We start from the raw sequence: 243,335 nt of genomic DNA, 5'->3' as shown, positions 1-243,335 counted from the left end.
CCCCTGCTGGCTCCTGCCACCTGCCAATACACCAGTGCCTGACTGGCGCTTGAAATGAAATAAATAATGAAAAGGAAAAGTGGGTGTCGACTTTGTCTGCAAACACTCGTCTGTACCTGCCAACTGCTGTAAGACAACAGCGGACCATAGGGGTTCAGCGTGCATGTCAATAGGTTTTACCTGGAGCTTCTTCACTCACAAATGTCAGAGCCACAGACGTTTCTGTCAGTAGATGTTGCGGCAAAAGGCAGCTCTTTCATGCAAGGACCCTCTCCTGTGCAGCTCGATGCCATTCAGCTCAGTCTCTAAGTCTGAGGGGCCCTTCGCTTTGGGAATAACGTTCCTTCTTAGTAGTGAGCCAATAGTCAGTTCTATGTGGGAGTTGCCACGACCCAAGTGTGATTTTACAGTAAACTCATGTTTTTTTTCACACAGTATGCAAACTCCAATGGACTCCATCTCACTCCTACAGTCACGATTCAGAAACAGAGGTAGCTGGTGTCCAACAGAGCGATGAATCCTCCTGAACACGCCCCTTCTTTGTGTGCGATCAGCGGAGAGAGAAGCAAAAGTTCAGGGAGTGGGAGTAGAAGCATGATGTCTGAGGTTAAATTAGTCTTGAGCTGAAACAGTTCGGTTTATGCCCTCTCTGCTCGTCCGTTTCTATTTAGCTGGGCACTGGCGGGCTTGTGTTCCTGCGAGCTGTAACTATGCAAAACATGTCAATGACTTCTGTTTCTGCAGCCTTACTGTGACAGCAGGAGAGAGGTGAGAGCATCACCATGGAAACCCACTATGGGCCTGAGTGCAAGTCAAAAACATTTATTGTCAGAGTAGCTTTTGGTGTTTTCATTGGTCTTGCCATTCTCAGTCCAAGAAAGGACTGAACCTACAGCACACATACAGATAGAGCAATGTGATACTATGGGCAATGTGAGTTTAATTACATACACAGTGGTAATTTAAAGAGCTTTATGTAGGCATAATAAAAAATAGAAGACATTTAAAATCAATTAGGGTCATAAGTTAATTTAACTACTGTGAAAAAATAGCATAGTTGAGAAGCTGTTATGGATTCTAAAAGCTTTTATAACCTCTAAATGGGTCATGGTTTCAGGAAGAAAAAAAAAAGAGTTAACCTCTGTAATTTCAATTCAGACCTACAGCCTGGTCTTTGAACTAGGATAAACCAAAGGTTCACTGGATTTTACCATTTTTTATTGTTGTGGTGTATTTTTTTCTTGGTCATATTTGTATAGCCCTATGTTTAAGATGGTTTCTTATTATTTCAGCTGATGAGATAAATACATCTGTCCAGTTAATCCATGCATAAAGAGTAATTTGCATTACTGGCTCATCATACCAAATTATCCTCTATTTAAAATTGTCTAGATAGAAAACAAGTTGCAAGTTGGTTTTTGAAGTCAGTGCTTTTGAATGAGCTTTGGAAAATCTTTTTTTTTTGGTCCCCCATGCATAGGGCATTGGTGACATCAGCATAGCAATACATAATTGTGTAGGCTATCTGAAATATACACACTATATTGCCAAAAGTATTGGGACACCCCCTTCTTATAAACAGGTTTGACTAGTAATTTCCATAAGTATAAAAAATCTTAATGTTTAAACATATAATAATATTCTAGGGAGTTGTGTGCTTCTAATTTTATAGCAACAGGTTGGACAGGACCCCTTTCTATTCTAACATGACAATGCCTCTCTGTTTATAAGGCAAGGTTCAAAAAGTGTCTAAAGGAGTTTTTGGCTCAAGGTCTGCATTTAAAGTCGTACCAGAGGTATTCAGTTGGGATTAGAATACATTGCTTTCTGCAGACCAGTTAAGTTCTTCCACACTGACTGAATCAATCATTTCTTTTTTAACCTTGCCTTATACACAGAGGCATTGTCATGTTAGAATAGAAAACGGTCCTGTCCAAACTATTGCTATAAAATTAGAACACAATTCCCTAGAATAGAACATCATTGCTTAAACATTATGATTTGTACTCATGGAAATTACTAAAGTAGTCAAACCTGTTCATTAGAAGGGGGTGTCACAATACTTTTGGCAATATAGTGTATGTTTTAAGCAATCGTACTTGCTTGTTTAGTAAATAATTTACATTTGCGCGAGAATAATTTGGCATCATCATGGGTAAAATATATCCCCGTAAACATTATGCATTATACTAGGATATTATTTAGTTGTTTAATAGTTCTTTATAATTCTATATGAAAGAGTTTACAATTCCAAACTAGTACAACACTCTTTAAATTCTGCCATGCGAAATAAAAAGATTACAGAATGCTATTTCTAATTCAACCACTAGTCTCGCGTTTAGCGCTAATAAGCCAGGGCCCGTATTCATAAAGAATCTTATTGCAAAAAGTAGCTCCTAGTGTCAAAATTCTAAGAAAATTCTTAGAAATGTGGGCGTTTACTCTTAAAATTAAAGAAAAAATCCTAGTAAAGAAAAGGGTAATTCAGAAAGCATCTTAACCCTTAAAAGAAGTCTTAAGGTCAAACTTGTTAGGAGCACAGACGAGGACTTTTAAGAGGCTTAAGAGTTTCTTTAGCAGAGGAGAAAATGGAAGAAAGACGAAGAGGCAGAAGAAATGTGTTGCAGACAATGGATGACATTGAGTTGATAAGACGCTATAGATTAGATCGTGCAGGGTTCATGTTTGTGACTGATCTTATTAGAGACGTGCTAACATCTCCGACACAGCGCAGAAATGCCAAAGTGCCAGAAATTAAAGTAATCACTACATTATGATATTTGGCAACTGGGAAAATGCAACAATGCAATAGTGATGATTTGGGTCTGTCACAACCTTCTGTAAGCAGAGTGATCACACAAACAATTACAGCACTTTCAGAGCATCTTATTGTTTCGCAGTTCATTTAGTTTCCACTGTACATTCCCATCTTCCAGGCTCAAAAAACTGCATTTATGAATATAGCAGGCTTATAGGTGCGCACAAGCAGGGGGAATGAACCAACATTCAAACCGCCACTTAAATAGGACAGTAATCACTGTTATTGGAAAGAGTGGAATTTTTTTTTATAATTCTAAGCCAATCAAATACCTTATAGGAAAGTAAAAGCATGGTAAATAAAAAAAAGGATTTATATACACGCATATAATGTATGTGTGTGTGTGTGTGAGAGAGAGAACGATCAAATAGGAAAAATTACGCATGTGAATTCAAAGTGAGAATTAGAATAGACCCTATACTTAAAATAATAGACCCTATACTACACTCTTTTTTTCCTTCTTGGACAACCAACCAATCACAGTCTTCAAAATATTGTGTCATAAATAGCAACGGGGTCAACCCCGCCTCCTCACTAAGATGAAAGTTTTTGTCTTTTCCTTACTCAGAGTTGCTCTCAGATCGGTCCCGAATCGCTCTTAAACTAAGACTCCTACGTAAAAGTTTTTAAGCTAAATTAAGAGTTTTCTGAGAGGATTCTTAGAATCTTTATGAATACGGGCCCTGATCTCTTGTGCGATCATGGTAGATTTATTTTGAGCATTACCAAAGCAAATAGTGTTTGGATGTTGTAAAAGAATGCCCGGGGACTGGAGAGATTTATTGACATATTAAACAACGTCCCTGTTCTGCAAATATATCAGTACTTTTTTTTTCTTTAATCTATCTGCTTATAAATTTAGTTTTGGAAACTTGACAGTCTATAAATATGACATACAATCAGTTTGCCACCAACAGCCAAAACTGTCAAACTGAAGACCCGCCTATAAACTTGAGTTACCCTGCCTTCAAATTCATAAAGACAAGAGAAAAGTGCAAGTAACCTGTCATACACATTTAAATATGATGATAATTTTCGTGCTGCATAAGATTATCACATGTATTATGCAGTGTAATTGCATTCATGTGTTGTAATAGGCATTATTTAGTACTTATGCTTGTGTTATGATCCTTATTTAGCTTATTTTCATTTGTCAATATGTATTTACTGCATTAATGTAGTGTTGGGTCTTTAAAGGGTTAGTTCACCCAAAAAAGAAAATTAGGCCCAATCTCATTTCTACCCCTTAGCCCTTCCCCTGATAGCCCTTTAAACAAAGATTTTTCTGGGATCACACTTCAAACGAATTATCTCAGCGTGAACTGGCTACATCGGCAATATGGCTGCCTCCCGAACAAAACGACACATAAATGTAAGCATTTTTGGTATTAATAAAGATTTTAATGAAAAGTAATCATTTGTTTTATGTTACACTCAATCGTGAGTTCATATTTACGGCAATGATATTCAAAGAAATGTTTGCAAAAAATCGCTAAAGTTTGCTAACGTCATATTATTACAGACTGCACGATAGTGCCACAACATATATGTTCATGTCTGATCAGGGCAATAAACAACATAGACACTGAGTGGGGCTAGTCCCCCCAATATTTAGCCATCCAGATATTTGCCTTGGATTGTTACTCACCTGAAGTCTACTTACCTGTTGTTCATTTGCATTTCCAAGTCTCCATTCTCCGATCTCCAGAGTCCAGTTCCTTGTCTCCAATTATCAGCTCTGTGTCTCCATCTCCAAGTGTCATGAACCCATCCTTACAAGAAAGAAAAGGAAAGAAAAAGGTTTGCCTGCTCTTCAAGTCCCGTAAACGTGTCTGTGTGGCTCCTCACCTGTATGATCTTCCTCCTGCTCCATCTGCTATGCCTGATCTGATCACCCATTGCCCAATTTAAGCTGTTGCGTAAAATCCTGTTTTGAATGTTACTCATCTCTCTCTGGTCTGTGTACCCCATGACAATTCTATTATTTACAATACACAGCGTGGTTTAATTTTAGAGGGGGATAACCCTCAGATAGGGTATGTCCTGGCCCTCTCACGATTTCTGCCTGACTAAATGTGTTGGATACTCTCTCTCTCTCCCACACACACACAACATTAAATTTACAGCATAGTGTAGTTAGTCCTGTATTGTGAGTTATGCTAAACTGGTCCAATCAGTGTATGAGACTTGGCTCTTTTCAAAGCATCTCCTCAGCAGTAGTTCATTACACTGCATTAATGCAATTTCTGCATTTAATGCAATTGATCCCAGAGCAAGCGACTGATTAGCAGAGTGGACGAATGACATGAAACTGATTAGACAGTGAATGGGAAAGACAAATGAGTCTGTACTGAAAGTAAGAAGGCATGGGCAATCGAGAGGGGAACATTAGAACATGACTGTTGGCGATGCAGGAGCATGTGGGCTTCAGAGATGAGTTATCAGTTCTCGCTACAATGAAGTAAGAACCTGAGGCAGGTATTTAAGTAGTTTGAGAGATGTTTTCAGGATCTACGGGGGCTAGGGGTAACCCTTTTTTTGTCATCTACAATCAGAATGAGCACCTCTGAGTCCCCGTCATCTCTCAATAAGTGGATTATGTAGGGTACTGGGTATTTTGAGCCTCCTTGGCGTATCCTCCAAAGAGATGAATAATGTAAAATGGGCTGTCTGCACTGCATACTAAGTTGTCTTTGGTTGCTGTGATGTGACATGTTTGGTAAATGCTGCAAACCCCTCTTGAATTCTTTAAAATCTGAAAATACATGCAGAGTTGTCTTTATTTTAGTGTGACTTTCAGCTTTGTTTGATCTTTACGTTTGACCTAGTCGCCTTAGCATGTGTCTTGCAGGGGCCAGCTTAGTATTCGTGGCAATACCTCTGCTTCTTGATTCTAAACCGAGCAACGGTTTTTATTTGAAGCATTAACCATGGACTGAGCTGGCCTTCATCACTTGCTGTAACACCATCTAGGGCTGAAATAACAAGGCTAGGGAGTGCATTTGACAACAGATGCATGCTTAAATGTGTCTCAGAAAGAGCGAGAGGGCCAGACGGAAGGCTGAATAGCACAAGGTGACAGAACAAAGATGGCTCGCTGCACATTTTGTGCCAGGATGATTTACCCTCAAGAAACAATGAGGTCAGATTTAACCCACAAGTGCCTATACCTAAAAGTGTTGTGTAGCTCCAAAAATGACACATGGTTGCTGTATTTTCTTTTCCAAAAATGTCTGTGATGGATTAATAATGGCATCATAGGTAGAATGTCATGCAAGTTCAAGTGAAGGGTTCCCTTTGAGTGACTGCCCGCAGTTTTGCTATTGACTCAGAGCGTGACAACTTCCTGACCTCCCCACACATGTCACATTAGTGTAATCTCGCTGTCTCAGTTAGTATGCCACAAGCATTCCCTTTGACTGTGATTGGATGACACAGGGTTTAATGAGCCAATTGGAAGGGTTATTGTCACCCTCTGACTTTTTAATCTGGAGATTGGAAATTAGCATAATTTCAGAACATGCTGTTTAACCTCTTTCACCTTTAATAGCCGTAGCTTTCTCTTTTTATTTGGTGTTATAATGAGAGTGCATTGCTCACAGCTCATTAGCCTTTGCTGACATTATCTCACACAGGAGGGCCTTGAGCAAACAGGGTGCAATCAGGCGACATTCCCAAATACACAAAGCCCCTGTAAATCCGACTGGCAGCCTTGCGCTACGTTATGAAAGAGCAGTAATTCAATAGCAAAGATCATATAGGTATTGTGATTTGCATGCTGTATGCATTAAAATGAGGACTGGTTTGCAAAAGTTGATGTGTCATACCAACAAGAGGAAGATATTTAACCATGTCTATGTATAATATCTAGCATGCATTTGAAAACAACAGTGCAAAGTGTGCATTTGTTTTCCTAAAAATATGGGGTTTTGTTGCCTGATGAATTGCATTCATTGCAGTCAGGATGTTTTTGGCTTATTGCATTGAATTCATGCATGTTATAATTGCCAGTTGACCAACATTAGTTTGAGGAGTAAAGTGTACATTAATGTTAGGGATGCAGAATATATTGTATAGACACTGTCGATTTATCTATAACAGTTGATACTGGATATATTGTATGGCACTGGATATTTAAATGTGCATGCTTATTTAACTTATTTTCATATTTCATATTTTCTTAATATCCAGCGCTCAAGTTCAAATCTCAAAATGAGTGTCCATTTTTCATAGTTAGTTTGAAGTTTGGGATGCCTGACTTAACTTGTTGCATTTAAAATGATTTATTTTAGGTTTAAGTATAATTTTTTCATTTATCTAATTAAGTCAGTTGTGTTTGTTATCAAGCGACACATTAAAATGATCAGCTCATCAGTACTGGCCATAATCTCGGTGCATGCCTACAAATCTTTTTTTGTTTTTGTTTGAAGCAGTATGATATAACAAGTTTGATATAAGTAGTTTGACATACAAAAAACATTAAATAAATAGCAGTAAAAAATTATGTGGATATATCTAAATGTCCAGTTTTCATTTCTGATTAACATGTACAGTGTACTATGACACAATCTTGCACAACAGTAACTTGGCACAAATACAGTAGTTATTACAATGTGTGCATCCTTCCAAGCTTGTCTTAACACTACCTTTAAATGTCAATCTTTAGGTTTAGATAAGCACAGTCTACTAAACACACTGATGGTATGACACACGGTGCGTTTCCCTCACTTACGATTGTAGCTAATTTGCCGTAAGCACACTTAAGATTGATGGGTATTCTTATCTTGGAGTGGTGCCTAGTATGAAAATGGTTTGGGTGCGAGTCGAGAGAAGTGTGAATAGCGTGATGGTGAGCAGGGGCGGACTGGGACCAAAAAGTGGCCCTGGACTTTCTGGCCCACAGCAGCCCACCACATCAAAACGCAAACGCCCCTGTTTTGATGTAATTTATTTATTTGATATTTAAGTATACTGTTTGGGGATTTTAACCAATAGGGCAACTGATCCTCCATTAAATCAAAAAAGATAACCTGCGTGCTGCAGCTGTTCATTTAGCGACTCCTAGTGAGCGATACATGTTCATCACGAGACAAACATTCTCCTAGAACTCACACTTTGCATTCAATTAACCAGTGTTGGGGAGTAACTAGTTACATGTAACTTAATTACGTAATTTAATTACAAAATAAATGTAACTGTAATCAGTTACAGTTACTAAGAAAAAATTAGTAATTAAATTACAGTTACTTCTGAAAATTTTAAAGATTACAGTGGGGATTACATTTGAATATTTACACACATCCACATACAGATGTAATTGATTTCTTTCCCAAATTGAACTGACTATTCTGAGACGTACGGCCCTATAATTTCCGCGATGCAGAAACATAGTCTGGTTAGTAGAATCCAGTCATAAAAACGGGATTGCTATTGCCTAACACGGACGGAATATGCCACATTTTGGACAAATATATCAAAAGTACACTTGAATCAAAGCATATGCAAAGTTTTAATATTTGCTATAAATTCAGAGACAAAGGTTACTGTTGTTAAACCATGCCACAAATTTACATATTTATTTATTTAAAAATAAATACAAATGGTAATCCATTTGCAATAATAATAATTAAAAAAAACATGGTTACTGTACTTTTACATAATAAAAGCAGTTAATATTTGTGAGGGAAAAACATGACTCATGTTCAGTATTAGGATTTTATATTGTAGTGATGCACTCAATTTGACATGTAGGCAATTTAGAAAGTATAGTTTTGTTAAATCTTGAGTGTTAAAGTCATGAGGTAGATGGATAACAGGGCAAAATAAAGAGACTGAAAAGAAAAAAGAAATGAAGTGAAGGTGAAGTTCAGGAGAGAACTTTTAATTATTTTGCATGTCCCCAAACTAAAGATTTAAATCTTTTTTTATATCAGGTCCATACAAAAAATAGTGTTGTCCATGAATTTGTTTGTATGAGTTTGAGATTTCCCGGTCTGAAATTTTATCCCAGTCCGCCCCATGTGGAAATTAATGAAGCAGACATGCAGACATGTGTTCAAATTTGATCATCTTAATTCAAGTGATGAAGGATTGTAAAAGTCTGACAGTATTGAGCACTGCTGTAAGGTTAAACCTGAATGGTGTAAATGTTTGAAGATGATTAACAGTTGCAAATAAACATTTATTGGAGATTTTGAAAAGTAATCAAAAAGTAATCAAAAGTAATTAGTTACATTACTTTAATAAAGTAATTGAAAAAGTAACACTACTATTACATTTTAAATAGGGTAACTTGTAATCTGTAACCTATTACATTTCCAAAGTAACCTTCCCAACACTGCAATTAACAGATGCATGAATATGCGGTAATATAAGTTCATGATCCGATTAGTGAACAGATTATTCTCTTGAGTAAATCTTTTAAAACAATAATTTATTTTGTTTAACGAAAACATTGTGGAAACCAGTGGTTCACAAACTGGATAGATCTGAGGTGCAGGGCTCGCAAAATCGCTAGCCCGACGTCCAGGGGCTATTGTGTTTTGCAGTCGGGCTCCAAAATGTATCACTGCTCTTCCCGACGGGCTATCGTGAATAGTGATTTAAAATTCACGTTGTTCACTCGCTTGGAGGGGTGAAATGTATCGTAGTTGATCGTTTTCACTTGTTTCTAAATCTTGCTGATTCAACTTTTTTAAACAAATCGAAGCTTGCGCGCACTCGTTCAAAGCACGCGCTGTGAGCAGCATTTCAGACAATGCGCGTACAAATAATTAATTCATCTTTTGGGTAGCCTATCCTAACTTCTGAATGAACAAATACACACACAATTATTTCAAAATAATTGTCTCTGCAAGTATTCTCGTAAACACAGTTGGTTATGTTTTAAGTAAACTTATACAGTGGCCTGCTGTTTAGAGAAATTCGCTGTACCAGATGAATCTGTCTCTCTAAATTAGATGAAAACGCGCTTGTTGGCTGCGCGATCGACTCACTCATCCATTTGCGTAGAAAAGAGATGTAATATTATGATTTCCATCAATTAAAAAAAAAAAAAAAAAAATATATATATATATATATATATATTTGTGTACCGGGTGGGCCGGCCCACATTGGCTAGCGGCCCACCGGGAAAAGTCCCGGTGCTCCAGATGGCCAGTCCGCCCCTGATGGTGAGAAACAAAATGAATCACGAGGAATGATCGCTTTGGAAAAAACAAATTTCCCCATCAGAACTGTTGGAACATTAATTAGAGCCCTTGTAAGTGGTGTGTTGAACACTAAGGGGAAACATATTATACATCAGCCATTTTCCATAATTTGGTTAGAAATGCTAGCAATTATTGCACAGATGTGCACAATATGGAAATTTAACATCAATTAACTATTCAGTTGATGTGATTCACTCACCAAATTGAGTGAGAGAGTGTGTAATGTCAATGGCAATCTGGACGTCCTTTTAATAGTGTTAATAGCTAGGAGCAGCTTGTTGTCTCCAGAACAAGCTGGAGAGACTGTAGTGTACTTCATCACTCAATCCCGCTCAAGTCTGGAGCCAGGGATGCATGAATAAGGAACAAGAGCTGGATTCTGCTGTCTTTCAGAGCTGTTGTGCATGGTAGGCGTGTGTATAATGTTCCTATAGTGTTTGTAGAGGGAAATCTGGACCCCTGAATTCTCATTTGAGCTAAAATATTGAGAATGCACCAAGATCTGTTCTATGCTTGACATATCCTATTCACTTTGGATTTGATCAAATGTTGGGGAGACATATTCAAAATGTTCAGAGACAATCTGGCTTTTTCATGAGTTTTATAACATCTGTTTGAATGTGTCTTTACATAATGCATCTGCATGTCCACAGGGATTCCCCCCTCGCTCCAGTATTCTGGCTCTCATTCAAGCTGTCAGACTTCTCTGCACAATTCAATGCATGTTCATTTAAGGACACCGCAAGAATGTGGGAGCAACTGTTTGTGGTTCAGAAATGGGCTTGTTTGTTTGACTGCCAGCCTTTCTGCTTCTTTCCATCTTGCTGAAGTTTCTCTTAAATCAAGTTTATGGTCTTTGTCTGCCTATCGCTCTAGTCCAGGGTTTTTCAATGAATTGTGAGTTAATGAGAAGCTAATAATTAATTGTCATAATAAAAAAAATACAATGAAAAATAAATGCACAATTAATTGGAATAAAGTTAAAATTGGTAGATGGCTTAGTGTGATTATTAAATAACAAAAGGCTGCAATTTAGTGTGATGCATTGCCTCTTCATAGTGAAGTGCCGCACCGTGTTCATTTACTCATACTCAACTCATGATCTGGTGTTTTCAGTTTCTCTGAGCAGCTTGGTTCACCTAATTTTCACAATAATTAACAAAACATTTTGTGCATACATTTTCAGCATTTTATCGGATTTTGGACATGAAGCATTCATAAATCTGCTTTCAACTAAACACTCAAAGGTCTTCCTTCAGTACTCCACAAACATAAAAGCTTGGAACGAAAGCCTGAAAGCCAAAATTCTAAATTTTAAATATTATTGTAACTTTTAGTGTAAAATTAAATTATTATTATTATTATTCATATTATTATAATTATGAAATATATATTTTAATACAATTGTGTAATTACAAAATTGATTTCTTTCATTAGTTTTTACATTTAAAAATTATTTTCATTCGATATAGTATTGTACTCCGAGGTACTTAAAGAACATACTTTATTTCAGAGGGGTTAGGCTGAAAAATGCCGGAAATTTTGGAATCCCTGCTCTAGTCCATGTCAGTGTGAAGCCAGTGTGGGAGCATAAATATTAAATGTAAACAGTCGCAGAGTGTCTTTGTCGCTATTGTAAACAGCATTTACTGTAATTAGAGCTTACAATTAGAACACAAAGGCTCCAGCCCCTGTACTGTAGAGCTACTAACAATTAAGAAAAAAAAAACACAACCTTTGCATCCACCTTCTGCTGATGAGGCAGCTAATGATGGAAGGCTAAATGTGCGCATGAATCACCAGCGGCAGGTGCGCATTATAGCATTGCCCCGCTCTATCTTTCTGACTCTAGGGTGTAATTATGTCAATCACCGTGTGCCTACCGAACACGGATCTCATCTTAGAATGTCTCATCCCTTTGCTGATGATGCTTGTTTTGAGTAAGATCCGTTTGACTGTTTTCTCTACCAGTGGGAGCGGGGATACAGATTCATTAGCATGTTTGTGATGGGAATGGTTGCTTTGGGGTGGGGTGGTGGGGGGGGGTCTAAGGTGCTGTAACAGATGGCATAGAAATGTAATGAGTGATGGGAAATGTGAGTGCTGGAATTTCTAATCGAATGCCTTAGCAACAGCACTACCATTTTTTGTGCTTTCGTGTGGCTTTGTGCAAAGCGATGCTTTGCGTAGTGTGAAACACATATGTGTGGGTGGGTGTCTGTGAGGGAGATATGAGGTTTGGCAGTGGGATCTGTACAAATGAGCTCCAGACACTCACAATCGACACTGCTATGTTTTGGTTGTAACCTAGCAACAATATATTTGGGGTTAAATGGCAAATATAACATAACCGCACCTATCTTTCAACTCTAAATCAGTCACTCTCCCAGCTAAAGTGGACTTCATTTTCCCCCACTCTCTTTCCATTAGTCCTGAAGTACATCTCTCTTCCCGTCTGCCCCATGATAGCACCTCACCTCCTCGGCACCCAGCGTGCCTCATCTCAGCACCCTCGCTAGTCTTATTCCTGCTCGTATATCACCATAAATCTCACTCTTGGCACAGGAAGTAGGCATGGGTCAGAAATCAGACTGAGAATCATGCCCGGAGGTGAGATGAAATGGAAAATCTTTCTATCCTTTCACGCTTCTCATGCACTTAGTGCTAGACTACTTCTCCCTCCAGGCTGTATCCCAGAGTAAGCGTCCTCAGACTTAATTTATGCCTGAAGACAGCATATTCTTAAAACCATTTTCTATCTGAAAAAAACAAGTTCTGATAGAGACACAAAGGCTTCATCCTCTGTCACCGAAAGCTTTTTGAGCCGTTACAATTATTAGGTCGGCTTTGCTGAGGCTATCGCTTTGGGGATAAGCTGTTTGCTTGTTTATAAAATATGGAGATCTAACAAAGAATTATGGAGTGGCAATGTTATTGTGTTTTTGAGTGCACAATTTTTGTTGAAAGGTAAGCAAATTGATTTAGTGAAAGTCGAAAATGCATTTTTGTCTAGTCAGTAGATAAAAACATGTTCAGAGGTGGGTCGGTGGTGTCATGGTTCACAGTGCGGTTATAAATCACTGTCAACTTCAGGATCTTACTTACAAAAGTCAGGTGGTGCCGCTTCCAACAATATATTTCTGGTGCCAAAAGTCTTATGTTACACTGGCCCGATGGAACTGTTTGCCGAAAATCATTTGATAATGGAAAGGTAGAATTAATTCTGAACTGAAATATATGCAAAGTACATGCATAGTCAGTGCCACAAATAATTTATCACACAGTAATGCTGAAAGACTGCAGTTATACTGTTTATATTGAAGAAACCTTGATGCTAAGTTGCTGGTTTATGGGCATGTCAAACTGTGCTGCATTGATGCAGTGTTTTGCCAGGCTTAGGTTGTGGGTCACAAGCTGGGAGGCAATGGAGCCGAACACAGCCTGATAGCACTCAGCTCAAGTAACGCAGCCCCTGTGTGCTGTCCCAGCTCACTTTAGGAGCTTGGGGTTCAGAGGAGGCCAGTCGTTACAGATCCTGAGCTCGCTCCCTGGAGGAAAACAATGAGTGATACTGCCCTGACGAGCGCTTCAAGCCTCAGCCAACAGAGAGATAGAGAAGAGAGAATAGACACAGTGCCCAGAGGAAAATAATGTAGCTCAGAGGTTGTGCTTTTGCGTATAGCTCAAGAGACATCTCTGGAATGTTTGTTTCATATCATCTCAAATGGTCGACTAAAATTGCTTTCAATAAACACAAACTAGACAACTGACATGTTTATTACTTTTAAAGTAAAATGAGACTAGTTTTGGCTGTAAAGTGAATGTGGATAGGATAGCTAAGATAATTTGGTAATGGAAGAATTTGATGAGGAATGATCTCTGACTTTTAATTTCAGACTTTGGTACTGTATGTTGACAGAACTGTGCTGAGATGTCTTTGACATATTTTGCTCAGGAGGAACATCTGTAAACCATGAGACTTCAACTAAAGTTTAATCTCTCTCTCTCTCTCTCTCTCTCTCTCTCTCTCTCTCTCTCTCTCTCTCTCTCTCTCTCTCTTTCCCTTTTAAAGTGTATTAAATACAGTATTTGTCAATTGACTCTTCACTGAAAGAAGCCATCTGTCACGACACATTAAAGAGACAGAAAATGCTATTTATTGTTAGAATTTCTTAAAAAAATGACAATATTTGAAAGCTGAGACTTCATACCAAAAGTAACCTGCTGTGTCTTGTCTGTCGGTGTATTTTCCATTCCGTGAGAACATGACGCCACGTGAGAGCTCCATGGCTTTTCATGCATAGCAATGGTAACTAAGGCAGGCAGGGTTTTGAGAAGAGTCAGTTGGATATTTAATTGTGCATGCTAATTTCACCCTTTTTTACATTTAGATTACCACTGCCATCATTTAAAGCCAGTGGCGGGACATCCATTTCACACATAAGCCTTCAGTGGTGTCCTAAATGAATTAATCCACCTCTTAATACCATCACAATGATGCCACATCTATAGAAACCATAAACATGACACAGAAATGCAGTATAAAAGAGCACTGCATCTGAGATAGGCATCTCATGAAATGAATGCCATTACTAAAGCAAGAAACACAATTAACACAATTCAACAAGTTGTGCAATGTGCATCATCTCTATCTGAAGCATTAACAAGATGACACAAATATAGTCCACCCGATGTTCTTTCAAACATTTATTAACTGAAAAATATTTATACCTTACAAATAACATTGGCATAAAACAAATAAGGTGATTACATGTGTTTTAAAGTTGAATGAACAGTTTAACCTACTCATATGGCTTTTCTTCATCACAAGTCTCCCCACTGGTCTGCCTGTGCGCTGTGGGAAGAAAATACTAGTTAGCACAGATTTAGTGGGAAATTGAGGATGTAACATTAAAATAATGAATACAGGAGGATTAAGAAAAGTGTATACATGTGTTTAAAAGTATACCTGCCAATTTAATGTACCCCAGGACTCCTCTCCCTGACAAGTCTTCCCGCCGCTCTGCCAGCACTGCTACAGTTAGGAGGAAAAGACATGTTTTTCTTAATTCTTCTTCTTGGGGAGACTTATTGCACATAAGTGTATATTGCACTATAATTTTCTACTTGCTTTTTTTGAAAGTCAGTCTTAGAGTAACTTGACACTCTTTTGTGCAAGTATGTAACATGGTTATTAAATTTGTGATTTATGTGTTTGTTGAATGTACACTACGTGATATATGTAAAATATGCTGAGGGGAAGCTATCCTAATTTCAAAATGGGGCTCAGAAACTTTAGCGGCGACCCTGGCTAGATGGCCCTGATTATAAACAACATTTTCCCACACTGTTGTGGGCCTTAGTGCAGATTCGCTTGACCCTACACATGATTGTTGAAATATATATTGGATAAAAGCTCTAATAGAAACATACACTATTGGAAACATCACAACCAAGAGAAAAACTATGAAATTAAGAGAATAGACGACTGGAAATAATATAATACACATTCATGGAAAAATATATTGAAACTTAGTCAGTTATTCTGATAGTGTTTAGGCCAGCAAAGAAGCCTTTGCTGGCCCTGACGGCCGAACCCTGTTTAAAGCACATTTAATTTAATAGCTAAGTGTTATTTCATTCAGAGAAATTATATATAGTGTTTATCAATCTTTTGAGTTTGTTCTTTTTTTCATTTTAGTTAATGTCTTAGTAATTTTATTTTTGTTTGTTTGTTTGTTTGTTCGTTGTATACATTTAAGATATAGTTATTTTCATACATCTAGTTAAACTAAATGAAAATGAGTAATGTTGCCTTAGCAAATAGCAGAAATAATGTTTATCTGTTTTAATATATATATTTTTTTCATGTAGCAGGAATGTTTTTATGGTTTTAATTTGTTAACAATAATAAAATGTATGCATTTAGCAGACACTTTTATCCAAAGCAACTTACAATGCATTCAGGCTAACAATTTTCTCCTAACGTGTTCCCTGGGATTCAAATCCCCAACCTTGCACTTGCTAACGCAAAGCGTTACCACTTGAGCTACAGGAACACTACACTACACTACTCTACAAAATAACCCTGTTTAACGAAGCTATTAGATGTACATTATAATGTTTTGATGCCTATATAGAAGAATTTAAACAAAGTTTTATTTTTTATTTAGACTTAGACGAAAGAGTATGGAATTTTAATTTCAGCCATTTATCGTTTTTTTTGGCCATGACATGAAAATAATTACACATTTATGGATATTGGCCAGAATTACTATTGTTGCAATCCTAAAAAAATAAATATCTCAAACCAGGGCATTGCCATTAATAATTAGCATACACTGAGTCAGACTAAACTATTTATTGAGTACTCTCCCGTGCATATTCATCACCCTCTGTGTAGAGATGGCAGGCGTATGCTGTCACACCAAGCGCTCTCTCGTTTAACAGCCCCATATCATTGCAGACTCTCTCAGTCAGTGAGATGGACATCATGGCCTCTCATTAAAGAAGGGATCTCACCCACTCATCTGAGGCACAGTGCTTTCACACTGATTTATCTAGCTTGTCACATGTGTTATCACCACAGGGATGAAGCTCAGTGATCACCAGGCCGTTTTTGGTAATCCATGTATTTCAAGCGGCATTTAGATAATATTTAATTTACTGTATTTCTAAAGAGTGAGTTGAAGGAATTTTTAAGCTCAAGTAGTTCAGGATTCATATTATCTTGGTGTCAGTTATTTTTTTTCTTTCTGTGTAAACCCAGTGGGCATTGGACTGTGAATTCCTAATAAAGTTCTCACTTTAATGGTGTGACGTGAATATCGGGCTGTGCAAATTAATTCTACAGCTACTTCTCTTGCTAAGTGTCAAAATAGGCAAGTGGGAGATAAAGTTTAAAACAAACATGAGGCAGTGTCCACTGATCTAGTCGTTTATCACCATGAGGGATCATTTCATTTCATAGCTGGAGGAGGAGAGCAAGAAACATGGCGCCATCCCAAAGGCTTCACTTTTTCACACAGAAACCTTTTCTGTTGTCAGGCGATAAATGAAAAGTATTACTGAGCTTTTATTATGTTTGCAAAACACTTTGCAACCTGGGGGATGGATTTTTGCCACCTCTTTTAAAGGTTTTATAATCAATTGATGGCTTGAAGGTCAGTAAATACCTGGAAACATATCTCCTGAGTGTCTGCGGGTGTGTGTATGCGTTTACATGCAGCAGTGTGACCAATCTGTCCTTATTTGACTAAGCAAATATTGGAATGTGCTGCAGTGATAAAGATAAATGAAGCCTGTGAATCAGAATGCTGTCTGGCCGGTCATTTGTATCCTTGCTCCCCTGACCTGAATTTAATCCCCACAGAAAGAGGAGAGAGAGAGAGGTCATTACAGAGGCTTCTCATTCAGCACTCTTCATATGGCTTAGCTTATCTCCTGCAGGCCTGCCTCTGAGCCGCTGTGTACTGTATTTCGAAGAGAGAAATAAAGCACAAACACATCAAATGACTTCCTCTCTTGTGTCCTCACCTAAAGGATACAGGGCTAGTGTGGAGTATTAACCCAATTGTGAATGCAAATAGCGGAAATTATTCAGAAGTACTATTGGGGAAAAAAAGCATTTTAGCCTTTTTTGCCTCTTTTATTGATACAAAAGAGAGAACAAGAGGAAGCAGGATCAGGAAACAGCACAAGCTGGATTCAGACTTGCATCAAATGAGCAGCACTACTCAGGGGGTCAGGGTTTGGCTGCTTGGCTTTGGCAGCACTTAGTGCACATTTACCATTATGCAGGGAAAAAAACATTAAGATTTTTCCATTGATGTTTATTCAAAAGTAGTGTATCCTGACAATCAATATTTTTTTTCTTAAAAATCACATATTTTATTATGTTACAGTAGATGTTGCACCAGTGCCCAGTTTTTGGGTGGTTCTTAAAAGCATCAAATGGATTTACGTAAGCACATTTATAATACCTAGGGAAAGCTTTCCGTAGCATTCCCATTCATCTCAAAAGCAGTTGACTGGCTGCTGCAGGAATCCTCTGAAAGTACGAGCCAAACTGCTGCAAACTGAGTTTTGGTGCAATCAAATCATGTTGGAACGAATATATTTACAAGATGATCGCACATGAAAGGGACCATAAATTCATAATTTCAGAGTTTCTGAGTTGGAGGTAGGGGTGGGCGATATACCAGTAGACACCCATAACCCAGTAGAAATTTACAAACCTGTATAAATTTTGGATTATCATCTCTATTTCAGTGATGTTGCAGTGTTGTGTCGTCATGAATGTTGATCCTTTTCATGCATTTTTAAACCATGCCAGTTTGAACCTTCCAGTGATTTTTTTTAAGTTTAAATGCAATAAGACGAATAAGGCACAAAAAAAAGAAGAAAAAAAAAGAAAAGTCAGTTTGGTTCTTGAAGATAAAATCACTCTTGACTGAATAACCTTTAAGAATTACTTTGTGTTTAATTTTATATTTGATTATTCAATTTCTGTAGTATTTCTTATTTATGTTACATAGACTTACCTAAAATACAACATTGTTTTTTTTTCAATTCTATCTTTTATATAATTCTATAATTCTATAATTTATTTTTCTTATTGCTTGTAGTACATAATTTTGTTCATATTTTATAATTAGCCCTTTACTTGTAAACTTAGTTTATGGTATGTTGTACTTCTATTAGTTAGGCTAGTATTGTGTGGAATGTTTAACTCTAAAATTTCCTTGTCATCTAAAATGTTGGTCTTATTTTAAGTTAAAATAACTATATTGTGATATAAACCATTATCATATGAATAAAATTATTCATATCATGATATGATTTTGGTTATATGGCCCACTCATAGCTGGAGGTTTGTCAGTAAATCAATGGATGGAAGCAAATTGGTATTTTGTAATTATGAAAGTAAATCACACAAATTAGTTCGTTTGTATTTTGTGTAGCATTGATGACAAATAGTGAAGAAGCTTGCTAAACATTGCTCATTTATCTGATTTATAAGAAGATAGACTTGTGATGCAAAACTCTTCATTCTTTTTAATTTTCTCTTTGTTATGTTGCTTTAAAAATGTTGCATTTTGTGCTCATGTAAAACGTTTCAGGGACTGATTTTGCTTCATTCAGAAAACTGAATGAAGGAAAAGTTCAGCAAGGCCAATGGAAGTCTGACTTTAAGCCTGGATATCTCAATCTGATCTCATGAGACAGTGTAACTTTTTTGTTGTTTTTGGAAGTCCATTGAGATTATTTGGAATTGTGCTCATGCTTAGGCCACAGCCCTGACATGACTAGATGTTTAACTGTTCATTATTGAGTCATTATTCTTTCTAATGCTAACTAGAAATGAAACATGAACAATTGATGCTGATGAGATGATAAAAAATCGAATGATTTGGTGCAGTGCTCTGTTGCCTGCGGTGTGCTCTACTCACTCTTCACAATACAGCATGATTCAGTTAGCGTGTACAAACAATGCATTGTATCGATTCTGCAATGCAATAATACATCTTTCAACCATTATAAATCTCTTTTGTAATGGCCAAACCTAAGTGCTTTTTTTGTAAAAGGATTCTAACATCTGAATGTCCTTGATACCTCCTTCCTGTAAAAGATGGCTTATAGATTTCTTTTAAGTATACATTTTTAACAGCGACTAATAAATCAATCCATTCTCCTTGAAAGATCGAACCAGTCAAAAAGCTGATAAATCCATACACATTTATTTTAGCTTCTCAATGAATAATGAGATGGTTATGAATATTCTCCACTGCATGATGTGAAATCAGATGAATCGTAATTTGAGTCCTTGGGAATAAGGAAGGTCCCTTTTCTAGCGACAGAAATTGTTGACACAAATGTTTACAATTACATTATTCAATCTTGTACAAAGAGGACAGGGCCGGTGCATTGTTTTGTTTTATTTAATATATATTTTTTCAGAGAGGCCAAGCAAATATTGTCCTCAAGGCTTTTATCTCATATAAACGCTGCCCTTCAACTAGAAAGCCCTCATAACACAAATGTCTTTTATATCAGCCGGTTGTTGGGCGCCTGCATCAAATCTATGAGGCCATCAGAGGTGAAGCCTGCAGGAGGACTCTGTTTAAAGGCCAGAATCATAAGCACAAGCCTAGCATTTTTCAGACTCCCCATCTTCCTCACAGTGCCACCTTTTAGTAGTGGTCCATCATCCTCATTAAAGTGTGATATTCTGCATTATGCTTTGAGTTATGTTAAATATGAATACGTTTTTTTCTTTCAGGCTTTCGGGGTTACACGCATTTTATCATACTGCCAGAACTGTTATAACTGCATAATTATACTTTGAAATGTGAAAAACTGACATCTTACCTCACAGGCTGTTTATTTTCAAAATGGCTAAAATTCAGTGCACAGCGATGCTCATGAGTCTGCATGCTCTTCTTTGCAGTATAGTGTGAAACATCTCAAAGTACAAAATTCTCTTCTCTGTTGAGCTGTACCAGTGATTGCTTTTTAGCAAGCAATTGTAACACTATTTCTTCAATCACAAACAAGCTAGAGTGATGACACTTATTTAGCATAAGCTCAGTAAAATTTTCTTCATGCCTGAAGAAAAGTAGAGTGATTGTGTCATTGTGCGTGAAATTGTCAACAGGAAAAACACTTTTATTTTGTAGTATGTAAAACTGTGATGTCTTTGAATTCAAACTATTTATTTCATCTCAAAGTTGTTGATTTTAACAGTAATGTGAATGACAGATGCTTTTACTGGTAGCTAAATATTTTATTACAGCTGTGAATTTGGAGCAATTGTGACACTAGTGAAGAAATAACAATGAAATATATATAAATCTATTTTTTATATTGCCATTTGAATCTGAAGGCATTCCTTGACTGAAACAGCATAATAATAAATAACAATTTAATGTAAAAAATGCAGCAACAACAAAAAAAAAACATTGTAATTTCTGTTTTTGTATTTAGATTTAAAATTAATTATAATTATTATTTTTTTCATTTAATTTAATGTTAAAAAATAATTAATGGTAGTAGTAGTAGCAGCAGTATACTGCATTGTGGTATTGTTATTAACTGTTACAACTGGCTCCAACCAGACTCTCTTACTGCATATTTTAGATTGCCTGTAAATTAAAAATGTGGTCCAATCAACATTTCCTCAGTTGTGCCCATAGACTCTCTGCACGTAGGATCTGGCTTGTTATTTTTAACCAAAATACAAACACCCCCATGATCTACATAGCCTGGATGCAGCGTATTGGAAACAGATTTGTTCAGCTGATAAGTCTTGCATAGATGAGCTGCCTCCACTCCCCTCAGCCATGAAAATGTTAGTAAATGTTTCATTAGCTTGGAATGCAGTTTTAGGGCTCCTGTCTCAGCAGTTTCTCAAGCAGATTTCAGGTGAAAGCCCAGTGCATGGAATAAAACAATGTTTGATTAATTTCTTTAAAGTTCATGGAGTGCAGTCGTATGTTTAATGCTACACCTTTTTAATGAGCTACAATATTTTAGTATATTGAAGAAAGGGATTTTTCACACAGCCCTAATAGCCTACTGGGTTTTAACCATATATAATTGTGTGAGAGAGTTTTAGTTGCACTTTAGGGCTTGTTTGACCCTATAGGGAAGCTCGATCCTGGCCTCTGGGCTGGTAGGAACCCAGTGCACAGTGCATATCATTGATTTTCAGGTTTTTAAGTGAGAATTCTTCTGATGAATCGTAATTGCATAATTGAGGGAGTTGGACTCCTCCCTAGGTCGCATAAGTCGGCTGCTCAGAACATTTGCATTCACAATTGATTTAGTCATGCATAAATCTTCCTCTCTTTCTCTTCTCACAGCCCTCTCTCTCCATCCGTCCTGCTGACACCTTGCCAACAGCCCAACAGCTTTTCCATTTTAATGATTTGTGGACGTAGAACAAACGTTGACCTTATTTGATCCTTCGGAAACATACGGCATCACTTTGGGGTTGGGTGTTTGCTCTATTTATGAGACCGAAGCTGCATTTGTCACATAATAATCTATAATCCCATTAAACGTATCACGCCAATCATTCCCCTCTCCATGTGTCTGACTGACTCACAGGAAGCCCCTGGCAGACGTCAAGCTGCCTGCAGATTGGAGCAGGGTGGTGTTTTGAAGAGCCCTACTGTTGCTGTGCAACTGTGTGGCCTTGACCTGAAAAGAGGGCAAAGGCTTATCACTCCACCATTTTGATCCTAGTGCCACCCCTATCTGTCTCAGAGTGGCTGCATTACTTCTCGCCTCATTGTGACCCCATATGAGCTGCCATCTATCAGCTCTACGGTAGCACTCTGAAATTTTTCTGAATCTCAGCTGTGCTGAAACATTTTCTTGCCAACCTCCTATCTCCTTACTTCATCTTAAACACGTGTCATAAATTCCCTGACGGTGATAATGCGATTTAGAGTCCGAGATGGGTTTTTTTCATTTCCCCTCTAGATGGAAAATAAAATAAAGTGTGTAATTGCATAGTCATGCCCACTGTCTTATCTCCGGCCCCACGATCTCCAGGCAGAGGTTAAAGCTCCCCAGATTGATGGATGCAGAATAGAGCTCATTCATAGGTAATCCGCTGATAAGGAAGAGCTGCATTTCTGCCAAATGAAAACACAGTGTCGATTTAATGAAATTCCATGCGTGTGTACTTTCGCTATCTCTTCTTCATCATGGTGCTCTCAAAGTTGAATTCCCCATGCATGTAGCCAAAGAGTGGGCAAATCAAAGCCTGCAAATTGCGGCAAGTTCAACAACAGCTCTTCACAGGAGGTATGTAGGCAAGTAATTCAGCTTCTCACTGGGTGCACTGCATTTAAAAAAAGAAAAAAAGACTATTGATCTAGGAGGAAAGTGCTAAATAGAAACTTAATGTTTAATGTATTATATTTCTTTTTCCACTAGCTGACAGCAGTAGTTGCGGTCATGAATACCTGGTTCAATGACAAATTGTGAAGATAAAGAAAAGGAAAATCTGGTGTAAAATATTTGAAGGTGATAGAAATGTACTTGTTTTGTTTTATTGTTTCTAAAAAGTTCTATACCATTTTTAACAAAAGTTTTAATTTGTAAAATGGTGGAACAACCCAGATTTTATATATGTACATATGTACATGTATATATACATATATATATATATATGTATATATATATATATATATATATATATATGTATATGTATATGTACATGTATATAATGATCATAGCATGTCCAATCTATATACATGCTCATAGCATGAACAAATCAAGAATGTCATATCTTTCTGTAGCTGTATTGATTATGATCGCAGTAATACACTCCTATTCTGTGCACCTCTAGAAAAGTCAATACCATCACTGTCAGCAGTGAGGAGGTACTGACGGTCTACTGAATGTCCTGTGATTATATATATACATATATACATATATATATATATGTAATCACTACATGACTTGGATTTTTTCAGACTATTCCTAATATTTATTATATTATACAGTATATTTAGTCTTTAGTTTTTAGTCTATATTATTAGTCTTAATTTAAGTAAGCTACTTTAATGCATGTTTTTTCTAAAAAAATAAAAAAAGACTGTTAAACTACTGAAGATTTTTTTTTTTTTGTGAATTTAAGCCTTTAATCTTTTTTTTTCATTACCATGAGACGAGTCTCATTATAATGACTTTGACTTTATACCCTTAACATTTTTAAATGAAAAACCTGTTCATCGCTGGGTATCATAAATATTAGGCATGCACTGAAATGTAAATTCTGGGTACAAAACCGAAACCGAACATTGTGGATGCACTTGGCCAAAAACTAAAACCAAAAATGCTTTTTAATAATTATTCATTATTTTATTAAATAATATTAAATCATTTTGTAATTTAAATATTAATAAGAATAAAAGATACAAGGCAATAAAATAACCACACTTTTTAAGTAAATATATTAATATTAAATATAGAATAAATTATTTTTATTCAGTTCTATGCAACAGAATCCAATACAGCAGTTTTTATTATGGACTAATTATCCAAATAATGTATCGTACTATGAAGCTATTTTTATCAGAACATGTGATCAAAGCATAGAGTCATGAGAAGGTAGTGTTGTTTTATGAGCCTTGCCCAGTAAAGCTGTATTACACCATGTTTCAGCACAATAGCGCTACTGCTAACAGGGCCAAATGTACATGGAAATTTCCTATTGGTAGATTATTTGAGTGAACTTTGCTTTTCTGGTGAGCATGAACAGTACATTCATAATAATGAGGAATATTGAGTGGAGCATCACATCGCAAAGTGACGACAGCTAGAAGGAGAGTGAAACCTGCACACTGAACACTGCGAGGCAGACATTTTTTTTCGGCTCATTTTTATCTTTTATTTTGGCCAAATACTGACAATGTAATATTTGGCCGATAATTTTCAGTGGCCAAACTTTGATGCATCCCTAGTCAATATGTATGAATTACTTTTTTAAATGTATTTTTTAATTAGTTGAATTATTTGAGATGTATGAGATAGTCGAGAGTTTTTTTGTTTTCACCAAGATATATTACCACACAATGCCCTTCTTTAGCTAGATCACATGACCTACATAGTGATAAGATGGCCCTGTGTTGCTCATAGCATGTCCAATCAAGAATGTCATTTCTTTCTGCAGCTGTATTGATTTTGATCACAGTAATACACTCCTATTCTGTACCCCTCTAAAAGAGTCAATACAATCACTGGCAACAGTGAGGAGGTACTGACGGTCTACTGAATGTCCTGAAGGGTGAAGAGGTGTTAGACTTCTCCTTGTCTTGGGTTCTTGTTTGAAGACCGGATCAGAAGCTCTGGAAAAAAGCCATCTGTATCAGAGCCCTCTGATGTTTGATTTTGTAGGTCTGCTGGGTTTTACATAAAAGAGGCTCACAGTCCGCACCTGCATTGTAACAAGTCCGTCTGGCATTTCACTCTAAATAAGCAGTTTAATTTCAATCTTACATTTGAAGTTGCAGGTTGTGCTTCCCATCAAAATTTCTTCACCCTCTTGAATATAAATAGGCTTTTTAACTCAAGCTCAATACAAATATAATGCTTTGGGTGTTATCTTCATGCTGTGGTAGATATCAATTAGGTGAACCAGGCATGTAATTGATTTTCACCCCGTTAACTCTGCATCAGTAACCTTTGACGCAATGACGCCCAAGCTGTAGTCTGGTGGTTTTTAAGCCTAATTTATCTCAAACAGTGCACTCACTCACTATCTATCTATCTATCTATCTATCTATCTATCTATCTATCTATCTATCTATCTATCTATCTATCTATCATCTATCTATCTATCTATCTATCTATCTATCTATCTATCTATCTATCTATCTATCTTTTTTCATCCATCCACCCACCCATCCATCCATCTCTTGGTCTTTCTATCAAGCTATCAGTTTATTGTTCTTTCTTTCCATCCATCCATCCACCAATCATTTAGTCATTTTCTTTCTTTTGTTCCTTTTGTCCATTCGTACCTGTAGTTTTCTTTCTTTCTTTCTTTCTTTCTTTCTTTCTTTCTTTCTTTGCATCTGTCATTATTCTATCGTCCTGTCTTTCTTACCTTCCTTCCAGCCACGCGACCGTCATTCCATTGGTTTGTCTGTCCCTAGCATATCGTTTTGTCTATATATCTATCTAGCTAGCTCAAAAGTGATTTTGGAATGTGAGTTGCAAGATGGCCACAGAGTCAGAAGAGTTGGACAGAGGATGGAGAGATCAGCTGACATGATGAAAACAGCCCTATGAAAAGACTGACACAAAGAAAACATCAACAACGCTGATATGCCCAACACTGACATTTACACTTATGTTTCAGCAATGTTATTTCACAAGTGGTTTTCAAGCAATGGCCGGGGGTTGTGGACGGGCCACTCTATTTGTATTAGTCAGCGTCCATGCACTTCGGACAGCTGGACGTATTTCTGTCCAGTTAAGCGCAGTGGTATTAGTAATAATAGGCTGTGTGCACCGCAGGAAGGGTCAACTATAAGGCAACCGCCAAAAGCTGGAGTTTTTATGACACTGGGGATTTCACATCATAAGCCCTACTGAGAGCAGTGTTTCAGCTTGGATGAATTTAATGTGTTTTATCAGCCTTTCGGAAAGCTGTTTATCAACTCTTGTTTTTCCCCATACAACTCTAAAATGCAGAAAATTAGATTTCACACAAGTTCACACAACAGCAATTTCAGACGTGCAAACGTGATAACAGGCAAAAGAAAGCACAGATAGTCTGTCTGATAAATGTGACAGTCGGCGACTCCCGCTCGATCACATCAGGCGTCAGCGTGGAGGATACATACACACATAAACTTTATCCAGGTGCGGATCAATAAAAAGCCAATAAGCCGTATTAGCCTGCATACATGTCTAAGATGAAGACTATAAAAGAGAGAATCAAACCCGTGTGAAGAGGCCTGGGGAGAAAAGAGACAGGAGAGATAAATATGCCTTTTCCTTCCAGTCTCTCTCTTCCTCTGCCTTAATTTGCTGTCATTATAACCTATTGGGGGTTTGCTCTTGGCAATAAAGAGAGAGAAGACAGACAATTTTGCTGTCAGCCCCCCAGCACAGTAATTTGATTTGTAGCTCCAGCAGATCGTGGAGTGTAGACTGAGTCAGTGGTGCTCGGTGTTTCAAGGTTACTGTGGGAGGCCTGCTTAATCTCCTACGGAGAGCTGCATCTCATCTTCCACTCTTCACATGCTTGCATTTTGTCCTTCTAGTCTTACTCTCCACTGCTGGAAACAATGCTACAGAAGCTGACTTTAAAGTGTTGTATGATAAACTCCAGGAACTCAATGCTCATTTCATGCTTTCCAGTTACTCTGTTGAATACCCCAGTTTATATATCGTTTGTTTGTTCGCTATCTATCTATCTATCTATCTATCTATCTATCTATCTATCTATCTATCTATCTATCTATCTATCTATAGTTCATTCGTTTGTTCGTTATCTCTCTCTCTGTTTGTCTGTCTGTCTGCTCCATGTATTGCTTCTGAGCACAGGTGGCTTGCATGCATAAACTTGATATCCTCTGCATTAAATATCTAGCAGTGTAGAGGGCAGTGGTCTGTTACCTAATAATCTTGTGATTGCTATGGCAAGCAAGTGCTTTAACCTGGTCTTAGCTGTGTTACCAGGCCACACAGCCTGCACTGTGATATTGGAATATTGCAAGACAAGGTGATATTTATCCAGACTGCAGCTGAATCATATCTCAGTGAAGCCATCAGCATGTTCAAGGAAGAACCTCCATTGTGCAAAATGTCAAAGTGTGGGAAGATCAGCACATGCACAATGCCACACACACAGTCACACTTACACAAACATTCTCATAACACGTAGAAATGTCGCCCATATGTTCACTAGCGTTGCCTTAGAGACTCAATGAATGAACACACAAACCACAGGCAGGATTTTATGTTTAGTGGTGGCAGAAGGACGTCGTAGCTTTATTCAAATTCCACACCCCACTCAGGCTTTTGAGCAATTCGCACAAAAGAGAGTGAATCATCTGTCATAATAAATGGCTTAAAGCTCAAGCCGAAATAAATAAATAAAACATGAAAATAAAAAAGCTGTTTTTTTTCCCCCTCTGTCCATAATTGCCTGACTGCAATGCTCAGTGTGAGCCAGGGAGTTTGTGTGAGTGTTGAAAATAGTGGACGGCCAGGTGAAGGTTGACTCGGTCGAGGTGAATACAGCTCGGCTGGGGGGACGGATGCTGTTCAGGCAGCTCTGTGTTCTGGCGGGAGGGGGGTTCTGATGAAGATGCCTAGATAAAGACCGTGTGCTGGTATGGCCGCTAATGTGAGTCATTACTCAGTGGCACTCTGCTCCTGTTCTCCTGTCTTATTGAGAAAATTACTTCTCACGGCATGTGATGAAACAGCTAGGAGGACAAAAGGGATACCTCATGCAAAACAGTGTTGTTTCTTTTGTAACTAGTTGAGAAAGTAATTTAGCACATTGGCTAAAGGAATAAAACTTGTGGTTATTTCACGGCTGGTTATTTAAGTTTTAACCGATTTGTATAATGTAATGGTTTTGTAAGGTCTATAGGAATCTAATGGTGGTCTGAGCATTGCACTTGTCTGATCAGACGAGAGTGAAAATCAATTACTTTTTCATTCTCCTTCCAAACTTGTTATCAATTTGAGAAGGGTGAACTGGTGCAGAACTCTCATGGTTAGCCAAGGACATGTCCTTTAGTGTGTATGTGTGTGTGACGTGTGGCGTTTGTTTGTTAGCAAGTACACAAAAAATTTATAGAAAATGTGTATTTTTACTTTGGTCTTGACACTGACGGGGACAAAAAGATGTAAAATGGTGAAGTGAGATAATAAAGCAACAGCTCTGGATTAAAATGAAGCTAGCCAGCTAGACATTAAAACCTTAAAGATGCTTTAAGTAAACTTTTTCCTCTCATTAAAAAAGTTTTACACTATAATGAAATGTGAAACGTGTTTCAAGTCATATTGGTAGCCTAAGAAATGTTTGCTTCATATAGAGATCAAATGAACAGGCGAATAATACTCAATTGATCTTGGTATCCCCTTTGTTATTGGACACTTTTACATCTGAAATAAATCAATAAAGGCTGACTGTGAAAAAAGCTGTCAAAAGTAGCTGAATTGCTGCCACTAGGTGTCCAAGACAACATAAAAATGAGGTGCACCTTTAAACATGTCCGAAAAAGCTCACACTATTTCTAAATATTTCACATTTGTCTCATTTCAGCCACGTGTCATATCATTTCAGAAAAGTAGCCAATGTAAAGTAGCCATTTATTTCTTGTGAGGCATAAATTATTGCATTTTACTTTTTACTTTGCAATGTAATGGGTACTTTTCTAAAATGACATCCTCAATGACATGTGGCCAACAAATGCAGACTCTGAGACAGATACAAATGTGTATCCAACCTTTTGTTGATATTGTATCTAACTGATAACTGTATCTATCAACAGCTCTAAGCAGTTTTAAGCTTTTGCTGATCACGTGATCACTGTGTTGTTGGGTAAAGTGTCACTCAAGGTCTACTTTTCCAAAAAAAAAAAGATGCTCAAAAGTCAACTCTGTTTGATATGTTGATTTGTCCCACAGTGCCCAACCACCAACCTTTGACATCTGTACCATCTAGGGTACCATATGGTTTAAATGACCCTCCAACTGAAAGGATGTTCACTCTGGAGAACAAGTCTCTACATCTAACCCTCCCCTACTTGCACGCAAACAGATTTTTGAAGGTGTATTAATGAAGACTTCTCATAGACTCAATGATTGTCATATTAACAAAGAGATTTCACAAACATTTTCGCACTCCTTTGGCCTAAAATATTTCTTAAATACCCCCTGATATTTTAAGTTAATATTTCAAAATTTAACAACACATTTCTATGTTCATGGTTTTGTGATGTTGGTCAATGGTCATGTTATATGCAAGCATCTTTAATTATTTTACTTAGTGTTTTATTTATTTTTTATTTTTAAATAATTCATACTGTATATTTTTTATGTTTTCATTTGTTATCAACTCACAAACTCCCTGTATTTCCCTTGTAACAGATTGAGACATCTTATATATATAATTGCATTATGCTACCCTCACAGAAACCTGCTGACATTCACATTGTTCGTATTGATTTGCAACAACTAAGCAACTGGACATCATTCTTTTTCGATGAGAGCTGTCTAAGAACAAAGACAGCTGGTGATACAAATGAGCAGCAATATGATAGAGTTGTGTTCTGTGGAAGAGTATGCCTTAAAACCAAAAGAAGAGCAGTCTTTAAGTAAAAATTTAATCAACATGTGAATGAAGCCTGCAGAACATGATTTTGCAGATTTATGAGCATTTCAAATGTACCACTTCAGATATCCTTATGTCATATTTTGAAGTTTCATCATATTTGTGAAGACTTTTTCAAAACAAATTTGCCAGATTTGCACACACATTTACTTGGCTAAATGTCTTGCTAGACATACTATTTGGGCTGCCCTCGACTAAGGATTTTTCTGGTTGACTAGTATTCATTCATTTTAAGCATTAGTCGACTAATCGCACATTTATTAATAAACCATTTAAATAATTATAATGAGAATTGAATTGCATACATAGCCTAATAAACACTTAAGCACATGCATAAAGCTTGCCACAGCACCCTGGCAGAAGTAATGATTATGAATGTTTCAAGGAAAAACAGTATGGAGACTGCATTAACATTTTAATAATTTAATAATCTAGAGCTTTCTTTGGTTTCGGATTAAGAGATGAAGTCTTCGCAGTAGTGGATGCGCCTGTATTCGTGTTCATTTGGATTACATGATCTGAGAATATGTTTTCCATTTGAATTGGTTCATTTGAAAGTATACATTTCACTCTCTATAGATATATGCCTGTAAGGCAAACATATACACAGAGTTTCGCGTTCAAGTTTCGCAGAGACGGCAGAAAGCACATAATGTTTGCTTTCATTATTTTACAAAAGCGTGGTATTGTGAGTGCACAAAAAAAATCTACAGTCTTTAAAGATTTGAAAGATGTATAACTCTTATCTGTATGTCCAGAAATGAGGGATTATTTTAATAGCAAGTGAGTGCACATGTGCCTCTATCTGTCCTGCAGTGAGTACCATACTAGCTTCCATAGACAATTGTTATAGCGGACATTTATCTAGATTAACATTAGATTGAGTGGCCATGTAAAGTGGGTAATACTTACATATTTAAGATGATAAGCAATAGTTGAGAGGTCGATGAATGATAGTCTAGTGTTTGGATGTCCTGCCCGTCGATTTACTGTATTACCATAGACTAGCCATTAACAATCTGTCTGTTACAGACTGCATGACTTTGCCTGTGGATTTTTTTTGTGTGTTTGTTAGTTTGTTTCTTGCGACTTGCGACTAATTTTGGTCGAACAAGCTTCTTCTGGTCGACTAACGATAACTCGACTATTAGGGGGCAGCCCTACATACTATAGACTAAACGAAGCCCAAACTTGCATTAACACAACAAATGATGATGTCCCTGGATATTCTCATTCCATAGACTTATTTTGTTTTCATACACAGATGCTGTCCCTTCCATTGTCTTGTGCAAGCCTCCTGCTCCCCCTTTTTGATGTAGGCTGGCTCGCAACAAGAAAACCAGTCACTGTTGTCATTAGGGCTGGCTCAATACCATTATTTTCAGAACCAATACCGATCCGATTCCAAAAATTCTGAGTATTTGCCGATGCCGATATGAATCCGATACCAGCGCAGCTTCTTTTTTTTTTTAAATCAGTGTAGAATTTCTATACCTCAATGTGTAGGTCGATCATCACTCTTTGGTATGTTACACACAATCTACTAAATATAGACAGCTTCATTATATAGAAAAATAACAAACAAAAAAATATATAATCATAATCTATGACAAAAATACTATTATAAACTAGGTTAATGGATAATTCAGTCGCAAAAGTTACTCTAGAAAAACCATGAGTGCACAATAATTGTATAAAATCCTAAACTTTTAGTGACAAAATACAAAAACAAAACATAATTTAGTGGGTAACAAATAAAAGTGAATAAATTTGAACCAAATCTGGTAGGCCTACACATCGCTCTTTGTATTGTAAAATACATTCATGAAAAACAAGTAATACATTAATATATTAATATATACTTTATTAGTCAACATTTGAATTGGATCAAAACCTTTCATCAAAGTTGTCCTAAAACCAAAAGGGACAACTTTGACAACTTAGGACAACTTTGATTAACTATTTTGATCCACTTCAAATGTTGACTACTGTATACATTAAAATAAATGTATTTTAAACGTATAGCAGAGTAATGAGGCAGCAACATATGATAGATAAGATGACCAAGAAATCTTTCATTGCGTAAAAGTATTATGATACTAAAGGCTTCAAACACAGAGTGGCACAAAGCAGAATGATGCACTTGATGCAACACGACGTCACAGCACACAGTGCTCTGCATAGAGAAGTTTAAAGCACAAAGTGAAGAGATGTTGATGCATAGTGTATTAAACATGTGCGTTAGTTAATTGAGCCTTTTCTTTTAACAGTTTTAAATTTTAGTTATTGTGCTCGTGACAAACAATTAACATTTCTCCCTAATCCAGTCTTGTGATCTAACCGGATATCCGATAGAAATGTACATGTTTTAGAAACAGCACTAAACTCCAGCAAAATAAATTCCTTATTAAAAACCATTTATCTTTATTTACAGGTCAAGTATAACATTTAGAAATGTTTCATCATCTTGGAGAGAGTTTCATCATCTTGACTGTCATAACAAAACTTGACATGCAGTTTTAATGCTGAATGGAGGATGACAGACAGCTGCAGTGGAGAGAAGAGTTTATATGAACTTAACTTTAATATTCATTTGTACCTCACATTAATCTATAGAACATGACTCATCTATGAACACCACCCGAGTGTGCTTAATGCTCAGACACGTGAGGCGTTCATGTGAGTAGTCAGGAGCAAAATGATGTGATAGCTTGGCTCTGAAGTGAAAAGCTGAGTATGCATTGCACCTGCTGCCTAATTATACTCGCACTGCGATCAGCGACAGCTGGATGCAATCATCAAATGCCAATGTACATTGGCTCGTTTAGTTACACTCGAAGTGGATTGGTCTCTCTAAGCGACATCCCAATTTGTTGTTCACTAACATGACTTGAAGTGACCGACTGAAAGGGAACTGTGGTTGCAAGGTGCATTACATAGGCATAATTCATGGATTAAAAACACTTTTAGACAGTGGCGCCCCCAGAAAATGTTAACAGGGGTGGCCAAATGAGGCACCAGTACATTTTGGGGGTGGCACATTAAAATAAAGAAAAAAAAAATAAGGTTTTGCAATATAGACAAAAAGTTATATCTCTGTGAGTTCTAGGATTTTATCGATAACGATAAGTACACTATTTTGCTGAGTGTTATTGTGCTGATATCTTATTTTTAATTGTGCTGACACCTGATTTTTTTTTTTTTTTTTACCTTTACACCATTGTTTCTAAAAGTGTGCACCATACAACAAAATTGATCTTTGCAATGGAGATAAAACAGAAGCTGCATCTGAAGTGCCATTTAGATGTTTTTACACACTGTTTAATGCAGCTCCGTGGAGCATGGAATACTTTAACCTGCAGTTACAAATGAATAAATAATGTTTTGATATTTTAAAGATAAAACATTGAAAACCGATGTTTGAAATTATTTAAAAAATGAAAAGGTTCCATTAAATGTGAAATAAAAAACGCCAATATTTGTCAGCGAGTCACTGTTAATAAGTGAGTCATTGCGATTGAACCGAATCATTTAAACGGTTGATTCATTCAGGAACGACATTACTACAGTAAGTTACATCAGCAGTTCCCAATTCCAGTCCATGTTCTGAAATGAAGTAAACCCGGAGTAGGGAGTAGGGAGCAGGGAGCAATGAACTCGGTGTAGGGATCATATCGATTGGAATACAGTTCATTTACATAGCTCGAGTTGGTCATCTGAATCAGGTGTGTTAACTAAGCGAGTGCGTGAGCACTGGAATTGGGAACTGCTGGGCTACTTCATGTGTCATTAACCAGTGAGAAAACTTTAAAAGTAGCCATAGACATAAGGGTTTTTATACTTTACAAAATGTATTTTCTGTTCCCTTACCCACCCTTTCCTTAAACCTAAACCTCTCACCTTTTGCTATTTTAGATTTACAAAAAACTTTAAAAGTTCATCATTATAATCATTGCACACTTATTTGGTTTAAACTGTTCCGGAAAAGCGTTGTAAAAACAACTTATTCACTGATTTCTAGTTGCGTCCTCTTTTGAAAGGCCAAACAAAGTAGTTTCGCTTTCACAGTATAAAACACAGCTTCTCCAGGACATGGCGGCGGCGACAACAGCGAGAATAAAGGTTTGCCTTCTTTTTTTGCGTGAACATTTTGCCAGCATTATGTTTTCCCACATCATGATGTAGGCATGTGTGGGTGTGTTAGAAGAGCCATTTTAGGGGGGACGTGGATGAATCTTAACTTGTAAAAAGAATATCTCTTTGGATTTGAGATTTTAGTCTCTGCAACTTTTACAGATCTTCTATATGCACCAAGAGCTTGTAACACTCCAAAGAGAAAGGATAACTTGAAATATGACCCCTTTGGGTGAAGTCATGGAAGTTGTGGCCTAGTGGTTAGAGAGTTTGACTCTTAACCCTAAGGTTGTGGGATTGAGTTGTGGCTGCCCACTAGTGGCTGCCCACTGCTCTGGGTGTGTGTTCACTGCTGTGTCTGTGCACTTTGGATGGGTCCAATTCTGGGTATGGGTCATCATGCTTGGCTCTATGTCACTTCACTTTCAGGATTCGTTTTTAATGTGTTGATTGTTTTTAATGTGTTTTTTAATTATTGTTGGTAATTACTTCCGGGATACACATAATTGGTGTGATGATAAATAAAAACAGGAAATTAGAGATAACTTGGTTGTAAATGTTTTACACACAGCTGCTTCAGATAAATAGAAAAAAAGAGATTAAAAAAAAAGATTTTTTAAAAAGTCAGTAATAAACAGTTCTTGTGTTGCTCTGAAGATGGCAATGCGTTTAATAAAACGTACTCTGTTGCTAAACGTAACCTTGGTTCTCTCTAGAAGAGCGAAGGAGTACTGCGTCTTAGCTAAGACGCTACGGGAAAAGTCTCTTTTCACGAAATACTGAAGCAAAAAATTATCCTTAATTTTGTATTTTTGTAAAGCGCATTTGCAGCAGTACACAGCCATAGGCGAGACGGCTCGTTCGCTCATTGGCTTGTTCTGCGGCAACTGCACAGCCTATCGAGCGCAGGCTGATGCAACATCAGACCAATAAGGGCGCTTCGCGCCCTTCTTGCCACTTCCCGCCGAAACGGGTGTGGCCCAACCTATAAAAGGAGCTCGAAAAGGCTGACTCACCTGATTTATTTCATCGCCGAAGCGAACCGGAGTGAATCGTACGCACGGCAGAGAACGCAGTACTCGTTCGCTCTTCTAGAGAGATCCGAGGTTACGTTTAGTAACCGAGTACGTTCTCTTACGAGAGCTCTCTCGTACTGCGTCTTAGCTAAGACGCTACGGGAACCCAATGTAAAACGCCGTGCGCGCAGGGATCACACACCAATAAACCTGAAGCAACGCCCAGGATTTACAGTGCACAGTCACCTGAGGGACTCACAGAGAGTCCAGGACAGGAAGGGGGGAAGCCCTCCGTCCCATATCTAGCAACATCCGTAGATGCGGCAATATGACATCACACAGCTGAGGCAAGGCCTGACCAGTGTGGCAATGCGGGTCTTACGCAATACTGCCCATATAACAGTCGGCAGCGCATAACGCTCACGAACTCAGAGTTCCCCTCAGGGCCCTGATTCGACTATACCGACAGCAGCCTTGCTTGCAAGGCGGGAACCTCCAGGTTATAGAACCTGATAAATGTAGACGGCGAGGCCCAACCGGCCGCCATATATATATCCTGCAAGGAGATCCCAGTAGACCACGCCCACGACGAGGTGACGCCCCTTGTGGAGTGTGCTCTGACGCCCAGCGGGCACTGAAGGCCCCTGGAAGCGTAAGCTAACGCTATAGCGTCAACTATCCATCTGGATAGAGTCTGTCTCGAAACAGCCATTCCCTTGGAACGTCCACCGGACAAGACAAACAGCTGCTCAGTCTGTCGAAAGGCAGCAGAGCGAGACACATAAGCTCTTAAAACCCTGACAGGGCAAAGAAGACTCGAGTCTCTATCCTCTCCTGACACCGGCAGGACAGACAGGGCAATAACCTGAGCCCGAAATGGCGTGTTGAGGGATTTCGGCACATAACCATGCCTAGGTTTGAGTATGACCTTTGAGTCATTAGGCCCAAACTCCAAGCACGACTGGCTCACCGAGAGCGCGTGCAGATCACCCACACGCTTCACTGAAGCCAGAGCCAGCAAGAATACTGTCTTGAACGACAGATGCTGAAGGCTAATTGATTGGATAGGCTCAAAAGGGGGACCCTTCATGGCCTCCAAAACTGCCGCGAGGTCCCACATAGGTACTGATGGAGGTCTTGGGAGGATTCAGCCTCCTAGCTCCTCTAAGGAAGCGGATGACCAAATCATTCCTTCCTATTGACTGACTGAACGCTGTTTCAGAAAACGCTGCGATGGCCGCCACATAAACTTTGAGCGTGGATGGGGCTCTGCCCTTATCCAACAGCTCCTGTAGGAAGGAGAGAACCTCCATCACCTCACAACTAAGGGGTGAACATCCTCGAGCTGTGCACCAGCTGGAGAACACCGACCACTTCGAGGCATACAGACGTCGTGTCGACGGAGCTCTAGCTTGAGTGATGGTATTTAGCACTCCCACTGCGAGATAAGCGGGTAACCGTTGAGCGCCCACACATGGAGGGACCACAACTCCGGTTGAGGGTGCCAAATCGAACCCCTGGCCTGCGAAAGGAGGTCCCTCTTCAACGGTATTGGCCACGGGGCAACATCTGCTAACTGCATCAAATCTGGGAACCATGGTTGGTTCTTCCAAAGAGGTGCTACAAGCAGTATTGAACATCTCGTTTCTCTCACCCGTTCTATCACCTGCGGAAGGAGGGAGATGGGAGGGAAAGCATAAAGCGGGCAGCACGGCCATTTCCATGACAGCGCGCTTTCGTTCTTGGAAAAGAACGCGGGGCAGTGAGCGTTTTCGTGGGACGCGAAGAGGTCCACCTCCGCCCTGCCAAATCTCTCCCACAACAGCTGGACTGTTTGCGGGTGTAGAGACCATTCGCCCGTAGGAACATTGCCTCTGGACAGCCTGTCTGGACCCAGATTCTGTAGCCCAGGCACATGCACTGCCCTCAGCGAACGCACGTTGCGCTGAGCCCAAACCAGGAGGCGTTCCGCCAGCCTGTACAGGTTTCGGGACCCGAGACCGCCCTGGTGATTTATGTAGGACACCACAGACATGTTGTCTGAACGGACTAAGACGTGGTGGTCCTTGATTTGGGGACAAAAGCGCATCAGCGCGTTCTCCACTGCCAGCATTTCCAGACAGTTCATATGATGGAGCTTTTCCCGTTCTGACCACAGGCCAAAGGACGGTCTGCCCTCGAGCAGCACTCCCCATCCCGAAGTGGAGGCGTCCCTCGACACCATCTTCACATTTGGGGAAGTCCCCAGGCTTACACCTGATTGGTACCAGCCGTTTGCTGTCCAGGGTTTCAGGGCTGTGACACAGCTCTGATTGACCTTGAGACGCAGTCGGCCAGACACCCACGCTCTGCGCAGCACCCGCGCCTTCAGCCAGAGCTGCAGGGGGCGCATGCGGAACAGGCCCAGCTGCAGAACCGGAGATGCTGAGGCCATGAGGCCCAGCACCTTCTGACAGTGTTTGAGCGAAACGGTCGTGCCGCAGCGGAAAGAACTTCCTGCGCGCTGAATGCCCAACACGCGCTGTGGTGACAGCCGCGCCGTCATGGAACACGAGTTCAGAACTATACCCAAAAACAGAATCGTCTGACTGGGGTTCAGCGAACTCTTCGCCCAATTGACACTGAGACTGAGCTTCTCGCGGGGGGCGTCGACAAAACTGTAGCGAGTAGCCTCTCTTTATAATGCCTAGCACCCAATCCGAAACCCCTGGAAGCGCTGACCATGCATCTGCATGAATGGCTAAGGGCTGGATGCGAAGTGCGCTCTGTTGACTGGGCAACGGCGGCGCTTGGGTGCGCTGCACCATGGGCGTTACGCCTGTGAAATTTGAGGCGGGGATCGCGCTGATCACAGCGGGCAGATCGCTCGTCCTCGACCCCATTCCGGTGCTTAACCGATTGGGGGAGGGCTGAGCGGGTCCCATGGGACTCGTGATGTCTGCGAGTAACTGTGGGCTGCAAGCGTGCACATTTACCACTTTTGACTCGCTGTCTGCCTGGGCAGAGCGTACGTGCATGGGTTTCGCTTTTACAGAAACCACGCGCTGTGTGTGACATAGTGTATGTGGGAACGTTTACTATGTGGCGCGCGTGACCGATCTGAGTCGATCTTATGTGCGCGAGCCCTGTGTGCAGTGCTGTGCTTACATGTGGAGATTGGCACTGAGGAGTGGGCATCGTCACTACATTTATAGCACCATCGGCCGTGGCCGGACGAACGTGCACGGGTTTCGTTTTTACAGAAACCACATGACGCGTGTGACATAGTGATTGTGGGCACTGTGGAGTGGGCACGTTTACTATGTAGTGCACGCGATCGACTTGAGTCGCTTTTATGGGCACGGGCCCTGTGTGCAGGGCTGTGCTTACATGTGGAGATGGGCACTGAGGAGTGGGCATCATCACTACATTTATAGCAACATCGGCCGTGGCCGGACGAACGTGCACGGGTTTCGTTTTTACAGAAACCACATGAGGTCGTGTGACATAGTGATTGTGGGCACTGAGGAGTGGGCACGTTTACTATGTAGTGCGCGCGATCGACTTGAGTCGCTTTTATGGGCCTGAGCCCTGTGTGAAGGGCTGTGCTTATATGTGGAGATGGGCACTGAGCAGTGGGCATCGTCACTACCTATATAGCACCACCGGCCGTGGCCGGGACACCAGAAATTACACCTTTTTCGGGAAATATCTGGGTAGCAGTGATAATGGTTTCTGTGTGCAGGCAAGCGGGCAACCGCACAGGCTTGCGCATTGCAAAAGACGCTGAAACAGTCACAATCCCTGGAACTGAAACAGCGGTGCGCTTAGGTGAGAGTTCGGCCGCGGCGACTCGTACACCGGCGCTTTCCTAGGATGGCTTCGGGGCTCCCGGCCTCACCGTAATCCTCTGCCGCAGTCCCCGCGGCGCGGGGCGACGGCCGGTAGAGCGAGAAAGGGGGTCTCGAGCTGCGTTGCTGAAGCTGTTGTGATAACGGCTTTTGTGTGCAGGCAAGCGGGCAACTGTGCAGGCTTGCGCATTGCAGAAAACGCTTAGACAGTCACAATTCCTGGAACTGAAACAGCGGCGCGCTTGGGTGAGAGTTCGGCCACAGCGGAACTCGTACACCTGCGCTTCGATGAAGCAGCCATCGTGAGTAGTGCAGACGCAGCGTCATGCAGCAGGCTTTAGATGGCAACACCGCTTTCGTCCGCCGTCCAGCAGAGGGCGGACAAAGGTGCGTCGCTATCACCTGTTCCACCGGCGGAAGTGTCTGGTAGTTCCTGTTTTTAGCATCATCCAGTGTGGAGAATGCTAGTGAGACAGACAAATGAGTTCGCGCTGAATATGGCGCGTTCCAAGCCTTTGCCAACTCTTCATGAAGCTCAGGAAGAAATGAGGCGGGCTTTGAGAAGCCAGACGAGTCCTCAGAGTCACCATGGCAACAGCTCGCAGTGAGGGCATCCGCCGTCAGCGAGCGCGAGCGCTGCATGATCTTCACCCAGGCAGGAGACACAGATGACGTACCGGTCTCCCTCGCTGAGTGGGGCTCTGACGAGCCGCAGGAAGGCATCTTAAAAAAGATGCAAGCTCTTTTACGAGTGTGTGTCGCAGGGCGAACACACACACACTGGATATAACAGAATTGAAAGGATATAGGCGCCGGGAGTGCGCAGCAGGAACGGCAGTGGAAGGCGGCGAAGGCCAGCAGATTCAGAATGGCTTGTCCTGCTGATATGCTTCTCAGACGGCGCTTGCTTCCTTCGTGATCCAGCGATGCGTGAGCTTCGCTGAAGAGATGAAAAATCAGGTGAGTCAGCCTTTTCGAGCTCCTTTTATAGGTTGGGCCAAACCCGTTTCGGCGGGAAGTTCAGACTTATTGGTCTGATGTTGCATCAGCCTGCGCTCGATAGGCTGTGCAGTTGCCGCAGAACAAGCCAATGAGCGAACGAGCCGTCTCGCCTATGGCTGTGTACTGCTGCAAATGCGCTTTACAAAAATACAAAATTAAGGATAATTTTTTGCTTCAGTATTTCGTGAAAAGAGACTTTTCCCGTAGCGTCTTAGCTAAGACTCAGTACGAGAGAGCTCTCGTAAGAGAACCCTTGCTTTTTAAGCTAAAAGAGTGCTTCAACCTTGAAGAAAATAAGGTCGATCAACTCCACATGAGCAGAAGTGTACATTGACTATTGAGGTAAATCTGAAAGTGAGTGTAGGGTACAACATCATCCTCAGGGATTCTTTGAAAGCTAGCTTTTTCATTTGGGAAAAGGAACAGGAATTGATTTAGTCACTTGTTCTGCCGCATTGACCACCACCCTGCTGTTTTTTTCTCAACTACTCAAATCAATGATAGCATATGTAAGGACCGTGCTGAGAGACGGATATCTGTGACTTTTACCTCTAGTAACAACAGATATGTCATTGATAAACTGAGTCTAGAAATCAGAGAGACAGTTATTTGCCAATACTGACTCAGTACATTTGTGAACAGTAAACAAAATAACAAAGGCACAGCATGCTTGCATACAGTGTGGGTAAAAAAAAAAAAAAAAAAAAACCTTGTATGTCCTCCCACAGATTGTGGAATGTGCATGTTTGTGTGTTCTGGAGCTTTGAATAACATGTGTATGTCCATGGATATGTGTGAGACTATGCGTCAGTCTTGCTGATGAATGGTTTAGCTTGTGTGAAGGTCATGAAACTGTTTGGATGGTGTGTGACAATTTAATTCAAGGGAATCTGAATAATCAAGCACTTATACTCATTCCATCAGTTTGTTTGCTGTCGTTTGCAAATGTTGTTTGAATGCTTCAATGTTTCTACCAACATGACAAAGGACAGTTAAAAACCCTACACTAAAAATGGAGATAATAATGAAGATAATAAAGAAAAACAAACTCAGAGGAGAGGAATGATCTGCTTGAACACACACATTCACTCTGAATACATGAACTTGTTATAACACTGTCATTAATTTTTTCTGTATATGTAAGGAACTTCTTAAATTTATATTCAATTAACACACTGTTATCCCTTTACACTATCATAAAATGCTTGAATTACATGTTGACTTTTAAACCTATATTTAACATCCAATAACAGATATTTCAGCGTTCAGTCTGTTTGAAGTGCTGCCTGACAGGGCGAGCCATGTTAAAAATTACGTTAAAGCATTAGCTTAAAGCTTAAAATAAAGCATCTGCATGTTTTGGACAGATTGGATCACGCATCTTTCCCGAAGTGGCTCACTGTTTTTTTTTTTTTCCACTATTAAGATTCAATAGAGACAAATACATTATTCAGTGGTATAATTTGACATGAGTGGTGGAAGTTTTCTTTGCACGGTGGGCAGATTAGTACGTAAAAGAGACCAAACACAGTTTTTGTAAGCAAGAACCAACCGCAACAGGCGACTTTACTGTGTAGGTGAAAACATGGTGTATCTATATAGTTTGAATGATTTTAATGTATCCCTAGCAAAAAGGATTGTTAAATCCAAACCTACGCCCTTGTATACCACACAGGGCTTTGTTTCATGAGCTGAACAATTTTGTGTGGAGATCATTTGTATTCAGAATCTTTCATAAGGCTTTCAGTTTTTGTGGATTTTAAATTGGAAATCACAATGGCTGAATGGGTTTCATCAAGTGTATTCAGTGTTTGGGACTCATAATTTAGTCATTTTCAATGCGAGAACTTTCTGTAATACCAAAACACAGATGAAAGATGAATCCTCAATGAATTTTCATTCAGTGGATGAAACATGGATCCTCAAGGGAAACCTTCATGCTTCTGTCCTAAATTAATTCTGCATGTATGGCCACTCTCATAGAGAATAGGCAGCCTTTTATGATGCTAGAGAAAAATCTTCTTTGTGGTCCCCAGCTAACATGCTTTGGGTTTTCTTATTACTGCATTGACTACCATAGTACAAACATGAAGACCTAACTTGAAAGATAAAGAATAAAACACCCATTTATGGATTTCGGTTAGAAAGCAGGTATAAATGTAATGATTTAGCTATCTTTCTAACTTGTGCATGTAACTGCTAAATAGCTAAATTACAGAAATTGTTTGAGGTAAAGATCATTTTATCACAGCTGGGAACACTCACTCACACACAGTGTGCAATTAGCATAATATGTGCTGTAGAAAAATTCAACCTCTACGACTGCAGTTGTGCACGTCTCATTCTGCTATTAGCACATCACTCATGGTAATAGTTCACATTTTCAGCAAGGGGAGAAAGGATACATTAAATGAGAGACACCATAAATAACTCAAGGTGATTCTGACTCATTTCAAACGATTTCTCAATTTGCTAATTTGTGTGGTTTTTTTTATGCATTTTTGTTTGATTGTGGCATTAGCAAGCAACATGTTGGGTTTAACCAACACTAATTTTGTTATCAGACTCCTAGTTTGTGCCATATTGTCTTAGCTTTGAGTAAAATTTAAAGTCTTTTTAAATTCAGCAGTAGCCCAAAAGGGCATTGGTTTAAGACAATTTTGGACTTAAAATTTGAGTTTTCAAGCTTTCTATACTTGTCAGACATAATCAGCTACAATGGGAGCAAAGTCTTGCGTGTGAATCTTTTAAAGGGATTCTTTTTATCCCCCCATTAGTTATACACAGATCAAGATCTCAAGAACTTCATGAACTCAGTATTATTTCACTGCACCTCATCTATATGTGTGATGTATAAAGGGTTGTGCTCAAACGCACTTTGTTTTGAGTAGGCCTGTACTCTCTGCTGTGTTCTGACATTTATATTGCCACAGGGAGCCACTTTCCCCCAGGCCCTGATGTTTGTTTGGAGTTAATTCAAAGACAACTTTCTTTGAATGACTTTGAATATTTAGAAACTTTGATAATGCTTTGTCAGCTAACTGAAACAAGCTTAAGTTGAAATACTAAAATTACAAAAATACAAGTACAGAAATTAACAACAAGTACAATTAAAACATATTGCCAACTGATTAGCATACATTATCTTTACAGTTAATTAAAATCAAATAAAATTGTATAAGTGTATGATGAATGCATTTGGCTCTAAATCAGTGGTTCCCAATCCCAGTCCTCGTGCCCCCCACTCTACATATTTTACATGTCTCTCTTCGTTAACACACCTGATTCATATAACCAGCTCTTTAGAAGAGAGCTACGTGCATGAACTGCATCCTGATTGATATGATCTCTACACTGTGTTCTTTGCTTCCTACTCCCTGAGCAGGGGAAATCTTTTAAAGTTTACATCACTTCAGAACATTCATTCATGGATTTGCGTTGCGCTGCTGCCTGCAGCGTCTTCACACACTGACGAGTGTGACATCATACCTCTGTAAAGAAATACAATTTAAATTCACGTCTCGCACACACTTTAATACCCTTTGAATGGAACATATACACTTGTTCCGAACTAGAAGCTTGGCAGAATATCAGATGATGTCCACTTCGCAGGGCACTTACGGTCCAATAGAACAAATGTTGTCCGTGCTAAGAGATACATACAAAATTTGCAGGGGGGGGGGCTGGGATTGAGAAATACTTCTCTTAAATAATGAATTGTCTCATTATGCACTATTAACTTTTGAAATTGTTACCCAATTTAAAGCAATTTTATTAATGTAAACTTAAAATCTGATCATTCTTGGGGGGAGAAAAGACTGTATCCATGTGTATCCAGATGTGATGGTGGTCTAGTAGTCAGAGGTTCTCCAAATCTGGGGCACAGGATAAGGACATGCAGGGAGCTGACTCCTAGGGGATCTCTGTGGAAGCTGGGCAGGTCATGTATGTTCTGGCAGAGTTGTTCAGTACTGCAGCTGCTTTCTGAAGGACTTGAGTATTTCTCTGCGAAATCTCTTGCTCTTTACTGTAAGCCTCCATCACAGAGGTAAGCTGTGACTTTAAATCAGAGCTCTGCAGTGTCACATATGATGCCCAGTGAGTGTTGGCTTCTAAGCTCCTTCGTCAGGATGGTGAAATTCTGGGATGTGGTTGAGCAATGGCTGAGTCATAGGGGCTGGCATGCATGGTTTGTTGTGGGACGGCTGACATTGGACAGTATGAGACTGAGGACTGAACAAAGTCTTATGAGACTTAGGAGACAACTAGTGATGTGTTTCAGCCTGTTCTCTCTGTAAAATGCAGATTTTATGTAAGAAATTAAAGGAATTGCTCATCCAAAATGAACTATACCTTTCAGACAGACTTTACAGTGCAGATTTAAAACTGCCAGAATCTTAATTAATAAGATGGTAATCAGCGTGTCCGTTGCCCCCAATACTAAAGTGAAGCTCACTAAATGATTTGATATCAAAAGCATAGTTCCTTGATTTTCCAATTTTCGGTTTAGAAGATTAGATTGTTCTGTAGCCTATTATCAGAAAGGTCTATGTAATCAACAGAAAGTAGGGTTTCAGGATTGCTCACTAATGCTTTTCTATGCCTCACTTTATATTGACCATTCTGCCATTAATTGTAAGATAAATTTTTGTGGTCCCATTCTTTCTCATGGCATACAGTACAATTTGGCTTTTGTTGGAATTGTTCTTTGAAAGAGTGCAGCTTTTAACTTATAATTACGACTAAAAATAGATGTGTGTGAACTGTTAAAGGGGTCATGAACTGTTTTTTACATCAAAAAACATAATAATTTAAAAGTAATAGGCTATTTTCTGTCCTGTTTTTGACCATCCTCATCAGAACTCTTTGTTTGAATAGGTGTGGAGGATTGTAGACTCGGAAGTAGGAATGCCCACTGCTATGATTGGCTTGTGTATGTATATTTGATCCTGGACCACATAACCAGTCTAGTCGCTTGACTTGATATTTGTAGTAATAGCCAAAAATACACTGTATGGGTCAAAATTATAGATTTTTCTTTTATGCCAAAAATCATTAGGCTATTAAGTAAAGATCATGTTCCATGAAAGAATTTTGTAAATTTCCTATACCGTAAATATATCAAACTAATTGTTGATTAGTAATATGCTTTGTTAAGGACTTCATTTGGACAACTTTAAAGACGATTTTCTCAATATTTAGATTTTTTTGCACCCTCACCCTCGCATCTAGTATAGTTGGCACAGCATTGTCTTTTAGTTTCAATGTTTTTAAAAATTCTGCATCGGATTGTGCCTTGTTTGTAAACAAATCCGCTGTAAAATTAAGTGAACAAAAGACAGTTCATACTGATGCAGTATGGCACTTAAAAATAAAGTTCATTGACACTTTCCTAATGTTGGGATCAGCAGGAAGGCAATGCAAACAGATTTTTCCACAACTTGGCACTGAACAGAATCTTTATTGTTTGGTTTCTGTGTAGACCTGCGCTTTCACCTACACATTTTAATTTAAAAATGGCGCTATTGTGCATTTTACGGGGTCACAGTTTCAGAGCAATTTGCAATCAATAAATACTGTGCATCGATGCCAGAAGATTGATTATGATTGACTTTTGATTAATTATGACAATGTTTGCTTTATGATGTTTATATTGCAATATGTTGTAGTTGGTTAAGTTCATATTTTATGTCTTGCAACTTTTTGAATAAGCAGCCAGAAGTAGTATAGCATAGACATTTTAAAATAAGAGTCATAGTCTATTTCAGGCTAATTTATAATAGGAGATGCATTATATATTATGTTTCCTTTTTATTATTGGTATTTAGATTGCATAATAAACTATCTGGCAGAGATGTGGCAAGTCACACACGTTCGAGTCTCAAGTCCTTACCATCAAATCTCAAGTCAGTCTCAAGTCGCAGTGGGAACAATCTAGATGGTAAGACGAGTCCTGCTAAGGATCAAGTTTGGGCAATCATTTTTTATGTACTTTTTTTGCTACAAACATATTTACTTTCCCATCTGAAATTAACTTTATTAATTACACATTTAAAATAATATTGTAAATATATATATATTTTAAATATAAAAATATGAAATAAAATGATAATTTTAATTATGAAGTTACAGCTGCCAACAGGTGGCAGCAAATCACAACTTAATGAGTGAGTCATAGAACCATTTGGTCAAATTATTCGTTCTAGACAGCTAATTCATTTAGAAACCAAACAAGAATGGGCCACTGAATCATTCAAACAATTCATAAAACTCCCAAATTCGTAACAAATTCATTGTATTGCTCTGAGGCACGCAACTCTTTTTAATTTTGTGGCTGTACTGAACTGTTGTATGAACTCAATATCTCATTGGGCAATTGCGCTAATATTCTGGAAACCCTGCTTAATATTATATGCTAGAAATATAACAAAAGAACTCATACTAAGGCCATCTTGCCACCATATATCAATTTCGGGTACATTAAAGTGCAATCGATTAAACACTGTGGTATCTGTGACCGTTATTTCAATACTCTTGTAGCTCTGTAAGTTCCCCGTCACAAAAAGGAAACATTATTCAACACATATTCAATATATAGATTTTAATAGAATCAGCACAATACAGTTTGAAACAGAAATATTTAAATACCTAATGCACTTTTTATATTCTAATAAAGTAAATGATAATTTTGCTTGTAAATTTGCTTGTAAATGTCTAGTTGTAATTAAAAAAAAAACATTATTTGATACATTTTCATTGCACCACAAAAAGTTTTTTTAATGCACTCCTAAAATGTCCAACTTTTTTAACTGAATATGTGCAATCAATAAATGTGTATTTGGACAACTTAAGTATTTACGGTGAAAGGTTCTGTTTTTTCAGAGTCATTCTAATGCCATGGTTTTAATGCACTTCCTAAAGAACTGTATTGATTTATAAGCTATTATAATGTTTACGTCTCTAAAATAATGAGTCAATTTCACCTTTAAGTACCCATTTATACATATATTTACAGCATTATGTAAGTAACCAACTTTTTCCAGCAAGCTTGAAATGAGATGCTGCTGCCAGAATGAATATGATCCAAGATTCTAAACAAACGAAGGCCAAGCATCATTAAAGATGATGAAGTCTTGATAGTGACTGCAAAGACTTTAAATAAATCAACCTAAATTGCTTTTAAATGCTCGGTGTTTTGGCCATATTATAACACTGAATTATATAAATATACTGGAGCAGAGATGTGTAAGATTCCTTAAAATCTATTTAATTTAGTCCAAAAATGGCAAGCGTTTCGGTGACAACATGACTTTCTACAGTATAATAAAGGTAATATAGGTCAAGTTTTGACCGGAATTTTTTAAACCTTTTTCCACTCTTAAATTGTGCAATGTTGTGCATTTTGGATTACTGTTGTTTACAGACCTAGCCTTTTTGGACCTAAGGTGCAGTGAGTTTTTGGTGATTTATCAGTTTAATTTAGTCCAGTAATTATTTAGTTGAAAATACTGTAAAAATAGGATGAGCTGTGTAAAAGTGGGATAGGTTTGTGTGAATTCATAATGCAGCACAGTTAAAAGCCTTTTACTCCCAGAGTTTTTGTGATTGATGTATGACTTGTGGGTTCTGGTTTTCCCTTGAACTTTAAGATCAGGTGTGACAGAGAAATGGCAAAATTGATCCAAGTGGTTTAAAATGTAAAGCAAGTACTGTATGTTCTAGAACAGTCATCTTCACTGAAAAGTGAGACCGGTTTATAAAAATTTTTGGTCTATATTTATAGCTAGAAAGAATAATGTCCTATCATTTTAAGGTTGTCAAGCAGGTCTTTTATTGTGGCTGTACCAATCTTAACAAGCTTGATCAAGGTCTAGCAGGTCAAGTAATCCAGTTAATCTATCATCTAGATCAGATTGAATCAGTTAAGGACCATGAATGTTTTTTTTTTATTTTTTTTTATAGCATGTTTTTTCAGTCAATTTATTTAGCATTTTGTCAATATTTGGTATTTCGATTAAATCTAGAAAAAAGGAAAATATGAGTAAATCATAATCATATAAAATCTATAAAAATATAGATAATTATAAATAAATACCCCAGCACTGAAAGTTCTAAATATTTAAGCTTTTATAGTTAACTAGATTTCATTTTCTTATTTTATTATCCCAAGTTTTGTCCTTTTTGTCCAAGTTGGACGCAGTTTGCTTCTGTGCCTCATTACAGGTGACAGATTTCCCACACACCGCTCTGAGCACTCAGCGTTGCATTTTATTAATTTATACAGTTCTCCATCACTGGATAGTGTATTATTTAACACATCGGTCTCGCTTTGATACAAATTGTACCTCTCTCATCCAGGAGTGGCAGCCTCTAAAGGCAGTGTTTAATATCATTCTTGCAAATGCATCTGTAGTCTTTATCTTCCACAGCTCTAAACAGAATTATGCCAAAAATCTTATCCTTTTCAGTCATGCTTGTTTGAAACTTTCTCAACTAGTACATTTCACTGTGGAGGCTGGCTGTCCTATATCTCTTAGTACCACAGGTTGCAGATGCACAGGGACAGTGGTTGTCCTGTTAAAATTCAGGATTTAAGATTTGTGACATATGTTTGTGTGTTTCTATGTGTAATGGAGCTGCTGATGTGTGCGTGCAAGACGTAGAGGTGTGTCACACACTAGGAATGCACACTCCTGCGGCTGTGTTGTGGGCCTGCAGGGACGTGCATGTGTGAAATGCCACTTTGAATCACTTTCTAATCTAATAATGCCAGCATGTTCAGTCAGTGGGACAGAGAGAGAGAGAGAGAGAGAGAGAGAGAGAGAGAGAGAGAGAGAGAGAGAGAGAGAGAGAGAGAGAGAGATGGGGAGAGGGAGACAAAAGAGATGTGTACTGCATATAGGACCGGTGTGTTCTCCCATGTCCTTTATGCTCATGGGTTTGCAAGTATATCCATCTTAAGCAGAGATGTATAAAGTACTAGAGACCCAGACTTGAGTAAAAGTACAAGTGCTCTATCAAAAAAATGACTTGAGTAGAAGTTGAAGTGCTCTTTAAGCACCACACTTAAGTAGAAGTACTAAAGTATTCAACATTTTTTGTACTTAAGTATTGCAAGTAGTCTATTTGAAAATTTACTACTCAAGTACTGAAAATAAAAGTACAAGTATTGTGTTATGTAGTTATTAAAGAAAGTATTCAAAAGTTTGAACATATTGTTTTAACTATTTCAAATGATTAACTAAAGGACAATCACAATTCCTTTGACTATAACTTTTTGTAAACAAAAAACAGATTAAAGGGTTAGTTCGCCCAATTTGCAAAATTATGTCATTAATAACTTACCCTCATGTTGTTCCAAACCCGTAAGACCTCCGTTTATTTTTGGAACACAGTTTAAGATATTTTAGATTTAGTCCGAGAGCTCTGTCCCTCCATTGAAGCTGTGTGAACGGTATACTGTCCATGTTCAGAAAGGTAAGAAAAACATGATCAAAGTAGTCCATGTGACATCAGAGGGTCAGTTAGAATTTTTTGAAGCATCGAAAATACATTTTGGTCCAAAAATAGCAAAAACTACGACTTTATTCAGCATTGTCTTCTCTTCCGTGTCTGTTGTAAGACCGTTCAAAACAAAGCAGTTTGTGATATCCGGTTCGCAAACGAATCATTCGATGTAACCGGATCTTTTTGAACCAGTTCACCAAATCGAACTGAATCGTTTTAAACGGTTCGTGTCTCCAATACGCATTAATCCACAAATGACTTAAGCTGTTAACTTGTTTAATGTGGCTGACACTCCCTCTGAGTTCAAACAAACCAATATCCCGGAGTAATTCATGTACTCAAACAGTACACTGACTGAACTGCTGTGAAGAGAGAACTGAAGATGAACACCGAGCCGAGCCAGATAACAAACAACAGACTGACTCGTTCATTTGTCAAGAACACTGATCTATATATATATAACTTACTGTATATTATAGATTAGTGGTCAAGAACCGTTTCTGTCAGACGCGTCCGATTCGAGAACCGAGGAGCTGATGATACTGCGCATGTGTGATTCAGCGTGAAAGTAAACCGAAACACAGAGCATATGAACCGAACTGATTCTTTTGGTGATTGATTCTGAACTGATTCTGTGCTAATTTTATGAGCCCAGGTGATGGGATTTATGGCTCTTTGAGGGGATCCGGATCTTCGCGATCCGTTCCTTTCTTTTGGCTCTTTTTAAATATTTAGTCAGTTTTAAGAAGCCAGCTTGGGGGCATCTCAGTTTATCCTGGAAATAATCACTGGGAGGAATGATGAGGTGAGATTTGTAGTCAAATAATTAAAACTCAGATATCACACACCAATATCTGAGTTTGAATTATTCTGAAATATTGATTATTACCTCATTTGTCATGTGTGGACTATATTCCATAGGGTTGCACAAATCCCTCTGCTTAGACAGTGACATCACTATTTTGGATTTACCTTTAGTACAAAGTGTGTGTGTGTGTGTGTGTAAAGCTACGTTGACTTATGTTATTCATACAATACCTACTCAAATAAACATCAAAAACAAAGCCGGCTGCAATGAATTTCTGTGCAAAACAGCTTTTACTGCAAACACTTTCACACAAGAACATTGTTATCACACAAGAACATTTTGATAGAAAACAAAAAATATTTAAAGTAGATAAAATTAGAATAAATAAAATGGAAATGTCTACATACTACATACTATTACTACTGTAAACTTTGCAAATAGGACATCAGCCCCTTCAAGTCAATGAACAATAACAAAGTGGGCTGCAATGAACATGCACAACTAATAACTAATATCATCACGCTATAAAGGGTTGGCCTGCGCTGGGTGCGCCCCTCCCCCTATAACTGTTCTGTCTCGCGGACTCGGAGGAGCTCATTTGTGTGCATCTGTGTGAAATACGCATAGGAAAAAAGAACGACAGAAAGAACGGCTCCCCTCCAGCCGCGACTCGGCTCCCATCGTTCATGTTTATGAGCCGTTCAAAAGAATCGGTTCGTTCGCGAACGTCACAACTCTACCAGGTAAACCGAAGGCTTGCAGTCAACGCCAATGACGCCATTACGTTGAGCGCAAAAGAACCGGTGAACTGTTTTCTTCAACTGGTTTATTGAATCGAACTGTCAGAAAGAACTACTGGTGATTCGAAAACCGATGCAACCGGTTCTTGACTCGTGAACGAGTCATTATCTGGCTCGGCTCGGTGTTCATCTCTCTCTTCACAGCAGTTCAGTCAGCACGCGCAGTCTTCTTAATCGCTTGATTCGCTCAATGATGTGCCAGTTTCATCAAACCTGCCATCTACAGTTCTGTTTGTAATGGAATGATTCGTAACATTTTTATAATTGTAACGAGTAACGATGTAGCACATAAAACAAATATCGGAGTAAAAGTATTAAACTCATCGAAAATATGTACTGAAGTAAAAGTGGAAGTAGGAGAAAAAAATAATACTCTAGTAAAGTACAGATACCGCCTTTTAGTACTTAAGTACAGTAGTGAAGTAGTTCTACTTCGTTACTATACATCTCTGATCTTAAGTTGTTGCAAGGCTTTTTTTCTGCACTTTTGTGCCAGTGTAAATGGACCAGGACACACAGAGCATCCTCACTTGTAGTCATCATTTGGTGCAGCTGGGTTGCAAGTCTGTTCAGAGATTTCATTCTTTGATATAGCACTTTGATTTCCCGTTTAAAAATAAATTGCAATTTTTTTTATTGGTGGGCATTCTTCAACTTCAGCACTTTTTAAATCGATTTTGTACAATTTCTTTTAAATAATTAAAACGAACAGATTTCAAATTTTTAAAAATATTTTTATGTGAAAATCAATAACGTTTTACAACAATGAAAAAACATAATGAAAATGTATTTATTTATTTAAAATCTATTCTGTATCCTAAGGCTAGGATGAAAATATTAATTTCATTCTTTTAATAAATCTGCATTTTAATGAATCAGAATTGTTTCTTAAATCCCAAGATTGATCTTTTAGTTGATACATGCATGAATCTTCAGATATAAAATAAAAACATAAAACTTTAGATACAAATCAAATGATCAGGTTTTAAACAAAAATTGTCAGAAATTAAAGGTAGAAACATTGCTAAATTGCTAAATTCATGCACTATATTGTAGACACACACACACACAGACACAGACACACACACACACACACACACACACACACATACACATATATATTTTAGTGTGTTTAAATAAATCTGTATAGCAATTTTATTTTTAATGACAACCATTTAAATGTTTATAGATTTTCTTAGTTCATCATACAGTAGAAACGTAATTACAGTATATAATTTACATTATATATATCAAACTTTATGTGCAATTTAAATGTTAATGTTTGTACGGTGTTTATTGCAGGGTATATCTAAAATAAATAGAAATAAATAGTTTGGGCTTAGTTGATTATTTTACATTTTAATATTACAATATTGTACCAATTGAGAGGGTTCTCTGTATAGTTTGCATCTTAGTGGAGATTGTCTTTCCTTAGAAAAACTAACATATACATGAAATAGTTATAAATATAAATGTGTACTGATACCCAGCACTAGTACATAACGTGTGTGCTTTAACAGTTGTCTTAAATCTTACAGTTAGGGGTGCACGATATATATCGTCCGATGATTAATGACATCTCATCAATAAAGCCGGTTCTCTAATCAGCGGTAAATTCCATCAGGTATGTGATTTCACATAGAGCAGCTGTTACTACACAGAGCCGTTGTTAACTGACAAGCTGCGCAAATTCACGTTCATTATCAGCTTGGATTTGCGCAGCTTGTCAGTTAACAACAGTTGGGTGTTAATATTGTAGTTGATATTGTAAATCTGTTGCATCATCTCTTCTCTTCTCTTCATCATCTCTTGATTTTTTTTCTTTATGTAAGTAGCACACATTTATTTTTCCCATATAGCTATACGTTCAGCTTTGGGTTCTGTTCCAGAATGATTAAATATAAATGTCATGTCACCTTTTAAAATCGATAGTTCATGACTCTGAAGTCTATAATAATAATCAGATAAAAAAATCAGATAATTTTGGGCATTATAAAAAAATAAATAAAAAAAACTATCTTCAGAAGAATTTGTGTTAGCAGATGCTTAAGTATGAGAAGTACAGAATAGAACGCATGGATGAACCTCAGTCTGCTCATTGTGGAGATCAGCATGAGACAAGTGTAGTGAAGTGTGAGGCAAAGAACAATAAATGGTTGTTGACAGGGTAGAGATCGAACCGGGATTAGACTTCATTCAATAAAGGCTTGAGAACAGTGACACTATATAGGGAAACGCAGTGGAATAAGTTGCAAGTCACTCTGTTTTCTGTTATTGTGGTTACTTACAGTTGAGAATTTGTGATGTTTCCTTTTAATGTAAAATAAAAACAGTCACACACACATTTATATAGTCTTAGGTTTTCTTTGATACTCTGTTTTACAATATGACTTTCATTGTCTTTGCCTGCAGAACATTCAGCCTTCAGGCTTCTCAACAACAACCCCCCCCCCTCCTCCACACCCCCAATACTACTTTTTGTAATTTGTTTAGTTATTTCATAGAATACATTTAAGTTTCATTTTAATAGTTCAAGGTAAACCTAAGATGCTTGAGCTAATTTAGTTTAATCTCAGTTCCCTTTAAATGATTAAAGTATTGCTTATGCATCTGATGTGAATAAAGGCCGATGTGGCGGTCATTAAGTTTTCCATCTTGGATAGTGTCTGCCTTTTAATCACATAATACAATGTAACTAATTAATTTTTAAGAGTGCAGCTGCTCTTCTGGTGAATATCACTGCTTTTTAATTAGTCTAATTCCTACCTTTTTAAATTTTCAATAACAGTAATACCACCTCATTACAAAGCCAGTATATACATGATAATGAACAGGCATATTATGGAATGCATTTGGCATAATCAGTGGTAGTCAGGGTCAGTCTTAAAGAGGCACAAAATATAATACATGTATTCATTCTATAGCCTGGAGCAGGGGTCAGGGTTTTGGAACATGTTTCATTTTTAACAATATAATGTAAAAGCCTACTGTGAATTACAAAGTCTGGGTCTTTTTAAGTTTGATCCTACATTTCATTCATTCAAAAGCAGACCAGGCATCAGGACTTCTAACATGTACCTTATTTATTTACTTTAAGTTTTTCCATGCAAAGTACTGAAGTCCAAGTTTGTTTGGACTCCCTTCAATTTTTTTTATTTTGGTAGCTGAAAAAAGGTTTGGAACTAGGGCTAGACAAAAGAGCAAAACGTTTCTATATCTCTATTTTTCCTGAATTTTGAGGAAATATAATACTGTATAAATCAATGTCTTGCATTGTCTTGAAAAATCTGAAAAGTTTTTTTTTTTCCATGAAGACATTACCTGAATAGAACAACAAAATCAGCACTAGCACTATAAAACATAATGAATCTCACTGCTTTTTACTAAATAAATAAAACATAAAAAAATCGGATGTACTTAAAAGTTCTAATATAAAGATATGAAATAAAAAAAATATGGAAATTGTACAAAGTGTAATCTTCCTACAAAAATTTGAGGTTTGTTGCAACAACAAAACAAGATCTTTGAAGCACAAAGAAACACATTATACATTATATGAGCACAAGGCAGGTCTGTCTGTTTGTGCTTTCACTCCAAAACTTAATATATATACTGTATCTATTTTGACAGCATCAGATTTTTTTGTTCTGTCTGTTGCTATGATTTTCACTGTCAGGCTTTGCATTTTTAGATTCAGTCCTGAAATTGAATACTGTTCTTAGTGAAATTGGCTTCCTGTGAATGAGTTAGTATTTTAACATTATTGTGATATTATGATATTCCCTAACTTTATGCTATCTGGAAAGCTATTGCAAAAATATATATTTGATGCATTGCACAGCCGTGACTTGATGTCATGAGTAAATGATGACAGAATATTTTTGAGCGAACTATCCCCTTAATACATTTTAAGTGTATTTGCTTTTGTGTGATAAATCATTTGGTCACCAGCTGCCACTGTGTTTGAGAACCACATATTTAGTTATTAGCCATACTTTTGACTATGGGCATGCTAATTGCTAATAAGTCTAACTCATTTTTCATCTTATTTAAGTAAAGAAATACCTATTTGGACAGCAAGAAACCGTCTTCTTGACGCTAGAGCAATCACTCACATTTGTTTTGTTTCGTTGGGGCATCGGTTTGTGAAATTGTTGCAATAATTAGAAACTCATTCAAATAACTGAACAGCAGAACACTACAGAAAACAACAAATAAATTAGTGACAAATGTGAAGACTTTGTAATTAGAAATGTTCTAAAAGTGCAGATAACTTCACAGAAAGTAAATAAAGCAGAACATTCAGTTCTACCTATATAGTTTACTTGCAAATAAGTCCCTCAAACAAATCCTTTAGCTTCTTTCAGAGATTTGATACCACTAATTTCGCAAACAAATCCAGTAACCTGGTACATATGACTTCGTTTCCAGGTGGACCTAAACCACATCCAACCGTAGTTCCAGAGAAGTTGGGACATTTATAAAAATGCAATAAAATCAAGAATCTGTGTGATTTGTTCATTCTCTTTAAAGGGGTCATATTATGCGATTTCATGTTTTCCTTTGTCTTTGAAGTGTTAAAAGCTGTCAAAGATGTCAACTAGAAATCGTTGGTTAAGTTGTATTTACAACACTGTTCCAGAACAATTCCTCCCAAATATTTGAGTGTGCACAGCACATTTCACAGAGGAAAAATTCCCGAACCTGGTAAGGGGGGTAACATTTCTTTCACATGCTTGAGGAATTCAGCCAATCACAATGCACTGGATAACTGGCCAATCAGAGCACACCTCTCTTTTCAAAATGATGAGTTTTGTAAAAATTCGCGCGTTTCAGAAAGGTGGGGCATAGAGGAGCAACAATAATGCACAGTATGTGGAAAATAATGTGTTTTTTGAACCTTAAACTGCACAAAAACATTGCATTACACCAAATAAAAATACAAATAAAACAAAAATCTTTTTAGCAACGTCATATGACCCATTTAACTTTTGTTTAATTGACAAAGTACAAAGAAAAGATTTCCAAATTTTTCACTGACTAACGTAAATGTATTTTGTATATATGAACAAATTTTTATTTTGATGGCTACAACACATTACAAAAATGGTTGGGACAAAGGCAAAATAAAAGTGAAAAGGTTATAGAATATCCACTTTAAACTGTTTTGAAACAGTTCACTGTAAGCATATGAGCTGGTAATAGGGCAAGGTATCATGTTTGAGTATGAAAGGAGCCTCTCAGTCTTTGCAAACAAAGCTTAATCATGGCTCTTCACTTTTTGCCAAATTTCATGAGAGAAGTGTCAAACTAATAAAAAAATCACATTTCGCAATGCAAAATTGCAAAGAATTTAGGTCTTTCACCAACTACCACCTATAATATTGTGAAAGATTTAGGGAATCCAAAGAAATCACAGTACATGTAGGGCAAGACAGGAAACCTCATTTGAATGTGCTTGACCTTTAAGCCCTCTGATGGCATTGCATTAAAAATCGCCTCTGCGATCGCCTCTTAGAGGTTTCTTGGCTCGAGATCTTTTTTATCTTTTATAGTGTTCCCGTGGCTCAAGTGGTAGAGCATTGCGTTAGCAGCGCAAGGTTGTGGGTTCGATTCCCAGGGAACACATGTTAGGTAAAAACTTTTAGCCTGAATGCACTGTAAGTCACTTTGGATAAAAGCGTCTGCTTAATGCATAAATTAAATTAAACCATCAAGCTGCGGTCTTAAATATAGCCACATGGGCTCAGGAGTACCTCAGAAAACTGCTGTCACTTAACAGTCTGCTTCAATTTGAAACTCTGTTACTCTAGGATAAATATATACATCAATTCTATGCAGTGATGCCGCCGGGTTATCTACAGCCAGAGCTTATCTCAGATAGTCAAAAAGACAGTGGAAAGGTGTGCTGTACTCAGATGAGTCCCCATTTCAACTTAAAAATGGATTTCGAGTTCTCAGTCTCCAAGACCTAAGGGACCATCCAGAATTTCATTAGTAACAGATGCAAAAGCAAACATCTGTCATGGTATATGAGTGCATCGGTGCAATACGCATGGGTGACTTGCATATGTGTGAAAGTACCATTGACATGAAGGCATATATTGGAGTTGTAGAGAGAAATATACTGCCGTCAAGATGATGTCTTTCATGGGAAGTCCATGGTTATTTGAACAAGACAATGCCAGCTTTCATTCCACATGTGCTACAACAGCGTGTGCTAGCAGTCCATATCTGATTCCATTTGAAAATCATGAAAAGGAGCATCATACAACAACATTCTTTGTCAGACTGGACAAAGATTTTGATTGAAAAACTTTAACAATTCGTATCCTTAATTCTCAAACAATGAAACATTGTAATTAAAAGGAAAGTTGATGTGACAAAGTGTTAAACGTGCCTCTGTCCCAACCTTTTTGGAGTGTGTTCCAGCCATCAAAATCAAAATTTGTTCATATTTCCATATATATCCATAGTTAAAACTTTTAAAATATTTTCTTTGTACTTTTGTCAATTAAATAAAAGTTAAAGAGAATGAACAAATCACAGATTCTTACAAAACGTCCCAACTTCTCTGGTATTGGGGTTGTACATTCATTCATCCCATGTATGTAGGGATGTAATGAAATCACGATACAATAATATCGTGATATGAAATCAAAGAGACAATATTTATCGCCACATTCTAAAAAAGAAAAATGAAGAATTGGAAAAGACTTTTGTACATTTAAGTTAAATTATTCTATCTAATGCACGTTGAAAGTTAAAAATTAAGAGCTCCAAGCAGAAATAGTCAGTGAAGTAACTTGTACCTAAACTTTACATTTTAAAATTTTAAACCCTCTTTTTATATGTGATATACAGTCTCAAACTAAATTACATTTACACTGGTGGATTAGGAAGCCAAACTAATTAGAATATTATAATAATTATAACAAAAATGACAGTAGTATCCATATATTGTAAAACAACTGTACTGTAAAATAAATGAAAATTAATATTTCATTGGTATATATATATATATATATATATATATATATATATATATATATATATATATATTATTTTTGCTTTACACTGCAGTATGGAAATTAACACTTTTCCCCTCATTTTTACACTTTAAAGAGATATTTTGAATTTGGACTGCATTTAAACCGCTAGCTGTCAGCAATTCATACTGCACTTTTAAGCTTTTATTTTGACAGAACGACAGTATTGCTTTTTATTTTTTTCATTTTAACATTCATACAAAAATGCGTCTTACTACAAATCTATTGAAATGCTAAAATCATCCTCAACGAAAATAAAGCCAAACTGGTGGCTGTTGCGTTCCAGAACGTGCACTAAACTCACAGCACATGCAATAAACGAGTTCACTGCATTCAGTCTATGTGAACTGAGCCGTTCTGAGCCGAGAAAACACCAGATCACGAGCTGATTGCCTGAACAAAATGAAATGCACAGCGAAAACAGACTTGATGAAGGGATTAAGTCATATTTTGTTTTCAGTTTTAGCTTGTTTGACAGATTGCCCAAAACAAAACTTTAAAGACATTTTATGTTAAAAATAAGAAGTTTAAATATATTTCAAAAACTTAACTTTTTGCCCTGAAGACCCATCATTTCATATCATCATGTGACCACGATAATATAGAGAGAGTTTTGCTATCGCAATATCAAGATCAATATCGTTAAATCTCTACATGTATGTATAAAAGTTTGAACTGTACTGTTAAAAAGAACAGGACAACTACAAAAGCATATTCTGGAGTGCACGGTGAGAGTGTCAGTGTTGATTTCACGGGTCCATTAAGCTGTGCCAGTTCTGTTGGGGATGTCAGGGTACTCAGTATGCAGACTCATACTGCTCTCCTCTTACATAAATCTTTGCTTTCTAGCTGTGCTGAATAGCTTCTGAGTAGAGTACAGAGATGATTTTTTGCTTCATCTTTGAATTCATGAGAATAATCAGTCACTGCTCTTCAAGAATATTACTCATTTCCCTGTTGATTTTAATGATGTGCAAAGCTACATATTTTTACAATTACCTTGTCAGTGGGTTGCCTGAAAAATGACTAACTTTTATTGGTCTTTTAAAAGCCCTATTATACAGCCCTATGATTTTTGCGATGCGGAAAGCGTGGATGCAGTCGTGGAATCCAGTCCTAAAAACAGAATTTACTGCATAACACGGAATGTCACAGAATTTGCCAAATCAAAATTAAGTCAGTACACTTAAATCAAAATGCTATATAGACTAGTGTCTGTGAATACCAAGCCACAAAAAATGCCATTCAAGTATTAATCCTGCATGTTCTGCGCGTCTCTGTGGGAATGAATGGCACAGATGCGCAGTTTCCTTTAATACACACATACTGAAGTGTGCGTGATGCTCTCAATGTTTTCAGCCTCTGCCACATTCAGCCTATGAGTACATGAACACATAAACGTAATCTCTAGATCTGCTCTAAAAGTAGTTCATGAGCCTTTTACAGTGCCCTCCACTATTATTGCCACCCTTGGTAAATATGAGCAAAGGCAGCTGTGAAAATAAATCTGCATTGTTTACACTTTTGATCTTTCATTCAAAAAATCTGAGCGTATCATTAAAGTAAAACAATTGAAAGTGGGGAGAAAATCTCCCCCTAAAAATATATTTAAAGAAACTTATTTAAAGAATTTGCCACTGATGATTCAAACTTGAGTTTGAGCAGTGTAGAGTAGCGCTTGTTGTTTGTCGTTTCTCTGATCACATGGTTTTATGTTTACATGGCGCGATGCAACACAATGCGTAAAAAGACAGTATAAGTCAATGTAATCCATAATTATGTCCCCACTGGATGCCTTGTTTAATGGGTTTTAATGTTTTTGTCTTGTCTCGCCTGTGTTCTAACCGGGACATGGTAAGGGGCGTAACATTTCTGTAACATGCTTGAGGCATTTGACCAATCACAAAGCACTGGATAACTGGCCAATCAGAGCACACCTCACTTTTCAGACCGACGAGTTTTTTAAAAAAAATCGACACGGGGCATAGAGGAGAAACAATAATGTACAGTGTGTGGAATTTTTTTATTTTTTTTACTTTAAACCACATAAAGACACTTCATTACACCAATTACACAAAATAATGTTTTTTTTAGCAACATTATATGAACCCTATAATTGTAACAGAAATGTTACTTAATGTTAAGATTGTAATACTAATAATAAAAGTGAAATATTTAAAAAGGAATATTTACTGGTATTTATTTAGAAGAAAAATGTTAAATTTATATATATATATATATATATATATATTAGTGGTGGGCCGTTATCGGCGTTAACGTGCTGTGTTAACGTGAGACTCTTATCGGGCGATAAAAACAATATCGTCGTTAATCTATTCTCAAAGTTGGGTTGGGAGCTGGGTCTATACTAAGCAAGCTATGATCACTTTCACCTTGATATTTTATATAACCGACTGGCTGAGGTCAGCCTTAAAAGATGCTCAGGACAGTTGACGGGCCACTGCTGTGCATTGTCACGAAAGATAAACTTTTCCACGTGTTTTTAAGCCTTACCGCTTGTCTATTTAAACATTAAAGACGCGGAATAGCTGAACAGAGTAGCTTGTTACTCGCGCGCTGTGTTCGGTGCGCACGCAGAGACAGAGTCGCATATTACGGACAGCGACACTGAACCAAGCTCTCTTCTGCGAAGTTCTCCTAGAAGTCCCTCCTGCACCTGAACGAACAAGTACACTGTAAGCAATTGCTGTAAATTTACAGCCGATTTTCAACACTAAAATACTGTTTTCATGTTAAACAGTTTAGTACTGTAGTTCACAATGCATTGTGGGCTGCTTAACCTGGAACAACAAGACAGAGGTCCTAAACACTATGCTGATGTTTTAAATTACAGGACAATACAGTATTTTTTGGAAACTGCATGTTGACTGGGGAATTTGGAGCATGGTCAGAAGCTTGATACAACGTTAATATTTTTAAATTGAGGCTACTGCTTTTGGTCAACTTTAAGAAATACAGAAATAATTTGCTATTAACTCCTGGAGGGACTTCGAGAACCATTATTTGGATAGGAGATTGTCCAGAAGAGGACACACAATTTAGATGATGTGCTGCATATCGGTAAGTTTTCTTCATCAACATCCATCTGGTCTTGCATCTACAAATTAAACGGTAATTCAAATCTTATTCATATTGCCACGAATGCTTGAAATCAAACTGATAGGAGCTTGTCTTGCTAGGGATTTGAACATGTCATTTAACAGTGAGGCTTAGATTTGAATAGCCAAAACCATATTACTTTTGGGTGGTATTTTATTTAATTATGGTAACGTTAGCTTTTCTTTCACAATCTTAACATTGCAACTCGGTTAAGGTTAAACATTTCTGCATGAAGACTGATACGGTGTAACTAAAAATCAGCCAGCAGCCGTAATCATTTTCAATCTACAAGGAATTTGCCATTGGGCAATAACAAAATGTTTCCGTCAGATCTGTTGTCATAACTGTGCCACAATAGTGACATACAGTACGGCACATGAGAATTCATAAAAATACACCTAACTCTACCTTTAAGTGCGTTTTGGTGAATACTACTACATATGTGAAAACAGAAGTGTAAATTATTTTGTAGCTCACAGGAAGCTGCTCGTAAGCTGATAAATTACCTCCATGTTGTCACACAGTTACTAAATTGCATTATGGGTAAAGTGGGTGCAAGGTTTTAAAAAGTATTTGACTTGTCTTCTTTGCATTACTATGACACATGTTCATCGTCTCTTAAAGTGACCGCGCCTAATTTAGCTACTGGCTGCTGTAATGTTAATCCAAGAAAATGAAAATGAAAATCACTCACTGCTCTTGACTGAATTACTTTGTAGTTTTAACAGTCAAACCAAAAATTATTCAGACACCAGATATAATTTTTGATATATATATAGCAAAACTGTAATAATGTGAGAAATGTTGAAGGTGTCTGAATAAATGTAGGTTTGATTGTATATTTCATTTTTACATTGAATACTATCCAGTGCTATTTACATTTAATTATTTGGTTTCTGTACCTTAACACCTACAAACTTGAAAAAAAAAAACGTAAACATTGTGTAAATAACACAAATAAATAAAAATAAACGAACATACAAATTAAACAATATCAAACAGGGCCCACTGGTACAACCTTCATTGGGTCCCCGCTGACCCCAGCTACGGTCCTGCTTACTGCCTGTTTCACACATACTCCTGTGCGTATGCAGTCCGTGTGCGTTACGTATGTGGTGCAGCATGGACTCGATGTGCTTTCACACAGGACGCATTTGCAGTTCGCTACCTGGTACGTAAACGATCGCTGCACTGCTGCAGACGCAACGCTCCTGGAATGCAATTGGAATCTGTTAACATGGGTGCGTAAAAAAATATGCACCGCATACACACTGCAGACGGAGTATGTGTGAAACAGGCGTAAGGTTGTTTGCACCTTGTGCAATGTGGAATTAGTTTACAGCTTTTTCAAGCACATTGTGATGCATTTTGGATACAGGAGATGAGACCCTTTTCTAATGCACAACCGAGCTTGATAAACCCCTTCTCAAAGACTTACTGTTTGTCAATTTTATTTGGGTAACACACATATTCTGAATGCCTTCAGCAGAATTTGAATGAGCCATTTTAATCTATATTAATCTAGATTCATTTCAAGATCACAGTGAGATTAATCTAGATTAAAAAAAATAATCTACGCCCACCACTAATATATATATATATATATATATATATATATATATATATATATATATATATATATATATATATATATATATAAATTAGTGGCCGAAAATGAATTAGAGATTGATTATTAATATTCAATAAAACTATTAAACATTTATTGGAGATTAAATATGCTAATAATAGAACTGAATTTGAGAAAAAAAAAAATATTTCATAGGGCCTTGAAATTAATTTTTGTTATATATGTAGTAAATTGCTGTTTAATATTTCAATTCATTAGACATTAAATTCATTAAACATTAAAACAAAGTCTAGAAAAATTTTAACTGAAAATGGAATTTGGGTAAAAATAAAATGGATTTCATAGGGCCCTAGCCCTATAAATGATTGATGATCATGACCCATACTTAGTTGTGTATGTGATACCAAACAGCCTCTGTTTACCTTTTGTTTACTATGATGAAAAGTGTACATGCTACCATCATGTTTGTTTGCTTGTTTGTTTGTTGACTGCGGCCACTGTCTATTCAAACAAGGTGCTTTGGTGCTGTTCAAGACCCAACAGGCCTGCTTACAAAGAAATCACTAATTCCACCCAACATCTGGCGGGAAACAAAATCTTTAGACCTTAAATATTTAGTTATCAAAATGCCATGTTTATTCATGAGAAAAGTAATGAAGGGATATAGTTATATGATACAGTTATATAGCTCGTGAAGCGACCTTGAACTGTATCTGCACTAAAAACACATTCCAGCTATGATAAATAGAAAATTATGTCTCTTTGAACACCGAATAAATGGATTCTTTAAGGCACATGGAATGGCTCTGATATTAAAGCACATTTCACAGAGTATTACGGTGACTTTAGTCGATGATCACAAAACAACAATTTACCAGCTCCACAGAGAAATAACGAAACCAAAGCAATGTATGCAGAAACGTTCACAAATGGGAACAATGGTCATTAGATTGCGAAACCGTCTTCCTGTTTATGAAATGATTCTCAAAGGCACCTCATGAATAAAAGTCTTTCTTGTTGCAGCTTTTTGAAAGATTGAGTTATAGCCTTTCCCCTTTCAGATATAAGGTTCATTTATCCAAACATAACAGCACACATCTATTCTTTTTGTATAGTGTCATTTAACGTCTTTATGAATGTTAATATATCATTGTTTGAACGCTGCAACAAAGTCGTTAAGTATAATTAGATTCTATTAAGTCGTCTGCTGTTTGCACTTAGATGTACTATCCATTTCAAGGCCTAAATATTGTCATGCACACATGGTGCCAGGACAGTGCAGGGCATTAGCATTTCAAAAAATCTGCATCTGAGTCATAATTAATTATGCATTTAATTACTGAGACCTCTTTGTTAAACTGTGCAGTGTAGCACCATTTTCATCCTTTTTATTCGTTGGATTGAAATCAGCAAAAAGAAGGCATTAAGGTCATCTTTAGGGAGTAAATCTGGAAACCAAATGGAATGGTACATGCTGCTGCCCATCAAAGCTTTGGAGGACACAGCCTTACAAATCCAATTGCTTTCTCTCACATGGAGCTTGCAATTTTTCTCCCAAACAAGATCTAACAAATTTTCTATAGATGAGTTGTTTGGCACAGTAGGATAATAAAAGTGATACTGTAAAAAGGCTCAGAGTCATACAGTGGAAGATTTAGAGGGGTGTCGGATGTGTCAGAGAGAGTGTCAGAGCTAAATCGAAGAGAATTCAGCATGAGGGTATGACCAACTGAGTCAACAGCATATAAATGAAAATCAGTGTTGAGAGAAGACGAGAGATGGCATGAGAGAAAAAGGGAGGGGCCAGAGTGAGGGATAGAAGAGACAAATAGACTTTGTCAACTTGGAAAGCGATAGAGCCGCCTTTCAGTGTAAGAGGGATTTATGGCCCAATGAAGGAGTTCTCTAGGGAGGATCCATCCTCACCACTATGGCCCAAAAAGATGGGTACGCTGCACGTCGATAAGTCACTGGAGACCAGAGCCATGTGTGTGCAGGTTGAAGGAAGAAAAAAAGATGGCAATCTTTATCTATAAATCACTCTATCAATCTATATATTGTTCAATCTATTGTTCAGTCATTTGTTCTATCTATATGTATTGTTCTGTTCTATCTATGTATCATCTATCTATCTATCTATCTATCTATCTATCTATCTATCTATCTATCTATCTATCTGTCTGTCTGTCTGTCTGTCTGTCTGTCTGTCTGTCTGTCTGTCTCTGTCTGTCTGTCTGTCTGTCTGTATAAATGATGATTATTAGGTCTCAGATGAAAATGCCTGACCCCTGCTGGTTGTAAATGGTCAGTGCTTGCTAGTTCCCTACAGCAGATTGTGTCCCCTCCTCCATAGTGTCTTCTCTGGACATCTTTGCCTCATGCTGATCTCGCCAATACCAGCTGGGCCTCTCAAACTCTACATAGACCACAGTTTGAGAGACCCCATATCTGTTTCTGTTTGCTTCTGTGAATGCTCTGTACATCTGATTGTGTACACTTTTCGGTGCATGTTTATTCTGGACTGTGAGACACTCATATACACAATAGCCAGACTTTTCAAGTCCGAGGTCTTGTTTCTAACCTGCATGGAGTGCTCTCTCTCTCTCTCTCTCTCTCTCTCTCTCTCTCTCTCTCTCTCTCTCTCTCTCTCTCTCTCTCTCTCTCTCTCTCTCTCTCTTTCTCTCTCTCTCTCTCTCTCTCTCTCTCTCTCTCTCTCTTTATCTCTCACTCTGATGCTGAAGGAGGAAAGCCCTCGTTCAAAAGGGCTACTCTTCCTAGCACTCTTTCTTAATTCAGGAGAGTGGTAATCCTTAGTGACAGGCATCTATTACAGCTGCCGTGACAATCTGTCACTCACAGCCGCCATGGTAACTGCACTCTCTGAAGATGCATTAGAGGGCCTCTTGCCCCAGCGGCTCATTGTGACATCATTAACTAAGAGGGCTCTTTGATTAAGAGGTTCCTGAGCAAAAGGGACAGAGTGAACTTATATTGTTATATTGCAATGAAATCATTTCATATTGCAGTCTAACACAATATTTCATAAAAATGTATTTACTTGTTTGAAATTAGATGCAACTTTTGTCACAACTAAACCACATTTTGAAACTGCTATTGAATTTAACCACAGCTGATCCAAAATTCTGCATTTAGAGTGCTTACAAGATCCAAGAGCAGAGACCTTATTAGATTCAAGCTCCAAGCATTCACATTTTTTTAAATATATATAATATATATATATATATATAATATATATTTAAAACTCACCAAGCACCAAATGAGAGTAAAAATAAATGTTGGTGACCATATGAAACAGTGTTTCTTGCCAGTTATTAAGTTTAGCTATGCCTGAGAATGTAACATGATTTGGCCCGATTATCAAATCTCAGTGAGTGCATTGTAATTGTATAAATATATAATGAAATGTGAAGTTTCCCTGCAGTTTTCGGCCAAAATAAAAGCCTTATGGTTTAAAAGTTTGAAAACAATTATTTTTATTATTATTATTATTATTAATGCAAATTGCAATTAGATATGTTTGCCCAATTTGTTCTGCCTGTTTTTAGATTAAATAATGCATATACAGTTTCATGCCTGTACAATATATAACCCATTTATGACTGGTAAATTTTCAGCAACCAATGGTAGGCCCTATTTTTAAGTTGTCATAAACATAATGTTCTTATTCTTATTCTTATTATTCTTAAGAATAATTTTAAATATATTTTAATTGTTGCTTTTATTTTTCTTTTGTTACTTTTATATAAATTTACAATATATATATTTTAAAGCATTTTGAGATGCATTTACAGTTTTTCTCAGGTACATTGGTACCTTGTACTTTGGTACATTTCTCGAATCAAACTCACAATTTGCAAAACAGTAAGTGCATTTCTCAAAACAACTCGTACAAATAGCAAAACACCATGGATTACCTGCAAAAGCCAGTCTCCTGCTCAAAATCCTTAGTTAATCACTCAATATATATAAATATATAAATAAATATCTGTGTCAATGAACATGTCAGTGCCATCGAATGACAAGTCCTTGTGTCATAGTTTACAGATAAGACAGTCAAATTGCCTAGTCATGTTGTCAATATAACAGTGTACTCTGGAGGGATGCTCTGATGTAAACTATGGCAACATTTTGGGTGACAGTTACTGTATTGAACAGTATGCAATATGCTTATGTATGCCATATATCCATTTCAAAAGTAGAAATTTACACATTACTGTATGTGGGATATTGATTGAAAGAGACTGGATAGAATTCCCAGTTACACTTTTACTAGTGGTCTGTCCCAAAAAATGATAATACTGTATAAAAACTGTGATATAGAAATGGAAAAATAAATATGGGCACAAAGATAAAAATAAGTCAATTTTCAGAATGTGTAACTCTTGTGTTGTCCTCTGTCTATACAGTATAAACTTTCTAACGGAAGATTCATGAGATGAACCTTTGAGCTATTTCAGAGAAATGGTTTATCATTGGTTTATCATCTACATTCTCTTCATTAGTAAAGATTCACTTGCACAATTCATGCCAGATTGACAAAAAGTCTGATACAGTTTTTCTCAGTCGCTTTGGTACATTTCTCAGATCAGAACTGAAATTCTCAAAACTACCTTCAATTCTCACATCATTGTGTCACTTGTGCACATCAAAAAAGCAGTTTCTCATTTCTTTGAACAAGTTGCAAATGCTTTGGTACATCCATGCAAATGATTATGTACAATTCTCTTTTGTTTCCTACATTATCAGTTGCTAATGTCATATTGCTCAAAATGTATTATATAGTTTTCTGTGCAATAGTCTTACCCCCCAAAACATCGGGTCTTCATCGTTTAAGTCATTAAATGCAAAATGGTTAATCTAGTTGTCATAAACTGCCAAACACACTTTTTTTTTCTTTTTTTTTACACATTATTATTAGACTTTTTGTCAATTTGGCATGAATTGTGCAAGTGAATATTTACTAATGAGGAGAGTGTAGATGATAAACCAATGATAAACCATTTCTCTGAAATAGCTCAAAGGTTCATCTCATGAATCTTCAGTTAGAAAGCTTATACTGTATAGACAGAGGACAACACAAGAGTTACAAATTCTAACAATTGACTTATTTTCATCTTTGTGCCCATATTTCTTTTTCCTTTTCTATATCACAATGACATTGTAAAGGTTTTTTTTTTTGGCCAGACCACTAGTAAAAATGTAACTGGGAATTCTATCCAGTCTCTTTCAATCAATATCCCACATACAGTAATGTGTAAATTTGTACTTTTGAAATGGATATATGGATATATACTGTAAGCATATGGCATACTGTTCAATACAGTAACTGTCATACAAAATGTTGCCATAGTTTTGCATTTAATGACTTATACGATGAACTAAAGACCCGATGTTTTGGGGGGTAAGACTATTGCACAGAAAACGATATAATACATTTTGAGCAACATGACATTAGCAACTGATAATGTAGGAAACAACAGAGAATTGTACATAATCATTTGCATGGATGTACCAAAGCATTTGCATTTTTGATGTGCACAATGTGACACAATGATGTGAGAATTGAACAGGTAGTTTTGAGAATTTCAATTCTGATCTGAGAAATGTACCAAAGTGACTGAGAAAAACTGTAATGTACGAAAGTTGCTATACAGTTAATATTATTATTTCTGTTATTTTTTTTCCAAGCCTGGGCAGCTTATATTTTGTGCATCATGTTGTATTTACCATTTTTAAAGCTTTTAAAAAGCTTTTTCCACCAGTATGTTACAGAAAATGCATTCTGTTTTCTCGTGTGTATGTACATGTGTGGGTTTATGTGAATGTGGGTGGATCTCAGTCCAGTCTCAAGTGCATTGGCAAAAAAGACTCTTTCCTTTGAACAGACGGAATCTCTTCCAATCTCTCGAATGCAATTATGTTATTCTGGCAAGGCTCGCCATAAACGATGGATCCAGTTCAATTCAAGGTCAACTGCAACCAAAGATTAAGAAATGACCAGTTAGAAAGTGATTACTCCATTGCACAGACTAATAAGACATTAATCCAACAGAGGATTGCCTTCCTTTAATGGCACAATCTCTTTCATTTTATTTTGTCAATGGCTTCAAACATTCTTTTATAGAACCCGCTTGCTATTTAAATCCATGCGGTAACTCACAAATAAATGTTTAGATGTATACTGACAGTCCTGTCATTTACAATGTCTATTCCAGTGGTATTGGTTTCATTTGCTCTGCAGAGGAAAAGAGATTCAATACATTGGGAATATTGTGCTCATGATGTTACACAGTCCATGTCTCGGTTACTGAGGCTCAAAATCATGTAGAATTGTTTTGTAAACAAGATTTTTCCTTCTCAAAACTAATGCTGAGTGAAGAAGAATTTCTGTGCTCTTAAATGAGTTATTGACTTCATGTCATCAGGTGTTGAAGATGACGGCATGCCTTATGTAAATATTGCATCCTCCACGTAAGGAACTGCACCACTTGTGGTATCTTGTTCTCATCTAATGTACCTGCCTTTCTCTTCTTCTCTCATTCTTGCCCTGTCAATCACTCTTTTGTTTCACCTTGGTGCTCCGGTTGACAAACAAAGGCATCCGTGTGCCCTGTTTTCTAAGTTTCGAACTGTTTTCTCCCTGAGCTTCTCCTATCTTATTAGACAAAGATCCTATGTGAGGTCACCACACATTTAATTGTCTCTGCTCCTGCAAAAATGTCCACCTGTCAATCAAGTGCTGTCAATCAGACCGTAAAAGTGTTCAAATCCACCCCAGGTCACACTCATGGTGGGTGTGTGATCACAGTCTAGTGCCCCCCAGAGGAAAGGGTTTTTACAAAGGCTCTTATTGATTATTTGCAGAGGGATCTGCTTGAATGAGGGCTTTAACCTTCTTCTGTATTGTGTGGTAAGTGGTCTGTTTTTGTGTTGTGCTTTTGTGTGTGTACAGTATTTTGTGATTATGCAATTTTCCTAAGATGGCAAGATGCCTAGGTTTATCCAGATTTCATGAGGTGCGTCGACTTGTAAATGAACCATGGTTTTTTGTTTCTCTGCTCCTCTGTTTTTCTCTGAGTAGCTGTCTTTATGGTTTGTGGTTTTCAATTGGGTGTCACTGAAGAAAAAGGAAGCTGTTTCTCCAGTATTGGTTAATTTGCAGATACTTCATTGCAGAATGTGTTTAAGCAAATAATGTTATTTGGTTGCCATGACAATAACTTCACAAGCTTGTTTCTGCTCCTTACAGTTCTCTTGGTGCAAGCATCTTTTAATAAAAAGCCTTAACGGAAATGTGTTTCAACATGAAATTGAAAGAAGCCCATCCATTTATTTGTATAAGATGTGATAATGTAAGAAAAACATTTTGCTTTTACTGCAGAAGTTCAGTTTACTTCACTGACAGAAGTTAATCGGGCAGCATTTTCTTTTGACAATGTTAGATGTTGAATTGGTGTCAGAGTTTTATGCTGATAATGAATTTATTAAATGTATTATTCATGTATAGTCCGCATACATTTTTTTTCTATTTTTTTCTTGATTTTATGATTATTATTGACCTTGTAATGTTTAATCAGAATAACTGGATATTTCTGAAAATAACAGTCATCTCTTTGGTGATGTGTGCTATGTTTCTCCAACCATTCAAAGTTTTCACTTAAAAAGGTCCTTTCTTTTGTTAAACACAAAAGAGGAATGTTGGTAACCAAAAAGTTGATGGTAGCCATTGACTTCCATAATATTTTTTTTGCATACAATGGAAGTCATTGGGTACCATCAGCTGTTTCATTTCTCAAAATATCTTCTTTTGTGCTCAACTGAATAAAGAAACTCATATTGATATGGAACTTAAGGCTTGAAGTAAATGATGACAAAATTCTGAATATTCTGCACAAAATAATTTCTGTATGACAATTCTGTCAAATTTTTTACATGCAGTTTGTCTTTTCAGACCAGTGTGTTACAAATGACAATGAAAATTCAGTATTTTAAATAGCAGTTTCTCTATATTTGATATGATTTGTGATTGATCAGTTTTATTCGCTGTGCAATGAATAAAATATTTAGAAAACCTCTCCATAAAAACTTTTGCACTGAAGGCATGCAGAAGTTTTTGTGGGTCTGAAAAGACACATAAACAGTTGTTCGTTCAAATTAAAATCTTTATCAAAACATATTTTAGCACTCAACGTTCATCTCATTGTGAACAGGCATTTAAACCCTGCCTCTCCACAATCACATACATTTTTGAGTGCAATGACCACATCTAAAAATCTAATCAACATCTGATGGATAGAAGTCACTACCATACTTTTTATTTTAACATTTTTTTCAATTGCCCTCTTTCCCGGAGTATTCTGTTTTGAGACAAGTCGCCCCTACGATGGCACAAAGACTGTACAGTATGTCTCTATCTGTCTTCCAGAAGCCTCTCCTTATGCCATCCCTCAGGCACTCGGGGGTGTGTCTGGGAGGATTTGAACTACTTTACCTGTGTTGCTCAACAAGTTTTGCTGCTGGATGTGATACTGAAGCAAATATATTTTCCTTTCCTTTCCTTTCCTTTCCTTTCCTTTCCTTTCCTTTCCTTTCCTTTCCTTTCCTTTCCTTTCCTTTCCTTTCCTTTCCTTTCCTTTCCTTTCCTTTCCTTTCCTTTCCTTTTCTTCTCTCTTTATTCCCTCTCTTTTTTCTAATTTCCTTCTTTTGTTCTTTTCATTCCTTTCTTTTTTCCGCTTCCCATTCCTTACCTACTTCTTTCTTTTTATTTTATTTCCTTTACCTCTCTTTCTTCCCTCTGTTTTATCCTCTTATCCTCTTATCCCTTCCCTTCCCTTCCCTTCCCTTCCCTTCCCTTCCCTTCCCTTCCCTTCCCTTCCCTTCCCTTCCCTTCCCTTCCCTTCCCTTCCCTTCCCTTCCCTTCCCTTCCCTTCCCTTCCCTTCCCTTCCCTTCCCTTCCCTTCCCTTCCCTTCACTCCCCTCCCCTCCCCTCCCCTCCCCTCACCTCCCCTCCCCTCTTCTTACTTTTCCTTTTTTAAATTCCCTTCCAATCCTTTCTTTCTTCCTTATTTCCTTACTTCCTTTTTTCACTTCCAACCTTTCCTTACCCTTCCTTTCTTTCCTTTTTTCCTTCCCATTTCATTTTTTATTTCTTCCTTTCTTCCACTTTATGTTTATCTTCCCTTATCCCTTTCCTTCAAAAACTCCCTGCTCTTCCTTGTCTGGTTACAAACAAGCTCAAGAACAGTCATTGAGCAGTTTATGTTTGTCAATCTGGACATATGCAGTCAACAAAGATGGATGGGACAGGACGGGAAAAGAGTGGCTGAAATTTAAAACTAGCATCTTTCACACACACCCCCACCTCTCTCTGAGACACACACACTCTAGAAAACACACATGCAGACACACACTGCAGCCTCTAAGAAAAGCAGCTGCATCAGTTTTCAGAGCAGCGCTACACCCCCCCCGCCGCCGCCTATCTCACTCTCTCCCAGTCTCATGCTCACCCACTCATTCTCCCTCCTCTTCTGCTTTCTCTCTGTTGCACATTATATTGCTTGCTCTCTCTCTCTCTCTCTCTCTCGCTCTCTCTCTCGTTTTCGCTCGTTCTCTCTCTCCCTCTGCTTGCTTCTCTCACACTCTGTGTGCCTGTGTTTCTGCCAAGGTCTGAGTCTTTCAGTGTGGGAATGTAGCAAGCTCAGAGACAGGACTGCCTTTGAATTCTGGTGCAATGATGGATGCAGGGCAGAGGCTCGGATGTACACTCACAGAACGGGAGAAATAAGGGCTTGGGATTGGGAAAAGATCTGATGGATTTAACCCTCGCAGCCGTCTCTGCCTGATCAGAGTACACGATTCTCCCCAGCTCTGCTGTTCTCTCCTGTGGGGTGGATTACCGGCAGCCCATGTCCACTGATGCACCGCTGTAGAGACTAGAGGGAAGATACAAGCTGCGTAGCCAGAGACGAAGTGCCGTGTCGGGGGAGATAAAGAGAGACGCAGAGCTGTCCCTTGAGTGGAGCTGTGCTTCTGCCGCTACCTGAGCTTCTCCACACAGACACATACACATATATATACACACACACTCACACACACATACAGAGGCAGGGCTGCGCCAGCCGCGACGAACGATGCATTAATGCAGCTGTGAAAGAAGATCTGCAGCAGGGAGCTGCCCTCGCTCAAACACTCATGGATTTATAAGGAAAATTTTACTCTGGGCAGAACATCGACGGACCTGCAAAACTAAATTTTTGTTCTATTTTTCATCTCTATATATGGAGTGTCTTGGGAATTACCTTCAGTTCTATGGAAGCTGAACTAAAGAGAGGCTCATTCCCAAAACCTGCTCTTCTCCCAAACCCAGTCCTCTTTGATTCCTGATTGAGTGTGTCTGTATGTGCGTGTATGTGTGAGTGTGTACTTGACTATTGGTGTCTTTTGAGCTTTAGGGTTTTTTATTGTATTTGTAAAGAATTACTATTTATGTGTTCATATATATATATATACATATATATACATATATATGTGTATATATATATGTATATATATAGGCTGATGTCTGCTGTACTGTTCATATGAGTAATCAGTATTGCATGTATCTGTAGCTATAGAAGAGTGTTAAATGAATATTAATGAGATGCCCAGTTTTGGCTCCCTCCCCAGCCCCCTCCGCTGCTTGCACTACTTCCTGGCTAGGCCCTGAACCCCAGAAGCATGAGTGAGAGAACGGCACTTGGGGCCACCATGGAGACCATGACCCTGGAGGAGCCCGGGGGTGAACAAGCCTCTCCCCGGGCCCCAGGGCCCCTCCGCTGTGGCCCCTGTGCGGTGTGGCCCCGCCAGCAGACCTGGCTTTGTGTTGTGCCCCTACTGATGGGATTTGTGGGCCTAGGCCTCAGCCTGATGCTTCTAAAATGGATTGTGGTGGGCTCAGTGCAGGATTACGTCCCAACTGACCTGGTGGACGCCAATCGCATCGGACAAGACCCCATTTTTCTATCTAAACCTAGTGCCCTGCCCAAGGGTTCCGATGGCTCCACGTCTACCACTTCAGCCCCATCCTCAGCGGCTCCGGGTTCAGTGACCCGAGCAGCTGAGGGTACAGGTACAGTGCAAAGGACTCAAATTCGGCAGTCCTCAAACCAGACGGCCAGTAGCAGTAGCAGCAGTGGAGGAGGTGGCGGAGCCTTAGGGGGAGGCTCAGAAAACATAGCTCCACACCTGCATAACAGAGTGGGAACGCGATTGACCAACACCACCACTGCCACCCGAGCCACCAATCCTGCCCCACCGGGAGGAAAGGAGGTGACACCACGCAGCACCACTGTTCGTAAACCCAACGGGGAGGGTGGAAACCGAAATGCATCTCCTTCTGCTCGGGCTGGGCCACCAAGTGCAAGTACGACGACCAATACGATTATGACGAGCACAACCACCACCCAAACAACCCAACCGACCTCCACCCTCGCATCCCCATCCAAGCCTGGTCAACGCTGGAACCATGGGCGCTCCACTAAGGGCACTTCAACGAAGCCTACTCGCCCACACCATCGCTTCAGGACGCGTAAGTATGATCATCTAAACATTTAAATTGTATACATGCATAGATGTGGGTGCATAGATATGTTTGTGCGTGCAAGCTCGTCCCACCGTCTGTGATGATGTGATTTTATGAAACACCTTTTTTTCTTTCATATAGCCACATTATTTGGTAAGGTCTCATTGTTTTTCTGGCTTCAAATGAAATCATTTTCCAGCTTCTTATGCATCAGGATAGATACCTATTCTAGCTCTCTTCTCAGCATTACAAAAGAGGCAGTCAAGCAGTCTAATAGTCTTCGTGCTTGCTGCTGAGTTCATTAGTTCTGCATGTTAATGAGAGGATACATAGGCGACTGTTTTTCATCTGTCTGTATCCTCTCTGTATCATGTGGACACGGTGCTGCCCACTTGCCCTGTTTGTGTCATATCAGTTTTCAGGAATAATGACTCCTAGTGTTGCAGCTTCCGTTTTTCCCAATAGCATTAGCATGTTCTCCCATTTAAAGTAGGTCTGTTGTTAGAGAGAGATTTTGCCTAATCTAAAGCAGATATTCAAGGTGAGAGGAGGAGAGACAGATAGAAGGCAAAAGAGGAAGTGTAGTGCTGGAGAGGGTGCTGGCTGCTCTCGTCCTGTCAGTGGAGATCAGGTCTGAGGGTGGAGATTCCATTTAGATAAGTAAAGATATGAGTACTGCAGTAGGTATGGTAGGTAGACTTGAGGCAGTGGATACACGCTAAGACACTCACGCAGGGAGTGCACACACACACACACACACACACACACACACACACACACACACACACACACACTAGAGAGAACTGAAGAAGAGAGATATGAGAGCACTACAAATGGAAAATTGTATTTGCATTGTAACCTGTGTGTATATAACTCCATGTATGTCCATGTATATCTGTATGATAATACTGTTAGTAGTGTCAGCATTGCTATTTTGAAATTGTAGCTGTCAGGCAACAAGCTACTCATATTTTTGTCAAGCTAGTAGTTTGCTATATAAACGCTTATACTTATATATGTATATTAATTATTCATGTATTTTACAATTTAGTTAGCTGTATTTGTCTGTAATAAAAATAGTGGGGGTTTTAATGACTTAATGAGCAATGTTTATTAGGGTTGCTATTTACTATAAAGTAAAAAGAAAAAAGTAAAAACAGTTAATTGTAAAATATTATTGCAATTTTAAAGAAGAAGACAATTGAAGACTTCAGATTCAAAAATCTCTGAGTCTTTCTTAGGTTATTTCTTTTAAATGAGCATTTTTAAAAGTCTCATATAATTAGATTCAGTAATTCACTTGAATTGCAATAAGAAGGTTATCATTCAGTTATTGAATGCCTTATTTTTTGAAACTGTCTCATGTTATTTTCATAGGAGCCTGATAAAAATGCTCATTTAAAAGAAAAATCTGACATGGACTAAGAGGTTTTTGCATTTTAAATCAGCAGCCATTACTTTAGTCCTCAGTGTAAAGTGATTTTTCATAAATCCTTCTAATTTGCTGATTTTGGTGCATTTCTTTTCTTATTGATGTTGAAAATGTATTGATGTAGAATTATTTTTTTTAAACAAGGATGCACTTCCAGTCTGTTAATTTGCATGAACCCTAAACAAATTGGTTCAATAAAATGAACCTGATATTGTAATGCTACATGTGGAAGATATTTCAGTTATATTTCATTATACTAATTTGAAAGAAGTCAATCTGCTTTCAAGCTACTGAATTAGTGAGGGTGAATTAGTTATTCTCTAACACATGCACAATTCACTTATGAATCCCAAAAGAATGCGCTGTCTAAACAAAATCCCCAAAAATATGTCTTATTAGGGAATGGAGAATTAGCTTTAGTCTGCATGCTAATTTGATTTACTTCTGTAATCAAATCTGGAATGTTGTTTATTTATAAAGCAAGGTGTTAAAAGCAGGCCATCAATTTTGTGTCAGCACCAATTAGTTAGCGTGGAGTTTGAATGTCCTCCTGCCCTGGGACTTTAAACAGCCCCTTACAGTTAGAATACAGTTGCAGAGATAACTTAAATGAATTTTGCATTAGTGCTCCTGCTTCTTCTTCAATAACCGTATCTGGGAAATCCCAGAGAGGTTTATAGCTTATACAAATCTAAGCAGTTAACCATGGTTTGTGTGTTCTCATAAGGGAAACAATCAAGATCTGCTTCTTTCTGCCCCTAGGCAATGTTCCCATAACTGACTTTTATCTTTAAAAATATATGTTTTTTTTCTTTTTTTTTCTGTTGTTACGTGTGAATATGTAAACTGAATTCAACACCCTAGTCAACAGTGAGAATATATATAGCGAGCTGCTTGTATAAAAAAAAGATGATGTATAATTTAATACCATACATTCTCTCTTTCACATTGCAGTGAATTTTCTCTTGAGCTGAATGTGCCCTGGAGCGAATACTGATAAGGGAAGGGTGGGGGGACAAAGGAGGGCCCTGACCCTGGGGCCAGAGAAGGACAAGAAGCCATGCTTTTTTTGGTCTTTTTTATTTATTAATACACTGACATTTTCTGTGTCAGGGTTATTCCTAAAATTCACAGAACTTGTGACAAAGGTTTTATGGGTGGGCCCTTTTCCCAGTTTATATTTCCATAAAGCAGTGTTTCTCAAATTGTGTTTCCTGACCCAAAAACAAATATTAAAATGGCTGCTGAAAAACAAGCAAGCAAAATATATATTAGTTTGGTGTTGGGAACATTTTGAAATGTTTTTGAATGCTTACCGAGGCTGCATTTATTTGATTAACAATGCAGTAAAACTGTAACGTTCTCAATAGCATTAATGTGCTCCTATTTTAAATTATGAAATATTATTACAGTTTAAAATGAATCCAGTCTTCAGTGTCACATGGTCCTTTAGAAATCATTCTAATATGCTGATTGAGTTTTTAACAATCATATCTCATCCCAGTTGAAAATGGTAGTGCTGCCTAATAAATAAAAAAAAATATGTATGTATATATATATATATATTTTTTACTAACTATAAAAATAATATTTAATTCAATATTTAACTTGACCAAAACCTTACTGGGCAACCCACTCACAGCCAGGGTTTATGTCAAATGTACCAGGTTTGCCCACATGACAAAAGTGGATGGAAAGCATAGGTGTATGATGCACTAATGCAGTGATATGCTTTTTTGAACAGTGTGCATCTTTCCGAAAGTGTATGAAATTTCTATATATTGTGAAATATGAGATGGTTGGAATAGATCTGCATCAAACAAGGGAGGTGTTATTGCTGGGCCAAGCTGTTTTATGAATAGAAATGGCAAATAGAAAAAGAGTAGTGGACTGTAAGTTGGATTTTGAATTTGCAATATTGTGTCGGGTAATACATCACTGTATAATATAATACAAGCGCGTTCCGCCCCTGCTTGGACTTTCTCTCTGAGGATCGTCTGAGAGGGAGCATGATGAAATGCACTGGTAGCGGCCATGTGCGAACGCATTCATCTTTACGACTGCAAAATGAGCTCATGTTTTGGTTGGACTTGTATGGTAATGCACCGGGAGAGACTATGTTGTATTTTCCATAGGATCCCAATTGAATAAGCGAGACACTAACATCATTTTGAAATTGCCCCAATAAGAGTGCATCTCTCATTCGTATCTGTATTATTATCTGATTGTTCTGAAGGATGACATGCAGCCGTCCATTAGCCGCAGCGCTGAAACCTGAGCCGCTCATCTTCTTCCCTACCTTCCTACTCCATATCTTTCTCCCTGATGCACGTCGTCCTTCGCCTTTACGTTTCTTGCTCTAATATTATCCTTTTATTCTCTTCTCCTCCTCCTCTTTATTCTTTTTTCTTTTCCCTCTCTTCCCCTGTCTTCATGCCTGAGTTTCCTGTATGTGTTTTTCACAGTTGGTCTCTATGTCCTATCTATGTTCGGGGTTGATTTGGCTCAGGGGCCAAGCCTCATTACTTCCTGTGTAAGGAGGCAGTGGGTGGCTGGTGCTCTAAATGCAGCTGGCTATCTGCCTTTGGGGGGCGGGAATGCTTCTTCTCTGACACATCATTGTGATTCCACGCACACCTTACACAGCACATTCGGAAACCGGCGTGGTTAAGCGGATTTTGTCAGGTATGAAAGTGCAGCGGCATCGGGAGAGAAACACTGAAAACATGTCAGGCTAAAGCCTGGGGAAAAACATAGCCAGAAAATTACACTCTGACTGCTAAAATAGAAGGCTCAAGGATGAGAAAAGCTCTGACGTGGCTATTAATAATTTTGACGTGCTAACACGTAGCATGCACTCAAGTACGCCGTACGCTGCAATCCCTGTGGCTCCTGAGGGGAAGGTGTACCATAAAATCATACACAGGGATTAAAGACAGAAATCCATTTAGCGCCGTCTCATGGGAGGTCAGCGAGGCTTTCGCCTGGGCCAAGAGAGCGTAGTTCCAGCTGCTGCTGCCACACTGCTCTCCCCAGATACCAGCAACAGGGTTGCCACGTGATGTGTGACCACCAATCACAACCTTAGAGGCTCAGAGAGTGAGAGATGAACCTTGAGGGTGAACTTCTCACTCCACCTGATGTTTTCCAGGCCGCTCCGAAATGAAGGATTGCTTTTATCTTGCAGATTAGCTGACTTTTATCTGCAAAAAGTGACGTGACATTTTCAGCAGACTTCCAAGTTGTCCTCATGGTCTTTGTGTAACTGTGCACTTACAGACAGTCCTCTCCGGAGCGGCCTTGTTTGTTAGTGACATTTTAGTATGCCGTGAGGGCCAGGCTCGCTCCTCTGTCTGGAGAGAGGGCGAGATTAATGCGCCCCGATGTGTACTTGCAGTAAGTGGCAGTGAAGGCCATCTTAGGCTTCTTTAATGTCACCGTGTGATTTATGTGGACAAAATGTCCACTGGGAAGCCTATAGTTTGGGGGGTGGGGGGTGGGACGGATGTTGCAGTGTAAGCTAAAATATTAATGCTCAGAAAGAGAAACATGTAGAACGCATGTGGCAGGAAGTGTAAATAATTGAACAGGCCTCTTTTTATAAGTGGTAGGGATGTCCCATTCCAAGCACTGGGAAATGGAGTCATGTGTGCATGTTTTTCACCGCAAAATAGACTTTCAACATAAGCGATATAATGGAGCATTTCATGGGCAAACACACAATGCCACAACCTGCTTGTACCCATTATGCTGAGGCAGCCAGCACTTCTCTTATCCTTTTGTAATCCACAGATCGGACTTACAAAAACAATCCTGTGCATAGAAAGACAATATCTCAAGGAAATTGGTAATTTTTGGTAACTGTATTCTAAATTCCGGTCAAGTCTGGTTTGTACATGCTTGGTGACCAAATCAGAGGTTTTTCTAGCCATTTTTTTTTTATCAAAACTGGGGCAAAGGTCCTCTATCAAAAAAAAAAGTGTCCCTATATTTGGATAATATATTTATATATTTGGATTGTCATTGCTTGCAGTAAAGAGTTATTCAGAAGCTGCATGCACAATAAATAGCTGCTTCATCATTGACAAACAAAAGAAGACATTTGCAAGCTTTGTTTCCTGCAGTGGAATGCAAATATACATCTCATCCAGAGCTCTTTTTGTTTTTTTGCTCTTAAAGTGTCCCATTACTATTTTGGTGTGAGAATCAGCTGCAAATGTTTCAGTGCCTGAGTGAACTATCTAAATAATTCATATGAAATCTCTATCATCAAACAAGGAATTATCAACATTATTTTACTGGGGCACAGCTGTATTTCACTGGGGCTTGTGGCCCAGTAAAAATGTCCCTGTTCCAAACCTGTATGGCTGGCTTTCTACTGTGAAGACACTAAAGGAGATTTTTTTAAGAAGGTCCTGGTTGCTTTAAAGCTTCAAATAAGCTCCATAAAAGTGGTCAATGTGACTTTTAGCACTTTATTCCAAGTCTTCTGAAGACATACAATAGTTCTGTGTAAGAAAAGGACCGTGTGTCTATGTTGATCTCTTATTCTTTGGTCTCTTATTGCCTTTCCCACCACCTACCCATTAGTTCATAGGCTGGAACTCACATCTTGTCCTATAACAAGATATGACATGACATTATTGCATACGGCTGTGGCAGAGTAAAGGGGATTACGGTTCAGTTATTGCATATCCTCTGTATTGAATTACACAAGTTATCAGCTCACCTCTGAATGGATAGATAAGCATAGATAGAAGTGACATTTGGGCTTTCTGCACCTGGTACTTTGGAATGCTCATAAGAGTTAAAAGAGAGTGCTTGTAGAGGCTAAAGTATTTAGAGAAGAATGGTACTGTATATATTTGTGGATGGAGACTCCATTTTGACACTCTTCTCTAGCTAGAGTTGGTGCATTGGCCTGTGGGGAGAGCAGGTGCTGTCAGACGACTGCATTGAGATGCTTTGCAGGCTCATTCTGCTACGCTGCATCATTCACCTGGGCTGAATGCATAACCTTTTTTATTAAATTGTTAAAGAAAATGGAAAATGAATATATATTTTAATTCTATTTAATTTATTTGTTTAGCGCTTTTCATTGTACACAATGTTTAGATAGTATAGCTTACTTTTTTATGATATAACAATCACAAGTTACTTTAATGTATGTATATATATATATATATATATATATATATATATATATATATTTACTGTATACATTATGTAAATTTGTGCAAGCTTACAAAAAGGAGCATTTTATTCGAATCATTTTCATGGTGATATGGATTATACTAATAAATGATCATGGTGTCTGGAGATGTGGTTGTTACTGTTTTGCTTAATAGTAATTTTTCTTAGGAATTTTTTTTTTTCGTGAAGTGAAATGCATTAAATGAATTATAATTTTTCCTATATCAAGCTTACTCTAATCATTATGATCACCCCATTGGACCTGTTGGCCTGTAGAATCTTTCCAGTTTCACCCCATTAGTGGTGGCCTTGAATATTGCTTTTTTTAAATTATGTCCTTCTGTTATTATATTCTGTTAATTGTATTCTGCAGTTTTGCTGTGCTGAAAACCTCAAAAGGTCTTGCTTATAACAAATGACACATTCTTATCAAATACTTTTAGACCTTTTTAATAAAGGAGAATATATTCCTCAGTGTACCTCATATATATATAAGGCCGGTAATATTGAGCAATCAATTACAAATGGGCTTCATTTGTGAGGAATTAAGCATAGATTGATTTTAAGAGCAATCTACAGGCTGAGTGCTAAAACTTTTTTACCCCTTTCTTAGCAGAAGATGAAACAAAAAAATGGATTCTGAATGCATGAAAAATTGAAACCATAAACACTGTAATCAGAAAATGATTATTATTGCTACTAATAGACATTATTTGGAAAATGAGCTGTGATTGTATACATCTGTGTTCAGAAAAATGAGGATAGAGAGAGTAAACGTAGCTTTTGTTTTGTATTAAATGTATTTGTAGGATTTGTAGTCTCTGTACATATACAGTCTGTGTGTGTACAAGCATGTGTGGGCGATGAAAGTGAGCAGAGACGTCCAGAGCAGTGGTGTTGGGCTCATTGGTGTAATCCTGGCAGGGTAAAAGCTTCGAAGGGATAATGTAAACGACTCCAAGCTCAATGTTGTGTTCACCCCCAAACTCTGGCTTTCCTCTAATCTCCCATCTTCCATGTTTATCTCCCTTCCTCATTCCTTTCTGTTTCCCAGTTACGATCCATGACCCCGGCATGCTGCGTTCCACCCCAAAACAAAGTTTGCGTATCTCATGAATAATGAGCGGAAGAAATGCGAGTCTCAGTGACTACATGAAGGGCTTCTCAACCTGTCAGGCAACAGTGTAAATTATAAAATAGGATGCTCTGCTGAGGATCTTCTCTCCACAACATCTCTCACTTTCCATTTGAAGTGAAATATTAAATCATTGATAGTTGAGTTACACACCAACAATACCAAGCATTTCTTGAAGCACCTGTCGCAGACAGACAGAAAGAAACTCCAGTGTGGGGAATGTATTTGATCTGCTCAACTTGCAACAAAGCACATAAAAATAGCTCTGTAAAAAAAATGTAGGAAGATGCACTTTGACGTTGACACGCTCTGGAGTGATGCCTTACTTGCAGTCATTTGCCAAGCATGACATGTAGTTTGTTCCTTTTACCTGAATATACTTGTTTTTCACATTCAGGTACAAATTCAGGTGTCGGGAATGATTTGTTCCTCCCAAATATTTCTGGATTTATTCTCTACTGTATTGCTTTTTAAACTGGTAATTTTTCTCTCTCTCAGCGTGTGCCACATTTGCCAGAATTTTTCCAAACATCTTTGTCTTAGAAAAAAGTCTTTATAGATCAGAAGAGGCGTGGTTTTGGGGTTCTTCTGGCAGCCATCGTTAATTCGGCACACTTAGTAATCTTTACCAGGTAGTGTACTGCAGAAATGTCTGCAATTGCATTCAGCTCCCCCTGTGGTGCTGACTTAGATGTCATTACTTATGGATTTCAGACGGCAGATTTATTTTACTGCCATCAGGTTCTTGCAAGTGCGGTATGTGGAAATGTGTGTGTTTTATGTGTACCAAGGGTTGGGTTTTATGGTCTGAAATGTTATCACAATATGTTTTCCATATCTTATGATAGTGATATTTTTTGCAATATAAATGTACTATTAATCAGGAATAAAATGGTTAGTACATGGTTTTTAGACCTAGACCAACTTATTTATACACAATCAGACTCTAGCTACCTTTTAGCAACTTAATATTTTAAAATGTACTTAAAATATAACAATTTATTTGCAACAAAACATTGCAATTCTTTTATTATTTTATTAATTTTTCAAATAAGATTCTGTACAACAGAACTGTGTAAATGGTTGATATTCCTTAAAAAAATTGACCCTTTTCAAATTTCTGGGTTTCTCAGCAGCGGAAGTCGTCATAGTTGGGTTAACTCGAAGAGCAGTGAATGGGAGAACAGCACAAATAATTTTTTTTGCATTCCCATTTTCTCAAATAGTAAAATAAAAACTTTCAAAAAAAGAGATTGATATTGGCATTCAGAAGTGAGAACAGTGTCAAATTTACCGTCCCTCCCATAGATGCTGAATTAGGAAAACCCTTGCATTAGCCTTAACTCGTTTTTTTATTTTTTATTTTTAATTTGATGAAAAGGTGATAATACAAAGAAAAGTGTTATAACTGTACATAAAAAAAAGTAAAAAAAAAAAACTTGTGGAATTACGATGCTGATGCCCGTTCAATGCGTCATCACATTATTGTGAAAAGGGTCCATAGCAATATTATTATTATTATATACATTTCTTTCATATTTTTATTTTGGCAGTTTTCTCTGAAAAACTAGTTTCACAAAAGCTTGTAAAGTGACTCTCAGAGCAACTCTGGAGAGGAAGTTTGTGACTGTCCTCGTACATTGAGACAGCAGATGCTGAAAACACAGTCAGTATTAAGTGTGTTTGAGTCTGTAGATGAAAATATGGCACTCATTCACACAGAAACATGCAGAACAAATGTCTACTTGTCTATTAGCAGCATGCACTGATTTTGATTTCTGTTGCGTGATCGACTGTTAGACTGAACCATAGCAAGTAAATATGTCCAGAGCTTATAACTTTTGCTGACATACATATTTTTTTGTGATCTTGATATCATTTATCACCCAGGACTATGGGTACCTACATACACCTATATACAACTCACATGTTTATTTGGGTTCACACAACTACTAATTTTCCAGAAAAGTAGCCAGCTAGTAGAATATTCACAGGTCAGTGTTTACCTTATGAATATGACTCACCATACGCCTTGCAGCATCAGCAGTCGTTGCTGTTTTTGGCAAGTCCAACACTGTGTTAACGGAGAGTGTGTGAGGGGAGAGAATGTCCACGCAGCTGAGATGACGTGGGTGAGAAACAAAAGCGTGCATCATCTCCATTGCCAGATTCATGCAGTTTGCATTGCCGTGCACAAACAGTCATGTCTCAGTCGTGTCATTTCTGTCAGCCTCTTCGTGACATGATTAGTTTTTAAGCTTGCAAGAATTTTTTACTTTTCTGTGAACATGGAACATATCAGCTGCCAGTGTGATTTGCTCACAGTATAACATGTTTATGAGTGCAGGGTGTTGTTTTTATTTTATTTTATTTTTTTAACTATTCCATAAACATTTTTGTGGTGTTTTTGGTTCACTCTGAGGTGAGAAAAGACTTTAAGGGTGCTTTCACACTTGGTTCACTTGCCTGGTCCAAACCCGAGTTCGGTTGCTCCCCCCTCCCCCTGCCCCCGCTGGAATGTGTTCATAGCGGTTCGCTTGCGTCATCAAGCCAGCAGCTGTTTACCCCGTTGCTCGGTAACAACAGCGAAGAGAAGAGAAGGCGGCAAATGCACAACATTTCTCTTTGCACTTTTATGTATTACGTTTTTGAACTGTTCGTTTTGTTTATAAAGCTTCGGTACATAACGGCACTTGCGTCTGTCTTACGAATGTACTGAAAATGCTCTAAAGAATGTTGAAGGTGAACATAAATGAGATGCACAGCTCTCTGCTTGCAGCGCGTCAGTCACACTCATCAGGAAAGTGAGTGAAACACACACACAGACACACATTTTCATCAAATAATTTGTCATTAAAAGCGGTTCACTTCCGCGATTTGGTACGATTGCGTTTCACATAAGCAGCAACCGTACCAGAGTTCACATGAAGCATACCGCAGACCACCGTTTTTAAGCGGACTCGGGTACGGTTCGTGGGTGTGCATCCGAGTACGGAAGACAGCGTTCACATCATCCAAATGAACCGAACTCTGACATCAATCGAACCTGGGTGCTCACCAAAAGTGCTAGTGTGAAAGCACCCTAAAACACTTGAAAAAACTTTCTAAATATCCCAATATTTACATAAATGTTAATCCATTGTTGTTTTTTTCACCTATTTAATTTTTTTTTAATAGGCGACAAATGCTTTTTAATAAAAAACAACAATTCACTATGTGTGTGTGTGTGTGTGTGTGTGTTTTTGTGTGTGTGTGTGTTTGTATAAAATTTCTTTAAAAAGTACAATTTATCCATATATTTTATTTATTTATATATTATGGTGGTTCTAGATAAATGGTACTTTTTTTAAATAAATATTTTAAGTAGGTACCACAGGTAATAAAAAGAAAAGAAAAATCATATGAAAAAATGTAAAAAGTATGTGATTAGAATATATTTTGCAAAATTACATATATACTATGTACCATATTAATAATATTTAATGTTTTGGCTTTTAAAGGTTACAATACAAAGCTAATGTCCTGCAGCCCTACTAGGATGCAGTGTGTGAATTGAGGAATATTGCTCCTGCTGTTGCCAGTTATTGCACAAATGCAACTGCACTCATGTGATCTAGAATTAGTCAACACAGCCCCAAAATGTCGACTCTGGAAGAACTAAATGAGTCAATGCAACCCCTAACGTTTACTCACATAGCTGAAGTTCATGAAGCACTTAGGCTGTAGAGTTCAAAGACTCCCCTTTTCACCTAGTCTTACATGCACATCTCTGCAAAAAATTTTCAGTCTGCTTTCCAGCTCGCTCTTCGTTGCTTGGCTGTAGGCGTGCTGTGCATACAGGCCCTTCAACATTAAATATGAGCACTTTGATCCCAGCATGGCATACTGCTCTGCAGGAATATGATAAGATGAGCATGTCGTCTCAAGTAAAACTAAGGCTAGTGGCCTTTCCCACACCTGTCTTATCTGTGCATGCGTATGTGTGTGTGTGTGTGTGTGTCTCCCCTCTGGAACTCAGTCAGCCATCTGGATGGAAGCACTGCTAATGTATCCTTTGTGAGTGGCTCCCCTCCGTCCTTTGTGAGGGCAAACATCACAGTGTGGATGCAGTTTGCCATCTATCCATTCGTCCAGCGAGCTTCAGAGGGAATAATAAAGATTAAGAAAAGATATGGTTTAGAGATTTGAGAGTCATGGTAAATAGATGGAATTCCCTTTTCTGCCCAACAGCATCCCTTTTTTGTTAAAATATATATATTTTTCCTCTTCGAGAGCAGTGCACATCTTTTCAATGTGCACCATGACAGCTATATCTGTATGTGAGATGATTTTAACATGGCAGCGGGTGCTGAAAATGTTATGCTGGCTGTGGCATGTACGTGTTTTATGTATTTATTCACCTCAGTTTTGGGTCAATATGTTTTTTGACAGGTCTCTTATGCTCACCAAGGCTGTATTATTTAATCAAAATACATTAAAACCGTAATATTATCCTATGTAATGCTACTGTACATGTTTTTTTCTTTTTCTATTTAAAGTGTACAGTACTGTGGCAGCTATAGATGTATGTGTGAGATCCTGTTTTCAGCATGCAGTCTACTGAAAGCAATCTGTGTGACATGGGTTGTGACGATGGACGATTTTTTGTTCTGTCAGGGAGCTCAGTTAGTCCTGAGAGTAGTGAAACAGCCTCAAGGCAGCGTGTTTATAACAGAGCAGTAGAGAGGGAAGGGCTCTGATGCTTGCCTCTCAGTGCTCAATGTCAAAGGCCAGGCAGAGACACTTGTTGTGGTAGATTGCTTGGAGATTGGTTAGATTGCCAATACTTTTTGTGTATGACCATTCGAGAGAGTGAGGGTTTGTATGTGTGTGAGAGGGGGAAAAAGTGTTTGTTTTACATGTTTAGGAGGAGCTAAATATATTTACAGGGAGTCTGTGGTTCAGGCAAGCTCAATCTTGCTTCAGGTCAAGCCCAGGGCCAATCCATCACGAGCTTGGTGTGCATGGGGAAAAAATCAGCACTTGGGTTTTTGGTAATCTGCAACAGCTGTGTGGTTTGCGTACTATTCAATAAATACTATGTGTGTGTTTGGGTGTGTTTTCTAGATTATGTCATTTGCATTTGTGTGCGTGTATATGGGCAACGCCAGTTTGTCCAGATGTGGCCAGCTGGGATCTGGTGTCCTAGATAAGCATGTGCTCGACTCCTCCAGGGCTACATCAGTGAGCTCTGCTTTTGACCGTGGCTTTGGGCTCTCAGTGTCATCTCTCATTACAGATGCAGTGATATACTTACCATACACACAGGAGAGAAGCATGAAGCATGTTCTCTGTTTACTAATCAGACAAATATTACAGACAGTCTGCTTGTGGTCACAATAAAGCATTTGATTGGAGTAATGGTGATGCTGAAATATGTAATGCGATATATATATATAGTAAATAATACATTTCCATATATAGCATGGGAAACTATTGATTATATTTTACAGTATACTACAATATATGCATGGACCATATGTTGATAAATATTAAAATATATACAACAATTTAAAACTGCAATACATTTTGTACATGTAATAGCTTTATTTGAAACACTTGACATAAAGCTGACTACATATTTATTATCTTTTCTCACCTTCATTGTTTGCATAGCTAAATGTTTCATGTATGAAAATGTGTGATATTAGGTGTAAATGTGAAATACACACACACACACACACACACACACACACACACACACACACACACACACACACATTGATATATAAGTAGTGTCACATTTTTCAATATATGGAAAGCAGCAACTACTTATGTATTGTTCATTGTTTATATATTATTCTGTACATTTTCAATATAGCGTAAACAGCTTAATATATTTATTTGTTAATTAAAATACATTAGCATTAGCCCTTGGTGGTAGATGCCATAACTATACCTAGAGATGCAATGTATGTCAGTGATATACAGTATGATAAATATACTGGATATTTAGTCCCATAGTGGAAACATTATATAATTAGCATTTCCATAGAAACACTAACCAATTTTTAACACTTTTAAGCAATGTAATCTTTATATATAAAAAAAATAATAATTAATATCCATTGTTAATGACAAAATTTTCAATTTCTTGTCTAACAGTCACAACATGAAAATAATTATCAGCATATCTTTTTCGTATTAATATCGCATGCAACATCTCACAGCAAAATACTTTTTAGATTTTTGTGTACATCACACATACTTATAGAAATTCTTCACCAGCCAATCAATTTTTTTTTGGAATGCTATACTAAAGCTTTCTCTTGGTATTATGGAGCCGCTTGGTAGAGGCAGGACTGCACAGGACAAACATTGCTCTAAGCACAAGAACGAAAGGCAGATTAATGCAGCGGGATTGAATATTTTATATCAAATGTATTAAAGCCTCATACCCCCTCACTCTTTTTCCATCAGTCTGTAGTCACAGGTCCTGCAGGGTGACTTTGACTCGAGCAGATCCCAGGACTCACACTCTTGTTTGTCTCATTTTATTACCAAGTTATTTGATCACCCCACCCTACACCTTCTGTTTGATTCGTGTTTTTGTAAATTTATGATATAAAATATCACTGCTGCATGGCAGTGTGATGGTCTTTCTTCATCTTGTGCTCAGGTTTGCGTGCATTCAGTGTATGCTTGAAGAAATATCTGTTTTTGTTTCAGCGTTATTTCTGCCTGTTCACTCATTTCACCTAGAGTGGAGGCTTAAATCATAGCTACACAATAGACATGATATGATATGTTTGACATGATATGTTTGCGCCATGCCTGCAGTTTGTAAATCTTGTTTAAGAGGATTAGGCTTGACAGCGTCTGCCTCTGTGAGGTCTGCTTAGCAGCGGATGACGCCTGAATGATGCATGTCGGGGGTGTCATGACATTGTGATACTGCACCTCTCGCTATCGCCCCCTGCTGGCCTGGAGGAACATTGGGGGCTCCTCTGATTGACACTGGACCCTCTCATAGACAATGAAAGAATCAAAGGGCCCGCATCACAAAACGCACTCTCCCACTCGTGTGTAATGAGAGCACTAAAGCAACTGTTGTGCCTGATGCTCCGATTTGACCAGCACTTTGCCTAAGACATAAAGGAATGCCAGAGATTGCATTCCTCATAGTGCAGAGATCAAAGTGATATATTCTCTCTAATGCAGTGAATTAAATCTCAGTGCACCTTGCCAGTGGTAAGGGTGTATTTAAGTCTGGCCACACACGCTCATTCGATCACTGGCTGCAGTGGCAGCTGCTATGCCTGGGTTGTGTTTTTCTCCTTGCTCGGGCTTATTCATTATGCATACTGTTTAAAATGTCACTCTCCATTTACTGCTGGTCCTAAAGCCCTGGGGCTTTGTGCTGAGTAAAGTGTATCCTCTGAGTTCCCATGTGTCTGCTGTTTCTCTGTGTTGTTCTCCCTTACTTGTCTCTTGATGGGGATGGAATACTATCCATTCTGCTTTCTGTCCCTTCTTGTATGTCTCTCTCGGTTCCTCTTCATCTCCCTTTACTGCATATGGCTGTCGGTGTCTCTTTCGTACTCTCTGTGGTGATATGGTGTTCTTTTTAGCCTTTACTTCTTTTGCTTTTTATCCCCCTGCAGCTTCTCGCTCGGTTAGGTACATCAGCCGCTGGCTCAGTATTTTATTAAAATTCTTGTATTTTGTCAAGGCTGCATGATAACAATTAGCTGTTGGACTATGCAGCCAGTTAAAGCATAGCTTTTAATAAAGATAACAGTAATCAATATGGTTACAAGGATGCTTTCAATGTGGAAGATAATGTAGCTTAGTGTAGAGTAAATACACTACTGTTCAAAAGTTTGAGGTCTGTAAAGAAGTCTCTGCTCACCAGAGCTGCATTTATTTGTTCAAAACTATAGTAAATATAGTAATATAGCAATATTGTGGAAAATTACTATTTATACTATTACTATTATTTATATTACCCATTACTTCAGTCTTCAGTGTCACATGGTCCTTCAGAAATCATTCTAAATGATTTGGTAGTCAAGAAACATTTATTCTCATTATCAGTGTTGAAAACAGTTCTCCTGTTGAAACATTTTTTTGTGTTTCTTTAAATGCTTAGTTTGAGATTAAGACAACAGCATTTATTTTAAATATATATATATATATATATATATATATATATATATATATATATATATATATATATATATATATATATTTATTGTAACATTCTAAATGTAATTTTTTAATCAGTTTAATGTGTACTTGTTGAAGAAAAGTATTAATCTCCTTAAAAAATATCTTACTGATACCAAACTTTTGAAAGGTAGTGTATGTGTTGTTGTTATTTTTTTAATGGAAGGATGTTAACCTCATGTCCTTTTAAATGTGTATTTATTACCTACTTCTGTGTTCCAAAAAAAATAATTATATATATATATATTGTAATGATAAAACCTTCATAATCATCGGGAAGAAGGAGGCGGGAACCGGCGGACAATCAAATGAAACTTTAATAATCAAAATAAACACAAAACAGCGCAACAGCCCCTCGCGGACGACTGTTGCGCACAAATAAAAAGCAAACACAAAATAAAGCCCAGGCCTGGTCCTCTCTCGTCCTTCACTGTTATCGCTCCTGTTTTATATCCTTCCATCTCCTCCGTGGGACTCGAGACCGGTGGGTCGAAGTGATCTCCAATCACTCCACCGGCCTCGCTCCTGTTCCCACGTCTCTCAGCCCCGCCCCACTCCTCACATAGCCCCATCGCCCCTCGCAGGCTGGGGGGTACCCACGAGGCAGGGGGGGGGGGCGCTCACGGGGACCTGCGGGAACCTGGGGGTAGGACAGACGAGGCGAGAGAAAAGGAGATGGAAGGAGGAGCGACAGAGACGAGAGAGGGGAGAGAAGAGAAAAAAAAAAATTCCGGTTCACAGACACACTGCTGCTCGGCCCTCCACCAGCTGGGTGATCTCCTCCGCGGTGCCTGGCGGTGGCACTGGACGGCCCTCGGCGAATGGCACGACACTCCTCCGCCGCCCGGTGGACGGGTGGACGGCGACGGCTCCTCAGGTTTTGGACAGTCGGCAGGAGTCCCCCGTTCCCTGCTCCTCCGGATTCCTTCACGGAATCACGGGTGGATTCCTCCTCCGGATTCCTTCCTCCACATCACGGGCGGCCAGCAACGAGCTCGGCCGTCCCCGGCAACTCACTCCAGCCCACCGCCTCGAGCGTCCATGGCGGCACACTTCCTCGCCAGCTCGATGGCCCAGCGGATTCACCACAGCGGCGAGGGATCTTCAGCAGCACGTCCCTCCTTCTCCAGGGTTTCGGCACCACTTTAATGATATAAACTATATAAATGAGGAGGGAACCGGCGGACAATCAAATGAGACTTTAATAACAAAATAAACACAAAACAGCGCAACAGCCCCTCGCGGACGACTGTCGCGCACAAATAAAAATCTAAACACAAACCCAGACCTGGTCCTCTCTCCTGTTCCCACGTCTCTCGGCCCCGCCCCACTCGTCACACATATATATATATATATACTGAATAATCTTTTCCAGGCTGCTCAGTGACCATGGCTTTTAAGATCTAAAAATGATGGCTGGGCATTAATTTTAAATTTTCTGATTTAATTTGATTCCAATTCGCAAGCTCTCCATACAATTCTTATTCAATTTGATTCTAATTCAAAAGCTCTCAATGCAGTTCTGATTATTTGGGATATATATCTGTTATATTGTCCATATATTATTTATGAAAGTGATTTGTGATTAATCTGAAAAATCTATGTTTACTCAGCCCAACAAATAACACTAAAAGCACCAAATTACTAGTCCATACAACATGTGCACTATAATCCAAGTTCAAGCAACATGATAGCTTTATATAAGCAACAGACAGATTTAACACATTATTCACTGATAATCTTTCCCTCCAGTGAGCTGTTAACTCGAGAACCACTGTGAACGGATCATTGAGCCAGTGAGTTGAACATGACAACTGAATTGGTGAACAAATCAATCTTTTGAAGGGTTAAGCATTTCAGTGAACCGTTTGATCCAGTTTACTAATCAGATTGAATGATTCATGGGTAGATGAATTTAAATTTTTTAAACTGTTGCTTTAAAGAACAATTTCTACCTTATCTGACCTTAGCCTATGATTGTCATGTTTGTTCAGTCAAATTAAGTGATATTTAAACTGGAACAAACAATTTAGTTTAGTTGTTTCTACTTGCATATTTTGAAAGACATTTGAAGCACATTTTTAGGTTACCTGACAAAATTACCTGACAATTCTCTCGGTGTAGCTGGAATTTCTTAATACGTTAGTGCCATGACTTTAGCATCAGCTAAAAAGTGGGCAGAATGTGACACCAAAGCCCTGTGCCCTGCCCTCTCTCTGCTCAGAACTTTACATAAAAAATACAAGAAGTCTGCAGTTTGAGTGAGCAATAACATCTGTTCCAGCCCACTATATTCATTTTCTATTCTATCTCTCTCTGACATGTTCTCACTTACCACAGTATGTAAACATGGGGCCTGTCAGCAATACAAAAGAGGACAAAGAGGAAAAGATTTTCTTTGCCAATAGCTGTTAACATGAGGAGAGCTGTCTAATGGTGGTGGTGCTGAAACAATGTAACTCCGGAGCTGTCCAGTGCTGAAATCTGAGGCCTCGAATGGAGTGGCAGAGCGGAAGCTGCAGTGTTTTTGCTTCTCTTCGTGTGTTTGTGTGTGTGGAGAGAGTGCAGAAGAGAGGTCAATTGGAGTTGCATTGTTTCACATGGCCGGGCTCTGCTTTAGAAGCCAATTATGCTGTAATTCTACAGCCAGAGCAGGTGATTTCTCATCTCTCTACCATCTGTGATAGCTGTACTGAAGAGTCGGTCCACTGTGAACAGTTCCAATAAGCTTTGCACTATTCCATCAGAGCTAAAACAGCCCAGGGACTGCTGCCAGGAGGTATGTTTGTGTGCCGTATGTGAGTGTAGATGTACATGTGTGTGCTCAAAGTGAGACTTGGGTGGTTCTGCGAGTACAAGTGCCATATGTTACAATTTCTGTGATATATATCTTGCAGTCTGTGTGTGGTTTAAAGTTCATGGCACCAAGTGTGCTAGCGGGGTGCACCCCTGCAGTTTGAACAATGCACAAAAATAACTCAGTAAGGCAGTAAGGTTAAAAGTTTGAAGTGATACAGTTCCACACTGGAAAATTAAACATTTCCTCACCCTTACATCGTTTCAAACCTTACTTTTGTTCTGTAGTCTATAGGATTCATTTGCTAAATTTCAAATCATTTTAAAGTCATATGAAAGACTGAAATCTGTAGTTCAAATTAATTACTGAAAATTGTACTATTTGCTCAAGGTTTTAAACAAAAGAACATCAATTTTGTTTTGATCACAAGATCCACAAGTAGTCATTTGGCATTAGCTGACAAGTAATTTTGTAGTCCATATGACTCTGTAAAGAATACTGACTTCAGTTTTAATGTGATCTTCCCATAAAGCTGTTGTATGGCTTCAGAAGACTTAATGTAATATAGTGCATTAGTCATAAAGATCCCAATTTGTGGTATTTTTATCATGGTTTTATGCTGCTTTTGTCATTTTATAGCTTGACAGACCCTGTCTTCACCTTTATTATATTGTATGGAAAGGAGCAGCATGGCTATTTAAAATCCTTATATTTTACCTATAAGAAAGAAAGTCAAATCGATTTAAAAACAGCAGTGAATAAATTATGTCATTAAAAAAAAAGTTTTTAGGTGAACTGCCCTTTAAATCTTACTTAAAATCTTAACTTGGTAAATGAATACCCTAAAGGTGCACATTAGTCTTAAACGTGCATATTAGTGCATTAAAGGTGGATATTAGTACCATACAATGCCTATTATTAGCATAAATAGGTATGTTAGTACTTTAATACACAATCTTTAGGGGCAGACAAAGTACAATAGTGTATTACTTTAATAATAGTTAAAAAGTATTTTATTTTATTTTTTGCAAATCTTTCAAAGCTTTTACTAGTAGCCACGGAAAGGAACACCAGCTACTCCTCCTCACCCCAAACAACCAAACATGTACCAGCATCCTGTTTATTACATACTCTCAAATCCAAAGAAGTCCTGAAACTTCCCATTAAAATAGCAGATTTTATGATTGCTTCATTCACGAGTCATTAGTCCAGGCAAAAGATCACCCATAGCGCAGGATGAACTCATACTCACTGAAACTCAGATCCTTCAGTCTGTTTAAAGATTCATGGACAGCCATTAGCTTTCTCAAGCAGTTCTGCCTCTCTTCATCTTAGTGAGGCCATCTTAGGAGAAAAATGGACCCACAATGCTGCTCATCATATTCAGCCTGCAAGCCCTTTGAAGAGCTTAAACTACTAAAACCAATAAAAAAACACTAAACACTAGAAGCACAGGATTCGATGACCTGTGGCCACCACACTGAGCGTTCAGAGGAAGCATCAGGTTCAGACATGCACAACTGATAATTGATTCTATAGGGAACCCTGTTGGGAGGTGTTGCTGCTCATCTAAGCCATCAATCAAGCATGATCAAAGCTCAGTGACCCCCACATGCAACATAAAAGCTTTCGTCTCTGTGCCATTAGAGAACTGCAAAGGCTAACTGAAGGACTGTGACTGCACAGGGTAGGGCTCAGTAATGCATTTGACATAATGTGTCATTTGCATACTGAATAGTGATGGGATTTATGGCTCTTTGAGGGGATCCGGATCTTCGCGATCCGTTCCTTTCAAAGAGCCGTTCAAAAGAACGGCTCTTTTGGCTCTTTTAAATATTTAGTCAGTTTTAAGAAGCCAGCTTGGAGGCATCTCAGTTTATCCTGGAAATAATCACTGGGAAGAATGATGAGGTGAGATTTGTAGTCAAATAATTAAAACTCAGATATCACACACCAATATCTGAGTTTGAATTATTCTGAAATATTGATTATTACCTCATTTGTCATGTGTGGACTATATTCCATAGGGTTGCACAAATCCCTCTGCTTAGACTGTGACATCACTATTTTGGATTTACCTTTAGTACAAAGTGTGTGTGTGTAAAGCTACGTTGACTTATGTTAATCATACAATACCTACTCACGAATAAACATCAAAAACAAAGCCAGCTGCAATGAATTTCTGTGCAAAACAGCTTTTACTACAAACACTTCCACACAAGAACATTGTTATCACACAAGAACATTTTGATAGAAAACAAAAAATATTTAAAGTAGATAAAATTAGAATAAATAAAATGGAAATGTCTACATACTACTACTACTGTAAACTTTGCAAATAGGACATCAGCCACTTCAAGTCAATGAACAATAACAAAGTGGGCTGCAATGAATGTCTGTGCAAAACAGCTTTTTTTCAACGCTCCTACCCAATGACAGAGGCATGCAGGGTTTTTTTCCACTGGAGTAGTCACGTGAAGGATGCGTGCACAACTAATAACTAATATCATCACGCTATAAAGGGTTGGCCTGCGCTGGGTGCGCCCCTCCCCCTATAACTGTTCTGTCTCGCGGAGGAGCTCATTTGTGTGCATCTGTGTGAAACGCATAGGAAAAAAGAACGACAGAAAGAACGGCTCCCCTCCAGCCGCGACTCGGCTCCCATCGTTCATGTTTATGAGCCGTTCAAAAGAATCGGTTCGTTCGCGAACGTCACAACTCTAATACTGAATATATGGGCACATATATTCAAAATCTCTCCCAGTGGAGGCAATCATATTAAAAATGTATAAAAGTCATATCCTATGATGAGTCAAAAACTTAATTAATCAATGACTATGATGCTGAGCTTTTATTGTTTACATTTCTGAGAAAAAAAGTTGCTAAGCTAATATGCACCTTTAATGTCACTTTTAGGTTACTAAGATACCCTTTAAGATACTAATATGTCCATACAATGTAATAAAATGTCACTTTAAGTTATGGAGATGCACCCTTACACTGTGTCCTAACCAGATGTGACGCAATAAGATTCCAACAACAAACAATCTGTCTGTCCACAACACATATAACCAGACATTTATCTTTTAAGCTAATTAATTAAGATAAAAAATAACTTTATACTACAATAATTTGAACCCTTTCAGGGTGCTGCCCCAGTGACGAGCTGTTTTACCCCTAAAATTATAATTTTTGTACACTTTTTCTAACAAAAGCAGACAATAGTTTACAGTAAATATTTTAAATTGTACAACAATGCACACAATGTTACTGCTGTACGCATATACTACATATAGGCTATGTTCCTATATAGTAGCTCATCTGGTACAGCATATTGCTAACAACACCAAGGTTGTGAGCTCATTTCCCAGGGGCCATATACAGTATGTTGATAAAATGTACTATAATAGTCCTTGAAGTCAGCTGGGATAAAAATGTGAATGAATAACTATAAATGTGAATAGATATTTGAGATCATGCATGTTGAGCGATAACAGGTTAGGAAAACACTTCCTATATCCCTGAAGCCTTTGATGATGAAAAACTTACTAAGAAAACATTTGTCTTAAAGAGACAGTAGTTCTGTTACTAAGAGCAGTGTGTCAAACCTTGTGTTGTTTTTTGTTTATGCCAATAGACGTGTGACTTTTAGAGTGATTTCAGGAATTAGGTTATACTGAGATGTCGACGTGAAATAGCAAAGAGCAGCTGGTGATGACTTTTATGAAGGCCCGCTTAGAAGAATATCTTATAAGCAAAACTTAACTGGAAAAGAATCAGACAATTCTCTGAATCTCAGACTCCTCCAGTCCCACTAAGAGCCAATAATATTACACTCACATGCAGCAAATGTGAAACAAATCATGTCAGTTTAAGTGCTGAGATTGGGTGCCTTTACTCGTCTAAATTCAATCTCTCTGTCCCAGAGTCTCTGGATGGTTCTGCAGGGTAAACAAACATGACCAACCAACCAACCATTTCATCTAATCTAGGATTAGCCCCACCTCCTGGTCTGATTGTTTGGGGGCACTAACTGCTAAAATTGCTTCAGAATGAAAGGGTTGATTGTTAAGAAAGGGTCAGTTAAAGCACAAAACAGAGATTCGAGTTGCTCCTCCGATTGGTGTACCATGAAATCCACCGAAACTAAGGGGCATTAACTGTATGTTAGTGGACACAGATGACAGGTTTTACATAACAAAAGCTCCTCAACTCTACAAAAAAGCTTCTCACTCAGTCAGTTTGTCCTGAAAATGCTTTGAGTTAGCACTCAGGAATATAAAGTTGAACAAAAGGGAATAGTGAACCGTCAGAAATGGCGTTAGGGCAGCCTGCTAATGACACTCGTGCTGCAGTAATGGCAGCGTGAGTAATGATAATCAGTGTGCAATTATAGCAGGTACTTGCAGAGGTTATGAGCTCATTCTAGCCACGGCAACACTGAACACTTAAAACTTCAGGGCTGGAAGCATTGACAGGTGGAGATGGGGCTGTTTGCTATGGAATACTAATACATAACCATTTAATCATTGAGTCTGGGCGCAGCTGTGCATTGTAATACTTAATCCACAAATCCACACATATACGTGCATCGAAAAAGCCCCACTGACACATGTACAAACGCACTGGCAGAAATGACAAATGCCACAACCTTTATGATTACGGCTTATGTTGCATTATCACGTCTACCTTTATTGCTTGTGCGACAACTAAAACCGTCACTACCAATTCCTCCACGCACAAGTCAAAGTCACTCGCTCGTATGACTGATAATACCTGCTATTGTGAGGCAGTAATGGTGGAACATAATGGGGGCTTTGCACTGGCTGATTGCAGTGTGTCGCTGTGCTGCAGTGAGTAGACTCGTGAAGGGTCCGGCAGATCGTCCAACAAATCACATCACTCACGGCTCATTTCCATCTTGAATTTCCACAAGCCTGGCAAGCCAATGGGGCCATGTGCTCTAATTCATCCTCTGTATTGTGAGAGAAGCATATACATTATCTTAGCGACGGGCCGTACTTGATTTCACAAAGCCATTATGGCCCGGTGGCAGTTAAAAGCTAGACACAATCACGGTCTGCGATCCATTGTTGCATTAGAGACGGAGCTGTGTAATTAGAATAATATCCAGAGATACAATTCATTGGCAGACTAGTGGAAATAGGCGGCACAATTCAGCTGGTTGGCACAGCATTTTTGATCTCTTGATTGACAAGTTAATGTCTTCCTCGCACGGCTTTGTAGCTTTCCAAAATGCCTGTTTTCTCGTAACATGTTGTTTCATTGCTCCCTGTGGAGGCTGTTTGCTTTGTTGGAATTCTTATTGTTGCAGTAGTGCACTGCAAATACATATTTTATGTCTGTAAATGCATCAAATATATAGATTAGAAATAATTTAATGCAGTAGATTTACAAGTTTCTGTGTCGTCCAAATGAAAGTGGATTGTGACAAAGATTGTGTTTGTTCTCTATAAAGGTGTGTAAAGCTTTTGGTGACAGTACACCAAAACTAATGCTACAAGCATGATTAACATAAGAGAAAAAACAAATAGAGAGAGGAACACCTACTGTAGCTCAGGTGCATTAATCATTTACAGTAAAGGGTGATGCTGCATGATATCAGATTCATTAAGAAGACTGTGACATTTACCACAAGGTTTACTCTAGTGCTGAGTAGCAATGGGAATCGTATTAACAATTTTAGTTTCAATTCCACTTTATGTTATTTTGTTCCCTTCATCATTTCATTTAACAATTATCTTAGTACTTTTCAGGAAGCACCAGCTGGAATTTGAGTCATTAAAAAGTGAGTTATTTAAAAAAACTGGCTTATAAGAGTATTTCATTCACGAAAGAGACCTGACTTGTTGAAATGTGTTGTTAGTAAGATAAGTTGCCTATTTATTAATTTATAGAGGAACAGAAAGATATGCTGGCTTTTTTCATTAGTCACATTTACATTGTGATCTCACCATTCAGCTAAATAATTGCTTCTTTTCATAGTATTTTAGTATGGGCTCACACTGAACAATTTTCATCCAGTATTCTATGCATTTGCTTATACTATATACTTTCAAATGTAACAATTGAATTTTCCAGCCACTGGAAATGCTTGGGGTGTGCTTTGGGGTCACTTTTCCACTATTGAACCGAATGTTCCTAAGAAGAGTAAATAATGTTTACAGTTATATTTTAGCTTGAGCTTGGTTTGGCAAGTCATGGTTACAAACCGTTCTTAGCCTGGAACCATACTGGTAGAATGTGTGCAGTTAAGTCACCACTCATGGTTGGTCACTTGTTTGCTGATGCATTTGTATTATGAGCTCTGTTATCATCCCAACAGTGGAAAATGAAACCATATCGCCACTGCTGGGCCAGATTGGCTCGACATGAAATGGTTAAGCAATGAGAACCATTTGGCCTGAAAGTGGAAAAGTGGCTTCAGGCTCAACTCAACAGGGGAACATAATTGTTTATAACCCTGTATGAATCAATTGGAATAATGTACATTTAAGAATCCTTATCAAAACAATACACCATTTAAATAATACACTTTTTAATATATGTATGTATTTATTTATGAACTTGTTCTGAATCAAAACAGACTTGTTTTTCTACTCTCCTGTACTCCTGTGACAATCTTGATAACACTCAAACTTGAAAAAAGGTTGTAGACAAATTCTAAGAAATAACACACTAAGTTAGATTTTGTACAAAGTGGAAAAAATGAAGCATCTTTCTCACAAGGCTGCCAGCAACACACACAGGCAGCTAAGAGATGAAAAGTGAGAGAGAGAGAGAGAGAGAGAGAGAGAGAGAGAGAGAGAGAGAGAGAGAGAGAGAGAGAGAGAGAGAGGGATTGTAAACAGCCAAGCAACAGAGTTTGATAGAGTTCACTTTGGTCTTCTTGCTCTGTCCTTGTGATACGCTGACCTTTAGCTGATGATCTATAATGTACATCATGGAGAGGGAGGAGAGATGTCTCAATCCTCCATGCTGCCATTTCTGTGGCCATAGTTCTCAGCCATAATGACATTCACCTGTTAGGGGTCATTGGCACTTAGGTTTTTCTGACTTTGAGTGGAAGTTTGACCTACTGCCAATAGAAGCATTGTATAGAACAACTGTAATTTATCTCCAGTCAGTGGTTTCATTATTTATAAATGTGTGTAATAAATTATTTGTTGCATTTTGTTTTTCTGCCTGAGTCCCTTAAATTAAATAGCATGCATTACAAATTCATAGTCAGCTTGTTTTAAGCAAGGTCTGTTAGAAAGCCATAGAGCCTCTATTATTCCATTTTTCGAAACTTCACAGTAAACGCTGATGACACAATACCCCAGGAGCTTCATATATATCATCAAAGGGAGCCGTTCTTGCGTGCACATGCACTTATTTGTACGTCACAGGAACAGCCTGTGGCATTAGGTGATTTAGAGAGATTACTCTCTTGGACTTCTATGTGCCTGGTGATGTCACAAAGAATTACCCCTGATGCAATGGGCAAGCTCTCACGCAGACAGGGCACTGCTCTGAGGGAACGCAACCAGTTCATGAGCCAGGGAACCGTGCGCACATTGCAAGTCCCATAAATCAGGTAAGGAGGTGAATCAACCTCGCAACCTGCGTATTTCATCAAAAAATATAACTACCACCGTTAACAAGGGAAGAAGTACTTCGCTGACAGAATTATTCATATTGCTGACAACTCCCTGCTGTCTGGCCAGTGTTTGCATTTGACCCAGAGTGCTCTCAAGGTTATCAAGGGTAAACCAGATTTGAAGTGCTTTACCATGTCTACTTTCTCAGAACTTAGTGCATTGCTGTGACCTCTTCGACACTGGAATGCCCCTGAGTGAAGAGTAGGGGGAAATCGAGAAATAAAAAAAGACATAGCTGAGTAGCAGGCAGTCTTTAAGGTATAACTGCTTTTGCAATGATCCCATGCAAGGAAAACACAATAACTTTTTGAGTCAGTCCAAAATAACTCCTCCCTTCCAAAGAGAGAGATAGTGTGTGTGTGTGTGTGTGTGTGTGTGTGTATTAGTGCTGTCAAATTGATTGATTGCCATTAATCCCATGTTATTATATAAATACACAATCTTACATATATATTTAATAAATATATGAAATATACATTTCTATTTATGTATAATTCAAATATACTGTATAAATATATATATTTTTTTTTTAAACAATACATTTGCCACATTCACATCGGAATATGGTTGTCAGTACGCATACAGTATGTGCAGCGCAGAGAGATGATCTCGCACTATATGATGGGACAGACAACTAATTGTCCAGCATGTTTCCATGTGTATGTCACATGAAGTTTTACATCAAGTCACTGTCCTCCTGACTCCTCCACTGGAGCTACGTACTTGTGACAGTTTTGTGGTATTTATGCAACTCGTAAGTTCTGCTGTTTACTGAAGTATAAAACCTGATGTCAGCTAATGAAGACATGATGAACTTGCACTTAGCAATCTTTTTGTAATATTTAAATGTCTTTACTGTCACTTTTGATCAATCTAATTAATCTTTACTGGATAGAAGTATTAATTAATTTACAAATATCATACTGACAATAGCAGTGTGTGTTTATAGCTCTCTGAATCATAAGAATGTAATATTGTAAAGCGCATGAGCTTATATGTAAGTAATAGATTTTGTATTATTATAATGTTTCTTGCAACAGGTTTCATCAGAATGCAGAGCCAATTCTGAATGGCTTTCAATAGAGATAGATGTGTTTGAGTCTGGATGCTTTAGCTATGCATCTTCCAGCCAGGGTATTGTGTGTGTGTGTACACATCTGTATCTATAAATTGCACAGAATGAGCATGAGTCATGGTGATCTTCTGATGTGTTCCTCTTTTTCGCTCTCCTACACATCTCTTGCCAGCTATCGAGTTGAAGCTCACAGGGACAGGAAGGAACAGTCAGGGTGCATGAGCTTCACAATCTTACCTTCTTCAGATTCTGAGGGCTCTGGAGTCAACAGAGATCACAGGATGCAGCTCTCGAAATGATTTAAAAGGAATTTGAAAGTTGACATTAATGTTACATCTGCAATTCATGACCTTCTGAGGCAAGAAATTACATTTGACATCCTGAAACAGTAGAGAAGCCATTGTGTATGAGTCAAGAGGTTCCATTTTCATACCCCAAGGTGAACAGTCTGACTGCCATCATCTGCATAGCTAATAATGTTTGTGCAATTTTGTTTCCTGTGAGATGAAGGGACATTTTTCTCCGCACCATCTACAAAGTGGATAGTATTTCATGTCTTGTTAATATGTCAGTGTAGCAGTTAAATTTGTGAGTTCAAAAAGCCTGAGACCATTTTTCTGATTTAATAGAAATATTTTTATTACAAATTATATTATAGGCATAACAGTTTTAATGATAAGTTTCACTGAAAAATGTATATGAATTTCAGAATTTAATGATAGCTGCACTGTGGCTACATGACCTCCTTACGTTTGTGTAAAACCTGATGATCACGTTCTCCAGCATGATTTGAGAGTGATCTAAAGAGGAACTTGTGAACTTTTCTTAATGGAAGAAAGTAAATCAGATTCTTTTGAACAAAAAAATTTATATTGTCACAAATATTTACAATTGATAAATAACTAAGGAAAAGTGCAAACACATAAATATTTCTCCTTCATTTTGCAACTTTAGATTTAAAGAAAATGTGACAAAAATACTTTTTGGCAACACTTTTTTAACAGTATTTTTAAAGCATTTAATATTAATTCCTGCACATACTGCTAATACATTTGTTTGTACATTAGGTATTATAACATGTTTGTTATAACACCTAATACACACACACACACACACACACACACACACAAACACACACACACACACACATATATACACTAGTATATGTAAAAATTTACAATGAACAATATTATATTTGTATCTTTACATTATACTAGATTACTAAATTAATAAAACAATATAAAGCTTTTTTTTTATCTGATATCCAAGGCACACACACACACACACACACACATATATATATATATATATATATGAAGAGTTCAGATGCAAAAGCCTCTAAATGCCATCTGAAATTTGCATCTAAAATTTGGATTTTTATCAAGCTCTTATGCTTAGGTTGACTCATTTTACTTTAATGGCAATGTGCAGGTCCTTTGCCAGACTATTAAAGTGAAATAACTGAACATAAATATAGGAGCCTGATAAAAATCCTAATTTTAGATGAAAATTTCAGATGGCATTTAGAGGCTTTTGCATTTGAACTCTTTAGATATATATATGAACTGTCCAAGTCTCTTATGATCTGTGAAAACAGGAATATTGTGAAATATTATTTTGATTTACATAAAATAACTTTTTCTATTTTGATATATTTGATTTATACATATTAATATATTTTTTTCCTGTGTTGGCAAAGCTGAATTTTCAGCAGCCATTACACCAGTCTTCAGTGTTACATGATCTTTTAGAAATCATTCTAATATGCTGATTTGATGCTCAAGAGAAATGTCTTATTATTATGTAATACATTTCCTCTTATTGTGTTGAAGACAGTTTTACTCCTTAATACATTCCTCAGTACTATAATATACTTACAAATATTATCATATAATATACAGGTGCATCTCAATAAATTAGAATGTCTTCGTTCATTTATTTCAGTAATTCAACTCAAATTTTGAAACTTGTGTATTAAATAAATTCAGTGTATACAGACTGAAGTAGCTTAAGTCTTTGGTTCTTTTAATTGTGATGATTTTGGCTCACATTTAACAAAAACCCACCAATTCATTATCTCAACCTGTATATTTTAGGATACTTTGATGAATAGAAAGTTTTAAAGAATAGCATTTATTTGAAAAATAAATAATTTAAGTGTATTTAATGTCACTCTTCAATCAATTTATTGCATCCTTACTTGATAAAAGTATTGATTTCTTTAAAAATAGAAATCTCGTAAATGGCAGTATGTTGCCACAAAACAGCCAGGGCCCTAAGAATCCGAAATGAAATCTCAGTGTGAATTCAGAAATTAAGGATCCCACTGTAGTTCTGAAAATCACCATCTTGCCATTTGTTCTTTATTCACTTTTGGCAGAAGTCTAGTTCATCATCCAAAGAGACTGTTAAATGCAGATGTTGATAGTATAATGGAGCAATCTACAGGAAGTTAACTGCTTTAGCCTGATTAAAAGCATTTCATTTCATGGCTGGGAACACATGAATTTGCACGCTAACGCAGGATGTGCTGCAGCCTGTTTTAGAGCTAATGGCATGGGTCATGGCCATTAGATGTGACGTTACATCAGAGCCATTCTTTTTGCCCTCTTGTTTTGGTTTAGCTGGATCACTCAATGTGAACTCAACCTTACATGCTTTAAGCATGTGGCCCTTTAAAAGGTTGCGTAACTCTGAATTTTGGAGTTTAATGGAGTCACTGTTGGGTGTAACCTCTGGAATTGCTCGGCAGACCTTCAACACTAAAGAAGTAATCTATATGACAATGCAGTCAGCCATTTAAAAGAAAAAGAGACAGTGTGTGTTTCTAGAGCCCCTTTCACACTGCCATTCCGGCAAATACACGGGTAAAGTGTTCCGGCAATTGTTTCCGGGTCGCTAGATTTTGCACTTTCACACTGGCAGTGATTACCCGGGATATGTGCGTGCTTTCACACACAACCCGTAAAGATCCCGTAATGACACGTGACATCAGGGCGTGACGTGTAATGTACGAGTTGAAAACATTAGGCATGTTATACTTTTAACAGAAGCAAGCGAACGATCTCGGTGTCAGCGCGGAAAGTGAGGAACAAACTGATCTCTGCTTCATTACAGTTTGCACATATTTTTTAGTCGCGAATGTTGATCTTCGTTCAAAACAGCCGGTAAAAGAGTTGCGCGATAACGTGTGTCATCACTTCGACATGGCCTTAGATCTGGCTTTTGTTCACACAGCGCTCATCCCGGGTTGAACCTGGCAATATTACTAGGTCCCCGACCCGGGTTCAATGCCGGAATCAATCCCGGGACGTGGTTGCTTTCACACAGAAGGCGATCCGGCAATGTTCCGGCTATATGCCGGGTCCGACGTGCAGTGTGAAAGGGGCTTAGGTTTAGTTACAAGCTGGATTGTTGAGTCTGTCAGTGTATGTCAGCAAACTGCTCATTTGAGTATCTATATATATATTTTCGAGGGGGTCTTTAAGAACCCCCTCGAAAACGAGATGATACATCTCAAGGGGTTAATCCTAATAAATTCTAATAATATGATAGAGCTGAACAATGCATTTTTTGTCCACTCAGTGATATATTTTTCGACTGCAAGGAAAAATACCGCATACAAGTTTCACTTACATAAGAAAACACACACACACTGATTGACCGCAGTGACGGCAATGAACCAAACACTCTCAGATGTTTAATACTCTTCATCTTGAATGAATAGTTTAGCTTAAGTACACGTGTAGGGCTGTATGTTACACTATGGAGTAGCAATTACTGTCAGTATCAAGAGGAGAGTGCTGCCCGTAAGCATGTCTATGCTGCTCTTTAATGTCATATTTCACAGGCACACAATCCATAATTTAATAACTCAGTGAGGGACAGGAGGTACTACATCACCAAAGGTGGAGATGGATTCCTAGAAAATCTGCAGTCCCTGAATTAGACTGTGTATTTCTAGGTAAATACATAGAATTTTCTCATATAGCGAGCATAGTAGGCTGGAAGATCTGAGTCAACATTTCTTAGTTATGTCAGTATACTTTAATATTCACTTAGAGGCTAAAATTAGGTTTATTTTTAGAGTGCCATTTGAACTGTCTGAGCAGATGCAGTGTCTTAAACATACACTAATTTATTGCTATTTAATTACATTGCTTAAAAGGCAATTGATATTCCTAGTTTTTTTTATTCTCCACACATTTCTGCAGTTAATTCAGCAAACTCAATTCAAACTCCTTTAAATCATGTATAAAGTCTTAGCTATCTTTTTTTTTTTTTGAATAAACTGTTTTCCAATAAATGTATTGTTGTAAGTTCTCCTATTTGCTCACAATGTTTGTTTTTGTACTTTATTTTTTACAAAAGAACATGTGCAAGCATAAATACTGTACCTTACAACAAAGTAGTTGTAAGGTATCTTGGACTCGCGAACCAAGATGGCGGCGCGTCCACACGCAGCGGCTTCTCTCTGTCCCGACAGAACAGTGTTTTCGTGTTTTTTGTCTTGTGAGTCGCAGTGTTTTTGTACGTCGTCGTCGCGTCTACCTGTCTGTAAGCGCAAATACAGTCGCGAGTTTCTGTTCGATGTCGGCAGAACCACATTTTTACAGTTAAACACCACGCACGCAGAACAGCTGCGGGATCTCGGTCTGCTAAGTAGGCCTTCACCATCACCGACCCCCACTACTACATCTCGCCCACAGCTGAGGTGCCACAAGCGGTGTGAGAGGAAGCAGAAGAGGGGTAAACGCGGAGGTATCCGGGCTAGGCTAACGGCTAACCCACACAAGCCATCTTTCCCCACCATCGTACTCGCTAACGTATGCTCGTTGGACAATAAACTGGGCTACATTCAATTACTACGCTCAACTCAGAGGACAGTAAGAGACTGTTGTGTTTTTGTCTTCACGGAAACATGGCTCAGCTCATGGCTGACGTGCTATCGAGTGGACAGATTTCTCGTCACGGGAGGAAAAACCCATGGCGGCGGGCTTTGTGTTTACATCAATGATGCGTGGTGCTGTGATACTGTTGTGATCAGCAAACACTGCTCACCCCTGGTGGAGTTTATGATTACTAAGTGCCGGCCGTTCTATCTGCCGAGGGAATATACTGCTATACTGCTCATTTCGGTATATATTCCCAGAGAGCAAACGCCGATGCTTTTCTCATCTGGGGATTTCAACCATGCTGACCTAAAGAGTGTGTTTCCAAAAATACACCAACACATTAACTTTCCAACATGAGGTAATAACATTTTGGACTTTGTTTACACCACACAGAGAGGAGCTTACAAAGCCCTCCCCCTCCCCCACCTCGGAGCCTCAGACTACATCACTGTCATGCTAATGCCTGCATTCAGACTGCTCATTAAAGTCACCAAACCAGTTTACAAACAGATTAACGTGTGGCCAGAAGGATCATCAGAGGTTCTTCAAGACTGCTTCAACACAACTGACTGGGACATGTTTAAGCAGGCTGCCACATGCAATAACACCACTGACCTCTAGGAGTACTCAGAGACTGTCACTGCCTATATCAACAAGGGTATTGATGATGTAACGGTCACAAAAACCATCACTGTCCAGGCCAACCAGAAGCCATGGATGACAGGGGAGGTCTACAGACTCCTGAAGACACGGAACGCTGCCTTTAGAGCTAGAGATGAGGTGGGCCTTAGAACAGCTAGGGCCAACCTGTCCCGTGACATCAGAGAGGCTAAGAGACAGCACTCCAGGAGGATAGCTCATCAATTCAGTGACAGCAGAGACACTAGGAACCAGTGGCAGGGGATAGAGACCATTACGGACTACAAGCCCCCACCACGGACCTGTGATAGCAACATCTCTCTACTGAACGAGCTGAACACCTTCTTCGCTCGCTTTGAGCAACAAAACAGCACCACTGCTCAGAAGACTCCACCCCCTCCCGGCGACCAGGTGATGACACTGACCTCAGACAGCGTGAGGAGATCCTTCAGCAGAATCAATGCACGCAAAGCTCCGGGTCCTGACAACATCCCTGGGTGTGTACTGAAAGACTGTGCAGCAGAACTCACTGATGTCTTCACAGACATTTTCAACATCTCACTGAGTCAGGCTGTTGTTCCCACATGCTTCAAAACTACAACCATCATTCCAGTTCCGAAGAAGCCATCTCCATCCTGCTTCAATGACTACCGTCCTGTTGCACTTACCCCCATCCTCATGAAGTGCTTTCATGCACCACATCAAGTCTGCCCCCCCCCCCTCCCTGGACCCCTTCCAGTTTGCATATCGGTCCAACCGGTCGACCGATGATGCCATCGCCACTACCCTCCACTCAGCACTCACACATCTGGACAAAAAGGACTCATATGTCAGAATGCTGTTCATAGACTTCAGTTCAGCATTCAACACAATCATCCCTCAACAGCTCATTTACAAACTGATTCAGCTGGGGCTCAACACTTCGCTGTGCAACTGGCTGTTGGACTTTCTGACTGGAAGACCTCAGGCAGTACGGGTCGGCAGCAACACATCCAGCACCATCACACTGAACACTGGGGCCCCCCAAGGATGTGTGCTGAGCCCCCTCCTCTTCACTCTGCTGACCCATGACTGCACACCTTCACACAACTCCAACCTCTTTATTAAGTTTGCAGATGACACGACTGTGGTGGGTCTCAATAGCAACAAAGATGAGACAAACTACAGGAGTGAGGTGAGCCGCCTGGCCAAGTGGTGCAGTGACAACAATCTCTCTCTGAATGTGGAGAAGACAAAGGAGATTGTTGTAGACTTCAGGAGAGCACACACTCAGCACGTTCCTCTGACCATCAATGGTGTGACTGTGGAGAGAGTGAGCAGCACCAAGTTCCTGGGTGTGCACATCACAGAGGACCTCTCCTGGACTGAAAACACCGCAGCACTGGCCAAGAAATCACAACAGCGTCTCTACTTCCTCCGCAAACTGAGGAGAGCCAGAGCCCCGGCCCCCATCATGTACACCTTTTACAGAGGCACCATTGAGAGCATCCTGACGAGCTGCATCACTGTTTGGTATGGCGCCTGCAACGCGTCCTGCCGAAAGACTCTGCAACGCATAGTGAGAGCAGCTGAGAAGATCATTGGTGTCTCTCTCCCCTCCCTCCAGGACATTTATGGAACCCGTCTCACCCGCAAAGCCCCCTGCATCACAGGTGATACCACTCACCCATCACACAGCTTCTTCAGTCTGCTGCCATCAGGGAGGAGACTGCGGAGTCTCCAGGCCAGGACCAGCAGACCGAAGGACAGCTTCATCCACCACCAGGCTGTCTTGAAGCTGAACTCCTTCCCGAACTTGCCCCCCCTCCCCTCTTCTGCCCCAGGCACCACTGAACTATGACCCACCCCCCCCCCCCCCCACACACACACACACACTAATTATATGATGGCATGCACTAGTCACTTTGTGCAGCATTGGTCTGCTCACTACCTCATTCAGCATGGAACTGACGTCAAACCACTACCTCATCAGTCAGTTAAATAAAATAACTGCTCTTGAGCCCTTTGTCACTTGTAACTTTAATTAGACTTAATAAGGTATTTTTAATAAGGGTTTTTTTTGCACTAAAAACTACTTCATTGATTTGCACTATATCTGTCATTTGCCTTGCGCTGCTTTATTTAACTTTATTTTTAATTTTATTATATGCCTTTTTTTCTTTTTTTTTTACATTCCCTTATTGTATAGTTGTATCTACATTTTATATTTGATCTAGATTTTTAGGCTTTAATGTTAATTTTATCTGTATGCACCGGGGTCTGAGAGTAACGCAATTTCGATTCTCTGTATGTATGAACTGTACATGTGGAAATTGACAATAAAGCAGACTTGAACTTGAACTTGAACTTGAAGAATCTTACAAGAAATTGAATTTTTGAGTCTTGAAATAATTAAATTATATCAAAATGTTTTGAAAATAAAACATTTTATGAATGCAAAATATTGAATAGAATAGTAATATAATAATTATAAGTCTAATATGAAATGGGTCTATTTTAAAAGTCATCAAATAACTTTTTTGGTAATACAGAGGATTACATAATTAGCAAAGTCAATTTAAAACACTTTGCAATACAGTTCCAAAATAAGTGGATAATTGTTTCTTCAAAGTGGTGAAAAAAAGCAGCAGCTGGGTGAAAACCTGTTATTATCTTTGCAAGTTTCCAATTTACTGGGTAACAATTATGAATCATTTGAAAATAAACTTTGCCATTGAACTGAAAGTTTGCCATTTAAAATCTTTAAATGTTGACATATTTGCATACGCAATTTTGCTTGGTTGTCATGTGTATTTATTTGTATACTGAAACGTGATTGGCCTGTTCTTTCTTCTAAAGCAGAATAATTATCTGTAACAAATGTGTGTATATCAAGTGAACTCTAGACACAATCAAATATTTAATGTGCATATATGTTGGTAGAAATAAAATAAGTTTTAAAAAATGTAAGATTAAATGAATTAATATTTTTTTGTTTTGTTTCATCAGGCACCATTTTATTATTTTTATCAAGCGCTGAATGGTTGTGGCATACTATTAACTGAAACCTTTTTTTTCTCCCCACACTGGTGCCGGACTAGTACTTTAGGAACTGCAAATCAATTTTTTTTTTCATATTGCAGTAATAAAATGAGAGGATGGGGTATTTTCAAGACATGTCTGAATGGAGATCTCATATTTTCATCTATTCATCATATTGCTGTTTTTTTTGAGACTTTCATAAAATGAAACTTGAGAAAATTCCTCAAGTTTTCTTCCATTTTATCTGGTTCTTATTCTGTCAAGAGTCAGTATGAAGTAATCAGAATGTGTATTTGGATGTGGACATGCTTAAATGAATGCACAGTCCCACTCACACGAACAAAGAGAAGACTTCATCTGTCAATCAAGGGTGGGGGGGGGGATCTTTGAAGTGATTTTGCATTATTTATTTATTTTTGGACTAAATCAAATCAGCTGTTGAGACTTGAGGCTCCCTGAGAGCCCGTGGCAGACATGTTGCCTGGCGTGTTAGTTGGTACTCACTATCATTTCTTCATTTACACTGATGGAGTGTCTATTCTTCATCATAACCGAAGAGGGGACAACACAGCTGAGCCTTCTGTTTCTCAAACATCAGAGGAGGAAAAACCAGGGAAATGGAGGCCTGATGGAACTCGGCCAGATTACTTACCCCTGATGTAGTAGGCAACACCGAATGCGCCACTGAGCATTCCATACAGATGGGAAATACAACACGTGTATGTGATTTGACTCTTTTGAATGTTTTGTTTCAATGAACCAGCTCAGAAAAATGTGAGCAATTACCAGGACTCAAACGCAATCCAAAAGAAATGGTTGCGAGTGAGTACTTGCTTGTTGCAAGTCTGAAAGATATTTTTCTCAGTTCAGTGAATCAGTAAATCGAGAAAAACTATTTGTCAATGAGTTTGTGAAACTATGCGTTGAAAAGATCAGACTCAAAAGAATGCTTCATGTATTAGAAATGCACAGGTTAACCAAGTCAGTCGGGTTAAAAATTGTGCATATCAGTGGCCTTCATTGGCCATTGACTATCCACATGTGACTAATGATGACATTTCCACCAGAGAAGTACTGATGGAAGCAGATCTTATCTGACTTTCCCACCCACACAAACACACTCATACATATATACACATGCACTGAGGCAAGCAGCCCACATTCGTCATATGTATCACCCACATTCAATTAAAGTGGCTAGCTGACGGTATCGCCAATGTACTGTGGGCAGCTTTTAAATGCGTAACTGCCTGACAGCGTCTTAGGTGTGCTTGGATAAGCAGATGTGTGTGAATTGTTGCGACTCTGATCATGGGTGGAGTGTGGCGAAGCTGTCACGAGCTCTGCCTTTGCAAAAGACATGACAAATGTGCTTATATAGATGCGCAGGTTTGTGTAGGTGTGTCTCGAAAAACAGCGCTGATTCCTGAGGTGTGTCAGGCGAAGCTTGCTGTATGCCATCAGATAGAAAAACAGAATTAGTGTTCTCCTCCTTCCTTATGTTCTCAATAAGATAAGAGAATCGGCAGACACACGCATTGCTAACATGCTAACCCACACAGCAAAACGGTTGGTTATTAGCACAACTGTCAGCTAGTTTTCAATAAAATGTATGTAATGCTAATTAGAAATAGCCTGCTCCCTCGAGCGTTGTGCATTCCATCTGTAGGGGGTGGGTTTCTGCACTGTTCTGCAAGCCCAATCTCATTAACAAATACTGAGCACATCCAGCATTGACTGGCTTCATTTGCCTGCATCTCTTGCAGTTAGTGGGTTTCATTCCCATTAAAACTAAAACTTGCTTCCAGACACACTGTAAAGTGTGCTTTAAAAAGAATAGGCCTAGTTCACCCAAAAATGAAGGTTCTATCCTTTTTTACTCGCTCTTGTGTCTTTTTAAAACCTGGATGAATTTCTTTCTTTTGTGGAACACAAAGGGAATATTTATTACAGAATCTCCAAGCTGCTCTTCACCACCAATTCTGTCAAAGCAAGATCTTTGGTGAATAATGGATTTAATTTTAACGTGTTTAAATTTTTGAATGGGCATATTAGAGATCTGAAGTTTTCGGATGGTAAGAATTTTTAATATAATTATTAAAATCTTTTTTTTTTTTGTGTGTGAAAGATGTCTATTAAGCTTACAAAGTCAGTTTATATTTATGTATTGTTATGAAAAATATTGTTCCTATTTTAATATATTATCATCATATATTACATTATATTTTTATATAAATACATTATGATGGCAAAGCTGCATTTTCAGCAGCAATTAATCTGGTTTTCAGTGTCATTAGTATACTGATTTGGTGCTTTATAATCAGTGTTGAAATAAGTTGTCCGGCTTAATATTTTCTTGCATTTTTCATACTTTTTATATATATACGGATCTAGAGTATATCGACTAAATGCATTGTAAATATGAAAACATTCAATCTGATCTGAGAAAAGTCATTATTTAATTGATTTAATTTTAATCAAGTCTGTTAATTTGGCTATACCAAAATGTAAGTATTTGACATCTATTTCAGTGCATTCAGACTCTCAGCTGATGTAAGATACAGGAGAAGAACTGGTACAGAGTCAGAGAATCTTACTCATCCTGACATTGGAGGACCAAATGCTGTAATGGCTGCCGTGGGGCGGGGGGAGGGTGTGAAATGTCTGACTTGATGAAGAAAAAGAGTCAGGGTGTGGGAGTGGGAATAGATGATAATGACAGTGGGATCAAACAGTGTTATTTCCCCTTAGGCCCTGCAGTATTGGAGAATGATGGTTGATGCCCATTTCTGATAATGAAATCCACTGGTTGGAGTTCTGTAGGAGTGGGATTCTCCGCGTTCGTACATGACAACAAGAGATCCGCTTGGCGGCAATGACCCATGGGTCAAGCCTATTAAATTATACAGCTGTGCTGGTAATTAGCGTCTCAGAGCTGTCTAACACAATCGCAATTAGCTAAGACTGATAACAGCTGTATTTAAAAGCAATAAACATTTGTATAGAATTTCTGTGTCGTTTAAGCGCAAACAATCTGTCATGTAGACGCAAAAGAAATGCGCTTTCTTTTTATTGACATGAGTTTTCAAACGGCTACATGCCCTGTGCTTTATTTTATTTATCTACCACATTCGACCCCTGCAGTAAAGCTCTTCCACACTGTGGATCTTTGATTTGAGCCGTTGTTGTCCCTCCCATATCCACCTTATTAGTCTGTGCCGACTACCCACACATTTAAATATTTCCAAGAACCAAGGTATTCCGCCAGAGCACAAAATGAAACCCACATAGTGCTTTGGTATTCCGTGTGCACCATGGGCAACCAGTTCTGCTGACAAATGAGGCCGCTTTAGATTTCCATGGCTTTGGAGGAATAGTCTTCGTCTTTTTTGAAGACCCACATAGAAAATGAGAATAAAAGTTCTATGAATGCATATATATTTATATGCCATATATATATATATATATATTTATGATTGAACAGCATGAATATTTTACCCTCTTTTAGAACATGCACAGTTGGTGACCAAAGAGCATATCTGGAATTAATAGTCTCTTTGAAAGAAAAGACATTTGGGAGTGAAAACAGCATATAGCATTTAGGGCTTGCAACTCACAGAGAGGCTTCAAAGCCAGCAGAGATGAGATTGAATTGTTTCTGACATTGTTACTATGCACAGGCCATCGGAGTGGTGCTGACAAAGTGAATAGCTGGACTGAGGGGGAAAATTAAGAGTAATTTTCTTCACAAATGAGATCTCTCACTCATGCAAGTCATTTGGAGCAATTTCAAATGATTATGGTACCTCAAACAAAACATGAAATGTTAGATGACAGCCTTGGACAGCCTTGACTTGCGATAGATAATGGTGTCATTATTAATGAACGATTATCACAATATGGGCTTGAGGTTCACTGGGGTGATGGAATGTTGCACACATCAATACATGAGTCTTTGTAATTATGTGGGCGTCCACGATCAGAACGAATGAGTTCAATGCATCTTTGATATGCATCTTAGAAAAGTTCTTTGTGCGCTTCATCTTTATGATTATACATACAATGTCAGCTTAGGATCTATATGACAAGCTTGCTCCACAGCACATATAAATACCACAACATTTGCTTATTAAATATTTCATCACAGATACATGTGTGTAATTTCATTTCGTGCATGGTCCAATTTTTGCTCTTAACACCATTTTAGCATCCAAATCAATAAGGAACTTGTCCAGTATGCTATTACATATGGAATGAAGTCGCACAGTTCAATGTCCACAGAGGTCAGACATGAAATATGAGATTTTGATCAAATCTAGTGCTGTTTTCTGTGCTTGAGCTTGTTATATTTGTTAGCCAGTTTAATAAGAGATTCAGAAAATTATTTGTCTCATGCAGTGAGTGAGTTAAAAAGGCTAATTATTGTGTCCATTTGGCAAATTGAAAGGAAGAGTATTGGGGCAAACACAGAGACCACCTTTTTTGTACAGTCCACAGTGCTGTGTTAAAAAGTACATTTTATGGGGAACACAGTGTACTCACGGTGTGCTTGGGAGCCCAATAAAAGATAATTATTGACTTTCTCTCTAATTTCACAGTAAATATCTTGTCAAGTACACTCTGTAGATGAACTGCTGCTCTCTAGCTGTAGTGAGGAGGATGTGTCTGCAGTCCTTGTGCGAGACTAAATGCAAACAGTAGCTGACAAAAGTGTTTCCAATTCAGATTCAAAAGAACACCCCACGCAACCACAGACAATCAAAAGATAATGAGGAGGACAGACAGTAATGGCGCGTGGTGCCATGTTCTTATTTCCATCACCCTATATCATTCTCTCCTTCTTTTCCTCCCACTTCTCTTTTTGGAGCCTATTCTTTCCATCTGCGAGAGCGTGGGTCTGTTGTCAGCTGGAGGATTGAGCTGTGACAGGTTATGAAAAGCAACCTGTTTAAAAATGTCAGCTCAGCTACACAGCTGTGGGGTCTTGCGAATGGGCATGAGAGAACAAGTTCTTTGTTGCTAAACTCCCACTTGCCATAACAGTTCTTGGTCCAAAGCGATCAATGTTTGGCTGGTTAGCTCGGGCCTGTTAGCTTCAAATGGTAGATGCTGCGATTAAAGATCCAAAAAGCATCTTTCTCTGATTATTAAAGGAGTCATATGGTGCAATTAAAATTTTTCCTTTCTCTTTGGAGTGTTACAAGCTCTTGGTGCATGAAGAAGGTCTGTTAAATTGCAAAGACTAAAGTCTCAAATCCAAAGAGATATTCTTTATAAAAATTAAGACTCTACCACGCCCCCTATAACGGGTCATTCAAACATGCCCCCACATGTCTACTTCACTATGTGGAAATATTTGCATAATGCCGCCCAAAATTAACGCAAAGTAAGAAGGCATGGTTTCAGTAACCGCAGTTAGTCTTGAAGCAGCCATGTCAGGGAGATGCTGTGTGTATCTAGGGGAAAGCAAAAGCACTTTATTTGGACTTCCGAAAATAGATGCATTTAGGAATCTTTAGGATTACTTACAACAGAACAGAAACGCATTTTAATGGACGACTGTTTCGTGAACCTAGGAGAGGAGGTCATTCTGACTTTGCTACGACAATCTGGCGCTTCTGAATCAGCTACTGTAAGTATGTTTAAATGTTTGCTTTTGAATGTTCAAAAGCTGAGTTTTGCACTGCCAACTAACACTATTCAAAAAACATCTTAAATTGATGATTTTAATCAGCAAGGACTCATTTTTTATTGATCAATTGATAAAAAGTAACAGTAAAGACATTTAAAATGTTACAAAATATATTTTATAGTTTCAATTTCATTGATTTCTATTCTATTTTATTAATATTCTATTAATCAAATAATATATATTGTTTACTTTTTCATTATACTCTTTATATATATATTATATATTTGCTTTTCCTTTTCTTTCACATTATGATAGATCTAAACATTATATTATATTATATTATATTATATTATATTATATTATATTATATTATATTATATTATATTATATTATATTATATTATATTATATATAAAAACACATTTCAGTGATGTTTGTCATATGATTGCTCATGACAGTCAGCATCAAAGTAAGAGTTTGGGACTGTATTTGTTCCCATTAGCATGACCTGATGTCACTCTCCTTTAGCTCTAGAGTTATTAATCACATGACATTTATAGCTCCGGTGATTTGTTTAAAAATCTCCCATGGGTGAAGATGGCAGATTTCAAATTGCATACTTCCTGGGGGTTCTGTGCTGACTGAGCAACTGTCAGATAAATGGGAATACTAACAGATAGTTTCTCCAGATATCATAGACCTCCTAGGTCTGGATTCTCTTATGTTTGTCTTTGTCTGACACTTCCTCTTTTATCTTCCTCTATAATCAGTTCTGCAGACTGGAGCAAGTCATCTGACTGGACATCACTACTGGCCAGATGACCACAGAGCCTCGAGCTGCACCAAAAAGAGAGAAAATGAGAATTATGAGTGCAAAGAGGGGGTGATAGCTTATGAAAGACAAAGAAGGAGACAGAAAAATAAAAATGAATAATATGGATCAAAGATTAAGTCTGTGCTCTTGGAGTTGAGGCCAGTGTAAGCCATGCCAGCTGCCACGAATCCAGGCGTACAGGGAGGAATTCATTTTTATGAAACTGAGAGGCAGGTCTGCATCCACCATTTAACCCCTCCTGGTCTGAAAACCATCCATCCTCTGGTGAAAAGTATTCCCACAAGGAGGACCAGGAAGAGTCCAGCTGTGGAACCAGTGCGAGAAAGCACTCGAGAGGGTCATTGAATTGCACCCCACCTTCAAAGACAGAGCCAAGCTCAAATGACATCATTTGCTGCTGCCCCAGGGGTGCAATGATCTGCTTAAAGGACAGTTTACACAAAAATGATCATTTAAATTATTCATTTATCATCTTTCTCTGCCCTGAAGCTCTGAAATCTAATTTGTGATCACGTTCAGGTAAAAAAATGGTGCAGCATTTTTTTTTTTAAGATAAATCAATACTTTGATTTAGTAAAGATGGGTTAAATTAATCAAAAGTGACAATGCTTCAAAATATATATATTTTAAAAAGAAATGCTGTCCAACAGAGATCCTTAAAGGGTTCATTTGATGTTGCTACTGTAAAAAAAGAACATTATTTTGTGTATTTGGTGTTATGAAATGTACTTTAGTCTTTGCAACTTTAAAGATCTTCTTTATGCACTTGTAACACTCCAAAGGAAAGGAAAAATTTAAATCGCTTGATAGACTAATGATTATATTTTAGTTAACTGGACAATTAAATGCAAAAATGTTGGCATAACTAGTGAAAAGACGTTGGTTCAACAATCGTTGGACCAACCTAGAATTGATTGTAAATTCAATTTGTAAATTCAAGTTCACAATCATACAAGTTGGGTTGGAGGTTGGAGCATGCGCACTGTAACGACCATGAAATTGGCACATGTGCAATGAAGCCACCAACACCGAACAGACAAAGGAGCCTCACCCTAACTGTGGTGGATACGGTGAATAAGCTAAAGCCCCAAAAACTCAGCGTACTCCTTTAACTTGCACTTATATTGCTCGTTTTGTAACATGTTTTGTGTTAACAATTTAAAATGTTAAACATAGAACATTTAAAGTATTTAGGACCGGTTGAATGAGATAGCACTTGTTTGTTGCATGTTTTTTTTTCTGCCTACTCATTTAATTACTTCTTTTAAGAATGAGTATGGCTAAAGTTACCAATGAGTTGCTGCTGGTTTGAAATAAAACCTGGACCAAAATATCAAGCATGTAGTCGTTTTTTTTTAACCTTGTGATGCTGTTTAAAAACACATTTTTAGTCAACTGAACGTACTTTGTTAGTGTCAAGTCAAGTGAAAATAACATTAAAAGTCGAAATTACATAACAAAAGTGTTTTTAACTACAAAAAATCAATCAGCTGAACAAAAGATCTTAAGTTGGGAGACATGTGACCTTACTCAGTGAATTGAGTTAAGTGAACTAATTAGTTTAAAAGTTGAGTAAACTCAAAAAAGCTGTGCAGCAAATTACCTTGTAATTTTAAATTAAGTCAACGTTTCTTTTTTTACAGTGCAGAAGAATAACATATATTGTATTTTGAAGGATATTTAAAATAGAAAATCATTTTTAATTGTAATAATATTTCATAATATTACTGTTCTAACTGTATTTTTATCCAAATAAATGCAGCCTTGCTAAGCATAAGAGAAAAAAGAGAGAGATTACCAGCTCCAACCTTTTGAACATGTAAATAATGACAAAAATCAGATCTGTTCCTCATAAAAAAGCTATGCTATGATTTCAGATATTCTGCTTTTGTGTTCTACAGGAATAAAAAAACAATAATCACAGCATACAACCTGGGGCTGAGTAAACAATGACAAAACTATTTTTGGGGGTCAATTATACCTTAAGGCATCTCAGTAGCTCCCTGCATGTACCCTTTTTGTATTGCTAGGTTTGCTACATGGAAGTAAACAACAGCAGGGTAACTGATATAAAGGTAAAATAGGAGAACAGCAAATGTCAATGCAGCATTTCATTTTGCTCAAACACCAAATGAAAAAGCACTTTGCAGTACAAAAGGGGAAAAATAAGAGAGATGGATTGCAGCAGTCGGAAAAGGAAGGTGCCAAATTTACTGTCATTCCCTCAGCAGCTGTATATGAATTTGTTTGTAAAGGCAGTAGAGTTGAAAGCAATATAACCATTTATACAGTGCAGTAAATTCTTGTCAACACTACTAAGCAATTTAATGTCACAATTACTGCAGCATTTCTCACACAACATTAAATAAGATTACAGACTCATTCATCCAGTAAACTAGCTAGCTTCCTAACAAATAAAACGAGAACACAATCAAACTCAGTCTTGTAATGGAAACGACATCCTTCATAAAATCATTTGTATGGCTTTAGATTTGTTTTATCAATTAAATGTTTCAGTAATACTGGGGATATAACTTTTTTGGAGAAGAACTGCATAATTATGCAGTGACGTGTTGCATTCCGCTATTTTATTTGTAATAACATTTAAATAAATAATAACATTTAATAAAAATAAAAAAAATTAATTGATGCCAACATGTGTTCAATTAGCAGTTAAAAAGAGACCTCTTATTTGAGCACTTAACTAAAACAGCCTTGAATAGAAGCACTTTCTATAACATCATCTAAAAAATCCTCCTCTTTGTTCTCGCTTTCTCTGCTTTTTTTCCCTATAGCTTCTGTACTCTAGTGTACTTATGAAACTTGCTGTTCTGTGATGCAAATATCATCAGCTCTTATGATAAATTGCTTATGATGTCCTCATTTGTCTCTGAATAAAAAAAATAGTTTTCCAGTACAGCCTGGATTAAACAATGTACATTAAAAGAGAAAAGAAAAGTATAGTTGTAGATTTATCCTGCTGAATTAAAGCCGAAATACGTCACTGAGCTCAGTGGGTCCATTGTGACATCTCAAAGAGAATTACAATGTTGCCAGCTGAAGTACTTAGCCATCCCAAAGTGGGGGGCAGATGAGCGCTGATCCACCGGATTAACATGGTTTGTGGTGATGAGAAATTTTCACTCACATTTCAAGTGCTTTACGCCAGGCTGAGCGGTCTCCTGCCCGTTTCTGACAACATGTTCGACACCACACTCTCACCTTCACTCCTGATCTAAATTAAGAGTCCTACTCAGCCCACACATTCATTAACAGCACCCCCTCACACTGCATCCTTTGGGAATTTTGCCACGATATGACAGTTTGTATGTGTCTCTTTTTCTCACTCTCTCTGCACTTCCTCCTCACTGACTGGCAGCCATCTTAATATCTCAGCAGTTGCCATTTAAAATAGTTTTCACAATAATAAAGGCGTAGAAATCTAGATAAACTTGTCGGCATTACGTATCCGCTAGTTTATGTCAAGCATTGTGACTCATCCCTAGTTGCTGTACATTATTTCTGTATTTCTCCGTCTGCTGTTGTCTTTGATCTCTTCATCTCTCTTTCGCCTCACTCTGAACTGTCACCTAATTTGCTTTGGCTGTGCGGTTATATCAGGTGAAAGTCACGGATTGGAAGCTCCATGGGGGTAGTGGAGGTCTTTAATGAGCCTGTGGACTTGGGAGGGGGCGGCAGTTGTAAGGCCACAAGGGTATTTATGGAGCTCATCTGCAGTCTGAGTTGGGTTCACAGGAATAAGGCAACGATGTCCTCATCAGCACTGTCGGATTTAATTCCACCACACTATGTTTCGTGCGTCTTATTTCGATAACTGGATATAGATAGACAGCAGGTTTCATTTACTGATCGTGTGTGTGCATGTATTTGTTTGCTTGACAGTAGCTTTATTTTTTACGAGTAAATTATGTTTAATCCAATCAAATTTACATCCAACAGTATCACATATGCAAAAAACAGACTTCCAGTTGCCTTGGAAACATGGAATGTGTTGAGATGTTTCTCAAGTTGTTTTTGTGTGTGTTAATACTAGAAATTTTATAGTTAAGAGAGCCTGGATTGGTTATTTTTATTTCTTATTATTTATTTAGTTATTTCTTACTTAGTTTAGTGTAACCAAAATGATATGCATTATAGATATATCTATGGGTTTATAGTATATAAAAGGTTTAAATAATCATACATACAACCTTAGATAAAGGTTTCATATATATATATATATATATATAGCTCCTCCTATATATATATATATATATATATATATAGCTCCTCTTTTTTATCCTTCCGATCTCCTCCGTTTGACTCGAGACCGGTGAGTGGAGCAGGTGTCGCTAATTTCAAAATCACTCCACCGGCCTTGCTCTGTTCCCACGGCTCTCAGCTCCGCCCCTCTCATCACACCATTATAAAAATATGAATTATTATGTTTAAAACTGGAATAGCTCAAATATAGAGAAATGTTATTGTGTAAAAAAGATTGATCAGGTTGATAAAGTTTTTTGTTTGTAAAATGACTTGCCAAATAGACAACAAAGGCAAAAATATGAGATGTGCAGCATAAAGAAAACAAATAAAAACCAAAGTAAATATCGCTTTGGGAGCAATATTTTATTTTGCATCCAATCAAACTCTTTCAAGTAATGCAAACAAATGCAAAAGGATATTATGTAATTTTGTGCATTTTGGATACACACCAAGCTAGCCATTTTATTCCAAAATAAAATGTAATTTCCCTCACAGAATGCAATAAAAAATAACACTAAATTTAAGATGTGTTCGAAATCACACAAAGATGGGAACATTACTTTGTGATGCATGTCCCCAATTAGACATTGCTAGCCAAATTACTAGTTAGAGTGTGAAAAGCATCTTTAGGAGAGTATATTTTAAGCCCACAGTGCCAAAAGTGGCCATAGTTCAAGAAACACAAATTATTAGTGAAAGCTTATGAGTGAAAGACCTGGCGTACCTTCAAGTAATATGTTATGTTAAAATCACAGCAGTTTCTTCTTCCTGCAGTCTCTCAGTCAAAACGTACTCGGTTACTAAACGTAACCTCGGTTCTCTCTAGAAGAGCGAACGAGTACTGCGTCTTAGCTAAGACGCTACGGGAAAAGTCTCTTTTCACGAAATACTGAAGCAAAAAATTATCCTTAATTTTGTATTATTGTTGCAGCAGTACACAGCCATAGGCGAGACGGCTCGTTCGCTCATTGGCTTGTTCTGCGGCAACTGCACAGCCTATCGAGCGCAGGCTGATGCAACATCAGACCAATATGAGGGCTTCGCGCCCTTCTTGCCACTTCCCGCCGAAACAGGTGTGGCCCAACCTATAAAAGGAGCTCGAAAAGGCTGACTCACCTGATTTTTCATCTCTTCAGTGAAGCTCACGCATCGCTGGATCATGGAGGAAGCAAGCGCCGTCTGAGAAAGCATATCAGCAGGACGAGCCATTCTGAAGCTGCTGGCATCGCCGCCTTCCACTACCGTTCCTGCTGCGCTATCCGGCGCCTATATCCTTTCCCCTCCCTTCCCGCCGAAACGGGTGTAGCCCAACCTATAAAAGGAGCTCGAAAAGGCTGACTCACCTGATTTATTTCATCGCCGAAGCGAACCAGAGTGAATCGTACGCACGGCAGAGAACGCAGTACTCGTTCGCTCTTCTAGAGAGAACCGAGGTTACGTTTAGTAACCGAGTACGTTCTCTTACGAGAGCTCTCTCGTACTGCGTCTTAGCTAAGACGCTACGGGAACCCAATGTAAAACGCCGTGCGTGCAGGGATCACACCAATAAACCTGAAGCAACGCCCAGGATTTACAGTGCACAGTCACCTGAGGGACTCACAGAGAGTCCAGGACAGAAAGGGCGAAAGCCTTCCGTCCCATATCTAGCAGCATCCGTAGATGCGGCAATATGACATCACACAGCCGAGGCAAGGCCTGACCAATGTGGCAATGCGGGTCTTACGCAATACTGCCCATATAACAGTCGGCAGCGCATAGCGCTCGTGAACTCCCCTCAGGGCCCTGATTCGACTATACCGACAGCAGCCTTGCTTGCAAGGCGGGAACCTCCAGGTTATAGAACCTGATAAATGTAGACGGCGAGGCCCAACCTGCCGCCATACATATATCCTGCAAGGAGATCCCAGTAGACCACGCCCACGACGAGGCGACGCCTCTTGTGGAGTGTGCTCTGACGCCCAACGGGCACTGAAGGCCCCTGGAAGCGTAAGCTAACGCTATGGTGTAAACTATCCATCTGGATAGAGTCTGTCTCGAAACAGCCATTCCCTCGGAACGTCCATCGAAACGAGACAAACAGCTGCTCCGTCTGCCGAAAGGCAGCAGAGCGAGACACATAAGCTCTTAAAACCCTGACAGGGCAAAGAAGACTCGAGTCTCTATCCTCTCCTGACACCGGCAGGGCAGACAGGGCAATAACCTGAGCCCGAAACGGCGTGTTGAGGGATTTCGGCACATGACCGTGCCTAGGTTCGAGTATGACCTTTGAGGCCCAAACTCCAAGCACGACTGGCTCACTGAGAGCGCATGCAGATCACCCACATGCTTCACTGAAGCGAGAGCCAACAAGAATACTGTCTTGAACGACAGATGCTGAAGGCTAATTGATTGGATAGGCTCAAAAGGGGGACCCTTCATGGCCTTCAAAACCGCCGCGAGGTCACACATAGGGACTGACGGAGGTCTGGGAGGATTCAGCCTCCTAGCTCCTCTAAGGAAGCGGATGACCAAATCATTCCTTCCTATTGACTGACCGAGTGCTGTTTCATAAAACGCTGCGATGGCCGCCACATAAACTGTGAGCGTGGATGGGGCTCTGCCCTTATCCAACATCTCCTGTTGGAAGGAGAGAACCTCCGTCACCTCACAACTAAGGGGTGAACATCCTCGAGCTGTGCACCAGCTGGAGAACAGACCACTTCGAGGCATACAGACGTCGTGTCGAAGGAGCTCTAGCCTGAGTGATGGTATTTAGCACTCCCACTGCGACATCAGCGGGCAACCGTTGAGCGCCCACACATGGAGGGCCCACAACTCCGGTTGAGGGTGCCAAATCGAACCCCTGGCCTGCGAGAGGAGCTCCCTCCTCAACGGTACTGGCCACGGGGCAACATCTGCTAACTGCATCAAATCTGGGAACCATGGCTGGTTCTTCCAAAGAGGTGCTACAAGCAGTATTGAACATCTCGTTTCTCTCACCCGTTCTGTCACCTGCGGAAGGAGGGAGACGGGAGGGAAAACATAAAGCGGGCAGCACGGCCATTTCCGTGACAGCGCTTTCGTTCTTGGAAAAGAACGCGGGGCAGTGAGCATTTTCGTGGTACGCGAAGAGGTCCACCTCCACCCTGCCAAATCTCTCCCACAACAGCCGGACTGTTTGCGGGTGTAGAGACCATTCGCCTGACTGGGGTTCAGAATCGTCTGACTGGGGTTCAGCAAACTCTTCGCCCAATTGACACTGAGGCCGAGCTTCTCGAGGTGATCGAGTAAAATGGCCCTGTGGTCCACGAGCTCCGCTCGTGATCGGGCCAGAACCAGCCAGTCATCCAAATAATCCAGCACTCGCATGCCTCTGAGTCTGAGAGGAGCGAGTGCTGCATCCATGCACCTCGTAAACGTACGAGGAGCCACAGAGCCGAACGGCAGGACTGTAAACTGGTATGCCTGGCCCTCGAAGGCGAATCTCAAATATCGCCTGTGGTTTGACGCTATCTGTATTTGAAAATATGCGTCCTTCAGATCTATTGACATGAACCAGTCCCCTCAGCGAATCTGCGCGAGGAGTTTCCTGGTCGTAAGCATTTTGAAACTGCGTTTCATCAATGCCTTGTTCAGCTGTCTTAGATCCAGTATGGGCCTGAGACCCCCGTCTCTATTGGGCACCAGAAAGTATCTGCTGTACAGCCCCCTCTCGCTTTGAGCTTGAGACACAGGCTCTACAGCCTCTTTGCTCAACAGTTTTGATATTTCGGCCCGAAGTATGTGTGCTACTTCTGTTTTGACCATAGTTTCGACGCGCGCTGCAAAGCGCGGAGGGCGTCGAAAAAACTGTAGCGAGTAGCCTCTCTTTATAATGCCTAGCACCCAATCCGAAGCGCTGACCATGCATCTGCCTGAATGGCTAAGGGCTTGATGCGAAGTGCGCTCTGTTGACTGGGCAACGGCGGCGCTCGGGTGTGCTGAGCATTTGAGGCGGGGAGCGCGCTGATCACAGCGGGCAGATCGCTCCTCCTCGACCCCGTCCCGGCGCTTAACCGACTGGGGGAAGGCTGAGCAGGTCCCGTGGGACTCGATATGTCTGCGAGTAACTGTGGGCTGCATATGTGCACATTTACCACTTTCAACTCGCTGTCTGCCTGTGCAGAGCGTACGTGCACGGGCCTCGTTTTTACAGAAGCCACGCGCCGTATGTGACATAGTGTATGTGGGCACTGGGGAGTGGGCACGTTTACTATGCGGCGCGCTCGACCGATCTGTGTCGATCTTATGTGCGCGAGCCCTGTGTGCAGGGCTGTGCTTACATGTGGAGATGGGCACTGAGGAGTGGGCATCGTCACTGCATTTATAGCACCATCGGCCGTGGCTGGACGAGCGTGCACGGGTTTTGTTTTTACAGAAACCACATGACGCGTGTGACATAGTAATTGTGGGAACTGAGGGGTGGGCACGCTTACTATGCAGTGTGCGAGATCGACTTGAGTCACTTTTATGGGCGCAGGCCCTGTGTGCAGGGCTGTGCTTACATGTGGAGATGGCCACTGAGGAGTGGGCATCGTCACTACATTTATAGCACCATCGGCCGTGGCCGGACGAACGTGCACAGGTTTCGTTTTTACAGAAACCACATGACGCGTGTGACATAGTGATTGTGGGCACTGAGGAGTGGGCACGTCTACTATGTAGTGCGCGTGATCGACTTGAGTCGCTTTTATGGGCGCGAGCCCTGTTTGAAGGGCTGTGCTTATATGCGGAGATGGGCACTGAGCAGTGGGCATCGTCACTACATTTATAGCACCATCGGCCGTGGCCGGGACACCAGAAATTACACCTTTTTTGGGAAATATCTGGGTAGCCGTGATAACCGTTTTTGTGTGCAGGCAAGCGGGCAACCGTACAGGTTTGCGCATTGCAAAAGACGCTGAAACAGTCACAATCTCTGGAACTGAAACAGCGGCGCGCTTAGGTGAGAGCCCGGCCACAGCGGAACTCGTACACCGGCGCTTCGATGAAGCAGCCATCGTGTGTAGTGCAGACGCAGCGTCATGCAGCATGCATAGATGGCTTTCCTAGGATGGCTTCGGGGCTCCCGGCCCCACCGTAATCCTCTGCCGCGGTCCCCGCGGCGCGGGGCGATGGCCGGTAGAGCGAGAACGGGGGTCTCGAGCTGCGTTGCTGAAGCTGTTGTGATAACGGCTTTTGTGTGCAGGCAAGCGGGCAACTGTGCAGGCTTGCGCGTTGCAGAAAACGCTGAGACAGTCACAATTCCTGGAACTGAAACAGCGGCGCACTTGGGTGAGAGCTCGGCCACAGCGGAACTCATACACCTGCGCTTCGATGAAGCAGCCATCGCGAGTAGTGCAGCCGCAGCGTCACACAGCAGGCTTTAGATGGCAACACTGCTTTTGCTGCCGTCCAGCAGAGGGCGGACAAAGGTGCGTCGCTATCGCCTGTTCCACCGGCGGAAGTGACTGGTAGTTCCTGTTTTTAGCATCATCAGTGTGGAGAATGCTAGTGAGACAAACGAACGAGTTCGCGCTGAATATGGAGCGTTCCAAGCCTTCGCCACCTCCGAAAGGGAAATACCATCCAGCCGGGAACGAGGGGGGGGGTGCTGGTGCAGACCTCTCGCGGCCGAGACTCATCGCCGGCAACGCGAGCATTCGCCCCGGCTCCTTCTCGATGTCAGCTCGTCTGCTGGGCTTCTGAGCAGAAGGCGCGAGATCCTCGGAGCTCGCCCAGCCCTCACTGCCCAAAGTTAGCAAAGAGCGCATGTCCTCTTCCCCCGACGCGGCCCTGAGATCGACTTCCTCGGACGACGCGCCGGCAAACAGCCGGGAAGCGATGCAGGGGTGGGGGGGGGGGGCTCGGTTGAGCTGAAGACGGTTCCAGAATCCGCTGGAAGCGACGCTTTTACGGTGCCTCAGCGCAGCGGAGAATGCAGGCTCAGAGAAAAAGGCCAGGCGAGTCCTCAGAGTTACCATGGCAACAGCTCGCAGTGAGGGCATCCGCCGTCAGCGAGCGCGAGCGCTGCATGATCTTCACCCAGGCAGGAGACACAGATGACGTACCGGTCTCCCTCGCAGAGTGGGGCTCTGACGAGCCGCAGGAAGGCATCTTTAAAAAGACGCAAGCTCTTTTACGAGTGTGTATCGCAGGGCGAACACACACACACATAAAGAACAGCTGGATATAATAGAATTGAAAGGATATAGGCGCCGGATAGCGCAGCAGGAACGGTAGTGGAAGGCGGCGATGCCAGCAGCTTCAGAATGGCTCGTCTTGCTGATATGCTTTCTCAGACGGCGCTTGCTTCCTCCGTGATCCAGCGATGCATGAGCTTCACTGAAGAGATGAAAAATCAGGTGAGTCAGCCTTTTCGAGCTCCTTTTATAGGTTGGGCCACACCCGTTTCGGCGGGAAGTGGCAAGAAGGGCGCAAAGCGCCCTTATTGGTCTGATGTTGCATCAGCCTGCGCTCGATAGGCTGTGCAGTTGCCGCAGAACAAGCCAATGAGCGAACGAGCCGTCTCGCCTATGGCTGTGTACTGCTGCAAATGCACTTTACAAAAATACAAAATTAAGGATAATTTTTTGCTTCAGTATTTCGTGAAAAGAGACTTTTCCCGTAGCGTCTTAGCTAAGACGCAGTAAGAGAGAGCTCTCGTAAGAGAACTCTGAAAGACCTAGTTTGGTAGATTTCACAGGAATCTGTGATCATCTCTCAATTATAGGCTTGAACCGACTTGCAGTCATTTAAACTGATACATTGCATGTGAAATAATGCACCTTGGACCCTGGACAAAATGCTCTATTATGAAGCCTGGCTGGTTTGGTTTTCCCATGGTTCACTGGTTTGGCAGACAAGTTTACCAAGCATTACTTGTCTAATTATTCTCTTGTTAAGGCAGAATGTGGCAGAAGGCCTCATCCCTCACATAGGTTATGCAACAATGTTGCTTGGACTTTTTCCGAGTGAATCTGTAATGAATTCAGGAAGTAGCTCACAAAATGGGCTTTGTCTATGTGATGTGTTTATTTGTGAGAGAGCGAGAGAGAAAGGGAAAAAAAACAGAAAAGCAGACAGAAAGCGTGTTTGATGAGATTATTGGTGCAGCTGAAGACAAAGCATCCCTATAAGCTAGTATGTTTGTTTGTGTCAGCATACAAGTGTGTTTGTGTGCGCACAAGTTGAAAGAACCTCTTTCGTTTAGTTTTTCATGCAACCCGCTACGGTTTATGCATGCTGTTCTTAGTTCACAGAGCCACGCCAAATATCTTTAGTCTGTCAGTGTGTCTAAATCTCCTCCTTCTTTCCCGCTTTCCAGGAATAATTATTTGTGCTCAGCGCAAGGTAAGGCGTCGCAGAATTGACTGCTGCTCCACAGATTAACATCCACTGAAAATGGAAGCTAAAGCGTTGTCTTTCCACACTATCTTTGACGCGCCTCTCTGACAGGTTGAAGGTCATCTGAAATGTTCGTGGGAGTCTGTCAGTCTTTGTGTTGCTGCAGTGTAGGACCTCCTGGCCTCTGAGTGGCTCATTGAAATGCAGAGTGATATGTATCATTCCTCATACTAGAGTCCATGATAAATTTTTCTCCATGACATGTTTCAGCGTTCGGCCATCGATCTCCACGTCACTCAGTGGTATCCATCAGCCTCGGGCCATTCTGTGCTCACATCTTCCTCTAATCGCTCATGCATAAAGGAGCACCATTTTTGGGGACAGGGACAGGGAAAGTGTACATCTACATCACTAATTTATAGCCTTTATGGAATTTTTTTTTTTTTTTTTTTTTTTTACTTTAATAAGTGGCAGAAGAAGCAGCAGGGTCAGGGTGAGAGCACACAGGAAGTGAGAGAAAAGATGGTGCACTATTAATGAAGGAGGGAAAATGTCATGTTTGTCCATAACAAAGAAATGCTCAAGGGCATGTCCTCACAAACACATTCATCTGCTGCATATATATGTCAATACATGCATGTGGATGTTGTCCGCTTCAAATGTTCACAATCTGTATTCAGAATGTAAAGTAGCACTTTGCCTCTAAACAATGCTACTATATATAGTATAAACTAACATATTCTCCTAGGAGCTCTTTCATGGCTTGTCTGCTCAGTCAGTGAACTCTGAAAGACATGAAATAAATTGATTTGTATGCAGAGGGTTCAACCAAAGCATAATGGGAAATATAAAGCATTGTATGGCATTCTATCAAGCTTCTATGGCATGCTTTATGTTTTTCCTTCATTGCTGGAGGTTAAAGATTACCTGACATTTCTTTTTGAGGGTTTCTTTATTTGGCAAGTGTCTCAGCTGTGCTGGCCGACACATATTCAAGCACACAATGTATCAGCAGTAGTTGTAGGCCTCGGTGGTTTGTCTGGGCCAAACAACAAAGGTGCCTAAATAAGCAGTTGCAAAAAACAACAAGCAATCTCAAAATGACATTTGTGTCAAGAGTCTCTCAGGTGAGTGGAGACAAGTGAAGTTTAAACAGCCCACTTCACCCAGAGTGCTGATTTTACTGGCAGTGCATGTACATGGAAATGTGACCGATACCAGTGATATAAATGAGTGTTTCATGCCCCTTGACACAGGCAAGTTTTTCAAGCTCTATGTTTGGTAGTGAAGAGCTACAGGGGTAAAGCTTCATGAATGGATGGATTGATACCAGTAACATTTAACAACATTGCAGTTTGGTGCGGCATTCAGAAGTATTAAAAGAATCCATTAAGTATATATTGATTATTCATATTATTTTAAAGGTTTTGAATAGAAAGACTTCATTTTTGGACACACAAAACATAAAATGACAGACACAAGGTATAATTAGACATTTAAAAAGAAGGCCTTTCTGAGGTAATGCTTGAGGTAAGATACTGCATTTCAACGAGAGAACACTAGTCATTTAGATTAACTCAAACCATGTAGCCGGTGCCATAATTTTGATTCATAATGCAGAATTTTTTATAAAGAAATATAAATACAAAGACAACCCTGCAGACATCTCTTTCTCTCATTAATACTTTTATATGTTATCAGTAACACTTTTATAGATCAAAGCAAAAACATTTTGACAATGGCATACTCTATGTAGTATCAAGTTAGATGTGTTAATGATGTTCCGTAAACGTCACAAGGGCGATGTGCTAATGTCATAACATGTCTGCAATGTGAAAATATACTGTATACTATATTATGTTTCAGGCATCTGTGGTGTTATGCGAAACCTAATCAAAACCTTTTATGGTTTTACTACTTAGTTTACAATGTTATGGATGGATGAATGGATAGTTAGTAAGCATAATGTTAGGTCTTGTGAGGCCTGCTGATCAATGGGATCAAGGTGACAAGAGCTAGAATAGCATACTAGGAGAGATTCCGTTAGGCAGCTAGTGTCTGTACGCATGTGTATTGTGAACACTGTTGGGAAATAACCTGCTGGGTTTTGCTAGTGACATAGTTCCCCAATTGTAAGCCCTCTCTGTATGCTCAGGTTAGAAATGTTTTTGTAGTTTCAGTTGGCATCCTTGACAATATGTGTGTATGCATGTGTGGACTGACGTGTGTACTAAGATGATTGCGTCAGCCTCTGTTCTCTGATTCTTGGCATGCGGCCTGTCTGATCTCAGGAAGAGGTGCTGACAGTGGTCAAACGGCCCAGTGTACACACATCCCTCTGAGACTCCAGCACTCTCTATGAAAAGCACACTATGTCTTCCTCATTCTAAACTAACCCTGTTTGTTTGCTGCTAATTATGTTTTCCCCTCCACCCTCCTCTCTGCAGCATGACATGTTGGGCTAATCTGAGTCATCTTTATTAGGCCCTAAGATATTCCCTGTTGAAGCATCTAGCATAGTCTGTAATAAACATATGTCGTGTTTAGAATGGAATACCGGTGTCCCTATAAGGCATTTTAACTACAAAAAGTCTAGTCTGTTAGTTGCTACAACTTTCCATTTAAACCAGGGGCTTTCAAACTAAGGTCTGGGGACTCCTGCGAACTACAAAGTGGGATAAGTCAACAGTATGTAAAGTAATAGGTAACATCTTTGTATAATGATCCAATTCTTACTATGAGCTAGTTGTTTATTAGCATGCCTATTAATAACATATTGTCTGTTTATTAGTACTTGTAAAGCACATATTCTGCATGACCATATTCTACATCCCTAATCCTACCCAATACCTAAATGTAACAACTACCTTGTTTACTATTAATAAGCATCAAACTAGGAATTTACTGAGGCAAAAGTTGTAGTTAATGGTCTGTTATTAGCGAGAATTGGACCTAAAAATAAAGTTAGATGCAATACAATTACCCTAGTAAGTAGTAACTATGTCTTATTTTCACCGAAAGAGATTGAAAGCAAAGCATCAAGCCATCTTTTTTATTCACAGCAAGTCACGGTTGCTGCATAGTCAACAGTGAATTTCCCCTTCATCATTGTATAAATCATGTCATAAAACATCTTATCTTGGGTAGAGTCCTTCACTGACTTTGCATCAGAATCTTTATTTCTTACTCCCCGTTGTCTCAGGCAAACAGAAAACAATTGACACCTGCATTCAATATCACAAAGTTCCTCTCCATGGTAACAGCTCCCTTATATCAAGTGCTCAAGAATCCCATCCATCTTTATAATTTAACCGCATTGGAATGGTTTAGGTAGCATTATCTTGTTAGTGCGGAAGTGCTGGCTTGCTTAAATGTACTAGATCAGAGGCGACTTGCCTTTTCAAAGTTGTCTTCCGATTTCTGAGCCAAGTGGATTTTAAATGCAGATTCCAAAAGACAAAAAATTGCCAAATCATAATTTTTTTTTATTTGATACAATCACACCAGTGTGATTAGATTGTTCAGCACGGCACATCATCATTATCTGCATTCGCGCTTTGGCTGGCGCTGAGCCAGAGACAGACTCATTTGTAGAGCGCTGCATTATAACCAGTCACACACTATATTGATGAGCTTATGAATGCAATGGCCAATCAGAGACACTCAGATGAGTCATCACTGAAATGCAGTGTTTTGTTGCACTTGCTCGCTGACTGAATTATAAACAACAAAGTGAGAGTCTTTGAGAGTGCCTGAACTCTGGATAGACTGAAGTAAAATGTTCTTTGATAGTGTAAATGTTCTTTGCTCTCTGTAAAATGAACATGTTAGGAACTTAAAATATTGTTACTAAAATTCACATTAAATACAAAGTCAGTCGTATTAAAAATATTTTATGGTACCATATCTGGTACTTAAGTAAAAAGTTGAGTTTTTATTTGTAGTTAATAGATTACTCTCCTTTGCCCATCACCCATTATAGATCAAATAACAATCTGGGGCAAAACGCATTAATTTACACATTTGAGAATTGAGATATTCCTGATATACACTAGTTAACAAATTTTGAAAATATTTAAAATAAAAAGGAAAAAAATAAAATAAATAAAACATAAGTCTATATCAGTTATACAGTGCTATTGTGGCTGCTATGTCACATGACAAGCAATAGGAGCCCCCCTCCCCCTCCACTCATGCACACTCAAACTTCATGAGTGCATGACGCCCCTGTACTAGATGATCATATGCTATAATTTAACACTGTAATCACAAAGATTACACAGTGCTCTTTCATAAGCTAACACTGAGGCAAGCTGATGGGGAGATTTGCACTTTTGTAGCTGGTATCTATCAGATAGCCTCTAGATGCTGTTTTTGCAAAGAGATCCCCTCAGAATGATAGAGTCGACAGAGACGCTTATGATCCCTGTTAGAGAGTTAGGCTTTATCTGAAGCAAATTGGAGTGACTGTACCCACCATGCCATTCTTGCAAGTTTACACTAGAGAAGATAAAGAGAGACAGAGTGGAAAGCCCAGCTGAGACCTGAGGTCTGAATAGACATTGTGTCTGCTCACACACAGATATATTCAGACAAAGGGCGACTCCATCCAGAACACTATATTGGGCACAGTGCAGTACATTATGCCATTCAGAACCAAACAGAGACTTCTTGCCTTCATTCATAGGGACAAACCTCTTCCCATTCTCGTCTGCACCATTGAAGTAGCCACAGAAAACCATCACACGCCAATCTTCATAAACCGTTCTGCTCAATTGCGGTTTATTTCAAATGAATAAGAAAGCAATGAATGTTTATGGTTTATTATAAGTAGCGGTATATTGTTTTATGGTGCGTCAAGATCACTTTTATTAGATACTTGTTAAAAAAAAGTCAGCTTTGTTTTTCTTTGCATTTGCTTGATTGGCACTTTGATAACTTGTGTCATTAATTTCGCCATTGGAAGCCAAATGAGTTCGAAGTTGTGTCACGGGTCCTGGAGGACCATGTGCCCGCCGTTCTCACTTTGCCGCCGGCTGTCGTTGTAAAATAAACACGCAGGCACTTCTGCAACTGTGCGCGGCCCGAAGCTAGATAGATTTGTAAGAGAGAAGACAAACACGGCATGCTGGGATATTGGTGGCAGGGAAACCAGTGGCCAAATGCTAATTGGAAACTCACCCTGAGCCGGCAGAGCGGTGATTAATGATGATTGTTTCTGTATTCAGCGTACTTTCCTGATTGAGCCCCGAGTTTCACATGAGTAACTCTGTGCATTGGAGAAAAGGAGCCAGGCTGCCAGATCTGCCTATAAGTCATCAGCCACCCGCTGCTTTGCATCTGCAGTGTGAGCGTGCATGTATATTTATATCCTGCTGGAGGCTTGGGCCTGTTCCTTGCCCTAAGGGAGATGGAGGAGCCCGAGTTGGGAAGGGCTGGCCGATTAGCCTTCTCCACAGCCTGCTCTTGCTCACAGTCTGTCACCTTCCATTTTGAAACCTGGTGCCGACAGTGCAAGGGCAGGCAGAGGTGGCATGGGAAATGGATTAAGAGGCTCTCACCTTCCAATTCTGATTCTGGCAGGATTCATTTTCACTTTCATTTCTAGACTTCAACCCCCTCCCCCCACCTCACCCCTGTTCCTCTGTCACTACCATCCTGCCTGAGGCCTTTAACCCACCACCGCCTTCCTGTCCAAACATCATGTCTGGACCTCAGAACACGGATCACTTAACTCAAATGGGTACTATAGGCCTTGTAAAATGGGTACAAGAGACCTTGCTGCATGTGAATAATAAAGCGAGTTCCTGTCAGGCATCCTTGATCAGAGCTAAAATGGAGCATCCTTGCAGATTGGGCTTCATATGTCTATTGTGAGAATGAGAATTAAGTAAAAAGGAACAGCATAGAAAAGAAGTTTCTGAGAAACAGACAGAGAGATGGCAAACACATACACATTTGAGCACTGAAGATGAGCACAATGTGGCCAGATGTTTTCTATAGCTATTTATATTCAAGCGAGTGCACCAATCAAACAAGCATGTGCATGCAGGGAATAATATGGTGATTTAGCGGCATGCTTTGTGCTCCATTCTTCAGTCTCAACGGGATTTTGTGCTACCTCTGAGCAGATTTAGGGAGGCCCTGACTGTGCTTTACATAGATTGCCTGATTCCCCTGTTGCAAGAAAAATGTTCCTGAAACCTGTTCTAGTACTGATTCTTTACAAGGTCTAGGCAAGGGTCGTCCCCAAAGAGAGTATCCAAAAATAAGCTTTGGGTGCTGTTACATCATACGAGCCCTTCAATCTGTCTGAATGCAGAGATGATTCTAGACCTTATATCTTAAATTATTATTTTTTTTTTTGGTCTTTTTTGGTACACCCACCATTCAGTCTCAAAATAGTCCTTCAAGTGATAAATGCATTCCCTCTGGACTTGTATCATCATTCAGCATCATTAATATTACTAAAAATGGCTATTACTACAATGACTCACTTAAAGTCAATCCATAATGTGGGTGATAAAGTTACCAAGTAGCTTTCTCTCAAACTCTAGCAATTTGCGAAATTTTGTATTTTATAACTGCGTTTAGTTGGTTTGATTGGCTGAGTCATCTGATGAGGCAAAAATAGCAGAGAGTGGTGTTTTGTTATGGAGAAGTGTGAGCGAGATGCGTAAAGAGCACTGATGCAGAAATCCACCCCTGAATGGAGTCTTTATATGTGTGTATTTTGCTAAGTCTCATCCACACAAACTGCCAAACCTAATACTCGCACATATTTTGTTTTCTTTCCATAAAAAAAAATAATAATAATAATAATAATTTGTTAAGTTGTTGATAACATTGAAAAATCACGAGCTGCTGTTTTTAATTATTTTATTCTGTTAACAGGCCAGGAATTTATTATTATTGATATTATAAATTCAAAACTATAAACATTTTATATATACCACAAAAAATTATCTATCTGTCCATCTATCCATCATATATATATATATGTATATATATATATAGCCAATATTTATTGATTGTATTCTTATTTTCAGGAATTTTTATTTCCCATATTTACCTCCCGCAATTTCTCTCATTCATTTTTGAATGAGTGTTCTATCTTGCTGTGTCTGTTTGAAGGTAAAGTGCAAGGGTTTCTGTGAAGGTTGTTTGTTCTTTTATTAAAGAGATCTTATATGGGTGATTATAGGTTTTTACACTAATGTGCCCTGGTGGTCCTGGAGTATCTGACTCTGATAAAAGCTTGTTTCTCATTAACACACTGACAGACTATCTAACTGTGCGATCACGTTCTCCGCAGTTTATTAAAGTGGTTAGGAAGTCACTCGTGCCCCGCGGTGACTGGCTGTAATTTTCCACCCAAAGGTCTGGCGAGAGATTCAGCGAATGGGAGCCGTTCTCTCTTTCTCTCCTCTTATCTCTCCCTCTCACCCAGTCTTTGATTCCTCCCTTATCTCCCCCTATTTCTGTCTTTCGTCTTCCTCACTCTCTCTCTTTTTCCTGTCCTCCGACTCACCCATCTTTAGTCTTCTTCACACACACAATGAAATTTAATCTTGTTTTTTCCCTTCCTTTTTGGATTATTTTTCCTTGGAAATCCAAAATAGCAACCCTTGCAGTAAGTGCAGTTTCTCGCTCTGATACATCTCCGTACCAAACAGCAACCCCAATCTGATTGGCTAAGATACCTTGTGGTTGCAGTCTAGAAGCACTTGGCTTGATTGGCGCTTAGTCAGAGGCTATAATCACAGTTTACTGCGATGTTGCAAAAGACCCAAACACACTCATATCAGGCCCCTGAATACCAGTTGTCACACAAAATACACACCAACAACAGCATCAGATCAACAACACAGCAGACCCTCAGCTTGATACCTTATGAATGAATGCTTGTCATGACTTATGATTATCAGCAAACTTTTTCTCTATTTTTCAAAATTCTCAATTTTTCTCTTTTTCTGAAATATGATACACTCTTAAAAATAAAGGTGCTTCATGATGCCATGGAATAAACTTTTTGTCTAAATGGTGCCATAAAGGACCTTTAACATCTCAAAAACTTTTTTGTTTCACAAAAGGTTATTTGTGGCAAAAGTTCTTTGGATTATATAAAAGGTAAGAAAGAGAAGGTTCTTTAAAGAACCCTTTGATGGAATGGTTCTTTGTAGTACCAAAAATGGTTCTTCTATGTCATCGCTGTGAAGAACCTTTTAAGCACCTTTATTTTTAAGAGTGTATTCAATTTAATTCAAGTTTTTTTGTATAGAGCTTTTTATGATACAAATCATTACAAAGCAACTTTACAGAAAATTACGTTTACAATATTAGTACAATATTTAGTGTAGTGTAGTGTAAGAGTGTAGGTGCATCAAAAACATTTGACAGCTCTCTGTGATTTTTTTCTCACTGGAGCTGCTAATGTCAAATGTCACAAAAAAAAATCCATAAGTTCTCACCAGAAAAAGTGAGTCACACTGAGGCGTATGGAGACGATGGTTGAGCCATGACTAGTGACTTTTCTTTGCCTGGGTAGAAATTATTTTCACCTCCTGCTGAGTCCAAGACAGCACTAAAGAAAGGCACCTCTCGGCTCGGATAGAAATGTCATATACTCACATATGCGCAAACTGCTTCTCCTCCCCTTCAGCCTTAAATGCACACATGAACCCACACATAATATTTGACAGCTATAAAACACTTATTTTCCTTACCCGGAGGGGAGGAGATAACTATTCCTGCCAGTGATGTAATTATGGTTGGGATTATTTCAAGCGGATGATACTAGGTCACAGAAATGCTGTGAACAAGATATTTTATAAATAATAGAGCAAAAAAATCACATTGGCAAACTGTGGTAACAAATAATCAATGGTAGGTGAGTTAATTTTGAAATAATGAAGTTTTCATAAGGTTTACTGAGGCATGGTGTTCCCTGATGGGCAGGGAGCACATAGGATGTGCAGAGAGTGAAGTAAATTGTAAATTGTTTGTCAGGAGGAAAAGGAGGCAGTGGATTATCAAAAGTGAAAATTAAAAATAAGGCTTATATATATATATATATATATATATATATATATATATATATATATATATATATATATATATATATATATAGTATAACTTTTATTTGTGTTTATTATATCTAATAATATATTGAATTAAAACTGTTCAATTTGATGGTAATGTACCAAGTGAGAGGGTTCTCTGTATAATTTAAGAAACAGAACGGAACATGGAATGTGAAGCATACCTGGGTCAAATAGTAACTGGAATAACAATGAAACTCAAGGGCTGTTTTTGTGAACTAGATTAAAAGTTATAAATAGAAGTTCTCTTCATAAATTACTGTATAAAATACTGTCTATAGCTGCAAGCAAGGCAAATTATAGAATGGACTATGGTTCAAAAGGATGTTATTGCTGCAAAATAACTGTGAAATCTGCTGCAAAGCCAACAGAAAATTCTTAAATCAAGTCAGACTTTTGAGTTAGACTTTAGAATCTTTAAACTAGATATTTCAATTGGAACCGTTGTATTTGTGAAATCTCATAAACTTTTATTTGATTCATATACAGTAGCAATATGAGAGAACTACATTAGAAGGACTTAAAGTATGACTCAGCAGTGGCACGGCAGCAGGTTGTTTCCTCTGCTGTGCACTGCGAGAGGAATTTACGAGTTGCTGAAGAGATGAGTACATACTGTATTGTCCTGAAAATCCAGTGAGGATTTGGTGTGTTCTCATACAAAGCTTCAAATCCGCCCCTTTGGGATGCAAAGTAATCCAGTGTAGTAAGCAGTGTTTTTCTATGGCTCAAGGCAGTGTGTTCCTGCTGATCTGGGACCTGTCCATAGAGCTTCCCCAGTTGGCTCTGGCAGTAGTCTCTGTATCTGTTCTTTGACAGTCTTTGATTCAGCAAACTCTAGTGACGACTCTGGTCAGCCTGCACACGTCACATACTGTCCCAAGAGTGCATTGGCCATGAACCTGTCTGCTCTGGCGCCTAAAGGTGTGTTTGACTGGGAACATGTTACAGCTGCCTGGTTCAGAGTTGGAGCACTGTGACTGGAGGCATGTCTGTGTCAGTGTGGTTGTCACTTCATTCCTGTTCTCACGTCATTGGTGCCTGTCTGAAGCAACAGCACAGTCCAAAAGCCCTGTAAAATAAACACAAAAATACATCAATCTATCTGTCTGTCTGTCTATCATTATGTCTATCATCTATGTATCTACCCATTGTTATGTCATCAGTTCATCTGTCCATGTCACTCTATCGTTCTTTTGTTCGAACTATCCATCTATCTGTCAATTTATATTTTTGTCATTCCTTCTATTAGGTTATCAGAATGTTTGTTTGGCTGTCATTCTGTTTATTGTTTTAACTATCATTATGATATCTAACTATATAGCTGTCTCTCTTGTATCGTTCTATGTATCTATTGTTCTATTTATCTATCATTGTCCTATCAAATTGTATGTCAAACCTTCTATCCATCTATATATGTCTGTCTGTCTCACTATCATTCTGTATATTTACCTTTCCATCTGTCTGTATCTTTCCATTCATCCATATGTATTTGAGGTCTATTTGCATACAATAGGAAAAGACTGGAACATGATCTTAAATAGGTGGGACTTTGCAACAAATGACAGCATTTGAAATTAAAATCTTCACCAAACAAAGATTGCTTGGAGGGGACATAATTAAAGTCTGTCATAGCACATTTACTTAAGTATGCATAATCGTGTTTCTTGCTTAGTGCCGTTTGTAAATATTGAGATATTAAGAATACAGTTCTGAGCTAATAGTCAAATGTTTTCATTAAAGTAATCAGCCTCTTTTGAAAAGCAACAGCCGACACAGGTGCCCGAATCTCTTTGACTGTCAGTGTTAGTCAGTGCTGAGGTGTGTGCTTGTGAAGGACTCTGGTACTACCCAAGTACTTTCTCTCTCTCTCTCTCTCTCTCTCTCTCTCTCTCTCTCTCTCTCTCTCTCTCTCTCTCTCTCTCTCTGTCTCTCTCTCTCTCTCTCTTTTGAGCCGGGTCACAAAACTGTCATGATGTGATTTACCAAAGTAGAACATCTACAGGATCAGCAGCCCTTTTTGGTCATGGAAAGCCTTTCTATAACCTTCCCCTAAAATCAGAGAGAAATAGATTGATGACAATGTTGTTCAGGTCTCTAACTTTAGCCATAAGCCCAACCTTAACCCTAAAAATCTGAATAGAACATATTGACTTTGTAAAGTCATGTTTTGCAATGTCTATCAAGGTCTATTTTACACATCTACCAAAGTAATTTATAGGAATGTATTAAATTATTATCATTATTCATTTAGGAAATATTTAATTAGGTAACATATGGTTTCCATCAATTAACAGTCCTAGTTGATAGTAATGTTGTTCCGGGATTATAAATGATGGTGAATCACAAAAAAAGAGTTGTTCTGTCTCTTTTAGGCCAGAAGAGGCTGAGTGATGGTAGATTTGCTGCTAACACAAGCAATATACACACACATACACATGTCATATGACACAAACGACCAGCCTATCATTGTGTCTACCATTTGTTATCGACCTTCCAGACTGACGACCTCCTGGATATGATGGATAGGCCCTGGATAAAGATGTGTTCTTCAAATATTTAAGCTGAATATGCCCATGTGTTTTTGTGTGTATGTGTGAACAGACACTTAGTCTGTGTGAACACGAGAAATAGGAGATAAAAAGAGACGATGCAAAGAGGAAGATGAAAGATTAAGAGGCACCCATTTCTTATTGTCTGTAAAAAAAATTTACAGAAAGCAACAATAGTTACAGCGGTTAACCAAATTCCCAGAGGATGTAATTAAAACAAGTACCACGCTTCTCTTCCCATATGCCCCTAAAGGTTAGAGCAATCATAACTGTGGTGATGATGATGATGAAGATGATGAGGAAGATATAAATTGCCTCCCGCTCTGCATTGTGTGCGTTTAGAGCTTCCTCATTGTCAGCCACATAATGATGACTGCAACATGTAATAGCCAATCAGTGGCAATAAATAACCGTAATGTGTAGCAGAAAGCATGAGATTATGTACATAAGTGTATAGACATGCATTTTTGCTTCTTTAGAGCTGTGATTATGCGATTGCCTGCACATTTATGCACATACGCTCTGCTCGTGTTTACAGCCGCAGTTAAGTTGCATCTCCCCCGTGAGTGCTATTACATAGAAAGCCCTCATGTACATTAGCCGTCCCTGCTGAAGATTCAATGGGGTGGCTTCTCATAACTATCCACCGTCAGAGCAAACATGGTTGCCAAACAAACACATTTGTGCCTTTTCCCTTCAGAGGCTCATTCCTGTTTTTCCCCTGTCTGCCTGTCGGGCATTTCATTCATTCGTCCTCCTGGGCCTGGAGCCTCGTGACTGAAGATAGACTGAGGCAGAGCTTCATTTATTGCCAATGAACGAGAGGAGAGGCTCCTTCACGTCTCATTGGATCTGTTTTCACTCACTAATTTCCCGCCTCTGTTGGCTGTCCCTTACACGTCTGGGCCTTTCCGTGTCCCCTGACGCCTGTCACTCTTTCGCTCTGCATTCTTAAGTAATGCCATCCTCTCGCATAGGTGCCCATGTATGCTTCAGAGCACACAGTTCCCATTACAAACAATCACGTCTCATCCACATCCCATATTACAATTTGGGTTTGCCTGCATGGGTTGTGATCTTGCCCTGGTCCAGTGGGGAAGCCTGCAACAACTCAGATAAAGCTTGTATTTGACCATCAAAATACGCAACAACCATTTGCATTTATGGAGTTATTTATAGCTCTGTTTTAATTCGCCCAAAAATTACAATTATCCCATGATTTACTCACCCTCAAGCCATCCAACTTCTTTCAGAAGAACCCAATCAGAGTTATATTAAATAATATCCTGACTTCACAGTTTTGTAATGGTAGTGAATGGTGCCCGAGTTATTGAATCTCCAAAAAGCTCATCCATCCAACGTTACAGTAATCCTTACAACTCCAATGGGTTTCACCTTTGATAGTGAAGTGATGAGTTTTGTACAAAAAATATTCATATTAAAAACTTTATAAACTATTATCACTGGCTTACAGCAAATGCCATTTGCACGTTCACAAGAGTCGGATTACAATGTATGTTGTACTGTAGGATGAGTTTTGCTTTGGCTATAATGTAGATTTGTCTTACTTTACTTATAAGTACAGTATGTCCTATGTTGTAACTCTTTCAAAAATGGCCATGTAATATTCTGTATAAGCTTTTATTAAAAAATAAATAAATAATGTGTACACACCAAATAAAAAAGCATTGCAGAGGTCTTGGGTTATCTGATATCATACAGTACATATTATAAGGGGATACGGTTTTTAACCAATGTACTGTAGAGACCAGAAGTCAGTACATCACTGGAACATAATAATACATTCACACAGCACAAACTTGAGCTGACATAAACTTCTACTTATGATGAATTGTCCAATTTTAATCAATAGTAGTGTAAACCCATTCATATGGCTAGTATAGATACAGTACGTGTTAGTGGACATGTCTCATATAGCCATGAGTAGAAAATAAAACAGAATAAGAACAAAACATAAACTCTAGAACTTTTGCAGGGTTAAATAAATAAATACTTACTGCATTATTGACATGGGTTAGACCTTCATATATCAAATAAAGACAATATATATGTCAGTATCTTACAGTTTTATCTGGGGCTTGACAGTAAAGAGAAAACTTGTGTGGCAAAACATGAGCTTATATGTCCAGAAGAAAGTCTGGCAAAACCCAAAAGAATCCATCATATTCCTGCATTTTGTAAAACACAAAACCAATGTTTGTTCCTGTTTTTCTCCATTGTCTGTGTATTTTGGCAAGTCTTTTAATTTTGGCTAGCACCTCTAGTACCGAATATGCTTTTCTTTTCCCATGTAGCATGTCAGCCATGGTTCCATACTGGCTAAACACCCGGTAGCTCAGCCTGCTACAGTAGCCACACCCCAAACTCTTGCCATTGGTTGAGCTTGAAAGAGATTTACCGATCTGAGTGGATGTTTTGATGGTGAATGGCTGGCATTATATTTACTCATGAATGCAATAATAATAGTAGTCAATGAACAATACAGTAGGTTCAGAGAATGTATTTGATGAAAAATCTTACATGCTTCACCTAACATTGAGGTGATGTATATATATATGTATATATATATAAAATGTATGGCATTGCATACGTTCATATACTACCATCAAGGTTTGGGATCAATACAGTTTTTAAAGGAATTAATACTTTTATTCAACAAGGACACATTTAATTGATGCGATTAAGTGATAGTAAGTGATAGTAAATACATTTACAATGATACAAAATATTTTTATATCAAATAAATGCTGTTCTTTTGAACAATTCAGATCATCAGTGTTTCTTAAGTACTAAATCAGCATATTAAAATGATTTCTGAAGGATCATGTGACACTGAAGACTGGAGAAATGAAGCTGAAAATTGAGCTTTGCCATCAACGGAATAAAATACATTTTAACCTATTTCACAATATTAGTGACGCAGAATTTGCTAAATATTCTAAATATTCTAATGGCTTGCTGATAGTTGTGTCTATATATTAAAATGGTGTATCTGAGTATAAACATCCAAAAAATTACCTACTTCAAATGTAACCTCTATTAAAATTATTTAAGATTTTTTGCACAATTTATCGATCAAATACAAAGGGAATGAGAAAAGGGAACACCAAAGATGGTGTCCAGACTTCCAAAGAAGATGAAGTGTGACCAAAACTAATAGATTATTGGATTATTGACTAATAAATTAATTGCCACATATGCCTGCCGAGAGAAAAGAAGTACGGGTCAGGGATGGTCTGCAAAATTAAAGTGTACTTCTATGGCTGAATGAAGCTGTGAGAATGTTTGGGTTTAATATGAGATTGGACAGCAAAGTGTAACCCAGGTTGATCCTGCTGACAGGTTAATTATATGAACTGGTTGCGGTGGAGTGTAGCCTATCAGATAGAGGCGGTGAGTTCAGTTGTGAACTGATGGCTGCAGTAAAGGCTGCTGGCACCAGGCTGCACCCTGATTTTCTGCTAGAAACAGATAGAAACGGTTAGAGTGAAGGAACAGCAGAGAGAGCGCATGTGTGTGCTTCTCAGAGAAAATGAGAAGGTGCTGGTCTCATTTGGTGATTATCACCTCTCGTCCCCACTCAGATGAAGGAGGAACACAAAATTGCACAATGTAGGAAAAACATGTCCTCCTTCATTAACTAATGCTAGAACAAATCAAGCCCAATGTTTCTAGGACGATTCTTGAAATACACAAAATAAAGACGTTTACACACAATTCAATTGGATATCACTTTCCCAACACGCAGGCAAACAGAAATAATAAAAAAACATTTCTTCAGAGAGCTGAGTGTAATAGTGAAGAAAAAGGAATAGGCTTCAAAACCTTTAAGCTGCTCTCATAGTGTGAATATGAAAAATATGAAAAGGAAAGCAATTACTGATGGCAGAAGGTTGAAGGGGGACGGATATGTAATTGAGGAACAGATCAAATTTTTTCCCAAAATAATTTGTTTGCTCACAAACATCGTTTTGGTGCAGCTATTTCATCTCAGCTGTGAGCGTACAGACCTCTGAGCTCAGGTGGAATAGGAATGTTCCACGCAGAACAAGGGAACAGAAAGGGCTGTTTGTGTTTCACCCCATGCAAACTCATAGCTGGCATTATGCTGAACGAAAGCAAACACATACTTCAGCTGCAAGGTTTGAAAAAGTGGAAGCTAATTAACTCGATTTGTCTCCTCAGGACTGGCGGGTGATGTAGACACAATCTCCCCGGCGTATTTGCCTGTCACTCACACGCTCCACCCCTGAAAGGCTGTTTTTGTTGAGTGTGGAGTTAGCTTTTGCGAAAATCACAACATGCCTCAGAGCAGAACATTTTTGATAAATATGTCTAGTAGGAGTGCTGCGCTCTGGTGGAAACCATTTTGAAAAACAGGTCCATCAGTCTGAAGCTACATTTTTTGTGTCAGGGCCACGCTTTCAGATGTCCTTCCAGGACTTGGTCTGTTATTCTCTTGTGCACTTTCACTACATTGCGTCTACTTCTCTGCTCTTTCTATGTATTTATTTCTATCCCACTTTCTTCTAGTGGCAAATTGACTTGGGTTTTGGAAAATAGATATTGTCTAGTCTAGCTTTATTTTACATTGTTTTGATACAATTCATAAGGAGTATGAAGCATATATGTGAAGTGCATAGGATATATAAGTGTTTTGGTCACACTTTATTTTAAGGTTCAAGTCTCACTATTAACAAACCATTTACTACATCTTTTGCCTCTAACTACTAATTTGCTTATTATTAATAGTTAGTATGGTAATTGTTAAGTTTAGGCATTGGATAGGATTAGAGATGTAGAATATGGACATGCAAAATATGAGCTTTATAAGGACTAATAAACACCCAATATGTTATTAGTAGGCATGCTAATAAGCAACTAGTTAATAGTGAGAATTGGTCTGTATACTAAGGTGTTATCAGTATTTTTAAGTAGTGATTTTATTCATCCTGAAATTAAATGCATAAAATAAGCTTCATAGTGACAAAAATGAACAGGCTTTTAACACAGAGAGATGACAAACTATTTTATTCATGTTAATTAAAGACAAAGTTAAATGTGTCTTATCACATAAACAAGTTTAATTATTTAAATTAAAAGCTGTTAGAACAGTGGTTTTAAAATGTACATTGTAAGCCTATTTAATGTTTTAAAAAGTATGGCTTTCAAATAGGATGTTGAGTGGATATACTGTAACTACTAATTTTATCCTCAGAAATAATATTGATAGCAGTATTGGTAACAGAATTGGTATCTGCCTGTGTAGTAAGCAAAAAAAATATCATTTTAAAATGATATACATCTCATATAATATGAATGGGCAAAATAAATAAATATCATTCAATGCAGAGTACAAATTAATAAATGGTTAAAAATTGCATTTAAAAATGAACATTTAAATATTTCAAAACAGGAAATGTGCACTCTTAAACCTTCTCAGACTATGGATATTCAGCTGACTGCTACCACTGCTGGTAATCTCAGAAATGTCCAAATGTCGACCAACTAATCAGCTTGGCCTACTCTGCAATATCAGTCAGTACTTTCTGCCAGGTTTATATTTTGTTAAAGCGGTGCTGTGTTTTTGTGCAAGTACTGTTCAAATGTGAATAAACAGATAGGGTTGATGTTGGCTGAAAACATGTAAGATGGGCTTCGCAGTTCTGTGTACATAATTTGGTCTCTCACTGAAATGATTGCAGCATAAAGGTGAAGTGTATAATTTGTGCGACACTAGTGGCACCAAAACAGAATTGCAATTGAACATAAAAACATTGGCTCAACCAGTAGTGTGATTTTAGGCTGGGACTTCCCAACTGAAAAAATTTAAGACTTTGAAAATCTTTTTGTTGTTATTGATGTTGTTGCTTAAAAACAGTCCTTCAGTTCTGATTGTCACTGCTGAAAGCGCAGGAATAAAACACTTCACCTTTAAATTTGTGTGAAGTGAAGACAGATTGCTTCATCAAATCTGTACCTACTCTCGATTAAATCTTATCTTTGGTTCTTCATCAAAAAAGAAGAGAAGATAATTGCAGCTGCCCACTGCGAGAAGAGGCATTTTACAAACACGACTGATGCATATCTGATGAAGTATGTTAATAATGAGTGTTTGTGTTTCAGGGAATGTTTGTAGCAGCACATCTGTGTGCGTTTGAGCAGAGGAATCATGTGTGTGTTTGCCGAAGTGCATATGCACACAGACTGTACTGCCCCACCTTCAGCTGGGCTCCTGCTCGTAAATCACAGGGCTGTTGGTTAATGAAAATCTCAGGCAGGAGGGAAGAGGAGCGATACTAAGAGAGAAAGTGAGCACAGCAACAAGGGCCTTTCCCTTTTTTCCCTCTCATAGGCTGTGCTGCTCTCCTCCTATATTTTCTCTTTTCTTCTTGTCTCCTCCCCTCTCATCTGTTTTAATCTTGACTCCTCTCGCATCACTTAATCTCCTCCCCGCACCTCCTCTCCTCTCAGCCTCCTTTTCCACTTGTATCATCTCCTACTGTCTAATCTCCTACCTCCCAGCTCCTCGTCTCCTCCTTTTTCATTCTTATTCCTGACCATTTCACTTGTTTCCTCTCCTCTCTTCCCTTCTTCTCCCCTCTCCCACCACTTTTCATTTAGCCTTCTCTTTTCTCATCTCAAACCTTGTCTTTTGTTCTCACATTTGTCTCCTTCCCTTCCCTCTCTTCTTGACTCATATTATCTCCTCTCCTTCTGTGTTCTTTCCTCTTTTCTCCTCTCTATCTCCTTTTTCTCTCTTTTTTGTCCCGTTTCTTCTTTCCTCTCACCCCCAGTTCTCTGTTCTCCTCCTGCCTCTCCAGGATCCTTCTCCTCTTGGCTTATATTGTTCACTCTCCTCCATCTTTATTCCTGTTTTCTCCTCTGATCTCATTGTCTCTTCCCGTCTCCTCTCATCTATTCTCCTCTCCTCATGCCTTATTTTGTCTTGTCCCTCCTCTCCTTTAATCTCATCTCCCATCCTTGGTTCTCCACTCCTTTCCTGTGTGCTCCTCCTCTTCTCTTAAATTGCCTTTTACCTCTCTTCCCATCTCCTTTTTTCAATCGCCGCTATTTCTTTAACCTCCTCCTAGTCTCTCCTGGCAACTTCTCTACTCTCTTCTCCACTTTTCTTTCTTATCCTCATGTCTCAAGTGGTCTCGTCCGTCCTCTCATCCCACCATCCTCTGTTCTTCTCTTATATCCTATTTTTTCCTCTCCTCTTACCTTGTCTAATTTCCTTTCACCTCCTCCAAGTCTCTCCTCCCAACTCCTCTAATCTAGTCTCTTCTCCTCTTCACTTTTCTTACTTCTCGTGTCTTATTTGGTCTCATCTGTCCTCTCATCCCTCCATCCTCTGTTCTCTTCTCATCTCCTCTTTTTCCTCTCCCCTTACCTTGTCTCATCCCCCTTTCACCTCGTCCTAGTCTCTCCTCCCAACTCCTCTAGTCTCCTCTCCTCGCCTCCACTTTTCTTACTTCTCATGTCTGATTTGGTCTTGTCTGCCCTCTCATCCCTCTATCCTCTTTTCTTTGTTCTCCTGATGGCTTCTCATCTCCTGTCCAATTATCTCCTCTTCTGTCCTTTTATCTCATCTGCCTTCCCTCCTTTTTGTTTCCTCTCTTTCCTTCTCTTCTTTCATCTCCTCTCCTCTCTCCCCTTTCCCCCTCTCCTCTGCGTTGGCAGGCAGAAGTCCATCTTTCATTCTCTGTGGTTGGATCAATGTCACAGGTCTGCATACTAAACAGGCAGGGAGCCTGGCACTTGGCAGGGCACAGAGGTTAAACAGGATCACACACATTCAGAGTCTGTGTCACTCAAATGCACCAGCACCCAGGGGTCCCATGATAGACACTCCAAGGAGGCAAAGAGCGTGACCTCTCACTTGTTTAGAGTGTGTCAGGATGATTGGATCAGCCTAGATCGTGCAGGAAGAGGGTGGAGGGTGTGCTGAGCTTCAGCCTTGTAATCCTCTTTTCTGGAATCCAGAGAGCTGGCACCTCCTATGTTTGTTTGGACGAATTCAAGCGAACCACAGTTCGGATGAGAGTACTAATATGGAGATTAGATTGCGGACAGATCTTAATACAATCCTACATCTAGACATTAGTGGCCTACTGCAAAAAATACCCAGCAGATGGCATGATATGTAATGTTATGACTTCAATGATCATTCTTTACAGGCTTTCTTCTGCAAATACTGATGCAAGTGCAATTAATTGTGATTCATTTGATTAGTTAACATTGATAATATCACCTCACCCACATGAATGGCCTGTGCAGTGGTGCTAATGTTTGCAAGCAAACAAACAGAAAGCTCTGGCCACAGTGCAGAAAAAGGTCAGTGTGGGCAGTCTTGCATCAGGCCTGTTGTTTTATGTGTCAGTGGGTCCTAATGCGTGCCCCATGGATGCCCATCTTTGAGCCATATGCTGGGAGCAGAGCCAAGGGAAAGGTAGGAAAGATACAGGAAGAGAGAGACTTTGAGACTGGTGTGCACACACTCCACTCTCCATCCTGCTTCCGTGCATACTAAAACCAGGCCACCTGCTAGCAGTACATCACACCCTGCTTGCTTCATCTCACACACGCATACACTGTTAAGACTATACACTGCCTCACAACCTCACTGCCCACAGCTGAATCACATTTTACTCCGGAAGGTAGTGAAGGAATCGCTCGTCTGATTTGTCCGGCGCTCTGTGAGAAAATAGAAAGCGACAGATACAGGTTGAAAGAATAAATAACCATAGCACACCTATACTTGTAACTCACTGCTATCTTTCCACTCCAGTATCTCTCATTCATAGTAGGGTTTTTTTTTATAGACTGGTAGAGTGCCGCCTTTGTGCTAGCTTCCCGCCAAATAACTGCCTTTCAGTGACAGCAAACGAAAGAGGGTTTAAGGTTTCCTAATTCAGACAGACCTTTCAGTTTCATTTTTCGTGATTTTTAGACATGATGCTTTACTGAAGCTTAAGATCTAGGTCATGCTGTATGTTACTCATCTTTAACCTGATTTTCTAAATTCAAAAGGATATGTATTTTTTATCTAGCTTAATGTGATTTAACCAAGTAGGACATGCTCCTGAATCACTCTTGTTGGTAGTTGAATCAACCAGTCAAATTTAAGGGAGGGGGTGATATTTTGGGCTATGTTTAAGGTTAGGATTAAGGATTTGATTGTTTCGATAAAGAATTTTTCCAGGACCAACAAAGTATTTTGATTCACAAAATCATGTTGGGCATTTAATCAAGATGCTCTGGTTGGGGGAAAGCATAAGAAACCACTGGTTTCTGTCAAAAAATGTATTTGAATCCATAATTCTGTGTTTCTTCAACTACAGGCGCTTTTATGTCCAAGAGATTGATATTTTTAATTCGAAATTATTGTAAAATCATAAGAACAGCCTTTAGCTATAGTAAAATCACTGTACCACACATTCTCCAGTGGCTTATTGCTTAAATTATGATATTTTAAATTATTATATTAGTGTGAAATAATTATAAACCATTTCAAACAGAATTGTGTTCAAATGTTGTTGTTGCTGTTGTTGTTTTATGAATTTCGACGCATATTATGACTGTTCCTTAGCTATGGCATCATTTTAGCCAAAAAATGCTAAAGTTAGTGTCCTACGGTACCAAGGAGATAGCATTAATGAAGAGCTTATGATGAAATAAGAGACACATGAAATGTAAGTGAAATTATTAATATTACTTAATTATTTTATTTTATTTTATTAAAAAAAAATTGGCATAATTACCAATCAGGCTGAAGTTGTGGTAAAATATTATTTAGAACTGTTCTGAACTGTTTTCACTTATAAACAGTGCTTTATTTCTCTAAATGTGTTCCAATTAGGAAACAAATGAATCTATGTTTTGGATGACCTGAGGGTGAATACATTTTAAGCCAATTTTAATTTTGAATGTTATTAAACTATTCCTTTAATTTTCTGTATTTATGATGTGTTAGCAAATCAAATGATTTGGTCATTCAGTTTAAATGTTATTTCCCTCACAGGATTCTATTAAACACAATGTAACTTAACACACATAATGTACACTCAAACACAATATAAAATGTTGGATATTGTGGTTGATATTGTGGGTTAGTAGGGCTGCAACTAACAATTATTTTTGTAATCGATTAGTTGGTCGATTATTTTTCGATTAATCGATTAATCAGATTTAAACCCCTATTTTCTTTATTTTAATTTTGTTGACAAAAACACACTATTCCACATTCTGCCCAATGTCCTTAAAACAAATGTGCCAACTAATTACTATGAAAACATACAGTGCTTAACAATTTATTAGACCACTTGTCATAAGACAAAACACAAATATTTTAGGAATCTTTCAAAAAAAAAAAGATTTTTGGACGAATAAACTGAAACAACTAAATAGTATTTATTCACATAATAACAAAAATGACCTCCTTTGCCTTTGTTAACAGCTCATATTCTTGCTGGCCTTTTTTATGTACTCTTTGACTAATTGGGTATCTGAATAAAAAACACTATAAAACACTTGACAATTTATTTCTGCCTTTCTTTCAGAGATAACAGCAATAATTATCTTATATTATAGCATTAGAAATAGCCTATTAATGTAACTAAAGAGCCTATGCATACTGGAGGTTTAACCAATACAGAAAGCTAAAAAATTATTTTGGTAATTACCAATACTGTTAGTTAAGAGCAGCAGTGGCACAGACCTTACAAAATTGGTTAAAAACCTCACATAATGTTTTTTTTTTACACATTTGTTAATCACTGTAGGCTATATAGTAAATATAGTTTAAATCTCTAGATCAAAAAATAAAATAATAAAGATAATTAAGACAAATAATATCACAGTAGTGCTCTGCAGGAACGCGTGCACTTTGATCACAGTCAGTCTCCTCTTACTGTAATTTCTTTATCCTGTAAAAGCGTCTGATATTTATATTCAGACAATTACACGCTGCTGTCCCTTCACAGTTCCTACTCTCATAAATTACATGTTACTGCATGTTGACTTTTAGACCTTTAATCACAATGAATGTTTTTGCGCTGAATATTGTCTCCCTCGCCTCTCTGTGTTCCTCTGTTTAACGCAGTCTTTCAATAAAGATTTCAACAACGCAGTCACAGAGTGTCAGGGCAGGCCTTAATGCCAAAATTAAAATTTTTGTGTGAAATGTGTGACATTTACAGATAAGATTATGACCGTTAACAAAGTTTTTTTGCACCAAGGATGCACACATGTATCTGTCAAAGCGCCTGACAGGCAAGCCCTTACGCTAATGCATCATCTTGAAGCTTAAAATAAAGATTTTTTTTTTTTGTGCAGGCAATCCAGACCCCTCATTCCTTGCACTTCCTCAACCCGTCTCTCTTTCACTCTCCTGTATCTCAGTCCCCCTCCATTTATGCTGGCTCTGCACATCCTCCTGTGTCTCAGCTTTAGGATAAATATTTCATTGGCCATTAAATATAGCTGTGCTCACAGCAAAGCTGACGGAGCTACACTTCCTCTACAGGACAGGAGTTAGTGGGGGTGGGGGGTGGGGTATGGGGTGCTTGAGACAGGAGAGGCAAGAGGACACCAAGCTCAAAGGAAACTCCCCTTTATCCTTGATCAGACCTGCAGCTGTTCTCTTATCGCCAAGGTTACTCTGGTCAAACACCCAGTGAAGTCTGAGAAACATGTGCTGCAGTATGTTAGGAGCTCTACCCAAGATACATGTGAAAAGCAGCAGATTGCCTTTGATAAGGCTTCAATACGGTAGCTGGTTAAGCTTATCGGTTACATTCGCAGGAGAAGTCTGTTATCTACTGTGTATTCAGAGACATGGCTCATTATAACTCCTCCTCTTATGGAGAAACATGAGACCAAGCAGAAACATAAAGTAGCTTTATGTGAGCATGGAAGAACAAGAGACAGAGGGAGATAAGGAGGAGGAAGAAGAAGACGAATAAGAATAGTGAGATATAGGGACCAGGAGAGAAAGAGAGTGTGCGAGCTTAAGCATGCATCCTCGGCACTGGATAATGAATACATGAATCAGTTTGACGTTTTGAGAGTGTGGGAGGCAGTGCGATTTAAGCAGATCAAATGATGAATAACTGGCCAAATCTGCAGTACATCAGGAGACTTGGGAAGGCTAAAGGGTCCTGGGTTTGTTGTCTTTTGCAGAAAAACCTCATAAAAGACAATAGTGTGTAATCTAGATCTCTAGTGTCAAGGATTTTAATGCTTGTGTTCCTGCCGCAGGAAATCAGTACATTGCGAGGAAAATGTGCTATAAAATATCAATTAATGGCCTTTGTTTGACAAGTACAGAGAATTTTGTACCTGTACTCAGTTGCTCTGTTCTATCTATCTATCTATCTAAAAAAAAAAGCTTTATTTTAAGGTCCAATTTCTGCCATTAACAAACCATTCACTATGAATTTCACCTTAATAAGCTCCTAATTTTCTGCTTATTAATAGTAAGGTAGTTGTTAAGTTAAGGTATTGGGTAGGATTAGGGATGTTGAATATGGTCTTGCAGAATATGTGCTTTACAAGTACTAATAAACAGCCAATATGTTATTAATAGGCATGTTAATAAGCAACTAGTTAATAGTGAGAATTGGTCCCTGTACTAAAGTATTATTAATTACTTGGAATTAATTTATATTCATTGCATTGAAATTCTGGCTGCAGTTTTGCAACATGTTCACCACATAAGCACAAATTCAGGATTTGAATTAGCATTTGAAATCCATTATCAAGTTAATTTTGAACAGTTCACAAGCCTGCTATCTACATGACTGCTTTCTTATAAGGAGCTTGATGTTAGCTTATTGCAAAGCTATTGGTGAAATACTCTAATAACCAAAAAAAAAATAAAAAAAATAAAAAAATAAAACACAACAACAAATATTGCTGAAAAGGTGAAATGATCCATTTTAATTATGCTTTTAATTATCCCTTTAATTATGCATTTTAATATCCATTTATTATCCATTTTAATTATGTATTATGTATTTTTAGTGCAGAGCTTCTCAATGGAACTGGATACAATATATGTTTTTTAATCACCATTTCTCCCATCCTGTTCAGCATTTTTGAATTTTTTTTTTTTTGTTCACTGAGCTTGTCACAATAAACTCTGGGATTGTCTTCACCATGAAGAACATGTACAGTACTACCTTAGAACTTCACTAAGACAAAGTGCAGCATAATTAAATTGCCAGCTTTTTTAACAGCCTTCGTTTCGGGGGCATCTGAGATTGCAACTGTAGATTTAAGAAGTTGACATATCTATAATAAAACGTTAAGATAGTAGCTTCATTCATACATTCATTGCTGCTTTCTATTTATACATTCATCACATTATAAACCACTTATTGTTTCTGTCACATGGTCAACAGGTAATGAAGTTAATAGCTTTTTAGAGCCTGTACATCATCTATTTTTATATCATCTGTTTTCTTTTATTCAGGAAACATAAGAACCCTTTTGGTGGTGTTGGGAGATGTTTGTAAGATGTTTCCTGCTAATGAATGGAAGGCTTAATAATTCATACCATTTAAAATTGTGCAGTTTAAAGTCATTTATGGACTATCATAGCGGAGATTGTGAAAGCACATAATTTGCCTTTTATGTTATACTAATGCATGTGAGACATCTCGTTTAATTAAGGATGTTTTTAAAACCATTTAGATTCATTCTCTGTCCAGTTCATCATGATTCTGTATTTTGAATATGTTTTTGGCATGGCTGACTCTTATTTAACTCCTCCAGGCCACTAGTTTTGTTGTAATTGGCCCTTGCATTTAGTCAGGCACACTTTGTTCAGCCATGGCTGTCATTGTTTCCAGAGGAAGTGCTAAGACAAGTCCATTCACCTTTCTACATCACACTCTTTTCTAAGAGTTATTCTGTCTGATTTTTTTTTTCCTGTTCAGAGCAGTAATGGGTCTCGTTTCTGGCATTAATCTGTCTTAAGTTTTCCCTGTCTTCGCCTCGCAGGGGTATTTAATGAGTCAGTCTCCTTTTCCTCTCAGGGGAAGTCATCAGTCTCTTTCACCTCTTCTTAACAGAGCAACAAATTGTCTTCCCTCTGTTTTCTCCTGTTCAATTATGGTCATTTTAGACAGCTGTAATGAACTTTTGCAGCATCTTTATATATTTACCCAATGTAGAAGGCATGTTGTGATATATTCTCTGTGGTATCTATCAAAAAGGTTTTCACTGAATGCAAAAAATGTACATCAATTCCATTCAATCCTGATTTTCCTACTTCCTTAATGTTCAATATCAACTGTCCCTGCTTTAGCAAATATGCTACTTCTGACCTCTTACATTGAGACAGGCCAGTAGATCCATTGTGATGATGTTAATGCAAGCGCAGCGCGAAAAATCACTGTTTACTCAGAAACTTCAACTATCTGATATGTAAAGGTGCTGTGCTGGCGCAGCGATCCATTATACGAGTTCGTTACAGTTTTGCTAGCCTCATACATGCTGTCATCTGAGCTTTCTAAACTGCAGGAATATCTAAATGAAAAATTGGCAGGGTGCTTTACTTTAAAAAAGGAAAGAAAGAAAGAAAGAAAGAAAGAAAATGTTCATTTCATAGTGGATTAAAATGTGCTGTTTTCATGACCAAAGAGGATTTTCGGTAGCATCATGTCTTACAAAAGTAAGCCCTGTAGCACTCTCTAGCTTCGTCCTTTTTGGAACTAAATCATCTTTTTCATCTTCACTGTAATTCAGAGGTGAAAGCTTTTAATTTGCTTAGCATAATGAAAATGCTCAAAGGACAGAGTAAAAATTCTCTCGCAACACTAAAGGCATTAGCAGATCTATATACTTAATCCATAACCTCGGTGTGTTTCAGGCGATCACTGGTACTCATCATTTATCTCTATTTGTTAAAGTAGCCTATTGTGAGTTTGGCTTTCTGCAGTTTTCTCACGTATAAAAACCCTGTTGGTTAAGTAGGGATGGAATTTTATACAAGTTTCCATAAGAATCACTGATTTTAATACGCCCCATGCTTGGGTGGCCAAACATAAGGTTATTTCCAATAGACCTCATGCCTCATGGTTGAGTCAATGTTGCCATGTTGGGCTGGTCAAAAGGCACTTTTATAGATCGAAAATTCAATAGTGCAAATATTTTATCATGCAGTATGAAAACCTACACACTTCACAGTTGCATTAACAATTATTTTAGTACATGAAGTATTACTTTCATCACATTCAGTTCCGACTGAAAGCCTCAGCACAGCTAAAACATGATTTATTGTTCTGTATTTTTGGTATCAGCACAGTCCTGCTGTGCAGGAAACACTGTCAGAGTATTTTAGTGCATTGTTCCCTCCACAGAGGAGAAAGAATGGATACATTCAGGATCCATTAACAAAACCGGATGTCATGAAGACCACTGAGCTTCAGTATTTTATTGTTATTTTAAATGTAATCAGTTCTCACTCCCCAATACTAGTTGTGAGTTCAGAAAACAGGCTTATTGCAGAAAGTTGCCCCAATGGCCTGTCATCCTGACCGGTGAAGGACAGGGCGTGCTGTTACTGTGTGACAGATGTCTGTGTGTACAGCCATCATGAGCTGTCAGTAAGCGGAAGCATTCATTGCCCGCCATCCCTCTGACAGTAAAGGCATACGCTTCTGCGCACAAGTCCCCCCACTAACCTCCATTTGTCCATGACAGGTGGCCCCACTGGGTAGGTGTGAGAGGTAAAAGCAAGGTGGAGGCTATCAAAGGTGAGCATGTGCATAGGTGACTTCTGTCATTGGCCTGAACATAGTGAAATGCATAAGAGATAAATCAACTCGTACAGAGAGTTCATTTAATTTATCTCTAAGTAACCACATGGCAGCATTAATCCTATAATTAAAAATTATACAACATTTAGTTTCTCAGATTTGATGAATTTGACAAATATAACTGAACAGCATTCCAAGAAAGATGATATAACAGTCCAACAGTATATTTTCAGTCATTCTTTCCGTAAGATACACTGTTACACCAGTAAATGGTGTGAAACACTGAATATTCTAGTCTAAAATGTTGTGTTTAAACACACTGAGTTATCCAGCACTTAACAGGTGACTGATTGTATGGGAGAGTCAACACTGACTCATGTAGGATGGAGTTAGTCATTGAGTCATTTACTGAACCAATTTGTTCAGATCACTGATTCATTCAGGAATGAAACAAAATACTGTCCTAGAGTGAGTCAATGAATCATTTACTCATTAATATTAAGCCACACAAATACCATTTAAATATGAATCCTGCATGTTCTGCGTGTCGTGAATGAATGGCGCAGATGTGCGGTTTAGTTTACTATACAGTACATATGAAGTGCACATGATGCACACAGCCTCTGCCGCCTCAATATATGAGTATATGAACACATAAATATAATCTCTAGAACTGCTCTAAGTTTGTTTTGAGTGAAACTGTTATTATATCATATAAAAACAGAAAACTAAAGGTCTTCACAGCAACCCCGTCAAAATAAAAGTTCTTAACTTGAAGAAATCATGACAGAAATATTACTTAATGTAATGATACTACTAATAATTATAAAATTATTATTAAAACATAATTTTTAAAGGAAAAAATACCAGACAAATTATTTACCAGAATTTATTTAGCAGAAAAATCTAAATACACAACATAGTATTTCTAAAAAAAAAAAGTATTTTTTAAATAAATTAATAAGAGATTATTTTGATTATTAGTATTTAATGAAACCATTAAAATGGAATCAAGAAAATTAATGGAAAACAGACTTTGGTAAGAATAAACCTTTATGACCTTTAAAAAACGAATCTGTTGAACTTTTAATAAATTGCAATTTAATATTGTAAGTGTCATGATTTCAATTAATTAGACATGCTTTATGATTATTAAAATGTAATATAAGTATTAAAACAGAATCTAAAAAAATTAAAATGTAAAAAAAGAAATACACAAAATAATGGAATTCAGTAAAATAAAAAAAAAAGGAATCTGAAAAAAATGTATAATATTTCATAGCCCTACATGCTCTGTTCTGGAATACTATTAACCAGTATATGAGTGAAGTGATACAGACGGCAAAATGTCCCAGTGCTTTTGAACTGTATATCAGCCATCCTTGGATGCCACTGGCCAATCAAATTAGAGGGCGAGAACTAAATATTGTATAATCCAAGATCTTGACCCACAAAAATATGCTCTTAATATCTATTTTTGTTAGTGAAGACCAGATTCCTACATAATTATTCTAATTTATCGACATACATTATTCAAAATATGCAAAGCACCACAGAATTGCCAGGGCTTCTCTGCGGTGCTTGCATCCCAGAAGCTCTGTACGCTCAGTGGTCAGACACAGACTCCCTGCCTCACTACACCACTCAGGAGAGAGCAGCAGGGCAGTGGGCAGTGGTGCATGATGGGAAAGCTAAGCCCAGGTTCCCAGAAGACCTTCCAGCGCTGTGTGTGTGCAGTGTTTGATGTGCAGTGCAGTAAACAGCACAGAAGAACTCTGCTCATTCTGGTGTCTCCCCAGAGATATGCCAGCGCATAAGCACACTAATGAGCAGGGTGATTACAAGAAGGCTTTCAGGAAAATGATACAAATGTACATGTGCATGGCTGTCTCTGCTGTGACAGAAGCATGTGTGTTTTTACACATGAATATGCATGGTTTGTCAGATATATGGAGGTGATTAATAGCTATGTTCTTTTAATATTTTAAATCCTTTTCCCATTCATCTCTTCAGTTTGGGCATTTTGGGACTTAGAAACCAAAAGAGAACGCCAGGGAATTGTAAATTAGTGTTAAGGATTGCTGCGATTTTTAAATTGGTTGATTATTTTCACAGCTCAGTTGTTGAACTGCTATATTACATAGATTACTGTACATAATACAAGACATTGTGTGCAGAACTGGCTAGTGGAAAAACAGCGTATGATTTGCTCTCGTATTCAAAGCTACTTGAACAATTCTAATCTGCTGTAAATAGGGGAAGACCAAGGCAATTGTGCTTCAATTTTTTTTTTTTACATTTTTCTTCAGAACTCTCAGGCTAATACAAATATATCAGCTGTGTTTTAGTTTGTGTGTGTGTGTGTGTGTGTGTGTGTGTGTGTGTGTGTGTGTGTGTAGAAAAAGAGTACCAATTCTCCCTATCACAGTGATTGTCCACTTCACCTCACATAACAACTGATATCACACTGCTTTAATATAATACTGAACAGTTTTCTCCTTTATTCTGACACTTTATATTTTAGCTGTCAGAAATAATTTGTGTACAGTTATAGATGGACCTAAGTAATTATTATTTGAAAAGTCTTTTTTACTAAAAGTAATTGTTGAATTAGAACAGTACTCTTGATAGTTTTAATGAAATTATGTTAATCATTATGTTAATCATGCATTAAAAACACTTTCAGTTCAGTTATTACATTTTCCTTTCAGAACTAATGTTGTTGCATTTTTCCCAACTAGCTACCAGCTAAAGTGTTTGCAACATTTAACCAACAACCTATCGGTTGACGCATGTTTAAACTCGAAGGCATCAAACATTAGACAGCAGTGGTGTCAGATTTTTATATAGGGCGACAAGATTCTTTTTCTCAGGCTCAGAGAAAGAACACTACATACAGCATACAGCATGTGCTGAAAAGTGTCATCACTGTTAACTGAAGAAATGTTGTTTGTTACATTTGCTCCTGGTCTCGCCGACTACTATGATAAATATTTTTGCTCTTCTGGCTCAGAATATACGCGTTCACACATATAGACAGTTGCGGTTTTAGGGTTGTGTAGTTAAGGTGTTAAACTAATGCATTAACATTCCTACTCTTTCTCTCTTCCACATGAAGCATAGAAAATCTGATTCATTTCAGCTATTTGCTTAGTGGGACTCTTCATTTAAATTAAAAAGTTCAGAAAACAATTCATTTTAAAAACTCTAGACGCCTACTCATCATTTTACTTTCTTAAAAAATACACAAAATGGGAATGTGGATAAATTGTGTTTTCTTGTTTTAGTGGCAGTAGATTCAAAGAGCTTACTTAGTGCTCTTAATGCATATAAAATAAATGATCTGATATTAATTGTTAGCTGACTGAATCTTCACTGTAATTGAACTCCAGTACTTTAAATTATAAGGTGCAGATTCACATTAGCTCCCACTGCAGGATTTATTCATATATTTACCTTGTTCAGCATGCATGAAGGATGCACATTATTTTTGTGCATTAGCTCACCACATATCATCTATTCAGATGAATAACCCACAGGGATTTCTGATTCAATTTTGAACTGCTGCAAGACTGTTTCATGCACCTTATCAAGGGACTTACTTGTGAAGATTGCCTTCCAGACAAAAATAGGCTAATTTTAAAGCAACCGGGATGAATCAAATGTTATGACAAACCATTTTGGAAATAACAAGAAGGGAGAATTTATCACTAAATAACCAGAAGCTGAGCAATTATCATGTCATGCAAGAGCTGGCTGCCCATGAAACCACATTGTCTGATGTGCAGAGAGCACTCTCGAGTCCCACAGCGCAGGTGCACAGTGTGAATGCACTCGTTTTTCCTCTGATGGCCTCAACTGGTGATGACAAAATGGGACTGGGTAGTCGTCTTTATTCATTTCTTTGTACAATATCTGGCCACGTTAGATTTTGTGACATTTGTAAAAGTTTGTCTTTACAGCAAAGCCTGTTGTGGGCAGAGGAAATCATTACTTCCCTGTAGACTTAATTAGGCTGGATGGTGGGGGTCGTCACCCACGTGCTCTGGGTTTCCGTTCTGTTTCAATAACCTGTCAATAGAAAGCAAAAGAATAAAGCATGCATTGTGGGTGCTATGCTTCAGAACTGTCTCTGCAGGCATTCTGTACCTTTGATTTAATAAACTCATCGATGATCGCTTCTAAAATGAAGCTGATTGCTAATAGCGCTTCTGAATCCCAGAGCATCGATTGCAATGTTAATTAATTCACCGAGCACTTCCGCCACCCCCTTGAGATCATGTGTTTATTATACAGGATTTTATTATTATTTTTTTAATATAGTCCTGGCCAATGATTATTGCATGTTCCGCCAGTCATCGCCTGTAGATGGGCTCAATACGGCAGATTTTATGAGCACCTATATTAGAGCTGTAGTGTTGAGAGATCAGTCCATAAGTAGCCCTGGGTCACACAGTAAACACTGCTGATTGCTGATCGACTGGCCAGTCAGCAGCAGTATACCAGTCAGGTTTGAAACGCCACTCTGGAGAAAAATGACACTAATAATCTACCCAACAGAATCCTCTGTTTTAACAAGAAAATGTGCAGATCAATGGTCATTTGATCGATGCTTCTCTGTTGATTTATACTGAGTCATAATACCCTCAGTTTCTATGGACACTTGAACAAGAGGATATGAAAAATCCAGTCGGTTGCTGTCTGAGGGCTAGGATAAGGCATTTGGTGCTGTTGTATTGTTTATGGTGCAAAGCAGTTGCTTTTGGCTACCGCGTGACTCCACGTAATGGAGTCATCCATCGCAGCTTTCTCAAACGAATGACGGATCTTTGTTCTCTTTTATTCGTTTCAACAATTTTCGAATCTGTCATCGTCTTCTGCACCAGTGACCCAAGATTCATCCATCAATACGTGAGAACAACAGATTGATTTGACCTTTCCTGTGTTACTGCAGGTGTCTGGTGCTATTTGGATTGCCTTGTTTTTGACCAGGACGCATGCTTGCACTGCCTCCTCTGCTGGCAGAGGCAGACTGCATGGAAGTCTTTGAATGCTTCTGCTTTATTTCATCGTGTGGCAGATGTCTGGAAGATTATGTGTATGCATGCTTTCAGTGCATTGTTTTCTGCTTATGGACACGGTTGGTGGCGGTATGACTGTGTAAACATGTACCAAGTGCAGCAGGCCTTGGATTTGTATTCAGAATGACTGCTAACAGCAGAGCAGATGTTGATGTCCATGTTGAAGTCAGTTGAAAGAAGCGTCAGAGGAACCGGATTCTTTAGTCTAGCCCTATTCTGATTTTGATTAAAAGGTGTAGGCTGTCTTTTATAAACAGCAGTCCTGTTTATGTGAATTATCCCTGCAGTTTAAACAGAGAACTACATGAAGATAATGTAGGCTATTTAGCTTTGACCAGCATTCTGATTCATTATACTTGAGTCTTGATTATGTTCATAAATAATTAAATATATTACTAATTAAGCACTAATTAAATATATCAAATAGCCAATGCATTATGGTCCCCTTCTTGTTAAGTGCTACATATATTCTGTGATAAAGCAGACATACATATGTGTATGATTTATCCTGGTTAGTTTAAAAGAACAATCAGAGCAAACTGTTTCTTCACAATGAATCAGAATTCCCAAAGCTTCTTATAAGAGGGTGAGTGGGCATTGTTTCAGCTTGTTTATTGTATTTGCAGAAATTATGGTGCAATACTATATTAGAATAAAAAGTTATGTAACTCAGGATTTTTCAAACAGGGTCTCAGTCATATGTTATTTTATTTAGTTAATATTAGTCATATTACGCATAATATTTGTATGAAAAAAATACAGTATCAACTAAATATAAAATTTTATTGCACAATATAAATATTTTATTAAACATATATTTTACACACGTGTGTGTGTATATATATATATATATATATAATATTAGCTAATAATATTTTTATATGATGTGTAATTCTATAAATTTTTGCAGTAAAAGCTGTCTTCTGAAAAATCCATGTTGAAGCTTATTACATGAGGTTTATTATCTCTGATGGCCTGTGTCATTAAACCCTTATACCCTATATAAGCTCTATAATAGATTCTAGAATATTTTCTGGTCCTCACATGGGCTCATTTGAAATCAGTGGAGTGATTGTGAAACCATCGTACTTGAACGTGTGATTCGATTAACACCATTCATGCCATAATATTGAGAAATCACTCAGACGTAATTTTATCACTGGAATAGACATTATGGAAATTGATGGATTATTAGTGTTTGATTCATTAAATTGAATCTATTTAATCTTGATTAATCTCTTTCTGTCCCCCCTAATCTTTCTTGCCCTCCTGTGTCTCTTTCAAATGCAGTTGCCCCCACAACCTCCACCGTACGTTCGGAGTTCTTCAAGCCATGCCAGGACAGTCAGGAGATGGCCTTCTGTTTGAATGAGGGAGAGTGCTTCATCATCGAAACAGTGGCAGGTGTACACAGACACTGCAGGTGAGTCTGTCTCTGTGTGTGTGTGTGTGTGTGTGTGTGTAAAGTGGTTTTCCATCTTTATCATTTCTTTAATGACAATGACAAACTCCAAGATCTGTTTTCTATGGTTCTTTTAGAGTATCTATTATCTTTTTGTTACTAATCCACACGCAAATGCACAGAAAACAAAGGCTGTAGTGGCTGTCTGCACTGGATTGTCTTAACGTATGCTGAAAATCACTAAAATACAGAGTGCAAATTACTCCAATGATGTGAGATGAAAGGAGAAGTCATGCTGAATGATGTGGTCTATTTTGGAAATCTTGGCACATGCGATAGTTGTTTTAAAAGCCAGCATTTCAAGGGTATAATTAGAACGCTGATCCACCACATTGGAATGGCTGAATGACTTAACCTGAGTCTGATGCATCCAACTCGTTCAAAGATGAGTAGCTTATCTTGAAACAAATAATTGCAGGGATTTTTTTCCCCATTGAGCAACGAATGTTGCTGCAAATAAAACAATCTGTCATTAATGATTATACGGTCTGATCTACTGAATGGTTTAAAGTTTCTTAGAATGGCACTCCTCAAGAAAGGGGCTGTAAATAATGTTGAGAACTGGTTTCATTTTTAAGGATGGCAAAAACTTTTTCACAGCACTGAATGGGGAAAATATCAGTGTAAATTGCTTTAAAGCTTTAAAGCAGCTCTATATTGAGTCATTATATGATTATTATGTCATAAAATATAGTGTCATTATTCAACTTGGTGTAGTTCACTTTTGGTTAAGTTTAGTTCAATAACTGTCAATGTTGCAAAGTTCATCAATTATGGCTTTGCAGATAGCAGCAGTGTTATTATTCAGCCAGTTCAACTGTTCAACAGATCGTCTGGTGTCAGATCTCTGCCTTTTAAACACCCCTTATTATTATAATTGCCATATAAAAGATCACACACCAATATCCGAATTACTAAACGAGTTCTGAGTCTGAAACTGAAGTCCTGCTGACGGAGGTAGAGGTTCGTGCTGGGACGCTTTTTATTTAATAATGTGTAATTATTCTGTGGACAAACAATGTGTGTATGGTTATATTTTTCTATTAACTATTAACAAAATGACTACTTCTAGAAACAACAGAAATAATAATAGCAATACTAGTAATTATAAAACAATTGGTTTTAAGAATAAACTATTCAGGTAAGATTTTCAGTCATCTTCAAGAGCCAACTAATTAAAAGTTTAGTATCACAAAATTCTTTCAAAACTTCAAAACTTCAAAAAAAAAAAAAAAAAAAACCTTACAAAAAAAATTGGATGTTTCATATCATAATAACAATAATTATTACACAACGGTCTGAAAAAAAACCTGCATGTGATTTGACATTTCTTTATATTTACAGTTTATAATGCTGCTCAAATTAATGTAGACTTACTGACACAAAAACATAGTGTATTTTATACAAATAAAACTAATGTAAATGACAAAAACAAAGAAAGAAGCAAAGCAGCAGATGTTATAAATAAAAACAGTTAACAATTTTATTGAACTGAATATATTAAAACCGTTATTGAACGACATAGGCCTATTCTATAGGCTACAGACAAAACAGTCGGGAGATGCATTTATGCATTGTTTTTTTCTATTTTATGCATTAGTAGTAAATCAAGACTTCGCAAGTTTTCTTGTAAAATTCAATAATAAAAAACAACAACATGGAATAAACTGTGTACAGAAAGCGAGTAAAGAACTCTCAACATCAGCCTACTAAAAAGGTCAGTTTAATCTTGCAAAAACTCCCGTTAACAAAAAATTTGACTACACAGCACAATTAATCTCTTACACTGCATCTTTGTTGTTTATGATGAATCTGGTGCTTGCACGTACACCGCTTTTATTATTATTGCAGCTTAGATGTTCAAAGAGCTGCAGCACTCTGACTTTGCCACAAGGAAAAGTGTATATTCCTGCTCAGACCCTGAAGTGGCGGTATAGAGACTTTTTATAAATATAAACATTGCCATTGATTGATTTTAGCGTACACACACTCTACAGTAAGATCAAATCTGTGCGTATGCACATTTTACAAATGAAGCCACAGAAGCAGAATTGCTTATGCCCTATCAGTGGTTTTCTTTACTGTTCCCCAAGCCCCTTTTCATTTGACAGACCTCCCTCTTCATCACTCAATTGTAATAAGGTTTTTGTTTTGTTTTTTTTTTTTTTTTTTAATAACCACCACTCTCTCAGGGTAAAGGCTTAACACAGGCTAATGTTCAGTACAGAAACAACCAGTAAATATAATCAGAGGTTTTACCCATAATATTGCAGCTATTTCTCTCCTTCTTTTTTTCCATTTGGCCTTTAATCAATCCCACTAATGGGATTGTTGTTCCCAGTTATTGCCATGGTAACATATCTTCGGTGTTCATTATATGCACACAGATAATAAAGAGTTGTGTCCAAGTACTGCTCTAATAAAAACTATTTATAATTTAATGTTCACGACACAGAGAGGGTGCCTCCAATATCTGTTGTTTGTGCGATTGGGAATTGTTTTCCATCACCTTTATTGCACTTATAAAGTGAAAATTGGTAATGAGAAAACCTAGTTTCTCATATTAGATGAGGACGTTTATGATAAGTAAATGTGATATATTGTTGTATCTGTTAATTAAAAGTTACATTTTAAATACGCTTTGTTATTTTATCAGTTATTTGCCTGTAAATGTCTAGAAGGATGGCAGAAAGAGAGCTAGAGTGGAGAATTACATTGTTAGGATTAATAAATAGAATGTTTCTATTTTACGCCAAGGAAAATCTGACAGGAGGGATTGTTCGATGCACTTCACTGAAGACAAATGATAAAGACGTAGATGTATAATGCAGGAGTGAGATCTTGGAGACCCTGGTAGGGGTATTAAGGGATATGACTTGACAAAATTAATCATATTAATGATGACGATATCCTCTTTTTCAAGTTTCTTATCAAGCACTCTCTTTACCGAGAAAGCAGTCGCGATTAAGCTGTCAGATCTCAACACACAGTGTTAATCCAGGAAGATGTCTCCTCTTCTTTTCGCTGGCTTTAAGGCGTATGTACCCTTGTACACTCTTTAACGCCCAAATAAAATCTGAAGGATGTTAACTAAGTAATACTATATAATTATGGCATGCATAAATACACTAATTTTCACTCAAGAATATAAACATCCTACGCAAACTACCTTAGCATTGTCTCTGCTGTAGGACAATAGAGGCTGCAGATGAGACTGATAAGGAAAATGAATGGGGGGACAAAAGACACATGTGGTTATATACAATTTCGGTTGCACTTTTAGTGTTACAGTGTACTCATACTTTTAAGTTACTTTTAAATTAACAGCGTACATATTATAGGGTTAAGATTAAGGTTTAGTTTAGGGTTAGTTGCATAGTGTTACAGAAATTTTCATATCATGATAATTGCTGAAATAGTTGTTAAGGTATTGAATTGTAGTACAAAATCAGGTTAAAAAATAAACCACAGTTTAGTTTAATAATTTCTCTCAAATAACAAAATAAAACTTAATCATTGAAATATAGCACATCAACTTAAAGTGCAACTGAACAAAACAATAATACAGAACATTGTCAATGTCAACCAACACTGACATGATTTAATATTTTCTGACATGTTTTAGTCCTTATCAAGATGTATAATAATAATAATAATAATAATAATAATGTTGTGCTGTTTGATAAACACCACAGCGAGTACCTAAGAATAATTTAGATATAAAATATCTGAAATTATTTGATTTCTTTTATTATCTGTGGAAAAAAAAATAAGTGTCAGAAACAGGAAGTTGCCCAGCTGCATTGTGTTCCAGAGCAGCCAGGGTAGCCGCTGCATTTCTTTAGTTTTGTAGTGCCACTGCCACCAACTCAGAATAAATTAGCATTTTCATTCAACACATCTGCTGTTTTGCTAACCAAAGTTTTATGCGGCATACACATAGTGTCATAATTTTTAACCAGTTGATAGAAAATGGAAACAATTTGGATAATAACATATATAGAATTAGGGCTTGTACCAACGATTATGTTGGTACGATTATGTTGGTACTTGAGTAATCGGGTGATTATTCTGATGATTAATCAAGTAATCTAATAATTGTAATAAATATTTTGTGGTAATAAAAATACTCCTAAGGGAACAATAACCTTTAAGATTCCTTGAAATACATATATAATGGCAATGAGACAATACTAGTTTGTTCAAATAAAGTATCAAAGGCAAGTAGTGTGGAGTAACATTTACTGTGAATGGAGTGCTCTGACAAGCACGTACGTAACATGCATGTAAATAATTAGCACATAGGCTATTAAACCTTCATTGCATATATTTATTTATTTGAATTGTAGAGTTTGTGAATTCATAATAGCATTATGCTTTATTATGATTTTTAAATGGGTTTAATATATCATGCAGACTTGGAAAACTGTCTAATAATGCATTTCACAGTATATTTAAAGGGATAGTTCACCCAAAAATTCTGTCATTAATTACTCACCCTCATGTCGTTCCAAACCTGTAAGACCTTTGTTCATCTTCAGAACACAAATGTAAGTATTTTTCATGGAATCTGAGAGCTCTCTGACCCTCCATAGAAAGTACTGATATTACCACGATCAATGAACAGAAATGTAGCAAAGACATCGGTAAAATAGTCCATGTGACATCAGGGGTTCAACCACAATTTTTAAAAAAAGTTACGACAATTCTTTTTGTGTGCAAAGAAAACATAATATAATTTATTTTGCAATTCTTCTCCCCAAGTTACGTTCTGGGGTACTTTCCAAAATGGCGGAAGATGGTAGCCTGAGGAGAAGAATGGTGAAGTAACCCTTTAAGTGCCAACGATATCAATACAGTGTATGTTCATTACAGCATTATAACAAAAACTGGCACATGTATAGTTTATAGGTAAGCAGTTAAATATGGATTTGTCAAGATAATGGAACAGATCACAAACAAAATCTGTTGGCACGTGAACAGCATGGCAGGTGGCAGCAACTTGGTGGCTAAATCTAAATGCAGACAGCGTGCCTGCTGGTACTGTCCTTCCCTTTTGGCTGCTCAGCTGGTATAAAGGATGGACATCTGTGGGTGCTTCATTCTGGGTGTTTAAATGGATTGCTTACATAGTGGACAGACAGTTCACAGCTTTTTAATTGAAATATGCCTGTTTAAACACAGACACAGGTTTATTTGGGTAGAAGGGCTTTTTCTGTGTCAAGAATTTCACACCGCAGATGTGAAAGATAAGTGGTGGTCTAGTGATCTGTTACCTCTTGGAATGTCAAACTCAGCAGCTTTGTAACAGAATGAGGACGCTGAGACAAAGACAGAGGGATGAGAAAAGAGATGGACAACTGGGTATAGAAAGAGACAGGAAGGTTGTAAAGTGGTTGTAAAGCCACCCACATAAAATCTTATTATGTTTTACTGAGTTGTCTTGGTTAAACCATACTTTAACTATTCTTTCAATTTATGGGTGTTCTTATTTATTTGTTGTCTGTTTAACCATGGCTGTAGTTGTTATTATATAGTGGCTGTAATGGCAGATGGAGTGCTATCTGAATTGAATTTGATTTGAATGGAGAGGACTGAGGGAGCAAGTGATAGAAAGAGACAGGGGGAAGAAGCAAGGAGTGCATGTTTTTCTCCCCAGAGTGAGACGAGACATCAGCGAGAGAGGTTGGCATAATTAATCAGTCTAAGTGCACTAACAATGAGAGAAAAGGGGAATAAACATTCAATAATCAAATCAGATGGGCGCCATCGAACAGGTCTTTAAGAGCCTTGGGGTGAAGGAGGTCAGCTTTTATGCTGCAGAGTGCCGAGATCCCAACACAGCCACCTCTCCACACCAAGCAAGGACAGGTCCCCCTCATCTCTGCATGAATTTTACAACACGCAATAAAGCAGAATTCAATGCAGTCTTTTAGCCATGGGTGGACCATAAAGTGGACACTTCTGCCTTGTGAGGTACAGTCTGATTATCTGGACAGAAATGGTTGAACTGGGGTTTTTAGCCCTAAGATATCGTGACGTTACAGGACCTAACTACATTTTATTATAATGTTTTATTGTTGTAATTACATCAAATGCAGAAACCAGTGGCAGTTGTTCCAGATGCTTCACTAGGAAAAGAACTGTCCTGCTGAGATTCTATTTTCCCTACAAACAAGCAGTATGTGTCTATTTAAACAGGATTCATGTTGAGATAGAAAAACTGAGATTGACATGCATGAAACCAATGACGAAACAAACACTGTATTAAAAAAATGAGCTACATCAGGGGTCGTGACCTCAGGCACGTGTACTGAAGGGATAATAATCCCTGGCAGGCAAGCTATAAGAGCAAAAGAGATTTAATAATAAATGTATGGGAAATGTAATTGCAGTGCAGCTGTTTGTTTTAAATATGAAATATATAGGAACTGAACACAGCTTAAGGATTAGGTTTAAGCATATAACAGTCAGACTTTCAATACTGACAAAATCGCAAGTAAAACGAACCATTACCTCTATTTTCAGACTGGAGACCCATACTCTAGCACACAAAAACGTCAGACACATTAGTACTTAAACATGTCTCTGTGTGTTAACACATGATCGTCTGCAAGCATTGCTGCTTTAGTTGCTGTCTGTGATTTTTTTCTTTACATGAACTGCAACACGATTGGGAACAGAATTTTTTTATTGTTTCGAAAATTAAGTTGCACAACCATTAAAGTCACTGACCTCAGAAGCAGAACACCAGCATGAAAAATCCATTTGTAAGTCACGTGCAAACTCAAGATGTCTCTGCATTTTTCTTTTCTTCCAGGTTCTAAATTGCTGCCTGGGACACGTTCGTAGGCTTTTAACACTACTGCCTTCACTTTCACATATCCTCCACAGTTAAAGATGAATACACTTCCTGTGCTTTATCTATCAATACAGTTTGAAGCATCAATTCATGGGCCGCGTCCGGCCAACTACATGAATCGCCAATGCTTTCAAAAAGTCCAAAAAAATTGTCTAATTTTTTTCACGAAATATGCACCAGTCGCAAATTTTCCACAACATCAAAACCAGAACTGCCACGTCCTAAAAAAGAAGCTGAGTTGCTGTGCAAATGTTAAACTTGAAGTCGACATGGAACTTAATCACAGGAAATTAAACAGACGATTTTTCGGCTAAAATCTTTTTTCAATTTAATTACTCCTTAAAATAGATTTTTGTCGTTCTTTTGCATATTACTGTTGACATCAATAACATAATTTTCAGCTATTTTAAAAAGCTGATCTTTTATGCATAGATCTAATAATTCTTCTGACAGAGACACTATAAATTCCTCTACTGTAGACATTTTAACCACGTGCGTAAAATCTCAGCTAAAATTGGTAGCACTCAAACTATAGGACAAAAATAAAAATAAGGTGCGCCTCTTTAACTAACTATCCAAAACACCAAACCGCCTACATAAACTCAACCCCGGTCTTCATGCGGCTACTGATGGTGGTTCCATTATTCACAAAAGAAACGCAACCAGAAATGGGTGACTCCTAAACCCACGGAAGTGCAACTGCTCTGTCTACTTTCACTACACTACAGAAACAAACCAGGCGAAACCCAAAGGGGTAACACCACTAAACCTAACAGAGAAGCACCTTATTCAAAAAATAAGTTTAATTTAAAATAATTGATTATTTAGATTTTCATACACAAAAATCTAGTTCACACAAACAATCGCAACATCAGCTTTCTTAACAAACTGCACCACACAGTTCACTACCATGGGCAAGTGACATCACTGCGACACTTCATTCACAAATATTATCCTGCAAAACGCATGACTTGATGCGTAACACAAAAACGAACCAAAAACAGACGACATCTGTCATAACTTGACTCAAAGATCATGACAAAAACAGAGGTCAGTAGGGATTTAGTAATCAGAATATAACAAATTTATTTAACAAACGAAATAATAATTGAACACAAATGCCAGCAAAAAGCAACATAAAAGGGGGATGCATGGGAAAGTCAAACTCCCCACACACACACCAACAGGGGAAAGGTAGGAAGCTTTTATAATGAAGAAAGACTCCAGGCCCAGGTGTCCTCCATCTCCAAAGCGTCTTGCTTGAATTCAGTGTTGATGAGACCAAGGATGGTCCTAACACTATGTCAGTAGTAGCACTCTTTTGGTGCTTTTTATCCCAAACTTGAAGTACACTACCATTCAAAATTTTAGGGTTGGTGAGTTTTTTTTTTTTTATGTTTGAGGTTTTTAAAAACAGCAAAAACAATTTAAAATAACTATTTTCCATTTTTATTTATAATTTATTCCTGCATGGCAAAGCTGCATTTACAGCAGCCATTCCTTCAGTCTTCACATGCTCTTATTTATTTATTCATTGGGAAACAGTGATGCACTTTTTTTCTGGATTTTTTTTCACAGCTTTTATAATTGAAATATGCCTGTTTAAACACAGACACAGGTTTATTTGGGTAAAAGGGCTTTTTCTGTGTCAAGAATTTCACACCGCAGATGTGAAAGATAAGTGGTGGTCTAGTGATCTTTGAATGTCAAACTCAGCAGCTTTGTAACAGAATGAGGACGCTGAGACAAAGACAGAGGGATGAGAAAAGAGATGGACAACTGGGTATAGAAAGAGACAGGAAGGTTGTAAAGTGCCACCCACATAAAATCTTATTATGTTTTAATGAGTAGTCTGGGTTAAACCATACTTTAACTATTCTTTCAATTTATGGGTGTTCTTATATATTTGTTGTCTGTTTAACCATTTTTTAATGAAAAGAACAGCATGTATTTAAAATAGAATCCATTTAATGCATCCTTACAGAATAAAAGCATTGATTTCTTTAAAAAATAATAATAATATTTGAAACATTTAAGTGAAAGTTTTAAGGTATGTTAGCAGTTTCAAATTTAAACAAGAGAATCTTGTAATTCCTTTATTTATTTATTTTTACACAGACTCAGGAGAATGGTGGTCATGTATAATAGCAATTGCATTTTCTAAGTGATTAAACATTTGGTTTTACAACCCTTTGTTACACCATACATTTTATCAGCTCATGCATTCCCATGGTATTCCACAATCTTGGCATTGCTAACACTAAACTCTATCCTTTGAGCTACAGAAACACTTTCAACCTGGCGTACATTATACTTAACACGTTCTTTAATTCTTTGGGCACTTGTTTTATGGCTCAGTGCATGTTTACTTTTGACTCAAAGGTTTGACTTGATGCATGTTGACATCATTGTTAACTCTAATTAATGCAATGCAATGCAAGTTAATGGGACTGTCTCATCATCTCAGTGACTTTCATAATTGGTGAAAAAATCAACAATAAGCAAATTGAGTGGAAGCAAAGTGACATGAACTTTGAGATGCGTGTACACACGTACACAATCAGTTGACTGCAAGAATTTTCTCTTGGATACAAAGTCACAGAAACAAATATCCAAACTCTGGTATAATTCCCAAGGTTCAGAGAGGTTTAACTTATATAATTGTTCTTCTAATCACACATTCATAATAGAGGCTAAGATTGAGAAGCAGAAGAAAGTGAGAGAGAGATAGAGAGAGAGGTGGATAGGAGAGGGAGAAGCAAAATACTTTTTGACAAGGCGTCCCTTTCAAGTCTGAAGGTTTGATGTGCTAATTACATGCAAATATATGCAAACGAGCCTGCTTGGTGCCCAAACCCTGGCAGAATGTGTGAGGCAAAATTGCAGTCTGAGGAGCGAAGCGTGTTGGCTATAAATAATCAAAGTAAAGAGGAAGTTGTGATTTCACATTAGCCTATTTGAACAAATGCCGCATTTTAGGTACAAGGGCAGACAAGGGGACTGATAAAGAGTGCATCCTATATGATTCCTCCCATCCACCTATTCTGTTTCCTGTGGCAACTGCCTATCTTCCAGTCACGTACCATTTATAGTTTTCATGTGGCAAATATGCCTTGAATAGTTCATTATAACAACCTTTATATAAAATAAAATGCTTAATAATATTATTATTAATTACAAAAAAGTTTAAAATATTTATGTAATACAAATATTTAATATTATTTAATGATTGCTGAATATTCAGTTTACTGAATGTTTTTCCGTTTTTTAAAAACCTCTATTTTATTTAGTTTCCATATAGCAAATATATGACTTGTATAACTCTCATCTTTCTATTTTTATCTAACCCTAACCTGTATGTAAAACAGAAAGCTTAACAACAACAATTATTATTTTGTTGTTATTATTACTAATACTACTACTATTTTTAATAAAAATAATAACGATAAACAGGTTTTTATATATATATACAATAATAATACATTTAAAGAAACTTTTTTATAGTAATATTTATTGTTGTTTTATGTACATTAAATGAACAGCCTACAGAATATGTTTTTTCTGTTATTTGGTCGTTATTCGTTGAGAGGCCATTCTTCATGCCTTTCTGAAAAAGATATCTAGCTTCATGCACATCCCACATATCAGAGTCACAATAATACATTGTCTGATCTTTCAGAAACTTTCAGTTTTGTTCCAGATTATAAATCATCTGTGTTTATGAATGACACCTTTTATATACTTACAGTGTGATATAATCTAACGTCATATGATTGGCTGATTTGTCACTGCCAACACTGTGTTTTGTGTTCAGAAATGTTGAAGAAAGAGAGAGAGGATGCTCATGAATAAGACAGGAGTGACACGTTGTGCCTCACAATGTCTATGAGACCAGATTGGACTTGTTTCTCATTTCCTTTTACAAATCAAAATATGCAAGGGAGACAAGATGAGAGGCAATCCTATTTTGGCTGAATTATCACTTGTGATTGTTACATCGTTGTAGCTCTTGCAAAATGCACCTGTACGGTCCCACTACAAACCTGACAATGTCTGAAGTCAAGGCTGCCTCTGAAGAATCAGGTTTGAGGACAATGTATTCCTGAAACAAATGAGTTTCATCAAAATTCTACAGCAAACCATATCTTTTCTGCTTCTCATCTCACTTTTCTTCTCCTCTCCTGCCAGAGAAAAAAGAATGTTATCCTCTCTTTTTTGTCTTGAAAGCTTTTCTGCAAGTGACAGAGGCAGCATCAATTTCCATTTGGTAATGAACTGTTCAGCCTAATGTGTGCTTTGGAGCAAGAAGGGATCAAATTTCTGAGTAGCTGAATGAGTTTCGCAGTGAGGTGAGAGAAAGGAGACATTAGAGCTGCGATACTTCAACGGTCAAAGCCAGAGAGAGAGAGAGAGAGAGAAAAGCCATATTCCTGACTGGCAATGAACCTGGAAACAACCATTTCATTGAGAGCAAAGGGACTGTTTGCTTCTGTGTTTGTTCTGCCGTAGTCGGTGGGTAAATTAGATTATTTTGAAAAAGGACTGTTTATCCTCAAAATCCTTGAATGTATTTTTGTTTATTTCACTCATTGTCCCAGTTAAAACATTAGACATGTAAAATCTTTATGTGTCTAAGACTGCGGCGCCGCTTGTATGTGAACAATTCATTGTTCAAAAGCTGGAGGGTTATAAGAAGTTTCCATAATCCCATGCATTCGCAATTCGAACAGAGGGAAACAGCCGCTGGCATGCTGCGACCATAATTGAACATGTTACGTTAATCTAGAACAAGAGAAGGTTATAGATAGCACGAGAAAATGCTAAATATGTTTTTCCCATAGCCATCTACCAAAAATTCTCCAGGGAACTCAATAAACAAACGACCGTGCTGATTTTTCTTCACTGTTTTTCCGAGATGTGAAATATTTAACGTTTTAGCCCAAGCAAAATCATGGATCAGCCAATGCTTAAAATCATAGCTTTGGGTGTGTTTTTGAAAAGGGAGGGGGCAAATGGTTGCACTTTTCACTCGCTTGGGAAAATTTTACCCCTTTAATGGCTTGTCACAGCTAATATGCGCTTGTAAAAGCACAGCATATTTATGCTGGCTTTAAAGTCAGGAGCTTTTGTTTTCACAGGTCTTGATCCACAGGCGACCATTAATGCTGAATTATATCAAGACGTTGTATCGACGCGACGAGGGTAAATGCAGAGATTTTAGTAGTATCACCGAGTTACTTTATTACAGCCTATTAGCAACAGTGTCTCCCATTATGGAGAGGTAAGGCCGGGATCGATTCAGGATAGGGAGTGTGTCTTGAACACAGAAGCCTGTTATTCTCACAATAAATCTGCATGGGCCTGTGTGCTCTGTAAACATTTATGGGCGAGCATTCTTCCTCTGACAGAAGTCGCAGAGGTAATATTTCCCGTTCAGTACAGTAGAGCTTCTCTAAAATCTTCAGTTCCACATATAAATGTCATCCCAGTGTGTAAAATCCAGATAGGTGTGTGTTTGTGGAAATGCCTGGGCCACTCTATTGATCTCTGCTGAGGCTTTGCCGCCACGCTAGTCTTGATTTCCTCTTTGTTAGCTGAAACCTATAGTTTCCATCATCGTTCAAAGAAAGGGGCAACGAACTTGTTCAAAGAACTTGCTGATTCTGGGGGGGGGGAAGTAGCATTCGCAGTTTGAAGCCGAGATTTCGTTACGTCAAAAAGCAGAGGCAGGAGAGCCCTGGTAGGAAGACACTTACTAAATTGTCAGTTGAATTTTAATGGAGGGTTAAGGTCAGAACAATATTTCACAGCAGGAAAGAGGCAGATGCGGAGTAAGAGGGGCCGATTCTCAGATTTCAGCCTGAATAAGAGATGCTGAATTTTCTTTCAGTGTTTCAATTGGTGATGCGAGCTGCATGGATGTCACACATCTTTAATTTAAAAAGTTTTAAGTGACTGGTAAAAGGCGGATTCGGAATGAAGTAACCTGATATGTTTGTGCAGCTGCTGTTTTCAGCAAACATGAAGAGAGATCTCATAATCACAGATTTTGAAGTGGGCTGACAGCAAAGTTAATCGCAGATGGTTGGGGGCGGGGGCTGATATGAAAGAGAGGGGCTAAAACCCTCCTAAGTAGGGTCTAAACATGCTTGTTTGTGTGGGAAGATATGAAGCAGAACACAACTGATCTACCAAGACATAATGCAAGCTTTTTTCTAACTATGGCTCCATCTAGGTGACTTCTAGGGAGCTTCTTTGCATCTTTTCAAATGCGTGCGTCCTTGACGTAGCAGGGGGTACGCAGCAGAGGGATGACAGATGATGAGACGGTGTCTCTGCGGTCTGTCACGATTGCGGGACATGCTCAGTTTCTCATGGTTAAGCAGAGGGTAAATCCTCCTTCATCCTGGATCCATCAGATTATATAAAGTCTCATCTTTTCCTGTCACCCATGGTTATGCAATAAAGTGCTTTAGATGGCTTTGGCTCTGCATGTGTCCCTGTCTCTTTTTGCTGCTCCCTGTCTCATTCTGTCGCTTTCTGACTCTTCTCCTCTGTCTCAGTATCTCCCCCTGTGTGTCTGGCATCTGGACGGCAGGAGTAATGTGGCTGTGATGTATGGTGATGATGCATGGCTGTTGTCAGAGCTCCTGTGTGGCATTATTAAATTAAAGGCATAGTAACGCCAGGAGCGCAATGTTCATAAGTAAAGCCGCTCCATTGCTCATGGTACCTTATTCTGATTGACACTTCATTATGATTGCCACAATTCACAGCCTAACTGGACAGCTGTCACAGATCTGAGCATGTGCCGGGTTAATTATTTGGCCTTTTAGTAAGAAATGAATCTAGGCTGTTTTCTCTGATGAAAAAACAATCTACAGTTCAATAATGAAACGCAGAGTATAACTACATACAGTACGAGCTCAAATAACATTTAAAAACCATTGACATCGGCAGAAAAGGCATCAGAGGGAGGCTTTTTCTACCTCCCTTGAGTTGCCGCTCTCACTGAGGTGTTGCGTGAATGTAAAAATGCAGGTGAAAGACAAGATGAATTGGATCGTGTCTGTTGTTCATTCGTTCATTTTATTCTTTTGTTCTTTGATTTGTTGTTTGTTCATTCTTTAAGTTCCTTAAATTACTATTTATTTTAATTATTCAAATTATTATTTTAACTTACATTCTCAGTTCTTAGTTCAAATTCATTTTAAATTTATTTTTACATTTAAATATTAAATGTACTAGCTATGACTGGATTAATAACAAAGCAAACAACTCACTAACTCAAACGTCATCATTTTCAGTCATGTCTAAATTGAAATGAACTCTAAATGAACTGTGAATTTAAAGGTTACCTTAGGATAGGCCAGATTCTGATTGGATCGGATGGAATGGGATGGTACTTTATTAATCCCCTCTGGACAATTTAAGCATTAAAGCAATATAAACAAATATGAATAGAATAGAAAAACAGCAATATGGTATAATGTAAAAAACAAAAACAAGTTAAAAATAAATATACTCTGAAATATTCAATATATATTATTTAACAAATTTGGAACCCCATTCTCTGTAAAAAAAAAAAAAAAAAAAAAAAAAAAAAAAAAAAATGTTTAAATTCTTCAATTTATATTAAATTATTCATTGATCTTTTGTACAAAATCATTATCATATTTGTGTACACTATGTATGTGCCTACACTATGTTTGGTATAAAGAGATGATTTGTATGCATACGTGCAATGAAAACAAAAACTAGTGTATAGCCACATTTTGAGCTATACTGCTCCATGGTGCACACATATGTTGTAAAAAGAAACCTTTGAAACCTCTCCAGAGAGCAAACACAAATACATACTGGCATGTTTGTAAAAATTTGTCTTGCCAACATGCTGCTATGAGAATTGTTGACCTATGGTTCTGTAATACATTCAATTGAAAACCATGAAAACATTAAATGGACCTGTAGCACGAATTTACATTGGGCTATAAAGAGAAGGTGCATTACCTTCTCATTTGTATAAGTCCATGGAGCCAGAAAGGTTTGATGATGAGGGATCGGGTTGCATGGCACAGAGAGATGAATGGAACTTTCCAGCGAGTACTTAAATCAATAACGTACTTAGCATTGCCTTGCTTTTCTCTGCAGAGGATTTGCACATAACACACAAGTCATTCTAGGCTATCTCATTAAGCAAATCTTCCTCTCGCTGGCTGACCAGTCTACCGGTATCGCAGCTCACAAAGTAATAGGCTCGAATCATGGGAAAAGTGTCAGTTATGTATGTCTGTCTACAGGAGATACACAGAGGATACTACAGAAGACAGCATAGCCAAAAAAAAATAATAATAATTGGCAGATGAAGCTTGAACAGAGGACCAGGATTCATCTTTTCAAAAGATGACATGCTGAACAATCCTTCTCTCTCTCTCTCTCTCTCTCTCTCTCTCTCTCTCTCTCTCTCTCTCTCTCTCTCTCTCTCTCTCTCCCTCTCTCTCTCTCTCTCTCACTGTCTCTGTTTGAGTGATGTTGAAGATGTTTAACTGCTCTCCAAAGGAACAATGGATGCATCGAAATGTGTCCTGTAAAATTCAAACAGTGCACTGTGCTGTTGTCTTCCACAGCGGTGACAACAGCTCTCGCCAAAAATTAGACCTAACTGATACTCCAGACACAAGGACAATCAGTGGCATGTTTTTAAACATTGATGTGTTTTCCAACAATATCTCAGTCTGATCTGAAAAATGCTGCAGCTGTAAATAATTTAGTTCGCCCATCTTGCACTGAAGCAGTGGGTTTGGAGAGGGAGACGGCCATGATTGGCATTCCTGACTCGGCTCCACTTGTGCAGGCTCCTTCCATCTGTGCCCAAGGCCTGAATACCTGAAAGCCAGTCTTTTTATAATGAGACTGAGCCTGCGAGGCACCATGCCCATTAATCAATAACTGAAGCCGAATAGGTACAGCTACATGTTAGTGTATAAACAGGAAATTACTATCAGAGGGAAGTTGCGGGTGTCTGGTCTTTTAGCAAATGTGACAAAGCTATTACAAACCAGGCCCTGCTTTGCGAAAGATTACACGATGGTGTTGTTTGCCATAATTAACTGTTATAGGCACAGGAAGCTGTTACCGGATCTTGTTTTGAAAAAGTGAGCCTGGAAGGCCTTGTTTTTGTTTGGGGAGTGATGTGTCTTGCAGCTTTTGGCTTGTTTTTGTAATTTAGCAGCGTTTTTATTATAATAAGTGAATACGCATAATTTCTTTAGATACCGAGGAGGATTTCCATCTTGATATGTTTGTTTGTTTTGCTCCGACAGCGCTGTGTAACCATGGTAATACTGGCCTATTTAACTTCACTCTCACTGTACATGCTTGTGGGCAGAATGATATTTTAGGCTGACAGAATTAGCCATAGCTTTTAGCTTGATTTGCTTGCATTCCATTAAGCTAAGTTCACTCATAAATAATAGCCCCAGTGCCTAAACAAGGCTTAATCCACTTTCATGGGCCCGAATCTGCAGGTCTGCAACTGTGCTAAAAGTCCATAGTTTGTGGATAATAATCTGATCATTAGCAAAACCAACACGGCTAATTTTCTTAAAGCTAATCTCCGCTACAAGATAATCGGGGGGATTATTCCTATCGTTTGCTGCCTTGACCATCCCTCACCCATGAGGAGTTATCAATAATCATCCTCCCACATTAAGCCTTCTTAATTCCATTCTATAGTGCCAAATAAAGCTGTTGGTAATTACAACAGTTAATTGTTGTAATTACAAGAGTGGATGAGCGCCATACAAGCTTTAATGTCAAGTACAGCCGGCATCCATACATCCACTCGGCTCTGCTCCACAGCCCTGTCAATCTCTTTGCCTAACGACCTCAAACTTTAAACAGCGTGTGTAATTAGTGCCATGTTGGCTGGCTTGCCTCTGCCTTTCAGGATGGTTCAGGGTGAACCTCTTGGCTCCTCAAAACAGCAATGGAAGCAGAGTGACCACCACAGTTGAAAGGAGGTCTATAGTGAGAGATGTTAACAAAATCAAAGAAGAATCTGCAATGAATTTGTGGCTCAAGAGACTTTGGAGAACGAGTCAATCTGTAAAAAAAAATATTATTAAGTATTGGATGGACATGTGGGAGATGCGTGACTTAAGAGCTGTGAAGGTAATTTTCTTTTGAGGACTCGCCCAAGGCAGTTTGGACTGGTGTTATTGAACCGCAAATGTAGAACTCAGAAACAGCAGTGCTGTACAGTATCTGTCAATAAGTTACTAGGAGGTTTGCCTTTCAAATAATGAAATTGTTCAATTATTTTAGTTTTTAAAACTTGCTCCTCAGTAAAAAAAAATGTGTCTGTCATCACTCTCCTGATGAATGAACAAGAGCACTACTGAAAATAAAAAAATGTAATTGCAAAAATGTAACATTGCATTGAGCTAACACAGACAATAATACACCGCCTAGTTAGAAAAAAGAGTTGCCATTCGGTTTTAAATACGTAAATACTGAAAAGTCTAGAAATAGATCATTATTGTGTTGATTAACATGTTTCTGGCATTTTTTGTGTTTTGCAACAATTCTTTGAACCCTAACTGATGCATTGTGTAGCTTTTTATTTCTTAAATAACCATGTTGGAGGATGTTGTTACCCATAAAAATGATAACATTAACTTGGATTTTGTGGTTTTCTTTTCTTTATTCCACTTGTGTAGAACTCACAATATACACATTTAGGTGTGTGCGCGGTCAAACTGTAAATACAAACAATTCACATTTAGTATCCAGTAATGGTTTCACTTCTCACATAAGTTTCTACAACATAACATCAGACGATGATAAACATTAAAGTATAAATCAAAGATATTCCCTACAACGCAAAAATCACGTGTGGTATAGCTATTAGCATTAAACAATGTGTGTGATAAACATATTAGATCTGTTTAATGAATAAATGCAACATATATTGCTTAAATATGACAATAGGCAATATTATCTTATATCAAACCAAACATAATAGCTTAAACACATTTGGCGTTTAGGCGCTAATCGCAAATAGCGATCTACATAATGATTTTAATACACTTATAACAACAAAAAGTTACTCACCACGCTGGGAATATATAGTTTAGATTAAGGGTTTTATCTGTAGTTGTTAGAACATTAGAAAGTCTGCATATGAGCATCAACAGGGCTTTCGCACTCAGATCGGTTCAGTTCAGTTTTTTTTCTTTCACTTGCGCTGCTTCCTAGGTGATCACATGAGCCCACAGAATCCACGTCCTTAAAGGGACAGCACCCTACATCCCGGCCCCCAATGACCCAAACAGGTCATTTAAACAAAGTAAGGGTGATGTTACAATTAAACTTAATCAACTAAGAAGACTGGCTTCCAGGAGGCAGATCTTGTCCGCGGGACGGATGAAGACACCTGCCTGTGTTTTCACTTCCACAGTACGCACAAGTCCGTCTGCACCTGGATAGACTTGAGTAAGCAGACCTAAAGGCCAGTGATTGCGTGGTGTGTTCTCATGCAGAATAAGCACAAGATCTCCTACTTGAAGATTTCTCTTTGGTTGCAGCCATTTTTGGCGTTGTTGCAGTGCAGGCAAGTATTCCTTCAGCCATCTGCACCAAAAGACATCTGCCAGATATTGCACCTGGCGCCATCTGCGTCGGTAAAGGTCTTGTTTTACGAAGGCTCCCGGAGGTAGAGTTGGGCCTGAACGAAGCAACAACAGATGATTTGGTGTAAGTGGTAGAGGATCTGATGGGTCGTCTGATAGTTTAGTGATTGGTCTACCATTGACAATAGACTCAACGCAGCAAAACAGTGTTGCCAAACCTTCGTCATCTGGTGCCTGCTGCGACAGGACAGTGTTTAGAATGGAACGAACGGTACGAATTTGCCTCTCCCAAACACCACCCATGTGGGAGGCGGCAGGTGGATTGAAGATCCACTTTACATTGTGCTGTAGCAAGTAATCTGAAATCCTTTGTTGATTCCACTCACTGATGGCTTTCCGCAACTCTCGTAATCCACCGACGAAATTAGTCCCGTTATCCGATCGTATTTCCGTGGGTGAGCCTCTCCTGGAGATAAATCGCTGTAAGGCGTTGATAAACGAGTCAGTATCGAGGGTATGCGCAACTTCCAAGTGGATTGCTCTCGTAGTGAGACATGTAAACAAACATCCGTATCTCTTGAGCTCACTGCGTGCCTTCTTAACCAAGAATGGCCCGAAGTAGTCTGTGCCCACACGCGTGAATGGAGGCTCACCTGGAGTCACTCTAGAATCAGGTAAGTCCGCCATTTGTTGAGTTTGTGGCTTAGCTTTTAACTTGCGACACTGTAGACATGATTTTAGAGTTCGGTTAATGACAGTCCGTCCCTTTAGAATCCAGAAACGTTGACGAATTTCTGCAAGTACTCGCTCTGGACCTGCATGACCCAGGCGAAGATGATAGTGACTGATAATCAGATGGGTGACGTGATGATTGTTAGGCAGGATCACTTGATGTTTTGCCTCAAAGGGAATTGGGGCATTTGTTAGTCTGCCTCCCACACGAAGGAGTTGGCTGTTTTCATCCTCAAAGGGTTTAAGCTTGAGAAGAGAACTGGGTTTTGCTTGAGAAGATCCGAAGGATGCAGTTTGTATGTAATTGAGAATGGCTGATTCTGCTTGTTGGAGCTCACTTACAGTAAGAGGGTCGGATAGATGCACTCTTGTTTTCTTGCGCAACAAAGCCTTGACACGCAACAGGATAGCAGTAGCCCTTTTCAATCGATGCCAACTGGAGTATCGTTCCAGTAGTCTGTCCACTGCATTTTTCATCACTTGGTTTGGTTTTATGCTAGCTGCATAGACCTCTTTGGCTCTTTTAATTTCTGCTTCATCTGGCAAATCATTTATGATCGGTTGAGCAGGCCAATGCTCCTCCTCAAGTTGGAGAAAGTGCGGACCAGAAACCCATCGTTCACTTGACAAAATCTCTCCCATGGTCATTCCTCGAGAGACATCATCCGCAGGGTTAGAAGCAGAGTCAATGTGTCTCCACTGGCATGGTTCTGAACGCTCATGTATTTTTGAAATACGGTTGGCGACGAATGTCTGGAAACGACAATGCTTGTTGTTGATGTACTGAAGTACGATGGTACTATCTGTCCAAAAGAAGGTCCTTTCAATTGGAATCTCCAAGTGGCGCTTGATATGCTGGTCCAGCTCCGAAGCAACTACAGCTGCAAGTAGCTCCAGACGCGGTATGCTAATTGGCTTGATTGGTGCAAGTCTGGACTTTGACATCACCAGCCTGCAGGTGTCACCAATCCTGATGTATGAAACAGCGCCGTAAGCCAGTTCCGAAGCATCGGAAAAGTGATGGAGCTGGGTCGCTAACAAGCAACTAGCGGATGTTGGTCTAAGACATCTTGGAATTTTCAGCGCAGACAATAGAGGCAAGTCATTTAGCCATCGGTGCCACTGTGCTGCTAAGTCTACCGGCACCTCCTCATCCCAGTCGACTTTCATGCGGCACAACTCTTGAAAGATTGCCTTTGCTTTGAGAACGAATGGACTTGCAAATCCTAAAGGATCATAGATGGAACTGGTAGTGCTCAATACTCCTCTCTTTGTTGCAGGTTTGTCCACAGCTTTGACATCGAATGTGAAGCAATCTCTTTCAACATCCCAAAGGACACCCAGTGTTCGTTCAAATGGCAAATCCTCCTGGTCAAGGTTAACCTCATATAACGACTTTGCCCAATCATCAGTTGGTATTGATTTCATCACTTCCTTAGAATTGCTTAACCATTTGGTTAATCTAAAGCCTCCACAGGTGAGTAGATCACGGAGTTCGGAAGCAAGTTTAATGGCGACCTCCACTGTTGGTACCGACTTAAGACAGTCGTCGACATAGAAATTTCTTTTCAAGGTTTCCAAGGTGTCATTAGAGAAGTTTCCACGGTTGTCTTCAGCCACTCGTTGCAAGGCAAAATTGGCAGCACTGGGACTCCAGACACCTCCAAAAAGGTGAACCATCATACGGTAATGCTTAGGTGGTTTGTCCGGGTCATTGTCCTCCCACCACAGGAAGCGAAGCACATCTCTTTCATCAGATGGCACTCGGACTTGATAAAACATGCTCTCAATGTCCGCATTCAGAGCAACAGGTTCTTGCCTAAACTTGAGAAGAACTCCTAGTAGCTTATTGGTAAGGTCTGGGCCTTGGTAAATATGATCATTCAATGAAGTACCTTGGTACCGTGCTGCACAATCATAGACAATACGAACCTTCTCCGGCTTGCGCGGATGTAGCACCGGATGATGTGGTAGGTACCACACACAACCATCGTCTCTGTTAATGTCAGTGACTTCTTCTGCATATCCTTTCAGCAAAGAGTCTCTGATACCTTCTGTATACTTGTAATGCAAAATCGGGTCCTTCTTTAACCTCTTTCCTAGAAGGTCTAATCGATGTTTGGCTATTCCGTAGTTATTGGGCAGTCGTGGTGGATGTTCTTTGAAAGGGATTGGTAGAGTATAATGACCTTCCTCTTTGACTGCTTGCTTGTTCCATAGATCAACAACTTGCTCATCGACTACTGACAGTGAGTTATTGTTCATGTGTACTGGATCATCCAGTTTCCAAAATCTTTCAACAGCTTGTTGTAGAGTGTGGTCAGCTTGAATGAAATTGGCAGAAACAGAGGTTGAACCATCAGCTACTGGCCCATGAAGTGTCCACCCCAGGCCAGTTAGAATCGCATAGGGTTCGCCTGATTCACCGCAGCGTGTTTCACGAGGAGCAAGTATGTCTGGTTGGTCTAGACCTATCAGCAGGTGAACCTCATCAGCTAGATCAACGTCAGGTAAACTGATTTCATCAGCAATTTCCTTCAGGTGCTGCCATTGGAACACCTCATGCTGTGTGACAAAGTTGTCTAGACTTATGTTCAGGTGATCCCGACAGAGCACTCCTTTCATCAGGTAAGATTTCCTTTGTTGAGCATCTTCAACTCGTAGGTCCACCGCTAAGGTGACCACGTTGAGATTTTTGGTCTCCATGGTGTTCAGTTTAATGTTCATTTTGCGTGACTCCAGTTTAAGAGCGTGAACTAACTTCTTAGAAGCAAATGTCCCATTAGAGCCACTGTCAAGCAAAGCAAAGACATTCATAGAAAATCTGTTGTGTCTGTCTGAAACCACTACTGGCACGATGGGAAGTGCAATCTTCTTTCGACTGGCTTCAATGCACTTTCTAGTGGCATGTGCTTGAATGGCTTGAGGCGGGTCAGCAGTTGGCTCACCTCCAGTAGCTTGATTAGTAGATTGGCCGTTGTCGTTATTGTTAGAAGCTACAATGGCGGAGTGCAGCCAACTGTTGTGTTTTTTCCCACATCCAGGCACCTTGCATACCCAAGTGCGAGTACAGACTGTGCTGCGATGACCTTTCATGAAACAGTTCAGACAGAGTTGCTTTTGTTGAACAAAGGCCAAACGCTCTTGAACAGACAGAGCTCTAAAGGCTTGACACTGGTTCAGAAAGTGTCCGTCAGTGCACTTTGGACACTTAAATCTTGATGTTGGTTTTGGTGTGGATGATGTGGTGCATTCATTAGTAACTGACACTGTTGCAAATGTCTGCTTTTTCTTATTGAAAGTTGACTTAGTACTTGGTTTAGAACTTGCTGGAGAATTTCGACTGGCAGAGCTAAGGAGATTCCCAAAGATAGGATCTGCTCTCTTATCAGCTTCTGATTGAACAAGACTGACTATGTCATCTAACTTTGGCAAGCGACCAGACTTGATTATCTCATAGTTTATTGTGAGCCATCTTTTCTTTATGTCTTCAGGTAGCTTTTCCACAATTTGTAGCAAAGTGCGTCCACCATTCAGCTCTTCCTCACACTTCATTGCCTTCAAAGTGTCTCGGCAGCTGCACAGAATGTCTGCGAAGCTTTGCAACTGCTTGTTGTCTTTAATATCTTTGTGATTAAGCACCTTGTCAACCCATGCTTGTGATATCGCGTATGGATTGCCAAAACGTCTCTTCAGAATAGCCATGGCTTCAGCATAGCCCAGGCTAGAGTTGGGGTTGTACAAGCAATGTGAGATAGCATCTCTAGCTTGGCCGACAGTATACTGATGCAGTCGAGTGAGTTTCTCTTGATCTGGCACTGTCTCTTTATCAATCACAGAGGAGAACAATCTCATGAACTGCCAGTACTTTAAGGGTTCTCCATCGAACTTGATGATGTCAACTGGTGGTAGATGCATGGAATCGATGTGTGACTGATATTGTTGCCTTGATAGGTCTAGTAGTTGGCATAGAGAATTCTCATTCACTGCTGAAAGTGAGGAACGGAAGTTAATGAATGGGTTACCTGAGACAGGAGTGGAAAAGTCTTTATTTATTGTTGTTAACTCAGCCTTTCGACGATTTTCCTCCATCTCAGCATCTTTGAGTTTCAGTAAGCCTTTCAGTCCATCCATTTCCAATTCTGCATGCTGAAGTTGTAATTTAAACTCTGCACGTAGGCGTTCTTCCTTCTTTGGGCTGGTTACCGTTCATAGAAGTTGTAATCTGTGTCATCAAGCGTGTCACTGTAGCCTTTGCACATCCACGTTGACGCTTGAGACATTTTTGTTGTTGATCAGGAGTTACACTTGTTTCTGAATCTTGGTCCATGTTGTCATTAATCTTCTTAACTCCTCGTGTTTGACTTTAATGTTACCCATAAAAATGATAACATTAACTTGGATTTTGTGGTTTTCTTTTCTTTATTCCACTTGTGTAGAACTCACAATATACACATTTAGGTGTGTGCGCGGTCAAACTGTAAATACAAACAATTCACATTTAGTATCCAGTAATGGTTTCACTTCTCACATAAGTTTCTACAACATAACATCAGACGATGATAAACATTAAAGTATAAATCAAAGATATTCCCTACAACGCAAAAATCACGTGTGGTATAGCTATTAGCATTAAACAATGTGTGTGATAAACATATTAGATCTGTTTAATGAATAAATGCAACATATATTGCTTAAATATGACAGTAGGCAATATTATCTTATATCAAACCAAACATAATAGCTTAAACACATTTGGCGTTTAGGCGCTAATCGCAAATAGCGATCTACATAATGATTTTAATACACTTATAACAACAAAAAGTTACTCACCACGCTGGGAATATATAGTTTAGATTAAGGGTTTTATCTGTAGTTGTTAGAACATTAGAAAGTCTGCATATGAGCATCAACAGGGCTTTCGCACTCAGATCGGTTCAGTTCAGTTTTTTTTCTTTCACTTGCGCTGCTTCCTAGGTGATCACATGAGCCCACAGAATCCACGTCCTTAAAGGGACAGCACCCTACAGATGTATCCATGTATATTCCTGGATTACAATGTCAAGTTTCTTTGGATCCAAATTTTGAAATAATGGTTTTGTGAGGAATAATTTTCATTATAGGATAGGCCACCACAATGTTCTGACCTTCACCCAATTGAAAGTCTCTGGGATGTGCTGGAGTCAACTTTACAGAGAGGTTCAACTGTTCCATTGTATATACAAAATCCTGACTGAAAATGTTTGCAACTCTTGGTGAAAATAAATGTTGTGATGTTGAAACAATGCCACAGTGAAAGAAAACATTGTTAGAAGAGTTAAGGTGGTCCAACAAAATAAGTGTGTGAGAATTATTTTTAGGCAGGCAGTGTAAAGTGCTTCAGCACTTTCAAAAGACTTTCAATGGGGTTAAGGTCAGGTCTCTGTGGTGGCCAATCTTTCACAATTTGAGCCTGAAGAATCTTGGCAATTGTCATTCTAGAATAGGAGCATATCTTCCGACATGGTTAAGAAATAAAAAGCTATGCACTGCATCAGTTAGGGTATATTTTGGATTTGTTGCTTCTGGTGGCACTACATTAGAAATTAATGTTGAGAAACATACTGTAGACACAGTAGAAGTTAATGTTGAGAAATGTCCTGTAAACGCTGTATTGCTAGTTACTTTGCCTAATTTTCCTCTGCTGATGAAAGTAGTTCTAAATCAGAGGTCTTCAGTATTTTTTCATGAGAGCCACACTGATAGGAAAAAAGTAAATCAGAAAGCCACTTATCACAAAGTACAGTATCGACATTTACTATACATACAGTCATAAATAGCATGTCTATTTATCAATCTGTCATCCTTGCAATGCAATGCAATGCAATGCAATACAATAAGGGGGATAATTCTTTACCAGTCAAATTTGTAGCTGAGACAAGATGATTTCCCTCAATGACAAAAAAAAAGCAGGATTACCTTAGTTCTGGGAAGACCTTATGTTATTTTTCTCTATGTTGGGCCATCATGGATCTAACCATCCAAGAGCACATTTGGCCTTAAGAGCTGGAAAGATTGCCAAAACTGGCAACACCGTAGTGAGTCAGTTTCATGGACATAAGGGCAAAGCAAGTTTAAATGTGTTTTCTAGTCTATATTTCCATCTTGAAATGGCACTGTTTTAGGTGGGTTTTTTTTACAAAAATAATTTATAATAAAGCAGACACTGACACCGTGTCTACACTGGACGCAACAGTTGTCAAGTTGCCATACTGCGCCGGAATAGCTAAAAGTCTGTCTACACTCGATGTGACAAAGCGACCGTTGCAAATCATTTAAACATTGTGGCAGTACAGTTCGTGATAAATAGAAAGAGGCATCAGTGTACTGACAGGGATTGAGTCGCATCACACCGCATCCAGTGTAGACAACATCACTGATTATAATGGGGTCTATTGTCTTTTGTTGTGTCAGGTGTACACGGTGTGAGTTTTTTTTATGGGTTATGTTATAGCCCTGCTTGTTTTTAATGTTTTTATGAAAACTCTGTATTGACTGCATAATCATATCATAGTATTATTTACTGCCACACGAGCCACAAATTAAAGCTTGTGAGCAGCACAATGAGCAACACTGTTCTAAATTAAGACACAGAAGAACTGCTTCATGATTCAATAACTCACATGTAGAGAGACGCCATCTACTGGCGTGATGTAAACTGCTGAAAGAGTAATTAAAAAATACCCACTATTAATGCATAGAATGTGTCAGACTGTTCCGTGTGTTGTGTGTGTTTTGCTCCCCATGACGATTCACGTGAGAGTGTTTATTTTTTCAAAAGTTGCTGTCACATGACTAAAATAACTACTGTCACAACCTGAAAAACCCTGAGAATCTGGGTATCCTTCCTGTCAGCAACAAAGATGTATGTGTTTATACAGATGCAGAATATGGAGGCCTGGGGCATGAATTTGTACTGTATGGTTGTCCATCAAAAGATCCTCATTCACCGCATGCACAGATTGGCAATAATACAGTGGTGCTAAACAGAGGGCTAAGATGCACGTGAGCAAAGTAATCTCTATCCTGTTAATGTGTGTGTGTGTGTGTGTGTGTGTGTGTGTGCGCGCATGTTTTTGTGACATCAGGACACAACTTTGTATAATGACATGGGTATGACACAGGTATTACAAGGAGAGGGTGACTTATGTTGACATAACCCAAGTCCCCATTTTTCAAAACGCTTATAAACCATACAGAATTCGTTTTTTTTATATAAAAAGTAAAAATGCACAAAGTTTCCTGTGAGGGTTAGGTGTAGGGTTGGTGTAGGGCGATAGAATATAGAGTTTCTACAGTATAAAAACCATTACGCCTATGGGATGTCCCCACTTTTCACAAAAACAAACGTGTGTGTGTGTATTTGGTGAGAGACCTTGCAGGTTTCAAAGCATTGATACATTTATTATTCCATTAAACCTAGCTGAGGTCAGAGCACCTCATTAGACCAGGACTTTAAGCAGAGTCTCACTGAAGAATTAATCTGCGGAGAGAGTCATGCTGAATTATTCCTTTTTCTATGCTTTGTATTTCTAATGCCTCCTTCTCGTCTTACAGCAGAAATACCAACAATACAAGCATCTCAGACTGATCCGATGCAGCTTGCCATGTATCCATCTGTTTTTAATCAATCAGTCAGAGATCCTCTGTGGTGATACTAGAACATGACCTTTCCCCTGTTTTAAATGAATGCCTGAAAGGATTTGGAAATGTCTTGGAGGAATTGGGTGAGGGCACGTCCGTGAGAGTGTGTCTGAGTCACCGTCGCCTCTTTTCCGCTAATGAGCAGCCTCTGTGTCACTTCTCTCTATGTTTGTGTGTACCTGGGTGTGCGAGTTAAGCAACACATGCAAACAGAACCTAACCAGCCCTCATCCCAAAGAGATTCTTTTGCAAACTCTAGTTTGTGGGCACCGGCTAATGGTTTGCTTGTTTTGTTTACCCCTGTTTACCAAGAATCTGCGCCAGGGACTTTGGGGAAAAGCTTCACGATGTCAGCAACTTGGCAACCACAGAAAGTCTAGACAAGAAAGGTTATTAAATCAGAGAAGAGGAAGAGAATTAACAAAAAACAGATAAAAAAAGAGAATTGGGTAAGAGAGAGCCAAGAAAGCATTGTTAAGAAGATCTGTAAAGATGCAAAGACTAAAGTCTCAAATTCAAAGAGATATTCAGGGTTGCCAACTCTCACGCATCTGGCGTGACACTTACGCTTTGAGCATCAATCTCACGCTGAAGTCCAAGCATGAGTGTCACACCAGATGCATGAGAGTTGGCAACCCTGATATTCTTTTTAAAAGTTAAGACTTGTCCACGGACTCCACACCCTCCTAAAATGTCTATTTCACTGTGTGGGAAGATTTGCATAATGCCACCAAAATGTTCATGCTAAGAAAGAAGGCGTACCTTTTATTCTCGCTGTTGCCGCTGGCGCCATTTTGTGGTGACATTGTCTTTTGTTGTGAAAGTGAAACTACTTTGTTTGGTCTTCCAAAAGAGGACAATATCTGCTTCATCATGCCTAGATCTGATCTGTGCTGGTCGCTGAGGAAATACATCAACTTATTCTGCGGAGCGCCAGATCAGCTTTCACTGTGGATGAAGCGGAGTCCAACCCAGGGTCATCACATGTGGTCGCCGCAAGCCCCCGCCCGCTCCTTCGTCGAATACGCCCTACCGTTCCTCACTCTAGCCACGGGCTGTTCCTTTCTCTATCCCCTGGCCATACCTCACTCTAGCCACGGGCTTTTCCTAACTCTATCCCCTGGCCATACCTCACTCTAGCCACTGGCCGTTCCTTACTCTATCCCCTGGCCATACCTCACTCTAGCCGCCGTTCACTCTAGCCACAGGCTGTTCCTTTCTCTATCCCCTGGCCATACCTCACTCTAGCCCTGGGCTGTTTCTAACTCTAGCCCCTGGCCGTTCCTCATTCTAGCCACAATACATTCCTAACTCTAGCCCCTGGCCGTTCCTCACTCTAGCCGTCAGCTGCCACTCACTCAGGCCCGTCGGCCATTCCTCACTCTTTGCAAGGACAGTCTGGCGCTTCTAACTCACAGTCTGTAAGTATGTTTTTTATATTTAAAGAATTTGCCACTGATGATTCAAACGTGAGTTTTGAGCAGTGTATAGTAGAGCTTGTTGTTTGTTGTTTCTCAGATCACAAATGGAGAAATAGTTTTATGTTTACTGCCACGATATGCAAAACAACATGTAAAAAGACAGTATAAGTCGTTATAATCAGTAATTATGTCCCCACTGGATGCAACAAATGCCTTGTTTGTAATGGGTTTTATTGTTTTCGTCTTGTCGCGCCAATGTTCTGACCGGGACACACATTATAGTATGGTGAGGGGCGTTAACATTTCTGTCAAATGCATGAGGCATTCGGCCAAAAACAACGCACTGGATAGCTGGCCAATCAGAGCACACCCCCCTTTTCAGAAAGATGAGCTTTGTAAAAAAACAATGCATTTTAGAAAGGTGGGGCAGGATTTAAAAGCAGAATTGTGTAGCTTAACTTCTGTAAGCTCTTACAGTAATTCTTACATCAATTCTTCTGTTAAAAGTGTGTTATTTGATCTTTAAAGGTGTTCTGGTCATGTTACATTGGTGTCATGGCAACAATGTTGGAAAATTGGATATATATTCACAGAAAAGGTTATAAAGAGACTGTTTCACAGTAGAACCACATTTAAACAAATTGTTAATGTCTTGTGGTTGTACTACTGAAATAGTGAATAATTTAAAGTTTATGGACTGGTCCCCATTCACAGACCATTATGTAAGTGTCTCTCTGCAGCACAGATTTTTGCTCTTTATTTATAAAAAAGAAAGGACAAGACGAAATTCACTTTTGTGGCTTTCAAGACTATAAGTGTTGTGGATTGAGCTTAACTTGTCCTAACCCTGGAACATTGCTTTAACAAAGAGAAACAGTTAGCATTTAATTGTAGTGTTTGCTGGAATATGATCCCACTGCCGGTACTGAGCATTCTTTAATTACCTATTAACACTTTTTTATTTATTTAACCCTTTCGAGTCGATTAACGCGGATACGCGTTTTGAGTCATTTTCTCCTGATAACCCCGAAAAGACCTTAAATTACACTTTCAGTTTTAATCGTACAGATAAGAGCAATACATCAATCGAATCTGTAAAGGGTCTACTTTTTTTTGGATACAGACATAATGACAACAAAACTTTGTGCACTTATAAAATAAAGATAACAAACAAGGTGTGCTGTCTGCAGCCTTTGTCTGCGCTTATCTTCATTTACAAACAAGTCATTAAAATGAACTGTAACTCCGTGAATACTCAACGAAAATACATGGGGGAGATATCTATAGAAAGCTTGACATGTCTATTTTTAAACTAAACAAGTGCCGCCGAAAACAGATATTCTGTGATAAAGTAATCCATATGAAAACAACGCGATGTCTGTATTTCAAGTCTCCCTTCATTATATCTAATTTGACCACGCCCCCTGCGCTGAACGCGCTATTCAGATTCAAACTGAAGTGCGCGGCTTGAATACGCCCATAACAGAAGAAAAAGCAGCGAGCCTGTTCTTCAAGTGTTTATTTTACTGTTTGCTTCGCGATGAGAGGAATAAGACATAATTCACCCCAAAAAGATGTCATGTGGTTGAGGATTTGAGAAATGGATTTCCTCAGAAAAAAAGAATGCAGCACTTTATTCAGCAGAGATCATAAACATGAGTAAGTCTCTTTTTATTTATTTATATACTTGTACTAGTTTTCACATAACGTGTAAACATTTTACTAGTTAGACTTTTTCCAAATACTTTTTCCAAACTATAATTCCTGACTAAATGTATAGTAATCAAGTGAAACATTATGAAGTTTCAATAACAATATACAATACTATACCATTCAAAAGCTTGATGTAAATAATATAAATGTAACAAATAGATAACTGTCACAAATGTAAAAACATGCTTTTCTTTCAATTTATTCCCCCTAAAAACCCAGAAAAATATTCTCAGCTCTTTTCAACATTAATAATAATGATAATAATAATAACAATAAATGTTTTTTTTTGTAGAAAATAAGATTGTTAAAAGGATTCTGAAGGATTGTGTGACTGGAGTAAGGATGCCAAACAATTTGTTTGAAAGTCAGCTTTGATTGTTTCTAATAAACTGTTTAACTTTTTTTTTTTTTTTTTACTAATTCGGATAAGGAATTTTAATTATGTGGTAATAAGAAAAATAGGTGCCGACAGATATTTTCTAACACACATCCTCTTTCAAGGCAAAAAAAAGCAGCTGTTCTTTTTGGGAGTCATACTCAGGGGCGTCGGACTGGGGGGGTAAAGGGTACCGAGTACCCAGGGCCCGAGGCAGGGGGGGGGGCCCTTAGAAGTCAGTTTTCTATACATACATATACATGCACTAACATTTGTATAGCATTTATGTACAACTAAAAAAGTTCCTGTGCAAAACTAAACTTGTAGTTAGGCGCTGGTTTGGTATAAAAAAGTCATTTTCATGCTGTGCAGGGCCCCACACCCCTCTCGAATCAATGCAAATGGTACGACCCGCAGGTCAGGTGCTTCTGCTGCGGACCCGCGGTGATTGAATCAGTTGATGAGACAGGAGCTGGAGTGAGCCGTGAAGAGTCATGTCTCTCCTTAAGAAAGGAAAATCAGGGGCTAAAAAACGAAAAGAGAAGCAGAATAAAGAGAGAAGGGCAAATGAGGGCAAGCAGTTGCTCACAAATTTTTTTGAAAAGAGAGGTGAGCTCCAAATGCATCATCAAGCATTGACATTGTTTTAACATAAATATCTACTCCCGGTAGAATAGCATACATTTATGTTTGCATTTATGAATAATATACCAATACTTTATAGTATCACACCCTTCATAGCGAGCAAACAATGTTTCTGATTATTACATGGCTTGGCTGAATTCCAATGTAGAATGCGGTCTGTTATTTCTTGATAACAGACCGCTGCGAAGTATAACAGACCGTTGCCATGAAAAACAGCGTGTTGCTATGGACGCGGAACGGACTATTTTCTTTGGCGGAAGCAATACAATCGTTTTTAAATCAATAAACTCCTTTTTAAATCAATAATTTTTTGTGGCAAATTATTTATTTATTTTGTGGGTAGCCATGTAATAAGCGGGATAATGTATAGAGAGGCGGTCGTTATAGCGAATAACAACCCCGACAGGCTGAACAGGACCCCGACACGAAGCGGAGGATAATGTAATCTAACGTTATACATTATCCCTTACGTAAATAACAGGGAGTGAGAAGCAGACGGAGCTCAACACACTGCCACTCCAGGCAGCTGCCTAAACGCTTGTCTCCTCATCTGCTGCAGTTCTCCCCACTCTCAGAGTCAGAAGTTTACATGAAAACACTGTATATTTCCCTCCATTGTTAAAATCTAACACCCGCGAAAACACAGATCGTTAGCGCCTATTTTACCGCATTGTTATGCAAATTAGCTCGCACACGCTCTTACATTAAGTACAGGATGTTCTCAGTATAATAATGCACATCTTAATGATTGAAAAATGACTTATTTTAAAACATAATTCAAAGACTGAATGTCTAGTTTGGCGGTTAGTTTACCCTGTGATTCTATAGTCTAGTCTGCATTTATTTTAAACAGACAAATAATCATCAATTATCTTGTACTTAGCCTACACTTTAAAAAAAAAGGTATTGTGACAATAAAGGATATTTAAGCAACCATTTGAAGCCATATATTTCAGTTTCAGAGTCAGACCCTGCAGCAGCAGGCCCCTCATCATGGCTAGGTGAAAGCAGTGACAGTGAGGTGGATGTGAGTGTGACAGTGAGACAAGGTGAGCTTTTTAACACTTAGTAATTAGTAATTAAGTGTTAAGAGGAAATAAGCAAAAATAGTACATTGTTATTGTACACATTTAAACTTTAAAGTGTAATTACTAATTACAGTTTAAAGTTTACAGTTTAAAGTTTAAATGTGTACAATAACAATGTACCCATTTTGCTTATTTCCTCTTGTAGCAGAGGCAGAAATAGAAGATGAGGTTGATATTCATATAAGTGATCAGAGGGAAAGTGAAGAATGTGATGAAGGTAGTCAGGAGCAGGAGGACAGAGCTGAAGAGGAAAGAGAAGAGAATGAGAGACTTAGGGATACTGGAGAGGGATTGTCAGAGGACCCAGGATTATGGCCAACAACTCTTACTGATAAGCACAGGAAAACTATTGTTCAAATACTAGCAAAAAACTGGACTTTAAAGACCTGATCAGCAAATTTGCGCATGCAAAGACCCGTCAATGGGCATTTAGTAAAAACTGACATTATTTAGTTTGTGTTTCAGACCAAAGTTTTTCTCATTTGGTATGGTCATTTTCAGAACTGCTTTACAGTATATTTGATTTAGTCCAGGTTTGGACCTGCTAGACCTTTTGTCATCTCAGTAAGTAGTACTTTCGACAATAAAACAAAAATATATTAATCAGAGTGTGGCCTATTTTGTTTACATTTTAAGTGTTTTTATGATAAAAATGCAATACCTTACCCATTGGTATCACTATGGTATTGGGGGCCCAGCAAGATGGTTTGTACCCAGGGCCCAAAATTTGGTGCTACGCCCCTGGTCATACTGGAAAGAAAAAAAACCCTCTGAAATAGAATGAGGGCAATGGGGATTTCCATTATCTTTACACCTTGTTGTGATCAGATTGTCTTCCCCACTTCATGTGGAAATTGGTTACTGCTAGAAAGAGGTCACCTATCTATCACTTTATATTCCGGTGGCGCATCGATTTAATGCTCAAATCACATGCGCAAACATGCCCACAGAAGCGGGTCACGTATTCTGGTTAATCTTGATTATGTTCCATACTCATGATATGTATTTGTTTGCTGAGTGCAATCAGATTTGATTTTCACAGACTGCTTCTCATTTTCAGAAGGGCGTCAGTGATTAGGATTTCAGCGCGTGCACTTATCAGGTTTGTAAGCAAGACCTGAAAGGAGAGAACTGATTGGTAATGCATACTTGAGCAGTATGGGATCAAACAAAGTTATTAGATGGAACAGCATCGCCCCCAGCCTGTAAAGCCTGCAATTTGGAGATGTTGGCAGAGGAAAATTTCCTATGTCCATGACACATGAGCCAACCTTTGGTGTACCTCACACACACATCATTGTCACTTCCTAGCATTTTTTGAGGTCTGAGGCATTATGAAGTAATGATATTCTGGTTAAATTTGCTGAAAAATAAGTAAAAAAAAAAAAAAAAAAAAGTTTAATGAATGAATGATGTAATTATTACTATTTTCGTTAGCAATACTATTTTATTCTTGACAATAATTACAATAATATGGGGTGGGGTACCATTGCACAGTCTAGAAAATACAAGTTAAAACAAGAAAGTTATTGAGAGCTACTTCAGAGAAGCTCATTTAAGGTGCACTGACCCGATACATTGTTGAAACTCGATTATGTTTAATAGAGCAAAGGCAAGCTTTGAATTAAAAGCACTGGTCATTGGACTTGTGGTGAATTAACATAATGTTTTCACTGGAACTTAAAAGGATTGTTTAATTATATTTTAATGAAAAGTAAAGTTGCCTGTCTGTCTGAATGCCAGTGGCCAGATGCTCTAATCAATCTTTTTTTTTTTTTTTTTTCAATAAGAGACCAGACAAAAATTATTCTTTTGGGATAGAGCTGCTTAGAGTCCGTGTTTAGGTGTTAAACCCCCTGCAGCAGATAATAAACTCTCCATTTGCAATAAAGTCTTTAAATTAAATATGTGTTCTTGACATTAAGCCCTAGTGTGTGCGATTAATTCTATTACATGCGTTCAAGACCTAAACCTGGAATTCCAGAGGACCTCATTAATGAGGTTTTTAATAAGGATTAGGATGTCAGGGTTTCAGTGCCTTTCAGTCAAAGCTTACCTACCACACAAACAAATCTTATTATTTCTTCATTTGTTATTTTCTGTGGTGCAATAGCAGTGTGAAGGAGACAAAGTGCTCCCTGTTGATCTAGAATGAGTTTCTCTGTGAAGGGGCGTTACTTCACTGTCACAGCAGGCACAGGAAATGCAGAGGTAATGAACGGCGACAACGAAAGGTCATGTCGCCCAGCCCACAAACCAGACGCCGATAAAAAAGTGGCCACAGTCTGAGAATGATAAGGTGGCCAAAGACTTGCACAAACTTTCACATTCTTGATATTTGCATTTAAACTTAAGGGAACCCCAAAGTTCATCCCCAAAGATTTGCTCAGTATTTACTCACCCTCATGAGGGTCCATACCTGTATGAGTTTATTTTCTGTGGGACACGAAAAGAGGTTATTTAAAATTATATTTACACAGCTCAATGACAGATTATATGTTTATCTGTTAAGGTCTAAAAAGCACTATGAGGTAGTCTATGGTATTCCAATGTGGATCTTCCTCTCCAATGAGCTATTAATTAGAGAACTGCTACAACCAGATCATTGATTTAGTGGGTTGAACTTGAGAACCAAATCAGTGAATCATCAACTCAAGTTAAACTCACTGACTCACTGAACTATTCACAGCAGCAACTTACTGAGTAGGGATAAAATACAGGTGCATCTCAATAAATTAGAATGTTGTGGAAAAGTTCATTTATTTCAGTAATTCAACTCAAATGATGAAACTCGTGTATTAAATAAATTCAATGCACCCAGACTTAAGTAGTTTAAGTCTTTAGTTGTTTTAATTGTGATGATTTTGGCTCACATTTAACAAAAACCCAACAATTCACTATTCACTCAACAAATTTGAATATTTTATAAGACCAAATAAATGATAGACCAATTTGCAGGTGTTTTGAGCTGATAAGCTGATTGGCATGTCACCATATTCTTATTTGTTGAGAGAGTGAATTGGTGGGTTTTTTGTTAAATGTAAGCCAAAATCATCACAATTAAAAGAACCAAAGACTTAAACTACTTCAGTCTGTGTGCACTGAATTTATTTGATACACAAGTTTATTAAATAACACAAATAGCGAAAAATAACACAATTTGAGTTACTGAAATAAATGAACTTTTCCACGATATTCTAACTTATTGAGATGCACCTGTACGTTAAAATGATTACATTATATTATGTTACATTTTATATTTATTGTAATTTTTAGGAATATATTGTTACAGTATATAATTTTTTTTTCGGCACATGAAAGTAAGTCATATTGTTTTGGAACAACACAAGGATGAACAAATTATGACAGAATATTCATTCTTTAACAAAATTTTGGCAATTCTCCTCACCTCACCTATCATTCATTTCTTTAAAGAGACTGAAGAAGCACATTTACATAATATGGCATCTTATCTTATTATTCACAGACGGAATGCTTGTTATTAGAGCAAAATTATGAGGTGTAAGCCAACATCATGAATATAGCCTCGAGCAGAACATATCCCAAAATGTGAAGATAGCAATGTCAAATGTAAACACAAATAAACAGCTTTTTGGCAGGGAGACAAAAGGCTTCTAGACAATTGTGAGAACACACAGCACATTTACAAATGAAAAATGGGTCACTGAGGCAAATTTATGGATGGAAAGCTCATTATAGCAAAATTGTGCTTGAAAAACGACCTCCCAGATTGTTCTTTCTTGCAACCGTACAGATTTATTCTTGTCCTCAGCTGACAGTGATGCATATGTACCAAACTTTCTTGAAAACACACCAATATTTTCTTATTTATTCACCAGTGAATTCCTAGAAAAAAAAAGTTATTTGTTAAACTTGTTATTGATTGGATTTTGATTTAATTTTCTTACAAGAAAGCCTAGGTAGATATCTACAGAACATCCCATGCTCTCAATATGCTCTGCAAAAATACATATGAGCCATGACATGCCTGTTACCTCACATTGTATCACAACAATTTTGCAGTGAGATTACAGCTGGCACACAGACAGGTTATGGATTTTAGCCACTCCTGAGCTCCTTAAGCCTGATTTTCCTCTTCCCAGAAGCCTGTCCTCGACACATGGAGCTTGGTAGAGATTGGTGACAAGCCTTTCACTTTAGTCTTGGCTGTAGCTGTGGCTCAGACGGGTTTTAGATGGCTGCCCTTTACTTTCCATCCTGAGAGGTGGTGGAGAGCGAGATGGGAGACACTAGCACACCTCTGTAAGAGAGGACGTTAATCTGTCACCAGCAGATCCAGCTAGTGTCCTAAATCTGCTAAAGAGCAACTCACGAATTAGTGTGTGTCTTTGAGTTAGCATGCCTAGTTTCATTTGTGTGTGTGTGTGTGTGTGTGTATGTGTGTGTGTGTGTGTGTGTGTGTGTGTGTGGCATGCTACTGAGGTCCTGTCCCTCTGAGCACACTCTCATCTTCAATTATTTTAGCTCAGTCATCCTGAATGTCGCTGACAGGATCAACATTGCTCAAGCAAATGTCAGAATCACAAATGTCGCTCACAAAGACAACGTTGTCTTTATTTATGCAAAACAATTTTAAAATGCCAGAGAGCATCCGTTTTTTGGCAGCGAGGTTACGCGAAAAAAAACTATGCAGTTGGCCGGATGAATAGAAATGCAGAAGTGCTGGGCCAGAGATGGAACATGTAGGGATTGTTTGATCAGGCAAAGATGTGAGTGCTGATGGCTGCCAAAGTCCAGCGCCCGAAGCGCTTGTGTTCCTCCACGCAAGAGGAAGCACAGAGCCTCTGAATGCCAGGTTTGTTAACGTTGCCTGAGAAATGCTTTCTGATCGACAGCCTTGCCTCATTGCTGCTTGAAAATCTGAAGATTTTTTATTATCATACACCTTGAGGAATTGTCAAATAATCATTTTTTTTCCTTGATTTGTTTGCTTGGTCTTCAGGCCTTCACAGGTGCTGCTAATTAATGCACCAGATGCTTAAAAGTGCTGCTTTGGTCTGTCTAATTGTCTAACATACTTCCCAGCAAAGCGAAGGGGGAATGCCTATAGTAAAATCCCAGGAAAAGTAAAAAAAAAAAAAAAAAGACCCAAAACTCAGCTCAGACAGACGGGTTTCCCCTGAGTGGTCTTACATCTGCCTGTCTTACTCTGTACAAGCATTATCAGCCAAGCAGCAGCCGCATGAAACAATACAAGCATTTCTGTGTTGTTAATATTCTTGACTGAACCGAGATGCATCTCGTCCAGCCCCAGGATATTTTCTGCATATTCTGCAACATCGCAAGCTGTACAGTGGCAGGGGTGTTTAAGTTGAAACCATGTTTCCCAGACCTTTTGCTCCCTGCCACCCCAGGTTAGAGCATGTCACTTTTGTTTGCCTCTGTGAATATCACTCACGGGGATGTGTAGAAGCCTGCTTGTGCCTTGTGAAAGAGGGAGCTGAAGACAAACTTTTTGAGGACATTTCAGGGAGACACAAAATGGCATGGTTCTTGTTGACACAGTAAACATATGCCACACACTTGAAGATTAAATGATGGCTGCGGCAAGTTTGAGCCCTTCAGCTTTAACAAGTTAAATACGATTAAATAACAACTCTGTCATCAACACTAGAAACAGGCTGACACTATAAATTAGCAGCCACCTGTGAATTCCTGGCCTTGTTATCATTCTGTAATGCTTAAAAGAGGTTAAACTAATGTTAGCATATACTCTATACAGCCTGTAATTTCATTGAAAGCTTCCTTTGGCACACGTGGCCTGCTTGAAGATATAGTTTCATCTTTGTTTACTGAGAGAAAACAGTGAAAAACAATATTGACTCAATCAGAGCAAGTGTAATTCTGTTATTCCAGTTTCAAGTAAAGAGACGTCCATCACACAGATAAGGTGGCTGCAGATAAAGCATTTGTTTTTGTCTTAAAGAAACAAAAGATAAAAAGTGCAATTGATTAGGACTTCAACATGGTCAGTACAGCCTCCGGCACTAAAATTTCTATGAAATCTTGATTAGAGTCTTACAATAACAACCTTAATAACTAGATTGAATTAAGAAAAATTCTGCACTGTTCCTATGGAGAAAAAGTGAATTCAGGAACAGTTAACTTGTCAATGAAATGCATTGATTTTTAGAGAGATGAACCAAAAACTCTGAATCCGTGGAACGATTTTCTTTTGCAATGGGGCCTCTGAGGCTTCTTAGCAACATTTACCATCTCGTTGGCAACAATGCCCATCGCTCTTATTTTCACATGCTTTCTGGGATTGAGTCGAATCCAGTGGGCACTTGACCCACAAATACGTCAAGTTACCATGGTGAATGTCACCACAGAGATGCAGAACCTATGCATATCTCATCGGCACATTGATTCCATCAGTGTCCACCTCTATCCTTTCCTGCAGGGGCATAGCAAATTAAATAAAATGGCATGATGAATACATCAAAGCGACTTGATTAAAAAGGAAAGGATTAACCAGAGTCTATATATAAAGGCTGAGAGACTGAGGAATGATAGGAAAGACAATATCGCAATTTAACGGAATTACACTTATTGCCCTGACTGCAGAGGGGCCATGTAAATGATATTAAGGAGGATAAGCTTTTAAACACCTCTGAGACAGACTGCCGCTCTCACAGCTTCATTGGATTATCTCGCCATATCTGATGAAAAATTAGATATTCATGCTTTCATTGTAAAGAGGCAGACACTGGCAGTTCAGTTTTGGTGTCTTTGCACGTGTGCCGGCTTGCGTCATTGTAATGTGCCGTGTAAGTGAGATGATACTTGTGAACATATGCGCACTTTCACGCCAGATCGCACCGACACCTACCTGAACAATCCATCACCATTGACCTAAAAACAACCACAGAATGTGATGTGTGTCAAAACGTCATTTAGTTCCCAGTGACACCTGTGTGATCGCTAGTCTGACAGGAACAGTTCAATGTTGTGTGAGTAATGGGAGCGGAGCACTGCTTTATTTACCCAACTGTGATCACCCTTTTCTCAGAGCCTCACGCAATAGCACCTGTGTGTGTGTCAGAGCTGTGAAGTCACATGTGAAGATGGCCATCAATGTCTCTAACTTATTTCTCTCCCTCCTTCCATGTGCTCTTCAAACGGTCACTGATCCTCACACTGGTAGATAGACTCCACAAAAACTGTTTTGTGATACAAAGCCATGTTTCCTCTTATCTCTAACCAGTGCTCTGCCATGACAATGCCGTCGTCAGGAGAACTCCCGGTTGAGTATTTGTGCTTCCGCAAGTAAAAGCTTAGGGGGACTTATCTACTCATGCGTGATTACCATTTTAATAGGTTTATTTTCAAGTCAAGCTTTTGTGGTTTAAAGAGCATGTGAAAAGTAGAAAAACTCTTAGTTTAAAAAGCCCAGGGTAAATGTATGGCTCCTGAAAGAAAATACATTTATTCTTTACTGTCTTGTTCGTTTCTATACAATGCAGTATTTCATATGTGGGGTTTTATCCAACCATGGGCACTTTTACTGCACTGTTGAATGTTAAGAACATAAAGTCTCTTTATTTTCAAAAAACACATTTTCACACTTTCTCTAGATAGCTTTCTTCTTCTTTTTTGTCCTGAAATCATGAATGCGTTTAATGTAATGGGAATGGGGGTGAAAATGACATTTAATGGGAGGAAAAAAATGCACAGATTTGATTTAAAAATATGATTAAAAATGACTACAGTTTAATACTGTTTAATATATGTGTATACATATATAATATTGTTTTTTTTTATATATGTATAGCGCTATAATATAATGGATATGATGCATAATGGTTGTAGCAATATAATACAAATATTTCTCATTGTTTGGAGTGGTGGAAATGAGGCTACTGTAGAAGAGTCATGGTATTTGAACTCATTGTTTGAATATTAGAATAACTGATTTTCACACAATAATGGATATGGTTTATGTATATTTCATTATTTGCTTAGATTATCATAATTTAATATGAAATAATTAATTTTATGATGGATAGTTTCAGAGTTTAATATTGCAAGTCTGGGTCTGGGACAAGTGTACCAGTATGTTAATAAAACAGTATGTCAATAAAAATTATCCATAAATGCCATTTGAAAAGTACTTAAATTAAATAATGAAGTTTTGGTAAAATGTTTCCAAGACTTTTCATGCAGTCTTCATATATATATATATATATATATATATATATATATATATATATATATATATATATATTTATATATTTATATATTTAGCTTTTAATCTGTTCATCTGAACAGATGTCAACCCCTGGGACATAAACAAACAAACAAAAAATACTTGTTGAAGAGATGAACTGGGTCTTGTTTGTGTACTGAATTTGATAAGCGAGGCTGTCTTGCAAACAAACATCTTGAATGGTGAAGCAGGCATCAGTCAATGTCATTCAACAAATAAAATTATTCTGTTGCAATGCCCACTTTCCCCCTCCCATTCTACAAACCCAGACAAATACATATGAATATATATTGGCCGTTTGATAATAGAGAAGCCAGGTTTTTCTTAAACAGCACTTTTTTGACAGGGATGCTGGGTAAGGAACAATTGAACAGAGACTGTTTCCAATACATGCCTTATTTTAGCCTCCCTATCCATCAATAATACTAGAGGATGTCAGAATCAGATTGCACCTTATTTGTGGAGGAAAGTTGTCACAGGATCTTGAGGAGGGATGACAATATCTTTGTGTCAATGTGTGTTTGTACAGTATGTGGGTGTGTGAATGTGGGTAGTATATGCAGCACCCACATGCAAGCCACAAGCTCAGTCTGTTATGTGGGAACTGTTTGACAGGGAGGAAAATAATACCACCACGCACATCCCACTCACAGACAAACTTCTCTGCACAAACAAGCTCACCTGTTTATTCCAACTTACATCCACATACCTTCAAAGCTGAATTCTACGCCAACAGAATCACCAAATGCCACTGCAAAAAAATTATTGTTTTCAAAGTGGTTTCCCTCAAGAAACTCTGCCCATCTGTTATTAGGCAGGAAAGTGAGTGCCCCGCCTTTTAACTCATGCCATTGGCTAAGCCACTGTTGCTGTGCGAGGCTGGTCGAAATTCTCAAACAAACAGAGCAATGTTTTGATAAGGCCATAGAGACACAGTGTTTACACTTTTCAGGGAAATCGCCCCACTAATGGCTTACTTTTAGTCATCTCTGCATATTAAGTTGGGACGAGAGTATTTTAACATTGAAAAAATTACACACTTCAGCTTTAATTAACAAGCTGGGCGGTAGTCAAATGCGAGTCCTGCTCACTGCCTTGGCCTCCTTGAGGGAAGATATAATCTTTCTCTCCTTTCTCTCTAGCTGTAATTTAACCAACGGTGGGCAGGATCATTGATGCCAAGCAACATGTCCTTGAATGATAATGAAAAGCCATGAAGCAGATGCAGAAATTCTAGTTTACAATGTTGTTTACTCTGTAGGCACCTCAAATGTCATAAACACATGCACACACATTGATTTTCCTTTCCTTCGATACAAAGTAAACAATGATGCATGAAATAATTAGTATATAATGTATGCCTAAAAACTCTACTTTATCGTCTAACAAAAAAGGGGAGAAAGGGGAGAAACAAACAAATAGGCTGCTGACAGTCATGGACGAGTCGGTGTTAACTAGACGGTGAGCAAACAGAGAGCAAGGGAGCAGGAGATGAGACCGCACTTCATGCTCCTCACCAGTTTCCGTGACTGTCATTACAGTCTAACCGTGGTTTTCCCTCTTTGCAGTCATTTTACAGACTCTTCTTCCCTGTTTCTTTCTGCAAACCTTAGTCACGCTTCTCAGACACATAGACAGGACTGAGTCTAGGCAGATGTCACACACACACTGCAGATGAAGCCAGATGAAACAACATCAAGAACATTCTGCTAAGGGTTTATTTGATGCTTCTCAGTCTGTATGCTTGTTGTTTTCTTTTGTGAAGCATCATTATCATGGTAAGCCCCATCAAAATTATGTTAGTGTTGCACAGGAGAGAAGTGATCACAGAGGCACATCTCAGAATTGGGCAATTTTCTGGTAAACACGCTGAATAAAAGGCACAACGCTGCTGGTGAATGGAGATGAGTCTGTGTTTGCAGCATCGAAGGTGTAACGTATATGTATTTGCGCATGGGAAAACTACAGTTGTTGGTGCAAGACTTATTTTATTACTAAAATAAATAAACGAGGAAAGGGTGAGAGAAATGGAGAGAGAGTCTGAAATGTCTGAAATGTTTTAGCTGGAGGGCAGCTGGTGTTCTTTGTGGTTCTTCTACACAGATTCAGAACACACTGTTACTTTTGGAAAAAGTCCCCTGTTTCACATAGATCTCACAGTAAGAGTCTAGTCAAATGCCTTCATCTTTTCCATACGGTCTCATAGCTCAGTGGGGATGTGACATAAATGTCAAGACTGTGTTATCTGTGCGAGTGCAGGCACCACTGAGCTCTGGACAGACCCGCCCTGTTATCCCTATTTTTCTTCTTCTTTCTTGTCAATATCACCCCTCCCTCTTTTACTTCCTCGTCCTTTTGTGCATGAGGCTAATTTATAACATTTCTGGATATCCTGATTTCTAATGCTCAATGAGTCAACCTCTCTGTGAAAATGACATAATGATGGATGGACACGTGGACGTCCTTCTAGAATTATTTTAAACATTTCCTACTAATTAGATGATGCTGTTTTTATGACTTATATTAGTTTAGATATTGCATAGGATATTTGGACTCTTAAATTTTTTTGTCACACCACAGGACTATTTAAAGAATTAGTTCACCCCAAAATGAAAATTATATCCTTTATCACACTACATAAAAAAGAAACTTAGAATTTTTTTTTTTCATACAATGAAAGTATAATATATTTCAGGGACCACTGACTCTGACCACTGTTTTTGTATAGACAAAAACAATATATCTTCTTTTGTGTGAGTAAATGATGACAGTATATTCTATATTCCCTGAAATATACACTATCTCACCAAGGCTTCATTTATTTTTTAAATATCCAAAATACAGTAATACTGTGAAATGTTCTTAATATATAGTGAAGCCGTGATGTCAAAGCTAAATTTTAAGCAGCAGATACTCTAGTGTTCAGTGTCAAATGGTCCTCCAGAAATCTCTCCAATATGCTGATTTAGTACTGAAAAACATTTTCTATGATTAGCAGTGTGGAAACAGGTGTGCTGCTTAATATTTTTATTGAAACCGTGATTTTTTTTTTTTTCAGAATTCTCTGAACAAAAACAGCAATGTTGTTTTTAAATAGAGATATATATGTTACAAATGTTTTTAACTTTGTCCAGTAAAATAAGAACATCCTCTAACCTAATTATATATATATATATATATATATATAAAATACTGATGACACCCAGATAATTTATATTTCTGTACTGAAATGTTCTTCTTCCTTTGCAGGTGCAAAGAGGGTTACCGTGGACTTCGTTGTGACCAGTTTGTCCCAAAGACAGACTCCATCTTATCTGACCCAAGTATGTATTTTTGTCACTATATGTTTTCTTCGAAGGAAAATATGAGGGAATCTTTTTAATATCATGGAATACATGGACTGAGTTAACACATATTTTAACACATAACACAACAGTTATTTCCATTCCTACTAGCATGAACAAAGCCCTTCACAACAAAATGCTTTCATGAAACAGCAAACCAAAGATGAGAGAACATAATTTACCTGTTGTTTACTTGCTTTCCAGTCTTAGTTTTAGAAGTTTCCCGCCTCTCTAGCATCAGGTGAGTCTCTTAGCCTCCAGGGCTGAGAGTTCTCTGCTGTTTTCTCAGAACCGGGTATTGCTTAAGTAGTTAATTATACCTCCCGCTCTAAGTGCTTAAATTGCCGTCACCCTACAATGCCACACTCTCATGAAAAACAGAAAGCATTTGCATATGCTATTTTCTCTATGGGAAAGCTGATCTGTAACTCTGCTAGAGAAGGATTTTGTTTAGCATGACTGATCTAGTGCGTAACCCGTTCACTTTCATTGTCCTGCTAGACAATGTGATTGCAGATTCTAACAAGGCTCAAAGTGGCTATGAAATGTTATCAAGTTACCATTTTTTCATGAGGAGTACATTTCCCCGGCCATTACGAAAGTCCCTGAATGAAAGTAATTGCTTTGCTAATTTTAGGTCGATGCTAAAGTCATTAGCAATTTCTGTGCTAGATGAGTGTTTCACAGGTTAAAACAGGACTGTGGAGCACAAGTAGCCAAAGGGAAAAGCTGCCAAAGATAGATGTTTGCTTTCTCATAGGTTGGTATTGCAGAGATTTGTGAAAACTCACAAAGCCTTGATTCATAAAACCTTCTTCCTGTGACTCAACTTTCCGAGAGCTATTATACCGATATGAAAGGAAGTCACAGCCAAAGAAAGGAGAGAAAAGAGCTGTCCAGCACACCGATGAATCTGCAGTGAGGCTGTTTCTCAGAATGGCTTGCGTTGTATGATTTGTCTAGCTTTTGGGGAGTGATCTTTTACAGCATGCGAGACAGCAACCTAAACTCCAATTTAGTGCACTTTGAGTTGCTGACCCCACTGAGTGGCTGGTAATGGGATCTTTCTGTAGCCTTTCTGCCAAGGCCCACTTTGCATCCCTGATGCTTCTCTTTCAAATCGGATTTTCTCAATGACAGCAGTCATATCCCTGCTATCCATCGTGCCCTGAGATGGAGCCCTCATCTCTAGCAGTGCCATCATCTTCTTCACGGATCCACCTACACAATCCTGCTGGTATTTCCCCCTCCACCCTCCTGTTGACACCATTTAGCACTAAGGCAATTTTAGACCAGTTCTATGGCAAATCTGCTAAATGTGGGTGAAGCTATCTCTCTCTCTCAAACTATTTTGGTCTATAAAGCTAATTTTGCACTTCTTGACAACTGTGCGGGGGTGAATTTTATTTTATAACTCATACGTTTAAATTATATTATAATTAAGGGCTTGGCCACTTGAGTGACAGGTGGATTGCCGCTGCTGACACTGCTGTTGCGCTAGGTGGGCGTGGTTTCAGCAACCAGCTCCCGCGTCTTTGCCCATTTTCAATTATCCGGGAGTGACGCGTGGTGATGCGCTGCTAATGGAAACAGCAGCCTCCACCCACTTTGAGCTTCAAAAATGCTCTTCGGAAGCCTACGGGTGACGTCACAGACACTACAGCCATGTTTTTATACAGTCTATGGCTTTTCATCCATCTATACATCACTTATAGAGATGAACCAGTTAATACAGATTATGCTCGAATTACAATCCATTCCTGCCATAAAAACAAAAACAATAGGCTTTGGAGCGGCCTGCATGAGGAGAAATCACAGTGCTCAATATAATGTTTTCAATGTATCTTTATTCCACCCTGCAGAGGCCATTGTTTGTATTTCCCCATTCCTAGTTTGAGCCTGATATGTATGGCCCAGTGCATCTTTATTCACTTAACCCACCAAATGAGCCACAAATCACCCCCTGGGGGCGGCTTGGCTTTATCTGCCACCTAGTCTTTTGTCCCCTGAGCTTTTTCACAATATATCTCTGCTCAACACATGAGCACAAATCATCCGTTGACCGTCGTTTTTGTCTCCATATCGACTACCACATAAGAGATGCTCCAAAGAGCCTTGCTTCTGCTTGGCCCTTACATCCCCCAGCTCCCTGGCATAAGAAAACACTACAGTGTGTTAGAAGAGTAGTTTAGCCAAAATTGAAACCATTTTCTCACCTTCATGTAAAGGCACAACCTTAAAAGCTTTCATTTTTTCTTCCACAGAACACAAAGGGAGAAAATTTGTTTTTATGCTCTTTTGGGGACTGGTGTTTTCAATGTTTCATCAAAAGTGGTATATATGTATCATGCACTTTGCATTATATTTCATTACTTTTTAAAGCCAAATTATAGCTTTTTGAAAAAAAAAATGAACATAAATCAAAACTTCATGATTAGACAAGTAGTGTTGTCCAATTCACAAATCTACTCTTTTAAATCAAATCTTTTTAGTGATTTGGTTAACAAACATTATCTAAATGATTTGATCATGAATTTTACAGAAACAATTTTTTGTGAGTAAGTGATGACAGAATATTAAGTTTGGTTTGGTAAGTGAAGCCGTTTTCCAAGCTGTGGAAAAACCGGGGTTCAGCCGGTGGCTCAAGGGAGACGGATTTCACGTCTGGCTTGCTCATGGGACATCGGCCCCTCTCATTTAGGTATTTATCTCTCAAGCATTAGGCTATGTAAGTAAGCAGCACAAAGGAGATTTCGTCTATTGCTCCAACTAACGGAAGGATTAAGGATTTGATTCATTTTTGTAGTTCTTTCACTCAGTCTCTGCGCGACTGACGTTGATGCAGTGTGCTGGGTCCCATTTCTCTTCACCGGCATAAATGTCTCCCAAGGGTGACGGGACAACGGATGGAAGGCTGTGGTTTATGGGAGCAGTACATCAGGACCTTGCTGCCAGGATTCGAGGAATGCATGCATATCCGTGCTTAATGACTTTGTGTGTGTGGCTCATAACAGCACAGCGATTATGACTGGATGAATGTGGCAGTTATTGTGGGCAATCAGAGGCAGCCGCAGCATGCATGGGCCAAGCAATGCTGGCAGTAGGGAAACGACAGAACCGCTGGATCGTCGCCTGGGCTTTTTGTCTCACAGAGCCGTGTTTTATTTGAAAAAATCTCACCCGATCCCACAAAACACTGTGAATTCAAAAGGCCCGCAGGAGAGACAGTGTGTTCAAATCTCGGGTAGGAGTATTACCAACAATTCTGCTTACATTAGCATTTAAAACAACCTTTAAGCGATTCCTCGTACTTCATTGTGCCTGTACTATGGTGCTGCTTCCAGTAAACAAGGGTTCTGTCCTTATTTCGCCACAAACTTAAATCAAAAGCAGGAATTGGCTAAAACTACCTTTCCTTGCATTCTCATTAAGAACTGCTGCACGACATTTCTGCTCATTATTTTCCCACAGATCATGCTTAAATTGTCGCATGAATATATGTAAAAATGTGGCGTTGAAAAATTGAGGCTACTATGTAGCGATTCATCATTTGACAGAAGGATTTCTGTCAGTGTGTTTGATTTCAGTTTTTTCCCCTCTAAATATGTCCACTAAAATAATCATTCTCGGGCAAGCCGCAGTCTATTTAAAAACCTTAGACCACCTCTGTCAGAAAAGCAATTAAGTGTGAGGGTTTCATTTTAATTTAAATGAGATTATATTACAGTGGCGTGAAAAGAGGACTATTCAAATGAAAAGAGCACAAGTGTTCTTCTCTTTATCAGGACCAGCAGTTCTGAGGCTTCAGCAGGATAGAGGAGAGAGAGAGAACAAGAGAGAGAGAGAGAGAGAGAGAGAGAGAGAGAGAGAGAGAGAGAGAGGGAGTGACTGCATTTAGAAAGGCGATTTGCTTGTGCCGTGCTCTGCTGGAGAACACTTCCTTAAAGAGGAGGCATATGGGTTGAAGACAATTATAAGCATCTCCTGGGCATTACAGTTGACATAGAGGCATTTCTAAAGCCCGCCTCTGACTAAATCCAGCTTCTCTAGGGGAGCCTATATCTTTTCTACAGGCAACTAACAGGCCTTTATGTGCTTTCGATTATAAACTGCTTCACCCTCTTCATATCGTGGCTGCTCGTATCTCGGGTAATCAAGAGAAACCTATTTTTGTTTCTGAAACGAAGCCGCTACAGAATCTTTTCTCTTTCTGAACAATGAGTAGTTTTAGTTGACAAAAAACGTGCTTGCTTTTTATTCACGGTTATTATCTGGGTGATTTAATATGTCTTTGTTTGTGGAAATCTGTATGATAACATCTCTCTCCTTGTTTCTGTCTTTCTCTCCGTCTGTTTAACCACTTTTCTCTTTGTTATTTCTTCCTGAAGCAGCAGATGAGCTGGGCATTGAGTTTATGGGTAAGGAAATGTATTTTTTATTATTATTTCTTTCTCCCTCATTAACATGTGCACAGAAGTGCTTGATATTAAATTATTTCGGAATTATGTAGGTGTGACATTATTCTTAATGCAATATATAAAGTTTGGGATCAGTAAGCTTTTTAATGTTTTTTAATGAAGTCTCTTATGCTCAAAAAGGCTGTATTTATGTGATCAAAAAATACGGGAAAAAAGTAATATTGTGATCTTTAATATTGGTTTCCTATATTAATACACTTTAAAATATTACTTGTTTATTTTTACTTACCCTACACTTTTGAATAGTACATTTACATTTAGCAGATGCTTTTATCCAAAGTGACTTACAAATGAGGACAATGGAAGCAATCAAAATTAACAAAAGAGCAGCAATATACAAGTGCTATGACAAGTCTCAGTTAGCTTAACGCAGTACACATAGCGAACACTTTCTTGTATAAATGATATAATAAAACGAAAACAGATAAAATTTAAAAAGAATATAACAAGTTAGTGTTAGATGGCCTTTTTATATATTAGGAAAGAGTGTAAAAGATTTTAAATAAAATTATATTTTACAAAGTAATTTTTTTTTTTTTAGATACAGCCTTGATGAGCATATAAAACATCTTTAAAAAACATTACAGTGACCCTATTATACGTTATGAAAGGTTCATATTTTGGTTTTGGGAGTCACCAACAACAGACATCCATTGCAAGGTCAAAAGCACTTTCATTGTTGTATAATATGCATTTATTTTTTACCTTATTTGCTCCAAAGCAACTCGCTCAACGATTTATTTTTCCAAACTTCTCCTTTGGGAAGTCGTGGCCTAATGGTTAGAGAGTCGGACTCCCAATTGAAAGGTTGTGAGTTTGAGTCCTGGGCCGGCAGGAATTGTGGTCGGGGGGAGTGCATGTACAGTGCTCTCTCCACCCTCAATACCACGACTTAGGTGCCCTTGAGCAAGGCATTGAACCCCCAACTGCTCCCTGGGCGCTGCAGCATAAATGGCTGCCCACTGCTCCGGGTGTGTGTTCACTGCTCTGTGTGTGTGCACTTCAGATGGGTTAAATGCAGAGCACAAATTCTGAGTATGGGTCACCATACTTGGCTGAATGTCACTTCACTTTTTCACTTTCACTTTGCGTGATGCTAATCTGCGGTGATTGGTCCATTTGGTCTCATTTTTATTACATCCTGACTGTAATGCCTAATAAAGCAGCATTTGTGAGTGCAGTGCTGCTTTGTTTACAGCCCTTACTGGGGAAACTGCTATTTTTACCGCTCCAAAAGCGTCACCTAGTGGCAAAGAATGAATTTGCATTTTCATTCAGACCAATGCTAAAAGACAGAAGTGGGTGGGCAATATAGTAATGTTTCATGTTGATGTCATGTTATGTTCATGACTGGAATTCATTTTATTCATTCAGAGTCGACTGTTTTGAGAGACAATAACTTTATACACGGTGCACTTTCAGATTTAAAACCTTAACATTTTTAAAACTGCCGGATATTTTCATTTACTTAGAGCTGTTACACACTGCATGAAAGGTAATATTCAAAAATCCATAATAGGGGCACTTTAAATATCTTACTGATCCCAAACTTTTGAATGGCAGTGTATATATAATTTGTAATTATATATTTTTTTTTTGTAATTATATTTTTTTTATATTTTTTTATTTTTTTTATTTTTTATCATTCGCTATATAATTTTAAATGTTTTCACATAGCAGAACCATTTAAATGTTCAGAAAGAATTTAAGACAGGCTCTTTCTCATATAAATTCCTATAAATTTAAACATAGCATTTTGATGATGTTCGAGAAATAAACACCCACTGGCTTCTCCTCTCGTTCTTGACCAGCATTAATGTATACAAACACACATGATGCTCTCTGTTCCTCACAGAAGCCTAATGTTCTTGAGTTTCCATGGAAACTGAGCAAAAGAAATGTATTGTAAAGGCACAGGGCAGCATCTGTATGGGCGATGCGGTCTGTGCGGCTTGTGCACATACATGTGTCTGCTAGCACTCATCTGCCCATGAAGCTATGTATGTCGCTGTTAATTAATGTGCAGCACAGAGGTGTGCACCTTGCTGAGGTTGCATGTTGCATAGCAAGTCTCTGGGGATGAGAAATATCACACAGCCCAGGGCTTAACAGATGCCTTTACCTTGACAAACCACAGACTTAAAGCAGTGTCAACAAACAGGAGCCCAAAAACTGCTGTGAAAATGGATTTTCCACATGCTTTCCCCCTTTCTGTATCCACACACCCTGCTCTACCATCCTCTCTCATGTGCCTGACAACTGAAAGCATTTCTTTAAGTGAATGAGTGAATCCTGTGAAGTTTTCCATTAGTCGTGCTTCACACGCTCGCCTCAAGATTTCCTCAAAAACTGTCCGAGAAGGAGAGATAGTTAAAGTGGAACTGATATGCATTTCTGCTTCTCGGAAATTATTGCCTCAGTGATTTTAATCTGGATGGTGAGCGAGTCCAGTTGTGGCCATTATGGAGTGGTTTCCATGAGAAAGAGAGATGGGAGGGGGGTGTTGAGTGCACGTGTGCATGAATGGTCAGCTCTGTGCATTTGTGGCATGAGAGAGCGATTCAGTCACGGGTCTGTGTTTGTGAGGGAGTCTAGCCAACTGCTCGCAGAGACTCTCCCCTAACCCGGGGCTCAGTGTCCTGTGAGGACCGGTCTTTTGGTCCCTGCTGTGCCACTAGCTGTTCTTGGTTTTCCACAGACACATGACTCTAAACAGTTTTGGATGGGCACAAAGACAAATCCATATAGGTCATCTCATGATTCTGGTGTAGAAAGAACAAAGCTCAGACCTGCATTCCTTTGAACACCTTTACAATCAATTGAATGGCAAGATATGAGTCACACAACAAATCTCAGTATCCATGTTCTGACATCTAGTAGAACTTCTCCCAGATGAATAGTAATTATGAAAATTTAGATAAGAATTGATAATCCTTTATAAATTCAAATAAATGAAAGTGTAATTTATAACCAGAAATGCAAGGTCAAGACAAAATGCAAATAGAACACTAAATTTCCCTGCATGTAACTTTATTTTTATTTTTTTTTTTGGTGTGTCCGCTTCCTGTCATTCCAATCCAAATTTCAATTCAGTAGTGCTTGTGTAGGGCCCTATGATTTCCATGATGTGGAAAATGCAGACGGAATCGCAGAATCCAGTCTTAAAAAAACTGAATTTAATGTATAACGTAGAATGTCACAGAATTTGACAGATTTTGGATGGATACAGCAAAAGTAGGTCAGTACACTTAAGCAAAACACGACACAGACGAGTGTTTGTGAATATTAAGTGACAAAAATACAATTTAGATACGAATCCTGCAAGTTCTGTGCATCTCTGTATGAATGAATGGCACAGATGCGCGATTTTGTTTATGCTCACAGGGTCTTCAGCCTCTGCCGCCTCAATATATGAGTACATGAACACATATCATATACACACAGAAACCTGGTTTAACTTGAAGAAACCATGACAGAAGTATTACTTAAATGTAATGAAATTTTTATATTATTATTATTACTATCATTATTTTTTAAAGAATATTTACCAGAATTGTATTTTATAATACATATATTGTATTTTTTTCTGTCTAGAAATGCTTAGAGATGCTTTTGATTAATAATATTTAACGAAAGCATTAAAATGGAATACAGAAAATTCATTGGATACTGAATTTGAGAAAAAATTAAATAAAACATTTCATAGGGCCTATAAAATGCAATTTTTGTAATACTTTTAATAAATTGCTGTTTAATATTGTAAGTTTCATGATTTCAATAAAATGTAATTGTAATTTAATTCATTAAACCATTACAATCCTAAAAGTCTAGATGAATTAAAATGGAACGAAATGGAATCCAGAAAAAATTAAAATGGAAAAAATAAAACAGATTTAAAATGGGCCCTATTGGTTTCAAGTGCATTTCAAGTCTGGCTGACCTTTGACATATGAATGTCTAGCTGACAGCTCCCTGCTTGTTTCCCTGCGCTCTGTCCCTGATCATTAAATCAAATGTGATTGTGCGCACGTTTGAATGCTAGTTAAAAGATAAAACTAGATGATTAGTTTTAAGATGCTAGCTTTCCAATCATCTTTAAAAATTCATATTCTCTCACACAGGGAATGTTTCCATTATTGTGACACTTTTTTTTTTTAATGTAAGATCCAATTAGCTACACAAGATTCTTTTGTTTAATCAAGATTGGCATACTGATGACTGTGAATGAAGCCTGAAGATGAGTCTGTGCTGTCTTTTCAGAGAGTGCAGAAACCTATCAGAGACAGATATTGTCCATCTTCAGCATAGCCATGGGGATCAGCCTGCTGGGAGTGGCTTGCATGGCTCTTTACTGCAAAAACAAGTGAGTCCAAATCATCCTTTGAAGCAGGAATGACTTTGTTTCAACATAACAGTTCTGAGAGTATGTTTTTTTGAAGGTAATATAAATAATAATATATAAAAAGACGGTTAAAAATGTATTGACATTGCAATTCGTATGTGGTTATGTATATGTATGGCTAGTGCCTCTTGAAATTCCTGAAAGAAAATATTGTTTAGTAGTTTAGCATAATCTTTTATTATTTATTATAAATATTTTAACAATACTGCTTCACTGCTTATTAATATTTGTAGAGCTGTTGTCTGTAAAATCAGTCATGTGTCAAGGTCTCAGGAAATAATGAATAATTTCAACATTTTCGTGACAAGGCAATGTTAGGTTGTAAAATGTCATGATGCAACTCTCAAAAAACATAATCCTCTGGTTTCACAGACATGTCTTAAACCTAGTCCCAGTCTAAAATGCAAGTCTTGGCTGTTTTGAAAAAAAGAAATTTGCACTGATTGTTCTTAAAATATGTCAGTTCTGTTGTTTTTTCTCAAGATGCACATCAGTAGTGTTTTTATCTAAGGCACATTTATAAATTAATTTAATGTCCTATTTATCTATGGCCTAATCTTGGTGTAATCTAAGCCCTGTCTGTGAAACTAGGCCAATATTTTGTATTTTTTTATTAATAATTTATTTGTTGTTAGAAAAAAAAAATAGTTTTTAAGACCTATTGATTTTTTTATTACTATATAAAACCAACATTAATAAAAAAAATAATAATAGTAAAAAAAAAAATTATAATAATAATAATACAATTCTAAGAACCCGTATCAAACTAAACTAGATTTTCAAAGATTTTTGCTTTTCTCTTATGCTTCACTGACCTAAATTTCAATACAGGAAATGACATTTTGTGGATCAAAAATGTATTAACACTTTGCAGGAGACAAAGAGAGAAGCATCGAGCCCATCTGACTGAAATCCGCAACTTGAGGGACAATACTGTCAACGCCTCGGGTCTCATGTCTAAATCCAGCCCCAGACTCAAGAGCACCCTCCAGCTTCAGAAGGTGACATCTCACAACTGTTGTTTGTTTATGTCCCAGATAGCAAATCTGCGTGAAGTCCACATTTGTGCTGACAATGCACATAATGATTGCTTGTCCAAAAATACGTGTGTATACCAAATATATACGTGCACTATATGTACAGTCTGAAATCAAGCCACCTACATGTGCTGTTGAGGAGATTCAAATAAAGTCCCCTGTGCATAACAGTCACCAGTAATGAATACAATTGGCCAGCAGGAAGTTGGAGGAATGATGCCCTCCATGGCTTTACTGCTTTCCCACCTGCTCCGAAGATCTCTCAAGCTGACAGAAATAAAACTGCATGCAGCTCGGGGAGTAAACACTGCATCTATCTGATGCAACAGTCAAAGGCAGCCAGCCACCTAGCCGATGAAGAACAGGATGAACATTATGCAAACTGGAAGATCAATCTCTCTCTGCTGCCACTTGGCGGTTCATTCTCATACCATACACAAATGTTGACGCTCATGTTCCCTTGTGTGTCATCAAGTCCAATGAGAGTGAGGAATCAAGCTTAAATTATTCCCAAAACTTTACATTTAAATTTCCCTGCACAAGTAATTTATATGAAAATGCATATAGTGCGTAAATGACACCGGGTTCAGCATATCAGATGAGTGTCACTCTTGCTAATCCAAGCATGCACAGCAAACCTTTAATTGGACCGCTTATAATCGACACTGAAATCTGCTGAGCCAGTAGCAGACGACTATAAAAGTAATTTAGGAAAAGGCTGAGAAGGGGAGCTCCAGTCTTTTGTTCAGACTTCACTTGGATTTTGCATGTTTCACCCCTCCTTCAGAAAGTTTCTTTTACAATTACAGTGGCTGTTTTGCTTCTCTTCCTCTGAGTTTTCTCACCCTGCTGAGGCGATGAAAGGGTGGTCAGAAATCATCCAATTTTCTTGTTGGAGAGAAGAACAATGCTAACAGGTCCCCAAGGAAGCAGCAGTGTAAGAAGGACATGCTTTTTCAGCTGTAAGGCCCCAAACTAGTTTAAAGTCAAACTCAGTCATTTTAATGATGTTCCACAAGACAAGCAGAGGGAGGGAGATTTCACTAACTGGAATAACAATTATCGACTGTCTTTTCCAGCTCTGGCGACATTGGGAGGGGGCTCGGGATATTTATTGAAGCCTGCTCTCGGATTGCTGGGTTGTTGTAAGATAATGGCTTTAATTTTAAGAGGGGACTGAAAAAAAATAGTTTAGGAAATTCATTAATGTAATCTTGTTTGAGATTAATCCCTGACTGGGGAAGTCGAAAGGAAGAATAATCAAGAGTGTGTCTCATTTAATCTGCAGTTTAAATGTAAAGTCTAATTAAAGTGGCTTTCCCTCACTGAGGGGCCTGTATATCGCAGAGTGAACATCTCCATATGGCCTCTCTTCAGAGTTCATGATCCCTTCATTTTATCTTTGGCCTGTGTGTGTGTTCCTACATTCATGTCTGTATAAGTGAAGGGAAGTGAGATGAGCTGCTGTGCATGTCATTTACAGCTGGTTGTGTCCACACCACTTGATGAAATGGCTTTTCTAGCAGCGATGTATGTAATACAGAGGAAGCATCTCTAATTTCTAAACAAGAGTTTTCATTTTGTTAGTGTGTGCTATAATGAGTGGCAATCCGCCGCTGGAATTAGATTTTAATTTTTAGCTGAGTGGTTGTTGCGGTTGTCATCATTGGCGGAAAGCGAAAGTGTTCACATGGCTCCCAGATGCACGCAGCTTGCTATCCGTTCTAGTTAAGTCACGAAACAAAGTCAAACAAATGTGTTCCCATTACTATTCAAAAATGAAAAGAAGAGTGAATATTTTTATTCAGCAAGGAAGCATTAAATTGATCAAAAGTGACCGTGAAGACATTAACAATGTTAAAAAAAGATTTATATTTCAAGTAAATTATTTTCCTTTGAGCTTTCTTTTCAGCAAAGAATCTAAAAAAAAGGAATCATGGTTTCCACCAAAATATTAAGTTAAAATGGTTTTCAACCATGATAATAAGAAATTTTTCTAGAGTGCCAAAACAGCATATTAGAATGATTTCTGAGGCTCATGTGACAAAATTCAGCTTTGCTATAACAGGAGTAAATGACACTTTAAAACATATTCAAATGTATTTTAAATTATATTTCACATTATTATTGTTTTTACTGAATTTTTGATTAAATAAATGCAGCCTTGATGAGCATAAAAAGCTTCTTTCAAAAACATTTAAGAAATCATACCTACCCCAGACTTTTGAAAGGTAGTTTACATCCCCTGCAGTTCAGCTGCAATTTAGATGAAGTAAAATAAGTTTTAGTGGCCCTGGACCACAAAACCAAAATATTTTTTTTGAAATTTGACATTTGTTAGGATAGGACAATATTTGTTTGAGATGCATCTATTTGAAAATCTGGAATCTGAGGGTGCAAAAAAAATCTAAATATTGAGGAATTCACCTTTAAAGTTCTCCAAATGAAGTCCTTGGCAATGCATGATACTAATCAAAAATTAAGTTTTGATATATTTAAAAAAAAACGTGTCACAGAATTATTCAGGCATTTGAACTTGGTTAGAAAGATTGATTTCACCCTTAACCCAGTGTAATGATATCTTTTAAAAAAAAGATAGATTTTGCATATCCTAATTAATATTCATGAGCTGAGCTGCTGCCATTTTATGACTTCATAACTTTCTTTCTTACAATTTGCTAACACCCATGAAACATTACCACATGTTTGCAAATGACATGAGTCATAACTGCATAGAAATGATAATCAATGTGGTCATCCCCTACATAGTTTGGTTCATCTGCAATAATATCTTTTATTTTCTGTTCGTCTCAACAGAGCAGAAGAGCCCATGGTTTCTCCTCTAAGCAGGTTGCCAGCATCGTTCTCAACAGCTCTAAAGTTTCCCTACCAAATCAGACTCGCAGTCTCTCCATGGGGAAGCGCTGCAGGTACTTTCCCAGAGCTTCACATCTATTGTAAAACTTCTGACACTCCATCCCTCTCCACAGAAAAGAAAGAAACAGAGGAAGAAATTTAATCAGCTCTCAATGTGGCACCATATGTTCATGTCAAAAATGAACTACATAAAATAATTATAATAATTGCAATTGGTAGCAACCATGAAAATTTACATTTCTGAATTATGGTGTAATCAGTTTTTCAAAATTCTTATTTATAACAACAAGGCCTGAATTAATTATAAGCAATTTAAGCATTAAAGCCATGTGTTAACCTAAGGCTGTCTAATAAAAATATGTTTTAAATATATATGATCTTAGAAGCTTTTATTTGTTTCGACAGAAGCTGCTCGTTCTCCTCAAGCCCTGCCTTGAAACACAAGGTAACCAATTATCGAGCCGTCTCAAAGTGGACTTCGCCCATCTCTAGAGCAGGCCATCATCTCAGTGGAGGATCTCGGGATTCAATTCATTCCTATAAACATTTCCAGGAAGTGGAGGTGAATGAGGTGATGCCACAATCTTTGAGAAGGTGAGCAATAAAATGCAAAATGTGACAAACAAACAATGCAATAACTGCAATTATTTATCTTCTGAGACACTTCACATGTTTGTGGTACTGCTATGTCCCAGGGATTGATTTTTTTTTTCATCAAAACTGACAAATTGTAACTTCTTTTCTTTATGACAATTGGTTAAAAAAAAAAAAAAAAAATTAGCAAGCATTCATCATCTATTTTTTTACCCTTGTTTCAGACTTTCAAAAACAAAAATATCTGGGAATATATGTTTTTCACTGATTTAACTTAAAAAATGACCCAAAAAATATTAAATATAATATATAAATATAAACACACAATTTATTTTTTGAAAATATCTTTGAGAAATTGTCATGTCCACCATAACAATTTTACTAATTTTATCAAAAGTTAATGTACTTGGTTATCAATGGAGATCAGTGTGAAGAGCACGCTTGAGATAAAGTAGATATTTTCACGGGAGGAGCACAAGACAGACACAGTGGGCGTGGCGTCAGGCCTCGGAGAGGCTTTTATTAACAGAAAATCAAATAAAACGGGATAAAGGTGGCCAAAGGGGAAGTGTCCAAAATAAACAGGGAATCTGGTGTCCTCGTCGTGCTGCGGGGTTCGTGTGGGTCGGGCAGTGTTCATGGAGGAAGGGTCCAGGTAAGGGGCGGAGTCCGGCGGCCGCACGCTCTCCCCTCTTCGGTCCGGCGGCTTCCTCTAGCGGCCGCATCACTCTCGTTGGCCGCGGCGCTGGCAGGGGATGGACGGCCCGGCATCCTGGCCCGACGGCCGTGTAAACGGATGCGGTTCCCATCCGGATCGCGGGTCCGGCAGCTCACGTCTCTGGTGGCGCGGGAGTCCCTCAACGCACCCTTCCTGGACCCACGAGGAAACCAGTGTGCATGAACGGGGAAGAGACTGGTCTCCCGAGGAGAGGCGCGTTGGGCTTTTAAACAGCGGCGGTGATGAGGCTCCATTTCCTTCAGGTGTGCCCCATCACACGCCGCCAGCCCTGACTCGTCCAGCACCCCTCCTCTCACACACCCACTCCAGTCGGGAGCCTGGTGAAAGGCGGCGATTTAGGACGTGGTGCCGGTGACAATCAGGGAGGAGGCAGCTGACTCGTCACATTACGTAAAAAAAAAAAAAAAAAACTCAAAATAGGTAAAAATCACTTATTTGACAATATGATTTTCTTCACTATCATTTTTGTCATTATTTGAAATGTGGTGGAAATGACACTTGTGGAGTCAGAAAAAAATATTCAGGGAAAAATTTTAATTATCTTGTGATGCATGTTCTTTCCAAAAGTTTGGATGAAGGTTTGTTATTCTTATTTTTTTATTTAAAGGAATAAATACTTGTATTCAGCACGGAAATCGATCAAAAGTGACATCAAAAACATTTATGAATTATAATGTTGCAAAAGCTTTCTAAGATTTACAGCTTTCTTTTTATCATAGAATCCTTAAAAATGATAATGTTTCCACAAATATTAAGTCACACAACCAAATTAGCATAACAGAATAGAATGTTTTCTAAAGGATCGTCTGACACTTTTACACTTGGCCATTAAAGGAATAAATTGGAATACATTTTAAAATATAAATCAATTATTTTAAAAATTCTAATAATATAATATGTATTTTTATCAAGAGAATGCATTCATTGACAGGGCCCATGGCAGGAATAATGTCCTTTAGTTAAGTAGGGTGTATGTGTGCAAGTAGCACTTAGTCTTGAATTTCCAAGATATGTTCTCATTACCATGCCAACTTGATCCAGCCTCACAATGACTTGACTCTAGAGCTGTGCAATTAAACCGAAAACGATTTTGATTTTAGCCTCCAACGATTATGAAAATACAACAATCGAGATAAAGCGATTATTACGCCCCATTCCACCCCCTTTTCAAGCGCTGCACTTTCGTTCCAAAAGCCAAATTTCGCGTGCAAATCATTAAAATCATGTAACGTGACTTTTGCAAAATGGGACGTGCTTGATTTATCGAAGTATATTTATTCATGTTTTTAAAAGCGTGAAAAAGAACTTGCTCTGCTCCTCAGGAAGATATATGCGCTCAGAGACGGAACAGAACACGGACATGTAAAGTCATCTTTTAGCTCAAGGTGCGTGCCTAAATGGTCAAATACCCGAAAAAATGCTGTGCTTAGTTATTATTCATGTATACCTTCGTCGGTCATGTAATAAATGAATGTAAAGAGTTGATGAAAATGTATAATAATATAGTAGTTCTCATAGCAACCTTATTTACAGGAAATATTTAATTGACATGTATCACTATCTTTTAATAAATCACTCATATAAAGTTTTGGTCATATGGCCCCCTAAATAATCAGGTTAAATAATCATGATTACAATACTGACCAAAATGATCGTGATTATGATTTTTGCCATAATCGAGCAGCCCTACTTCACTCTCTGCCAAACTCTCTCTATTTGACCTATTTCCATAATTTACATGCTTAAACAGTGCAGCTTTGAGCTTGTAAACTCATTTAAGAGCTGTGATCAAGCACATACGTACTAACACGCTTAGAGAAGGGGGTTTTCATTTTCCCAGTGTGTCAGCAGCAGGGCTCTCTGTTTTTTTTGTAGTCTGCTGGGTTAGCTTGACTTTTGCTTAATTAATTTTAGCTTATGTCTGAAAGCACAATCAATGACTTACCCCTCTATAGGGTTCAGCTATTGTTATTATTGTTCATGATTAATTAAACATTGATAAACTGCTCTAAACCTTTCTCAGGCCAGTCTTGGCTGGCCCAGAGAGAGACAGACTGGGGTTGAACTGACCTATTTCTAGACTTTACAGCTTTAAAACACCAACACCATACCCGAACCGCTCTCTTGTTGCCATGGAGACACCCTCCAGTCTAATGGAGAAAAAAAGAAGAAGACAGGGGGGAAGAGAGAGAGATGGGCATGCAGAGCTCGCTTATCCCCCTCACTATGACAGCAGGACCCCCACAGAATGTTGTCAGTTTTATGAAAAAAAAAAACCTCTGCAAAGACACATATTTACCTGTCAGAGATGAAATATGGATTGAAACTGTGTGTGCCATCGGTGCAGTTATATTTAGATATTGTTTTGATTTGCTGCGATCTGCCGGATTTACCTGCAGCTAGAGTACACTTTTAATACCCGTGCATTGTGTTATGGGGCTCAATTATTTAAGCCCTGTTATTTAACAGTCTTTGATGTCAGACAATAACTTGGTGGTTAGATGAGTTGGGGTTTCTGGGAGGTGACAAAACATAGCATTTTCGTGTCTGATGCTTTTATATTCATTTTTTTTTTTTTTTTACCAGAAGCAAGAATTATTTGATGCTCTGGCAAAGCTGCATTTAAATGTCAAAGTTTAGATAAGAGGGTGATAAAGGTGCCAGACCTGAACCTTGAGAAAACCACAAAATTTCCTATGATTCAACATCTGACAAACCCTAGATAACCCACTTGGGTCACGCTGCAAGATCTCCACGGCAGTCTACCAGCAAAATACCAAAAGGTTTTTTGGTCTGTCAACACAAGGTGTGCCTGATTCGATAAGTAGTCGCCTCCTACAGATCAAAACCACAGCTAAATGAAGTAGCGTGATCTTCATAAACTCAAAATCAAGTCAAGTCTGCTTTGTCAATTCTTCCACATGTATAGTACATGCATACAGAGAATTGAAATTGCGTTACTCTCAGATCCTTGGTGCATACAGATAACACTAACAGTAGAACATTAAATATAGATAATAAATATAAAGTACAATTATACAAATATACAAACAGGTCATGTAAAAAGAGAGATGAATAAAGCAGCACAAGACACATGACAGATAAAAGTGCAAACCAGTGAAGTAAACAGTGCAGATGTAAGGATTGTAGTGCAAAAGAGCTTATTCAGTCTGATTGAAGTGTCAGAAATCTCAAAGAGCAGTTCTTTATTTAAACTGACAGAAGAGGTAGTTGAATGAGGTCAGTTAACTGCTGAATGAAGTAGTGAGAAGACAGATGCTGTACAAAGTGTCTGGTGCAGGTCCAAGTGTGTTAGTGGGAGCTGGTGGGGGGGGGGGGGGTCTGGGGTTGATGGGGAACTGAGGTTCAGAGTTCAGTGGTGCATGGGAAAAAATGGGGGGGGGGGGCAAGGTTGAAAGGGAGTTCAGCTTACTGCATACCACACAGTGATGCAGCTAGTCAGAATGCTCTTGATGGTTGTAACGGATTAAACCTTCATAATCATCGGGAAGAAGGAGGCGGGAACCGGCGGACAATCAAATTATATTTTAATAATCAAAATAAAGACAAAACAGCTAAAAAGCAAATAAAAAGCAAACACAAACTAAAACCCAGGCCTGGTCCTCTCTCGTCCTTCACTGTCGTCGCTCCAGTTTTATATCCTTCCATCTCCTCCGTGGGACTCGAGACCGGTGGGTCGAACAGGTGTCGCTCATCTCCAATCACTCCATCGGCCTCGTTCCTGTTCCCACGTCTCTCGGCCCCACCCCACTCGTCACATACCCCCATCGCCCCTCAAGACTGCGCTCTACGGCACGACACTCCTCCGCCGCCCGGTGGACAGCGACGGCTCCTCTGGTTTTGGGCAGCCGGCAGGAGTCCCCTGTTCCCTGCTCCTCCGGATTCCTTCACGGAGGCAGCAGGCTCCGGCCCCCTGGCGAACGGCGCCGACTCCTCCGCTCCCTCACGGACGGCAGCCGCCCCTCCACATCACGGGCGGCCGGCAGCGAGCTCACCTGTCCCCGGCAACTCACTCCAGCCCACCACCTCGAGCGTCCATGGCGGCACACTCCCTCGCCTGCTTGATGGCACCGCGGATTCACCACAGCGGCGAGGGATCTTTAGCAGCACGTCCCTCTTTCTCCCGGGCTTCGGCACCACTGTAACGGATTAAACCTTCGTAACCTTCGGGAAGAAGGAGGCGGGAACCGGCAGACAATCAAAATAAAAGCTTTAATAATAAAAATAAAGACAAAACAGCACATCAGCGCACAAATAAAAACCAAATACAAAATAAAGTCCAGGCCTGGTCCTCTCTCGTCCTTCACTGTCGTCGCTCCAGTTTTATATCCTTCCATCTTCTCCGTGGGACTCAAGACCGGTGGGTCGAACAGGTGTCGCTCATCTCCAATCACTCCACCGGCCTCGCTCCTGTTCCCACGTCTCTCGGCCCCGCCCCACTCGTCACAATGGTGCCTCTGTAGAAGGTGCATATGATTGGGGCCGGGGCTTTGGCTCTTCTCAGTTTGCAGAGGAAGTAGAGATGCTGCTGTGCTTTCTTGGCCAGTGCTGCGGTGTTGTCGGTCCAGGAGAGGTCCTATGTGATGGGCACACCCAGGAAATTGGTGCTGCTCAGTCTCTCCACAGTCACTCCGTTTATGGTCAGAGGAGCATGCTGAGTGTGCACTCTCCTGAAGTCAACAACAATCTCCTTCGTCTTCTCCACATTCAGAGAGAGATTGTTGTCACTGTACCACCCGACCAGGCGGCTCACCTTGTTTCTGTAGTTTGTCTCAACTCTGTTGCTAATGAGACCCACCACAGTCGTGTCATTCGCAAACTCTTCATTAGATGCTATATGTTTGATTTTAACTGTGATGTTTATCATGATCTAAATGCATGCTACTTTGGAAGACCAATGGTTAAAGGGAAAGCTCAATCAGTCAGAATATTAAAATTTCACCATATAAAAATGAGGTTGTTACAATATTACAGATGCTACTGTTTTTTTTTTGTGTTTTTTTTTTTAAGAACAAATTTATATCTGCCTCATAACTCAAGCTACTACTGTCAACTCAAGCTACTGTCAACTTTGTATTTCTGAGAGAAAAAAAAAGTAACATTATTAATATTGCAGTCTGCACTGCAAGCTGTGCTGCAGATACAGTAGGAGTCAAAGTCAGGCGACACAAACCTTTTTCAAGATTTGAAACAATCACTCATTAGAACATGAAAGCGCAAAGTGTTTGTAATGTTCTGACCATTATTTAAACCCAGTCAACGATCTAGTTTCTACAATTTTCACATAGTAGCAAAGATCTGCCTTTAAACTTGTAAGTAACAAAGATATAACCAAGCCCTACTTACATCTATGCTAAACGCATAATTTATGCTACCACAGGCACACAGCCCAAGCTGCAGATTATACGTAATTACACTGAGATTCAAAATTCCCACCAGCTCCAAATAATTTGATCACTGCTGTGATTGTTTTTTTTTGTTTTGTTTTTGTTATAAAATTGTTTTCAGAACATTCACAGTGGCCGAGTGATTTCTTTCAAGTGTAACAGACAGAATCAGTGTAATGGATAATGAGATGTAAATACTAATTCCCTCGGTTTCTTGTCCTCTAGGTGCCAGTCTCACTCGGACAGCAATCAACAAAGCCGTTGCAACCTGAATATGCAAATTATGCTCTCCACCCATTCCAAAGGAAAGATGGGCAACACTGATGTTCCGTGCACTCGTCTCGACCAGGGAACAACCTTTCCGTCCCCTTCTTTCCGAGCCCACTCCGTACCCATTATCCCCTCCGTTCAGGGACCTGATTTTGGGGAGGGGGGCGGGAACAAGCTGCATAATGGAGGTAGGGGATCTTCCAGCTACAACCTAATCAATCCTGAGACTGAGGTGGAGTCAGTGGCAAATTCCAGCCAATCACTTGCCAGCTCCTCTGTGGCGGTGCAGGATCCACAGACACTCACCTGCTCCGAGTCTGCACTGATGTCAAGGGGCCAAATCAAACACAAAAGCCTTGTCACCTACACAACAGCCTTGGGATCAGGCACAAACTCCAGAAGAGCGAAGACTGTCATTTCTATGACCGTACTGGGATCAGGGGTGAAAACTACGCAGTACGCTGCCAGCCTGCTGTCTATGGCTACTGTAGGACAGGATGGCCACTCTGCTTTCGGGGAAGGACAGCAGGATGACGGTTTACAAACCCCGTTTGTGGGGCGCAAAAAAGACAGCTCTTTTTCTGATGGGGTTAGAGGTGCGGCCTGCCTCACATATCCCAAAAGCTGATTGGATAAACGCAAACATTGCTTTGGAAACTCCACGTTGGTGTGGATGGGGCTGGAACGTCCCCGCTTGTGTAAGACACTTACTTTTGGAACTATTTTACTGCATTGTGAAGTACAACTACTGACAACCCAATTTAAAACTCTGACTTACTGACCACACATGTGAATAGATGCGAGAGAACAAAGACTTTGGTGGGATGTTGATCTAAAAGGTATTGGAAAGGATTTATATGCCACTATTTAACTAATTTAGAAACCAAATAGTGTGTCATCTCAATGTTGTTTCTCTACTGTAAAAAAAAGAAAAAATATAATAGATGTGAAAACTATATGTATGTCATATATTCCATGTATATGACATATTGAGTGATGAAAATAAAGATGCAAAACATGGTAATGCAGAAGCTTTTTTTCCAATAACTGCTGTTCTATAATCTCAGCCCAGCTCTGTCTTTTTGTCTGTTTTGCTTGAGATCTTAAGAAAAATGGCAGTTTCTGAATAAAATCTGAATGTCACCCTGTCATTTGATCAGAGTAACCGTGCGATCATTGTAGTGCATCTCACACCTTCTGTTTTTAGCAGAAAGCTCGCAAAGCGCCGCAGCCAGGTATCCGCAACCATCGCCTGAGACGACCCAACGAACGTGCTGAATGGAGAGAAACCGGCAGAGTCACTAGCTGTCTCCATGGCAACAGAGATCGGCGAAGTCGGATGCGGCAGCCTCTCTATCCAACGAGACCATCAACGGATTTAATCATTTACTTGTTTATCTCCTGTGAAAGAAGCTCTTGCTAATTAAGCCCAGACTAATTATTTTGCATCAGCTATTTTGAAGCCGCAAAAGGCAAGGAAAAAAAAAAGTTTCCTTAACTAGCTGTTTTTTTTTGTTTTTTCTCAGGTGAGGGTGGAATTAATCAGCAGAAAGATTAAAGCACCGTGTCACTGATGTCTCTCATCGTGTTTACCTCAAACGAGGGCAACACAAGCGAGTCGCACCCAGAACGATTTATGAATTATCTGGCTAATTTTCTGAGTCTCAGAGTGATGTGACATTATAATCCAAATAACAATTTTTTTTAATGTAACCGCTGGCAGGCTGCGCCAGCAGTCTCTTCCGACTGAGCCCCACGGAAGCAACATTTGGCTTTTTTTTTTTTTATTAATTTACAGACAAACATATTTGTTTTGCTCTCATGCACATGTCTCTCCGCAGATCTAGCGCGAGCCAATGGCTTTGAAACTCATAATGTGTGATCCTTTCATTTTTTGAGAATGTTACACATGTTCATCCAACAGCTTAATATTCAATCTCAACTCAATCTTCGATCCAGTGGGAGGCAGCCATGAAAACACTGATGTAATGTACAAAGAGCTGGAGTCCTGTGTGCATGTCTTCAGGGTTTTTTTGTTTTGTTTTGTTTTTTGGTAGAATGCCTCATCCCTGTGCTATTGCATCTTTTTGAGGAGCAGGCCCATTTCTCCTCTATGCTGATATAATAATAAAGGCAGGATGTTTCTTGAAGCAGGCAGCAAACATTAGAGAGAGTACAACTGCAGAGCACAACAGGGGTAGACCAATGGATGCTTGTGGGAAATGAGTACTGAGCTGAACACAATGCGCAGAAAACGTAGACGCATTGAGGGCAGTGGCAAGAAGTGAAATACATCTGTCACCTGGAATGAGCTGCAGTGACTTCAAAATTACTCTTTTCGCAGCAAAGTACCTTTGGTTTAATGTGTCTAAAGAATTCACACTCTCTAAATGGTTCGCACTGGGGCGGAATACAAATTGTTGGTAAAATGTGTAATTTTGTAATAACTTCTAAGAAAAAAACAATTCAATTCACAGCCCAAACCAAAACTGAAGGCTCTTTCTGATGGATGACTAGCTTTTTCATTATTCAATAGATAATGAATAATGAGTGCATTCAACGATACGGCAGATAAACAGATTACTTATTTTAAATAGCTTTGATTTGAATGTGAATAAATTCTCATGTTTAATAACAACACACATTTTCTATTACAAATGGGATACTTAAGCAATATCACACTTGCAAATCAGTGCAATCGATGTGAAATGGAAGTCATTTGCACATATCCTACAAATAAAAAAGTTCAGCATTTTTTTATCATGAAAAATGTGTTACTAAAACGGCTTTTTCATTGATTTGATTATTGCTGCACATGTTAACCCAGGCATCCTTTATATTAAATTCAGTAGTTCTTTAGCTATCCATTGTGGTGTCTGTACTTTAAACAAGTAGAAGTTATTTGTACTTGAAGTGTGAATACCACAAGGGTGAAGAAGACTGACTGCTAGCTAAAGATCTACCGAATACAAGTGATGCCTTGGTTAATATGATCAGCAAACCAGTAAAATTATTAAAATTATACTGATACTAGTGATTTTTAGAGAGCAGTCAACATTCAAATTTTTCATTTAGTTTAAGCTGATTTACAAAAATAACTAAAATTGCTAGATTGACATTTAAAAATGCCTGCATTTTAATATAAACACAAAATAAACACAGATATGTCATAAAAATAAAAACAAATAAGAACATAAAAATATAAATATAGAAATAAATATAAATTCAAAACATTAATAAAAATGATAACAGTATCTCAATGATACAAAAACAACACTGATATTTACAAATATTAAGTAGTTTGAGAGTGTATGCAGATTCTTTTCCATAGCGTTATTTGCAGTGTTTCATGAGAGTGGGTGCGCGCTAATGAGCTTTTTGGCAGTATTTGCATGCCGCGATGCTCAGGTGGAGACTGTCCATTACACTCTGAGCATAAAGTTTATTTCCAGTTCACATCATTTTAACATGGTGAAACACAATAGGAAGAATCACCTGCATCATACATAATGTAATTTTTGATTTGAGTGTACACCATTTAGATGACTCTTCACAAATACATCTCTCTTAATGTGTAAAATGTGTTTGAATGAGCACAAAAGTACTAAACTGCCCCTTTAGTTAGGCAGTGAAATGAAACTATACATCAATGACATTCAGCATTGAGGCTTAATTTAACAAAGGACACTTCATAAAGCAGATGAAAGGCATATATGATCACAATAGACTAACTCTGAATTCTTCCCAAATGATGTGAAGTTGACAATGAGGTTGATTACATTCAAAAGGAACGTACGGTTCTCTGTGATTAAGTACACTGGATTTTTTGATTGGATCATCAAAACATTCAATATACTTCATCATAAATCTAGTGCTGCTGTTTACAAAAGTGAAAATGTCATATTTGTTGTTCTTGTTAAATTCAAGTGACACCCATGCAGTGTAGTACCAAATGATTTAAGACACTTCTTATATGTGCCTATCAAACCCATTTTGTTCTGTGTCTGAACATAATGTATTAAAGGTCTCTATAAAATACAGTGAAATTACTTCATATCACAGAGTTGATTAAAAATTGTTCCGGTGAGAATGCTAAGAATGTATGTGATAGATAAAATATTAAAATATTCACGGTAAATGAAACCCATTAAATTGGATTTTCACAATGAAATTCCCAGTGAATAGACTGTTTTCAATAAACCAGGATTAGTGACATGTGACATAAAGCTTAGGCTGTCAATATCATAATGAGATACATATGATTTAAAAATGGTTTACTGTAAGCCTTTCCTCTGGCAACACAGAATTAACAAACAACAGATGCAACTAATTTGTTAAATCTGTGTTACTCTCCATTCCAAACAGATTTTTCTACTTTGTGCAAGACCTAGCACCAACTACACCCATACAGTGATGGATGCTTCGCTGACCACCTCCTGCATTGCTTCAGCCTACAAATACGACAATTAATAACACATTAACTTGTCAATTAAATAAACATGACTATTACTAAACATATGTAACTAGTTTTGCATATGGAAATTTTTTTTTATCTGTGCCTGAGGAGTTGAGATCCACCTGCTGAGGTCCTCCAAAGGCTTCTTTTCTCATCCCCCTAAATATCTTGCTCACTGGGGGCTTTAAGACACTATTTTCCTGTAAAGTGGCTTTAATTGTGAAAAGCAGCATGAAAAATAAATAAAAACTTAAGTAGCAACTGCTTTCTTAGTAACCACACACATTTTTCTTCTCTCATGCACATATCCACATTATCAGATGAAAGATAAGCATTATGGGTTTTGGCTTTGTGGTGCCTCTCCTCACTGATGTTGGTGTGCTTTTTGAACTCATGTACAGCGAAATTGATAAGAGTAATGAGATTATGCTTATGAGCTTAATTAGAAAGATGCTATCTAATTTCTCGTGCAAATACCATTACAGGAAATCATGAGCTGAGGAAAGAAGAGGCTCTATGCGCGAGTGCAAAGAGGCTAAATAACATGTGAACCGATACACAGTGGGTGTTTCAGAGAAATTAGAAGCAGAAATACACAATTATTTCTAAATTAATAGATATGATTATTTGCCAAGATTTGCGATGTGAGAATACTGGCCACCATGTGATTCATCTCAAATTGCAAAATAAACAAACACGGAGTACTTGCCAAAGCACTTGAAATTGAAATAATGTATGTTGATTCAAAATAAAGGCGGAAAAAATATCACTAATTTAGCTATTTACATTATGCATATTGCTAATAATAATTTGCATTATGCAAACTATCCTTAGAAATTATGACAAAAAATATATATTTTAATTTTAGAAATCAATACAGATTTGTATTATTAAATTATTTATTTAATTGTTAATAAATTATTTATATAAAAGCAGGTGCTTTTCTGCTGCAGCTCTACAGATGAAGTCATCTAAATATGCTTTCACGAGAACTTTTAACGCAACCAGAGGCATCACCTCTGGCTAAACCACACTGACTTCACATCTTTTAGACTGCCTCATGAAACTTTCATATGGAACGAATAATCATCACAATTACATTCATTTGATCTTGGGCTCCATGCACTTGCAGGTATCCTGAGGATTTCTCAAACAAAACTAACCCTTGTTTTCTTGTTCACTGGTCTAGCCGATTTATCCACTACAATGGAAGAGAGAACAGATCTTTGCAAGGAGGCGAGAAAAGAGGATACAAGAGGATGTGTTGAGGGAGCTCGGCATGATCTCTGGCAAATAAACACACTTCTGTAAGCTATTTTTGGTGAGTGTGAAAAGGAAAAGAAGAGCGAACAGAAGGAAGAGACGAAGAACAAGCGTATCAGACACAGACAGGCACAAGAGAAATGAAAAGACAAAGATATACAACCTTCAACAATATGATGCTCTTCATTGTTGTACTGCACAATCAATTCAAATCACAGAGATGTTCATTATGCATGAATTCACATTGTTAATATGTCATTATAGATAAAAAATGTAAATGCAGGGCTTTAAATATAGGTCTGTGTTGATAAATCTAACAGCATTTTTTTTCTGTAAATGTCATCTTTTTTTTCTACAGATGGATCTAGTGTTCAGTAAATCTAATTAATGAGGAAAGGTATTCAAATTAGCCTAATTGAGTTTCAGATATCTTCTGCATATATTTCTTTCCTGTTGTGCATTTCTGTATTCTTTTATTCTCATGCTGCAAAACAAGCAAGAAAGAAAAAAAACAGTGAGAAAGAAAATAAAAATGGCATGTGGAAAAGGCTGGGGAAAAGAGAGACAAAGGTTGAGGGAAAAAAGAATGAGAAAAGAAAGAGACTGTAAGAAACAAAGAAGGGAACAGGAAAGAAGAATACTTCACTGTGAGTCAGCCATTTGGACGATTTCCCATTGTGGGGTCACAGGGTCACCACAGCTTAAACTAGATCATTTGACCTCTTGGTCTCCTGACTGTGAAAGTGTTTGTTTAGGTACCCTGGCCTGGAGGTCAATGTTTTATTTGGACATGCTCCATCCTCGCCTTGAAAAAATTGTGTCTCTTGCTGGAGATAATCCATCATTCCCTATTCACTGAGGGGAATATCCAGTTATAGATTTACAGGTTAGAGTAGTGCTTTAAGCTTCTGTCCTGTTATGCAGTACATTTTCATGTGTCCAAAATATTTTATCCAATACATTAAAAATTAATGAACATAGGGGAAATGCTAAATAATTTTTGGCTTATATATATATATATATATATATATATATATATATATATATATATATATATATAAACATTTTTTGGTGCTGGGTGCTATTTATGATATACTGTATATAAATTCAAATTCAAAATTGCTTTATCCGCTAGACTATAAAAATGTGTATGGCTCTGTCCCAAATGGCGCACTTCATGTGGACTCGCTGAGTCTACGAGTCCGTAGGCCGTCCCATTCAGCATGTTAACGCTCTGAAGTGTGCTCAGCAGCGCCCCCTATGCAGGCTCTGCACACTTTAACTACCCAGGAATCCTTTGCAAAATGCCAATCAGACAACGGATGGGAGGAGATTTCCCTCAAGAGCAATTGATGACATGGCTGAGAAGAAAATATTTAAGTGTAGGTATCATTACGGTTTTTATGACCTAGGTGTACATTTTACCAGTTGTTACCTACAGTTTATACAAACATTATGGTCATCGACCAGTGGTTGATATCTCAAACATAATAGCGCATTGAATAATACTATCGCATTATGATTCATTAAATAAAAAGAAAAGTGTGGACTATGAGGAAGTCCACAAGTCCGGAGTGTGGCATTTGGAACAGGGCCTATATATAAGGGTTTGCACAGACTTGTCAAGTAGCCGAGTGATCGACTACTTCAATCACTAGTCAGTGCTGTCGGAAACAATCAACTACTCAAGCATGCATTAACCTTAATTGATGCACAGAGTTTGCAAGTACGTTGTGAATTTTAGGATTACAATATTGCATGTAGCTGTTACTTTCTATGACTTTATCTATGTTGGATGTAAAATTTAAATATGTAATGTAATAATTAGGGGTGTGATAATGGCTTCAAAAATGAATAAAGGACAAAGAATAAATCTGCCTGAAAATTCGGCTGAGGCTGGCAGTCTGGTGTTTGCTATAGAACACCTGAACAAGGGGATCAGATAAATATTATACACAGACCTCTAAAGTCACGCAATAGAGTGAAGTGAATGAATGTAAACTTTATGAATGAAAAGAGCGAAAATCAAACACCGCATTGCTGTTGCCTCTCCATGCATCTCTCAGAAATCAGAGCTTGGCAAGAGTAATATCACCTATAATAATACATCATACACATTCTATTATTTGTATATATTTAAAAGGAAATATTAAATTAAACCTTAGGCTACAATATGATACAAATTAATTTAATAAGCAAAGCACAGCGCACTCTCCAACCAAACAGCCGCGCTGCGTGTCTCAGGCTTTCAAAAACCATACCAGTTCTCTCTCAAGAGTAGGCTAATAATCAATTTAGATACAGATACATTTTGTACTTGGCCTAAATGTTTGCATCTTTATCTTTTGCTGGTTTGCACATTTTGTTTTTATGGAAGTTCAAAAAAAGACTAGCTTAAAGAGAAATATGTGCATTGAATTAATTCAATCGTGATGAATAAACATTTGTCATGACATCTCTCTGCTTGCATGATAAATATATTTTTATAAATTACAAATACTTGCTGTTACATTAAAATTTTAATATGTAATGTCATAATCATAAAGTTTAGAAAATTTACATATGTAATTTTTGCATTAGGCTATGAATTAATAAGCTTGTATTGATAAGAACTATTTCAGCATGAATCACAAGTAGTCGTGTAACTCAAGTATATTTTAAATAAGAAATCGACTAGCAGAAATCAGTAATCGTGTATATATATATATATATATATATATATATATATATATATATATATATATATATATATATATATATATATATATACAAACACGCACACACGTATTAATTATTGAGGGGACATGGATGCATTTAACCTGCACTTACAGGTTACAATATATGTTTTGTTTTTAACATAAAATGTTGAATACTGATATTTTAAATAATTTCAAACATGATCAAAATAGTCAACATGTGAAATTAAAACTGCCAGTGGGTGGCAACAAGTGACTGTTAATGAGTGAGTCATTGAGCTTAATCCAATTCATTCAAATTGCTGATTCATGTTAATGACTGAAACACTGAATCATTTATTCAACCAAATCGTTCAAAAAGCTGATTCATTCAATAAGCAAACACTGTCCATTGCTTATACGCAAAACAGTGCTGTGATCTTTGTTTGGAACTATTTTCGTTGGTAAAATTGAGCAAAAACAAACAACATTATGTCTAAAATGTAAGTCACTTATTGCTTTACTGAACTTGTATAAGACCACTGATTCATGAAAATTAAGCAGTTTTACTACACTGTAAAAAAAATCTAATGAACTATTTACTTAAAAAAATTAAGGTAACAATATTACACATAATATTTTTGAGTAGTTTTTCAGGCTTGATTTTTTTAATGGCATAATGGCTATATAATTAGGGAAATGTGCTCATTTATTTTAATGTTATTCTCAAAAGTCTGTGATTTTAAATGAGGTCTGTTAGGTGGAAACCTCTCGCATAACAGTCTCCTATGCTGGACCTATAATGTTTTTATGGTTCTATGTTCATAGCAACCACCTGACTGATGGTCCAGACTAAAAGGAGGCGCCCCTTGAGCCGGGCTCCAGCGCAGGAGGGTGGGTGAGTAAATGTAACCCTCTCTGTATATACTTATGTGTATTTAATTGCTGGCGGTTACGTATCTACTAATAAACTCTGTGAGTTTCCTTTGCAGTGCTCAGTTACAGTGTTTACTAAACATTCGCCAGCAGCAGCCATCCGGCTCCATGTTCTGGTATTAGGCGGCTGAGATCACAGGTTTCTGATGGAGACTCCTTGATCATCAGGCATGGCACAGCACTGCAGGGAATTTCATGGATGTCTGGCCAAGTCACCCCGAGGGGTCTCCTGGCCGCTTAGGGGTGCTGTCGCATCTACCGGGAAGTGGAGGTGGCAGTTACAGAAGTCTTCTTGTATATGCTGCCTCAGGTGATGCTACCCTCGCCCGAGGTTTGTAAAATTGAGCTTGCCTCTCCCGTGAGATTCAGCACCTCTGCGATGCTTAGGAACCTTTAAGTACACACGCTAAGCTTTGTGTACTTTCTGAAAACCACATGGTGGTCAGTGTGCAAGTGAACACTTTGCGCACTTTCTAAAAATCCACAAGTGGTAAGTTTGCACGCAAGACTCTGCAAACTTTCTGAAATCTTGTACAATAAGGGTTACGTGCTCCGCTTCATTCCCTTTCTTGAGATGATTAGACCTTGGTTCCTTGGGCTCCATTCAGCCAGTGTGTATTTGTTTATACACCTCAAGCATCGCTTCCCTCAACATGAGGGGCTATTTTTCCAAAAAAGGGTTGCCTATGAGCGCGCTACTCTGAGCCCGGAGTTTTCCTCTCGTATGAGACTGAGTTCTCTGTTTTTTCCCCAGAGTGCTCCAGTATTGTTTCCATAGATTGAGTTGATGACTCTCAATCATACTGTTTTGAGATACACTATTCCATCTATGAGCTGCTCTATCGGAGTGCCACGAGAGCCCCTCCTTAGAACAGTATTTGAAAATCCATGCTATGGTAAGTGTGCACGTGAAGTCTTTGCACACTTTCTGAAATCCACACTGTGGTAAGTTTGCACGCTAGTATTCTGCGTTCTTCCTAAAATCCTATATGGTGAGGGCTTTGCATGGTTGCTTCGTGCCCTTTCTTGAGTTGGTAAAAGCCCCGTTTATCTTGGGCGCCACTCTACCTATGTATCCTCGGATACTTATCTAAACAGGGTGTTGCTACTAGAGAACTGTTGAGACAGCTCTTTCAGCAAGCTTATGCGTAAGCTAGCGGTAGCCCCTGTGTGACAGGCAAGACTTGGTACAAATGCTAGGTTCTTAGCCGTATCCTTTTAAAGGAATCTTTCCTGATTCCAAGCCTTCAGCTCTACCCTGGGCAGAGGCCCTAACAATTAAGTTGGGTATGTAGCTTAGGCCTTTTGGCCATAAGGGGTACTGTCACAGACAGCCATCTAAACGTCCCAGGGGCAACTCCCATGGAAATGGTAGAGTTGGTACTTAGTGCTCGCCATGATTCTGGCCTGCACTCCCCTCAGCATGGCGGCGTGGGTATACTGTTCCCCAAAGCACCCCCTAGAGGACGCAGTTCGAAGTTCCCTCGAAAGGGAACTGTCTCAGGTTACGTATGTAACCATAGTTCCCTGAGTAGAGAACGAGACACTGCGTCCTCTAGCTCCCTGTCATGCTTCGGACGCAAGCTTCAGACGAAGAAGATAATGACGTGCTCTCCTAACGCATTCTCATCCCAAGGCGTCATATACTGACCCTTTTGACATTTCGTCAACATCCTACGCACATGGCACCCTCTAGCATCAATATGAGACAAATGAGTCAAAAGGGACAGTATATGACGCCTTGGGATGAGAACGGGCTGGCTCCTGGTGCTGATTTATAGTCGCCCCAGTAGTGACGTCGGAGGCTGTCGCCGGCCAACAAGTTGGTGTTTTTTCAATGTATGCTTCAGACATGGGTCACGACGAGGAGTTCCCCCAAAGCGCCCCCTAGAGGACACAGTGTCTCGTTCCCTACTCTGGGGAACTATGGTTACATACGTAACCTGAGACAGTTAATTTTCATCTTGGAACATGGAAACGAATAAAAAAAAATATTCGATTTTAAATTAAAATATCTTTAAATCATTGTTTGATGCAACTGCATGCCATATTTTTATATGAAAATAAAGAAGCTAAAAACACTATGACTGAAAATTTTGTGCTTTTCTATAGTATTAAGCCTCAAATCACAAATATACATCGGATTGGTTTCTTCTTTAAATTATAAAAATGTAAAAATATGAATGGTATTATAATGTTATACTAAAACAAAAAAAAATGGAAAAACCCTTAAGTTAACATGTTGAAAGAAAAAACATATCTTAAGCATGCACAATAACATGAGTGGACTTTGAACGATCAATTGCCACTTTGAACGATTACGTAATTGTGCCATCCATAATTGTAATTGCAATTAGAAATTCGATTAATTGAGCAGCCCTAGCCAGAACACTGAAGATGGGTCATGGATGGGTCTTCCAGCATGACAGTGATCCGAAACATACCACCAAGGCAACAAAAGAGTGGCTCAAGAAGAAGTACATTAAAGTCATGGAGTTGCCTAGCCAGACTCCAGACCTCAATCATATAGAAAATCTGTGAAGGTAGCTGAAACTTCAAGTTGCCAAACGACAGCCAAGAAACCTTAAGGATTTAGAGAGGATCTGTAAAGAGTGGATCAAAATCCCTCCTGATATAGGTGCAAACCTGGTGATCAACTTCAAAAACCGTCTTACCTCTGTGCTTGCCAATAAGGGTTTTTGGACCAAGTACTAAAAGTCATGGTTTGCTTTGGGAAATCAATTTCTAACTTTAACATAATGTGTTTTTCAATATTTTTTGGCTAGTGTTCTGTCTCTATACGTTAAAATAAACCTACCATAAAAATTACAGACCCTTAATTTCTTTGTAAGTAGGAAAACGTAAAAAATCAGCAGGGGATCAATATATATATGATATTTGATAATTAAATAATGTCCTATCTTGTTATCCACAGGTTTCAGAGGACTATATTATATTATATTATATTTAATATAGTGCATAGTAGAAAGTCAGTCACATAGGTTTCTATGATAGCCCAGAGTGTAAAATACCTTGTATTGTATTAGATCCAACACTATCTTTTAAAAAATCATATGAAAAACTTATCAAAAACTGTTAAATTTAATCTTGCTAACTTTAGATATATTAGACCATCTCTGTCACATAAAGTAGCCAGAATGTTTCTTCACTCTATGATCCTTTCTCATATTGAATATGGTTTTACAAACTGGTCACTCACAAACGCCACAACGCTCAAAAAAATGGAGTCACTTTTCAAACAAGCTCTAAAAATTTTAGACCAGAAACCACTCTCATATATCATCACTGCTTAATATTACAAAAATATAACCTACTAAGCTTTGTAAATTTCTTAAAGCTCAAATATGCCTGTGCTATATATAAGATCCTACATGGTCTTGCCCCACCCCCGCTAAGTGATTACATTAAAGTGAAAACAACGGGCGGAGGCAGAAGTGAAACCAGGGCCTGCACGAGAGGTGATTGTGTGGTGTCTCACAGACGTACAGCATTTGGACAATATGTACTATCAATTAGGGGACCGAGATCTGGAACAAATTACCGGTTGCTGTGAGAGAAAGCCTGACTTTGCCCAGTTTTAAGAACCAACTTAAACAATGGCTTAAAACAAATCAAGTATGTGCCCACTAATGATAATTGTTGTAATTTAGATAAATGGGTACGGTTCATTGTATTACTTTATAAGTGTATGTATGTATACCAAACTAGATCAAGCACTTGGCAGCATATAATAGAACTTTAAGAAATTGATAATGCACTTAATGCACTTTGAGTAGCACTTTATTGTGTATGTGTATATGTGTGTGTCCGTCATGTATGAGTATGCCATATTAGATGCCCTGTTTGCTAATTGCGGCATTTCTTATATGTTGTTGTTAACTGTAGTGTTTTGTAAATTAAGTCGAATCATGTTTAAATTAAATGTTTAGCTGTGTTACTATTGTTGAGGACCTTACATGGGACTACAAATGTAAAATAGCCTGGGGGCTAACTTTGGCATATGTACATTACTGAAAAGCTATGTTCATTTATATGCATTGTCCCTTTTAAATAAAAAAAAAAGTAAATAAGGTAGTTGTAATTAAAATAATAATATAAATGTCACATATTAAGCTATTAAATCACACTGTGTGCCTCAATTACAAGAAATAAAGTTGCTAATATAAAAACGAATATTACAAATTGGAAATGTTATGGTAATGGTAATATTGTCACAATTCTTAAAAAAAAAACTGTCTGAAACTGCAGGTTATGTTCACATTGTGGGAAATAAACTCACAATTATAAAAGAAAAGTTTAAAATGACAATATAAAATCCCTGTTTGGAGTCACATGAGGTGAGTAATTGTATTTTATTTCTGGGTATAAATCATTTATATGCAACACAGTCATATTAATTTTGCTCAGATTGGCTGTGTTCCTGAATATCAGGAATGACTTTTAAATCACACCCACTCATTCATTTGCCGCCCGTGCATGCAGGGTGAATACATGTGGAATGTATTAAAGAGTCATCTAAAATGGTGTTGTGTAGGGTGGAGTACTGTTATTAGTGCTCGAGTGTGTGTTATATGCAGCTTCTTATTATAGAATGGTGGAGAGTTAGTACTACATCACCATTAGTAACCTCTGATACCAAAAAGAAGATTCCACCCCCACTAATGCTTCATAGCCCAGCAATGCTAGCAAGCTAGATAAATATCCACATGGCTGTTTTTCCAGCCAGCTGGAAAAAAATGTGCGCTACGCAAGCTCTGATAAAGTCTTTGCGAATGCGATAATTCAACATCTCCCACGGTAAAAAAAAAAGGCAGAGTGATAATTTAGCTTCAACAGAGAAAAATTCCCAGGTGTAAGATGTTTGTTTACTGTTAGTTTTCCCTCCCAAACCTTTTCGAAATATGCCACGAATCCAGTGTGTCGAGAGCAAGCTCTGTGCCTCTGTAGTCTGAGGTTTAATACAACAGTAATTTGTCATGAATGGCAGTTTGTTTGGCCCCAACAGGCTTTGGATCTTCTCTGCAGTCTAGACAGCACTCTAAGATGGCTGGCCGGCCCCACGACGAGCGTACAAATTACTCTCAGTGTAGTCTGCAACGCTGACCCTGCCGTGGCCCAAACTCTCGTGCACTCGCTCTGGCAATGATCCAGTTGTCAGGTACTGCCGTTTCCACTTCAATCGGAAGCCAGCTACGCTCTCTCTCGTTCACAGACGCATCCAGACACTTGCTTAATTTATTCTAATTAACGTCAACACAAAAACAACAAAAAAGAATCCTGGTCCAAACCCACAATCGTGCTGAGACAACAGAGAGAGGTTTAAACAAATCAGACATTAAATCTGCTTCAATTAGCAGTCTACCAGATCACTGGGGGGATATGCTCACCACTAGTCTTACAGAGAAAAACACTCTTAGGTGTCAAATTTGTCTTATCACCTAAAACACAAACACACAGGATACTGTGGGTGTTAATCAAGAAAATATGATACAAAAAAAACACAAAACATCTAATGATAATGAACAAATCTAATCATTAAAGATCAATATTAGCTACAAAACCCCAAAGCAAGATAATAACACAGTGAAGACTTAGTTAAACACTTTAACACTTTAAAATAACACTTGCATCGCAGATCAGTTCACCTGAAAATTTTAATTTTGACATCGTTGAATCACCCATATGTTGTTCCAAACCCATCCGACTTCATTTTCTTCTGTGAAACAAAAAGAAGACATTTTAATGAATGTCCATCCAAGTTTGTGAATTCAAAACAATGGTGGTACATTATAACAATCAGACAACAATTAAAACACTAAAAAAATAATCTGGCTCACTATTCATTTTTCAAATGTTTTGAACAGTATTGGTGAAAAACTAGATATTTACATCTCTTCATTTAGTTTCCATTAGATATTGAAAAATTAAATATCATGAAAATCGTCTCAAGGTTACGTATGTAACCCTAGTTCCTTGAAGGAATGAGACGCTGCGTCGAAACGCTTTTGGGGAACGTCCCTGACGAGACCGACTCTGAATATCGTGTGCAATCAGTCCATCGGAAAGGCGTGACGTCACGGGCGGGGTGACGTAGCGACCAGGAAGCCATAAAAGCACGTGCCGTGCAGCTGACTTCAGCTTCGAGTAGGGAAGCAAGCGCCGGCAGGGGTGCCGGGAGTATGGCTCTGCGACGCAGCGTCTCGTTCCTTCAAGGAACTAGGGTTACATACGTAACCTTGGCCCCCAAAGGAGGGGGAAGACCAGAGGACTCATAGGAGATGTTGATAGCCTCGACTATCCAACGACTAAGGGTCTGCTTGGTGGCAGGAGAACCCTTGTTAGAAGGACCGTAGCAAACAAGCAATTGGTCTGATTTTCTCCACAGGGCAGCTCTGTGGACGTATGCGTCCAGTGCTCGCACTGGACACATACAGTTTAGCTTCTCTTGGTCTGGCTCCCGAAAGGGAGGAGGACAGAAGGCCTGCAGTACGATAGGTTGTGGTGTAACAGAGGGAACGTTCGGAACGTAACCCGCTCGAGGGTATAAGAATGCTTTGGCCATACCAGGGGCAAAGTCTAAGTAAGTAGGGGCCACAGAAAGGGCCTGAAGATCTCCAACTCTCTTTAGTGAGGTGATTGCCAGTAACAGGGCAGTTGTCAAGTGTCAGATGTCTATCTGAGATATCTTGTATTGGCTCGAATGGAGCTTTACAAAGAGCCTCTAGAACCACAACCAAATCCCAGGGGGGAACACGGGATCGTACTGGAGGTCTCAGCCTCAGCGCACCGCGGAGGAAACGTGTAACTAGGGGGTGTCTACCCACTGACTGACCATTGAAAGGGACATGGAAAGCAGCTATGGCCGCCACGTAAACCTTTAAGGTGGAGTGGGATAACCCCGCAGAGAGCCTGGCTTGTAAAAACTCCAGAACTGTACCAACTGGGCAGTCTGCTGGGTCAAGCTGGCGGTCTCTGCACCATGAAGTGAAGAGCTTCCACTTCAGGGCGTACAGTTTCCTCGTAGAGGGAGCTCTGGATTGGAGTAGGGTCTCAACAACCTCGGTTGAGAGACCAGCTGCTAACAGCTGTGCCCCCTCAGGGGCCACACCCACAGCTTCCACAACTCCGGGCGAGGGTGAATTATCGTGCCCTGCGCCTGTGAGAGTAGGTCTGTCCTGATCGGTATCTCCCACGGAGAGCCGTCGAGGAGCGAGACTAGATCTGAGAACCATACTCGGCCCGGCCAGAACGGGGCTACTAGTAGTAGACGGGCCCCGTCCCGGCGTACTCTCGCCAGAACTCCCGGGAGCAGAGCGATAGGGGGAAAAGCGTACAGACGAAGCCTCGGCCGGGTCTGTACCATAGCGTCCAGTCCCAGAGGAGCTGGATGAACTAGAGAGAACCAGAGGGGACATTGCGATGTCTCCTGAGTCGCAAAGAGGTCCACCTGGGCTGTGCCAAATACTCTCCATATCTGCTTCACCACCTCGGGGTGAAGCATCCATTCCCCGGGCCTCGGTCCCTGTCTCGACAGTATGTCTGCTCCCACATTCAATCTCCCAGGAATATACACTGCTCTGATCGAGAGGAGTTTGCCCTGGGACCACAGAAGGATCTGGTGTGCCAGCTTCTACAAGGGGCTCGAACGCAGACCCCCCTGGTGATTGATATTTCAATGCTCGATAGACCGCTAGTATCTCTAGGCAATTGATGTGCCATGTTAGATGGCGACCACTCCACAGACCGCGGGCAGAGTGGCCGCTCATGACCGCACCCCAACCGGTGAGGGACGCATCTGTCGCTAGCATTACACGGCGACAAGGAACTCCCAGCACCGGTGCCCTGTTTCAAGAACCAAGGTTTCCTCCAATGTCTAAGGCACGAAGGCACCGCCGCGTGACCTTGATAACTCGAAGTGGATTTCCCCTCGGGGAAAAGCCCTTGGACTTGAGCCACCACTGTAGGG

At 38.7% G+C, this 243,335-nt stretch overlaps 1 protein-coding gene across 2 annotated transcripts; it reads left to right on the top strand.

Moving 5' to 3' along the window:
• Window positions 1-72,341: 72,341 nt before the first annotated feature.
• On the top strand, window positions 72,342-227,174 carry LOC132122322 (pro-neuregulin-3, membrane-bound isoform-like). Of its 2 annotated transcripts, none has more exons than XM_059532430.1 (9): window positions 72,342-74,349; window positions 162,294-162,426; window positions 206,119-206,192; window positions 210,605-210,631; window positions 214,952-215,054; window positions 215,968-216,094; window positions 218,948-219,060; window positions 219,413-219,601; window positions 225,974-227,174. In XM_059532430.1, exons 1-9 carry the CDS (start codon window positions 73,500-73,502, stop codon window positions 226,644-226,646), a joined length of 2,289 nt encoding a protein of 762 aa, XP_059388413.1. In that variant the 5' UTR covers window positions 72,342-73,499; the 3' UTR covers window positions 226,647-227,174. The 2 variants fall into 2 exon arrangements, with proteins under 2 accessions (XP_059388413.1, XP_059388412.1); XM_059532429.1 differs by having other exon boundaries at window positions 210,602-210,631.
• The last annotated feature ends 16,161 nt before the right edge of the window (window positions 227,175-243,335 follow it).

Source organism: Carassius carassius, chromosome 40, assembly GCF_963082965.1.
Source record: "Carassius carassius chromosome 40, fCarCar2.1, whole genome shotgun sequence".
Lineage (NCBI taxonomy): Eukaryota > Metazoa > Chordata > Actinopteri > Cypriniformes > Cyprinidae > Carassius > Carassius carassius.
The sequence above is the reverse complement of the archived record's forward strand: the minus strand, read 5'-3'. Positions and strand labels throughout refer to the sequence as shown.

Coding starts and splice junctions, on each gene's coding strand:
- LOC132122322 (XM_059532429.1), top strand. CDS start 73,500: ATGAGTGAGAGAACGGCACTTGGGGCCACCATGGAGACCATGACCCTG. Junction 74,350..162,293: donor ACACCATCGCTTCAGGACGC/GTAAGTATGATC, acceptor TTTCAAATGCAG/TTGCCCCCACAACCTCCACC. Junction 162,427..206,118: donor GGTGTACACAGACACTGCAG/GTGAGTCTGTCT, acceptor CTTCCTTTGCAG/GTGCAAAGAGGGTTACCGTG.